The sequence below is a fragment of the Bufo bufo genome, chromosome 2 (genome assembly GCF_905171765.1).
Source record: "Bufo bufo chromosome 2, aBufBuf1.1, whole genome shotgun sequence".
Taxonomy (NCBI): domain Eukaryota; kingdom Metazoa; phylum Chordata; class Amphibia; order Anura; family Bufonidae; genus Bufo; species Bufo bufo.
This window is the reverse complement of record NC_053390.1, coordinates 216,718,952-217,007,309: the sequence shown is the minus strand read 5'-3', so window position 1 is coordinate 217,007,309 and position 288,358 is coordinate 216,718,952. Positions and strand designations below refer to the sequence as shown.

General features: G+C 45.7%; 1 protein-coding gene across 2 annotated transcripts; it reads left to right on the top strand.

The window, feature by feature from the left end:
• Positions 1 to 145,696: 145,696 nt before the first annotated feature.
• MPHOSPH9 (M-phase phosphoprotein 9) lies at positions 145,697 to 262,720 on the top strand. Of its 2 annotated transcripts, XM_040416189.1 has the most exons (24): positions 145,697 to 145,774; positions 152,516 to 152,631; positions 155,776 to 155,902; positions 157,216 to 157,305; positions 160,388 to 160,923; positions 163,187 to 163,292; positions 175,281 to 175,365; positions 175,455 to 175,549; positions 176,722 to 176,838; positions 178,656 to 179,086; positions 181,022 to 181,177; positions 183,395 to 183,482; positions 197,733 to 197,948; positions 199,598 to 199,645; positions 203,859 to 203,923; positions 219,370 to 219,471; positions 222,362 to 222,523; positions 223,348 to 223,520; positions 232,563 to 232,721; positions 232,826 to 232,946; positions 233,050 to 233,102; positions 248,649 to 248,806; positions 260,929 to 260,997; positions 262,052 to 262,720. In XM_040416189.1, the coding sequence occupies exons 2-24, from the start codon at positions 152,549 to 152,551 to the stop codon at positions 262,151 to 262,153; spliced, it is 3,342 nt and encodes a 1,113-aa protein (XP_040272123.1). In that variant the 5' UTR covers positions 145,697 to 145,774; positions 152,516 to 152,548; the 3' UTR covers positions 262,154 to 262,720. The 2 variants fall into 2 exon arrangements, with proteins under 2 accessions (XP_040272123.1, XP_040272124.1); XM_040416190.1 differs by lacking the exon at positions 176,722 to 176,838.
• The last annotated feature ends 25,638 nt before the right edge of the window (positions 262,721 to 288,358 follow it).

Here is a 288,358-nt window from a genome sequence, read left to right as displayed (position 1 = left end):
CCAGGAGTTGGCAGATGCTTTAGTCCAGGTCTGGGAGGAGATCCCTCAGGAGACCATCCGCTATCTCATCAGGAGCATGCACAGGCGTTGTAGGGAGGTCATACAGGCACGTGGAGGCCACACACACTACTGAGCCTCATTTTGACTTGTTTTAAGGACATTACATTAAAGTTGGATCAGCCTGTAGTGTGTTTTTCCACTTAAATTTTGAGTGTGACTCCAAATCCAGACCTCCATGGGTTGAAAAATTTGATTTCCATTTTTTTATTTTTGTGTGATTTTGTTGTCAGCACATTCAACTATGTAAAGAACAAAGTATTTCAGAAGAATATTTAATTAATTCAGATCTAGGATGTGTGTTCCCTTTATTTTTTTGAGCAGTGTATTTAAATCCAACACTTCCCTCAACAGTTTCTCACACTGTTGATTTATGGATCATGATGGTATGAATGGCCTTGATTTCTCACAGAGATATCAGTACCTCCTCTGTCATACCAAAGATGTGATTAATGGTTACAAAATACACATCTTTACAGACACTCTTTTAGAGACGAATAGTCTCCTAATGAGAAATATATATAATATACTGGATACATGTCTTCGTAACTTATAACAATATAATATAAACTCCCCGCCCATCCCCCACCCCTTGGTGTTTTTAATCAGAGAAACAATGGAGCTGGACATTCAGTGTTAGAGTAGGTCCCACCTGATAAGAAGCTACCTTGTCGTCTGGTAGGTGGGCTCGACATATTTTTGATCAATAATATGCACTAAGAGCTTCTTCACTGCTTTGCAGTGACTATATGGCGTCATGTATTTGACCCTGTTCACACATTCACCTGTTCACTTAGGCTTAGCGCATATAGTGGTGTGCTGCTACTGTTTTTTGTTTGCTGTATTATTGCCAGGTAGCTTGCACCTGCGATTTGTCTCCGGAGGTGCTGTTCCGTTTTTTGGATATATATATAGTATAGAGGACTAGGCATCCTCTTTGGAACTTAGCACTCCCCGCCCATCCCCCACCCCTTGGTGTTTTTAATCAGAGAAACAATGGAGCTGGACATTCCGTGTTAGAGTAGGTCCCACCTGATAAGAAGCTACCTTGTCGTCTGGTAGGTGGGCTCGACATATTTTTGATCAATAATATGCGCTAAGAGCTTCTTCACTGCTTTGCAGTGACTATATGGCGTCATGTATTTGATCCTGTTCACACATTCACCTGTTCACTTAGGCTTAGCGCATATAGTGGTGTGCTGCTACTGTTTTTTGTTTGCTGTATTATTGCCGGGTAGCTTGCACCTGCGATTTGTCTCAGGAGGTGCTGTTCCGTTTTTTGGATATATATATAGTATAGAGGACTAGGCATCCTCTTTGAAACATAGCACACCCCGCCCATCCCCCACCCCTTGGTGTTTTTTTTTTTTTAATCAGATCATTTTTATTGAACATTTTACAATGTAAATACACAGTTGTACATATCACAATCAAAGATGACATAGAGACATATTTTCCATAAGGCTGATAGCAATCAGGATACCAGACCATGTGTAGTACTCAAATTTCAACCCATCCCCCCTACCCCTCCCTTCCCACCCCACACTAACCTGCACATTACAAATGCACACTGTTAAACACTTCTATTCAGACGTCGAAACGACAGCCACGGTTCCCATAATTTCTCAAATTTTGCTGGGCAGCCACGCTTCTGGTACACCATCCGCTCATAGCTTAACATTGTGTCAACTGTACTTAAGAATTCGCCTAAGGTTGGCGGCGCTGTCTGCATCCAATGCAAGGCGATTAACTTTCTAGCAACATATAACACTCTACCTATTGCTATTTTATGCACCTGACTACTGGCCAGTTCAGAGACATATCCCAACACACACACTCTAGGGTCAGGCGGTATCCGTACCTTGTAAACGTCCTGTATAGTCTGAGATACCATCTCCCAGTATCTCCCTAGCCTCTCGCACGTCCACATCATATGCAACAAATCTGCAGAATCCATAGAGCACCTTGGACATTCAGCCGTGGGTCTAAACCCTATGCGAAACCAAAAAACCGGAGTCTTGTAGACCCTATGGACAATGAACAGCTGCGAGAGTTTACGCCCTTCACTCAAGGAAGAGAGAGGTATTGCCTCCAGTATGTCAGACCATTGGCCATCTGTTAGCTCGCCAACATCTTTCTCCCATTTACCCTTAGCCGCAAGCGGATGCAACAGTAAAAACTTGTCAAGCAACAGCTTGTATATACAGGAGATCATACCTCTCCTCGCCCCCCTGGACAGAATCTGGTGCAATGCAGCATCTCTCCCTGCCACCACAGTCGGACCCCTAAATGTGGAGTTGTATGCGTGTCTCACCTGAAGGTACTTATAGAAGTGAGTTCTAGGCAGTTCATATACCTCCTGAAGTCTGGCAAAGGACATGAAATTCTTATCTTCCAGAAGGTGGCCCAACCTCAGAATACCCTTCCTTTTCCATGCCCCAAAATCAGACAAAGAGAGGAATTCCGGCAGCACGGGATTGTCCCACAATGGAGTGTATTCCGTATTACCGACAACCCCCCTCAGGTGCTTAACCCTGTTCCACACGGACTGCATCAAGTATCCCAAATCCCCCATCGGACCACTCTTCCCGGCACCTCTAGTCTCAAGGATCAACAATAGGTCACTAGATGACAAGCAATGAGTAAACAGCTGACACGTCACCTCACTCGACTCCAGTTCTATCCACCCTTTAAAATGTTGGCATTGTGCAGCCATGAAGTACACCCAGGGGTTTGGCACTGCAAGGCCCCCTTCCGTTTTAGGATATTGCAACATTTCAAGTTTAATTCTCGGTTGCCCCTTCCGCCATATGAGCTCCCTAAAAGTAGCATTAATTGGATCAAATTTGGACTTCGACAGCCAGACCGGGGAATTATGTAAAATATAGAGTAGCTGGGGCATCAACACCATTTTAATAAGATTTGCTCTTCCCGCCACCGACAGGTACAGTTTACACCATGCCTTAGCTTTATTTCGAAATTTAATAACCAGCGGGTCAAAGTTAAGGCGCTCAAAGTCCCGGATTCTAGGGGATATATGAATACCCAAATATTTAAAGGTCGCTACGCATGGAATATTTCTTTCTCGCACTGTCTGCGACTGCACTTGCCCGTCAAGCAGCATAATTGCCGATTTACTCCAGTTAATAGTCAGACCCGACAGGGCACCGAAGCGGTCAATGATTTTCATAGCCGCTTCCAGAGATGGACCAGTGTCCCCTAGGAAAAGCAAAGTGTCGTCCGCATACATCGCCACTTTATTGTTAACTGTTCCATACTGGAACCCCCGAATGTCCACTGACCTACGAATCGCTGCGGCTAACGGCTCAATCGCAACTGCAAATAACAGAGGCGACAGCGGGCACCCCTGTCTAGTGCCCCGGCCCAAACAGAACTTGGGGGACACCCCACCATTCGCACTAACACATGCTTTGGGACTAGAGTATAACACCCGGACCCAGGATATGTACTCATCTCCAAACCCCATATATGCCATAACTCTCCACAGGAATCGCCACTCAATGCTGTCAAAGGCCTTGGCCGCGTCTAAAGAAAGGATAGCTCTATCTCCAACATTTTCAGCTGGAAGTTGAATACTGGCAAACACTCTTCTAATATTAATTGACGTTGATTTCTGACGCATGAAGCCAGTCTGGTCAGAGTGTATGATAGACAGAATCACTTTAGACAGACGCGTGGCCAATACCTTTGCAAGCAACTTAACATCAGTGGAGAGCAAAGATATCGGTCTATATGAGTCAGGGAGAGAGTGATCCTTGTCCGGCTTAGGAATGACTACTATTAGCGCCTCCTGTATAGACGGAGGCAGCACCCCCCCCCCCCTCTCTGGAATAATTGAATACCTTCAGGAGTTCCGGGAGCAACACTTCCGCAAAGGACTTATATACTTCCGCCGGGAGCCCATCTAAACCTGGCGCCTTGTCGTTAGCCATAGCAGCTAGTGCCGCCCTCAATTCTTCTAACTCAATCGGCTCCTCTAACCGCATACTATCTTCCCAAGAGAGCTTAGGGAGATTCAATGTAGTCAAAAAGGCGTCGATCTCCTCATCCGAACATGTCACCTTAGAAGTATACAGAGAGGAATAAAAAATATTCAATATATTTAGAATGTTTTCAGTATCACGCCTCAAGACGCCACCAGCATCTAACAGGCCAGAAATACATTGTGACCCTTGCTGAGCTTTCGCAATAACCGAGAGCATATGACCTACACTCTCCCCTTCAGTAAAAAACTGCTGCTTGTAAAACAGTCGTTTCCTCTCTGCTACTTCCAAGAGGTGGCACCTCAGCTCCTCCTGCCTAGCCTTTAAGTCATTGCTTGTTAGGTTAGATGGATTCAACACAAAGGCTTCCTCCGCTAGCTTCATATTATCATGTTTCTGTAGATCAAGCTCTCTAGATTTAGATTTAATCCGACTGACTGTTTTGATAAGGGAGCCCCTGAGGAATGCCTTCATCGCCTCCCAAACAACTAACGGAGACACAGTCCCCTCATTTATACGAAAATATTCCCTAAGGGATTGAAGCGTATCGGACGGGTCACCCATCAGTGTTAGCCAGAAGGCGTTTAAACGCCAGTATCTAACCCCCGGCCTGGCTGTCTCAGAAATGTCAAGGGCGATACTAAATATGGAGTGGTCTGATAAGGTCCTGGCAAGATACTCTGAGTTCTGTACAAGCGGAAACATATGAGCATTCACCAGACCCAGATCTATGCGCAACAGGGAGCCATAAGTCGAGGAGCAACACGAGTACTTCCTGTCTAAGGGGTGGGTCTCTCTCCATACGTCTGTCAGACCCACCTCCCTCAGTAATCTTGCAAACGGAGTTTCACCCGTATTACTACCGCTAGATGTGATCTGGCATCTATCAAGCGAGCTGTCAAGTACATTATTAAAATCTCCCACTATTAGCATTGGAAGTTCAGGAAATTCTGCCATAAACTCCATAAGCTTCCTTAAAGGCACCGAGGAAAATGGTGGGTGTATATAGATTGTCGCCAACACCATTCTCATCCCTTGGACCACACAATGCACTCCTATAAACCTTCCCTCCTCATCCACACATACCCTAAGGCATTCAAATATAATATTCTTATGAACTAGGATACTAACCCCCCTGGAATGTGAGGAGAAGACGGAATGCACCGAATAACCCAACCACGGCTTTTTCAGAACATGTATAGATTGTTTGGTCATATGCGTTTCTTGCAAGCATATTATTGCCGGCTGATATCTAGATAGGTAACGGAACAGACCATGTCTCTTCGTAGCATCCGCCATTCCCCTCACATTCCAACTAAGTATTCTCGTAACAGGTCTGTTACGCTGAGCGCTCCGGGTCCCCTGCTGGCCTCGGAGCGCTCACAGCGTATGCCCCCAGGCAGCACTCCAGCGTCTCGGCGTGTGCGTCCTCGCTCTCTAGGGCGCGCGCGCGCCGGGACTCTTAGATTCAAAGGACCAGTGCACCAGTGATTGGTGCCTGGTCCAAAGGGGTTATTAAGGTTTAAGGTTGTGAGAGGCAGTGCTGACTTAATTAGGCTGCACCTGTGCACTGCCCATTTATACCTTCTCCTCCCACAGCCTTCTGCCGGATCTTTGTGCCTTGTGCCTCAGAGAAAGCGTTCCCTACGATGTTAGTTTGCCTTACCTGTTGCCGTACCCGTTGCTACCATCCACTCGCCTTTGAACCTTTGCTGCCTGCCCTGACCGCTGCTACGTCCGACTACGCTCTTACCTTCTCCCTGTGTCCCACGCCTTATCAGCTGCCAGAGAGGTCGAGTTGTTACTAGGGGACACGACCTGGTAGTTACCGCCGCGGCAAATCCATCCCACCTTGCGGCGGGCTCTGGTGAAGACCAGTAACTGCTTAGAACCGGTCCTCTAGTACAACCCGCGCCATCGCCTCTCTGGTCCAGAGGATTCACCACCTGTCCTGCCGGTTCGTGACAGTAAGATCCGGCCATGAATCCTGCTGATGTTCCCCTGCCAAGCCTGGAGGACCTCACCACCATTGTGGCCCAGCAGGGTCAACAGCTGGCCCAGTTGACCGCTATGTTGCAGCAGCTCCTGCCTTCTCTGCAACAGCCAGCTCCTCCGTCTGCTCCTGCTGCATCACCTCCGCCTGCCGTTACCACCAGTTCCAGAATCCGTTTGTCCTTACTAGACAAATATGACGGAGATCCTAAGCAGTGCTGTGGGTTCTTGTCGCAGTGCTCTCTCCACCTTTTAGCTTCTGTCCGACCAGTTTCCTTCTGAGCGAGCCAAGGTAGCCTTTATTCTCAGTTTACTGTCCGGGAAGGCCCTGGCCTGGGCTACACCACTATGGGACCGCGCAGATCCTGCCACCGCTTCCGTCCAGAGCTTCTGCCTAGAGTTCCGGAATGTTTTTGAGGAGCCTGCCCGGGTTACCTCCGCAGAGACTGCCTTACTAAATTTGACCCAAGGAGGTTCTTCCGTGGGTGACTATGCAATTCAGTTACGCACCCTGGCCTCTGAGCTGAACTGGAACAATGAAGCCCTTTGCGCCACCTTCAAGAAAGGACTTAACAGTGAAGTAAAGGACGTTCTGGCTGCACGTGAGCTTCCTTCCACTCTTAGTGACTTCATCTTGCTGGCCACTAGGATAGACAAACGTTTCGCCGAAAGACAAGAGGAACTCCTCCTTGAAAAGGAAAAAGCTCGTCCTAGACGCTTTCCTCGTCTGGCTCCCGTTTTTCCGCATCCCCCTCAACCCGCTACTGGGTTTTCCGCCGTGGAAGCCATGCAGGTGGATCGGTCACCCTTGACTCCGCAAGAACGAAGCCGCCGCAGAAACGAGAACCTGTGTCTGTACTGTGCCAGTACCGAGCACTTCCTTAGAGATTGTCCTCTCCGTCCACTGCGTTCGGGAAACGCTCGCACCTAGTAAGCGTGGGAGAGGCGTTACTAGGTGTGGATTCTTCCTCTCCACGTCTCTTCATACCCGTGCAGTTGATCATCTCTTCCAAGTCCTCTTTCTCCGCAGCCGCCTTCTTGGATTCCGGTTCAGCTGGCAACTTCATTCACGCCTCCTTGGTTGACAAGTACTGTATTCCAGTAATCCATCTACCCAAGCCGTTTTTCATTTCTACTGTTAACGGTGAGAGACTCTCTGCCACCGTGCAGTTCCGTACCCAGCCTCTGCAGATGGACATCGGAATATTTCATACCGAGACTTTAGAATTCTTTGTCCTTCCCTTCTGTTCCTCCGAACTCCTCCTGGGTCTGCCGTGGCTTCAACGTCATAGCCCTGTCCTGAATTGGTCCACTGGTGAGATCCTGCGTTGGGGCTCCTCCTGTTCGGACCGCTGGCTCAAGCCTGCTCTGGTCAAACAGAACCCGCAAGTTTCTCCACCTTCTGGGCAGCCCAAGCCATACCATTCCTTCACGGATGTCTTCTGCAAGAAACAAGCTGAGGTTCTTCCTCCTCACCGATCCTATGATTGCCCGATCGATCTGATACTCGGTTCTACTCCACCTCGGGGCAGAATTTATCCTCTCTCACCTCCTGAGACTCTTGCCATGTCCGACTATATACGTGAGAACCTACAGAGAGGATTCATAAGAAAATCTTCTTCTCCTGCTGGGGCCGGTTTTTTCTTCGTGACTAAAAAAGACGTCTCCCTCCGCCCCTGCATTGACTACAGAGGTGTTAATAAAATTACCATCAAGAACCGTTACCCTCTGCCTCTAATCTCTTGATCGTCTCCGAGGGGCTAAGATCTTCACTAAATTGGACCTTCGAGGGGCCTATAATCTGATCCGTACCGAGACGAATGGAAGACCGCCTTTAACACAAGGGACGGCCATTTCGAGTATTTGGTGATGCCCTTCGGCCTCTGCAACGCACCTGCTGTCTTCCAGGAATTCGTCAATGATATTTTCAGGGACTTACATTACACCTGCGTGGTCGTATACCTGGATGATATCCTCATCTTTTCCTCCAATTTGGATCTACACCGGGTCCATGTGCAACAAGTTCTTACTCGTCTTAGGAGAAATCGCCTGTATGCTAAACTTGAAAAATGTCTTTTTGAACGGACCTCCCTGCCTTTCCTGGGTTACATTATCTCAGCCCAAGGACTTCAAATGGACCCAGCCAAACTCTCGGCGGTTCTGGATTGGCCACGTCCCTCTGGTCTCCGAGCCATACAAAGATTTCTGGGCTTTGCGAATTACTACAGGCAATTCATCCCTCACTATTCCACTCTGGTAGCTCCTATCGTGGCCCTCACTAGAAATGGAGCTAACCCCAAATCCTGGCCTTCCCAAGCCGAGGAAGCCTTCCAGTCCCTGAAATCCGCCTTTGCCTCTGCACCCGTTCTCTCTAGACCAGATTCCACCAAGCTCTTCTCTCTTGAAGTGGATGCCTCCTCGGTGGGAGCCGGAGCTGTCCTCACCCAGAAGTCTTCCCGGGGCAAGACTTCAACTTGTGGCTTCTTTTCTAAAACATTCTCTTCCGCAGAGAGAAATTACTCCATTGGGGACAGGGAACTGCTGGCTATTAAATTGGCACTGGAATAATGGAGACATTTACTCGAGGGCGCCACACATCCTGTGTACATCTTCACGGACCACAAGAACCTGGCTTATCTCCAGTCTGCTCAGAGATTAAATCCCCGTCAGGCTCGTTGGTCTCTGTTCTTCGCCCGCTTTAACTTTGAGATCCATTTCCGTCCGGCTTGTAAGAACATTAGGGCAGATGCTCTGTCTCGCTCCTCTGATGTGGTGGGCGACGAGTTAACACCTCGATATATTATCCCTCCAGAACGCCTTATTACAGTTGCTCCCGTGGACCTGTGCCTTCTTCCTCCTGGCAAATCCTACGTACCTCCACGTCAGCGGCTGCGAATTCTCAAGTGGGGCCACGCCTCCCCTTTTGCCGGTCATCCAGGGGTGCTAAAGTCTCTCCAACTAATCTCCCAAAGGTACTGGTGGTCTTCTCTGGAGAAAGATGTCTCGGACTTCGTCCAGGCCTGTACGATTTGCGCCCGGGATAAATCGCCTCGCCAGAAACCAGCGGGTCTTCTCTTGCCTCTACCTGTTCCTGAAGTTCCCTGGTCTCACATCGCCTTGACTTTATTACTGATCTTCCCTCCTCCCATGGCAAGTCCGTTATTTGGGTCGTGGTGGATCGCTTCTCCAAGATGGCTCACTTTGTACCCCTGCCCGGTCTACCATCTGCACCCATGTTGGCCAAACAATTTTTCCAACACATCTTCCGTCTCCATGGCCTTCCCAAACATATTGTCTCGGATCGTGGGGTACAATTCGTCTCCAAATTCTGGAGGGCTCTATGTGCTCAGCTCGGGATCAAATTGGACTTTTCTTCTTCGTACCATCCTCAGTCTAACGGCCAAGTAGAACGGGTGAACCAGATTTTGGGTGACTATCTGCGTCACTTTGTATCCTCACGCTATGACGACTGGGCTGATCTACTTCCCTGGGCGGAGTTCTCCTACAACTACAAACAATCCTCTGCCTCTAACAAGTCTCCTTTCCTTGTAGTTTTTGGCCGTCATCCTCTTCCACCTCTGCCACAGTCTCCCACTCCTTCTTCTGTACCTGCCGTTGACAGTCTTGTACAGGATTTTTCCTCCATCTGGCGAGAAACCCACGCTGCTCTCCTCAGGGCTTCCGCCCGTATGAAGGTTCAAGCTGACAAGAGACGCAGATCTCCACCGGAATTTCGTCCGGGTGACAAGGTGTGGCTCTCCTCTAGGTACATCCGATTTAGGGTCCCAAGTTACAAGTTGGGCCCTCGTTTCTTGGGACCCTATAAAATCAAGAGTCGTATCAATCAATTTTCTTATCAGCTCCATCTTCCTCCCTCCCTCCGAATCCATAACTCCTTCCATGTCTCCCCGCCAGTACCTCCGATATATTCTCTGTCAAGGAGATCTTGGCGACCAAGATCTCCCGGGGGAAAAGATTTTTTTTGGTCGACTGGGAGGGCTGCGGTCCTGAGGAGAGGTCATGGGAGCCGGAGGAGAACATCCTGGACCGCAGTCTCATCCGCAAGTTCTTCGGTACCAAAAAGGGAGGGAGACCAAAGGGGGGGTACTGTTACGCTGAGCGCTCCGGGTCCCCTGCTGGCGTTGGAGCGCTCACAGCGTATGCCCCCAGGCAGCACTCCAGCGTCTCGGCGTGTGCGTCCTCGCTCTCTAGGGCGCGCGCGCGCCGGGACTCTTAGATTCAAAGGACCAGTGCACCAGTGATTGGTGCCTGGTCCAAAGGGGTTATTAAGGGTTAAGGTTGTGAGAGGCAGTGCTGACTTAATTAGGCTGCACCTGTGCACTGCCCATTTATACCTTCTCCTCCCACAGCCTTCTCCTGGATCTTTGTGCCTTGTGCCTCAGAGAAAGCGTTCCCTACGATGTTAGTTTGCCTTACCTGTTGCCGTACCCGTTGCTACCGTCCACTCGCCTTTGAACCTTTGCCGCCTGCCCTGACCGCTGCTACGTCCGACTACGCTCTTACCTTCTCCCTGTGTACCACGCCTTATCAGCTGCCAGAGAGGTCGAGTTGTTACTAGGGGACACGACCTAGTAGTTACCGCCGCGGCAAATCCATCCCGCCTTGCGGCGGGCTCTGGTGAAGACCAGTAACTGCTTAGAACCGGTCCTCTAGTACAACCCGCGCCATCGCCTCTCTGGTCCAGAGGATTCACCACCTGTCCTGCCAGTTCGTGACAAGGTCCCATAAGAATGCATACATAAAGAAAAGTACAATTGGGCTCCACACCTCTCCACCTCCCAGCAGCTGCAAGGAAAAACGTTAATCACCAGAATACAGTCCCCCATCCCTTCTCCATTTCCCCCATCAAGGTGTAGAAGGACTGTACGTTTCAACATCTTAGAATTGCTATCAATAGCACCTTTGACAGTATTAGCCCCCAGTGACCCCTTCCCCCCACCCAACTATCCCAACCCACACAATAAACATAGGTAGCATAACTAGATTTGTTAGTGAACCTGGGGCCAACATTGTGAACCTGGCCCAACAGCGCCTGAAGCAGCACAGCACCCAACAAGATACCATACGCAGGCACATTGAAAAAGTGGGGAGCAACCGAGGGCGTATGCTCTACCCACAAAGTGTCTCCAGCAACCGGCTAAAGACAGAAGTGAAATGTCCACAACGGTGGGTGGACAGTCCAGGGGACATCAAAACTCCATTCAGGAACAGGAATGTCCATCAGTCTCAGGTGTTGATGGGATCCTAAGGCGACGCTCATTTTGATCCAGCCTCTTGACCGCAGCATCCGAATCCTCAAAGAACACAGCGGTTCCAAACGCCACCACCCTGAGCCTGGCTGGGAACATCATGGAATACTGGACTTGCAAGTCTCTCAGCCGACGAATAATCTGGGAACAGAGACACCTGAACCCCATTGATTTTCAAATCAGGGTGAGACCTCGCAGCCCTCAGTATAGTGTCCCTGTCTCGATAGTGCAGGATTTTAGCAAGTATTGGGCGTGGCGGACGCCCTGGTGGCAAGGGCCTAGTGGGGACCCGATGTGCTCGTTCAAACGCATAAAGTGCAGAGAGTCCTCTATCACTGAATTTTTCCGCAAGCCATTTTTCAATAAATTCAGTAGCCTCTGGGCCTTCAGACTTCTCAGGTATTCCCACCAGCCTAATATTATTGCGGCGAGAGCGGTTTTCAAGGTCGTCAGTTTTTGCATAAAGCGCCGCTATATCCTTTGACGCAGCCCGGCTCTCTCTCTGTAAGGTAACAGCCCCATCTTCCAGATCCGAGACCCTCCTCTCTACTTCTGAGGTGCGTTCAGCCACCTTATGCAGGTCATGACGGATAATGGATATATCCGCTTTCAGGCTTCCAATGTTAATATTCATAGACTGGAGGGTGACATTACAATTAGCAATAGCTGCCATCACATCTTTCAAAGTAGGCTCAGGGGCAGTGATCACTGGCAGACCTTTTTCAGTGCTGCACAGGCTAGTACTCGCCCCCCTACCCCCCTCTTGCTGGCCAAAGGGTTGCTGATCATCAGCACAGGGGCCATCTTGCTCCACTAAGCTTTCCTCCACTGGTGCCAGGTTGTCATCTCCTTCTACCCATACATGGCTGGGGGACTGATGGGACTTGTGAGCGAAGCGCTCCAGCCACGCTGCAGCTCCCTGACTCACCGCCGCCCGCAGGTCAGGCCAGTCCTCTCTCTCTCCTGGCGGCTCGGCGTTTTGCCTCTCTTCGCAGGCATGATGTTGGATTTCTGCACCGGACCGCTGCCTGGGTATGTCCCCCGCTCCTCCAGTTAATCGTAGCACAAATCACCACCGCTGTAGTTATAAAAGAAAGGATTCTTGCCGGAGCTGGTGCGACGTGCGTCCAACTCCATACGCCGCTAGGCTCCGCCCTCCCTTGGTGTTTTTAATCAGAGAAACAATGGAGCTGGACATTCCGTGTTAGAGTAGGTCCCACCTGATAAGAAGCTACCTTGTCGTCTGGTAGGTGGGCTCGACATATTTTTGATCAATAATATGCGCTAAGAGCTTCTTCACTGCTTTGCAGTGACTATATGGCGTCATGTATTTGACCCTGTTCACACATTCACCTGTTCACTTAGGCTTAGCGCATATAGTGGTGTGCTGCTACTGTTTTTTGTTTGCTATATATATATATATATATATATATATATATAGTACAGACCAAAAGTTTGGACACACCTTCTCATTCAAAGAGTTTTCTTTATTTTCATGACTATGAAGGCATCAAAACTATGAATTAACACATGTGGAATTACACTCACCTAAAGAATTATTAGGAACACCATACTAATACGGTGTTGGACCCCCTTTTGCCTTCAGAACTGCCTTAATTCTACTTGGCATTGATTCAACAAGGTGCTGATAGCATTCTTTAGAAATGTTGGCCCATATTGATAGGATAGCATCTTGCAGTTGATGGAGATTTGAGGGATGCACATACAGGGCACGAAGCTCCCGTTCCACCACATCCCAAAGATGCTCTATTGGGTTGAGATCTGGTGACTGTGGGGGCCATTTTAGTACAGTGAACTCATTGTCATGTTCAAGAAACCAATTTGAAATGATTCAAGCTTTGTGACATGGTGCATTATCCTGCTGGAAGTAGCCATCAGAGGATGGATACATGTTCTCATTCTGTTTACGCCAAATTCGGACTCTACCATTTGAGTGTCTCAACAGAAATCGAGACTCATCAGACCAGGCAACATTTTACCAGTCTTCAACAGTCCAATTTTGGTGAGCTGGTGCAAAATGTAGTCTCTTTTTCCTATTTGTAGTGGAGATGAGTGGTACCTGGTGGGGTCTTCTGCTGTTGTAGCCCATCCGCCTCAAGGTTATGCGTGTTGTGGCTTCACAAATGCTTTGCTGCATACCTCGGTTGTAACGAGTGGTTATTTCAGTCAACGTTGCTCTTCTATCAGCTTGAATCAGTCGGCCCATTCTCCTCTGACCTCTAGCATCCACAAGGCATTTTTGCCCACTGGACTGCCGCATACTGGATGTTTTTCCCTTTTCACACCATTCTTTGTAAACCCTAGAAATAGTTGTGCGTGAAAATCCCAGTAACTGAGCAGATTGTGAAATACTAAGACCGGCCAGTCTGGCACCAACAACCATGCCACGCTCAAAAGTGCTTAAATCACCTTTCTTTCCCATTCTGACATTCAATTTGGAGTTCAGCAGATTGTCTTGACCAGGACCACACCCCTAAATGCATTGAAGCAACTGCCATGTGATTGGTTGACTAGATAATTGCATTAATGAGAAATAGAACAGGTGTTCCTAATAATTCTTTAGGTGAGTGTATATACATAACAAACAAGTGTGAAACAACTGAAAATATGTCATATTCTAGGTTCTTCAAAGTAGCCACCTTTTGCTTTGATTACTGCTTTGCACACTCTTGGCATTCTCTTGATGAGCTTCAAGAGGTAGTCCCCTGAAATGGTCTTCCAACAGTCTTGAAGGAGTTCCCAGAGATGCTTAGCTCTTGTTGGCCCTTTTGCCTTCACTCTGCGGTCCAGCTCACCCCAAACCATCTCGATTGGGTTCAGGTCCGGTGACTGTGGAGGCCAGGTCATCTGGTGCAGCACCCCATCACTCTCCTTCATTGTCAAATAGCCCTTACTTTCAAAGTTTTCCCAATTTTTCGGCTGACTGACTGACCTTCATTTCTTAAAGTAATGATGGCCACTCGTTTTTCTTTACTTAGCTGCTTTTTTCTTGCCATAATACAAATTCTAACAGTCTATTCAGTAGGACTATCAGCCGTGTATCCACCTGACTTCTCCTCAACGCAACTGATGGTCCCAACCCCATTTATAAGGCAAGAAATCCCACTTATTAAACCTGACAGGGCACACCTGTGAAGTGAAAACCGTTTCAGGGGACTACCTCTTGGAGCTCATCAAGAGAATGCCAAGAGTGTGCAAAGCAGTAATAAAAGCAAAAGGTGGCTACTTTGAAGAACCTAGAATATGACATATTTTCTGTTGTTTCACACTTGTTTGTTATGTATATAATTCCACATGTGTTAATTCATAGTTCTGATGCCTTCAGTGTGAATCTACAATTTTCATAGTCATGAAAATAAAGAAAACTCTTTGAATGAGAAGGTGTGTCCAAAATTTTGGTCTGTACTGTATGTCCTACTGATTGTCTTATGCTACGGACTAACTAAGGCTCATTAAATGAATACATGAATATTATATATTTTGTTTCATTAATAAATATCTAATTATCACCAGCTGCATAGAGCTTATCTTTATCTCCCGTCATAAATTTATAAGTAGACAAGGAGGATTCTACTCAGACTGGTACATTCATGACAAGAATAACACTAAAGGTTATAAACCTTTGTACGACCTTACTTTGGCCTACTCAAGACATACAAAATTGTAAATATAGTCGAGCATGGCTCTTAAAGGAAATGAACATCCATCTTGACTAGAATAATTGGATATCAATGTATATACCTATGAAAAGACACAACAATTTGGGGTGTTTCTGTAAACCGAATCAGGGTAATAAATATTGAGTTTTAATAAGAAATAGAAGTGGGGCACTCTCTATAAGTAAAGGGATCTTTTATAGAACGTCATACACAATAAAATTGGCAATAGTTATAGTAAAAATCAACAATATTATAAAAGTCAGCAGAGAATAAATGGTTAATACTAGTGGTAAGAAATTCAGCGGTAGGCTAAAATCTAAAACAGTAAAAACATAAATATAGATCCCAATATACGAATATTTTAAAAGCAATAAATTTGAATGTTCGATAATAATTGGAAGAATGATCATAAGAATGTTATTCACTGGTGGTAAGTCAATGCGTTTTTCAATGCGAAATATTAATGATGTGAATAATCGCTTGCTGCCGAATATAATAATCGACTTGTGGCCAGTCCTGTAACACACATAAATAATTTTTCCAATGCGAAATATTAATGATGTAAATAGTCGCTTGCTGCCGAATAAAATAATCGACTTATGGCCAGTCCTTTAGCACACATGAATAGTGATAGCCGGAGTTCCAAGCCTATGCAGCCTTAAATAGTTTATGCAGACAATGTTTCAGCTGCCTATACCCACATAATGAGAAATTGCCTCCCCTTTTCGGAAAAACAAGATGTTTTTAACGTTTTTGTTGCTCTAAACTATTGTAAGGCAGATGGGACCTGAAAATGAATTATTTTTGAAGAATCCTTGAGAAATACCTAATTTCCAGAAAAAACGCACCGGAACCGCATTGAAATCGCATGCGATACTGGTGCGTTTTTTATACCATATGATCCCAAAGGAGGTGCTAAATAACTGTATGAAGGATTTTATGTAACTAATTGCTATTATAACTTTTTTTTTAAATAATTTTTTATATATTCTCTATCTGTCTATTTTTATTTATTCATGTAATATTTCCTTTTATTTAGAAGTATAAGATGACTAATGCATGTAAGAATAATATTAACAATATATGCTTTTAAAGTTAGAAATAACATCTAAAGATCCCAATTTCCAAAAAGTTCGTATTCCAGACCAGTTCTTTACACACTCCTTACCCACTATAAAAGTGGAGCATGAGCAGGGGGATGTTAACCACTGAGGAAGGGGTCATTGTCTTAAATCCCCGAAACGCGTCTGGTATTAATCCCCCCACCAAGAGAAAGGATATTGCCAAACTGAGGAGACACTTGAGTATTCCTCTCACGTCTATCCCCTTCTGTGGATAATTTCTGTGGTGGGGTTACGCTTATTTTGGTAAAATTGTGTGTTTTTTGCTCCTCTGGACGGATTTTTCTTCCTGATGTGTGAGGGCCTTATTAGGGTCATCTATCTAGGTTAAGAGTTCCTGTCTGGGCCACCCCTTGCGGGGCTTTTTGGACCCCGTCCCAAGGACATTTGCTGTAGGGTGGACCAGGCCAAGCAGGGAGTCACTAGGGCTTGCCAATTTCTGCTGATATAGCCGTGCTCGGCTTGCCATCCATGGTCTAGTCCACCACTAACACCTTACCAATACCTTTATTTACTGGTCTCTTTCTATGTACCAGTCTGTGTATGTATTTGTCTTACTTGTTGTTTTGTCTGTAGGGGCCGTCGTTTTACTCCTAATATTTAATAAAAGTGACATTTTAGTAGTTACTGCCCCTTTTAGTTTATTGATATCGTTTTTGAGCAGTAATCAGGGAGACACTCCTGTCTTCTCCTGACTGACCACCTTTAGTCCAAACTGAGGAGGCCTGGACATCATCATAAGAACAACGAATTGCCAAAACAAGAAATCACTATTACACGAAAGGTACCAAGACCACGTGTAGCTAACAACTTCATTGGCGCCAAATTAAAGTTTGAACAAACAGCCCTTGAGACCGGAATCCGAAAGGAAAGCACGCCGAGTCGAGGGCTTATTGTCCAATGCAAAAGACCTTCTGGTAAGATTGAGCATATCCCACTTAAGCGATCGCTTTCCAAACAAATATAGCGGGACGCCGCTGTGCGTATAGGCAGCTGAAACATTGTCTGCATAAACTATTTAAGGCTGCATATGCTTGGAACTCCGGCTATCACTATTCATGTGTGCTAAAGGACTGGCCATAAGTCGATTATTTTATTCGGCAGCAAGCGACTATTTACATCATTAATATTTCGCATTGGAAAAATTATTTATGTGTGTTAAAGGACTGGCCACAAGTCGATTATTATATTCGGCAGCAAGCGATTATTCACATCATTAATATTTCGCATTGAAAAACGCATTGACTTACCACCAGTGAATAACATTCTTATGATCATTCTTCCGATTATTATTTAACATTCAAATTTATTGCTTTTAAAATATTCGTATATTGGGATCTATATTTATGTTGTTTTTACTGTTTTAGATTTTAGCCTACCGCTGAATTTCTTACCACTAGTATTAACCATTTATTCTCTGCTGACTTTTATAATATTGTTAATTTTTACTATAACTATTGCCAATTTTATTGTGTATGACGTTCAATAAAAGATCCCTTTACTTATAGAGAGTGCCCCACTTCTATTTCTTATTATATTTATTCCTATCAGACTGGGTGTTGTCTGTTAGTGGGAGCACCTCTGCTGGATCTCCACCCCATTCTAGTGCGACATTACCTTATATTTATCAAATATTGAGTTTTGTTTGGCTGTTAATCATCGATGTGTTAAAGAAAAAAATTGATTAAAATGGAAAATCAGCCAAAAAAGTGAAATGTCATCTCCATTTTCCTTTAATTCTTGTGGAACACCTAAAAGGTTAACAAAGTTTGTAAAATCAGTTTTGAGTAACTTGAGGGGTGTAGTTTCTACAATGGGCAACATAATTACAAAAAACAAAATGGCTGCACACCGTTATATATACAAACAATAGAGCTAAGAAATGGGGGTCATTCTAGATAAAAGTGGTACAATACCGACTATAAATGAGTAATGGAAGCTCTTAGCGCACATACTTTCAAATTTCTTTTTATTATTCAGCAAAATTGAGTAAGTACATACATGACCCTTGATTATAGTCACATATCATGGGCCTAGTAAAGGTATAAGTATACCAAAAGAATGTACAGGGTGGGCCATTTATATGGATACACCTTAATAAAATGGGAATGGTTGGTGATATTAACTTCCTGTTTGTGGCACATTAGTATATGTGAGGGAGGAAACTTTTCAAGATGGGTGGTGACCATGGTGGCCATTTTAAAGTCGGCCATTTTGAATCCAACTTTTGTTTTTTCAATAGGAAGAGGGTCATGTGACACATCAAACTTATTGGGAATTCCAGAAGAAAAATAATGGTGTTTTTGGGGGCCATTCAACTGGCCCACGACGACCAATCCACTTTCCAGGAAACTGTTCATCTAGGAATGCTCGGACCTGACACCCATAATGTGGTGGTGCACCATCTTGCTGGAAAAACTCAGGGAACGTGCCAGCTAGATGAACAGTTTCCTGGAAAGTGGATTGGTCATCGTGGGCCAGTTGAATGGCCCCCAAGGTCTCCCGATCTGACCCCCTTACACTTTTATCTTTGGGGTCATCTGAAGGCAATTGTCTATGCTGTGAAGATACGAGATGTGCAGCACTTGAAACTACAGATACTGGAAGCCTGTGCTAGCATTTCTCCTGCGGTGTTGCTATCAGTGTGTGAAGAGTGGGAGAAGAGGGTTGCATTGACAATCCAACACAATGGGCAGAACATTGAACACATTTTATAAGTGGTCAGAAACTTGTAAATAACTCAGGAAAGCACACCACTCCCATATAGGAATTTACTTACTTATCTTTCTACGCCCCCCTCCATACACACGCACATGTCATTTGAAATATGATTTAACTCCCATGATTCAATGCTTAGTTTGACTTATTCATATGTTTTTTCTTGCTGATGCCTGTCATGTTGGGCTTAACCGCCCATTATTTGTTTATACTTGTGACGCCTAAATTTAGGTGACTGTCGCTCTTTTTGATGTCACATGTATTGTTGCAAAACTTATCTCTTAGATAATGTAAAATGCTTAGAAAATTTGAAAACAATAAAAATTGTTAAATAAAAAACCAAGCACACCATTGTTTTTCTTGTGAAATTCCCAATAAGTTTGATGTGTCACATGACCCTCTTCCTATTGAAAAAACTAAAGTTGGATTCAAAATGGCCGACTTTAAAATGGCCGCCATGGACACCACCCATCTTGAAAAGTTTCCCCCCTCACATATACTAATGTGCCACAAACAGGAAGTTAATATCACCAACCATTCCCATTTTATTAAGGTGTATCCATATAAATGGCCCGCCCTGTATAATACAAATTTGAATATGTGGTCGCATATCATCTAATACATATAAAGCATATTCTATAATTGCCCATAGTATGCATTATACTCTTGTTACTACATTTCCTTTAAAACATGTGGGAGAAATAAAGGTGGGAAGGGGATGAAGGGGGGGGGGGGGGTACACAGTGTGTGGGTGAGCCCGTAGGGCCCCCCAACTGTTCCCTAGCCATTTCCTCGGAACTTGTCATTGCTATGATATTTTTAATAAAATCTCAGGTAGTTTGCGTCAAGGGCTTATCTGAATTCTGTGTGTTTGGATGTCACCGCCAGTTCTGTGAGAAGATCTGGCAGACGTTTTTCTCTACCTCTTGTATGATTTTCTTTGTTTTGGTTTCACTTTCTCATTTCCTTTCCTTCTGCCAGGTGTCACTTATTTCGACTAATCGTCTTCCTTCATAATCCCTCCCATACTGCCTCACTTTGCGGTTTATACTACTTCCTGGATGAGGTGTTCACTGCTGGAGGCTGCTTCTGCTGTTTGTACACATAAGTCTTTTACTTTATTGTGTTTCCTTGCTGGCTTGATTCTAGGTGACCCTGACTCCGTCCGTATTAAGTGCAGGGAGCCGGTGGTCGTGTCCCCTCACTATTATAGGGTTTTCAGGTGTCACACAGTATTAGGTACGCGGGCATGTAATCGTCTACCATACAGACCCTTGCATGTGCATAGCAGTCAGGGAGAGCTCTTAGGGTTTTATAGGGCTCACCTATAGGCTCCTTAGTTTGGGATCAAGCCAGTCGCTAGTTTATTTATATGTTCCAGCTATCTGCTAACTTCATCCGTGACATTATAAACCGCCATAACCGTCTTAAGCAGGGATCCGGTTTCAGCCTTGATTGACCGCATGCAAGGTCTTTCGCTGGAGGTAGCAGATCTCTGTAAAACTGTGTCTCAGTGACCGGTTCTGCTGGCGTTCATGGAGTTTGTTCCGAGCCTAAGATCTCGCTCCCAGATACGTTCTCCGGGGGTAGTCAGAATTATGTTCGCTTTAGAGAGGCTTGCAAACTTCATTTTCGCCTACTTCCCCATTCCTCTGGTGATGAAGAGCAGAGGGTGGGGATCATCATCTCGCTGCTCAGGGATAATGCTCAGTCTTGGGCATTTTCGCTGCCGGTGGGGGCACGGCCCCTCTGATCGGTGGATGAATTTTTTGTAGCCCTGGGGCAGATATATGATGACCCGGATCGTATTGCTCTGGCTGAATCTAAACTGCGTCTTTTATGCCAGGGTAAACAGTCCGCAGAGATATATTGTTCTGAATTTCGGAGATGGGCAGCTGATACTGGTTGGAATGATGCTGCACTCCGAAGTCAATTTTGCCATGGTCTTTCGGAAAGATTGAAAGATGCATTCGCTTTTCATGAGAGACCAGCGTCGGTAGAGTCAGCCATGTCTCTAGCTGTTCGTATTGACAGGCGTCTTAGAGAGAGATAGGAGACTACTATTTCCTGTCATATTCAGCCCAAGGACAGTGGGGCTGTCTCATTCAGTGCGCAGGGGTCTCAGTCTGTCTCAATCCCCTCTGAGGAGGAGGCCATGCAGCTGGGTTTGCTTGCCTCTGATAGTAGAGGATTCAGCTCTCAGAGGAGGGTTTGTTTCTGTTTTGGGGGGGTATAAATCATTTGGACGCCGACAAGTGATATCCGCCTGTATCTGTAAACAGTTGAATTACCAAGACTGCACAGATAAGTAACTAGCTGACTTTGTGTTTGTATATCATCGATGTTTAGCGTTTCTCTGCACATAGCATTGAACGACTGTGAACATAATCTAGTGGGTGATAATACACCAGGAAAGCAGTTTCAATGCTTGAGAGTCAGCACTTTTATGATTTTTGAATGTAATCTAATCCAGGCTGTCTACACTGTCTTTTACCTGGACCTCGATCATACTGGTGTTGTATTTGTTACACCGTATTTGACTAGTGACCCTGAAAGAGGTGGTCACCGGATAGTTTGAGCCACTTGAACTGGAGTGACTTGAAATTGATTTGATTGAGGATTTCTGTATATCACTTGTTCAGATGTTGTCCTGATATTTAAGGGTTGCATTTGTAGAATTTGAGACACTTGATTGAATCTGTGACATAACATCTAATAGTTGTCAGCAACATGCTCTGATTGTACCAAATCAACTTGATGGATATCCAACTTGTGTCTTTTATAATAGTGACCTATCTATTTAGAGGTCACATGTAAAGGTTATAGTCCCCTGAAGAATTGTCAACCTTCAAGGAAACGCGTCGGGACATCTTTTGTTCACCTTTCACTAGGGACTTTTTTTCTGACCCCAGAGGACTATGCATGCTCAATTCATTATTTCAACTATACTTTGACATAGCATAGTTTACCTCATATCAGTGTTTGTAAGTCCACTTTTCTACCCTCCTTTAGCCGATAGATTATGTCCAATTAGATCTTAAGGACCACACTCTACCTGTCGGACAAAGCTGGGCAGTCCACGTTTAGGCAGGGGGACGATAGGGTTAGTATTAAGAGTAAGGGCGGCAGGAGTTAGCGTTAGGGACTCTCAGGGTCATTGACCCAGCAGTGTGTCCCTCTTACTGCGCATCCTTTCTCCTTATTCTATCCTTACTGCTATCCCTTTCTTTTTGGTCCCCCCCTTTTTTTCTCCTAGTTGGCATTGTCTAACAGGAGATTTGTATGCAGCACCTTGATTGCATTTCAATTAGATTTTTTATCTACATTATAAGGGCCTATTAATTTATTTCTTGATACTAATAAATGTTAAGTATTAATAAGCTACCCATTATTGTGATTGTTTATACCTACTCTGATCCTCAGGTTTTCGTATGAATCCCGAGAAAGTCTGTGTTGTGTTGGACTGGGATCGACCCGAAAATCTGAAAGTGCTTATGCGGTTTTTGGGGTTCACCAACTACTACCGTAAATTCATCTTGAACTATTTGACTATGGTTAAACCTTTAACAGACATGACTAGGAAAGGTGCCGATATCACGGATTGGTCTGAGGCGGCATTACAAGCCTTTTCTGCAGTGAGCGAATGTTTTGCGCCAGCCCCTATTCTGGTACAACCGGACGTGTTACAGCCATTCATTGTAGAGGTTGATGCGTCCTAGGTAGGGGTGGGAGCAGTTTTGTTGCAGGGTCCTTCACCTAGTAAATGTCGCCCATGTGCTTTTTTTCTCCAAAAAACTCTTGAATGCTGAAAGAAATTATGATGTGGGTAATAGAGAATTGCTGGCCATTAAGTTGGCTTTTGAGGAATGGCGTCATTGATTAGAAGAAGCATCCTATTATGGTGATTACTGATCACAATTATCTGGCTTACCTGGAGTCGACTAAACGACTGAACCCAAGGCAGGCCAGATGGTCATTGTTTTTCACCAGATTTACCTTCATTGTCACCTACCGCCCTGGGGTTAAGAACGTCAAGGCGGATGCTTTGTCACACAGCTTTCCTGGGGGGGGGGGGGGTGATTCTAAATATCCTAGTCCTATTTTGTCTGAAGGTGTAGTCATATGCGCCCTATATCCTGATCTTGAGGCAAAGGTGTTAGAGGCCCAGGAGGAAGCACCGGATTCTTGTCCTCCGGGGAAATTGTTTGTTCCCTCCGAATTACTTATAAGGTGTTCGAGGAACATCACTGTACAGTGTTTGCTGGACACCCTGGGAGCAGATCCACTGTTGATCTCATCTCTCATAGATTTTGGTGGCCGGGTTGCGTAAGTGTGTTGAGGACTATGTGTCAGCCTGTTGTACCTGTGCACATGCTAAGGTGACACATACTCGGCCTTCCGGATCCCTTCTTCCGTTACCCATCCCGTTCAGACCTTGGACTCATTTGTCCATGGATTTTATCACGGATTTACCGAATTCTGTGGGAAAAACTGTGATTCTAGTGGTAGTTGATCATTTTAGTAAGATGGCTCATTTTATAGCAATATCTGCTCTACCTAATGCCAAAACTCTTGCACAGGTGTTTGTCGATAACATTGTGAAACTACATGCCATTCGCTCTGATGTGGTGTCTGATTAGGGAACTCAGTTTGTTTCCAGATTCTGGAAAGCGTTCTGCACTCGACTGGGGTTACAATTGCCCTTTTCTTCGGCTTTTCATCCCCAGTCGAACGGACAGACTGAGCGCACTAATTTGAATCTGGAGACTTACTTGAGATGTTTTGTTTCGGAGAACCAGGGGGAGTGGTCTTCATTCTTGTTGTTAGCTGAGTTTGCCATTAATAACTGTAGACAGGAGTCCACTGATAAGTTATTGGGGCATATGGGTTCCATCCGCAGTTTGGCACTTTTTGCCGGATGAAAATATAATTATATAAATCACAGAAAAAAATGCACCAAACGGATATGTGTCACGGCTGTATGTGAGCAACAAGAGTATACACAGTAAAAAGAGCTACTGACCGGACCCAAACTAGGGAGGATAAAGGGTGACCCCTGTCAGACCCTCAAAGCTCTCCCTATGCTGCTAAAGCACATGCCCGGATCCAAATGGCGGAACGAGGCATGCCTGCGTACCTAAGACTGATGACCACTGTAACCCCTACAATAGTGGAAGGGGCACGGCCACCGGTGCCCTGCTCAGTATATGGAGGGAACCGTGCCCACCTCAGATCCAGTCAGAAAATAACCAGGTACACAGCAATGTCTGCACACTTAGCTGAAGGAGTGTCACGGGGTTCCGAAGGTGCACTCGGTCCCCCATTGCCCGCAGAACTGTTGCTTAGCTTTTGGAATGAGGTTCTGTGTTTGACCTCATTCCCAGGGCGGCCTTACTAGCTGGGTGGCTCCTTGCTCCTAAGTCTGCCTTGAGCGCCGAGCTGATCACTCGGTGCTCGACTGGTTGGTCTGTCGGTCATGTGACGCTGGCCACGTCACATGACCCTCACTCCCCACTATAAATACAGGCAGCCTGCTGGCTACAGGTTGCCTGTTAATTTCTAGGTTCCTGGTATTTGTTGGACTGCTGAATACTTACCTGATCCTGTTCCTTGACCATCCTTTTGCCTGATCCTCCTGTACTGCGCATCCGTCCTGGTATTGTGACCTCGGCTCCCACCTGACTACTCTCTTAGGACTCCTCTTGTACTTCTCTGCTCTCCTGGTATTTATGACCCCGGCTTCTCCTGACAATTCTCTGCTTGCTCCATTTGTACTTTGCAGCTTTCCTGGTATTGACTCGGTCCGTTCACGTCCTGTTGTTTGTCTGTCTGTCATCCCCGCACTTACTCCAAGTTAGGGATTGCCGTCCAGTTGTCCCCTGTCATTAGGACTCGCGAGGCAAGTAGGCAGGGCCAGGGGTAAGGGTGGAGCACAGTGGTCACTTCCCTTCCCCCTGTGTGTGTGTGTACGCGACCGTTACAGATTAACAGGCCCAATAACCACTGTATTATGAATCCTCTGGTGACCCTGACTGACTATGTCTCTAATCTGACGCAGATGGTGCAGGAGTTAGGGGAAAAACTCAGCTCTTTTGAGTTAGGGCAAGGCTCTTCCACTCCTCAGGCCTCCAGTCCGCATTTTGAGCCCCAGATTAAGCTCCCAGAAACCTTTTCTGGAGACCGGAAGAAGTTTCTCTCTTTTAAGGAGAGTTGTAAACTTTACTTCCGTTTGCACCCCGTGTCCTCTGGCCCCGAGAGTCAACGCGTGGGCATTATCATTTCCCGATTACAGGGTGATCCCCAGGACTGGGCGTTCTCTTTACCTGCTGGCGCCAGTTGTTTATATTCTGTGGAGGGGTTCTTTCAGGTCCTAGGTACCCTCTATGATGAACCAGACAGGGCTCTAGTAGCCGAGACGGCTCTAAAGGCACTGGTTCAGGGCAATTTACCAGCGGAGGATTATTGCACCCAATTCAGAAGGTGGTGTGTCCCCTCAAGATGGAACGAACCAGCCCTGAAGAGTCAGTTCAGGTCAGGTCTGTCTGATAAATTAAAGGATCTTCTGGTCAGTTATCAACTTCCAGAGACCTTAGAGGAGATGATGACCCTTGTTGTCCGACTTGACCGACGGGTTAGAGAGAGACGACAGGAACAACAGTTCTCTTCCCAGATGGTGGTCCAGCCAGAGGCCTATCCCAGAGACAATACTGAGGTCTCCACCGAGGAACCCATGCAGGTTGGCATGACCCGAGGGAATCTTCGCCGCAGACGTGGAGAATGCTTTTACTGTGGAGATTCTGACCATTGGATCAACCAGTGTCCTAAGAAGGTCCTCTCTGTCAAGTCTCCTAAGGCAAGGCAACCTAAAGACCAGGTACACCCTGAACTTTCTAAATGTAAGCTTTCGGTACCCATTACGATTTCTCTGGGAGTAGATAAATGGGCGGGTAAGGCCTTTATTGATTCTGGCTCAGCGGCTAGCTTTATTGACTCTGAGTATGCTGCTAGATTGGGTATTCCTATGTTTGCCTTACCAACTCCTATCCATGTCATGGCTATTGATGCTACTCCTCTTATTGGTGGTACGGTGAGCCTTTGTACCTCGGAGATTTCTCTAACCGTGGGTGTGTGCCACTCAGAGAGATGTTCGCTTCTAGTCCTGGAGAACCTAACTGCTGAGGTGGTACTAGGGTTGCCTTGGCTCCGACTACATAACCCCACTATAGATTGGTCCAATGGGGAGTTGGTGAGATGGGGGCCTAAGTGTGACTCGTGCCTGTCCGTGGTACAGGCTGGGGTCTCAGTAAAGTCTGATACTTTACCCTCTGTTGTTAGAGAATATTCTGATGTATTCTCATCACCAACCCCAGAGCTTCTACCCCCCCATAGACCTTATGATTGTACAATAGAGCTAGTAGAGGGGGCCAAGTTTCCTAAAGGACGAATTTATAATCTTTCTATGCCCGAACGCAAGGCCATGGAAGATTATATTAAGGAGAGCCTTGGTAAAGGGCATATTAGACCTTCTGTCTCTCCTATGGGGGCGGGGTTTTTCTTCATTAAGAAAAAAGATGGTGGTCTTAGGCCATGTATCGATTACCGGAGATTAAATAAAATCACTGTCCAGAATAGATACTCCCTCCCATTGATTCCGGATTTATTTAACCAGGTCCTGGGGGCAACCTGGTTTTCCAAAATTGACCTGAAAGGGGCATACAATCTAATCCGAATCAAGGAGGGAGACGAATGGAAGACGGCGTTCAATACTCCGGTAGGACACTTTGAATATCAGGTGATGCCTTTTGGACTCAGCAATGCCCCAGCTGTGTTCCAAAACTTCATGAATGACATTCTTAGGGAATTCTTAGGTAAATTTGTTATTGTCTATCTTGACGACATTTTGATATTCTCTCCTGACTTCGAATCCCATGTGTCTCATGTTAGACAAGTATTAGAGGTGTTGAGGGAGAATCAGCTATCCGCTAAACAAGAGAAATGTGTCTTTGGTGTGCAGGAGATTCTGTTTCTAGGGCATGTTCTGACTCCTCACGCCTTCAAGATGGATCCTGGTAAGGTACTAGCAATTAAGGAATGGGTAAGACCTTCATCCTTAAAGGCCTTACAACGGTTCTTAGGTTTCGCCAATTACTATCGTAAATTTATTATGAATTTTTCCGTAATTGCTAAACCGTTGACCGACCTTACTAAGAAAGGGGCGGATTTGGAGAATTGGTCTACTGAGGCCATTTCTTCATTTGAAAAATTAAAAAAGGCATTCAGTAGCGCTCCCATTCTGATCCAGCCTGATCAGGAGAAACCTTTTATTGTGGAGGTGGATGCGTCCGAGGACGGCGCAGGAGCAGTCCTTTCACAAGGTCCTGCCAGCCTCACTAATCTGAGACCATGTGCCTTCTTCTCCAGGAAATTCTCTCCCACAGAGAGAAACTACGACATAGGGAATAGGGAGCTGCTGGCCATTAAATGGGCATTTGAGGAGTGGAGGCATTTTCTGGAGGGGGCAAGGCATTGTGTAACTGTTGTCACTGACCATAAAAACCTTATGTTTCTCGAGTCTGCTAAGAGGTTGAATCCCCGTCAAGCCAGATGGGCTCTGTTTTTTACTCGTTTTGATTTTTCCATCACGTTCAGGCCGGGAAGTAAAAATGTGAAGGCGGACGCATTATCTCGGAGCTTCCAGGCTTTTCAACCTACTGAGGTACCACCTGAATCCATCCTACCAGCAAAAATCTTCTTAGCAGCTCTTACCCAGGATATCTCGGCTCGCATTAGGTCGGAACAACATCTGGCACCGGTATCCACCCCAACAGATAAGTTGTTTGTTCCCGTACAATTTCGTCTCCAGCTGTTGGGTGAGTGTCACGATTCTGCCTTTTGTGGACATCCGGGTGTTGAGGGCACTAAGGATCTGGTTTCTAGATCTTATTGGTGGCCCACTCTAACTAGGGATGTCAAGTCCTATGTGTCAGCCTGTGAGGTTTGTGCCAGGTCCAAGACACCTAGGACTCGCCTTGCTGGTAACCTACGACCCCTACCCATTCCCAGTAGACCCTGGTCCCATATCTCGATGGACTTTATAACTGACCTACCGCTGGCGGAGGGTAAGACTGTAGTGTGGGTAGTGGTGGATAGGTTTAGCAAGATGGTCCATTTCATTCCCCTGTCTAAACTCCCGAATGCCAAAACCCTGGCGTCTATTTTTGTGAAAGAAATTGTTCGATTGCATGGTATCCCGGAAAATATTGTTTCGGACAGGGGTGTGCAGTTTGTGTCCAAATTCTGGAGAGCCTTCTGTCAAAGATGTAAAATTTCGTTGTCTTTTTCTTCCGCCTACCATCCTGAGAGTAATGGGCAGACTGAACGCCTTAATCAGTCTGTGGAACAATTCCTGAGGTTGTATGTTGCTGATGACCAGCAATTATGGGTCAAATTCCTTCCATTGGCTGAATTTGCTCTGAATAACCGTGTCAATTCTTCTGCTGGGGTCTCCCCTTTCTTTTGTAACCATGGTTTTCATCCCCGTTTTCATTCTGGGTCGTCCGTCTCCTCCTCTAACCCTGAAGCTGATAAACTGTCCTCCGAACTGTGCACAGTTTGGGCCCGGGTTCAATCGAACCTAGAAAAGGCTCAATGTTCTCAAAAACTCAAGGCCGATAGGAGACGTTCAAGGGGGGTAAATTTTCAGGTTGGGGATAAAGTATGGTTGTCCTCCAAGAATCTATCTCTCAAGGTAACTTCTAAAAAATTTGCTCCTCGTTTTATTGGACCATATAAGATCACGGAAGTGATTAACCCGGTATCTTTTAGGTTGGAGTCATTCCACAATTATAATGTGTTCCATAAATCTCTGCTTAAAAAATATTTTGAACCGGTAGTACCATCAAAAGCCTCGCCTCCGCCAGTTCTTGTTAATGATGCTGTCGAGTATGTGGTGTCTAAAATAGTGGATGTCAGGAAGGTGCGTAATTCCTTGCAGTACCTGATTCACTGGAAGGGGTATGGACCTGAAGAGAGATCTTGGGTACCTGCCAGGGAGGTTCATGCTCCTAGACTTGTTCGTAAATTTCATTTAGAACACCCTGAAAAGCCATCGCCTGAAGTCTTGGGTCCGGTGGCCCCTCGTAAAAGGGGGGGTACTGTCACGGGGTTCCGAAGGTGCACTCGGTCCCCCATTGCCCGCAGAACTGTTGCTTAGCTTTTGGAATGAGGTTCTGTGTTTGACCTCATTCCCAGGGCGGCCTTACTAGCTGGGTGGCTCCTTGCTCCTAAGTCTGCCTTGAGCGCCGAGCTGATCACTTGGTGCTCGACTGGTTGGTCTGTCGGTCATGTGACGCTGGCCACGTCACATGACCCTCACTCCCCACTATAAATACAGGCAGCCTGCTGGCTACAGGTTGCCTGTTAATTTCTAGGTTCCTGGTATTTGTTGGACTGCTGAATACTTACCTGATCCTGTTCCTTGACCATCCTTTTGCCTGATCCTCCTGTACTGCGCATCCGTCCTGGTATTGTGACCTCGGCTCCCACCTGACTACTCTCTTAGGACTCCTCTTGTACTTCTCTGCTCTCCTGGTATTTATGACCCCGGCTTCTCCTGACAATTCTCTGCTTGCTCCATTTGTACTTTGCAGCTTTCCTGGTATTGACTCGGTCCGTTCACGTTCTGTTGTTTGTCTGTCTGTCATCCCTGCACTTACTCCAAGTTAGGGATTGCCGTCCAGTTGTCCCCTGTCATTAGGACTCGCGAAGCAAGTAGGCAGGGCCAGGGGTAAGGGTGGAGCGCAGTGGTCACTTCCCTTCCCCCTGTGTGTGTGTGTACGCGACCGTTACAAGGAGCTGCAGCCGCAGAGAAGACGGATCCAAGGACAGCTGGCAATATCCGGAGTGCTTGCTGCAGCAGAACACAGGTCCAGTGAACTGATAGCTACAAGTGAAGATATTCAAGCAAGAGCTACAACTGAAATGAGAAATATAATCCACGCCCTACAATAGGAGGAGGGGTGATTTAAAGGCAGGGAAATCAAACGCAGGAGGAACAGCTGGGAGGAAGGAAACAGAAAGTAAAGACTTCATCACAGGGGCGGAGAAACAGAGCAGTGAGAACTCCTCCAAGCTCTAGTAGTGACATCATCACAGGGGTGGAGAAACAGAGCTGTGAGAACGTCCCAAAGCTCTGGTAGTGACAGTACCCCCCCCCCCCTCTACAGGTGGACTCCGGACACCCAGGACCCACCTTCTCAGGATGAGCCCTATGAAATTCCCTGATGAGGCGAGTGGCTTTAATGTCCGACACCGGAACCCACATCCTCTCCTCAGGACCATAACCCTTCCAATGAACGAGGTACTGAAGAGAACCGCGGACAATGCGAGAGTCCACAATTCTGGAAACCTCAAACTCCAGACAAACTCGGAGGAGGAGGCAAAGAGGAGGGTACCGTGGGCTGGACATATGGTTTTAAGAGAGATCTGTGAAATACATTATGTATCTTCCAAACCCGTGGAAGATCAAGACGGAAGGCAACAGGATTGATGACTGACAAGATTTTATAAGGCCCAATAAACTTGGGACCCAATTTCCAGGAGGGAACCTTCAGTTTAATATTTCTTGTAGACAACCACACCAGATCACCCACATTCAGGTCCGGACCAGGCACACGTCTCTTATCAGCCACACGCTTATACTTCTCACTCATCTTTTTAAGATTACTCTGAATCTTTTGCCAAATGGTAGACAAAGACGAGGAAAATCTCTCCTCCTCAGGTAAACCAGAAAGAGCCTCTCCCGAGAATGTCCCAAACTGCGGATGGAACCCATATGCACCAAAGAATGGTGACTTATCAGAAGATTCCTGACGACGGTTGTTCAGAGCAAACTCAGCAAGAGGGAGAAATGAACACCAATCCTCCTGGTTCTCTGCCACAAAACAGCGCAAATATGTCTCCAGATTCTGATTGAGGCGCTCAGTCTGACCATTCGACTGCGGGTGAAAAGCAGAAGAGAAGGACAGCCGAACCCCCAGGCGAGAACAGAAAGCCTTCCAGAACCTGGAAACAAACTGCGTGCCTCTATCGGAAACAATATCAGAGGGAATGCCGTGCAATTTAACAATATGGTCGACAAAAGCTTGCGCCAAAGTTTTAGCATTGGGTAAACCAGGGAAAGGTACGAAATGAGCCATCTTGCTAAAACGGTCCACCACCACCAGGATCACTGACTTCCCCGAGGAACGAGGAAGATCCGTGATAAAGTCCATGGACAGGTGTGTCCAAGGACGGGAAGGTATGGGTAACGGGAGAAGGGAACCTGAAGGCCGTGAATGAGGGACCTTAGCGCGAGCGCACGTCTCACAAGCAGCCACAAAACCCTCCACCGACTTACGAAGAGCCGGCCACCAAAATCTCCGAGCAATGAGATCTACCGTGGCTCTACTCCCGGGGTGACCAGCAAGAACCGTATCATGATGCTCCTTGAAGAGTTTGTGACGTAGCTCAGGAGGCACGAGTCTGGGCAGCCTGGACCTCGGCCTCCAAATCGGAATATAGAGCAGAAACAACTACCCCCTCCGCCAAAATGGGACCCGGGTCCTCGGAGTTTCCTCCTCCTGGAAAACAGCGAGAGAGAGCATCAGCCTTCACATTTTTGATCCCAGGTCGGAATGTAACGACAAAATTGAATCTGGAGAAGAACAGAGACCATCTGGCCTGTCTCGGATTCATACGCCTGGCCGACTCCAAGTATGCCAGATTCTTATGGTCGGTAAAAACGGTGATAGGGTGCCTGGCCCCCTCCAACCAATGGCGCCAATCCTCGAAAGCCAACTTGATGGCCAACAACTCCCTATCTCCCACATCATAATTTCTCTCTGCCGGGGAGAGTTTTTTAGAGAAAAAGGCACAGGGTCGCCATTTGGCAGGAGAAGGGCCCTGGGACAAAACTGCACCCACACCCACCTCGGAAGCATCCACCTCAACAATAAAAGGTAAGGAAACATCGGGATGCACCAAGACGGGAGCAGACGCAAAACTCTCTTTAATCTTAGAAAAGGCTGCAAGCGCCTCCTCCGACCAAGAGGAAAAATCCGCCCCCTTTTTTGTCATGTCAGTAAGGGGTTTGACAACAGAGGTGTCACGGGGTTCCGAAGGTGCACTCGGTCCCCCATTGCCCGCAGAACTGTTGCTTAGCTTTTGGAATGAGGTTCTGTGTTTGACTTAATTCCCAGGGCGGCCTTACTAGCTGGGTGGCTCCTTGCTCCTAAGTCTGCCTTGAGCGCCGAGCTGATCACTCGGTGCTCGACTGGTTGGTCTGTCGGTCATGTGACGCTGGCCACGTCACATGACCCTCACTCCCCACTATAAATACAGGCAGCCTGCTGGCTACAGGTTGCCTGTTAATTTCTAGGTTCCTGGTATTTGTTGGACTGCTGAATACTTACCTGATCCTGTTCCTTGACCATCCTTTTGCCTGATCCTCCTGTACTGCGCATCCGTCCTGGTATTGTGACCTCGGCTCCCACCTGACTACTCTCTTAGGACTCCTCTTGTACTTCTCTGCTCTCCTGGTATTTATGACCCCGGCTTCTCCTGACAATTCTCTGCTTGCTCCATTTGTACTTTGCAGCTTTCCTGGTATTGACTCGGTCCGTTCACGTCCTGTTGTTTGTCTGTCTGTCATCCCTGCACTTACTCCAAGTTAGGGATTGCCGTCCAGTTGTCCCCTGTCATTAGGACTCGCGAGGCAAGTAAGCAGGGCCAGGGGTAAGGGTGGAGCGCAGTGGTGACTTCCCTTCCCCCTGTGTGTGTGTGTACGCGACCGTTACAGATTAACAGGCCCAATAACCACTGTATTATGAATCCTCTGGTGACCCTGACTGACTATGTCTCTACTATACGCGTTTCGGGGTAACAGGCCCCTTCCTCAGTGGTGTAGACAGTGATGGCTGGTGCTCTTTTTATAATATACACACCGAAAGTGTCAAGGATACATTATCATAATCCATCAAAAAGATAATATAAAAGGTAATATCGCTGACTGCTGAAAACCCTAGGAAACCATCACTACACCACTTGCTGAATGGAAAGACACGGCCGGTGAGAACACTAAACTGCTCCCAGTACAGACATCAATACGGTATTTAAGCTACACAGTAGCAAACACAAATATCCGATATTGAATCAATTACTGAGCTCAGTATGAACATTGTATATTATAAATGAATGGATTGAGGACATTAATCAGTGCAATAATCAAAGGGACAAATTAATTTTTTATATCAATTCTACGGAAACATCAACTTTATATCACCAATCTTATATTTATATATAATTCTTTTAAACCTTTTTTCTAACTTTTTACATTCCTCTACATTTTTCCACTTTTTACACAAGTTTCTTTTCACAATCACTGAAGACAATTTTAACCCTTTGGATTAATATGATAAACAGCAACTACATTTAATAATCATGGAAATACTGAACTAAATTATAATATATAAGGACACATATTTTTTTTATTTTTTTTTGAACTTGTGATTTTTAACCAATTTTTATTACTATTCTTTTTGCTTTATTAAATTAACGTATTTTTCGCCCCATAAGACGCACCCCCCCCAAAAAAGTGGGGGAAAAGTGCCCCTGCGTCTTATGGGGCAAATGCTGGCAATTTACATCGCAGTCTGCAATGCTGCAGCATCGCAGACTGCGATGTATTAGTGAGGAGGGTCTGTAGTAGGCGGGGAGAGCGGCGGGGCCGTGCAGGCACTGTACTCTGGCCCGCCGCTCAGTATGTACTGTATACGTAGTGTTAATCATCATATCTAAACTGCGCTCCCCCTGCTCCCCATGTGTACCGTACCTACGGGTACATGTCACGCTCCTGTAGTAAGCGCTAGCAGGCAGGCCGGGCTGCAGGCGGCTGTAACTCACTGAGGTGACCTTCATTCATAAAGTAAGCGGAGCAGGCACGTGACCTCCGTGAGTTACGGCCGCCTGCAGCCTGGCCTGCCTGCTAGTACTTACTACAGGAGCGTGACATGTACTGGTAGGTACGGTACACATGGGGAGCAGGGGGAGCGCAGTTTAGATATGATGATTAACACTACGTATACAGTACATACTGAGCGGCGGGGGCCAGAGTACAGTGCCTGCACGGTCCCGCCGCTCTCCCCGCCTACTACAGACCCTCCTTAGGGATCTGTGGATGGGATAATGATGGGGGGGGAAGTCTGTGGATGGCATTATGATGGGGGGATTTGTGGATGGGACTGTTATGGGGGGGGATCTGTGGATGACACATATAGCAGTGTCATCCACAGATCCACTACCCCATAACAGTGCCATCCACAGATCCCCCCCATCATAATGCCATCCACAGATTACCCCCACCATCATAATGACATCCACAGATCCCCCCCACCATCATAATGCCATCCACAGATCCCCCCACCATCATAATGCCATCCACAGATCCCCCCCACCATCATAATGCCATCCACAGACCCCCCACCATCATAATGCCATCCACAGCTCCCCCCATAACAGTGCCATCCACAGATCCCCCACATAACAGTGCCATCCACAAATGCCCCACCCGATAACAGTGCATCATCCACAGATCCCCCCTAATAGTGTCATGCACAGACCGCCATTAGTTCAAACCCACCAAAAGCACACCTTTTGGTTAAAAATATTTTTTTTCTTATTTTCCTCCTCAAAAACTTAGGTGCGTCTTATAGGGCGAAAAATACGGTACTAAAAGGTGTGTAGTGGGCACTTTGACCACCCCACATTTTGTTCCCCATTCCCCCCCGAATATACCAACACCCCATATGTGTTCAAAAAACTGATGTATGGGCGCACAGCAGGGCTCTAGAGTCAAACAGCAAAATATGGATTTTGCTGACCTGAATTGGCAGACATTGCTTTTAGGTGCCATGTCGCACCAGTATGTGTTCCCCATTTTCTCCCCATTCAGGAAACACCCCCGTACGAACATTTTAAGTGGTGGAAAAGGGTACTTTTGACCTAACAGGTGTTTCACAGAAATGAATATGTAGTGGTTGGTGAAAAGTGGATCTGTAAGCTATGCGGACTAAATCAGACATATAAGGTGGTAAAACTACAGGGTGCATCATGGATAAAATTTTATTAATACTCCATGGATGAGTGGTAGATTTTAAAACACTCCTGCATGCACAGGCCAGGTTTTTCAGGGCAGGTTTCGCAGTGGTAAATGGTGTCTTTCCTCATTCCCCTTTTTTAACACACCCTGCATCTTTTTTGGGTCTTTCCCTTCCTTGCTGTGTGGGGGACTTGACCTAGAAAATGTTGCCCTGGTACAACACGGGCACCATGACTCCCTGAAGTACTGGGACCCTCCCCGGCCTGGCTTTAAAAAATTAGGGCCTTGATAACCACCTCTTGGAACTGAAGAAAAGTTCCTGTGTGGCCTACAGATTGAAATAGCACATACGCATTGCACATTGCCATCTGTACAATGTGTACGGCCCGCTTTTTGTACTACACTTTCGTTTTTCATGTGGCACTGTAGGGCTTCAGAAGTAGATCTGAAAGATCCACCCCTCCCATGTGCCTGTTGTAGTCCAGGATACAAACTGGTTTGGGGGTAGTGGTTGTGGTACCTCGTACAGGAGCAGGGGAGCTGGCGTCCCTCTTGTCCTTGTACTTAACCACCCGCATGTTCTAATGGAGGAGAGCCCTACTTTCACCCATTTTCAGTTGTTGCCCTACCAGGGATCTAGAGAGGCCTCTCTGATTTTTGCACACTGTGCCACAAGCCACAGTATCTCTGGCAGTTAGGGACATGAATAGGGGTATGCTGGTATAATAGTTATCCACATAGAGGTGGTAACCCTTATCCAGCAGTGGGTGCAGCAAGTCCCACACGATCTTCCCACTAACTCCTAGGATGGGGAGGCATTCTGGGGGTTCTCTCCGGGAATCTTTCTCTTCGTAAATACGGAACTTGTGGGTGTACCCGTAGCTACTCTCACAAAGTTTGTATATTTTTGTGCCATACCTTGCCCGTTTGCTAGGCAGGTACTGGCGGAATCTAATCCTTCCTTTGAAAAGTAATAGGGACTCATCTACACTGACATTTTTATCTGGGTTGATCACCTCAGCAAACTTGGTGTTAAAGTGGTCAATGACAGGCCTAACCTTGAACAGACGGTCAAATGTTGAGTCGTTTTGGGGTGGGCACTGTGCATTGTCATTGTAGTGTAGGAATTTCCTAATTGACTCAAATCGTTATAGGGTCATGGTGTTACTGTAAATTGGAGTCTGGTAGAAAATGTCCGAACTCTAATATTGTCTAAAGTTTTTTGTTGTTTTTTTTTACAACGCTTATATGCAGCATGAGTCCCCAAAACTTCATCATCTCTGCTGCACTTACTTGGGTCCAACCTAGGGGTCTACCGTATGGCGAGGTAGGGTTCTGATCAATAAATTGTTGGGTGCATAAAATGGTTTGGGCCACCATTAAATTTACAAAATCTTCAGAGAAGAAGATTTAGAAAAAATCTAGTTCAGTGAAGCCTGCAGGATCTTTATTCCGGACCTGCCCTCAAAATCCGTAATTTGGGGCTGATAATCGTCGGGGGTGGGTTCTATAATGGTTCACTCTGGGGGGCTGCCTCTACTGCTACCCTGGGGCGCCTTCTAGAGGGTCCCTCATCTGCGGATGATGATGATGATGAGGGGGTAGAGGAGTAGAGGAAAGTGGCATCCTCTTCTCCCTCACTGGCAGACTCAGTATCGGAGGCAAGCATGGCATATGCCTCTTCAGCTAAGTATACTCGTTGGGATAGATAAGCCATTTTTATTTTATTGGGGTGTGATATGTGAAATGTGTAAACCTTTATCTCATGTGAGGGGATTGGATGTTGTGTTTTCACATGTGAAGGGGCTTGTAATAAATTTGAAATAAAATTTGTAAGAAAAAAAAAGGAGAAAAAAAATCTGTAAGAAAAAAAAGTATTTTCTGCACAAAAAAACCCTGCAGTGCAAACTGAGCAAACGCGATTAGTAATGGACACTACTGATCGGTGCTCAGTGGTTGCAAAATGCACGTACGCAGATGTTGTGTTCGTGCAAAATTCTATACTGACACTAACTGAAATATATATATATATATATATATTGTGGTAATGTGGACAGTGCGGGAAGGCGTATGTATCCCACCCAGATACCTCAGCTGGGTGAGATAACTAAAATCCGGTAAGCTGCAGTGGTCTAAGCAAAGTATAGTTTACTGAGACAGTTTTGTATACATTTTCTTCTGGGCTGGATTTTACTTGGATTGGCGGATAGGTTTGGTAGTGGGATCTGCCAGTCCACACCCTTCCGGCACAGTTATTCCCTTTCACCTGAGGTGATCGTAGGTGAGGCCCGCTCTAATCAAGGAGGCATAAAACCAACCCTCTGTGTGTTAGTCAGGGGGAAGGAAAGGCTGAGGAAGACTGAGTTTGGGGGGGGGACCTAGCGACGCCTGTGGAGAGAGGATCGCATGGCCAGAGTCAGGCGGACTTCTGGGCCACAATCCCCCAAAGGTACTGATGTTGTTGTAGTCACAGCCTGGAGGCTGCTGGACTGTTTGGGCTGAGAGAGCCGCACCGGATCACGTGTGTGAACTGTGTTCTTTAGAGTCAGGGAATGAATTATGTATTAGGGCTCATGCACACGACCGTTGTTGTTTTGCAGTCCGTTTTCACGGATCCGTTGTTCCGTATCTGAGTTTTTTTTTGTGTGATTTAAGTCCTCTTCCGATCCGTTATTGCACAAAACATATCCGTATGGTTTCCGTAGGCGATCCTTTTTTTGCGGATCGGAAACAGTAACTTATTAATCACTAAACACATGAGCAATATGGGCTGGGCATAGCATTTCTACAGTATAGATCCGCGAAATACGGATGACATACGGATGTGTTCCGTGTGTGTTCTGTATTTTTTTTGAAGGACCCATTGACTTGAATGGGGCCTCGGACCGCGATTTGCGGACAATAATAGGACGTGCACCACTTTTTTGCGGAATGGAAATACGGAAACGGAATGCACATGGAGTACCTTTTTGCGGACCCATTGAAGTAAATGGTTCTGCATACGGTCCACAAAAAAACGTAACAGAAGAGGAAAGAAAATACGTTTGTTTGCATGAGTCCTTAGGTAGTGCCTAGACGGGCAGGAGTTATTTTGGTTGCTGTATTGTGCTAAAGAGCTAGAAAATAAAGCATCGTTTGGACTTTAATCCATTTTTCTGCGAGAAATATGTGATTGAGAGCCCCTGAGAGAGAGCGATCCCTTAATATATATATATATATATATATACATACAGCCAGGTCCATAAATATTGGGACATCAACACAATTTTAAAATTTTTGGCTCTATACACCACCACAATGCATTTGAAATTAAACAAACAAGATGTGCTTTAACTGCAGACTGTCAGCTTTAATTTGAGGGTATTTACATCTAAATCAGGTGAACGGTGTAGGAATTACAACAGTTTGCATATGTGCCTCCCACTTGTTAAGGAACCAAAAGTAATGGGACAGAATAATAATCATAAATCAAATTTTCATCAGTGAAGCAAGCCATCATTAGGCTGAAAAAACACAACAAACCCATCAGAGAGATAGCAAAAACATTAGGCGTGGCCAAAACAACTGTTTGGAACATTCTGAAAAAGGAACGCACCGGTGAGCTCAGCAACACCAAAAGACCCGGAAGTCCACGGAAAACAACTGTGGTGGATGACCGAAGAATTCTTTCCCTGGTGAAGTAAACACCCTTCACAACAGTTGGCCAGATCAAGAACACTCTCCAGGAGGTAGGTGTATGTGTGTCAAAGTCAACAATCAAGAGAAGACTTTACCAGAGTAAATACAGAGGGTTCACCACAAGATGTAAACCATTGGTGAGCCTCAAAAACAGGAAGGCCAGATTAGAGTTTGCCAAACGACATCTAAAGAAGCCTTCACAGTTCTGGAACAACATCCTATGGACAGATGAGACCAAGATCAACTTGTACCAGAGTGATGGGAAGAGAAGAGTATGGAGAAGGAAAGGAACTGCTCATGATCCTAAGCATACCACCTCATCAGTGAAGCATGGTGGTGGTAGTATCATGGCGTGGGCATGTATGGCTGCCAATGGAACTGGTTCTTTTGTATTTATTGATGACGTGACTGCTGACAAAAGCAGCAGGATGAATTCTGAAGTGTTTCGGGCAATATTATCCTTCTCATATTCAGCCAAATGCTTCAGAACTCATTGGACGGCGCTTCACAGTGCAGATAGACAATGACCCAAAGCATACTGCAAAAGCAACCAAAGAGTTTTTTAAGGGAAAGAAGTGGAATGTTATGCAATGGCCAAGTCAATCACCTGACCTGAATCCGATTGAGCATGCATTTCACTTGCTGAAGACAAAACTGAAGGGAAAATGCCCAAAGAACAAGCAGGAACTGAAGACAGTTGCAGTAGAGGCCTGGCAGAGCATCACCAGGGATAAAACCCAGCGTCTGGTGATGTCTATGCGTTCCAGACTTCAGGCTGTAATTGACTGCAAAGGATTTGCAACCAAGTATTAAAAAGTGAAAATTAGATTTATGATTACTATTTTGTCCCATTACTTTTGGTTCCTTAACAAGTGGGAGGCACATATGCAAACTGTTGTAATTCCTACACCGTTCACCTGATTTGGATGTAAATACCCTCAAATTAAAGCTGACAGTCTGCAGTTACAGCACATCTTGTTCATTTCATTTCAAATCCATGGTGGTGGTGTATAGAGCCAAAAATGTTAGAATTGTGTTGATGTCCCAATATTTATGGACCTGACTGTATATATATATATAATATCTAACTAACTACCACTAACTGCAGGTCTTTTTTCACACAAAAAAACTAAAACTAAAAACTCAAAAATGTGCAGATGTAAATGAGCACACTACTGATCGGTGCTCTGCAGCACGCACGCACGCACGCACACAGATCGTGTGTGTAAAACTGTAGTATAAAAATTCATTGCAGTGTTAGAAAAAGTGAACACTGGCTAAAAATTAACAGCACTGAACAGCACTTGATGGTCACAGCTCGCATGCAGAAAAAGTGGTGCAGAGCTGGAAAATTATATTTAAAAAAAGCGCACGGACCAAATGGCGTCAGTAAAAAATGAACAGGGGGGGCTGGGCAGGAGGGAGGCGTGGCAGAAGGGGTCAGGGACGGAGGGTGGTTTAACCTGTTGGGGACACAGGGCATACCTGTACGCCCTGATGTCCTGGTACTTAAGGACACAGGGCGTACAGGTACGTCCTGTGTAGTTCCGATCACTGCCCTGGGCGATCGCTACAAACTGCAGGTCATTTCAGACCTGTGGTTTGCAGCGCTTTCGGAAGTTTCTGATCCCCGCGGTCTGTGACGGGAAGACGGTGCTGGGGGGCGCGCGCGCGATCATCTGCAAGCTGTAACGGGGTTCCGAAGGTGCACTCGGTCCCCCATTGCCCGCAGAACTGTTGCTGAGCTTTGGGAATGAGGATCTGTGTTTGACCTCATTCCCAGGGCGGCTTTACTGCTGGGTAGCTCCCTGCTCCTAAGTCTGCCTTGAGCGCCGAGCTGATCACTCGGTGCTCAACTGGTTGGTCTGTCGGTCATGTGACGCTGGCCACGTCACATGACCCTCACTCCCCACTATAAATACAGGCAGCCTGCTAGCCACAGGTTGCCTGTTAATTTCTAGGTTCCTGGCTATTTGTTGGACTACTGAATACACACCTGATTCCGTTCCCTGACGATCCTTTTGCCAGCTCCTCCTGTACTGCGCATCCGTCCTGGTATTGTGACCTCGGCTCCCACCTTACTACTCTCTTAGGACTCCTCTTGTACTTCTCTACTCTCCTGGTATTTGACCCCGGCTTCTCCTGACCATTCTTTGCTTAACCCTTTGTACTGCGTAGCTCTCTTGGTTCTGACCCGGTCCGTTCATGTTCCGTATTTTGTCTTGTCTGTCTTCCCTGCACGTATCCTAAGTTAGGGACTGTCGTCCAGTTGTCCCCTGTCATCAGGACTCGTGAGGCAAGTAGGCAGGGCCAGGGGTGAGGGTGGAGCGCAGTGGTCACTATCCTTCCCCCTGTGTGAGCGTGGACGTGACCGTTACAGATTAACGGGCCCAATAACCACTGTATCATGAATCCTCTTACTACCCTGACTGACCATGTCTTGACACAGAGGGTGCAGGAGCTAGGAGAGAAACTCCGTTCTTGTGAGTTAGGGCAAGGTTCTTCCACTCCTCTGTCCTCCAGTCCACATTTTGAACCCCAGATCAAGCTCCCAGAACCCTTTTCTGGAGACCGGAAGAGGTTTCTCTCCTTTAAGGAGAATTGCAAACTCTACTTCCGTTTGCGCCCCGTGTCCTCCGGTCCCGAGAGCCAACGCGTGGGGATTATCATTTCTCTACTACAGGGTGATCCCCAGGACTGGGCATTTTCGTTACCTCCTGGGGCCAGTTGTCTAACTTCTGTGGAGGGGTTTTTTCAGGCCCTGGGTACCCTCTATGACGAACCAGACAGGGCCCTGGTAGCCGAGACGGCTCTTAGGGCACTGGTTCAGGGCCATCTCCCTGCTGAGGAGTATTGCACCCAATTCAGACGGTGGTGTGTCCCCTCAGGATGGAATGAACCAGCCCTGAAGAGTCAGTTTAGGTCTGGTCTATCTGATCATTTAAAAGATCTATTGGTCAATTACCAAATTCCTGAGACCTTAGAGGAGATGATGACCCTAGTTGTCCGACTTGACAGACGAGTTAGAGAGAGACGACAAGAACGATAGTTCTGTTCTCAGATGGTGGACCAGCCAGAGGCCTTTTCCAGGGACAACACTGAGGTCTCCACCGAGGAACCCATGCAGGTTGGCATGACCCGGGGTAATCTTCGTCGCAGACGCGGAGAGTGCTTCTACTGTGGAGATCCTGGCCATTGGATCAACAAGTGTCCTAAGAGGGTCCTCTCTGACAAGTCTCCTAAGGCAAGACAACCTAAAGACCAGGTACACCCTGATTTTTCTAAAGGTAAGCTTTTGGTACCCATAACAATTTCTCTGGGGGTTAATAGGTGGCCGGGTAAGGCCTTTATTGACTCCGGTTCAGCGGCCAGCTTTATTGACTTTGAGTTTGCTTGTAAATTGGGTATTCCAATGTTTGCTTTACCTACACCTATCCATGTCATGGCTATTGATGCTACTCCCCTGATTGGTGGTACGGTGAGGTCATGTACCTCTGAAATTTCTCTGTCCGTGGGTGTGTGCCACTCTGAGAGATGTTCTCTTCTAGTCCTGGAGAACCTACCGGTTGAGGTGGTACTAGGGTTGCCTTGGCTCCGTTTACATAACCCCACAATTGATTGGTCCAAAGGAGAGTTGGTGAAATGGGGACCTAAGTGTGACTCATGCTTGTCCGTGGTCCAGGCTGGGGTTTCAGTAAGGTCTAATACATTACCCTCTGTTATTAAGGAATATTCTGATGTGTTCTCGTCCCTTACTCCAGAGGTTCTACCCCCCCATAGACCTTATGATTGCGCCATAGAGCTAATTGAGGGTGCCGAATTTCCTAAAGGTCGAATTTATAATCTTTCAGGGCCCGAACGCAAGGCTATGGAAGATTATATTAATGAGAGACTTGCTAAAGGGCATATTAGACCTTCAGTCTCTCCTATGGGAGCAGGGTTTTTCTTTGTTAAAAAGAAGGATGGTGGTCTTAGGCCTTGTATTGATTACCGGAGATTAAATAAAATCACTGTCCAAAATAGATACTCTCTCCCATTGATTCCGGATTTATTTAACCAGGTTTTGGGGGCAACCTGGTTTTCCAAGATTGACCTGAAAGGGGCATACAATCTTATCCGAATCAAGGAGGGAGACGAATGGAAGACAGCGTTCAATACTCTGATAGGACACTTTGAATATCAGGTGATGCCTTTTGTACTCAGCAATGCCCCAGCTGTGTTCCAAAACTTAATGAACGATATTCTTAGGGAGTTCTTAGGTAAATTTATTATGTCTATCTTGACGACATTTTGATATTCTCTCCTGATTTCGAATCTCATGTGTCCCATGTCAAACAAGTATTAGAGGTGTTGAGGGAGAACCAGCTATCCGTTAAGCAAGAGAAATGTGTCTTTGGTGTACAGGAGATACTGTTTCTAGGGCATGTTTTGACTCCTCACGCCTTTAAGATGGATCCTGGTAAGGTTTTAGCTATTAAGGAATGGGTAAGGCCTTCATCCTTAAAGGCTTTACAACGGTTTTTGGGTTTCGCTGATTACTACCGTAAATTTATCATGAATTTTTCTGTAATTGCTAAGCCATTGACCGACCTTACTAAGAAAGGGGCGGATTTGGAGAATTGGTCTACCAAGGCCATTTCTTCATTTGAAACGTTAAAAAAGGCATTTAGTAGCGCTCCCATTCTGATCCAGCCTGATCAGGAGAGACCCTTTATTGTGGAGGTGGATGCGTCCGAGGACGGCGCAGGAGCAGTCCTTTCACAAGGTCCTGCTAGCCTTACTAACCTGAGACCGTGTGCCTTCTTCTCTAGGAAATTCTCTCCCACGGAGAGAAACTACGACATAGGGAATAGGGAGCTGCTGGCTATTAAATGGGCATTTGAGGAGTGGAGACATTTTTTGGAGGGGGCAAGGCATCGAGTAACTGTTGTCACTGATCATAAAAACCTAATGTTTCTCGAGTCCGCTAAGAGGTTGAATCCCCGACAAGCCCGATGGGCTCTGTTTTTTACCCGTTTTGATTTCTCCATTACGTTCAGGCCGAGAAGTAAAAATGTGAAGGCAGACGCATTATCTCTGAGCTTCCATGCTTTTCAACCCACTGAGACGCCGCCTGAATCCATCCTACCAGCAAACATCTTCTTAGCGGCTCTAACCCAGGATATCTCGGCTCGCATTAAGGCTGAACAACATCTGGCACCGGCATCCACCCCAACAGATAAGTTGTTTGTTCCCGTACAATTTTGTCTCCAGCTGTTGGGTGAATGTCACGATTCTGCCTTTTGTGGACATCCGGGTATTGAGGGCACTAAGGATCTGGTTTCTAGATATTATTGGTGGCCCACTCTGACCAGGGATGTCAAGTCCTACGTGTCAGCCTGTGAGGTTTGTGCCAGGTCTAAGACACCTAGGACTCGCCCTGCTGGTAACCTACGACCCCTACCCATTCCCAGTAGACCCTGGTCCCATATCTCGATGGATTTTATAACTGACCTACCGCTGGCGGAGGGTAAGACTGTGGTTTGGGTAGTGGTCGATAGGTTTAACAAGATGGTTCATTTCATTCCCCTGTCTAAACTTCCGAATGCTAAAACCCTGGCGTCTATTTTTGTGAGAGAGATTGTTCGTTTACATGGCATCCCGGAAAATATTGTTTCGGACAGGGGTGTGCAGTTTGTGTCCAAATTCTGGAGGGCCTTCTGTCAAAGATGTAAAATTTCGTTGTCTTTTTCTTCCGCCTACCATCCTGAGAGTAATGGGCAGACTGAATGCCTTAATGTTGCTGATGACCAGCAATTATGGGTCAAATTTCTTCCGTTGGCTGAATTTGCTTTGAATAACCGTGTCAATTCTTCTGCTGGGGTCTCCCCTTTCTTTTGTAACCATGGTTTTCATCCCCGTTTTCATTCTGGGTCGTCCGTCTCCTCCTCTAACCCTGAAGCTGATAAACTCTCCTCCGAACTGTGCACAGTTTGGGCCCGGGTTCAATCGAACCTAGAAAAGGCTCAAAGTTCCCAAAAACTCAAGGCCGATAGGAGACGTTCAAGGGGGCTGAACTTTCAGGTTGGGGATAAGGTATGGTTGTCCTCCAAGAATCTATCTCTCAAGGTAGCTTCTAGAAAATTTGCTCCTCGTTTTATTGGACCATATAAGATCACAGAGGTGATTAACCCGGTATCATTTAGGTTGGAGCTGCCCGAGTCATTCCACATTCATAATGTGTTCCATAAATCTCTACTTAAAAAATATTTTGAACCGGTAGTACCATCGAAAGCCTCGCCTCCGCCGGTTCTTGTTAATGATGCTGTCGAGTATGTTGTGTCTAAAATAGTGGATGTCAGGAAGGTGCGTAACCCCTTGCAGTACCTGATTCACTGGAAGGGGTATGGACTTGAAGAGAGATCTTGGGTACCTGCCAGGGAGGTTCATGCTCCTAGACTGGTTCGTAAATTTCATTTAGAACACCCTGAAAAGCCATCGCTTGAAGTCTTGGGTCCGGTGGCCCCTCGTAAAAGGGGGGGTACTGTAACGGGGTTCCGAAGGTGCACTCGGTCCCCCATTGCCCGCAGAACTGTTGCTTAGCTTTGGGAATGAGGATCTGTGTTTGACCTCATTCCCAGGGCGGCTTTACTGCTGGGTAGCTCCCTGCTCCTAAGTCTGCCTTGAGCGCCGAGCTGATCACTCGGTGCTCAACTGGTTGGTCTGTCGGTCATGTGACGCTGGCCACGTCACATGACCCTCACTCCCCACTATAAATACAGGCAGCCTGCTAGCCACAGGTTGCCTGTTAATTTCTAGGTTCCTGGCTATTTGTTGGACTACTGAATACACACCTGATTCCGTTCCCTGACGATCCTTTTGCCAGCTCCTCCTGTACTGCGCATCCGTCCTGGTATTGTGACCTCGGCTCCCACCTGACTACTCTCTTAGGACTCCTCTTGTACTTCTCTACTCTCCTGGTATTTGACCCCGGCTTCTCCTGACCATTCTTTGCTTAACCCTTTGTACTGCGTAGCTCTCTTGGTTCTGACCCGGTCCATTCATGTTCCGTATTTTGTCTTGTCTGTCTTCCCTGCACGTATCCTAAGTTAGGGACTGTCGTCCAGTTGTCCCCTGTCATCAGGACTCGTGAGGCAAGTAGGCAGGGCCAGGGGTGAGGGAGCGCAGTGGTCACTATCCTTCCCCCTGTGTGAGCGTGGACGTGACCGTTACACAAGCAGAGTGTCAGCTGTATGGAAGAGGTTAACAGGGAGGGAGCTCCCTCCCTCTCCCATCGGGGGCTGCTGTGCCTTTTTCAGCCCCCGATTCTTGACAGGATAACAAGGGGAGGGGCCCCCCTCCCTCCCCATCACCCACTGTTGTGGCAACGAGTGATGATTACCATGACAACCGGACGCCTTCACAGGCTTCCGGCTGTCCATGGTGCTAATCAGACTTCTGCTAAAGACTTTGTAAAGTGAAAATACAGTACAGTACACTATTTAGTGTACTGTATTATACAGACATCATACCCAATGGATCTTCAAGAACCAAGTGGGTCTGGGTCAAAAAAATGCAAAAAAAAATGCAAAAAAAAGTAAAAATAAAAAATCACTGATTAAAAATAAAAAATAAAATTCCCTACACATGTTTGATATCACCACATCCGTAACAACCTGATCTATAAAACGGTCATGTTACTTTCCCCGCACAGTGAACGCAATAAAAAATAAAAAATAAAAACTATGATGTAATTGAAATTTTGCCCATCTTACTTCCCAAAAAAGGTAATAAAAGTGATCAAAAAAGTTGTATGTATGCCAAAATAGTACCAATCAAACCGTCACCTCATCCCACAAAAAATGAGCCCCTACATGAGACAATGGCCCAAAAAATAAAAAAAACTATGGCTCTCAGACTAAAACATGATTTTTTTTGTTTCAAAAATGCTTTTTTATGTTAAACGTAAAAAATAAAATAAAAAGTAGACATATTAGGTATCGCCGCGTCCGTAAGAACCTGCTCTATAAAAATACCACATGACCTAAACCCTGAGGTGAACACCGTAAAAAAAAATAAAAAAACAAAAACGCTGTAATAGCAAGCGATCAAAAAGTCGTATGCCCCCCAAAATAGTGCCAATCTAACCGTTTTCTCATCCCACAAAAATGATATCCTACCTAAGACAATCGCCCAAAAACTGAAAAAACGATGACTCTCAGATTATGTAGACACTAAAACATGATTTTTATTGTTTCAAATATGATATTATTGTGTAAAACTTAAAAAAATAAAAGAAAGTATACATATTAAGTATCGCCACGTCCGTAACGACCGTCTCTATAAAAATATTACATAACATAACCCCTCAGGTGAACACTGTAAAAAAATTAAAATAAAACTGTGCTAAAAAACATTTGTTTTGTCACCTTACGTCACTAAAAGTGACCAAGCGATCAAAAAGGCGTATGCCCCCCACAATGGGCCAATCTAACCGTCCCCTCATCCCGCAATAAAATATACCCTACATAAGACAATCGCCCAAAAAATAAAAAAACTATGGCTCTCAGACTATGGAGACACTAAAACATGTTTTTTTTTTTCAAAAATAATATTATTGTGTAAAACCTAAATAAAAAAAAGGTATACATATTAGGTATTGCCACGTCCGTAAGAACCTGCTCTATAAAAATACCACATGACCTAACCCCTCAGGTGAACACTGTAAAATAATTAAATAAAAACGGTGTCAAAAAAGCTATTTCTTTGTTACCTTAAATCACAAAAAGTATAATAGCAAGCGATCAAAAAGTCATATGCCCCCCAAAATAGTGCCAATCTAACCGTCATCTCATCCCGCAAAAATGATATCCAACCTGAGACAATCCCCTAAAAACTGAAAAAACTATGGCTTTCAGACTATGGAGACACTAAAACATGATTTTTTTTTTGTTAAAAAAAAGAGATTATTGTGTAAAACCTAAATAAATAAAAAAAGGTATACATATTAGGTATCGCCGCGTCCGTAAGAACCTGCTCTATAAAAATAGCACATGATATAACCTGTCAGATGAACGTTGTAAATAATAAAAAATAAAAACGGTGCCAAAACAGCTATTTTTTGGCAAATTTTCCATTTTAATCAATTTTTTCCCGTAACAAAGCAAGGGTTAACAGCCAAACAAAACTCAATATTTATTGCCCTGATTCTGTAGTTTACAGAAATGCCCCATATGTGGTCGCAAACTGCTGTATGGCCACACGGCAGGGCGCAGAAGGAAAGGAACACCATATGGTTTTTGGAAGGCAGTTTTTGCTGGACTGTTTTTATGACAACATTTCCCATTTGAAGCCCCCCCGATGCACCCCTAGAGTAGAAACTCCAAAAAGTGACCCCATTTAATAAACTACACCCCTCAAGGTATTCAAAACTGATTTTACTAACTTTGTTAACGCTTTAAGGGCTGTTTCACACGAGCGAGTCCATTGCGGGAATCACGCTCCATGTGTGAGTGTGATCCTCCGCTCTGGACTTGCAGGAGCACACGGCATTATTATGATTTATAATGCTATGTGTCTCTGCATGGCCTTTTTTCCACAGAATCATAGTGACATAAAGCTGTCAGTATGATTCTGTAGAAATAAGGTCAAGCAGAGGCACACAGCATTATAAAGCAAGATAATGCCGTGCACTCCTGCAAGTCCAGAGCAGAGGATCACACTCACGCACGGAGTGTGATTCCCGCAATGGACTCGCTCGTGTGAAACAGCCCTAAGTGTTCCACAAGAGTTAATGGCAAATGGAGATAAAATTTCAGAATTTCTATTTTTTGTTACTTTGCCTCACAAAAAGTGTAATATAGAGCAACCAAAAATCATATGTACCCTAAAATAGTACCAACAAAACTGCCACCTTATCCCGTAGTTTCCAAAATGGGGTAACTTTTTTGGAGTTTCTACTCTAGGGGTGCATCAGGGGGCTTCAAATGGGACATGGTGTCTAAAAACCAATCCAGCAAAATCTGCCTTCCAGAAACCATATGGTGTTCCTTTCCTTCTGCGCCCTGCAGTGTGCCCGTACAGTAGTTTACGACCACATATGGGGTGTTTCTATAAACTACAGAATCAGGGCAATAAACATTGAGTTTTGTTTGGCTGTTAACCCTTGCTTTGTTACTGAAAATTTTTTATTAAAATTCTGAAATTTCATCTCCATTTGTCAATAACTCTTGTGGAACACCTAAAGGGTTAACAAAGTTTATAAAATCAATTTTCAATACCTTGAGGGGTGTCGTTTCCAAAATGGGGTCATTTTGGGTGGTTTCTATTATGTAAGCCTCACAAAGTGACTTCAGACCTGAACTGGTCCTTAAAAAGTGGGTTTTGGAAAATTTCTGAAAAATTTCAAGATTTGCTTCTAAACTTCTAAGCCTTGTAACGTCCCCAAAAAATAAAATGGCATTCCCAAAATGATCCAAGCATGAAGTAGACATATGGGGAATGTAAATTAATAACAATTTTTGGAGGTATTACTATGTATTATAGAAGTAGAGAATCTGAAACTTGGAAATTTGCTAATTTTTCCCAATTTTTGGTAAATTTGGTATTTTTTTATAAATAAAAATGATTTTTTTTAACTTTATTTTACCAGTGTCATGAAGTACAATATGTGATGAAAAAACAATCTCAGAATGGCCTGGATAAGTAAAAGCGTTTTAAAGTTATTCACACATAAATTGACACTGGTCAGATTTGCAAAAAATGGCCTGGTCCTTAAGCTGAAAATGAGCCCGGTCCCTAAGGGGTTAAGGATTTGGAACAGCTGCAAATGAAGAGAAAAAAATCAGTGCAGCAATTCCAGATGTTCTTCTTCTTTTCTTTTTTTCTTCTTTCAGCAGGAAAGTGTTAAAGTACATTGGTGGTGCACCACAAGTCCCAGCAAGCCAAAAGCAGTACAGAACCTCTCTGCATGCAGTCACCAGCTAGACTGGCTGCATGCAGGGAGGTTCAGCCCTTTCTTGTGCAGCTATAGCGCTGGCATTGGCTGGAGTGTTGTTCCCGCCAGTCGCAGCGCTGGCAGGGAAACCCAAACACTGGTGTCCCCTGCCTCACCTCGGAGGAGACCGGTGCTGACCGGTTCAGCACCGGTCACCTCCCCCTGACCCACCTCAAAGCTTCTTACAGCTTCCGGCGCTGCGATGTGCCGGTCTTCAGCCGGTAAGAGCAGCCATGGTGCCTCGATTCCCCCGTGATTACCTCCCAGCGCTCGGCGGACCTTGTGCCATACATGTACGTCACTGGTGCTTAAGTCACGTCCAGATGTGACGTACATGTACGACTAGGGTCCTTAAGGGGTTAAAGCATTTTTAGGTGTTCAATTAAAGCAAGCTCAGTGTCTGCTTTAAAAAGTGGCAGTCCTTCTTTCTTGATAAACAGTACTGACGGTGTCATTATAAACTGTAAATGTAAAATTTGGGATACCAGAGGCATAATATTTTTAGCTTTGAGTAAGGCCTCATGCACACAGCCGTTGTTTTGGTCCACATTCACTTCAATGGGGCCGCAAAAGATGCGGACAGCACTCCGTGTGCTGTCCGCATCCGTTACTCCGTTCTGTGGCCCCGCAAAAAAAATATAACATAGAATGAATGAGAATCCGGACAGTCGGATCATTGAAGAATCAACCTAAAAGGGAAGGAGAAGAAAATATGCAAAATCAATGCCGCCCTACTAAACATGGGAGAGAATATCCTGCATAGCTGGAAAAACATATGCAAATACAACGGAAGATACAATCAACCATTTCCCCTGAGATCCCATACTTACCATACCCCAGGAGGAAGCATGGGTGGGAGTTGCAAACCGGGTGGGTCAATACTCGCCTCTTTAATAAAATCATGACTTTACGTCGTGAAACTAGTAAAATCCACAATTTTATGGCAGACACGGAGGCTTCGTATTGCAAGTTTAAAGCTGCATGACCACAGTGGAGAAAACATGAGGTGACGGGCGAAAGTAGAAGTCCCAAAAGGTGGATTCACGCGACCAGTCGGCCGCTTTCAAGATGTCTTGGCTGACGCACTACGGGTGGAATGTGTGGTAAAGACAGAAGTGTCCACCCCAGCAAGCGACAGTACCCATGTGACCCAACGCGCCAAGGTGGTGCTAGACACCGGAGCAAAAGGAGGGCGATACGAGGAAAAGATTGGGAGAGGCAGAAGATCTGTAGACCGCTGTCCTTGCCTCATATTCGCGTAGGCAGGAAACCGGACACAAGGCTGGCCTAGCCGGGAAACTCAGGTAAGAGAGCGAACGAGACACAGTCTTGGTGCGCCTAGAGATCTCAAAGGTCACCCCTTCCGTAGTAAAAGACCTGCCGGAAAAATCCAAGGCCTGCACGTCGGAGACCCGTTTGCAGGACACCAGACACAAAAGGGAAACCAACTTGGCCGATAGTTGGCGCAGGGAGAGATCCGCGTTAGAGGGCCAGGAGGAAAAAAGAGACAGAATGCAGGAGACATCCCAGGTAGCCGCATACTTGGGCCTAGGAGGGTGTGCAAGGCGAGAAGCCTTAAGCAGACGGCACACCAAAGGATGTTGCCCTGCAGGGCAGCCGTTGAAACCTTGGTGAGCGAAGGATATGGCTGATCTGTAAACATTGATGGTGCGATAAGCCCGACCGGCCTTAAATAAGGACGTCAAGAACTGAAGAATGGCCGTCACAGGGGCTGAAACGGGATCCAAGTCTCGTCCCACGCACCAACTAGCCCAAGCCTTCCATGCGGACCGATATGAGCGTCTAGTGCCGGGGGCCCAAGCGTTAACCAATAAGCGTCGAGTCGAGATCGGAAGTCCCTGGAAATCCCAGGGGTCCCCGAAATCCTCCAACTAACAGGGGTAATGAGCCCTCCAGTAGAAGGGAGTGACACTGACTGAGGGGTCCCGACAAGAGATCCGGAAGGGTCGGCAACAGCCTGGGGATATCCACTGTCAACTCCAGAAGCTGGGGAAACCACACCTGAGACCTCCAAAACGGGGTCAGCAGAACCAGTTCGTCGCCTTGGCGTCTGACCTGAAGAAGGACTCTGGGAATGAGGGCAAACGGAGGGAACGCATAAAGCAGCGAGGTGGACCAGTCCTGGAGAAACGCATCCACAGCCTCCGCCGCGGGATCCGGTCGCCAGCTGTAAAAGCGCGGGAGTTGGGCGTTGAGTCGGGATGCAAAGAGGTCGACCACAGGCCTCCCGTGGATACCCCGTTGCAGTGGGCTCCCCAGCCGAGGAGGCTGGCATCGGAGTCCACCATGAGATCCGGTTGGGACCCGAAGATGGCTCTGCCGTTCCAGGTCGACAGATTGTGGATCCGCCACGTCATTTCGTCCCGTGTCTCCACATCCAGTGACACCATATCTGAATACGAGGCCCCCCTGCGAAGATGGGCTATCTTCAGGCACTGGAGAGCCCGAAAATGAAGGGGGGCTGGGAAGATCGCCTGAATGGAGGACGAAAGGAGGCCGATAATGCGGGCCAGGTGGCGCAATGACAGCTGACATCGTGTCAATGCACACCGTAACTCCTTGCGAATCGAGCGCACCTTTGCCAAGGGGAGACTGAGGGATTCCGCTTCCGAATCCACTAAAAACCGAGAAACTCCATGCGCCTGGACGGGGACAGACAGGATTTCTGTCACGACTGTGACTGATCCAGACAGGTCTGGGAGGAGAAGGTCGCAGCGACTTGCTACTCGCGATAGCTTGTGAGTTTGCTCCGTGGTTCAGGGTATGTCATCTGGGTTTTGCCTTGTGAACCTTTTTGTCCTGACTGGGAGTTTGTAGGCATCCTTCTCAGGTGAGTCCTTACTTCCAGTTCTATTCTGACCTTTGAAGGAGATCGTTTGATGGTGTTGCTCTGGAGCTCTTGTCCGGCGTGGACGGTCGTGATTGGGATCGCCTTCTCTGCTCGTGACTGGATAAGTCTATCTCTGATATAGTTTGTTTGTTGCTGTCTTCCCCTGCTGTTCTCCTAGACATGAGTGATGGTGACTAGTGCTCCCATCGGCCTTTCCCCACTCTAGGCTTTAGGGTGACTGAGGGTTTAGGCATCCTGCTCGCCGCACGGGTTCACATCCCGTCTAGGGTATCAGGGCAGACAGGTGCCAGCTTAGGGTTAGTCAGGGGTGGCCATACGATTCCTATCCGTAGATAAGGGTCCCCCTTCCCCTCCATGTGGTGCGACACGACTGCTGCTGGGGTAGCGGTCGTGACAGTATATCTGGCCTTTAAAAAAAAAAAAGGGACATTTCTTTTTTTTTTTTTTTTTTGCTTGCTGTTTTGCTTTGTATTTTTCTGTTCCACTATGGATCCGGTTACGGTTTCGGCGAAACAATTACAGGGATTATCCCTTGAAGTGGCAGGATTAAAAGCAACAGTGCTGCAGCAGCAGCAGCCATCCTTGGGTTCCACCGTTGCTACGGGAAACCAAGGTACTCCTGAGCCAAAAGTGGCTTTACCTGATAGGTTCTCAGGAGGGAGAGACCAATTTGTAACCTTCAGAGAAGCTTGCAAATTGTTCTTCAGGTTACACCCTAGATCCTCCGGCGGTGAGGAACAACGGGTGGGTATTGTAATTTCTCTCCTGCAAGGAGATCCGCAGGCTTGGGCTTTCTCCCTACCATCAGACTCTCTGGCCTTACGATCAGTGGAGGAGTTTTTTGAAGCCCTGGGTCTCGTATATAATGACCCGGACAGGGTCTCACTGGCTGAGTCTAAGCTACGTGGACTTCGGCAGGAGAACCGGTCTGCTGAACTATATTGTTCCGAATTCCGTAGGTGGGCTACTGATACGTTATGGAACGACTCGGCCCTTAGGAGTCAGTTCTGCCAGGGGTTGTCTGAAAAATTAAAAGACTCGCTGGCGGTATACGAGGTCCCTGGGTCTCTGGAGGCTGCTATGTCTCTGTCCATAAGAATCGACAGACGACTCAGGGAGAGACTATTAAATTTTACGGAGGCCTCTATAGGGCAGGGATCGGTTTGTTATGATCCAGTCGAACCAATGCAAATAGGGGGCGCCACTAGACGGGTGAATCCTCCTAAGTTCCGCTGTAGGTCAGAGGTTTGTTTTCGTTGTGGGGGGAGGGGTCATTTTGTAAAGGTTTGTCCCTCAGAACCCAAGAGACCACAAAGGAGCCGCCGGGAAAACTAGAGTCCCCAGATTGTGCGGAGGATAACAGTCTGGGCGTATTCGTTTCCTCCATACGCATGTCTCAGTTTTTGTTGTCCGCTACCGTTGAGGCGGGCAATAAGACTGAGATCTGTTCCGTCTTTTTGGACAGTGGGGCGGGGGTCAACTTGGTGGATTCACGGTTTGCTTAGGCTCTGGGTTTTACTCCAGAACCGATACGCAGAACTATTCCTGTTTTTGCCATCGACTCCTCCCCTCTTACTCAGAAAGAGTTAACTCAGATCATTCATAATATCCATCTGCAGGTAGGGGACCTCCATAAAGAGCATATCTCGTGTTATGTCCTGGACGGTCTTCTGGCTCCTATGGTATTGGGGCTTCCCTGGCTGGTGACTCACAATCCAGTGGTGGATTGGCAGGCCGGGGAGATTGTGGAGTGGAGTGAACATTGTAAGGACAACTGCTTGAGTAGCAGGTGCTCTACACTCTCTGTAACATCTTTACCTGCCTTTCTGTCAGATTTTATGGATGTGTTCTCTGAGAAGGGTTGTCAGGGGTTACCACCTCATCGTCCATATGATTGCCCGATTAATCTACTACCTGGGGCCAAACTACCTAAAACCCGGTTATACAATCTTTCCGGCCCGGAGAGGAAGGCTATGAAAGATTATATTTCGGAGAGTTTGGCTAAGGGACACATCAGACCCTCTTCTTCACCTGTGGCTGCAGGGTTCTTTTTCGTTAAAAAGAAAGATGGGGGCCTACATCCTTGCCTGGATTTCCGGGAATTAAACCGGATAACTATCCGAGATCCCTATCCTCTTCCTCTCATTCCCGACCTCTTTAATCAGGTTGCTGGTGCTAAATGGTTCTCCAAAATGGATCTCAGAGGAGCCTATAACCAGTGTTCCCTCTAAGCTGCGCGGGTGCGCGACCGCGCAGCAATTATTGTGCCCCCGCTCATGTCCGCTCAGCACCCGCTCACCCTGCCGCCGGCAAAATGCCTACACTAATGCCCACACTAATGCCCACACTCAAGATGATGCGACCTGTGCGGCTCAGCGTGGCGCCGCCTACACATATTACCGCTCTACTGCTGCGGCTCCTCCTTTTTCTGACCGGAAGAGGAGAGGAGGACTGACTGGACTGAGCATGCAGCAGCCAGGCGAGGTAACGTCAGTGGCGTCATCTTAGAGCCTGAGGCTAGAGTGGTTTTACTGTCAGGGTAACCCATTGGTAAAAGCTCAGCAAAGATATTTGAACTCATGGGTTTTCAAAAGGGCATAATAGACTGCGCAGGAATGTATCCATCTGAGGCTCGGGGTCCAGGGGCCCCCTGGGAGTCTGGGACCCCACATACTGCAGCAATATAATACCCTGGGATACCCCAGATCACAAAGGGTTGTCAGACATTAACCCCTCACACTTCTTAGCTTTTCTTCTCACAGACTCTTGTTATTTAGTTTAGCTGATACACTCGAACATGTCCACAGCTGTGGCTGCGTTACATTTACAGCAGGTTACACTTGTTTCATCCTTTTGGTTCCTGGTGCTGCCCTCCGCTATGATGCCCTCACCTAAAGGACCCTCATCTACAGTGCCATCACCTATAGGACCCTCATCTACAGTGCCATCACCTATAGCACCCCCACATACAGTGCCATCGCCTATAGCACCCTCATCTACAGCGCCATCGCCTATAGCACCCTCATCTACAGCGCCATCGCCTATAGCACCATCATCTACAGTGCCATCACCTATAGCACCCCATATACAGTGCCATCACCTATAGCACCCTCATCCACAGTGTCATCACCTATAGCACCCCCATCTACAGTGCCATCACCTATAGCACCCTCATCTACAGTGCCATCGCCTATAGCACCCTCATCTACAGCGCCATCGCCTATAGCACCATCATCTACAGTGCCATCACCTATAGCACCCTCATCCACAGTGCCATCACCTATAGCACCCTCATCTACAGCGCCATCGCCTATAGCACCCTCATCTACAGCGCCATCGCCTATAGCACCATCATCTACAGTGCCATCACCTATAGCACCCCATATACAGTGCCATCACCTATAGCACCCTCATCCACAGTGCCATCACCTATAGCACCTTCATATACAGTGCCATCACCATAGCACCCCATATACAGTGCCATCACCTATATCACCTTAATACAGGGCCATCACCTATAGCATTACCATCTACCATGTAATTTAATCTTGCCAAGAACAACAGCGTGATGGCGCTATAGATTACCGTGCTAAAACTAATAGCACTATAGATGACTACAGTATACATTATATGCCCTGTACCATGCTGTACAGATTACAGTATAATCCATACACCATGCCGTACAATATGCATTATAATCCATACACCATGCCGTACAATATGCATTATAATCCATACACCATTCTGTACAATATACATTATAAGCCCTGTACCATGCTGTACAATATACATAATAATCCCTGCACCATGCTGTACAATATACAGTATAATCCATACACCATGCTGTATAATATACAGTATAACACCTACACTGTGGGGTTATTGTGTATATTGTACGGCATAGTGTATGGATTATACTGTATATTGTACAGCATGGTGCATACCAAGGGGAGAAACAGAACTGGATCGCACATCCACAATGCTATGCTTAGAGCTAATTAAACTCGATTCTCAGTGCAATAATAAAGTGTACAGCCCCCCATACTACATGCTGTACAAAAGGCATTAGGGTACATTTTGATCAAAAGGCATAAGCCCACTGGTGTATGAACTATACTGTATATCGTACGGCATGGGGCAGGGATTTTATAATGCATTCTGTACTGCATGGTGCAGGGATTATACTGTATACTGTACACCATGGTGTATGGATTATAATATATATTACACAGCATGGTGTAGGGGTTATACTGTATATTGTACAGCATGGTGTATTAACTATACTATATATTGTACGGCATGGTGCAGGGATTATAATGTATTCTGTATAGCATGGTGCAGGAATTATACTGTATATTACACAGCATGGTGCAGGGGTTACACTGTATTGTACGGGATGGCACAGGGGTTACACAGTATGCTCTTTGATGTGACAATTATCCTAGGTTTTCCTATCGCCCGCCTCAGACCCACTCTCCGACACCTACGGCGGCAGCATGTATCTCCCTGGCGGGTAGCCCTACACCTGAGGAGCTACGAACCTCGTTATCATTTTCCTATCGCCCACCTTTAATGGCGCTGTGCCCAGCTCTGAGCCGACCCCGCTCAGCAGCCGCCAAGGCTTAGAGGGAACACTGCCTATAACCTGGTTCGCATCAAAGAGGGGGATGAGTGGAAGACGGCTTTTAATACTCCGGAAGGGCATTATGAAAATCTGGTCATGCCATTTGGTCTTACTAATGCGCCTGCAGTATTCCAACATTTTGTCAACGATATTTTTAGTCACCTTATCGGGAGATTTGTTGTGATATATCTTGATGACATCCTGGTCTATTCCCCGGATCTGGATACACATAAGATCCATGTGAGACAAGTGCTGCAGATATTAAGGGCCAACAAATTGTTTGCTAAGTTAGAAAAATGTGTGTTCGCCGTAAAAGAACTGCCATTTCTGGGGTATGTGTTGTCAGATTCAGGTTTCCACATGGATCCAGAGAAAGTCCGGGCGATTATAGACTGGGATCTGCCTGAGAACCTGAAGGCATTGCAACGCTTCCTGGGGTTTGCCAATTTTTATAGAAAGTTTATAAAAAACTATTCCTTGGTGGTCAAACCACTGACGGACATGACCCAAAAGGGATCCGATTTTTCCAAATGGTCACATGCAGCCAAAACTGCCTTTGCATCTCTGAAGGAGAGATTCACCTCGGCCCCTATTCTCGTACAGCCAGATGTCTCGCTTCCTTTTATTGTAGAGGTTGACGCATCAGAGGTGGGGGTGGGAGCGGTACTATCTCAGGGCCCGTCCCCTGGTGAATGGCGTCCGTGTGCTTTCTTTTCGAAGAAATTGTCTACTGCAGAAAGGAACTATGATATTGGCAACAGGGAACTTTTGGCTATTAAGTTGGCTTTTGAGGAGTGGCGACATTTTTTGGAGGGGGCGGTTCATCCCGTCACGGTGATTACTGATCACAAAAACTTATTATATCTGGAGTCTGCTAAACGTCTCACCCCTAGACAGGCTCGGTGGTCGTTATTTTTTACTAGGTTTAATTTTGTAATAACCTATCGCCCGGGGGCAAAAAATACTAAGGCGGATGCATTGTCTCAAAGTTTTCCTGGAGGGGGTGATGTTGAGGTACCAGAGCCCATTTTGCAAAAGGGGGTGGTGGTCTCTGCATTACACTCCGGTTTGGAGAGGAGGGTGTTGGAAGCTCAGGGGGACGCCCCGGCCTCCTGCCCCTCGGGTAAACTGTTTGTGCCAGAAAATTTACGAATGGAGATACTAAAAGAACACCATAACTCCACACTGGCAGGACACCCAGGTAGTAGGGCAACCTCTGAGTTAGTGTCTCGTCGGTTCTGGTGGCCTAAATGGCACCAGGAGGTGTTGAATTTTGTGTCTGCATGTGCTACCTGTGCTCGTTCTAAGGTAGATCATACTCGTCCGGCAGGGCGTCTTTTACCTCTGGCCATCCCCAACAGGCCTTGGACGCACCTGTCAATGGATTTCATTACGGATCTACCAGTATCAGCGGGGAAGACTGTTATCCTTGTAGTTGTTGACAGATTCAGTAAAATGGTGCACTTTATTGCTCTTGCCGCATTGCCTAATGCTAACACACTGGCTCAGGTTTTTATTGACCACATCGTGAAGCTTCACGGGGTCCCTTCCGATATTGTTTCGGATCGTGGTACCCAATTCGTTTCTAAATTTTGGAAAGCTTTTTGTTCTCGTTTAGGGGTTCATCTGTCGTTTTCTTCATCTTTCCATCCACAGTCCAACGGTCAGACTGAACGTACCAATCAAAACCTAGAGACATATTTGAGATGCTTTGTTTCCGAAAATCAGGAGGAATGGTCATCTTATTTACCGTTAGCCGAGTTTGCCATTAACAATCGTCGTCAAGAATCCACCGATAAGTCACCATTTTTTGGTGCGTATGGTTTCCATCCTCAGTTTTGTACGTTTAGTGAGGGGGGGCCGTCTGGGATTCCCGAGGAAGAACGATTTGCGTCTTCACTTTCTTCAGTGTGGCAGAGTGTGCAAGAAAGTTTGAAGAGAATTAGTGGTAAATACAAACGTGCGGCTGATAGGAAGCGCTCTGAAGGTCCGGACCTTGGGGTGAATGACTTGGTGTGGTTGTCTACCAGAAATATCAAGTTGAAGGTTCCCTCGTGGAAATTAGGTCCGAGATTTATTGGTCCTTATAGGGTAATTAAGATCATTAACCCGGTGGCTTTTCGTCTGGAGCTACCTCAGACTCTAAGGATCCATAATGTCTTCCACAGATCTCTGCTTAAGAGATATGTAGAACCTCCTGAACCATTGCCACTACCGCCTCCACCGGTGGTTGTTGATGGCAGTCTTGAGTTTCAGGTAGAAAAAATTGTTGATTTACGATATGTTCGCCGCTCTCTTCAGTACCTGGTGCACTGGAAAGGTTATGGTTCCGAAGAGAGAATGTGGGTTCCAGCATCAGAGATAAAAGCGGACAGACTCATTCGGGCTTTTCATAGCTCCCATCCGGAGAGGCCTGGTCTTGAGGGTCCAGGGGCCCCTCGTAGAAAGGGGGGAACTGTCACGACTGTGACTGATCCAGACAGGTCTGGGAGGAGAAGGTAGCAGCGACTTGCTACTCGCGATAGCTTGTGAGTTTGCTCCGTGGTTCAGGGTATGTCATCTGGGTTTTGCCTTGTGAACCTTTTTGTCCTGACTGGGAGTTTGTAGGCATCCTTCTCAGGTGAGTCCTTACTTCCAGTTCTATTCTGACCTTTGAAGGAGATCGTTTGATGGTGTTGCTGTGGAGCTCTTGTCCGGCGTGGACGGTCGTGATTGGGATCGCCTTCTCTGCTCGTGACTGGATAAGTCTATCTCTGATATAGTTTGTTTGTTGCTGTCTTCCCCTGCTGTTCTCCTAGACATGAGTGATGGTGACTAGTGCTCCCATCGGCCTTTCCCCACTCTAGGCTTTAGGGTGACTGAGGGTTTAGGCATCCTGCTCGCCGCACGGGTTCACACCCCGTCTAGGGTATCAGGGCAGACAGGTGCCAGCTTAGGGTTAGTCAGGGGTGGCCATACGATTCCTATCCGTAGATAAGGGTCCCCCTTCCCCTCCGTCTGGTGCGACACGACTGCTGCTGGGGTAGCGGTCGTGACAATTTCTCCAGGTTGAGGAGGAAACCTAGTCGGGAAAGAAGGTCTATTGTCCATTGAAGGTGAGACAGCAGCGTCTCTCGACTCTGGGCCGTGAGGAGGATGTCGTCCAGATAAATAATCAGACAGACACCCCTGCCCCGCAGCCAGGACACCACTGGGCACATCAACTTGGTGAAGCACCAAGGAGCCGAGGAGAGGCCAAAGGAAAGGCAGTTGAAGCGCCAGACTTCGTTGTTCCAGAGAAACCTGAGAAGGTCCCTGGAATGTTCCGATTTTGCCATCCAATCGCCGGGAAGGAGCAGATCTCGCAGGAGGTGAATGCCCTCCATTTTGAAATGCCGGTAGCGAATGAAGGCATTCAAAGCGCGGAGGTTGATCACCGGTCGCATCTGACCACCCTTTTTCTCTACTAGGAAAATGTTGCTCAAGACCCCCAGTGAAGGGGTGGGGGCTCGTTCTATGGCCCCTTTGAGGAACAGAGCAGAGAGTTCCTCTTCGACCAAGGCGCGGTCGGACGAAGATAATATCATTGGGTGGGGGGTGGTGATACGGTCTGGGGTGTCTACAAGCTCTATTTGGAAGCCCCTGATAGTGGAGAGGACCCAACTGTCCGAGGTGATGGCTTGCCAGGCAGGGAAAAAAATATGGTGTCTGCCCCCTACAGATGTATTGGAAGAAACATGAGGAAACCGTAGGCTTACCATATGGACGTCTTGAGCCGGGAGTTCCTCTGAAACCTTGGGAGCAGGAGGGTCTTCCATGGGCAGGGAAGAACGGGGATTGATGGCGCGTCTCCTGGAAAGACGACCCATGGAAACCAGTCGATTGGGTAAAGGAGCCTCGGCCCATGTTAAGAGCTTGGTTGGAGGACCGGCCGGACAGACGGCCCCTGACACTGCCGGCCCTGGTAGAGACCCGGCGCTGAAAAAACTCTCCTCATGGAGAATTGCGCCTTGTCTAGGGCCATGAAGGCCCCCACGAAGCGTCCTAACTCTTTGATAAAAGAGTCCCCAAACAGGAGGCCCTGGGTGTCTTTGCCCGGTTCCGTGAGGGCGAGGTTCGCCAGCTTCGGTTCAATTTTGAAGAGAATGGCTTTTGCCGTTCAATAGACAGGGAAGTGTTGACACTTCCAGCAATACAGATTGCTCTTTGCACCCAACCACGGAGCTCCTCAGGGTCAACTTGCTTGTCTTCAGCTCTGGCAGATTCTGCCAGATCAAACAATTTTGCTAGTGGGCCAAAGATATCCAATAACTTATCTTGGCATGCCTTCAAAGCGGAATCCAATCCCTTACGGGGGTTCCATTCTAGTTTAGCTAGGAATTGGGTCATTTTTGGATTCACAGTAGGGGTCTCACATACTTTATTAGGAACTAAGGGTCTAGGACATTCCGCTTTGAGCTTGTTACGTGGACACAGGTCTCCAGGTATTTGGATACGTGGTCCGCTGGGAGCCATTCGGCGGACCTCGGATGGTGTAAGGCATCCGGGTCAAATAAAGGTTCCCCAAAGGGATCCGTGATCGCGCCGTCCGCTGTAGCGGGGGGATCGTTGGGGGGGCCCAAAGGGAGGACCTTAGGTGGTGCCGAAGTAGAAGGACCCGGGTCCTGCATCTCCATACTGTCCTCTGAATCATGAATGGACTCATCCTCAGCCTCCTCACCTGACCCGATTTCGGAGTCGCTCTCGGGTTGTGCTCTAGCACATTTCCATTGCCGCGCCCGTTCTGCCTGGCGTGGAAAGGCTCTTTTGCGTGATTGAAACACGCTATCCTGGGGGTGAGATACTTCACCGATCACATGGATTCTGGAGGCCTGAGCGTCATGATGGGGATGATCAACTGAGGGAAGCTCAGAACGCGCCGAGCGTGCACTAAGCGCAGCGCCCTGGGCGCCAGAGTAGTGCGCCAGGAGAGCTTGTGAGAGACTGTGGGAGATGGTAGCAGAAACGGATCCCATGGCCGTGGCAATGGCATCTGCCACTGACTTTTGAAAGGCCAAAGGGTCCTCTGGTATTGGGCCTAAGGTGGGAATGGGGGATAATTGGCGTGGTAGTGCCTGAGGTGAGTCAGTGTCCCCCGAGGGGTGAGATGGGGTGTCTGGGTTAGGCATGGTGGGCCAGGACACAGCCACAATCAACAAAAAATGCGACCTGACCTGGCCAGTTGGTACTGGGGACTGCGGCACTAAAGGGGGGAAGAAAAAAAAACACAGGGAAAAGAAGGTGCGCAGCAGGGACTGGGATCTCCAGAGCTCGGCAGATGAGGAGCGGCGTGCGGTATTAGCAAGAAGTCACGCGAGATTTCCGGCACACGGAGGACAAAGCAGGACGCGCTCGCCTCCGAGATCTCGCGAGATCCCCATGGCCGTAGAGGGGAAGAGAGAAGCCGGAGGGAAGCGCAATACAGGCGAGGGTAAGAGGAGCAGCGAACCACTCTGAGAGGAGACTGGGCGAGGCAGGGAGCCGGAAAAAAGGTCAGATGGTTAGGGAAAATAACAAGCGGTAATAACATGGAAAAAACTAGTGACAATTATAAATCAGCCCAAGAGCAAACCATATACTTATCTCCTCCTGTGAGCAGCAAAGAAACAGGAGGATTGTGAGGAGTGGCTGGTTATTATACCAGCTGTAACAGGGGGAGTGGCCTGTTGCCTAGGTCACTAGTTTTCTCTTCCTGTCTTGTTTTGCTGCTAGAGTTTTCAGTAAAGAAAGAGAATGCAAAACGAAGCCTCCGTGTCTGCCATAAAATCATTGGCATCACTGAATGATCCCAGAGAGATTGGATGACACAGATTTGCTTACTCTTGCCTTGTCCGCATGTGTCTGCAACAATTCGTGCCTTTGATATATGTATTGCATTTCAATGATTTTATCATAATAAACGATTTTGTTAATTTTATACATTACTGAAAACAATAAGGTCCAATATATGGGGCTGTGCTTTAAACGTCTGGAGGAAAGAAGGTTTCTACACAAACATAGAAGAGGATTGTTTACGGTAAGAGCAGTGAGACTATAGAACTCTCTGCCTGAGGAGGTGATGATGGTGAGTTCACTAAAAGAGAGGCCTGGATGTATTTCTGGAGGGTAATAATATTACAGGTTAGGCCTCATGCACACGGCCGTTGTGCGGCCGTTCCGTGCATTGGGGACTGCAATTGCGGTCCCCAATGCACGGGCAACATCCGTGCAGCGGGCCGGACCCATTCAACTTGAATGGGTTCGTGGTCTGTCCGCACCGCAAAAAAATATGACATGTCATATTTATTTGCGGTGCGGAACAACGGAAAGAAGCACCACTGAAGCACTCTGTAGTGCTTCTGGTGTTCCGTTCCGTGACTCCATTCCGCATCTCCGGAATTGCAGACCCATTCAAGTGAATGGGTCCGCATCCGTGATGCATGGTGCCTTATAGTTGGTGCCTTATAGTTACTAGAGATGGGTCGTTGATCCAGCGAGTTATCTTGATTGGATTTTTTTTCCCCCCTAAAGTGAAGAAAATTGGCTTGTACCTCACAGGGGTCTTTTCGCTTTCCTCTTGATCAACTTGCAGGATAACAGGCTTAACTGGATGGACAGATGTCTTTTTTCAGCCTTATAAACAATCTTACTATGGGGCTGTCAGTCAAGGCTGTCATCAGCACCCGGCATACCCGGGCAAGTGCCGGGGCCCACAGCTCCTGCGGGGGCACATTGCACAGCTGAAAATAATTGTGAAGCAGGGAAGTGGCTTGCTAAGGGGGAAGGGGGGCTGTCCGCCCCAGGTGCCTGCTCTCAGGGGGGTGCCCACTCTCAGAGGGTGCCAGAACTCATAAGCAATAAGCGCTTCCATCAATACATAGATAGAAGCCCTTATTGCTGGAGCACAGGGAGCTGGGTCCTGTCACTCACCGCTCAGCTCCCAGAGCTCCTTCCCTCCTACTGGCCGGCAGCGCTCTGAATGGTGAAGCAGGGAGACTTCTCACCGCTCCACAATTCAGCCTGCAGGCACAGATTGCGTTGCCAGCCTGTGGGTGGAGCCTGCAGCCCAGAAATCTGCATAAGCTCTGCCCACACAGTGCTGCAGAGCAATCTGTGTCTGCAGGGGAGAGAGGTATGTGAGCTTCAGGAACGGGACAAGGTGAGTAGTTACTGTATTTATTTATTTTAATATGGAGGGGGCACAGAGGGCTTTATTACTATGGAGGGGGCACAGAGGGCTTTATTACTATGGAGGGGTCACAGAGGGTATTTCTACTATGGAGGGGGCCAAGAGGACTTTATTACTATGGAGGGGGCACAGAGGGCTTTATTACTATGGAGGGGGCACAGAGGGCTTTATTACTATGGAGGGGCACAGAGGACTTTATTACTATGAAGGGGCACAGAGGGCATTACTAATGTGAAGGGGGCACAATGGGCATTTCTACTATGGAGGGGGCACAGAGCCAGAGGGCATTACTACAATGAAGGAGGCACAGTGTGCATTATTACTGTGAAGGGGGCACAATGGGGATTTCTACTATTAAGGAGCACAATGGGCATTATTACTGTGAAGGGGGCACAATGGGGATTATTACTATGAAGGGGCACAATGGGGATTATTACTGTGAAGGGGCACAGATAGGGCATTACAACTGTGATAGGGGCACAGAGAGGGAATAACTACTGTGAAGGGGCACACATCTGTACAAAACTACTGTGAAGGTTGTACAATGAGGGGAATGCTACTGTGAGGGAGTACAATTTTTTTTTAAGTCTTGGGGGAGGGGGTGGGGGGCAGAGAAAGGACCCGCCCCAGGTGCCAAACACCCTAGGCATGCCACTGAAGCAGGGAACTATTCTCTCCCCGCTCCACCATTGAGCTGCCAGTGCTCCCCAGCAGCAGCAGCACGATGTCCTCACACATCGTCCTGCTGATCTGTGTAGGAGGAGGAGGAGCGAGGCAGGCTGTGAATTGTTTGTTTGCTTTTTTCACTTCCTGTGAAGTGGGCACATCTGGGCATAACCACTGTAAAGGGGGCACTGGGCACATATCTCGGCATATCTACTGTGAAGGGAGCACACATCTTGGCATATCAACTGTGAGGGGGCACATATTTGGGGATATCCTCTGTGAAGGGGGCACATATCTTGGCATATCTACTGTGAGGGGGCACATATCTTGGCATATCTACTGTGAGGGGGCGCATATCTTGGCATATCTACTGTGAGGTGGCACATATCTGTGAGTAGACCTGAGGGACTGAAACACTGGGTAGAAAATAAAAGTAGGCACATAAGGACTGATTCACATATATCCACTCTGTAGCATGCTCTGTGTAAGGTATTTAATCTACACTGCTCAAAAAAATAAAGGGAACACTTAAAAAACACAATGTAACTCCAAGTCAATCACACTTCTGTGAAATCAAACTGTCCACTTAGGAAGCAACACTGAGTGACAATCAATTTCACATGCTGTTGTGCAAATGGGATAGACAACAGGTGGAAATTATAGGCAATTAGCAAGACACCCCCAATAAAGGAGTGGTTCTGCAGGTGGTGAGCACAGACCACTTCTCAGTTCCTATGCTTCCTGGCTGATGTTTTGGTCACTTTTGAATGCTGGCGGTGCTTTCACTCTAGTGGTAGCATGAGACGGAGTCTACAACCCACACAAGTGGCTCAGGTAGTGCAGCTTATCCAGGATGGCACATCAATGCGAGCTGTGGCAAGAAGGTTTGCTGTGTCTGTCAGCGTAGTGTCCAGAGCATGGAGGCGCTACCAGGAGACAGGCCAGTACATCAGGAGACATGGAGGAGGCCGTAGGAGGGCAACAACCCAGCAGCAGGACCGCTACCTCCGCCTTTGTGCAAGGAGCAACAGGAGGAGCACTGCCAGAGCCCTGCAAAATGACCTCCAGCAGGCCACAAATGTGCATGTGTCTGCTCAAACGGTCAGAAACAGACTCCATGAGGGTGATATGAGGGCCCGACATCCACAGGTGGGGGTTGTGCTTACAGCCCAACACCGTGCAGGACGTTTGGCATTTGCCAGAGAACACCAAGATTGACAAATTCGCCACTGGCGCCCTGTGCTCTTCACAGATGAAAGCAGGTTCACACTGAGCACATGTGACAGACGTGACAGAGTCTGGAGACGCCGTGGAGAACGTTCTGCTGCCTGCAACATCCTCCAGCATGACCGGTATGGCATTGGGTCAGTAATGGTGTGGGGTGGCATTTCTTTGGAGGGCCGCACAGCCCTCCATGTGCTCGCCAGAGGTAGCCTGACTGCCATTAGGTACCGAGATGAGATCCTCAGACCCCTTGTGAGACCATATGCTGGTGCGGTTGGCCCTGGGTTCCTCCTAATGCAAGACAATGCTAGACCTCATGTGGCTGGAGTGCGTCAGCAGTTCCTGCAAGACGAAGGCATTGATGCTATGGACTGGCCCGCCCGTTCCCCAGACCTGAATCCAATTGAGCACATCTGGGACATCATGTCTCGCTCTATCCACCAACGTCACGTTGCACCACAGACTGTCCAGGAGTTGGCAGATGCTTTAGTCCAGGTCTGGGAGGAGATCCCTCAGGAGACCGTCCGCCACCTCATCAGAAGCATGCACAGGCGTTGTAGGGAGGTCATACAGGCACGTGGAGGCCACACACACTACTGAGCCTCATTTTGACTTGTTTTAAGGACATTACATCAAAGTTGGATCAGCCTGTAGTGTGTTTTTCCACTTTAATTTTGAGTGTGACTCCAAATCCAGACCTCCATGGGTTGAAAAATTTGATTTCCATTTTTTTATTTTTGTGTGATTTTGTTGTCAGCACATTCAACTATGTAAAGAACAAAGTATTTCAGAAGAATATTTAATTAATTCAGATCTAGGATGTGTTATTTTTGTGTTCCCTTTATTTTTTTGAGCAGTGTATAATACATGCAGTTTGATTGCTGTAAGCGCCGTGCAAAATGCCACAAGGGGGCCCACTGAGACTTTATCGCCCAAGGGCCCACATGAACCTGGAGCTGGCCCTGCTGCCAGTGATGCTGCTCACATGCTTGACCTCCGCTCAATTCACACATTGGACTCAGGGTCACCCATTCACGGCGTCAGACCCCACACTTATCAGAAACTTATCCACTATCCTGTGGGTGGGTGATAAGTTTCTGTCTTGGGTCAACCCCTTTAATACACTTAGTCTTATGCCAAGTTCACACATCAGTTATTGTGAGCCAAAACCAGTAGTGAAGCCTACTCAGAGATAAGGTATAATGTAATGATTCCCTCCTGTTCTGTGTTTAGAGCCGACCTGGTTTGGGCTCACAATAACTGATGGAAATAACTGACCAAATAACTGAAGTGATAACCCACGGTCCGTGTGATACCGGCCTGGATTTCTTCTGAGTACAGGAGGGCACGGCGTCATTGGTTGCTATAACGCCGTGCGCTTCCTGCTGCCGCCGCAGTACAGTAATACACTGGTATAGATCATACCAGTGTATTACTGTACTGCGGCAGCAGGAAGCGCACAGCGTCATAGCAACCAATGACACTGTGCGCTCCTGCACTGTTCCACGGACGTGTGACTCCAGCCTTAGGCTTCATGCACACAGCCGTATTATTAATCTGTGTGCTTTATGCATTTTTTTGGGGATAGCACACTGACCTATTTATCTCTATAGGGCTATGCACACACCCATATTTTTGCGGATTTGTTTGCCAATCTCACAACTTATAGAACATATCCTATAGTTGTCTGTATTGTGAATAAAAATAGCCCTTTTTTTATGAGAATAAGAAAAATGCAGAATGCACATCTAAGGCATTCGGTTCGTTGTTTGTGGACTGAAATACGGACACGACGGTGTGCATGAGTCCTCAAGCGGACTGTTTTGAAAAAAAAAAAGAGCAATGCGGTGATATAATGATAATAATAATAATAACAAAACTCAGCTTATTCAGCGGTCCTCCCATTCTTAGTTTACAGGCTGTGACACACTGTATGGGCTCATGCACACAGACATATTTTTGGTCTGCATTTTTTGTGGGTCAAATGAGTACCCATTCACTTCAATGGGGCTGCAAAAGACGTGGACAGCACACAGAGTGTTCCATTTTATGCCGTCTGCATAATTACAAAACATTTCCTATTCTTGTCTACATTACGAACAATGATAGGACTGTTCTATTAGGGACCAGCTTTTCATTTCCGCAAAATGCGGAATGCACATGGGCAGTATCCATGTTTTGCAGATCTGCAATTTGAGGACTGCAAAACAGCCAACGTTGTGTGCATGAGCCCTAAGTGTCTACTGCAACCAGCCATGCTTACTCCTTTAAAGAGATTGTCCAGTTTTCCTTAATTGATGACCTATCCAGGGCCACCTTTAATATTGATTGGACCCTGGGCAAGAATTTCCTTGGGCCCCCTGAAATGCTAAGGTCCACCTGTCTTCATGAGTGATTATCGCAGGGAAGGCAGGTTAGTTAGTGTACCCGAGCATTAGATTTTAAGACGCCTGTGGCCACCGCGGGGGCACAGGAGGCAGAAGCACAGCTCCCGCACAGCCCGTCTCCCCTTTTCAAATAGAAGACGGGTGGCCCTTAGCAACGCTCATTTCAGAGAGCGCTGCTAAGGGCCATTTCACCCTCAGTTTTCTACTAAAATTAAACGTTTTGGCTAAATAAACTATATTCTAAAAATGTTACTTATCACTTGCCCTACACTTTAGCAAAAAAAATATTAAATGGCAGTTACACTTTAAGCTCTTCCAAGCGACGGTCGTCCTGAGGATAGGTGATATACGCCTGTCATACAGTTGCTAATCACTGCAGTATTATTTATTTAGGGACTGTAAGCACATGCAGTCTCAGGAGTGGTCCACACCACACCCCTGCCTTGCAGCCTCACAGGAGTACAGGACCAGTATCTGTACACGTATGTATGGCATAATTAATGGAATGACACATCACACATAACATGACATGAGTTACCAGGCTGCCTGGTAAAGACCTGTGTCACTCATGTCATGTGTGCTATGTGTCATTCCATTAATTATGCCATACATACGTGTACAGATACTGGTCCAGGCAGCAGGCCAGCAGACACATTATTATTGCCACATCATGTGTCCCAGACTCACATGCCACTCTGACTGTACTGTACAGCCATTCAGACAGTTCCACTTCCTTTAGAAAAGCGAGCCTGCAGTGCACACCAGCGACAAGGGACTTACTTACAGATAGTCTAGAGGTGACCGTGACTCAGGTGAGTAACCGAACCGTTACTGTGTGTCTAGACTAGTGATGGTGGTGGTGATGGACTGGGTGTCTCCTCTGTGACGCGGCCGCCTTTGCAAGTTGAGGAACTTTAGGGCCGAGGCAGAATGTGGCACAGAGGCAGGCAGCGTACCAGTGGCGTTGCTAGGGCTGGTGTCACCCGATGCGGTAGAAAATGGTGTCACCTCCCCCCTCCCCCCCGAAGCAATAATTTTTTTGCCATATATGGGGGCTATGGTGGTGCTACTGCCATAGGGGGCATCTGTTAGCTCAGCAGACCCCCCCCTAGCAGTCAAAGCCTGGTCTCGGGAGGGGCACTTCCAGATTATTTCTGTCCGCCGCCACAAAACAATGGTGCTTATAGAACAGACTACACAGTGTAGCGGTATACTGTATATTGTGTGGCACAGTGTAGAGGTATACTGTATATTGTGTGGCACAGTGTAGGCTATATGTGTATAACATAAACATATTTCATATGAAAACTTACAGTTACTTGGCTTGGCCCTTGGGGATCTCGGACACCACTTCAACACTTGGCCGGGGGCTCGGGGGAGCTGATGTGTTTTATCCTAATGAGAAAGATTTCATAATAAGGATTTGGGGAAGGGGCAGAGGAATAGCAGAGCAGGGAGAGGCTGGTGCTGCTACTCGGGGGTCATACCATAGGGGAGTAATAAAGCCCACCATAATGATCCTCCCCCAGTAGAAATAATTCTCCTTTTAATGTGACAGTGCAAAAAATACCCCCTTGTAATGCCCCCAGTTGAGCTAATGTCCCCATAGTGCCCCCATAATGTGCCAGTATAAAATACCCTTATATAGTGCCCCCAGTAAATTCCCCCATAGTGCTCCTCTCCCCCCTTCCTGCTAGTGCCCCCCATAATGTACCAGTATAAAATGCACCATATATAGTGCCCCAGTAGATGCCCTCAGTGTCCGGCCTCTGATAGGCTGCCGGCCTAGTGTCCCCCATAATGCCCCCCAATAATGTGCCAGTATCAAGTACCTCTCTCCTCCCCCCCAGGGCCTAGTATCATAGTGCCATCTCCCCCCCCCCCCCAAAAAAAAGTGCCAGTATCAAGAGCCTCTCTCCTCCCCCCATGTCCCAGTATCATAGTGCCATCTCCCCCCCCCCAAAAGTGCCAGTATCAAGTGCCTCTCTCCTCCCCCCCATGTGCCAGTATCAAGTGCCTCTCTCCTTCCCCCCAAGTGCCAGTATCATAGTGCCAACCCCCCCATGTGCCAGTATCAGGTTCCAACCCCCCTCCCCCCCCACATGTTCCAGTATCAGGTGCCTCCCCATGTGCCAGTATCATAGTGCCAACCCCCCTCCCCCCCACATGTGCCAGTATCAGGAGCCTCCCCATGTGCCAGTATCATAGTGCCAACCCCCCCATGTGCCAGTATCAGGTGCCAACCCCCCCACATGTGCCAGTATCAGGTGCCTCCCCATGTGCCAGTATCATAGTGCCAACCCCCCTCCCCCCCCCACATGTGCCAGTATCAGGAGCCTCCCCATGTGCCAGTATCATAGTGCCAACCCCCCCCCATGTGCCAGTATCAGGTGCCAACCCCCCTCCCCCCTATGTGCCAGTATCAAGTGCCTCCCGCTCCCCCCATGGCAGTAACAGTCGGGTATTAATAAAAAAAACAAAACACTTATACTTACCTCCATATCAGCGATGCGATGCAGCCTCTTCCTGTGTCCTGCCCTGTATGTCCATATATGGAGTCAGTGCTTGTGTATTCTAATTTAGCCTGTATTTCAGAAAGTTTCTGCTGGGATTTGAACCCACGACCTTCTGTATCAGTGGCAAAGTACTTACCCACACAGCCATAAGAGCTGCATTGCCACTGACTGAAAAAATATGAGACTTCTACTGTTATAGCTGGCTAAGTGTACATCTATACACATGACAGCTGCCCTAACACACCCAGCACTGTTATATCTCTATATGACAGCTGTCCCAGCACACTCAGCACTGCTATATCTCTATATATGATAGCTGCCCCAGCACACCCAGCTCTGCTACATCTAATACACATGAAAGCTATACAGTAGATAGATATATAGAGATATAGCAGAGCTGAGTGTGCTGGGGCAGCTGTCATGTGTATAGATGTAGCAGAGCTGGGTGTGTTTGGGCAGCTGTCATGTGTATAGATGTAGCAGAGCTGGGTGTGTTTGGGCAGCTGTCATGTGTATAGATGTAGCAGAGCTGGGTTTGCTGGGGCAGCTGTCATATATAGAGATATAGCAAAGCTGAGTGTGCTGGGGCAGCTGTCATGTGTATAGATGTAGCAGAGTTGGGTGTGTTTGGGCAGCTGTCATGTGTATAGATGTAGAAGAGCTGGGTTTGCTGGGGCAGCTGTCATATATAGAGATATAGCAGAGCTGAGTGTGCTTGGGCAGCTGTCATGTGTATAGATGTAGCAGAGCTGGGTGTGTTTGGGCAGCTGTCATGTGTATAGATGTAGCAGAGCTGGGTGTGTTTGGGCAGCTGTCATGTGTATAGATGTAGCAGGGCTGAGTTTGCTGGGACAGCTGTCATATAGAGATATAGCAGTGCTGGGTGTGTTAGGGCAGCTGTCATGTGTATAGATGTACACTTAGCCAGCTATAACAGTAGAAGTCTCATATTTTTTCAATCAGTGGCAATGCAGCTCTTATGGCTGTGTGGGTAAGTGCTTTGCCTCTGATACAGAAGGTTGTGGGTTCGAATCCCAGACACATCTCTCTCTCTCTCTCCTGAGGACGGCAATACAAATGACTATGCCTGAGCGTACATACCGTAGGGACACAAGGGCAGGCCCGGGTCGGGAGGAGGAGCTAGCATGGCACTGGCCGGCAGTAAGTAATTGTAATTGACAGACAAGTCCTTCCCTTCACTAATGTGAGCAGCCAGCCACACGCCGCTCGCTCGCATAGACAACAAGTGAATGTGGGAGTCGGGAAATGGAGCTGCCTTGGGCCCTCAGGAGCAACTGGGCCCGGGGCAGCTGCCCCTTTTGCGGCAAAGACGGCCCTGGACCTATCCTCAGGTATATCCTATGACTTAGATCGGCAGGTGTCCTGGCAACCCCGCCGTTCAGCTGTTTGAAGAGTTCACAGTGCTTGTGCGAGAGGGCTGTGTTCCCTTCACTGTTTACCTGCTCACTGTTGACATTGCAGCAGCAGTACAGTATAATTATAGCTGCATTTACTTGAATGGGACGGACGTGGTTGTAGTTGCACTGTACTGCTGCTGCACTGTCAACGGCGTGCAGGTAAACAGTGAAGAGAACGCACCAGCATCGCAGTCTTGTCAAACGGCTAATCGGCAGTTGTGCCAGAAGTCGGACCCCCACTGATCTGATATTGATGACCTATCCTGAGGACAACCAGGCTTCTCCTAATTTGAGCAGAACTACTTCCATGGAAAAATACATTGCGCCAGTGGGATTGAAGTTTTTACTTGCGTATTTTGTGCTACATTTCCGCACATTCAAAATAAAAGCTAAAACTTCCAAAGCTATATGCGGCAGGCGATGAATAGACAAGTTTACCATTCAGAAAAGTTAACTCACTGAGACTACTGCAGCACACCCTGTGTTGACTAAGAAATCAACTTGAGCTGCACTGCAGAATGCCAGGACGGGAAATTTTATGACTAGAAAATGCTGCATTTTACACATGAATAGGCAATTAGAGAAGTGGCATATTGCCAGAGAATTACTATATGTACTCATATAGTGAATCAATATTAAAGAGCATCTGTTACCTGACAGTGCTCTACGTTTGGGACATCTCTAAGGCTTCATGCACACGACTGTATGTATTTTGAGGTCCACAAAAAATGCGGATGACGTCCGTGTGCATTCCGTATTTTGCGGAGCGGAACAGCTGGCCCCTAATAGAACAGTAGTATCCTTGTCCGTAATGCAGACAATAATAGGACATGTTCTATTTTTTTGCGGAACGGAAATACAGAAACGGAATTCACACCTTCCGTTTTTTTGGCGCACCCATTGAAATGAATGGTTCTGCATACGGTCCACAAAATAACCGGAACGGACACGGAAAGAAAATACGTTTGTGTGCATGAGGCCTAATGCCTCATGCAGACGTCCGTGTCAGTTTTGGATTAGTGGTAACACTGACCGTGTTCAATCCGTGTTTTCTCCTGTGACAGATCCGTGTTGGGTCCATGGGTTTGTTTTTTGCTGTCCCTTTCACTAACACTCAACAGCTGAAAAATAATTTTCAAAGAATCTTTTGTTAATGATCTGTGAAACACGGATGCAACACGGATGGCATCTGTGGTTTTCACGGACCCATGGACTATAATGGGCGTGATAGATCCGTGAACACGGACAAAATAGAGCATGCATCCGTGGTAAAAAAAAAACGGACCCACGGACCATGCTGAAACACTGATGTGTGAATACACACATTAAAATGAATAGGGACGTGTGCTGTCCGTGGAGAACACGTACAGCACACGTCCGTGAAACACTGACGTCTGCATGAGGCTTAAGGCAGTCAGTGGTTGCAGAGACGCCTGCTGTTTGCACCCTGATCTCCATCAGATCAACCTGTGCAGAATGCAAAATTGGGTCATGTGTGCCCTGTAGATGCTTCTTCTTGTGCAGCCATTGTAGCCTTCCCGCCTACTAAGGATCACTGAGAGTACTTCACAAGGCAGAATTGCTTCTAGAAGAGACAGCGCTCTGCGAGAGTGCATCTTTTTCCTTGTTTTAGCAATTGGTGGGGCATTCAGCACCCAGACCCCCACCGATCAAAACCTTTGATATTTCATGATAATATATGAAGAGTTTTGCCAAAATAAGGCTACTTTCACACTAGCGTTTTCAATTCCGCTATTGAGATCCGTCATAGGATCTCAATAGAAGATGAAAAGGCTATAGTTTTGTCCCCATTCATTGTCCATGGGGACAAAACTCAACTGAATGAAACGGAATGTATCAAAATGCATTCCATTCTGTTTGGTTGCACTCCCATCGCGGACAGAATAACGCTGCAAGCAGCATTTTTCTGTCCACGATGTGGTGCGGAGCAAGGTGGATCCGTCCTGACACACAATGCAAGTCAGTAGGAACTGAAAGGATTTGGACCTTTCTAGACCTCTACGACAACCTTGGTTTGAGACACTGACGTCAGGAGAGATGTTTCCCAGTTGGCAATAACAGACACGCACAGGTATCACTGAGAAATACTCTAACTTTATTACGCTATCTCTTTGCCTTATATAGGCAGTAGAAAAGTTTGCAAATCCGTTCATGTCGGATGCATGCGGTTGTATTATTGTAACTAAAGCATTTTTGCAGATCCATGATGGATCTTCAAAAAAAGCTAGTGTGAAAGTAGCCTAAACTTTAAGTGGCCTTAGCAGAGTAATCTATAGATGCCCTAAATTAAAGAGCACAAAGAGAAAGACATCTGTTAAGAGCCGCAGAAGATTGGGTAATTAACTTCATTGACAGGTTACACTTGCCTGTTTCTCAATAGGCAGAATAAGGCCCCTTTCACACGGGCAAGTTTTCCGCGTGAGGTGAACGCATTGCACCCATACTGAATCTGGACCCATTCACTTTAATGGGGCTGTGCAGATGAGCAGGGATTTTCACGCATCACTTGTGCTTTGCGTGAAAATCGCAGCATGTTCTATATTCAGCGCTTTTCATGCAACGCAGGCCCCATAGAAATGAATGGGGCTGCGTGAAAATCGCAAGCAAGTGCGGATGCGGTGCGATTTTCACGCATGGTTGCTAGGAGATGATAGGGATGAGCAACCCCAGACCCCATTAAAGTCTATTCACTGTATTTTTTTCCCTTATAACATTGTTATAAGGGAAAATAAAAGCATTCTTAATACAGAATGCTTAGTAAAATGTGCCTTGAGGGGTTAAATTTTTTTATTTTTTATTAACTCCTCATCCACTTAATCGCGCAGCCGGCATTGTCTTCTTTATTCTTCTTTCAGGACCTGCAAAAAGACCTTTGATGACGTAATCACGCTCACCACGTGAATGAAGATAGAAGATCTTTCTATCTTAATTTAGCAGGACCTGCGCGTGCGTTACCACGCTCACCACGTAGTGAGTGCGATTATGTCATCAAAGGTCCTTTTGCAGGTCCTGAAAGAAGACGATGCCGGCTGCGTGATCAAGTGGATAAGGTGAGTTATATTTTTATTAGTTTTTAACCCTCAATTGACATTATACTTAGCATTCTGTATTAAAGAATGCCATGTTATAATGGGAAATAATAAAATCTACAGAACACCTAACCCGAACAGTGAAGAAGTTCGGGTCTGGGTACCACATTCAGTTTTTTCTCAAGCACGTGCAAAACGCATTGCACTCGCGCGGAAAAAACTGAACATCGGAACGCAATCGCAGACACAACTGACTGCAATTGCGTGCCTACTCGCGCGGGTTTCCCGCAATGAACCCTGAATGCATCCGGCCCTCACCTGCGACACCTGTGTGAAGGGGGCCTAATAGTAGCTGTAAATGGCAATCTGCATATTTGAAGGGAGTCTGTTTTGATTACCCAAGCCCTCTGCCGAGGACTGTAACAAGTAATCAGTGAGGCCCATTGCAAAATTCATAACGGCCATGACCATCTTTAGCAGTATGCCTACAATAAATTAACAGTTCTAGATTACCTTTTCTTAGAACTCCACGTTGTGACATTTCCCTGTTATTCCACCTGAATATTTATGAATAAATGAACATGTCACCAGTCCCCTTGTCTCAAACTGTCCAATCAGTGCTCACTGTGTCAAATTGTACAGAGGCAGAGCCTTTTTTGGAGGCACAAGGGGAATGACAACACCCTGCTAATTTATTTGTACATTTCCAGAAGGAATAATAGAGGAATTGCACAAGGCAGAGTTCTGAAAAAAGTGCTCCAGAGTTATTTCATGTTTTAGTATATACACTCCTCAACAATGAAATTGCAATAAGAAGCTACAAGGTTATGCCAATCAAGGGAGTATCGGATCTGTAAATCGCTAAGATCTGTAAATTATTACATTTTCAAGCGCCTAGCTCCAATCTGTGGCATGCGGGAGGGGCATAAAAGCCAGATTGAAAGAAAAGTTTTTTTAGTCACATGAAACCTCAAAAATCGGATGAAGTCACGTGGGTTGATTGTGGGATGCCTCCTGTTCATCAACATGCCAGTTATTGCCACTTTTCACAAACTGAGATGAACCGAGAGGCCTTGGTTTATCACTCCGGCAGATCGCTACACACCTAGACAGAGATATCAGCACTGTTCAACATTGTGTGTCCCAATGGTTGGGAGAATAACGACGAACTGGAATGACAGCAAGAGGTGCAGAAAGTCGAAGCTCTCTATGGAAGGATAGTCTGATTAGAAGTGATCAGAGTGTCAAAGTAAAGGTCCCATTAAATGTGGTCTGTCTGACCCAGGAAGAAGTGCAGCAGCGTCTTAAGATTAAAATAGACAAATCGCCGGGATCAGATGGCATACAACCCTGTATTCTAAGATAATTAAGTAATGCTATAGACAGACCCTAATTTCTGATATATAAGGGATCTATAATGACAGGGAGCATTATATGTGTTGCATAGCAAATGTGGTGCCAATATTCAAAAAGGGGTCAAAAACAGAGCCCAGAAACTATAGGCCTGTAAGTCTCTTGGGGTTACACTGTGAGAAGGTTTTCTAAGAGATGCTATCCTGGAGTATCTCTATTAAAATAATTGTATAACCTTGTTTCTGCACGGGTTTATGAGGGAACGGTCATGTCAAACTACTTTAATCTATGAGTAGCTAAGTTGTAGACTGGACTGGGTTGAGTCAATGGATGTCACATATCTTGACAAAACATTTGATACTGTACCACATAAAAGGTTAGTATATAAAATGAGAATGCTTGGACTGGGAGAAAATGTCTGTATGTGGGTTAGTAACTGGCTCAGTTACCTACTGAACAGAACCACCAGGAGCAAAAAAAAAAGTTGTTCCCTGATATTTCCCATAGACCTCCAGCTATCTAGTGGAGCTGACATTTTTACCACTAAAAAGGACTGTCATGGTCTTACCTTCTTGCTGTTCTCCTTCGTTTGACATGTGCTGGCGGCCATCTTGGTTTCTGGGTTTCTTGTAGCCTTCCACCCTGCTGCTCCTCCTTCCCACTGGGAGGAGCTGGATGCCTAGCTCATATATATAGGAGGTCTGTGGCTTCAGTTCCTTGCTTGGTCCTCTTGTGTACACATACTTCTAAGACTGCTGCTGCTTCTGGTTCCTGATCCTGGCTTCGTCTGACTACCCTGCTGGTTCCTGATCCTGGCTTCGTCTGACTACCCTGCTGGTTCCTGATCCTGGCTTCGTCTGACTACCCTGCTGGTTCCTGATCCTGGCTTCGTCTGACTACCCTTCTGGTTCCTGACCTCTGGCTTCGCAAAGACTCTGCTCGGTTTCACCATCCGTTTGGACTTTTGCTTTACAGCTTTATTTTCAATAAAGCCTTCTTATTTTCTCTTATCTCTTGTTGTACGTCTGGTTCATGGTTCCGTGACATTAGGACCAAGCCATGAATTTTGACGGTACAGGGCCATCCTCGCTACCCACGCTGGTTGCCAGACTTGATCAGCAGGATCACCTGTTGGGTCGGTTCGCTGTGGCGTTGCAAACCCTGCTTGAACGCACGGCTCATTTCGCTCCCGTTGCCGATGGGTCGGTTGTCGCTCCTGGGCTCGCTCCTACTGCCGCTCCGGTTGTTGCGCCAGAGTCTACCCCGACACCTGTTGTTGCGCCTGCGGTGTTTCGGGGTATGACCGGTTCTGCCCCTCTTCCACAGCGCTTTGGGGGAGAGCCAACTCAGTGCCGGGGTTTCCTTAACCAGGTGGGCATTTATTTCGAGTTGCTGCCACATGCCTTTCCTACTGAGAGATCAAAGGTGGGCTTCTTGATCTCGCTGCTCTCGGACAAGGCCTTGGCCTGGGCCAGCCCTTTATGGGAGAACAACAATCCGGTGGTTGCCGAGTTTTCCGGTTTTGTTGCTTCTCTTCGGAAGGTATTCGATGTGCCGGCTCGTGCTGCCTCTGCTGCGAAGCTCCTTATGTCCATCAGACAGGGTTCACGATCCGTAGCTGAATACGCCATTGAGTTTCGTACCCTGGCAGCAGAGGTGGGCTGGAATAATGAGGCTCTGGTCGCTGCTTTCTCTCATGGTCTCTCGGATGCCTTGAAGGATGAGGTTGCAGCTAAGGACCTACCAGTTGAGCTCGAGTCCCTTATTTCATTCCTGATTTTGATTGACACCAGACTCAGGGAGAGACCTTCCTTTAAGGAGAACCTGCGGAGGTCTTCTAACAGATTGGTGCCTATGTTTGCTGTCCCACCCGTGCCTCCCTCTCCTCCCACGCCTCCTGGGGATGACTTGTCTGGGGGTGAACCCATGCAGCTGGGGTTTGCTCGCCTGTCCGAGGGGGAGAGGGCACTCCGGAGACGCGAGGGCCGATGCATGTACTGTGGTCTCGGTGGGCATTTTCGGTTAGCATGTCCGAACCGTCCGGGAAAACGCTCGTACCTGAGATCCTGTCGGGGGCAGATCTTGGGTGGAGTCTCCTCGTCCCCGGTTTCCCGTGTTGACAAACCACTGATCACTGTTGTCCTCTCCTGGGTCGGGGGCTCGGTGACGACCCAGGCGTTGGTGGACTCTGGTGCTGGTGGTTTGTTCATTGATAGTGTGTTCGCTGCCGCCAATTCCATTCCTCTGCAGGCTCGAGGTTCCCCACTGGCTCTTGAGGCGATAGACGGCAGACCCCTTCTGCCGCCACACGTGACTCATGAGACCCTTCCAGTGGGGATAGCCATTGGTGCCGTTCACAGAGAGTCGGTCTGTCTCCAGGTTATTTCGTCTCCACACTACTCGGTGGTCTTGGGGTACCCCTGGCTCCAGAAGCATAATCCGACTTTCGATTGGAGATCGGTCGAGATCCTCTCGTGGTCACCGCAGTGTGGGGCTAGTTGCATCCATGGGCCTGTCAAGTTGCTGTGTACTTCCTCGGACTCTCTGTTGCCTCCTGAATACGAGGAGTACCGGGATGTATTCGATAAGGTGCGCGCGGTTGCCCTACCTCCGCACCGCCCATACGATTGTGCCATAGAGTTACAATCTGGTGCCGTTCCTCCTCGTGGCAAAGTCTATCCACTGTCGGTAGCGGAGAATGAGGCCATGGAGGAGTACGTGAGGGAGGCGCTTTCACGCGGACACATTCGCAAATCTTCGTCCCCGGCAGGGGCTGGATTTTTCTTTGTGAAAAAGAAGGGCGGTGAGTTGAGGCCTTGCATCGATTACAGGGGTCTCAATCGCATCACGATCAAGAACGCTTACCCGATACCCTTGATTTCCGAGCTGTTCGATCGCCTTAAAGGGGCCACGGTCTTTACCAAACTCGACCTGAGGGCGGCATATAACCTGGTAAGGATCAAGGCGGGCGATGAGTGGAAGACCGCGTTTAACACCAGGACCGGTCATTATGAATCCTTGGTTATGCCCTTTGGGTTGTGCAATGCGCCCGCAGTCTTTCAGGAATTCATCAACGATGTTTTCCGTGACCTGTTGCAGCAGTGTGTGGTGGTCTATTTGGATGACATCTTGGTATATTCTGAATCCATGGAGGTCCACATTCTGGATGTCAGACGAGTGTTGCAACGGTTACGAGAGAACAAGCTGTTCGGTAAGCTTGAGAAATGCGAATTTCACCGATCCCAGGTAACCTTCTTAGGTTACATCATTTCCGCTGAGGGGTTCTCCATGGATCCTGAGAAGGTTTCGGCTGTCTTACAGTGGCCCCAGCCCAGTGGTCTTCGTTCCCTGCAGCGCTTTTTGGGCTTCGCCAATTATTATCGGAAGTTCATCAGGGACTTTTCCATGCTGGCCAAGCCTCTCACGGATCTGACCAGGAAGGGCAGTAATTCCCAGGTCTGGCCGCTCGAGGCCATCCGAGCTTTTGAGGCCCTAAAGTCCGCCTTTGTGTCGGCTCCGATTCTGTCACATCCCAACCCTGGGTTGCCCTTTGTCCTCGAGGTGGACGCGTCTGAGACGGGAGTAGGCGCCCTTCTGTCTCAGCGTAGAACACCAGAGGGTCCTCTGCTTCCTTGTGGGTTTTACTCCCGGAAACTGTCTTCCGCGGAGTGCAACTATCAGATTGGTGACAGGGAGTTATTGGCCATCGTGCAGGCCCTTAAAGAATGGAGGCACTTGCTCGAGGGTTCGGTGGTTCCGGTTCTCATCCTGACGGACCACAAGAATCTGACCTACCTTTCTGAGGCCAAGAGATTGACACCACGTCAGGCCAGATGGGCTCTGTTCTTGTCACGTTTTAATTACGTGGTCTCCTACCTACCCGGTTCCAAGAACATCAGGGCGGATGCCTTATCACGGCAGTACTCCGAGCTGTCCAGGGAGGAGTCGATTCCGACTTCGGTCATACCTCCGAATCAGATCCTGGCCGCCATTCGCACCAGCCTGACCTCTCCCCTGGGTGAGCAGATTTTGGCGGCTCAATCTGGTGCTCCCTCTGGGAGACCCAACGGCAGATGTTTTGTGCCTGAGGAGTTGCGCACTCGGTTGTTGCGTACCTACCATAACTCCAAGACCGCGGGGCATCCTGGAAAGAATCAGCTGTCCTGGGCTGTTTCACGTCTGTTCTGGTGGCCTTCCCTACGTTCCGACATCGCCGCATATGTAGCGGCATGCTCCGTTTGTGCCCAGAGTAAGTCCCCTCGGCACCTTCCGTTGGGTCTTCTGCAACCCATAGCCACCGGGGAGCGCCCATGGTCACACCTGGGGATGGATTTCATTGTGGACCTCCCTGCATCCCGAGGCCATACGGTCATTCTCATGATTGTGGATCGGTTTTCCAAAATGTGCCACTGTGTTCCTCTCAAGAAGTTACCCTCTGCACAAGAGTTGGCCACGATTTTTGCCAGGGAGGTCTTCCGGTTGCACGGTTTGCCCAAGGAGATTGTGTCGGATCGGGGGAGTCAGTTTGTGTCCAGGTTCTGGCGCGCCTTTTGCTCCCAGTTGGGGATTCATCTCTCCTTCTCCTCGGCCTACCACCCTCAGTCCAATGGGGCCGCAGAACGATCCAATCAGGCCTTGGAGCAATTCCTTCGTTGCTATGTCTCCGACCACCAAGACAATTGGGTTGACCTCCTGCCTTGGGCTGAGTTTGCCAGGAACACGGCGGTGAACTCTTCCTCTGGGACGTCTCCCTTCATGGCCAATTATGGGTTCCAACCTGCCGTGTTACCGGAGGTATTCTCTCCCCAGGATATTCCGGCTGTGGAGGATCACCTTTCCGTCCTACGTGCTTCTTGGGTACAGATCCAGAGGTCCCTTGAGGCCTCTGCGCAGCGCCAGAAACTCCAGGCTGATCGCAGACGAGCGCCTGCTCCTTCCTACCAGGTCGGAGACCGTGTATGGTTGTCCACCCGCAACCTCAACCTTCGAGTGCCCACTCCCAAGCTGGCGCCTCGCTTTGTTGGTCCCTTCCGAGTGCTTCGCAGGGTAAACCCGGTAGCCTATGCCCTTGCGCTTCCTCCTGGCATGCGGATCTCCAACGTGTTTCATGTCTCCCTGTTGAAGCCACTGGTGTGTAATCGTTTCACTTCCTCGGTTCCTCGGCCTCGTCCGGTCCAAGTGGGCAATCGTGAGGAATATGAGGTGAGCAATATCCTGGACTCACGCCTGGTCCGCGGTCGGTTGCAGTTTTTGGTCCATTGGCGTGGTTATGGTCCAGAGGAGCGTTCCTGGGTTCCCTCCGCAGATGTCCATGCTCCTGCCTTGCTCCGAGCCTTCCACGCACGCTTCCCTCAGAAACCGTTTTGTGCTCCGCGGAGGAGGGGCCCTTGAGGGGGAGGTACTGTCATGGTCTTACCTTCTTGCTGTTCTCCTTCGTTTGACATGTGCTGGCGGCCATCTTGGTTTCTGGGTTTCTTGTAGCCTTCCACCCTGCTGCTCCTCCTTCCCACTGGGAGGAGCTGGATGCCTAGCTCATATATATAGGAGGTCTGTGGCTTCAGTTCCTTGCTTGGTCCTCTTGTGTACACATACTTCTAAGACTGCTGCTGCTTCTGGTTCCTGATCCTGGCTTCGTCTGACTACCCTGCTGGTTCCTGATCCTGGCTTCGTCTGACTACCCTGCTGGTTCCTGATCCTGGCTTCGTCTGACTACCCTGCTGGTTCCTGATCCTGGCTTCGTCTGACTACCCTTCTGGTTCCTGACCTCTGGCTTCGCAAAGACTCTGCTCGGTTTCACCATCCGTTTGGACTTTTGCTTTACAGCTTTATTTTCAATAAAGCCTTCTTATTTTCTCTTATCTCTTGTTGTACGTCTGGTTCATGGTTCCGTGACAAGGACTAGTGATGAGCGAATTAATTTGTATGAATCAGGGGGCGGAGCCTGACCGCGCTGGATAGTGGAAGCTAGAGAGTAGAGCTCCCGCCACCAAGCCTCTATTAAGCCTCTTTTTCAGCACACTAACCCTCCGGAATGGTGAAAATCCAGCCGAAGAACTCACTGGGCACCACGGCATCTTCCTTGGAGGGCTCTCAACCTCAGCAGAATATGGAGAAGTTTGTCAGCCGCCAACCTTCGCAGCAGGCTGGGCGCGCTTCTAAGATGGCGCCTCGGCTGAAGGATACAGCGCTTCCTCACTCTCCGGAGCCAGAAGCCGACGATGCAGCAGAGTTCTCCCCCTCGCAACCAGAGGTGACCGATTCTGTCACCCTCACCAGGAGCTACCTGGATGAGGCTCTGTCAAGGGCTTTGGCCCCTATAGCTGCTGACCTAACGGTCATCAAGACGTTGGTCCGCCATATTGGTGAAAGAGTGGAGACCCTGGAACAAAATCAGGACGCACTGTTAACTTAGGGTCACTCTAGACTCCCACCGCAAGGCACTTTGGGAGGTGTGGAGGTCACCTTGTGTAATCTATATGCTCCTAATAACAATACCTCTAAATGGCTGAACAGGATTTTGCGTAAGATTTCCATTTTCACCTCCGGCATGTTAATCATAGGTGGGGATTTTAATTTAACATTGAACCCCTATTTGGATGCCTCCACTCGCAGGTCCGCGGTCTCCTCTGGGGTGCTGAAGGGGATACTCAGTAAGCTTAGGAATATGGGGGTGTGTGACGTGTGGAGATCCATGCATGGTGACAAAAAAGAGTACTCCTACTACTCACACCCCCATAAATCTTATCAACGCCTTGATTATTTATTCATGTCTGACAGGTTGCTGCCTCGGGTTAGTGGAGCTGACATTCACAACATCACGATCTCGGACCACGCTCCGGTCTCTCTATCCTTCACAGTCCCTGGGGCCTCTGGCAGGGAATGGGTTTGGTCCCTTAACCCTACACTTCTGAACACTCAGGCTGATACTGACTAATTTGGGAAAAAGCTGGTAGATTATTTCTCCTTTAATGATCTGGCAGGGACCTCTCCAGCTTCTATCTGGGAAGCTCATAAAGCTGTTGTGCGTGGAGAGTTCATAGCATTGGGTTCTTTCCTAAAAAAGAAACGCGATAGTCGCCTAAACTTCCTCCTTTCCAAGATCTCAGCTCTTGAACAGGCACATAAAAGGTCTATGTCAGAAACCGATTTAGAGGCTCTGTTAGCTCTAAGGTAAGAGCTAAAGGATCTTCTGAATGTCAGGGCTGCTAAGGCTTATCTCAAAATCATACACCAGCAGTATGCACATGGGAACAGAGGGAATAGATTAATGACGGCCCAAATCAAAAAGAGGAGTGATCAATCTTATATTACTAAAATGCGTGGTGATAAGAATACGTCAGTATCAGACACCCCAAGCATAGCCAAAATATTTAACTCATACTACTCTGCCCTATACAATTTACAAGGGAAAGAGTCCCCTAATGCCATCCAGGATAGGAATACCCTCACCAATACTTTCTTATCTTCGCTTAACTTACCAACACTAACCCTAGCGGACAGTGAATCCCTGACCTCTCCTACCACCCTTTCAGAGGTTCAAAAAATCCTCAGCTCCACTCCCTCGGGTAAAAGCCCCGGCCCTGATGGCCTACCAATTGCGTACTACAATTTTTTTTTACATGTACTTGGCCCCCACCTGGTGTCGTATTTTAACTCCTTGCTAGATGGTGCTTCTCCAGCAAAGCAGGCACTAGAGGCGCATATTGTGGTCCTCCCAAAACCCAATAAAGACCCAGAAATCCCATCTAGTTACAGGCCTATATCCCTTTTAAACGCTGATAAACTTTGGGCCAAACAGTTGGCCTACAGAATTGCCCCTTTTTTGAAAACCCTTATTTCTCCTGACCAGACTGGCATTGTTGGGGGGCGTGAGTGCAGGGACAGCACATTTAGAGTTCAGCTGCTAATTCAACATGCTCTGCGATCTAAGAATAGCCTGACTCTATTGAGCACAGATGCCGAGAAGGCGTTTGATAGAGTGGACTGGAGGTTTATGGAGGCCACTCTTTCCAGGTTTGGTTTCCATCCTAAATTTGTGGGGGCAGTGATGTCCTTGTACTCAGCCCCTCATGCCCGAGTGAGGGTCAATGGTATTTTATCCCCTTATTTCGACATTTCAAACGGTACTCGTCAGGGGTGCCCATTGTCCCCTTCCCTTTTCATACTTTGCTTGGAGACCCTTATTCAGAAAATTAGACAGAATGACACCATCAAAGGGTTTAAAGTTGGCTCCACTCACCATACCGTGGCGGCCTTTGCAGACGACATGTTGCTAATTATGTCAGACCCGATCACTGCTTTCCCTGAGGTATTGAAATTGTTAGATGAATTTGGCCATATATCTAATTTTAAGATCAATTTATCTAAATGCTCAGCCATGGGTATTAATTTGCCTCGGATCACCATGGCCAATCTATCTAACTCCTATCCCTTTCAATGGTCCACTTCCCACATTAAATACCTTGGTGTCAATTTAACACCTTCCCCCACCCAGCTATTTCGCTTAAATTACTCCCCTCTGCTGTCCGACATTAAGGCACAATTGGAAGACCTCAAGATCCCCTTCTTGTCCTGGATAGGTAGGAAAAACCTTTTGAAGACTTATGTCCTCCCTAGATTGTTATACCTTTTCCAGACCCTGCCGATCTCCTTTCCGACTTCCTACTTATCTCAGGTTCAAAAACTCTTTTCAGCTTTCATATGGAAGAAGTCTAGACCTAGGCTATCTTACGGCTGTTTGTCCCAACCTATCGTGAGAGGGGGTTTCGGCCTCCCAGACGTCAAACGCTACTACCTGTCCAACCTGATTAGACTACATTCGGAAATTCTGAACCCTTACTCTCCCAAGCTAGGCTGTCAAATAGCCAATATTTCATGGGACCCCTCGGAATTGGCCAGATTGTGGGAGACCTCGCCCTCAACCGTTGTAGAAGATAACTCAACTAACCCCTCATTTGTTGGGGTTTATAGGGCATGGAGGAAATTCGCTTCTCAAATGTCATTTCCAATGGGCCTCTCCCCTTTTACGCCAATTCACCTAGTTCCATATCTCCTTAGTTTGGGTTACATTGATGTTTTTAACTTGTGGTCTGGGTTTGGTAATGTCGCGGTGGGGGACGTGCTAAAGGGTAACAAGGTCCCAGATGCAGAGTCGTTGAAATTATCTTACAAGACGCACAAATGGTCTCACTTGCCTTACCTCCATTTCAGAAAAATTTGCACAGAATATCTAAACAAAGCTTCTCGGGGGTACATTCCCTCTTGGTATGACGTCATCCTCCAATCCCCTAATCCTAGAAGCAAACTACTCTCACGTATATATAACAAAATTCTGGAACCAAAAGATGATAAAAGACCACTCTATATCTCCCAGTGGGAATCAGACCTCAACACGCATTTCTCAGATGCAGATGTGGACAGGATCCTTAGTCATTCACATGGTTTTTCCCGTTGCATATCCATACAAGAAAATGCTTTTAAGATTGTCTCTAAATGGTACCACACACCAGATCTATTGAATAAGATGTTTCCAGAGGTATCTGCGGATTGTTGGCGGTGCTCAGCAGAAAAGGGCACAGCTTTGCATGTTTGGTGGTCTTGCCCTGGTATCCGCCCATTTTGGGATGGAGTGGCTAGTGAAATAAAAAATATATGTCCAACCAGCACGACCCTATCACCCACCGCTGTTCTTCTGAATCTGCCAGATCTCCACTGTCCCCTTAGCAAACATTCCTTGCTATCTCACCTTATAGCAGCTGCCAAATTACTCATTCCACTAAAATGGCTCTCTGAACAGGCCCCAACTGTGCAGATGTGGAAGGAAAAAGTACATGAGATTTGCAGATTTGAGGAAATGTCTAGTTGGGAGTCGTTGTCACATGATAAATACTTGTTAACTTGGGCCAAATGGCTTGAAAAATCTGAAGGAGGTCCTAACTCCTCCCCCCCTTACTCACTTTATTATTTTCCTAAGTAATCAGAAGGTTTGGTCACCTTTCTTTTCTCCCTTCTCATACAATGTCCTGATTCATCTGTGATTCATCATCAGATTCATAATTAAGGTTTTCGTAATGATATGATTTTTTGCCATGCTCTCTGCTTTATGATCCAGGGGTATGTTGCCCCTTTATTGTTTATGAGTGTACATTTTGATTTATTATGCTTAATAAACAGAAATTTGTATGAATCAATTCATCTCATCAGCTAGAGTTTTACACCTGTGAGGGCTGTTCCCACAAGTGAAGATGCGTCCTATGGTAAGAAAATTACATTCATTCCAGATTACATCATGTACCATTGTAAAAGGTCAGAGAATAACATTTCTTTGCAGGAGTTCTTCCTTAACTGTGTAAAGTAATTAACACGGAAGAGGACAGTATACTACTACAGATGGATCTGGATAGATTGGACGCTCGGGCAGATAAGTGGCAGATGAGGTTTATCAATGTAAGGTTATGCACATGGGAAGGAATAATGCAAGTCACCCGTACATACTAAATGGTAAAACACTGGGTGACACTGACATGGAAAAGGACCTAGGAATTTTAGTGAACAGCAAACTAAGCTGTAGAAACCAGTGTCAGGCAGCTGCTGCCAATGCCAATAAGATAATGGGTTGCATCAAAAGGGACATATATGCCAGTGAGGAGAACATAGTCCTGCCACTTTACAAATCACTAGTTAGACCACACATGGAGTACTGTGTACAGTTCTGGGCTCCTGTGAACAAGGCAGACATAGCAGATCTGGAGAGGGTCCAGAGGAGGGCAACTAAAGTAATAACTGGAATGGGGCAACTACAGTACCCTGAAAGATTATCAAAATTAGGGTTATTCACTTTATTAAAAAGACAACTGATGGTAGATCTAATAACCATGTATAAATATATCAGGGGTCAGTACAGAGATATCTTCCATCATCTATTTATCCCCAGGACTGTGACGAATGGACATCCTCAGCGTCTGGAGGAAAGAAGGTTTGTACACAAACATAGAATGATTCTTTATGGTAAGAGCAGTGAGATTATGGAACTCTCTGCCTGAGGAGGTGGTGATGGTGAATTCACTAAAAGAGTTCAAGAGGAGCCTGGAATTATTTCTGGAGTGTAATAATATTACAGGTTATACTTACTAGACTTCTGGAGAAAGGTCATTGATCTGATTGGAGTAGGGTAGGCATTCTTTCCCCTATAATGAGGAAAATTGGCTTAGAGTTTTTTTTTTTGCCTTCCTCTAGATCAGGCATGGCCAACCTGTGGCTCTCCAGCTGTTATAAAACTACAATTCCCACCATGCCCTGCTGTAGGCTGATAGCTGTAGGCAGTCTGGGCATGCTGGGAGTTGTAGTTTTGCAACATCTGGAGAGCCTCAGGTTGGCCATCCCTGCTCTAGATCAACTTTGCAGGATAACAAGCTGAACTGGAAGGACGTATGTATGTCTTTTTTCAGCTTTATAAACCACATTACCACGGCACATAGTGATCCATTCTGTACTGCAAGCGAAATTGGATGTCACATGCCAAGCCTAGGACACCACAAACCATCAAAAGACATTTGCACAACATTGGCTACAAGACAGATGTCCAACTACACGTGTTCCGTTGACCTTACCCCACTGCTCCCAAAAGCTATCATAGTGCATAGCAAAAAATCAATAGAGGCTGGAATGAAGGTCTGTTCTCTTCAGCAATGAATCCTGCTTTTGTCTCAGACACAATGATAGCCGGAGATTGGTCTGAGACCACGTGAGCAACGTCATGAAGAGGACTTCAGAAGCATACGTCACATCGTTCCTACTTCCAGGATTATGGTGTGGGGTGGCATAATGTATGGTAGCCAGACCTCTCTAGTGTTCACTAACAGCTTGGCTATAAATTGATTGCGTTATAGTGGTACAGTCATTTCTCCAAAGTGTCCCAGGAGCTATTTTCAGCAGAACAATGCCAGGCTGTATGTTGCTTGTGTTACTATAAGCAGCCTGCCTGACATAAATGTGCTACCATGGCCTGCAGCATCTTTGGACATGTCTCCAATCAAGCACATCTGGGACATCATTGGTTAGCCTCTGTGCTTGCACCACTACTCAGAGCAGCGGCGCATATTGTCAGGGCCATTTGAGATGTCTGGCTCTGTTAATCAAGCGGCAGGGGGAGCATCTTCACCTGAGGGGACAGCCCCTCACAGGTGTAAAACTGTAGATGATGAGACAAATCTGATTCATACGAAGCAATTCGCTCATCACTAGTACTTATTTTTTTGTGGTAAAAACACCACTTGATAGCTGGAGGTCTATGGGAAATATCAAAAGCAGGACACAACTTTTTTTTTGCTACTGGCAGTTTAGTTTATTAGGTGGGTTTTTTCTTTCTTTGGCCTCATGCACATGACCGTAGTTATGGTCCGCATCCGAGCCGCAGTTTTTGCGGCTCAGATGCGGACCCATTCACTTCAATGGGGCCGCAAAAGATGCGGACAGCACTCTGTTGCTTCGTTCCGAGGCCCCGCAAAAAAATATAGCATGTCTTATTCTTGTCCATTTTGCAGACAAGAATAGGCATGTCTACAATGGGCCGCCCGTTCCGCAAATTGCGTTTGCGGACCGAAAAAAACAGCACGGTCGTGTGCATGAGGCCTTTCTGGCTTCTTTTTAAAAAGGCAGCATGCTGGAGCTCTTGTTATTCTTTTCAGGCATTTTTACATCTCTATTTTACTATTCGGAAAAAAAGCCACAAAAAATAACAAAGTTCACCACACAGTCACACACATGCATGAGCACATTGTAGCGTTTTTACTGGTATAAAAGGCCAGAGCAAAATTCTTGTGTATAAGGACCCTAAGCAGTGGTATAACTAGAAATGACTGGGCCCCATAGCAAATTTTTTAACACCCCTTCTCCCATGCAAACACCACTTCTGTGGCTAGCCAAGATCACTCTCTCAGATCAAGCCCAGCAGATGCTCCATCCGTTTTCTACACATATATACTGTATATCATGTCACTGTATATAGTGTCACTGTATATCATGTAATTATATAATACTGTTCAGGGGTCCTGACAATAAAATCTTTTAGTCCTCCTCCATCTGCTTCCCCTATAGCTACACCCCTGATCCTAAGGCTACTTGCACACATTGCGAATTATGCACATTTTTTTTTGCATAAAAAATGCGTAATACAGTACCAGCAAAGTGTATGAGATTAGTTTCATGCGAAAATTGACCTGCCACGCAGATTTGGAAAACCACGGCATTTTTTGTGCAGATTTCACTCTTTTCAATGCAAGGGTGAGATCTGCGAATAATCTACATCAAAACTCACAAGTAACATATGCGTTTTTTGGCACGGAAACGCACAGAAATCAATACAAAAACGTGCAGATTTTCTGTTTTGAAAGCCTTGTGCAGGTAGCCTAAAAGCATCATCCATTCAGAAAAAGGAATCGTGCAAACAGTGATGTCACAATACAAATATAAGGAATTCAGTGATGTCACTGTACAAAGATAATCCCCAGCAAGGCATAATGAACACATCACTGGATTAATCCATAGTGATGTCACAGCACAGGAATAATGCTCTTTCATTATTCATAGTTATTACTAACCTCTGAGTGGAGGTTGTCCCCCTTAAAGGAGTTTTCCAGGATAATGGTCATTTTATATTGGCCCCTGAAGCGTGCGGTACCTAATAAAAAAAACCTCATACTCACCTGCTCTCTGCCGGTCTATATTGGCACTCTGGCTCTGTTTTAGTGATATCAGGTCCCCAGTCTGTTTACTTCTGGCCGGGGTCAGGTGTGTGTCCCCAGGTGGCACATGACCCAGAAGTGTAACACCCAGCACCTACACTGATCATCCGTCGACAGAGCTGGAAGCACCGTCACTACACAGATCTGATATTGAGCATAGGTCATCAATTTCTAAAGAGTAGCAAAACCCTTTTACCTCCCACTGACTATGCCAGTGTTAGTTCAAGCAAGAAAGGACAATACTGTGTGGCTGCAGAAGGGGGGCCAATTCTGAGGGCTGTTTCACACATATGTGTTTGGTCCAGGAAAAGACGGCCTGTGTTTCAGCCGGATCTCCAGGGCCGATCATGTTCCCCTGAACTGACTATAACATAATGTTTTACGATGCAGTCAGTTCATATCTAATTGTAGATCTCTTTTCAGTTTAGTTCAGGGGAGTGCAGCCGGCCCCAGAGATCCAGCACACACACAGCCCCTTTTCCCCGGGTCGATTACGTTCGTGTAAAATAACCCATAGCCTGTCATTGGTTTACAGACACAGTTATGGTCTTGCTTTAAAGCTGATATTCTAAGTTTTTAAACAAGACCAAGGTCCTGGCACTAGCCCTTACAGACTGCAAGTTACAGCCCGTAGAAATTGGTTTAGTGAAAGCTGCATTTACCTGCAGTTTTCACTCCTGACCCAATTTCTAATAGCTGCATCTCTCCATGTATCTAACCTGGCACTGTGATCTTATTTAAATGCACAGATTGTTTGCATCCAGATATCAAATCTGTAGCTGCTACACAGCCCAAGATATAATGGGTTAAATTAGCCCTTTCTCCCATTCAGTTGGCTGTGATCTCAGCCAGCCAGGAAGAGCTGACAGGCTGCAGGAGGAGAGAAAAAAAAAAGTCTCTCTCCCTGTTTATCTGTACATGTCCCCAGGGGGAGGGTAACATGGACTTCTGTGCATGTGTTATCAATCATTAATCAGATAGCATACCTGCTCTCTTATTATTACATATGGGTGTCTTTATTTTTTCCAGAAAAGGAGTGTGAAGATGAACGCTTATTCATGTAATCATCCTTTTGTGCTGTTCATTAAAGCCATGACCCTGAATTGTATCCATTAAAGAATGCAAATATTGATACATTCCAATGCATTGCTGCCACCTGCAGCCTTAGGCCTCTTTCACACTACCATATGGCTATTTCAGTGTTTTGCGGTCCGTTTTTCACGGATCCGTTGTTCCGTTTTTTTTTTGTTTCCGTTGTGTTTCCGTTTCCAGTCCGTTTTTCCGTATTGCATATACAGTATACAGTAGTTACATAGAAAAAATTGGGCTAGGCATAACATTTTCAATAGATGGTCCAGCAAAAACGGAATGTATGTGTTCCGTTTTTTTTTGCTGACCCATTGACTTGAATGGAGCCACGGAACGTGATTTGCGGGCAATAATAGGACTTGTTCTATCTTTCGCATACGGAGTACATTCCGATTTTTTTGCGGAACCATTGAAATGAATGGTTCCGTATAAGGACCGTAAACGGATTGCAAAAAACGGCCCGCAAAACAGAAAAAAAACTGTAGTGTGAAAGAGGCCTCAAATTGGAATATACCAGTAATAGGCCTAGAAGCTTAGTACAGGCTTTAGCTTATTACTTCTAAGGACCGCCTTCTCCTATCTCAGCCAGGGGAAGGCGTTCCTGCCTAGGAATCGCGCGCTTTATTTATTTTTTTCGCCTTTCAGATGCCGTTGCCATATTTGATCATGACATCTGAGGGGTAAAATGTCTATGATCACTGTTACGGCCAATTGCAGACATTAGTCCTGGGTGTCTGCTTTGTGAAACGGCAGGAACATAGTAGCTAAGGTGCTAGTTCCACTCCAAGTGACATCTTTAAAGACTCGACATCCGCCTTACATGTACGGCAGATGTCGGGAAGGAGTTAAAGAGCCAGAACTGGAAGTAGAATATATGGAGTGACTTCAAAAAATGATATCCAGAAATTCATCTACCTGCTTTTTGTAAAAAGAAAAAAAAAGTTACCTAGAATATATATATACTTTACATTATGTATTAGGGCTGTCACGATACCAAAATTTGAATCGATTTCGATACCATAAAAAAGTATTGTGATACTCGATACCATGTGAAAAAAATAACACCAAAAAAGCCATGTGCAACTGCGATTGCGTTCAGTTGTTCCGTTTTTTCTGTGCGGGTGCAATGCGTTTTCAAGTGAAGGGGCTCATACCGGAAAAAAAATGCTTCAGTTTTGTCCCCATTCATTGTCAATGGGGACAAAACTGAACGGAATGCTCCAAAATGCATTCCGTTCCATTTAGTTGCGTTCCCATACCGGAGAGCAAACCGCAACATGTTGTAGTTTGCTTTCCGTCCTGGGATGCGGAGCAAGACTGATCCATCATGACCCCCAATGCAAATCAATGGAGACGGATCTGTTTTCTCTGACACAATAGAAAACAGATCCGTCCCCCATTGACTTTCAATGGAGTTAATGATGGATCCGTCTTTGCAATGTTAAAGATAATACAACCGCAGTAGCGTAGCGGTATGACGTAGCGGTGCAGCTACGTGGGCGTACCGCGCGTCCCCTTCATCCACCTGCCCCGTCCCGGCGTCTTGGCGTCCTCTCCTCCTCGTTTGTTCCAGCTCTGCATGCATTGGTGTTTGGCCGGAGCTGTCGGCACCTGCCACGATACCGGGCAGCGTGTAATGTGAGGCAGCCGAGTCGAGATCAAGACCAAGTGCCGCTGGATAGAAAGCCCGCTATGGATCGATCGACGACAGACCCCTGCGCTTATCCAGATCATTAATGCCTGAATTGGCAATCTGCACAGCGCACCAAACCGGGTTCCCTGAAAGAGTCTGACGTCCGGCTACACCCAGGGAGTACACGAGACCGCGGAATGTGGAGACCGTATACTACGTGATATGTGACTGCTGAATGTCGAACGTCGAGACCGTACACTAGTGGTCGCACACCCCTCCCCGGCCGGCCGGCTGAAAATTGGTGAGATCGCTCCCTTTTGGTTTTACTCATTGCCACCGCCTCTCATTAACTAACTCAGCTTATCAATCTCGGGCGGGAAGAGGGTCGCTGACCGGCTGACTGGCCATGGGCGCAAGCTGCTACACCGGCTGGGGTCGCGCCTTTGGCGTGTCCCGTTAAGATGGCCCTGTGGGGATGCCCTGCGGCACTCTTGGCGGAGTTGCCGGCCGTAAAGTGAGGGCTTATTTACCTGGCCCGGTGGTGTGGGTGAGCAGGGTGCTGCGCCCCCCTTCCTCATTTCCACCGCTCCCTCTTTGCATCGGCGCATGGCAATGGCGCATCTACTGGCTACTTGGATAGAGGATTAGTGGCACCTCCATACTTCTGGGGCTCTATGAGACCATTGCCCTCTACACCACCTTATTAAACAAACCGGAGAGACCAACACCACGATTAACTCTAACGCCCCACCGCCCAGGTAGTAGGGCCGAAGATTGGCGGGACAATTCTGTTTGCACACCATATTGACACTTTAAGGGTGGACATAAGTCGCCGATTTGGCCAATGTGGGGGTATCGATAGGTGCTAGTACTAAGGGTACGTGGGGAGCGGCAAGGAGTATCCCCACTCGACCGCTGCCCCCACCTACATCCATTGCCGTGGGCAAATATCCATCTTGTGACTCCATCACGCTGTGTACGCAGTTACTTGACAGAGTACCGGTCCTCTCCGGTTTTGTGTTACTTCTATACCTGTTTTTGTTTTCTGATATTTATACGTGTCTGTGGTTTTGGGGTTACGGCCTGGCCGGAGGGCGAGGTGATCCTTAGCACAGGTTTGTGCGGGCATACCCCCTTCCTGACCGGTCGGGAGACACCAATTTAGGGTGCAAATATATACCTCAGGGTGTAAATATATGCCCCACTAGATTCACCAACTGAATACAACACTAGTTAATAACGTGTGCCGACCCAGATCTCGGCCTGCTTCACGTCGGTTACATAACTCTGGGGCGATACCGCGACCTCGGCTGCCTTGGGGTGCTGTATCCGCCCTCACTCCTCTCCTGTTGTTAACACACGGCTTGCCTTTTTAGGCTAGAACTGTAGGTAATATGCCTCCTAAATACAACAGGATATCTGTGGGTATGGGATCTCCTAAGGCGGGCGAGGGAAGCAGTCCACAGGCTAGAATGGATAAATATCTGAAATCGCCCCCACCCAAGCATAGAGGAGGAAAAAAAATTCCAGAGCCAGTGGAGGTGCAGGGGGATCTACCGACACAGGTGGAGCAATACACAGGACCTGATGTGGGTAGATTTGACACCATAGACAATAAGTTGGTGGACATATTGACGGTAGTTCAGACCACTAACCAATCAGTCATAGACATTTCCACCACGGTAAAGACACTACAGGCAGAGTTAACGCTGATTAGAGACGACATGAACAAAATCAGGGCCAGTATTAAGTATGTAGAAAATGGCTTATCGGAGGTTCAAACAGCCCAGCGACAGATGATCACAAAAATAGATGACTTGGATAAAGAAAACAAACGGATCAATGCGAGATTAACAGATATGGAGGATAGAGCACGTCGGAACAACCTGAGAGTGGTGGGCTTCCCTGAGGGTGTAGAGGGGGGGAACCCCGTTGAGTTTATACAAAAATGGTTGACCGACACATTGGGAGCTCGAGGGGATGCCCCCGTATTCTGTGTGGAGAGAGCGCATAGAATCCCCTTTAAAAAGCCGCCACCGGGTGGCCCCCCTCGATCCCTCCTGATTAGAATACTATCTTCGAGTGATAGAGATTGGGTGCTCTGGCGTAAGAGGGAACTAAAGGAGACCTCCCACAATGGGTATCCAATACAAATATACCCCGACTTCTCCAGGGACACCCAAAACAAGCGCAGGGAATATCTTGATATAAAAAAAAGATTATGAGACGCTAACATCAAATACTCCATGCTATATCCCGCCAAACTAAGAGTGGTTCATAGGGACATTGTAATGTTCTTCCATTCACCGGGAGAAGCCTTAGAATGGCTGGATACTGTTAGGGAATAGACAACTTGATGTTGGTCGATGTGGTGGGAGTATGCCTGGACGTAGGGGGTGGTGGGATGATGGGGGCGGCCCATGGACGGATGGGCGAAATGTAAGAGGTTGACAAGATGCTTCGCATCAGTGAACCAGCCTGGGGGATAGGGGGAGGTAGGGTGGAGGGTTGGGGCGGGGGGTTTGGCGGTGGTGGGTACTGGCCTGGCTGCGGCTGCCTCTGGGGGGCGGTGGACGACTCCTTTATAGCTCCATAACATGATGAACGATAAAGTAATAACATGGAATGTTCTTGGATTGGGAGATAGAACTAAACGGGTAGTGGTCTTTGACCTGATTATTCAACATCTCCCCGCAATAGTTGCACTATTGGAAACACCTGCTTCACCAGAGATCCCAGATTACTTAATCAGGAAATGGGCGGTGCATCAGTTCCACTCCGGATTCTCGACATACTCTCGGGGGATTAGTGTATATGTACACCAGAGCATTGATTTTATTCCCCTGGACCAGTCGATTGATAGAGACGGGAGATACATCTTCCTGTACGCTAGATGGAATGGTAGAAAGTGCGTCTTGGCCTTTTTGTATATTCCCCCACCTTTTGCAATGACTGTCCTTAACCAGTTGACGACCTTCATGTATAATAGAGAGCGGTGCCCGGTATTAATATGTGGTGACTTTAACTGTGTACTGGACCACCTATTGGATAGAATTTCAACTGTGGGGAAAAGTGGGCAGGGAAAGCACTCCCTACTTCTAGGGTTCTGTGAGGAGATAGGACTAGAAGACGTCTGGCGATGGCTTCACGGCAACAAACAGGTGTTCTCTTGCTTCAGCAAAACATATAGTGCTATGTCTAGAATTGATATTGCCTTGGCCAATAGCGAGATGCTTGACTATCTCTTAAAAATTAAATATGAGATACACGGAATCTCTGATCATTCACCGATCTTACTGACTATGAAGATTGGGCAACAATCGGCTATTACCAGACCTTTTAGATTGAATGAGCACTGGTTAACCATACTAAATGATTCTGAAGGGATTGATAAGGAACAAACACAATTTTGGCAAGAGAATATTGGTACAACGCATATCCACTTTGTGTGGGATGCTATGAAGGCTTATATCCGTGGGTTATATTATAGCAGAATTAAAAAAAAAAAAAACGAGTTCCTTAAAGAGCAAAAAAACTTGGAAGTAAATATCGCATACCTGGAGGGTAGGATTCGAATAAATAATGATGTGAATATGCGAGCCAAATTAAAAACCGCTAAGGATCACTACATAAACTTTATGGAGAAAAAAGCTCAGAATCAACTATTCTTTTTGGGCTATAAGCACTTCTGTGAGGGAGGTACCCCGGGTAAACTACTGGTTTCCATAATAAAGAATCAGAAGGCCCCCCATAAGATTAGACAAATTCTGGCAGGTGATGGTCGAAGACTGGAAAGAGGAGTGGAGATTGAGGGAGAATTTTTAAAATACTTCAACAATCTTTACTGTTCCGGGTCGGACGATATAGGGACAAATATAGATGATTTTCTAAAACAGGTTAAGATCCCGGCGCTGTCGGACCCGGACTCGGCCCTCCTGTGTGCCCCCATCTCCTTGGAGGAGCTACAGGCGGTCATGCAGGAGGTTAGGGGCTCTTCAGTGCCCGGATCGGACGGGCTCCCGTTTGGCATATACAAGAGCCATGCGGGGGTCCTACTGCCCGGGTTACTGCAGGTCCTGAACGAATCCTGTAATTGCGGAAAGTTGCCCCCGTCTTTGACGGAGGCCACCATTACACTGATGCTGAAAAAGGGGAAAAATGGAAATAAAGTTGAGGCTTATCGCCCTATATCCCTGCTTAACGCAGATTATAAAATAATTGCAAAAGTCCTTGCCAATAGGCTAAAAAAAAGTAATATCTGGCCTAGTTCACACAGATCAGACAGGGTTTATCCCCGGGCGACAAATTCAGACCAATATACGCAGGACCATCCTTAATGTTCAGATTGGCGGGGGGGAGGACCGCTCCATCCTGTCTTTGGACGCCGCTAAGGCGTTCGATCGGGTGGAGTGGTCCTTCCTCTGGCGGGTTATGCATAGGATGAACTTGGGCCAAAAATTTGTCGGCTGGGTTAAACTGTTATATAACGGTCCAACGGCCAGAATTAATATTAACGGGGTGATTACCCCTGCTATCTCCCTACAGCGTGGGACACGACAGGGATGCCCGCTCTCTCCACTCCTCTTTTCAGTCTTTATGGAACCCCTCGCCTGTAGGATACGGGCGGAGCCTAGCATTGTGGGATTTGGTGGGAGGGACGACAAGATTTGTTTGTACGCGGACGATGTATTGCTTTATCTAAACGATGGGTGGAGAAGCGTCCCATGTGTTATGCAAATAATAGAGGAGTTTGGCAGTGTTGCCGGATATGAGATAAATTGGGCAAAGTCTGTCCTCTTTCCACTCAATCGGGCACCTCCCCAAAATGATCTAAAGGTCAGAATTATTGCCCCAACGGATCACTTAGAATATCTAGGAATTAAAATTAGCAGCACTATTAGGGATTACAATATGCTAAATATCACCCCCCTAGTCGATAAAATAAGGGAGAAGATTAGGGTTTGGCAGAAACTTCCGCTCTCTCAGGTTAATAGAATCGCGCTGATTAAAATGATTCTATTGCCCTTGATATTGTATACGGTTAGCTCGTGCCCTGCCTGGATCGAAGACAGTGTTTTCAATTTGATTGATCGACTGATGAACGATCTGATATGGGGCAGGAAAAGGGTCCGCATTAAGCTGCAATATTTGCGATTGGCTGGAAGGAATGGTGGCCTCGGCCTCTCCCATTTTCAATGCTATTATTTATGTTCACAGCTACAGTGGTGTATCAACACTGGGGATGGGTTATTAATATCCCACATTTTAGGACAACACCAACCATCTACATATAACATATTTAACATATTGGAATCCGGACTCCTGGAGCGGGTGGACTACTCTTGTCCCATTGGCTCATCGCTACAGAAGGTTTGGAATAAAACTAAGGAACTCATCCAGGCTCCCTATGCCCTGGAGTTCACCCCGCTATGGGACAACCCCTCGCTAACGGAGTTCCTGGCCCTTAACGAAAATGACTACTGGACTCGGAGAGGCATTACGTTATTCTCACACATATGCACGAAAGGGAAAATTAAACCAATAGGGGAAATGTTTCGGCAGATACCAATCACCGCATTAGAACACTATAGATATCTGCAATTACAACATGCACTAACATACACGCTTAAAAAAGCATCTTCGACAATTGGCACTCAGCGATTTCTATTATTTTGTTATAATTTATTAGGAAATAAAGTTAGGGTTGCACTAATCTATAAGAGATTAATAGAGGAACTCAGCACGGTCACTAAATTTAAAAGTGTAGACAAATGGAAGGCGGATATAGGGGAATGTAACCCTCTACAATGGCAGGAAATATATCATAATATCAAGAAGGCCTCCCTCTCAAGACAGCACCGTTTGACTCAATTTAAAATAATACACCGGTTATATGTTACCCCGAGTCTTCTAGTCAAAATGTATGGTAACAAGGGTAAAGAATTCCGTTGCTTGAAATGCTCTTTTGTAGCTGCAGGGTATGTTCATATGCTATGGGGCTGCCCAGTCATTAAGACTTTTTGGGATAGTATATTTCAGGAATTGGCGGAATTAACCGGGAACAACCCTCCCCTAACTATTCAAGTAGCTGTGCTTGGACTCCTCCCCCCCCGAGTATAAAAACAAAATAACCAAAAGCGAGCAGGTCCTCTGGTTGAAGGGACTCCTATTGGCCAAGGTAATAATCCTTAGACATTGGGTGAAGGATAGACCACCCACAATATACGAATGGCAAAGTTTAATGGCAAGAGTAACAGACTTTGAGCGCATGAAACGTCGTGGCGAGAAATAAACAATAGAAATAGATGTACAGTCGCGGAGAAATGACTAAAACAGATGTATCACCGGGCTGGAACTGATGACCCACCATTTTTCGAACATAACCTTCACATAAATAACTTCCAATAACCTGTAAATAAACAAAAAAAAACAAAAACACCACTGCTAGTTCAAACTATATAATAATTCGCCACATGATGGTCTGGGAGAAACCCAGAAGGAGGGCGCGAGACGCCTACCGCCCCTCGTGGCGGCCGTACCAGGCCAGGTACAGTGGGGGGATGGGGGGGTGGTTGGGGGGGTATGGTTTTGTTTTGATATGGGTGACAGAGAATCGGCACTAATTTGAGGTGTTCTCGGTCTTGATGCTTGTGTGTCTATATATGTGTGGTACGATATCATGTGAAATATTGCATAAATGTACCTGCTGTGTCCATTCTCTGTGATCAGATACCTTTTTATATTGTTTTGCTCTAAGAAAATTAATAAAGATATTTATAAAAAAAAAAAAAAAAGATAATACAACCGGATCCATTTAGAATGAATGCAGATGGTTGTATTATCAGTAACGGAAGCGTTTTTGCTGAACCCTGCCGGATCCAGTAAAAACGCTAGTGTGAAAGTAGTCTAAGGCTACTTTCACACTAGCATTTCTATTTTTCGATATTTAGATCCTTTATAGCAGGGGTGCACAACCTGCGGCCCACACAGTCAATTTTTGCGGCCCCCATACTCCTGCACAGAGACACAGCTGATCGTCTTCCTCTGCGATCAGCGCGTCTCTGTGAAAAATCAATCCCATATTGGTGCTCGCGGCAGAGGGGGGCCCGGAGCGCTCTGAAGGCCCAGCCCCCTGCAACTGCCCTCACTGCATTCGGCTCCCAGCGCCGTGGAGCACGCAGGTCCTCCACCGGCACAGGGGAGCCCGGAGCGCACGGAAGGCCCCGCCCCCTGCAGCTGCACTCACTACTTTGTTGGCTTCCAGTGCCAACACACAGGTCCCCCGCCTCCCCCCGACCTCTCACTGACTGTGCGCTCCCTCCTTCGCCTGCATCGCATCACATACTGGGCCAATCAGCATTAGCAGTGTGCAAATATCCTGCTGCTGATTGGCCCAGTGTATTGCTGGCAGGCAGCAGGCACGCATCCAGCGTGGAAGAAGTTATTGAGCTGTGCTGCCCGCCCGCCTCACCAGTGCCACCAGTGCCACCCAAAACAGTCATCCCACAGCCAGTCTGGACCTGTGCCACTGCCAGCCCGTCCACACAGTAAGACACTGCCCCAGCCACAATCTTTACAACCAGGTGTTCTATTAAAAAACCTTAAAGGGGTATTCCCATCATGGACAATGGGGGCATATCGCTAGCATATGCCCCCATTGTCTGATAGGTGCGGGTCCCACCACTGGGACCCGCACCTATATCGAGAACGGAGCGGGGAGCGCTGTGTCTGGATTTCCCAGGGTCCGTCCACCACCAAGCGCTTCTCCCCATCTCTCCCATAGAAGTGAATGGGAGCGTACTGCGTATGCGCGGCCCATGCTCCCATTCATTTCTATGAGGCCGACGGAAATAGCCGAGCCAGCTATTTTCCGCGGCCCCATAGAAATGAATGGAGGGCGGCTGCGCATGCGCATGTGCAGTGCGCCCTCCTTCACTTTTGGGGCTCCGTTCTCTATATAGGTGCAGGTTACAGCAGTGGGACCTGCACCTATAAGACAATGGGGGCATATCCTAGCGATATGCCCCAATTGTCCATGATGGTGTTATGGACTATTGATACAAAATGGATACTTGCTTGTTGAGGACTATGTTTAGCTAAGATGGCGGCCAGGCATTCAGCCAACACCTATAAACTAGAATCTTACTTTGTGTTTTATCATGTGTTTCTTTGTGGTTTCCGTTCAGCTCAAGCAAGCAGTTACAAAGAAAGAAGAAGTAACGGTTTCACCCATGAGCAAGGGGGGAGGGGGGAGGAATTTCCTCTGGCCGTCAAGGTTACAGAAAAGTATAGAGTTCGTAGCCAATAGAAAAGATATACTCTATCTTTCACCCCCCCCTCCCACTTCTTCCTGTCGTAAAAACTATGTATTGTCTGCTGTTTTCAGAAAATAAACCAGAGATACTGTTTTAACTCCGTGCTGTGGGTTGTCTCAGTTTTGATCTCTCCGTGCACGTACATTAATTAATTTGGAGCAGTACATCAACCGAACTGGTAGCTTGGCCAGAACCAGAACAATTTTGGCGCCCAACGTGGGGCTCGAGGATTGGACCCTCTGTTCCCGTACCCCCAGAGACCAGACGAGGAGAGGCGCACTAATGGACACCGGGATCGCAACCCGTGATATGAGGTAAGAAAATTTAGTCATCTTGCCCATAAAGTGTCCCCTGGTGTAGCCTCTTGGTGTTCGTCTGAGGGAGGGGTACGGAAGCAGTCTGGGACGTCCTCGAGGGCATGAAAGTAAGAACCCCATATGTTTTTTTAAAGTCTTGATGTACTGTGTTGTGCCTATAAGTTGTGAAGACCCTGTTGACAAGTATCACTGACTGAGACACAGAGTTCTCCTGTGTGCCTGTATCGGAGTTCAGCCCGGTGTCTGACTCGAATCTCCATAAAGGGGACGATCACAGAAGGGGGGAGAGCGGTTCGCGGTAGCCCAGAGTGTGCTGACCGGGACTCAAAGGTCTTCACGTCCAGTGATTACTCTATACAGAGGTCTTTAGGCGGCTTCAGTAGGTACGAGAGATAATGGGAAATGAGGAAAGTGTCCCGAAGGGCTACTGTTCACCTGAACAGTACGTGGCGGACAGGAGAGGCAAACGTTTCATAAAAGGATTAACTAAGTTGGAGAAGAGTTATAGTGTCTGTAAAGGAGGCATCCTATGTAGTGCCACCTGGCAAGTGTTGTTAAACGAGAAGAGGGGGAAGTTAGAAGATGATAAATTGACAGACATGGTCCGTGTGTGGTTGGACTGTAGTAAAGAATTTGAACAGACCGGGGGGGAACTAAATTTTGATGAGAAAAGACAGAGATATTTCTGTAAGCCTGGTGTTGCATTGATACATGACTTGCCACCACCCTATAATGGCGCCGGGAAGAAAGCAGGGGGGTGGACCTGCAAAACATGTGGTCAACAGAATCCCTCCTCCCGTGATACGTGCCTTCCCTGTGGGGTTCCCCACCCACAAAACCACACCTTGGTAACTACTCCCCGGCACGTCCCATCACTTCCCGTGTTAGCTACAGCGCCATCTTGTCCCCAGGCAACGCCCATGAACGGACCTTTAATATCATTCGGTCCGGACCCCCCCGTCACTCCTATGTCACCCTTGCCCCTTCCTACTACCTTGTACCCCATGGTTAACCCGGACGGTACATTCATGCTACCACACTCACCTGCCACCCTTACTCCTATAATGGTAGGAGGGCAACCTGATGAAGCAGAACAGGGGGATGCAGACGGTGCTGCAGAATCCACAATGGGCATACAAAATGCACCGGGTAATATGCAGACTCCTTCGCGGGGTACCCCGACAGACTACGGTGATCCGCCAACTTTATCCCTGGCACCACAGTGGACTGTGCCCATGGTCGTGCGCCCATCACGACGTTCACAAGATCAAATACTGCAGGGTCAGATTACAGAGTTACAAAAGAACTTACAGAAAATTGAGCAGGGAAACCTTGAGACACTGAAAGAAGCCCTAGCACTTAACCGGCCACAGGGACCACCAAAATATGTGTCTTTCACCCCACAACAGTTATTCACCATAGTGAATTTACTGCCTGACCCTGAGACCCATCCCATGCCCTTTTTCAGGAAACTGTCCCAAGTGCATCAAACCTATGGGTGCACATGGTCGGACCTGCAAAGTATAGTGGAAAACAAGACAGGTGAATACTCCACACTGATAATGGATCAAATCCACATCCCTGAACTTAAAGGTGCTAACTTTGACCCCCGGGATCATGAGTCTGGAGAATTCTTTATAGAACAACTACAGAAATGGGCGAAAGCAAGATTAGCAGACCAATCCACGACATTACAGGATATGACACAGGAAAAAGTTGAAACTGTCGAGAAATTTGCTCAGAGGATTAAACAAAATTACAAAGACATGGGTTTTAGTCAGAATGAGCCTGTTCATCTCAGACTCTTGGCCCGCTCGTTTGTCGATGGTCTACGACCAGAGATAAACAAAGCCCTTGTGACCTGTCGCCCCGAGTGGAAATCCTTGACACTAGATATGTTGGAGCAGATTGCAAAGGGTCTAGAGAGTAACACAAAGAAAACCCGTGCTGCTGTGATAGCCGTAATGTCAGGAGAAGATGGTGGAGAACACCCACCCCCTTATGTCTGTTATGGGTGCGGCAAGCCCGGACACATAAAACGGCACTGCCGTAGCAAACATCTGTGGCCAACCAATCAACGGCAACAGGGGGGCACTCAGCCCACTTCATTGCAATAGGACGCTGGCAAACCAGTGCAGGGAGGGGACATTCCATATATGACAGTCTCTACCCCTCCTACCGGTCCCACCCCTCGAGTGACTCTCGAGGTTGCAGGGAAGGAACTTTCATTTCTTGTGGACACTGGTGCAGCCCGCAGTGTATTATGTGAGACTGCCGTACCTCATTCTTGGCTCACTGACATTCAATTACCTTGTTCTGGACTAGAGGGGGTTGTGCAACATAACTCCGTGACCAAGCCACTCACAGTCACTTCCCCTAGATTCTCCCGGACTAAAACCCCCCAACTCCACCTCCCTGCAGGAGTCATGTCGCAGTTTGTTGTCAGCCAAACATGCCCCTTCAATCTGTTAGGCTCTGATTTTCTTCAGAAAATCCAGGCTAACATACAGTTCAAAGAGGGTGGAACAGTCACCCTCGGTACAGCCCTACACCCGGAGGATACTTGCCTCCTTATGGCATTAACCACACTTCAGGACGCTGACTCATATGAACAAGGGGATTCGCTGCAAACCATTTTGCACCTCATCCCCGATACTCTCTGGACCAAAGGACCCCATGATATCGGACGCCTCAATGTCCCACCGGTCACTGTGACCCTGAAGGATCCCAAGGTTCTGCCATACAAAGCGCAATATCCGCTTTCTATCTCACAACAGGATGCTATTACCCTCCAGGTGCAGGCCCTCCTGCAGAATGGGGCAATCAAGATCACTACTTCTCCCTGTAACTCACCCCTTTACCCAGTACGGAAGAAAAGGGAGAAAGGACAGCCTCCAACGTACCGCATGGTGCAGGACCTCCGAGCTGTCAATAAGGCTACTGTTCTTGAGACACCTATTGTCCCCAATCCGCACACACTCCTTGCTGGCATTCCACCCACTGCCACTACTGTCACTGTCATTGATCTGGCCAATGCATTCTTTTCTGTTCCCTTACATGAGAAATGTCAGTTTCTTTTTGCTTTCACACATGCAGGCAAACAGTACACCTGGACTGTTATGCCTCAAGGGGCTCAAAACAGCCCTTCCTGCTTCAGCAAGGCTATGTCCTCTGTTCTGCAACCCTGGCAAGCAGATCACCCGGATGTGGAACTCCTCCAGTATGTGGATGACCTTCTCCTCTGTGCGGTCTCTCCCCAAATCTGCATGACAAAATCTGTCTCACTTCTCCAGTTTTTAGCCTCTGCTGGATGTCGAGTCTCACAAGCCAAACTACAACTGTGTCTCCCCAAAGTTGTCTTCCTAGGTCATTGCATCTCTCAAGGTCACAAGCACCTAACTGAGGCGAGGAAGAAGGCTATCTCTGACATCCAACTCCCGGACACTCCTCATCAGCTGCAAACCTTTCTGGGACTCATCTCCTACTGCAGGCCTTGGATATCTGATGCTTCTGTCCTCATGCAGCCCTTATATGACTGTATACCTCGTAATGCTGCTACTCCTTTCCAGATGACAATGGAGGCCGGAGAAGCTTTTCAGTCATTGAAGGCCGCCATTGCATCTGCCCCTGCTCTTGGCATCCCCAACTACAACCTTCCTTTCCGGCTGTATGTCATGGAACGCCAAGGTCACGCCACTGGAGTCCTCACTCAAACTCATGGTGGCCGCAATCGACCCTTGGGTTACTATTCTAAGCGTCTTGACCCGGTAGTCAGAGCTGCCCCTTCCTGTGTCAGAGCTATCCATGCTGCCAGCTCTCTTCTAAACGTCACTTCTGACGTTGTGCTGGGTCATCCCCTCACTATTCTGGCTCCCCATGACATTTCTGCCATCCTCCAGCAGACTCAACCTAAACACCTCACTGCACAGCGCCACCTCCGGCTTCAGTGTAGTTTGCTTCTGCCAGATAATGTCACCATTCAGAGGTGCCACATCCTCAATCCTGCTGCACTCCTTCCTCTTCCAAGGGGGGAGTATAATGGAGATTCTGAAGATTTTATTGATCTACATGCTGAAGAGGATCTTCAGGAAGAAGAACTACAGTAGGTGTTTGTGAGATTGTGCTTTCAGCACGACAGCGTCGCGCTGATACTCGGCGACGTGGTGCCGAGATCTCGCACTCACTGGGATAGCGACAGCACATCCCAGCAAGCGCGTCATAGAAGAGGCGGGAGATCCGACTTGGATTCCCGCCAATTCTACACGTGTGCGGCGTTTGTTATGAATCCTGAGGGGGAAGTCCCCGCCGGATTTTAAATAAAAATCCGGCCTGGGTCCCGCCCTCAGGAGCATACCGGGCCCTTAGGTCTGTTATGGGTTGTAAGGAGAGCCCCCCCTACGCCGAAAAAAACGGCGTAGGGGGTCCCCCTACAATCCATACCAGACCCGTATCCAAAGCACGCTACCCCGGCCAGCCAGGAAGGGAGTGGGGACGAGCGAGCGAGCGCCCCCCCCCCCCTCCTGAGCCGTACCAGGCTGCATGCCCTCAACATGGGGGGTTGGGTGCTCTGGGGCAGGGGGCGCACTGCGGCCCCCCCACCTCAGAGCACCCTGTCCCCATGTTGATGAGGACAGGGCCCCTTCCCGACAACCCTGGCCGTTGGTTGTCGGGGTATGCGGGCGGGAGGCTTAACGGAATCTGGGAGCCCCCTTTAATAAGGGGGGCCCCCAGATACCGGCCCCCCACCCTAAGTGAATGAGTATGGGGTACATCGTACCCCTACCCATTCACCTGCAAGAAAAGTGGTAAAAACACAAATAAACCACACAGTGTATTAAAATATTTTATTTTTCTGCTCCGGAGGCCGCCCCCTGTCTTCTTTATTAGCTCTTTTACCAGGGGGGGCTCTTCTTCTTCCGATATCCCGACGGGTCTTCTCCGCTATCCGGGGGGGTCTTCTCAACTCTCCTTCTGTTCTTCTTCTGTCTTCTCCTTCTGTCTTGTTGTCTCCTTCTGTCTTCTGTCTCCGGGGGGGGCTCTTCTTCTTCCGATATCCCGACGGGTCTTCTCCGCTATCCGGGGGGGTCTTCTCAACTCTTCGGGGTTCTCCTTCTGTCTTCTCCTTCTGTTCTTCTTCTGTCTTCTCCTTCCTTCTTGTTGTCTCGGCGCACCCCGGTTCTTCGTCTCGCGAGACTCGGCGCACCCCGATTCTTCTCTCTGTTGTTGACTCGGCGCACCCCGGTTCTTCGTCTCGCGAGACTCGGCGCACCCCGATTCTTCTCTTCTCGCGAGATGAAGAACCGGGGTGCGCCGAGTCAACAACAGAGAGAAGAATCGGGGTGCGCCGAGACAACAAGAAGGAAGGAGAAGACAGAAGAAGAACAGAAGGAGAAGACAGAAGGAGAACCCCGAAGAGTTGAGAAGACCCCCCCGGATAGCGGAGAAGACCCGTCGGGATATCGGAAGAAGAAGAGCCCCCCCCGGAGACAGAAGACAGAAGGAGACAACAAGACAGAAGGAGAAGACAGAAGAAGAACAGAAGGAGAGTTGAGAAGACCCCCCCGGATAGCGGAGAAGACCCGTCGGGATATCGGAAGAAGAAGAGCCCCCCCTGGTAAAAGAGCTAATAAAGAAGACAGGGGGCGGCCTCCGGAGCAGAAAAATAAAATATTTTAATACACTGTGTGGTTTATTTGTGTTTTTACCACTTTTCTTGCAGGTGAATGGGTAGGGGTACGATGTACCCCATACTCATTCACTTAGGGTGGGGGGCCGGTATCTGGGGGCCCCCCTTATTAAAGGGGGCTCCCAGATTCCGTTAAGCCTCCCGCCCGCATACCCCGACAACCAACGGCCAGGGTTGTCGGGAAGGGGCCCTGTCCTCATCAACATGGGGACAGGGTGCTCTGAGGTGGGGGGGCCGCAGTGCGCCCCCTGCCCCAGAGCACCCAACCCCCCATGTTGAGGGCATGCAGCCTGGTACGGCTCAGGAGGGGGGGGGGGGCGCTCGCTCGTCCCCACTCCCTTCCTGGCTGGCCGGGTAGCGTGCTTTGGATACGGGTCTGGTATGGATTGTAGGGGGACCCCCTACGCCGTTTTTTTCGGCGTAGGGGGGGCTCTCCTTACAACCCATAACAGACCTAAGGGCCCGGTATGCTCCTGAGGGCGGGACCCAGGCCGGATTTTTATTTAAAATCCGGCGGGGACTTCCCCCTCAGGATTCATAACAAACGCCGCACACGTGTAGAATTGGCGGGAATCCAAGTCGGATCTCCCGCCTCTTCTATGACGCGCTTGCTCTCCATCGCGGCAAGCCAGCTCGGCGCTGGCTCCCGCGATGGGGCTCGTATGTGCTCAATCTCGCCGAGAAATACGGCGAGATTGACACAAAATCGGGTTCACCTACTGTATGGGCCTCAACCGACTCTCTTTACAAGGAACAAGAACATGATTGCATCACAATGATGGAAGCTGAAGTAGGGACACCACCATCAGTCCAAGACACTCCTCTGACAAACCCTCATTGGATTCTCTTTGTGGACGGCTCAAGGTACGCCGATGACAAGGGGAAGTTCCATACAGGCATGGCAGTCACAAGTGAACATGAAGTGCTGTGTGCAAGACAATTGCGCCCAGACCAGTCAGCACAAGAAGCTGAACTCATTGCCCTCACTGAAGCCTGCCTCATGGCAAAAGACTCTACCGCCAATATCTACACAGATTCTAGATATGCCTTTGGAGTGGTTCATGACTTTGGACTAATATGGAAGGCCCGGGATTACATCACAGCTGCAGGAACCCCGATTAAGAATGCTGCAGCAGTAGCAGCCCTAATGGCAGCAGTACTCCTGCCCAACCAAGTGGCAGTGATCAAAGTAAAGGCCCATACTCGAGCTGACACCCCTGAGGCCAGAGGAAACGCCCTAGCTGACCAAGCGGCCAAGTCAGCAGCAGTGAAAGAGTAAAGAGTCCAGTCAGACCAGATTATGATAACACAGGAAGACCTGGAACAAGAAGAAATCACATGGGACCTACTGAAACAAATGCAGAAACAGGCCACTCCCAGGGAAAAGGAAATCTGGCTGAAAGAATCAGCCCTCGAAGAAGAATCTGGACTCTGGACACAAGGAAAGAGAGTCTGCCTACCCAGAGCTCTTTATCCCCTAATAGCCTCAGTGGCCCATGGGCCCACCCACCAATCCAAAACCATCATGAAAGAACTAATTGACAAAATATGGGTGGCCCCAGGGATAACCCCTGTCCTGGTGAGACATACTCAAGCGTGTCTCATCTGTGCAGAGTGTAACCCCGGCAGAACCGAGCCCACTCCCAGAAAATGTCTCCCGAAAGCCTTATATCCCTTTCAGAGGATACAAATCGATCCTATCCAGATGCCAATGTGCCAAGGGTTTCAATATGTGCTAGTAGTGATAGACTTGTTCTCTGGGTGGCCAGAAGCCTACCCCGTCCGAAACCAGACAGCAACCACTACTGCAAAAAAACTGATGCAGGAGCTTGTCTGTAGGTTCGGAGTACCTGAGGTCATTGAGAGTGATCAGGGCCCAGCATTCACTGCTAGTCTAACCCAAGAGGTCTGGAAGATGGTAGGGTCACACCTGGCGTATCATACCCCATACAGGCCCCAAAGCAGCGGCAAAGTCGAAAGATTGAACGGGGTGTTAAAATCTAAAATGCTGAAGATGACCAGGGAGACAGGGCTTAATTGGGTTCAGTGTTTGCCTATAACCCTCTTTTCAGTTAGGCATACACCAAGGCCCCCACACAAACTAACCCCATATGAGATCTTATTTGGAACAGGGCCAAGAATGGGACAGTATTTCCCACAACAGTTACAAATGCATTATGAATCTGTTGCAAAATATGTGATAGCCTTGAGCAAGCAATTGTCTAATATACATGCACAAGTTTTCTCTTCCATTCCAGATCCTAACTCCCTGGAGGGAAGCCACACTCTCAAACCTGGAGAGTGGGTGGTGGTCAAGAAACACGTCAGAAGCACCCTCGAACCACGATACGAGGGACCTTACCAGGTGTTGCTGACCACCGCAACCTCTGTGAAACTCGAAGGGAGACCCACCTGGATCCACGCTTCACATTGTAAAAGAGTGAAGGCTGTCCCACCGTCCCAGGAACCATAAGCCATGAGGATTCACATACTGATCATGACTTTGACAGTGGGCATATCTGCAGTATTCACGCCACTGGGTGATGAATGGGACAATTCACTGATACGGCATCATCAAATTTTAGTCCAGGGGTTGAAGGAGACTGAAACTCTGAGAGATTGTTGGATCTGTACCCACAGTCCCGTGAGTTCAACCAGTATGCCTTATTTTGCAATACCCCTGGACCTTTCTGAACTGATTGACCTGTCTAATTCTACCATCTTTCTCACTAGTATACACCAAGTTAAATCCAGTACAAACAAGGACAGGGAAGTAGCCTTACCTGTTGCAGGGTGGGCAGATGCCCCATGGCTCATGATCAGTGGCGTCGCTAGGGGGGGGCGAGGGGGGGCAATCGCCCCCCCTATGTTGTCCTTTGCCCCCCCGGTTGCCCCCCCCCGCTGATTCCCCCAGGTGAATACTAATGAGCGCTTCCATTATGGAAGCGCTCATTAGAACCGAGAGACCAGGAAGTGGTGAACGCTCTGTACTCACCACTTCCTGGTCCTCGGCTGTCGGCTGTCGGCTGTGCAGGGCTGCGCACAGCGTGAGAGCACTCTGTGACCTCACGCTGTGCGCGCCAGTTCAGAGCACAGAGTCGACTGAGGAGAGGCAGGCGGCGTCCGGGAGCAGGAGAGGTAAGTGGTTTTTTATTTTATAAAAAAATGTGGCTGCTGGGGGCATAAGGGGGCTAATGATGAGGCATATGGGGGCTAATGGAGAGGCATATGGGGGCTAATGGAGAGGCATATGGGGGCTAATGGAGAGGCATATGGGGGCTAATGGAGAGGCATATGGGGGCTAATGGAGAGGCATATGGGGGCTAATGGAGAGGCATATGGGGGCTAATGGAGAGGCATATGGGGGCTAATGGAGAGGCATATGGGGGCTAATGATGAGGCATATGGGGGCTAATGATGAGGCATATGGGGGCTAATGGAGAGGCATATGGGGGCTAATGATGAGGCATATGGGGGCTAATGATGAGGCATATGGGGCTAATGGAGAGGCATATGGGGGCTAATGGAGAGGCATATGGGGGCTAATGGAGAGGCATATGGGGGCTAATGATGAGGCATATGGGGGCTAATGATGAGGCATATGGGGGCTAATGATGAGGCATATGGGGGCTAATGATGAGGCATATGGGGGCTAATGATGAGGCATATGGGGGCTAATGATGAGACATATGGGGGCTAATGATTAGGCATATGGGGGCTAATGATGAGAGGCATATGTGGGCTAATGATGAGAGGCATATGGGGGCTAATGATGAGAGGCATATGGGGGCTAATGATGAGAGGCATATGTGGGCTAATGATGAGAGGCATATGGGGGCTAATGATGAGAGGCATATGGGGGCTAATGATGAGAGGCAGCATATGGGGGCTAATGATGAGAGGCAGCATATGGGGGCTAATGATGAGGCATATGGGGGCTAATGATGAGGCATATGGGGGCTAATGATGAGAGGCATATGGGGGCTAATGATGAGAGGCATATGGGGGCTAATGATTAGAGGCATATGGGGGCTAATGATGAGAGGCATATGGGGGCTAATGATGAGAGGCATATGGGGGCTAATGATGAGAGGCAGCATATGGGGGCTAATGATGAGAGGCAGCATATGGGGGCTAATGAGAGGCATAATAACAGTGTCATCCACAGATGCCCCCATAACAGTGTGTCTTCCACAGATCCACCATAACAGTGCGCCTGCGCACTGACGAGAGACAGAAAGAAGGGGAAAGAATCCGCGGAAGCAAGCAGAGGACGGCACAGCAGACGATTGAACAGCTTCTTTTGTAAGTAAATAGTTTTATTATAAATGTATCCCTGCATACCGCAATTCTCTCATATTTTGTAATCTTATTTATATATACTTATTTTGTTTTTGCCCCCCCATTTTTGACTGTGGTATCTTTGTGCCCCCCCTATATATTATTCCTAGAGTCGCCACTGCTCATGATAAACAGATCAGGACCCTCGGTAGATTATAGCTCTACTCCTTGGCAAGAGGGACACTGGGCTAATGTCACATGTTTTCCTAGCTGGACACACTGTTATTGTCTCCAAGTACAAACCAAAGGTATGACATTTAGTCCACACATACACTCAGGTTGCAATGATTCAAAAACAGACAGCCACGTGCAGTGTATTGGTGTAGATGCTGAGAACGGAAAGGATCTGCCCTGTAACAACCGTACTGTACAGGATCTCCGGACAGGTATATTAGCTAACGACACCGAAAGTCAGTCAAAAGGATATGAGTTGGCGAAAGGGACACAATTAGCCAAACTAATTACCCGATTATTCAATGGCACAGCATTAGCAGTTCCAGACGACATATACTTAGTTTGTGGACACAAAGCATACAAATGGTTATCCGAGAATGTCACAGGACTGTGCACCATCGCCAGGCTTACTCCTGCTACCTTTATAGTACCACACTCTGAAATTGACATAAATGCAGTACCTAAACACACCTTGTATCGTAGGGCCAAAGATAACACACCCAGACCAAATGGCAAGCCACATGTAGTAGAGATGAGCATTACCAACAAAATTGTTAGTTCCATCTTCATATATCCCATGATAATGCAGATGTGGGATCATCTGGTAGTAGCAACAGACTACCTGGATGACCAAATATGGGAGGTGATGAGACTTATGAATACCTCAAACATTGTGCAAAACCAGTTAATCATCGTCACCAACCAACACACATTAGTTCTAGATTATGTTACAGCTAAAGATGGAGGTATGTGCCAGATTGTGGGACCCTCTTGTTGCCATTACATAGACCCGCAGGGTAATTTGCAAGTTAAGGTGGATATAGAGAAGATGGCGGATTTAAGAGATAAATGGCTGGATGCACATAAAGCTGATAAAGATACATGGTGGTCTGATACCTTCTCTTTCCTTAACCCCAATAACTGGTTCAAAGGTATTGGGGGTTGGTTCATGGGAATTGTCCAAGTAATATTGCAGGTAGCCCTAATAATATTGGTGATATATGTAGTGATTAAGCTTGTTCTTATTTGTGTGACCCGCTTTTCAAAAAGAATGAAGAAAACTGATGAACGACCTATTATGCTCTTCTACGATGAGGAAGGACAGAAGGAAACATTGTTCAACACAGCTCCCCCTCCTCACAATGATGCCTGGCTGAGATAGGGTGAGATGAATCCCAGGGTATTACCACAAGTCCGAGCAACCGGGAGCCTACCTATAAGGGGTAGGTTGTCGCCACTGCGGGTGAAGAGGATACGAATGGTATGACCAGGGGATTCGCTAGGCGAAGGGAAAGTCTACAATCAAGTTTCCAAGGGGGGACTGTTATGGACTATTGATACAAAATGGATACTTGCTTGTTGAGGACTATGTTTAGCTAAGATGGCGGCCAGGCATTCAGCCAACACCTATAAACTAGAATCTTACTTTGTGTTTTATCACGTGTTTCTTTGTGGTTTCCGTTCAGCTCAAGCAAGCAGTTACAAAGAAAGAAGAAGTAACGGTTTCACCCACGAGCAAGGGGGGAGGGGGGAGGAATTTCCTCTGGCCGTCAAGGTTACAGAAAAGTATAGAGTTCGTAGCCAATAGAAAATATATACTCTATCTTTCACCCCCCCTCCCACTTCTTCCTGTCGTAAAAACTATGTATTGTCTGCTGTTTTCAGAAAATAAACCAGAGATACTGTTTTAACTCCATGCTGTGGGTTGTCTCAGTTTTGATCTCTCCGTGCACGTACATTAATTAATTTGGAGCAGTACATCAACCGAACTGGCAGCTTGGCCAGAACCAGAACAATGGGAATACCCCAAGTCATTAAAAAACCTTACACCATGTGACTTCCGGGGGTGTGTGCCTCCGCGCAAGTGCAGTACCAGGGCATGGGTAAGCTAAAATTACAGTTAGCATTGACTCATGGACGCGCCCACCAATCCGCGCATGCGCTCTCAGGGGTAAGGAGATCTGACGGTATTTTGTCTTATTAAATCTCCTTACCCTCACACTGCGCACGTGCGGATTGTAAAATCTCCTTACCCTCACTACACAGAGCGCTTCAGATTCATTGCTGGCTGGCTTCGATCAGGATCAGGTCGGTCTCTCTGTGCAGTGAGCGCTGTGTAGTGAGGGTAAGGAGATTTTACAATCCGCACGTGCGCAGTGTGAGGGTAAGGAGAATTAACAAGACAAAAGACCGTCAGATCTCCTTACCCCTGAGAGCGCATGCGCGGTGTCTGTGCGCGCGTCCATGAGTCAATGCTCACTGTAATTTTAGCTTACCCCCTGGCACACCCCCCGGCAAACCCCCGGAAGTCACGTGGGGTAATGAAAAAAATGTCTGTACTAATAACAGTCTCTCTTAGCCCACAGAGAATTTCTGTCTGGCACCTCTGACCAGCAGAGACACTTGACTTCTTCCATAATACAGTCCAAATTCCAATTATTGTCCAATAATACACTGTACATATGAAGGGAAATTTAAGTTATGGCTATTGTAAAGTGGCGAGAAAAAAATGCAAAAATGAAAATGGGCTGGTACTTAAAGGGGCTATCCAGGAAAAGATATTAATGAATTATCCTCAGGATAGGTCATCAGTATCAGATCTGTAGGGGTGCGACACCACATTCCCCCGCCTATCAGCTGTTAGAAAAGGCATTTAAGGGGGCGTGGCCTGACCGAGCTCGATGGCGGCTGCTTGTTAGCAGAGCTCTCGCCACCAGAACCTATCTCAGCCTTTTTCTAAGCACTACCCTGCGACCGGCATGAAGATTCAGCCGAAGGATTGCACACAGGCCGCTCCTGGGCATAAGGAAGACCAAAATCCAAGGTCAGATATGGAGAAATTCTTCATCACGGAGATGAACGGTCTGACCTCACCAGAGAGTTTCTGGAGGGAGCGCTACAAAGAGCTCTGGCTCCGCTGGGTGCGGACCTGGCGTCCATAAAAACTGACGTTCACCATATTGGAGATTGGAGACCGGGTCGAAACCCTTGAGCAGTCTCAAGACGCTATACTAACCTTCAACTTGGCAGTAGAGGACTCCTTGCACTCTCACGCCAGAGCGATGAATACCCTCCTGCTGCAAATGGAGGACCAGGAGAACAGGAACAGGCGAAGAAATATTAGGATCCGAGGCCTGCCAGAAGCGGAAGATAAGGAGGATCTGTTTCTGGTTATGGACTCTCTCTTCCATATGCTCCTGGGCCCAGAGCAAGCGGTTCATGTCACAATTGAAAGAGTGCACCGGGCCTTGAAACAGAAACCGGTATCCCGCGATAATCCTAGAGACATCATTTGCGGCATTCTGAGCTGTAGGGACACCGAGCTAATCTTACAGGTGGCAAGGAAAAAGGGTGAAGTGAAGTTTCAAGGGGTTAATGTCCAGTTATACCAGGACTTAGCTGCTTCTACCCTGCAAAAACGGAGGATTCTGAAGCCGCTCACCGATCTCCTTCGCTCCTCCAAGTTCCCTTACCGATGGCTTTTTCCCTTTGGGATTCTGATTACAGCAGGGAATCGTCGCATAACCGTCCGAACTGTCTAGTCAGATATATGGCCTTCGCTCGTGGTTCTATGGACAACACCAATGGCCCCATTAAAATTAAGTTTTTCCACCTTTAACGTCCATGGCTGCAATGACCCCATTAAACGCAGCAGAATTTTTCAGGTCCTCAAAAGAATCACAGTTGATATAGCCCTTCTTCAAGAGACCCATTTTTCTAGCTCCCACGTGCCTAACCTGAGTAACTCCCCTTTTGGTCTATGGTATCATGCTCCCTCTAATAGCTCAGCAGCAAGAGGGGTCAGCATTGGATTTAAACGAGGTATCCCCTTTACATTACACTCTGAAGGAAGGTATCTTCTATTGAAAGGCGAAATAGGCCATTTGATGGTCACTATCTGCAATGTGTATGTGCCGAATGTCAAAACGGCTAGCTGGTTAAAGGGCGTGCTTAACACGGTCAGTGCCTTCGCCACAGGCGTCCTTTTAGTTGGGGGGGACCTCAACCTCACCCTAAACCCCCTGTTTGATTCTTCAACCCAGAAGTCTGTCATCTCATTTCGTGCTCTCAGGTCGGTCCAATCACATCTTAGAGACCTTCACCTCAGTGATGTCTGGAGATCGGTGCATGGTGATAGGCGAGACTATACGTTCTACTCTAATCCTCATAAGTCCTACCAGAGGTTGGATTATTTCTTCATCTTTGATAGATACTTACCAGCGGTTCAATCCCCAGTGGTTCACAATATCACGGTGTCTGTCCATGCACCGGTCTCCTTTGTCATCAGTTTCCCTAACTTGTGTGGAAGAGAATGGACCTGGAGATTGAATCATACCCTCCTTGACTCACAGACACAAGTGGAATCCATATCACAGAAATTGCAAGAGTACTTTACCCTGAATGTCGATTCCACATCATCTAGGGTCATAGTATGGGAAGCGCATAAGGCGGTGATGCGCGGGGAGTTCATAGCGCTGGGTTCCCACATTAAAAGAGGCAGAATGAGGAAAATGTCGGATCTTCTATCCCGTATCACCACACTTGAAGCGTCTCATAAAAAGTCACTTGCATTGAGGGATTTGGAAGAACTTAAAACTCTGAAACAAGAACTTAAGGGGCTGTTAAACCTGAAAGCGGCTAGGACTTACCTGAGAGTAAAATACAAACATTATGTCCATGGGAATAGAGGAAGTAAGATCATGCCAGCGCTCATTAAAAAACGAGATGACCAGGTCTTTATCAAGCATATGAGATCACAAGATGGGTCTCTCACAACAGACACTCAAAATATATCAAAAATATTTAGCGATTATTACCACGCTCTGTATAATCTTAGACCTGGTGAAAACGGGGATGAAGTGTTAGCAAGGGAGGAGGAAATAGGGAAGTTTTTACATCAGTTGAACTTACCAGTTCTTTCAGAATCTTCTAAATTAACTTTGTTGGCCCCCATAACCCTAGATGAAGTAAAAAAGGTCCTTAAAACTACACCGTCAGGTAAGAGTCCTGGCCCAGACGGCCTTACAGTGGCTTAATACAAACATTTTCTCCCAGTACTAGGTCCACAGCTTGTTGCCTTTTTCAACTCACTGTTGAACGGTACCCCCTTGACTAAGCAGGCATTAGAGGCACATACAGTCAGGTCCATAAATATTGGGACATCGACACAATTCTAACATTTTTGGCTCTATACACCATCACAATGGATTTGAAATGAAACAAACAAGATGTGCTTTAACTGCAGACTGTCAGCTTTAATTTGAGGGTAGTTACATCCAAATCAGGTGAACAGTGAAGGAATTACAACAGTTTGCATATGTGCCTCCCACTTGTTAAGGAACCAAAAATAATGGGACAATTGGCTTCTCAGCTGTTCCATGGCCAGGTGTGCGTTATTCCCTCATTATCCAAATTACAATGAGCAGATAAAAGGTCCAGAGTTCATTTCAAGTGTGCTATTTGCATTTGGAATCTGTTGCTGTCAACTCTCAAGATGAGATCCAAAGAGCTGTCACTATCAGTGAAGCAAGCCATCATTAGGCTGAAAAAAACAAAACAAACCCATCAGAGAGATAGCAAAAACATTAGGCATGGCCAAAACAACTGTTTGGAACATTCTTAAAAAGAAGGAACGCACCGGTGAGCTCGGCAACACCAAAAGACCCGGTAGACCACGGAAAACAACTGTGGTGGATGACCGAAGAATTCTTTCCCTGGTGAAGAAAACACCCTTCACAACAGTTGGCTAGATCAAGAACACTCTCCAGGAGGTAGGTGTATGTATGTCAAAGTCAACAATCAAGAGAAGACTTCACCAGAGTGAATACAGAGGGTTCACCACAAGATGTAAACCATTGGTGAGTCTCAAAAACAGAAAGGCCAGATTAGAGTTTGCCAAACGACATCTAAAAAAGCCTTCACAGTTCTGGAACAACATCCTATGGACAGATGAGACCAAGATCAACTTGTACCAGAGTGATGGGAAGAGAAGAGTATGGAGAAGGAAAGGAACTTCTCATGATCCTAAGCATACCACCTCATCAGTGAAGCATGGTGGTGGTAGTGTCATGGCGTGGGGATGTATGACTGACAATAGAACTGGTTCTCTTGTATTTATTGATGATGTGAATGCTGACAAAAGCAGCAGGATGAATTCTGAAGTGTTTTAATCTGCTCATATTCAGCTAAATGCTGCAGAACTCATTGGACGGCGTTTCACAGTGCAGATGGACAATGTCCCAAAGCATACTGCAAAAGCAACCAAAGAGTTTTTTAAGGGAAAAAAGTGGAATGTTATGCAATGGCCAAGTCAATCACCTGACCTGAATCCGATTCAGCATGCATTTCACTTGCTGAAGACAAAACTGAAGGGAAAATGCCCCAAGAACAAACAGGAACTGAAGACAGTTGCAGTAGAGGTCTGGCAGAGCATCACCAGGGATGAAACCCAGCGTCTGGTGATGTCTATGCGTTCCAGACTTCAGGCTGTAATTGACTGCAAAGGATTTGCAACCAAGTATTAAAAAGTGAAAGTTTGATTTATGATTATTATTTTGTCCCATTACTTTTGGTTCCTTAACAAGTGGGAGGCACATATGCAAACTGTTGTAATTCCTACAATGTTCACCTGATTTGGATGTAAATACCCTCAAATTAAAGCTGACAGTCTGGAGTTAAAGCACATCTTGTTCGTTTCATTTCAAATCCATTGTGGTGGTGTATAGAGCCAAAAATGTTAGAATTGTGTCGATGTCCCAATATTTATGGATCTGACTGTATTATCGTGCTGCCGAAACCGGGCAAAGACTTAGAGGTTCCTTCCAGCTTCAATTTTGCAAATTGTGGGCAAAACTTTTGGCCAACAGACTCTCTTCTTTACTACCGGGGATTATATCTTCGGAGCAGTCTGGTTTTGTGGGTGGCAGGGAATGCAGGGACAGCACGTTTCGAGTCCTACAGGCTCAGCAATTCACCTTGAAGCATGGGAAGAAGCTTGCGTTTCTTAGCACTGACGCTGAGAAGGCGTTCGATAGGGTGGACTGGATTTATGTGAAAGCCGCCCTGTTGAAATTCGGCCTCCCCTCGCAGTTTGTTAATGCGGTGCTGTCTCTGTATTCCAGCCCCTCCGCAAAGGTCCAAGTGAATGGTATCCTATCCCCTACCTTTAGTATAGCAAATGGGACGCGGCAGGGTTGCCCGCTCTCGCCCACATTGTTTATACTCTGCTTGGAGACGTTCATCCAAGCTTTGAGACAAGACCCTGCAATCCAAGGGCTAGTAGTGGGAAATGAGGTCCATACTGTAGCCGCGTTCGAGGACGATATGCTATTATTTCTAACAAGACCAGAGGAAGTGCTTCCAGCCCTCCTGAAACAACTAGACATATTTGGATCCCTGTCCAACTTAAAAATTAACCTCGCTAAATGCACAGCTTTAGGCATTAACATTGCCCGCTCTTTAACAGAGAGATTTAAGAAGGATTTCCCCTTTCAATGGCATGACTCCCATATTGGTTACTTAGGTATCAAGGTGACAAATGACCCTAGCCAGCTGTTTTCCCTGAACTATATGCGGTTATTGTCCAGTATTAGACAACAACTTGCAGATATTAAGATTCCTTACCTATCTTGGGTAGGGAGGAAAAAAATTATTAAAAACTTATATTTTACCCAAACTCCTATATACTTTACAGACCCTCCCTATTTCCCTTCCTCAATCTTTTCTGGCCCAAATCCGCAGCCTTTTCTCCTCCTTCATATGGGGTAACAGCAGTCCTAGACTTGCATATAAGGCTTTAGCGAAACCTAGATTCAAAGGCGGCTTCGGACTTCCAGATGTGGCTACTTACTACAGAGCAGTCCAGCTGAGATTACACTTTGAACTTAGTAACCCAAAGATCTGCAAATTGGGGTGCCAGATAGCCAGGAAGTTACTAGGTCCAAGGGGTCTAGCAGGTTTATGGGATCCTAAAGCGGTAGTTAAACACAGCAAAGGTTTAGACAAACTTGACCCCGTTTTGGTCACGTGGTCTAAAGTGTCAGCACACATATACCCCACTCAGTGTCTGTCTCCGTTTACCCCTATATGTTATTTACCATATTTATTGATCAAGGGTTTCCAGGATGACCTGGGTCTATGGTTGGCACTAGGCATGGATGCAGTAGGAGACCTCTTGGAACAGCGTAGGGTCCCTTCCCTCCAATGGCTCCAAACTAGCTTCCCACATATACCATGGACACCTCTACATTATTTGCAATTCTTGAAAATATGCACTCAATACATAACATGCACTCCTGGACATCTTGATCCTACTTGGTACGATATAATTCTGACGCAACAAGCGAGCAAGAAAGGGGTTGTCTCAAAGTTATATAAGTTATTAGACACTGATGACCCACCCAAACCCCTGTTCATCATTCAATGGGAAAAAGACATGGATACCTCCTTTGATAGTGAAACAGTGGACCGGATTCTTTGTCAGTCTCATGGTTACTCTAGATGTATTAGGATCCAGGAAAACGCCTATAAGTTAGGCACTAGGTGGTACAATACCCTGTTAAACTCCATGCCATGGATTCCTCACATTCGGATCAATGTTGGAGGTGTAGAGGTGCTAAAGGCACATTGTTTCATATATGGTGGTCATGCCCATTGATCTCCCCCTTCTGGGACATGATCTCCAAACACATCCAAGAGATCTGCCCTTCTTCCTCGCCACTTACTCCTTTAGTGGCCTTGCTTAACTTACCCAATGTCAGTTTTGTGTTGTCAAAACACTCCCTTTTAGCCTCACTAGTTTCTGCAGCAAAGCTATTAGTTCCTATGTTCTGCTTATCCAGTAAAGAGTCGCAATTGGTGAATTGGATTGATAAAGTACAGGAGATATGGCGGCTGGAGGAGCTGTCCAGCTGGGAATCTTTATCTCATGATAAGTATCTATTGGTGTGGAATCCATGGCTGGAGTGGTATAAAAAATCACACCTAGGTTAATGTTCCTCATATAGTTAGGGCTTATTCGACATTGGCGCAGGTTGATGTAGAAAAGTCAGAGTGGTTAAGGTACGCAGGGCTGGCCTTAGGTGTTCAGGCGCCCTGTGCGAGCTAATCTTGTGGCGCCCCCCGATTCCCCTAAACATACACAAAGAGGAAAACAATCTTTGTAACAAATAGTTTTTCACACAATCTCGGGCCGGCCTGCTGTAAGAGACCGACTGCGAGCTGTGTCCAGTGGCAGATCCAGAGCCTGGTCTTGGGAGGGGCACTTCCAGATTATTTTCTGTCCGCCGCCACAAAACAGTGGTGCTTATAGAACAGACTACACAGTGTAGAGGTATACTGTGTATTGTGTTGCACAGTGTATGCTATATGTGTATAACATAAACATATTTCATATGAAAACCCCACTTCAACACTTTGGCCGGGGGTTCGGTGGAGCTGATGTGTTTTATCCTAATGAGAAAGATTTCATAATAAGAAGGGGCAGAGGAATAGCAGAGCAGAGAGAAGCTGGTGCTGCTACTAGGGGGTCATACCATGAGGGAGTAATAAAGCCCACCATAATGCCCTCCCCCCACAGTAGAAATAATTCTCCTTATAATATGCAAAAAATACCCCCTTGTAATGCCCCCAGTTGAGCTAATGTCCCCATAGTGCCCCCATAATGTGACAGTATAAAATACCCCTATACAGTGCCCACATAGTGCTCCTCTCCCCCCTTCCTTCTAGTGCCCCCATAATGTACCAGTATAAAATGCCCCAGTAGATGCCCTCAGTGTCCCCCTTAATTCTTAGTGCCCCCGTAGATGACCCCATAGTACTCCTCTCCCCCCTTCCCCATAGTGCCCACCATAATGTGTCCAAGTAAAAAAATTCTACTGTACAGAGCCCCCATATAAAATACCCCTTCTTTGTGGCCTCAGTAGATGCCCCTATAGTGCCCCCAATAATGTGCTAGTAACAAGAGCAATCCCCCAATCATGTGCCAGTAATTACGGCCCCCCAATCATGTGCCAGTAATAACAGCCCCCCATCACGTGCCAGTAATAACGGCCCCCATCATGTGCCAGTAATAACGGCCCCCCATCATGTGCCAGTAATAGCGGCCCCCCATCATGTGCCAGTAATAACGGCCCCCCATCATATGCCAGTAATAACGGCCCCCCATCATGTGCCAGTAATAACAGCCCCCCCAATTTGCCAGTAATAACAGCCCCCCCAATATGCCAGTAATAACAGCCCCCCAATGTGCCAGTAATAACAGCCCCCCCAATGTGCCAGTAATAACAGCCCCCCCAATGTGCCAGTAATAACAGCCCCCCAATGTGCCAGTAATAACAGCCCCCCCAATGTGCCAGTAATAACAACCCCCCCAATGTGCCAGTAATAACAGCCCCCCCAATGTGCCAGTAATAACAGCCCCCCCAATGTGCCAGTAATAATAGCCCCACCCAATGTGCCAGTAATAACAGCCCCACCCAATGTGCCAGTAATAACAGCCCCACCCAATGTGCCAGTAATAACAGCCCCCCCCAATGTGCCAGTAATAGCCCCCCCAATGTGTCAGTAATAGCCGCCCCAATGTGCCAGTAATAGCCCTCCCAATTTGCCAGTAGTAACAGCCCCACCCAATGTGCCAGTGATAACAGCCCCCCAATGTGCCAGTAATAACAGCCCCCCAATGTGCCAGTAATAACAGCCCCCCAATGTGCCAGTAAAAGTATTGCATATATAAAAAATAAAAAAAACAACAAAAAAAAACACTTATACTTACCTCAGTGTCAGCGATGCGATGCAGGCCTCTTCCGACCTGTGTCCCGCGCTGTACGGCTCAGGCGGTGGGATGACGTCATCGCGCCGCCTGCGCCGGCCTCTGATAGGCTGCAGGCACTGAGGACGGCGATACAGATGACTATGGAGATGAGCGCTTCCACAATGGAAGCGTTCATCTGCCCCCCCCGCCGCCGCCCCCTACCGCGCCGCCAGCTCGAGGGTGGGTGCAATTGTCCCGTTGCCCCCACCTGGATCCGCCAGTGGCTGTGCCGGCCGCCGGGCGCCCCTGTTGCCATGGCGCCCTGTGCGACCGCACAGGTCGCACACCCCAAAGGCCGCCCTGAAGGTACGCCCAACCGCATTTAGTGTACCATTTTATGCCTTGTAATGATGCTTTTCAATCCGAATGCTTTGTGTAAGTTTTAGACCATTAAGCTGTCATTAAATTGTATAACCTCATTATACTACTGCTTATGCTCACCATTATAGCGTGTGGGTAGGGTTGTCAGCCGTGAGTAATTATATTGTTTTTTATATTGTCTTTATATGTGCCCAATCATGTGCTATGTATCTCCTGAATCAGACCAAGGATATGTTTTATGTTCTTCTCCATTGTTCATTTGTACAATGTTTCTTACAATGCTTTTCGCATAAAAGTAAAATCCTAAATAAAGATTTGATAAAAAAAGAAAAAAGAAAAGGCATTTAAAGGGGTTTTGCCATCTCAGACAATGGGGGCATATTGCTAGGATATGCCCGATTGTCTGATAGGTGAGGGTCCCACCTCTGAAACCTGCATCTACAATGAGAGCGGAGCGGGTAAATCAGGGGTGGGGAACCTCCGGCCCGAGGGCCGTATGCGGCCCACGGTATCATTTCATGTGGCCCCCGGCCCCCTGCCAGAACATAATGTGAAAATGCTTATGACCCCTTCCATTATGGAAGCGGTCATTAGTATACGGGAGGCACAGGAAGGTGAGAACAGCACTGCACTGGCTGTCCTCACCTTCCCTGGTCTTCTTTCAGCCCCACACTGTGTCCTGACACATCCAGCGTCAGGACGCAGTGCACGTAGACGTGCACTATGACCTGACGCTGTGCGGTGTGAGGTGACAATATAGTGCGGCAGGAAGAAGAACAGGGAGGGTAAGTGAATCTGCCAAGAGGCAGCGCCGTACGGAGCTGGAGAGGTAAGTTTATTTGTTTATCTTAAATACAGTATCTGATCTGATGTCTGATTGGGGCTGATCTGAGGCTAAAGGAGGGTGGGGAGGGTCTGATGGGGGTCTGATCTGAGGCTTGGGAGGGTCTGATCTGAGGCTGGGGGTGTCTGATCTGAGGCTGGGGTTTGATAGGGGTCTGATCTGAGACTAGGGGGGCTGATGGGGGCTGATCTGAGGCTGGGGAGGGTCTGATGGGGGCTGATCTGAGGCTAGGGAGGGTATTATGAAGGTCTGATCTGAGGCTGGGGGGTCTTATAGGGGCTGATCTGACCCTGGGGGGTCTGATGGGGGCTGATCTGAGGCTGGGCGTCTGATCCGGGTCTGGTCTGAGGCTGGGGGTCTGATGGGAGTCTGATCTGAAGCTAGGAAGGGTCTGATTGGGGTCTAATCTGAGGCTTAGAGGTCTGATGGGAGTCTGATCTGAGGCTGATGTAGACCTGGGGGGTCTGATAGGAGGCTGATTTCAGGCTGATGGAGGTGGGGGCAGATATTTTGCTGAGAAAGGGACAAAGGCAGGGACAGTTGCGAAGAAAGAGGCAGGGAGAGTGAAAGCTGGGTGAACCCCTCTCTGGACCCCCTGGGTTTAGCTTCCTGCCATTAATGTCAAATAAGTAACATTCTGAACTTAAAAATTAGACTGCTATGTGTGGTCAATATGGCGCCTGTATTGTATGTAATATACTGTATATATATAGTGCAGGCGCTATTTTGTGCTGCAAAAATACAGCCCTCTAGATTATTTTAATTGAAGTGCAATTTCTGTAACTTATCCCTAAGTCAATTATATGTTTGACCAAATACAGCAGTAAAAATTTTTTATTGAGAATTTTGTATGGCCCCCGAATGATGTTACAAATATCCAAATGGCCCTTGGCAGCAAAATGGTTCCCCACCGCTGGGGTAAATGAATGGAGGGTGCACTGCACATGTGCAGCCGCCCTCCGTTTATTTCTATAGGGCCACTATGGGGCTATTTCCGTCTGTCCCAAAGAAATGAATAGGAACAGGGGCCACGCGTGCGCAGTACGCTCCCATTCACTTCTATGGGATCAGCGGAGAGCAGCACTTGGTGGTGGACGGACCCTGGGAAATCTGGGGTCCTCTAGCCATAGCTCTTCCCGCTCCGTTCTCGTTGTAGGTGGGGGTCCCAGAGGTGGGACCCACACCTATCAGACAATTGCATTGTATGTAATGGGAATACCCCTTTAAGTGCCGCAGCCTCTTCCTAGGTAATGTGACATCACTGTACATCAGTCGCATGGATTAGTAGCGTCTTAGCCCCATTCAAATCAATGAGGCTGAGCTGCAATACCAAGCACTGCCACTATAAGATTTTACATGTTTTAGAAGAGGAAAAAAAGAATTTATTTTTTATTTTTTATTAGACTGCAGATCAGACCCGTATATCAAAGACCCCCATGTCAGACCTCAGCTCAGACCCCCATGCCGCATCAGACCTCCGATCAGAACCCCCATATCAGAGGCCCATCAGAAATAAAATAAATAAATTGACTTACCTCTCCTGCTCCGCTGCTACGCTCCAGGTCCAGCGATCTCTCCTGCAGTCACACTCCCTGATCTTCTCTGGCCTCACGCCGCATGCAGCCTCAGGTCAAAGCGCGCACACTACTTTCTGGCGATGTACGCAGTCAGGACACAGCAGCGCAGCCCAGAAGAGACCAAGGAGGGGGGGGGGGGGGAGTACAGCGCTTCACTCACTGCTCCTCGCGACTCCTGCATACTAGTGAGCTCTTCCATAATGAAGCACTCACTAGTATTCGCTTTATAAGACGCACATACATTTTCACTGACAAGTTGGGTGAAAAAAGTGCATCTTATAAAGCAGAAAATATGCTATAAATTTGGTATCTCCAAGATTGTACTGACCCGAATAAGGCTACTTTCACACCAGCATTTTTGCTGGATCCGTCATGGATCAGTAAAAACACTTTTGTCATAATAATACAACCGTCTGCATCTGTTATGAACGGATCCGGTTGTATTATCTTTAAAATAGCCAAGACAGATCCGTCATGAACTCCATTGAAAGTAAATGGGGGACGGATCAATTTTCTATTGTCTCTGAGAAAACAGATCCGTCACCATTGACTTACATCCGTTTTGCTCCGCATCCCAAGATGAACTCAAAAACGCTGCTTGCTGCACTTTTGTGTGCGTCATGGGAACACAATGAAACAGAACGGAATGCATTCTGGTGCACTCAAATCCCTTCAATTCCGTTTTGTCCCCATTAACAATGAATGGGGACAAAACTGAAGTGTTTTCCTCCGGTATTGAGATGTGCGAAAGTAGGCTATTAAGGTTATCATGTCATTTTTAGTGCACCGTTAAACCTTATCAGAAAGTTTAAAATGTAACTGTCATTTTATTTTTGTAATGTATCGGGGCAGTGATATTGACCATTTTTGTAATATACTTTAATTACAGAAATTGTACATTGTTTCTATTAGAAAAATAGCTCTACAGTGGCTCTTTCTCAGCCTTAGGTCCCTTTCACACGGGCGAGTATTCCGCGAGGATGCGATGCGTGAGTTGAACGCATTGCAACCGCACTGAATCATAACCCATTCATTTCTATGGGGCTGTGCACACGAGCGGTGATTTTCACGCATCACTTGTGTGCTGCGTGAAAATCGCAGCATGTTCTATATTCTGCGTTTTTCACGCAACGCAGGCCCCATAGAAGTGAATGGGGTTGAGTGAAAATCGCAAGCATCCGCAAGCAAGTGCGGATGCGGTGCGATTTTCACGCACGGTTGCTAGGTGACGATCAGGATGGGGACCCGATCATTATTATTTCCCCTTATAACATGGTTATAAGGGAAAATAATAGCATTCTGAATACAGGATGCTAAGTAAAATAGGGCTGGAGGGGTTAAAAAAAATAATTTAACTCACCATAATCCACTTGTTCGCGCAGCCGGCATCTCTTCTGTCTTTAACTGTGAGCAATAGGACCTTTGATGATGTCACTACGCTCATCACATGATCCATCACCATGGTGATGGATCATGTGATGGACCATGTGATGAACGCAGTGACATCATCAAAGGTCCTATTGCTCACAGTTAAAGACAGAAGAGATGCCTGCTGCGCGAACAAGTGGATTAAGGTGAGTTAAATTATTTATTTATTTTTTTAACCCCTCCAGCCCTATTTTACTTAGCATTCTGTATTCAGAATGCTATTATTTTCCCTTATAACCATGTTATAAGGGAAAATAATACAATCTACAGAACACCGATCCCAAGCCCGAACTTCTGTTCCTGCAACACACCCGCACCTTTTCCTGCAACGCCCATGTGAAACCAGCCTTAGGCTACATGCACACGACCGTATGTGTTTTGCGGTCCGCAAATTGCGGATACGCAAAAAAAAGGATGACGTTCCGTATGGCATCCGTTTTTTTTGCGGATCCATTGTAATAATGCCTATCCTTGTCCGCAAACTAGAAAAAAATAGGACATGCACTATTTTTTTTGCGGAGCAACGAAACGGACATACTGATGCGGAAAGCACACGGTGTGCTGTCCGCGTTTTTTGCGGACCCATTGAAATAAATGGGTCCGCATCCTATCCGCAAAAAAAAATGGATCGGACACGGAAACAAAATATGGTCGTGTGCATGAGGCCTTAGCAACGCTCCTCTGTCTTCTGTTTAGATAACACAGTCAGTGTTGAGCGAGTCTCCACTGTTATATAAACAGAAAACAGAGGAGCTTTGCTAAGGCTCAAAATGGGCCACTTTAGAGCTATTTTTCTAATAGACATGTACAATTTCAGTAATTAAAGTATATTACAAAAATGGTCAATATCACTGCCCCGATACATTACAAAAAAATATAAAAAAATGACAGTTACATTTTAAATTTTCCTGTTCAACAACCTATATGTGATATGTTTTTGACAGATCTGAGACAGCTAAGGGTCTTTGCTGCACATACCTAAAATGTATGCTGCAGGCAGTGCGAAGAAGAGAAAAATTGCAGATGAGAACAGGAAATTTAATTAGACCTGGACAGAAAAATTATTCTTTATTGAAGAAAGAGGAAAGCTAGTTTGCTTAATTTGCAAAAGTGTAGTTGCAGTGCCGAAGGAATTCAATGTTAAGCGGCACTACGAAGCCAAACATTCCAATTTTGAGCAATTTAAGCGAGAATTGCGCAAACTAAAGATCTTATCTTTACAGCGCAGCCTAACTGTACAGCAGACTATGTTCACCAAGATATCTAAAGAAAGTGAAATGGCTATGGAAGTTAGTTATGAAGTATCAGAATTGATTGCAAAATCTTCTAGATCATTCACAGATGGTGACTTTGTAAAAAAGTGCTTAATTGTTTCTTCACAGAAACTATGCCCAGAGTCTGTTAAAAAATTGGAATCTATTAGCCTCATTCGTGTGACTGTTCAACGCAGGATTGCTGATATGGCTGCAGATGTTTCAGGACAGACAGAAGAAAAGGCAAAAAAAAAATTCTTTTCTCTGGCGGCAGATGAGTCAACAGATATCAGTTCCACTGCTCAACTACTGGTTTTTATTCGGGGGGTCACCACAGATTTTCATATTTTTAAAGGGATTACTTGGAATGATCTCATTTCAAGGGCAAACAAAGGGAAGTGATTTGTTAAGTGGTATATTGGAATTATGTGCCAAGATGGATCTATATTTAAGTAAGCTAGTTGGAATTGTTACTGATGGAGCTCCAGCCATGATAGGCTCCAAAAGTGGTATGGTTTTTCTGTTAAGGCAACACCTTGGAGAGCACAAAGCACCAACTGATTCAGTTTCATTGCATCATCCACCAACAATCCCTGTGTGGAAAAGAGCTTGGATTTGAAAATGTAATGAAAGTTGTTGTCAGCGTTGTCAACTTCATAAAATCGCGAGGACTTAACCATTGGCAGTTTAAATCTTTTCTAGAAGAGATTGATGCTGAATATCAGGACCTAGTTTTTTTTATACAGAAGTAAGGTGGATGAGCCGGGGGAAAACCTTGCAACGTTTTTATAAATTGTTGGAAGAAATAAAATTATTTCTTGTTCGGAAGGATAAAATAGTTGAAGAACTACAAGGTGACAAGTGGCTGTGTGACCTTGCTTTCTTGGTAGATATCACACAACATCTGAATGCACTGAATGCAAAACTACAAGGGAAAAATCAGTTTGTTTGTACTCTTTGTAACTACCGTATATGCCGGCGTATAAGACGACTGGGCGTATAAGACGACCCCCAACTTTTACACTGAAAATATAGAGTTTGGGATATACTCGCCGTATAAGACTACCCCTTTTTCAACACACAGCAGTACATTACTGCATCCCACCACCATCCCTGGGTACCTCTGCCATCCCTGAATCCCACCACCATCCCTAGGTACCACCGCCATCCCATGGTATCACCACCCTCCCTGCATCCCACCACCTTCCTTGTCCTCCCTCCCTGCCTCCCAGACCCTAAACATGTGCCACCTATACCCTGAACATGTTTTTGTTATGTTATTCTTCATATTCACATATGCACATCTGCGCCGCACTTAGATACGCTGCACGGAGATCTCGCACATGCGCAGGAGCGAGATGCGAGCGGCCGTGAGGATCCCGTGTATCCACGCTCGCCGCATGAAATCTCGCACATGCGTAGGAGCGAGATGCGAGCGGCCGGGAGGATGGCGGTACAAGGAGCATACAAGGTACAGAGCAGCGGGGAGGCATACAAGGTACAGAGCAGGGGGCGGTATACAAGGTACAGCGCGGGGGGGCATATGCCGTGGGTTACATCGCAGCTCTCAGCTGCTAGGGATACAAGGCAATAGCCCGGGCTCTCTCTGTTGATAATTCGGGCGTCCCGGCACTGCAGCGCCCGCCATACCCGGCGTATAAGACGACCCCCGACTTTTGCAAAGATTTTCATGTGTTAAAAAGTAGTCTTATACGCAGGAATATACAGTATATCTTTGCATTCCAATTCAAGCTGAAATTGTTCCAATAATCACCTTGAAAATGGCAATCTTGTGCATTTCCCAGCATGCAGACAAAAATTTGTCAGTGGTGCAAACATGTCTGAGTATGTCGCAAAACTTGCACATCTCCAGTCCATATTTAAGCACCGCTTCACTGATTTTAAAAATGAGAAAAAGGGTTTTGAAATGTTTGCAGACCCATTTTCAGTTATTCCTGATGAAGCACCCCCAGAATTCCAACTGGAACTCATTGATCTTCAGTCATGTGACAGTCTACGAAACAAGTTTAACCCTTTCATGACCAAGGGTCATTGATGCCCCAGTGTCCAGGTCAAAATTTACAAATCTGACATGCGTCACTTTATGTGGTAATTGCTTTGGAACACTTTTATTTATCCAAGCCATTCTGAGATTGTTTTCTCGTGACATATTGTACTTCATGATAGTCATAAATTTGAGTCAATATATTTCACCTTTATTTATGAAAAAATCCCAAATTTAGAAAAAAAAATGAAAAATTCACAATTTTCTAAATTTCAATTTCTCTGCTTCTAAAACAGAAAGTCATACCTAATAAAATATTTACTACTTAACATTTGCCATATGTCTACTTTATGTTGGCATCGTTTTGGAAATGTAATTTTATTTTTTTAGGATGTAAGAAGGCTTAGAAGTTTAGAAGCAATTCTTCAAATTTTTAAGAAAATTTCCAAAACCCACTTTTTAAGGACCAGGTTCAGGTCTGAAGTCACTTTGTGGGGCTTACATAGTGGAAACCCCCCATAAATGACCCCATTGTAGAAACTACACCCCTCAAGTTACTCAAAACTGATTTTACAAACTTTGTTAACCCTTTAGGTGTTCCACAAGAATTAAAGGAAAATAGAGATGAAATTTCTAAATTTCACTTTTTTGGCAGATTTTCCATTTTATTACATTTTTTTCTTTAACACATTGAGGGTTAACAGCCAAACAAAACTCAACATTTATAACCCTGATTGTGCGACATGTGGTCGTAAACTGATGTAAGGGCACACGGCAGGGCGCAGAAGGAAAGGAACGCCGTATGGTTTTTGGAAGGCAGATTTTGCTAAACTGGTTTTAGATGCCATGTCCCATTTAAAGCCCCCCTGATGCACCCATACAGTAGAAACTCCCAAAAAGTGACCCTATTTTGGAAACTAGGGGTAAGGTGCCAGTTTTATTGGTACTATTTTGGGGTACATATGATTTTTAATTGCTCTATATTAAGTTTTTTGTGAGGCAAGGTAACTGAAAAATGGCACAGTTTTTTTTGTTTTTTTTACAAGATTCATCTGACAGGGTAGATCATGTGCTATTTTTATAGAGCAGGTTGTTAAAGATGCAATGATATCAAATATGTCTACTTTCTTTGTTTGTTTCAGTTTTACATAATAAAGCAATTTTGAAAAAGAAATTATGTTTTTGTGTGTCCGTTTTCTGAACGCCATATGTTTTTTATTTTTCTGCCAATCGCCTTGTGATGGGGCTCGTTTTTTGCAGAAAGAGTTGAGGTTTTTATTGGTACCATTTTTGGGTACATAGGATTTTTTGATCATTCATTATTACACTTTATGGGGCAAGGTGACCAAAAAATTGGCTGGTTTGGAACAGTTTTTATTTATTTTTACAGCGTTTATCTGAGGGGCTAGGTCATGTGACAGTTTTATAGAGCAGATAGTTACGGACGTGGCAATACCTAATATGTATACTTTTTCTTATTTATTTAAGTTTTACACAATAATAGCATTTCTGAAACCAAAAAAATGATGTTTTAGTGTCTCCATAGTCTGAGAGCCATAGCTTTTTTATTTTTTGGGCGATTGTCTTAAATAGGGTATCATTTTTTGCGGGATCGGGTAACGGTTTGATTGGTACTATTTTGGGGTCATAAGCCTTTTTGATCGCTTGCTGTTGCACTTTTTGTGATGTAAGGTGACAAAAATGGCTTTTTTTACACTGTTTTTAAATATTTTTTTTATGGTGTCTATCGGACGGGGTCTATCATGTGATATATTTATAGATACGGTGGTTACGGACGCGGTGATACCTAATATGTGTATTTTTTTTTTTTTAATTTTTTATAGGAAAAAGCAATTTTTTTTTTTTAATTTTACATTTTTATTTATTTATTTATTTTAACTTTTATTATTTTCACTTTTTTTTTATCAAGTCCCTCTTGGATCTTGAAGATCCAGTGGGGCTGATGGCTGTACTATACTTTGCAATGCTCTTGCATTGCAAAGTATAATACAATCAGATGCCCTGTAGGTGGCAGCAGTGGACGCTTTTGCAAAGCGTCCGGTTGCCATGGCAACCATCGGGCGCTGCAATCGCAGCGCAGCAGCCCCGATGGTGGAGAGAGGGAGCCCCCTCCCTCTATTAACCCAATGGATGCCGCTGCCGCGGCATCTATGGGGTTACAGCAGAGTGTCAGCATAGAGCTGACACTCTCTGCTGATGGCGGCAGGTCAGGAATGGAGCCGCCGCCATCACACACAGCAGAGGGACCGCACGGCATGGGGGGATGGGGGCAGTGCTGGAAAGGGGGGGGTGTCACGGCCAGCATTGAGGGGGCAGGAGGAATGTATGGGGCGGGGAGGGGGCAGACCGCAGGAAGCAGGAGATAAGCGCTTCAGCGGCAGGCGGACACAAGGGGGGCTTGGAGGGGCACAGATCGGGGGGACGGACGAGGACACATTACCTGATTTCAGGCTCTGATCTGCAGAGCGCAGATCAGAGCCTGAAACCGGCATTTTTTCACTGCTGCGATCCGATTGGTTAGTCTGCACGGATCGATTGTCGGCAAGGGGCCACTCTGATTGTAGTATGAATTAATTGGCAATCCAATGGCGGGTTTACACAGCCTGATTGTAGGTTATCAGGTACGAATGTCACTATGAATGCTTGTTCCTGATAATCGGCCTATGTAAGTGTGCTGCCGATTGGGTGAATTGATCTGTCATGCAGCACATTAAATCTGTGAACAAAGCTCTGCTGTCCAGAAACAATGAATCTGTATGAGGATGAGAGATGGTAGTAGCAATGTAAATGAAGCTCTTCACCTCAACTGATGAGCAGGCAGTTATTGGGAAGGAACCGTTCATAATCAACTGCTCCATCTGCTCCTGTGTGGTATTGCTATATGAATGCATCAATGTATACTAAATATTAATAATGCAAAACAAGTTATAGTTTTCATGCAGAAAACTTTTACAGTTTAAGCAGCTTAATTATTTTTTTGTGGCCCCAGGAGGCAGAACAATGCGACAATGCGGCCCTCAGACCAAAAAAGGTTGTGCACCCCTGCTTTATAGGGTCTCAATACCGGAAAAAAAACGCTTCAGTTTTGTCCCCATTAATTGTCAATGGGAACAAAACGTAACTAAATAGAACGCTCCAAAATGCATTCCGTTCCGTTTGGTTGCGTTCTCATACCTGAGAGCAAACCGCAGCATGCTGTGGTTTTCTTTCCGTCTTGGGATGCGGAGCAAGACAGATCCATCATGACCCACAATGCAAGTCAATGGGGACAGATCCGTTTAACTCTGACACTATCTGACACAATAGAAAACGGATCCGTCCCCCATTGACTTTCAATGGAGTTCATGACGGATCCGTCTTGCCTATGTTAAAGATAATACAACCGGATCCGTTCATAATGGATGCAGATGGTTGTATTATCAGTAACAAAAGCGTTTTTGCTGAACACTACCAGATCCAGTAGCCTAAGCAACCATCAGTGAATGCAATGCATTTTTCACTGAAGCCCCATTCACTTCTATGAGGCCAGGGCTACATGAAAAACGCAAAATATTTAACATGCTGCGTTTTTCATGTGGAAAAAAAACGCTCATGTACACAGACCCATTAAAATGAATGGGTCAGGATTCAGTGCGTGTGCTATGCGTTCACGGAAAACTCGCTCATGTGAAAGGGGCCTAATAGTTCAGACTTTTTCGGATGTGGCGATAAGTAATATATCTATTTTTTATATATGTTTTATATGTAAATTTGGGAAAGGGGGTGATTTAAACTTGTAATATATTTTTAAAACTTTTTATTTAATAACTATTAGCCCTTTTAGGGGGTTAGGACTCTTGTCCTATTCACCCTAATAGAGATCTATTAGGGTGAATAGGATTTTACACTGTCCCTGCTGCCCTGTGCTTTGTGCACACAGCATCAGGGAGCTGACTATGGCAGCCATGGATGGATTCAGTAGCATCCTGGCTGCCATGGTAACCGATCAGAGCCCCGTGATTTCACTGCTAGGGCTCCGATCGGAAGCTACCAATGCCACCAATGAGATCACTGAAGAGGAGGATGGGATGGGACCCTGTGGCCACTGAGCCACCAATGAAGATAATACTGAGGAGGGGGGGCGCCACCAATGAAAATAATAAAGGGGGGGGACTGTTGGCCAATGCATATAATTAACCTTTTAATCAAATGTACGCGGCGGGTGCCAGTTGTATCAAACAGCCGGCACCAGCCCTCCATGACAGGCCGCGATTCAGCCAAACTAACGCCAACAGTCCCTCCCCTCCTCGATGCTACTGTCAATGGTGGTAGCCGTGTCACAGTGGGGAGGGACTCTTCTCTACTGTGCCGGCTCAGGAGAACATGGTGTGAACTGAGAGCAGAGCGCACCATGTTCTCTAACAGATACTAGGCTGTGCAGTAGTGCTGCCTAGTTTCGGAAAATAGCAAATCCTGGTATCGGATCAATCCGGGTCTAAAATGCAACATCCGGCAGCGGCAAAGGGACCCTTTATGAAATATTTGTGACACCAGTTGCAGTGAAGCAACAATGGTACAGAGTCCCTTTAAGAAATAATGTTGGTGTTGGTACCCAGGTGTAGGAATGGCCAAGTGGTATAGAGTGGCCTACAATGTCCCTTACTGTTTTGTATGTGTCACGGTGCTCCTACCTGGATACACTGGACCCCAGGCCTTGTCTTCCGAAGCAGCAAATAAGGGGGGTAGATAACTTGGGGATGAAGAATAAATTGAGTCCAGACCTTGTGATGAAGTTCAATAACAGCTTTACTTGGCATAAACGTTACAGTTATAGACTTTGTCTTGGACACACACCCTATAATCGGATCAATACCCGATACGTGGCTGCCTGTCAGAACATTATCAATTAACCCCAAAGAAAAACAAAGCAGCAAATATATAATACACAAGATAACTAATTTTATTGAACAAACAATAAAAAATAAAAAATAAAATATATATATATATATATATATACACTCACCTAAAGAATTATTAGGAACACCTGTTCTATTTCTCATTAATGCAATTATCTAGTCAACCATGGTGTGAAAAGGGAAAAACATCCAGTATGCGGCAGTCCTGTGGGCGAAAATGCCTTGTGGATGCTAGAGGTCAGAGGAGAATGGGCCGACTGATTCAAGCTGATAGAAGAGCAACGTTGACTGAAATAACCACTCGTTACAACCGAGGTATGCCGCAAAGCATTTGTGAAGCCACAACACGCACAACCTTGAGGCGGATGGGCTACAACAGCAGAAGACCCCACCGGGTACCACTCATCTCCACTACAAATAGGAAAAAGAGGCTACAATTTGCACAAGCTGGAAAAATGTTGCCTGGTCTGATGAGTCTCGATTTCTGTTGAGACATTCAAATGGTAGAGTCCGAATTTGGCGTAAACAGAATGAGAACATGTATCCATCATGCCTTGTTACCACTGTGCAGGCTGGTGGTGGTGGTGGTGGTGGTGTAATGGTGTGGGGGATATTTTCTGGGCACACTTTAGGCCCCTTCGTGCTAATTGGGCATCGTTTAAATGCCACGGGCTACCTGAGCATTGTTTCTGACCATGTCCATCCCTTCATGACCACCATGTACCCATCCTCTGATGGCTACTTCCAGCAGGATAATGCACCATGTCACAAAGCTCGAATCATTTCAAATTGGTTTCTTGAACATGACAATGAGTTCACTGTACTAAAATGGCCCCCACAGTCACCAGATCTCAACCCAATAAAGCATCTTTGGGATGTGATGGAACGGGAGCTTCGTGCCCTGGATGTGCATCCCTCAAATCTCCATCAACTGCAAGATGCTATCCTATCAATATGGGCCAACATTTCTAAAGAATGCTATCAGCACCTTGTGGAATCAATGCCACGTAGAATTAAGGCAGTTCTGAAGGCAAAAGGCAGTTCTGAAGGCACCGTATTAGTATGGTGTTTTATAATAATTCTTTAGGTGAGTGTATATATATATATACTGTGTATGTATGTGTATATATATATAAAAAAAAAAAAAAAGGAAAAGTAGTGGCGGCACTGGAGACAAGCAGTGTGGGTGCTATGTCCAGGGATATTGCTGCTTACCCCAGATGAACAAGAACGAAGAAAGGACAGCACTCCAAGTAAAATTCTAGTGGTCTTTAATCACCCATGCAGATGGCAACGTTTCAGCTCAAACAAGAGCCTTTTTCAAGCCGCTTGAAAAAGGCTCTTGTTTGAGCTGAAACGTTGCCATCTGCATGGGTGATTAAAGACCACTAGAATTTTACTTGGAGTGCTGTCCTTTCTTCGTTCTTATATATATATATATATATATATACTAGCAGCATAGCATTCACAGGAAAAGATACCCACAGGACTACTATTCAGGATATATAAAAATGAGATACTCATGGCAGTAAATGAAGGGATGAAATAAATCCCAAAGACGAATAAGTAAAGTGCAAAGTGCCACAGTATAAATCAGTACATACAGGAGACAATTCTATAGAGTATACAGACCGATGTAGTACTGATGCCGACACGTGTTTCGTGGTCGCTTTCTCAAAGGCAATTTATGTTCCGCAGCACGGGCACGGAGCCCTTACGTTCGTGGGCATGAGTCCAATAACAGCTCAATACCCAATACGTGGCTGCCTGTCAGAACATTATCAATTAACCCCAAAGAAAAACAAAGCAGCAAATATATAATACACAAGATAAATTTTATTGAACAAATAATAAAAAAAATTAAATAAAATATACAAACCGGATTCCCAAAAAGTTGGGACACTAAACAAATTGTGAATAAAAACTGAATGCAATGATGTGGAGATGGCAAATGTCAATATTTTATTTGTAATAGAACGTAGATGACAGATCAAACGTTTAATCCAAGTAAATGTATCATTTTAAAGGAAAAATACGTTGATTCCAATTTTCACGGTGTCAATAAATCCCCAAAAAGTTGGGACAAGTAGCAATAAGAGGCTGGAAAAAGTAAATTTGAGCATAACGAAGAGCTGGAAGACCAATTAACACTAATTAGGTCAATTGGCAACATGATTGGGTATAAAAAGAGCTTCTCAGAGTGGCAGTGTCTCTCAGAAGCCAAGATGGGTAGAGGATCACCAATGGGTAGAGGATTCCCACAATGTTGCGCAGAAAGATAGTGGAGCAATATCAGAAAGGTGTTACCCAGCGAAAAATTGCAAAGACTTTGCATCTATCATCATCAACTGTGCATAACATCATCCGAAGATTCAGAGAATCTGGAACAATCTCTGTGCGTAAGGGTCAAGGCTGTAAAACCATACTGGATGCCCGTGATCTCCAGGCCCTTAAATGACACTGCACCACAAACAGGAATGCTACTGTAAAGGAAATCACAGAATGGGCTCAGGAATACTTCCAGAAACCATTGTCAGTGAACACAATCCACCGTGCCATCCGCCGTTGCCAGCTGAAACTCTACAGTGCAAAGAAGAAGCCATTTCTAAGCAAGATCCACAAGCTCAGGCGTTTTCACTGGGCCAGGGATCATTTAAAATGGAGTGTGGCAAAATGGAAGACTGTTCTGTGGTCAGACGAGTCACGATTCAAAGTTATTTTTGGAAATCTGGGACGCCATGTCATCCGGACCAAAGAGGACAAGGACAACCCAAGTTGTTATCAACGCTCAGTTCAGAAGCCTGCATCTCTGATGGTATGGGGTTGCATGAGTGCGTGTGGCATTGGCAGCTTGCATGTCTGGAAAGGCACCATCAATGCAGAAAAATATATTCAGGTTCTAGAACAACATATGCTCCCATCCAGACGTCATCTCTTTCAGGGAAGACCCTGCATTTTTCAACAAGATAATGCCAGACCACATTCTGCATCAATCACAACATCATGGCTGCGTAGGAGAAGGATCCGGGTACTGAAATGGCCAGTCTGCAGTCCAGATCTTTCACCTATAGAGAACATTTGGCGCATCATAAAGAGGAAGGTGCAACAAAGAAGGCCCAAGACGATTGAACAGTTAGAGGCCTGTATTAGACAAGAATGGGAGAGCATTCCTATTTCTAAACTTGAGAAACTGGTCTCCTCGGTCCCCAGACGTCTGTTGAGTGTTGTAAGAAGAAGGGGAGATGCCACACAGTGGTGAAAATGGCCTTGTCCCAACTTTTTGGGGATTTGTTGACACCATGAAATTCTGATTCAACATATTTTTCCCTTATAATGGTACATTTTCTCAGTTTAAACTTTTGTTCCGTGATTTATGTTCTATTCTGAATAAAATATTAGAAGTTGGCACCTCCACATCATTGCATTCAGTTTTTATTCACGATTTGTATAGTGTCCCAACTTTTTTGGAATCCGGTTTGTATATATATGTATGTATACTAGCAGCATAGCATTCACAGGAAAAGATACCCACAGGACAACTATTCAGGATATATAAAAATGAGATACTCCTCGCAGTAAATTAAGGGATGAAAAAAATCCCAAAGACAAATAAGTAAAGTGCAAAGTGCCACAATATAAATCAGTACATGCAGGAGACAATTCTATAGAGTATACAGACCGATGTAGTCCTGATCCCCACATTGTGTTTCGCGGTCACTTTTTCAAGGGCAAGGGCAATTTGCGGTCCGCAGCACGAGCATGGAGCCCTTACGTTCGTGGGCATGAGCCCTTACTTGGCATAAACGTCTCTCTAAACGGGTTGCAGACTTTGTCTTGGTTCCAACAGGCTTTAGCATTAAAACTCAGGCAGGCAAATTCGTCTCTAATACATCTGTTGCTCTCTGGCTCTGCTATACTAACAGGGTGGCTGTATAACTTAGCTTCCTCCGGAAGCTGCAACTTCTCTTTGTATGGTCTGTCTCTTAATTATGCCTGGGAACTCTCCTCCTGGCTCCTGAGGCTCTAAGCTGTTGCCTCCACATCCAGCATAGCTGACGGTGCTCTAGATGACTTGACTTGGGAACGTCCAGCAGAGACGTGCCCAGCACTTGCTTCCTTCCCCTAGCAGGGGTAAGCTAGACTGCTCTAGAAACTGGTCCCCACACTTCCACAGAGGGGAGTGTTAGAATGGACAGCTTCATTCTATCTAACTGTAGCTCTGCCATATTTGCTGCCACCTGCTGGTGAACCAGGCACATTTTACGTGAACATAACAGTTGCAAAATAGGAAATGCACAATGTTTGGACCTGGAATAAATACACATGATGACATGAGGTTAACCAGTAAAGACAGTAGCGGGGTGCAAAAGTGGTAATGCCACTCTGGGGCGTTACATTCGCCTTTAATTAAAACCAACCCGTCCTCGGCTTGTGTTTAGGAGCTGCTCTAAGGGTACCAAGGAAAAGTTAAAGTGCTGCATGAGAATATCAACTATTTTGTTACTATGGAAATACACATAGCAACAGCTACCACTAGGTTCCTGCCCTTATAAGTAGGGTGTTCATTCACAGTTTGCCCTCTCAATAATAACCAGTGAACCAAAATGTCTGCACAAAGCGCTCAAATACTCCACAATGTGGCTATAGTTGTGTTTGGAGCATAGGGGTGTCATGTACTTGTCACTACCAGAGATTTGAGACGTTCTCACAGCTCTGTTTCTCCACCCCTGTGATGATGTCACTACTAGAGCTTGGAGGAGTTCTCACTGCTCTGTTTCTCCGCCCCTGTGATGAAGTCTTTACTTTCTGTTTCCTTCCTCCCAGCTGTTCCTCCTGCGTTTGATTTCCCTGCCTTTAAATCACCCCTCCTCCTATTGTAGGGCGTGGATTATATTTCTCATTTCAGTTGTAGCTCTTGCTTGAGTATCTTCACTTGTAAGCTATCAGTTCACTGGACCTGTGTTCTGCTGCAGCAAGCACTCCGGATATTGCCAGCTGTCCTTGGATCCGTCTTCTCTGCGGCTGCAGCTCCTTCAGCTAAGTGTGCAGACATTGTTGTGTACCTGGTTATTTTCTGACTGGATCTGAGGTGGCCACGGTTCCCTCCATATACTGAGCAGGGCACCGGTGGCCGTGCCCCTTCCACTATTGTAGGGGTTACAGTGGTCATCAGTCTTAGGTACCGGGCATGTGCTTTAGCAGCATAGGGAGAGCTTTGAGGGTCTGACAGGGGTCACCCTTTATCCTCCCTAGTTTGGGTCCAGTCAGTAGCTCTTTTTACTGTGTATACTCTTGTTGCTCACATACAGCCATGACATTACTATAATCCCTCCACAATGTTATGAGACGCCCAAAAATAGAAGGGTGGCTTCATCCTGTATTCCATTCCAAGTACCAAGGTCTATAAATAGCTTTTCGCACGGTCACCTTGATGACTAACAGGTAGCTACAAAATTTTCCTTAAGGCGGCATGCAAGGCCTTAGGACACACTAAATTAGGAGGAGAAGGCGGTGCTCTCCAATATCTCCATGAGGGCTAATCCCTCTAAACATACATTAGCAGCGAGGTTACCCTTGACTATGTTAGATCTGCTTGTGACTTGACCAGACGTCCTCGGAGGCAGTCCATATGAGCTAGAGTAAGGTGCTAACTATCTGGCTAACAAGATTAAGTGCAAAGATCCAATTAAAGTGCATAATATCACATTGCGGCACTTGCAAAAGAATACACACAATAGGCAATATACTTGAACGTTGCAGAGAATTTGAAAAGGTTAGTGCAGAAACAGTGCAAATACATTATGCAAATATATACTGCAATTAAATTGTGCAATAAAATCACATTAGAGTCTTTTCTTCAGTGCTTGCGGATCAAGTGCACCAAACTGGAACATGAAGTGCAAAAGTCCTTTGTAATCCACTGGAAGTAACAACGTCACTATTTGTAATCCATGTAGGGCAATTATGTAATTTGTAATCCACATGGGGTAATGATGTATAAAATAGCAACACAGGTGATGAGAACCCTTTTTTATTTTTCAAAGGGGGCTCCCGATTAACCTGAGAAAGGGGAAAAAAAGGGAAATTGTGCGCAACTTGGAGGTAGTTTGCAAGTGGGGGGAGTCAGACATGTGTATCTAGGGGAGGAAGAAAAGGGCAACTAAAACATATAAAATGCCAACAAGTCCTCACCCGTCAGGAATAGTTCATGCCGTGGATCCCATTAGTTCACAGTGTCTTTACTTTAGCTTGCCTGGTGACAGAAGCTCTTCAGAGGAAGGATCTGACATTCTCCTCACTGCTGCTAAAACCCATGAGAGGTCGGTGCTGCCTTCTGTAATCCAGCCGCGCTGCTGTGGTAGAGCTCCACTGCCCTCCTATGGTTGATCTTAGAAAGTGACCGGGTGTCACGCTTGACATCTTGGTAGCAACTTTTTGTTTGATTGGAGCGGAACCTCCTGCCATGGAAAAGGGATCCAGGACCTCCAGCCGCAAGGGAGCTGGTAAGCAATCCTCCGGGCATGGTGGTGAATCCTGGGCAGCTCTCTCCATCACTGCCACCATTTTCCAGGGCAACTGGTAGGTTACCACCTTCAGGATGTATGTAAAGGTAGTACTGGACACACATCCCAATTGGGCAGATCGGTGGTGGTGGCAATCCAGGGATAAGTAACTCCGGCTTTGGTTGGGGTCTTTCTTGAAAGCATAGCACTCTGTCTGCAGATTCTTGTGGGCAACTGACCCGTCCCAACGCAGCTGGGTTTTCCTGCCAGCACTCTGGTGCTGACAGCGGGACCAGGGGTTTCTCAAGGAGGGTCACGGCTGTGGTGAAGGGCCCCTGTAGGGACTCCATAGGCGTGTACTCCATGTTATACCCTTGGTAAAGACTGTGCCGGGCCTGGGGGAGATAAGGACACTTCATGGAGCGACGTCCCACAAAGAGCTCCTGCCCTGTCTCGTCGTCACATAGGAAGCCACTTCCCTGCTGGACGGAAAACCATACCACGGACCTTCTTCTCCGCTCCAGGATAGGATCTCTGGGCTGTGGTCTGTCCCACACGCGGATTTCTCAATCCTCGAAGGCCCGCTTATATTCCCACATATCTTGTGCGTGGGCCGTCACCTCCTTAGGCACCATGGGGTTGAGGCCTTCAAACTTACCTCGCTTCCTGGGCGGCGGAGGGGATACTCCGGCTGCCTCCTCCGCGTCAGCCGGCACGGAAAATGCCACCGATTTCTCTTTTGGGGGTCGCTGCACTTGGGAGACGCATATCTCCTCATGGGCTACCTGCATCTCAGGCAAATCATCTCCCCAACACATGTCATGCCATCCTGCTTCCTGTCGCGCTGGCATAAACTGTTGGAGGAGGGGTTTTAGGGGTGGAGTCTCTACTTTCTGTGGCTGTACTGGGTTGTTGTTCTCTGTGGGCAGGGCTGGATTTTCCCGCTCTGAATCTGGGCGTTCCTTTACTTTAACACTCTTGAGGTGCAAGAAGAAGATACGCCATCACAGGCAAAAATGCCTGGTTAACCCTTCAAAAGCCAACGCGCACTTTCCTGCGCTTGTCGCTTTGCAGTAAACATAATAAAGTTATTTTTAGGTGGTTTTCTGTAAATTCTATAGGCTTTGTTGTACAGGGACACACACATAAATCCTGTTCGGGACGCCAGTTGCAACGTCTGGCAGCGGCAAAGGGTCCCTTTAAGAAATATTCGTGACACCAGTTGCAGTGAAGCAACAACGGTACAGAGTCCCTTTAAGAAATGGTGGTGGTGGTACCCAGGTGTAGGAATGACCGAGTGGTATAGGGTGGCCTACAATGTCCCTTACTGTTTTGTATGTGTCACGGTGCTCCTACCTGGATACGCTAGACCCTAGACGTTGTCTTCCGAAGCAGCAAATAAGGGGGGTAGTTAACTTGGGGATGAAGAATAAATTAAGTCCAGACCTTGTAATGAAGTTCAATAACAGCTTTAACGCTCATGCACACGGCCGTTGCCCTGCTCTGACCATATTGCGACCTGCATACGGCGGGTCCGCCATACACAGGGCACTGGCCGTGTGCACCCCGCATCATGGATGCGGACCTATTCACTTGAATGGGTCCGCAAATCCGGTGCGGAAATACGGATCGGAACTCCACGGAAGCACTATGGAGTGCTTCTGTGGTGTTTCTGGCAGTACCTCCGCACTGCAAAAAAGTAGTGCATGCACTAATTTTTTTGCGGTGCGGACCCCATTCTAGAGAATGGGTCCGCGATCCGCATGCGGCTGCCCCACGGTCGGTGCCCGTGCATTACGGACTGCATTGCGGAGCCCTTACGTTCATGGGCATGAGCCCTTACTTGGCATAAACGTTTCTCCAAACGGGTTACAGACTTTGTCTTGGTTCCAGCAGGCTTGAGCATTAAAACTCTGGCAGGCAAACTCGTATATCTGTTGCTCTACTGTACTAACAGGGTAGCTGTATAACTTAGCTTCCTCTGGATGCTGCACATTCTCTTTGTATGGTCTGTCTCTTAATTATGCCAGGGAACTTTCCGCCTGGCTCCTGAGGCTCTAAGCTGTGGACTTCACATCCAGCAGAGCTGATGGTGCTCTAGCTGACTTGGCTTGGGCACATCCAGCAGAGACGTGCCCAGCACTTGCTTCCTTACCCTAGCAGGGGGTAAGCTAGACTGATCTAGAAACTGATCCCCATCTTTCCTGCAGGAAGTGGGACTCGTCCACTCCTCCTCAGAGGGGGGTGTTAGATAGAATGGAGCTTTCCATTCTAACTGTAGCTCTGCCATATTTGCTGCCACCTGCTGGTGAACCAGGCACATTTTACGTGAACATAACAGTTGCAAATAGGAAATGCACAGTGTTTGGACCTGGAATAAATACACATGATGACATGTGGTTAACCAGTAAAGACAGTAGCGGTTCCAGAAGTGGTAATGCCACTCTGGGGCGTTACACTAATAAGAAGTCATCTGCCAGCTCTCAGTATTGATGATTCAGAAGACGACAGTGAAAGAATTCTGTTTCAACATTCACGTCTTTCGTATATTATGTGTACTATGCGCATGTTGTAGCTATGAGCACGGTGTTGAGGAGGCTTATGTCGATTACTCAGACCCCCATGCCATACAGGCCTGTGTATTGACCCTCACCATACATTTTTACATATAGAACTGATATATGTAAAAGCCTGTACGGCTCATCTCCCCTCCTCACTGCTGCTCTGCTTCCCGATGGGGGCTCCACTGACGTTTCCAGACAATTTAAATGGCACAAATAGCGCAGCATGTAACGCTAAGGCTTTGTTCACATTTTCATCGGATGCTCTGCTTGGAGGACTGCCCTACAGTCAGTGAGGTCCATCGACCATGGGTGGCTTCACTTATGTGCAGTATGCCTTATTTTAGTTGTTCAGCAATGTGAACATAGCCTATTGGAGCAAACATAACACTGGAAACACAGATTTTTTTGTCCACGTTTTTTTGCGGGTCGGAGGCACACTCATTCCCTTCAGTGGGCCCATAAATGATGCAGACTGCACACCGTGTACTGTCCGCATCCGTATGGCCGTTCTGTGCCATCCGTAAAAAAATAAATTGCGTTAAATTTTTCCAGTATTGAGTTCCGTCCTCGGAGCTCAATACCAGAAAAGAACTGATCAGTTTTATCTTAATGCATTCTGAATGGAGAGCAATCCGTTCAGGATGCATCAGTTCAGTCACTGTACGTTTTTTGGACGGAGAAAATACTGCATTGAAATGCATTAATGCCACAAGTGTTCCGGAAAAACGGATCCGGTTTTTGCATGCGCAGACCTTTAAAAATGTGAAAAAGATCAATACCGGATCCATTTTTCCGGATGACAACTGGAGAGAGGGATCCGGTATTGCAATGCATTTGTGAGACGGATCTGTCTACAAATGGTTACCATTTGCATACAGATTGCCGGATCCGGCAGGCAGTTCCAGCGACGGAACCCAGCGACGCCAATTGTGAAAGTACCCTTAATCAGAGGGTCCACAGATCGCCAATCTGGCACAGCCTAGTGCAGATGTGAATCCAGCCTTAGAAGAGGTTCTTCAGCAGCTGCAGTAATATACTGAACAGTACTCTAGCAGCTGCAGACCTCCTTTCTGAAAAAGAAAAGTATTCAACTCAATCAGGAGGCTCCTTGTAAAGAGGTTCTGCAGCAGGCACATTATGAGGTGAGGTTGCCCTACCCTGCATTGTTCTGTATTTGAATTCTCTCAGGAGCCAATGGCCTCATCCTCCCCTGTAAACCCGCCCCGCCGGTGACTACAGAGCCAGCCTTCCGCCCAGCTTTATTGACAACGCGGCAACGTTGACATCGCAGGATGGCCGGGAGCTGCTCGGCATGGCACCGGCTAGCCAGGTTAGTCGCACGTAATTAACTCTTTAATGGACCATCTGTAATGCCCTGAGGGGCGCTCATGGGAGGGTGGCGGTGTCCTGTGCTGGTCAGCGGACGCGTCCTCTTCTGAAAGTTGTCTGCAGCGGTAATACGCACGCGACATAAATACTGGGCGTCGTGACATTTATTAGCAGTGTCGCTCCCGTGTTACAGAGCTGCAGCCCTGTCATGATGTGACTGCTGTCTGTGTCGCAGCTGCATGGTGTGTGACAGCAGCCGTCCCTGAGGTGACCCACTCATTCGCTGCCTTTATCCTGAGAGGCTGACACGAGCTGAGGGGGAGACTCCACACTGCGCGACCTCTTATGTCTGTGACACGTCTCCTTCTTCCCGCCGGCATCAGCTCTAGTCTATACAGCTGGAGAACGGGGCGGGTCAGTGGATGATTGACGTGTACGGTGTCCAATTAGAAACAAGTATTGTTGTCAACAGTCTACAATAACAACTGTCCAGCCAATGGCAGACGAGTGTGTGGTAGGGGCTGTACCAGTTAGCTGCTGCTGAGGGGGTTACACACCTACTAATTGATATGACTAAGACTATTATATTATTGTATTATGTGTGCTTTCCAACAGGAGGTTTGAGTGGGAAAATAACCATTTTCCTTTATTTTCTAGTTAGATTAACCCCTTTATAGTGGCAGATCCAGGATAGTATGCTAGGCATGGGATGGGGGACAAAACTGTCACACAAAACGCTGCCTGGCAATCTTGTTGGCGCACAACTCAGGGGACACTATTGCATTTTAAGCCCTTACTGTCATAATTAGTTTTAGCCGTAAGAACGAGTAACCCTTTCCCCCTTTGTGTTCCAGCAGTCATAACTTTTTAATAAAAAGTTATTATTATTATTATTATTATTTTTTTTTTTTTTAGGGGGAAAGATTAAAAACCAGCAATTTTTACATTATTTTCTGGAATTCATTTACAGCATTCACTGTGTGGTATAAATAGCATAACTTTATGTGGGTCGCTACAATGATGATAATGACAAATTTTGGAATATTTTTTTTATTATTTTTCCTCTCCTCCTGCAGCCTGTCATCTCTGCAACTGAAGGGGTGGGGGCAGCTGCTTTAGCTGCTCACATCTCTGGATTGGTAGCAACTAGAGACATGGGCTTTGTATTGTTTGAAAGCTGCCATTCAAACAAAGTGAAAGTAAAAGCAGGTTTTACTGCAATTTATTCCCAACTTGATTTCTAACGGTGATATCTCCTGCTTATGTTGTGCTAATGCTGGTATGAAAGCCTAGAATGCCAGGTCCATGTCTCTAGATGCTACCAGATAGGAGATATATAAGCAGCTAAAGCAGGCCCCTTCTGCCCAGGCTCAGGCAGAACAGTTGACCCGTAGAGGACCAGCGCCATACATGTACTCCAGGCTGATTGGGCGGGTGCAGGAGCTGCGCCCGCCCGATCAGCAGCACGGACACGGCAGTCACTGACAGCCGGGCCCCTGCTGCATACGCCGGCATCGATGAAAACACAGATGCCGGCGTATTAACCCCTTGTATGGCACGGTCAAAGGTGACCGCAGCATGCGGGGATTTGCGGAGGGTACGGATTCCCTCCACGTCCCCATCGGGTCCCCGCGCTCCAGTGACCGGGATCCAATGGCAGAGAAGGCAGTCCGATGCCTTCTACAGAAGCCTATAAGATCCAGCACCTTAGGCTGGGTCTCACAGGTAGGCTGTCAGTGTATAGGCTGACATGCAATGCATTACAATACAGGATGTATTGTAATGCATTGCAGAGGGGATCAGACCCCCAGAAGTTGAAGTCCAAGAGTGGGACAAAAAGAAAAGTGTTTTTCATAATAAAAAATAAAGTTTCAAGTAAAAAAAAAAAAAGCAAGCCCCTTTCCCATAATACAACACATAAAAAAAGTAAAACAGACGTATTGTGTATTGCCGTGTCCGTAACAACCGCTCTATAAAAAATATTACATGATCCACCCGGTCACCTGAACGCCGTAAAAAAAAAAATAAATAAAGTGTGCTAAAGCAACCATTTTGTCACCTTACATCACAAAAAATGCAATACCAAATGATCGAATAGTCATATCTACCCCTTCTCGCTGTTTCCCGCATTCCCAGTGACGTCACCACTAGTATCACTGGCCTGGGTGGGGCTAAACCGTGCTCAGGCCACTGATACTTGCAGTGACGTCACTAGTCCTCAGGTAAACAGCGAGAAGGCCGCGGCACTACTGCCAGCGCCGCTGCCTTCTCAAACAGCTGATTGGCAGGGGTCCTGGGTGTCAGACTCCAGTCGATCAGATGCAGATGATCTACCCAAAGGATAGATAATCAGTAAAAAAAAAAAGCTGTAGAACCCCCTTTAAGTGCTTTTCCCACAGCCAGAGCTGAGCTCTGGAAAAATTGTTAGGTGGTTAAAGGGGGTTGCCACTGTATGGTAACTTATAGAAACATGCTATATCATCAACTTACTAAGGGCTTATGCACAAAGCTGTCTTTTCACAGATATCACTCTGACCTATTTATTTATGTGCGGCGATGCACACATCTATATTTTTTAACCCCTTCAGGACCCTGCCATGTTTCACCTTAAAGAGGTTCTGCAGTTTGTTTAAACTGATGATCTATCCTCTGGATAGAGCATCAGCATCTGATCGGCGGGGGTCCGACACCGGGGACCACCTCTGATCATCTGTTTGAGAAGGCAGCGGCGCTCCAGGAGCGCTGCGGCCTTCTCACTGTTTACCGCAGGCCCAGTGACGTCACGACTGGTATCAATGGCCTGGGCGCGGCTAAGCTCTGTTCCCTTGAATGGAGCTTAGCCCCGCCCAGGCCAGTTGATACTAGTCGTGACTAGAGTTGTTGCGATACCAAATTTTTTATTCGATTTCGATACCATAAAAAAGTACTACGATACTCGATACCATTCGATACAACACGAAAAAAAGAAAACACTAAAAAAGAAAAAAAACTTATGTCACCTCCCCCTACTACCTCCCTAATGATCTATCCCCATTCCATATCATTATGACTCATTCCTCACCCTTTTTCCAGACCAACATGGTTATATGTATAGATTGGATCCCCTTCCAACCATACTCCACCATCCCATATTGCATATATCCAATCATACACAGTATGATATAATGTTTGGCTATGTTTGCGCAGTGGAACGCATAAACGCATTAACTCCGCCCCCCCTAACATAGTGTGGAACGCATGAAATTCATTACATCCGGCCATGTGACCGGAATTATCAAGATCCACGCTCCAGCCGAGCCTTCCGCCCTTTGGAACGCATGTTTGCGTTCCATATGACACATGACTTCCGGTCAGATGACCAGAATCACCGGACAGCGTGCTATTTAAACAGCGGCTTCTAACACACACACTCCTGCATCCAGCGCCCAGACCAACCTATACCCAGCATACAGGTAAGATAACAGTCTCTAATCCTTTCTCCACAGGTTACCTTTGTGAAATTCGATCCACTAACCTCTTGGATCCAGTATGCTGCGTCCATGTGACTCATGTGTATCTATTCCTGTGTATCTTTGTATGTCTGGATGATGCTGCTCAGGGAACTGTATAGTCTTTTTCTTGCTATGCCACAATAATGTATGCCATACATCTATGAATATGTGAATCCATGAATATGCCCACATGACATCCCTTATGGAATATACAACAGGTTGCGATACCTGATATTTTGGTCTTGCTTTTGCTATGCCACAACTATGTATGCCATAAATCTATGAATATGTGAATCTATTTATCTGTGAATGCTCACATGCCCACACGACATCTCTTTATGGGATATACAACAGGTTGCTATACCCGATGGGCTTTGTTTGTGCACTTTCCAGTACGCTCTCCCTACATGTGTTCCGTGTGATATTAAGTTTGATGACAGCAATCTACATAATCATGCCTCAAATCCCTATATAATTATATTTATTTCCCCTCCTCTATCATTTGCCCCCTCTACACCTCCCCCAGTCTACATCTTAATAATCATGTTTGACGAATTATTTGATTGCTATGAACATATGAATTTTTCATGATTTTGCACACATAGGTGTTTTCAGTAACCCCTGGACATTCTTCACTCTGCTGTGATAAACGCTATGAAATTTTGCTTGTAATCTATTTATTTATTGTTCTATATTATTTTGTTAATTTTGTGACTTCATGCTCTGCCTTCCATTTATATGAAAAATATTCTAATATGTATATTCCAGATACCATGACCACTGATGAAGGTCCTCCGTGACCGAAACGTCTGTTCAGAAAAAATCTGTCATTCCTTATTTTTTACGGGCATATGGATGATGCAGAAAACATGAAAAAATAATTAAAATAAAAAATTATTTGAATTGCAAAACCTACGGACTGAGTGCCTCAAATTTTTAACGACTGGTATCAATGGCCTGGGCGGGGCTAAGCTCTGTTCCCTTGAATGGAGCTTAGCCCCGCCCAGGCCAGTTGATACTAGTCGTGACTAGAGTTGTTGCGATACCAAATTTTTTATTTGATTTCGATACCATAAAAAAGTATTACGATACTCGATACCATTCGATAACACACGAAAAAAAGAAAACACTAAAAAAGCCACTTGCATTCCGCATTTTAAAAAATGGCAAATCGCGCATTTTTTTTAAATATATTTTTTTTCTGTTACGGCGTTCACCGCATAGATTTTTTAAATATCTTAATAGTTTGGACTTTTCGGACATGGCGATATGTGATATGTTTATATATTTTATATGTAAAATTGGGAAAGGGGGTGATTTATACTTGGTGTGTTTTTATTTATTTATTTATTTATATTTTTTTTTTTACAGTTTATTTAATAACTATTTCCCCTCTTAGGGGCTAGAACCTAGGATCTTTTGATCCTTGTCCTATTCTCCCTGATAGAGCTCTATTAGGGTGAATAGGATGTCACACTGTGCTCTGTGCACACAGCAGCAGGGAGCCGACTATGGCAGCCAGGGCTTCAGTAGCGTCCTGGCTGCCATGGTAACCGATCGGAGCCCCAGGATTAGGCTCCGATCAGAAGCTGCCACTGCCAACAATGAGGAGGAGGGGAGGTTACCTTGACTTGAAGCAAGGAGGCCGCTGCGCCCTTGACTTCAAGCCTGACTGGAAAATAGTGCGAACGGAGGATAAAAAAAACGTTTTTCACACTTCTGCCTCATCAGAATGCAGTAAGAAAATCATCATTCGAAACACCATGCCGGCTACTTGAAGGTACTGCTGGCGGTTTGGAATGGCTTTTGCTGCTGACAGGTTCCCTTTAAGGCTAGGTTCACATCTGTGTCGACCTTTCCATTTTTCTGTCCTTTCTTTGGACAGCAGTGCACAGCTCACAGCCTGGGAGAAAAAAACCTCCCAGGCTGTGAGCTGTGCGCTGCGATTGGCCAGCGCTGCAGCCTAGGAGAAGGAGACGCCCACAGGACAAGGGAAGACCCGCCTACTATAACTTAAGGAGCAAAGGTACCGGAGCCTATAACAGGAGAACGGAGCGGCGCCCGGGGATAATAGTAAGTGCAGTGAGATCCCCGGGCGCCGCTCTATATGGCAGCATACTCAGTTAACCTAGTTTATACAGGTGAAAGGTCCTCTTTAATGGCCAAGAAGGCCGTTGACTGTGGCAAAAACAACTATTCTTTAATTTGAAGAGGCCACATACAAAAATCATAGGTGCCCTCAAAAATTTTCCAAGATTCGGTCCTCTTTGTGTGCAGCTGAAGGCACTATAGATCCAGATTTGAACTATTCCTTAGGCCTCATGCACACAACCGTATTTTGTTTCCGCGTCCGTTCCGTTTTTTTGCGGATAGGATGCGGACCCATTCATTTCAATGGGTCCGCAAAAAACGCGGACAGCACACCGTGTGCTGTCCGCATCAGTATGTCCGTTCCTCCGCAAAAAAAAATAGTGCATGTCCTATTTTTTTCTAGTTTGCGGACAAGGATAGGCATTATTACAATGGATCCGCAAAAAAAACGGATGCCATATACGGAAAGTCATCAGTTTTTTTTGCGGACCGCAAAACACATATGGTCGTGTGCATGTAGCCTTAGGCTACTTTCACACCTGCGTTCGGGTGTCCGCTCGTGAGCTCCGTTTGAAGGGGCTCCGAACGCAACCGTCCAGCCCTAATGCATTCTCAGTGGACGCGGATCCGCTGAGAATGCATCAGTCTGCCAGCGTTCAGCCTCCGCTTACAATGGAAGTCAATGGGGACGGATCGGCTTGAAGATGACACCATATGGCTCAATCTTCAAACGGATCCGTCCCCCATTGACTTTCAATGTAAAGTCTGAACGGATCCACTCAGGCTACTTTCAGACTTAGTTTTTTTTTTCAAACTATAATGCAGACGGATCCGTTCTGAACGGATACAAACGTCTGCATTATAGGAGCAGATCCGTCTGAGCAGACATCAGACGGACCTGCTCTGAACGCTAGTGTGAAAGTAGCCTTAGTCCAGTAGATCCTCTTCGTGATCTTCAGAGGGATGCATCTCTTGCTGTATGAATCGATGACCTTTCTGCACATCAGAACCCTGTTGTGGTTGTAAAGTCTGATATCACACTACTGTAATATTGTTTTCTTTATGGCTTTATTCAGCCTTCTCATGAAGTCTAAGTCTTTTGTTCCCACTCTAGCTACAGATTCCTAAAGTATGGACATTTTATTTTTTTGTCTCCTCAGTGTGTAATAGACAACAGCTAAGCAAACACGAACATGGAGGCTTCAAATGTGGCAGTATTACCTCAAGAGCTTCCAGAGCCACCAGATTCAGCCTGCATTAAAAATCAGACCGATAGGTAATACTTTAAAGTTGTCAAAAATAGAGAGTCTCAGCCATTTTTGTATGGTAATGTGTGTTTGTCAGTGCCCACATTGTAGTACCCACATTGTCTCTGCACTTAAAGGGGTATTCCAGTTGTTAGAAGTTATCCCATATCCACAGGATATCTATTAAATTTGTCGGGGTCGTACCACTGGGTCCCCCACCGATCACAAGAACGGGGGCCCAGTACCCCCTGCAGCCTCCCTGAAATGAATGGAGCTGCCGGTCGCACATGTGCGTGGCCTCTTCATTTATTTCTATGGGAGTTACGGAGGTAGCAGACATTCACTATCTCCGGAATTCCCATAGAAATGAATGGAGCAGCCGCACGCATGCCCAACTGGGCACTCTGTTTATTTCAGGGGGCTGCAGAGGGTACTGGGCCCCCGTTCTTGTGATCGTGGAGGGCCTATCGCTGTGGATAGGGTATCCTGAAAATGGTGAAGAATTTGAACACAATGGGCCAGATTTATCATTAGCTCAGGTCAGAATAATGGAGTGAAAAAGTCCCAAACGCTAAAACTGCGCACAAATTTGCGACTTTTTTTCTGCTCTGCACTATGCTCGCCAGTTTTCTGAAAGTGGGCGTGTTTTCTTATGTAAATTAATCTCTAGACAGATTTACTATTGGGACTATTTAAAAAAAGTCGCAAAAAAGTCGCAATTTCACTCCAGTGAGTACCATGCTTATCTTATGAGACTTTTTTAAAAGAACATGCGACTTTTTTATAAAAACGTGCGACTTTTTCGTAAAGATGTGCGACTTTTGTAAAGCTGCTTACTGACGGATAAACTGCTACCGTCAAACATTTATTACAGTCTTAAAGGGCCGATCATAAATCTGACTTGGCTAAAACTGACTTTAGCCATATGTGAAAGTGGAGTGAGCTGTCAGTCATGATAAATCTGGCCCAAAGTGTATTAGAAAGTTGCAGAGCTTATGACATATGCAAAGATTTAAAGGGGTATTCCAGTCATAAGCAATTACCACCTATCCTCTGGATGTGATAGCTGTGTACAGCATTTTGGCTATTTTCATAGCAGCAGCATGCATGAAAACCCCTTTAAGGATTCTGAGAATGTGAACCCAGAATGGACTGACCAGCATTTACGCAGCATTAACACTACACTGTGGACTGAGCGGTGGCAGCTTTTATGCAGCACTTATACCATACTGTGGACTGACCGGTGGCAGCTTTTATGAAGCATTTATACTATAATGTGGACTGACCGGCAGCAGCTTTTATGTAGCATTTACACTACACCTCGGACTGAGCGGCGGCAGCTTTTATGTAGCATCTATACTACACCTCGGACTGAGCGGCGGCAGCTTTTATGCAGCATTTATACTATACTGCGGACTGACCGGTGGCAGCTTTTATGTAGCATTTATACTATACTGCGGACTGACCGGTGGCAGCTTTTATGTAGCATTTACACAACACTGTGGACTGACCGGCGGCAGCTTTTATGTAGCATTTATACTATAATGTGGACTGAGCGGCGGCAGCTTTTATGCAGCATTTACAATAAACTGTGGAATCAGCAGCAGCCGCTTTTATGCAGCATTTACACTATACTGTGGACTGACCGGCAGCAGCTTTTATGCAGCATTTACACTACACCTCGGACTGGGCGGCGGCAGCTTTTATGTAGCATTTACACTACACCTCGGACTGAGCGGCGGCAGCTTCTATGCAGCATTTACACTACACCTCGGACTGGGCGGCGGCAGCTTTTATGTAGCATTTACACTACACCTCGGACTGAGCGGCGGCAGCTTTTATGCAGCATTTACACTAGACCTCGGACTGAGCGGCGGCAGCTTTTATACTATAATGTGGACTGACCGGCAGCAGCTTTTATGTAGCATTTACACTACACCTCGGACTGGGCGGCGGCAGCTTTTATGTAGCATTTACACTACACCTCGGACTGGGCGGCGGCAGCTTTTATGTAGCATTTACACTACACCTCGGACTGGGCGGCGGCAGCTTTTATGCAGCACTTACACTAGACCTCGGACTGAGCGGCGGCAGCTTTTATGCAGCATTTACACTAGACCTCGGACTGAGCGGCGGCAGCTTTTATGTAGCATTTATACTATAATGTGGACTGACCGGCAGCAGCTTTTATGTAGCATTTACACTACACTGTGGACTGAGCGGCGGCAGCTTTTATGTAGCATTTACACTACACTGTGGACTGACCGGCGGCAGCTTTTATGCAGCATTTACACTACACTGTGGACTGACCAGTAGTAACTTTTATGCAGCATTTACAATAGACTGTGGAATCAGCAGCAGCAGCTTTTATGCAGCATTTATACTACACTGTGGACTGACCGGCGGCAGCTGTTATGGAGCATTTACACCAGACTGTTGACTCGCCAGCTGCAGCTTTTATTCGGCATTTACACTACGATGTGGACTCGCCAGCTGCAGCTTTTATTCAGCATTTACACTACACTGTGGACTGAGCGGCGGCAGCTTTTATGCAGCATTTACACTACACTGTGGACTGACCAGTAGTAACTTTTATGCAGCATTTACAATAGACTGTGGAATCAGCAGCAGCAGCTTTTATGCAGCATTTATACTACACTGTGGACTGACCGGCGGCAGCTGTTATGGAGCATTTACACCAGACTGTTGACTCGCCAGCTGCAGCTTTTATTCGGCATTTACACTACGATGTGGACTCGCCAGCTGCAGCTTTTATTCAGCATTTACACTACACTGTGGACTGACCAGCAGCAGCTTTTATGCAGCATTTAAACTAGTCTGTGGACTGATTGACTTGCAGAATACAAAACACTCTTGTTACCTACACACGCCACAAGTTGGTCTGTAGGAATGTACAGCTTACTTTGTGCAATGAACTGAAGAATAACTTACTGTAGTACACAGCTCCCTCTAGTGGCAGCTGTGAGCAGGCAGAATGTTATGTTTTAAATCTGTGTCTATATTGTAGAGCGTGTTTGTCTCTATCAAATTTGTATCTTTTGGTCGCATTTGCAACATTCGCCATCAGCTTTATTTTAGGAAATCCTTTCCAATGTAAAAGTATTTATGGTGTTTCATTTGTTTCATTTCTCTTGTGTGTAATTGGCATCTAGGAGTGAATCAAGCAAAGGAGCAAATGTGGCTGAAAGTTCCTCCCAGTGCGATGACTTGCAGACCTCTTTCTTAAAAAATTTGTGTGTCAATGATCAGACAGATCTAGAAGCCAGGAAAAGTTGTGAGGTATCACATCATTTATATATTTTGGTTATGCTGTACATGTCTAATAGGTGGAGATGCTACCTCCATGACACCCACCTTTCAGGAGAATGGGGCTCAATTGAGCCCTGTTTTGTGGTACAGGTCACGTGGTGTCTGTTTTAGCGGTGGAGAAGCTGAGGATAATAGCGAGATGCTTGGATATCACTGGCTTCTCCTCTTCTTATTAGGCATCCTTGTTTCACTTGTACTGTTCATATGGGATCAGGGCTCCCCAGTTCTCTTAGTAGATGGGGTTTTCAAAAATCTATCGGAAATTTATGGCATATCTTATTGTTATGTTCTCACTGCCATTTAAGGGTACTTTCACACTAGCGTTATTCTTTTCCGGCGTAGAGTTCCGTCCTAGGGGCTCAATACCGGAAAAGAACTGATCAGTTTTATCCTAATGCATTCTGAATGGAGAGCAATCCGTTCAGGATGCATCAGGACGTCTTCAGTTCAGCCTTTTTGACTTTTCAGGACGGAGATAATACCGCAGCATGCTGCGGTTTTATCTCCATCCAAAATTCCGGAACACTTGCCGGAATGCCGGACTCGGCATTAATTTACATTGAAACGTATTAGTGCCCGATCCAGCATTAAAAATACTGCAATGCCGGATCCGTCCTTCCGGTCTGCGCATGCGCAGACCTTTAAAAATGTGAAGAAAAATTGAAACGGATCTGCTTGTCCGTATCACAAATGGACAGACGGATCTGTTCTTGCAATGCATTTGTGAGACGGATCCTCCTCCGGATTCGTCTACAACTGCTGTCTGTTTGCATGCAGATTGCCTGATCCGGCAAGCAGTTCCAACGATGGAACTGCTTGCCGGATCACTCTGCCGCAAGTGTGAAAGTAGCCTAAGAGAAGTATTTGTTGTGTTTTTATATTCCTATTCTAGGTATAATGAAACAAATATTTTCACTTGCTCCAACAGACTGAGCAGGTTATGGATTAGCAGTCGCCCCGTGGAGCCCCCCTGAAATGGACAGAACGGCTGGTCAGAAATGCTTGCCGCCACTCCATTTATTTCTGTGGGAGCACCAGAGATAGCCTAGTACAGGGGTTTTAGGAGGGCTCCATGGGGTACAGGGACACCGTTTTCGTGATTGGTGGCGGCCCCAGCGGTAGGACCCCTATTGATCTAATAGTTATCTCCTATCCTGTTAAATACCCTATTAATAAATTAAGTGCATCTCACTCCAGCGCAGTGGAGATCATAAATGGCGTAGGAAACCTCAATCTTGATAAATCTACCGCTTATATTTTCAAAATTCTGAATTCTGTTCTAGGCCCGATGGTTGCAGTTATTTCAGCTGGTTGAACGGCAATGTCAAGAACAGCTAGATGCCCAACAAGAAAAGTTCAGCCATCAGTTCCAGGTGAGGACGGAGGCTTTCCCACTTCACTTTGAAATTTCTGTTGAAGGGAAGTTTTGATACGTTTAACATTTATGCTCTAACATGATAACTTTGCTGTAGATATTGCTATCCAATCTCCTTGCTTGCATTGTAGTAACTCATCGCTATTAATTACAATTGCCATAAGGCACAAAAACCTTCCATCTATCCCTCTTTAACCCTTTCATGACCAGTGTCCAGGTCAAAATTTACAAATCTGACATGCGTCACTTTATGTGGTAATAGCTTTGGAACACTTTTATTTATCCAAGCCATTCTGAGATTGTTTTGTCGTGACACATTCTACTTCATGACAGTCATAAATTTTAGTCAATATATTTCACCTTTATTTATAAAAAAATCCCAAATTTATGAAAAAGTTAAAAAAATTCGCAATTTTAATTTCTTTGCTTTTAAAACTGAAAGTGATACCTCATAAAATATTTATTACTTAAGATTCCCCATATGTCTACTTTATGTTGGCATTATTTTGGAAATGTCATTTTATTTTTTTAGGACATTAGAAGTTTAGAAGCAATTCTTTAAAATTTTTAAGAAAATTTCCAAAACCCACTTTTTAAGTACCAGTTCAGGTCTGAAGTCACTTTGTGGGGCTTACATAGTGGAAACCCCCCATAAATAACCGCATTGTAGAAACTACACCCCTCAAGTTACTCAAAACTGATTTTACTAACTTTGTTAACACTTTAGGTGTTCCACAAGAATTAAAGGAAAATGGAGATGAGATTTCAAAATTTCACTTTTTTGGCAGATTTTCCATTTTATTAAAAAAAATATTCTTTAACACATTAAGGGCTGTTTCACACGAGCGGATGCCGTGCGTGACATCCGCTCCGTGAATGACAGCCAAGACCCGATGCAGACTGCAGAAGCACGGAGCATTAAGGCTGGGTTCACACGAGCGTGTCCGGATTAGTTCCGGATGCGTCCCGGTGTGTTGCGGCAAACCCGCGCGAGTAGGAATGCAATTGCAGTCAGTTTTGACTGCGATTGCGTTCCGATGTTCAGTTTTTATCGCGCGTGTGCAATGTGTTTTGCACGCGCGTGATAAAAAACCGACTGTGGTACCCAGACCCGAACTTCTTCACAGAAGTTCAGGTTTGGGTTCGGTGTTGTGTAGATGTTATTATTTTCCCTTATAACATGGTTATAAGGGAAAATAATAGCATTCTGATTACAGAATGCATAGTAGGTGATCAATTGAGGGTTAAAAAATAAAAAAAATTAACTCACCTTCTCCTCTTGTTCGCGTAGTTCTCCCGGTCTTCAGTTCTTTAAAAAGATGAACTATGGGCTAAAGGACCTTTGGTGACGTCAGATCACATGCTCCAATCACAGGGTCCATCACCACGGTGATGGACCATGTGATTGGAGCATGTGATCTTACGTCATCAAAGGTCCTTTAGCCCATAGTTCATCTTTTGAGAAGTAAAGAAGAGACCGGGACTTACGCGAACAAACGGAGAAGGTGAGTTAATTTTTTTTATTTTTTTTAACCCTCAACTGATCACCTACTATGCATTCTGTAATCAGAATGCTATTATTTTCCCTTATAACCATGTTATAAGGGAAAATAATACAGTGTATAGACAGTCACCTAGCAACCGTGCGTGAAAATCGCACCGCATCCGCACTTGCTTGCGGATGCATGCGATTTTCACGCAACCCCATTCACTTCTATGGGGCCTGCGTTGCGTGAAAAACGCAGAATATAGAGCATGCTGCGATTTTCACGCAACGCATAAGTGATGCGTGAAAATCATCGCTCATCTGAACAGCCCCATTGAAATGAATGGGTCCAGATTCAGTGCGGGTGCAATGCGTTCACCTACCGCATTGCACCCGCGCGGAAATCTCGCCCGTGTGAACGCAGCCTAACATGACTGATAATGCTCTGTGCCTCTCTGTGATCTCTTTACTACGAAATCACAGTGACAACTTTATCTCCCTGTGATTTCGTAGTAAAGAGATCACAGAGAGGCACGGAGCATTATCAGTCATGTTACTGCTCCGTGCTTCTGCTGTTGCCATGGCAACCATCGGGCGCTGCCATTGCGTTTTGCAGCACTTGGATTAAAGAGCTGCCATGACGGGGTATGTGCAGCTAGCACGTATATAGCCATATGGCAGTCGGGGAGGGGTTAAAATAAAACCTTCATTAATAATCTAACAACATTTTACAAAATATGATGGTCCACATTAACGAAGTTGTGTTGCGTAATTTCTTCCAAGTTCTTGACGCTTTTCCACACATTTATCAGACATTTTCACCAAAAAGTGCATTTGTTTCTAGGACGGAACTCAATACCGGAAAAGAATAACGCTAGTGTGAAAGTACCCTTACACGCAGACCACCCTCATTAGTGTTTGTATTGTTGTATAGTGTGATCCGTTGTGATCTCCTGACTGCGACTCCCATCATGGTCCACTATGATGACGTTGTATAAAGCCGTGCAGCTGTGACATAAGCACATCGTGGAGGCCAATGTACCACGTTGTAAACACTGGCGTTGGGGCCTGGAAGGGTTTATAAAGCATTATACTTTAGTAATGTGGCCACAATGCTCTAGTTTTCAGAGATTTTTATTTTAAAAATGAAAAAGCCTTGTGAAGCCTCTGCTTCTTGTAAAGGTGATATGCTTCTAGTTGTCAAGCAGTACATGCAATTCCTTACACTATAGCTTATTAGTAGCAGGTATTTTATATTGTACATGTATTATTTTGTAAAATGTTTTTTTTTAAACCCTGTTGTTGTTGGTGCCTATGTTATGTTAGTGTCATTATGGAAAGGTTAATGTTTCTGCTTCAGTGATGTCGCGCTTGGCTTGCCAGCCCTGTAGCTATTTGTTCACATTTCGGCATATATTCACAACACATACAAGCACATAAAAGTGAGTTTAAGCAGAAGATAAAAAGGCTTTTCTTACATTATAAAAGATGAGTCGATTGTGTGCTCAGTTCTTTTGTAGTATTTCTGTGCCATTTCATTAATCAGTCTTGGTACTAATGGGATATATTTCTGCTGATTATTCTTTATTTCCAGCTCATCCGAGAAGAAATTAAGCACTTGGCCCATTTACAAGAAGGCAGCTCTCCTTGGAGTTATGTAACTGGCAATGCCGTTTTGCCTGTGACATATGATACCCATTCTCTAAAACCTCAAGATGAGCAGCGTACACAGGATGAAGAAAGGGGGAAGAACTCGAGCAACCCACTCCATCTGCTTAGAGAACTTGATATTCGGCAAAGAGCTTTTATTACACAGGAGCATTTTTTGGAGAACACATCCATCAGCAGCGGCTATGGAACACATTCTGCCTCGGAGCCAAACGCTTGTTTAAGCAGCTGCAGTCAGAATACCTCAAGGGAGACAAGACTGCCTGCAAAAGAGACTTTAAAAGAATGCAGGGCTGAGTCGCATCATTTAAAGCACGTACCTGTAGAAAGTGAAAAACCCTTTAAGCTGCTACCTGGTGCATGGTGTCATCAGAAATCCTCTGAGGGGCATTCATCGGAGAATTCAGAATCTCATTTCAACTGTGATAAAAATACTACCTGCAGCAGTAGTCAGCCAAACAGGTATGTGGTGTGAATACCCGTATTAACCCCTTAACGCCCAGCGCCGTACATGTATGGCGCGCTGATCGGGCAGGTGCAGGAGCTGCGCTCGCGTGATCAGCGGCAGGGGTCCGATAGTCACTGATAGCCGGACCCCTGCTGTATGCGCCGGCATTGGTGAAATCACTGATGCCGGTGCATTAACCCTTGACGTGCCGCGGTCATCGCTGACCGCAGCATGTGCGATGTACGTGCGGGGATCGGAGCTTCCATCTGGTCCCCGCGCTGCTGTGACGGGGACCCGATGGCAGGGAAGGCAGCCCGATGCCTTACTTAGCTTCCAAAAACCATATGGCGTTCCTTTCCTTCTGCGCCCTGCCGTGTGCCCGTACAGCAGTTTATGACCACATATGGGGTGTTTCTCTAAACTACAGAATCAGGGCAATAAATATTGAGTTTTGTTTGGCTGTTAACCCTTGCTTTGTTAGCGGAAAAAAATTATTAAAATGGAAAATCTGCCAAAAAAGTAATAAAAAAAAAAAAATCATCTCCATTTTCCATTCATTCTTGTGGAACACCTAAAGGGTTAACAAAGTTTTTGTAAAATCTGTTTTGAATACCTTGAGGGGTGTAGTTTCTAAAATAGGGTCATTTTTGGGTGGTTTCTATTATGTAAGCCTCATAAAGTGACTGACTTTAGACCTAAACTGGTCCTTTAAAAATTTCCTGAAAAATTTCAAGATTTGCTTCTAAACTTCTAAGCCTTCTTACGTCCCCAGAAAATAAAATGGCATTCATAAAATGATCCAACCATGTAGTAGACATATGGGAAATGTAAAGTAATAACTATTTTTGGAGGTATTACTATCTATTATAAAAGTAGAGAAATTGAAATTTGGAAATTTACTAATTTTTGGTAAATGGCCTGGATAAGTAAAAGCATTTTAAAGTTATTACCACATAAAGTGACACATGTCAGATTTGCTAAAAATGGCCTGGGCAGAAAGGTGAAAAATGGCCCGGTCCTGAAAGGGTTAAAGACAGTGTGTCACTTCTATCTGTTTTTAGTGGTCATGTCTAAAAACCATTGTACAGATGGAAAAATTATACTAAATCCGCTGTGTATAAAATCTTGTGTGCTCATGATGCTTTGTGAGAACATAGAAGGTGCACAATATCAAGGAAAGAGGGGATCTACAGAAACTTTTTGTTGAAGCCCCTAAAGCCTTGCAAGCTTATTGTCAGATATTCCTGCTTGTACTGGGAGCAATTGGGACAACCTGTATATCACACAGAGAATAATTGTAATGCCGGTGTTCTGGCAAATCTCTATACCTTGCGAAAAGTCTAGTCCACACAGGAATCAGCTGGAGTAGGGTGTGCGCGGTGCTGCGCAAGCGCACATCCACCGACTTAGCAAAGAATTATTGCAGCGCCGCGATAGAAGTACTTCGTACACCGCGCGTGCGCACTTAGGGGTATAGAGATTTTGCAGTGCAAAATGTTTCATCAGATCTCCCTATCCCTGAGTGTGCAGGCGCCCACAAATCATCAGTTGCAGTTCAGCTCTACTATTTGGTGAGCTCGGTATCCAGCACTCAGCTCTGTGGTAAGGATGAACTGCAACTGATGATTTATGGGCGCGTGCGCACTCAGGGGTAGGGAGATCTGATTAAACATTTTGCGCTGCAAAATTTCCTGTACCCCTAAGTGTGTACGCGCGGTGTACGAAGTACTTCTATCGCGGTGCTGCAATAATTATTTGCTAAGCCGGTGGATGTGCGCTTGCGCAGCGCCGCGCACACCCTCCTCCAGCTGATTCCCGTGCTACCGCGTCACTTCCGGTATAGACTTTTCGTAAGGTATAGAGATTTGGCAGAACACCGGCCTCAGACATAGCAGGTTTCCTGCAGATTCCACTAAGTCTGTACCCAGCCTAAAGTGGACTTGTCATCAGCCCCATCTAAGCGCAACACATTATGGAGACAGGGCCCCTCTCTTGTTAGCCAAAATGCCACAAAAATATTGGTTCCAGGGCACAATATTTTTTGTGCCGTCTTGGCTAATGGTAGCATTTTCCGTGACGATTCCGCCATCATATTTACTGAAGACCCTTGTCTTGAAAATCACAGGGTGGACAGTCATGCATTTTATGTATATAGATCATTTTTGTTGCCTAATTTTAATTATACATTGGGATGTGTATACAAAAAAATTGTCTTTCAGAGTTTTGAACATTGTTTTCATTGTGTGTTTTTTTTTTTTTTTTTGCTCCTACTACTAGATCACTGACAACCTGGGCTCAGAAGCTGAAAAGAGCTCCGTGTAAAAAGTCTACCAAAATGGACCAGATTCCTGCTCATTCAGCTGAGTTACATTCTCCTTCTGATGTAAGTCATTCTCAGTATCCCTTGTTACATACAGTGAGTGCATACATTTTGGTGTAAATCCACATACAGCACTTTTGGTAGCAGACCTAGCCGCTAACCTTCTTGGTATTTCAAGGTGTCATATGTTCTAAAGCATTGCAAAATTCCAGAAATGTACATACAGGTTTCGGACCGCGCGTGTCGTAAATAGACGGTATAAAACAGGTTTTTTTCTTTCTCCCTTCAAAAAGGTACCGAGGTCTGCAGATGTCCTATTTATGGATATCCTGCAACTTGTAAAAGAATACAATAGTGTAAATCCGTATGGTTGTACTGCCCTGAAATGCACAGATTGTACTTACACGGCACTCCACCAACAACAGGCGTATCAAGGATATCCTCCGCAGCTTGTTTAATCCTTCGCGGCGAAGGTCCACATTCACACGCCAGTACACAGGGCTGTACGCCAGTACACTAGCAGTGAGTCTGCTAGTGTCCCAACTTCTTTTGATTTAGAAATTTCTGTGGATACAAGTGGCTCCCACCATAGTGAAGCTCCGATAACTGTTTAAAAGGTTTATTCAGTACATACTTACAAACATGCACTTTAAAATCGCATTAAAATCCCAGCGTCTTTTGCCTTGCCCGACCCAGGTTTCGCTCCTTGAGCTTCGTCAGGGGCACACATCATCTCTCCCTCCCCCTTCTCTTTTATTTAGTAGGTTAGTGTTAATCAAGCACCTGATGTGCTACTCAAAACGCCTCCTCTTTTTTTCTCTTTCACTTGACCCTACAATTGTATCTCTAAATTCTCAATGGGAAAAACCGCAGATCTCTAAGCCCTAATTCACAAGGGGATAGTTGTTCTACCAACTTCTGTAGCTATTTTAACACCGCTTGCAGATCAAAATCTACATTAAGACCCCCCGGTTGTAGCGTACTAAGTTCATATATCCACCTGCTTTCTTTTTTGTTGACTTTATCTAAAAAACTTCCTACCCTCCAATGGTTTTGTACTAATTCTACCCCCATGAATTTGAATCCCTCTGGATTCTTTTGATGATATTTTTTGTAGTGCGCCGAGACACCATGACTTTCCAGCCCCTTCTTGATATTTCTTATATGCTCTTGCACCCGAACTTTAAGGGGTCTGATGGTACGTCCTACATACTGGAGGCCACAAGGGCACTCCAGTACATATACGACCCTTTTGCTATGGCATGTCATCTCTCCCACTACTTCCAATTGCTTTCCTTTCACAACACTGTGTACTGTGGTGCTATTTTGTAATCTCTCTGTTCTTTTTCTATTTTTGCAGGCAATACAGAAACCACACCAATTGAAACAGTTTTTTCTTTTTTTACTTGTCTCCTCAGGTCGAATGGCACTATGTACTAGTTTATTCTGTAGATTAGGTGCTCTTTTATAAATGACCAGTGGTTGTGCGGGAATAACAGGTCCAAGTACTGGGTCATTTCTCAGGATCGACCAGTTTTTTTTATTGCGTTTTTTAGTTCCCCAGAACATTGTGTGAACTGGGTTATAAACGAAAAACGAAAATCTATTGTATTTTTCGCTGTTTTTGGGTTATTTGGGGTCTCCTCTCTTTGTTTTATTGTATCGATTATGCATCTTTCCAATTTTTCACTCTCATATCCTTTTTCTAGAAAGTGTTCTTTTATTTTTTTGCTTTGTTCTTTAAACATAGCTGTGTCAGTGCAGTTGCGGTGGATTCTCTGGACCTGTCCCTTGGGTATGTTATGAAGCCAGGGGGCATAATGGCAGCTGGTTAAATCTATGTACCCGTTGACATCTGTGAGCTTGAAGTAGGTCCTGGTTTTGAATTGTCCCTCATCTACATATATAGTTAGGTCCAGAAAATCCACAGAGACCGCACTAACAGTGCTAGTGAAACTTAAGTTCCATTCATTATTTTCTAAACCCCCAATAAACGTCTCTAACTGATTTTTTTTCTCCTTCCCATATTACCAGGCAATCATCTATATACCATTTCCAGATTTTTAATGTCCCACTCTCTTCATATTTATTCACCTTGGGGTCAATATAATATTTTTCCCACATGGTCATAAAAATATTTGCAAAACTGGGGGCGAATTTCACCCCCATCGCCGTTCCGACCCTCTGTAGATAATACTGACCCTTAAACCAAAAATAATTATGATATAGGCAGAATTCTACACAGCGTACAATAAAGTCCGCTTGTATTTTTGTCATGTCAGGGTCATCATACAGGGTATCTTTTATTGCTTGCAGTCCTTTGTTTTTTGGTATAATTGTATACAGGGAGGATACGTCGATGGTAGCCATCCACGTATTCTCCCTAACCACCTGTAGTTCTTTTATCATTTTCACCACACAACCACTATCCTTCAAAAATGACGGTGCTCGTGGTACGTATTTCTGTAAAATATTATCTATGTACTCCGTGATCCTACTAGTCAGGGAATTAATCCCTGACACTATAGGTCTACCTGGGGGGTTAATAAGGCTTTTATGGATCTTCGGCAGTACATAGATAATCGGGGTCGTAGGTAGTACAAAATCTGCAAACAAAAAAAGGTGAATAAATATGAAGAGTGGGACATTAAAAATCTGGAAAAGGTATATAGATGATTGCCTGGTAATATGGGAAGGAGAAAAAAATTAGTTAGAGACGTTTATTGGGGGTTTAGAAAATAATGAATGGAACTTAAGTTTCACTAGCACTGTTAGTGCGGTCTCGGTGGATTTTCTGGACCTAACTATATATGTAGATGAGGGACAATTCAAAACCAAGACCTACTTCAAGCCCACAGATGTCAACGGGTACATACACTCACATAAAGAATTATTAGGAACACCATACTAATACGGTGTTGGACCCCCTTTTGCCTTCAGAACTGCCTTAAAGGGGTTATCCCATCATAATGATCACTGTTAAATCTGTTAATGATTTGACAGTGATCATTTTTGTAAATATACTTTATTAACAAATTCCCACCGATTAGGAGAAAATTCATCCCCACTTACCTTATTGTTGTGACTCGGTCTCCCCTGGTTACGACCACCGCTCTTCCGCAAAATCCCGATGGTCGCGCTTGCCCAGAAGACTTCTTCTTTTCTCCCGGCCGGGCCACTCGCTGTCCTGACCGCGCACGCTGCCGCGCATGCGCGACGGTGACTTCTTCCCGGCCAGAATAGTACAGAGATGCGAACGCGCACGCCGGCTCTGTACTATACTGGCCAGAAATAAGTCACATTGCGCATGCGCGGCAGCGTGCGCGTTCAGTCCAGCGCGCGGCCCGGCCGGGAGAAGTCTTCAATCAAGATGAAGCCCGCCCCCAGCCAGAATCCAGGAAGTGAACGCGCGGTGGCAGCAGGTAAGTATAAAAACGCAAAGTGGGATAACCCCTTTAATTCTACGTGGCATTGATTCCACAAGGTGCTGATAGCATTCTTTAGAAATGTTGGCCCATATTGATAGCATAGCATCTTGCAGTTGATGGAGATTTGAGGGATGCACATCCAGGGCACGAAGCTCCCGTTCAACCACATCCCAAAGATGCTCTATTGGGTTGAGATCTGGTGACTGTGGGGGCCATTTTAGTACAGTGAACTCATTGTCATGTTCAAGAAACCAATTTGAAATGATTCGAGCTTTGTGACATGGTGCATTATCCTGCTGGAAGTAGCCATCAGAGGATGGGTACATGGTGGTCATGAAGGGATGGACATGGTTAGAAACAATGCTCATGTAGCCCGTGGCATTTAAACGATGCCCAATTAGCACTAAGGGGCCTAAAGTGTGCCCAGAAAACATCCCCCACACCATTACACTACCACCACCAGCCTGCACAGTGGTAACAAGGCATGATGGATACATGTTCTCATTCTGTTTACGCCCAATTTGGACTCTACCATTTGAATGTCTCAACAGAAATCGAGACTCATCAGACCAGGCAACATTTTTCCAGTCTTCAACAGTCCAATTTTGGTGAGCTCATGCAAATTGTAGCCTCTTTTTCCTATTAGTAGTGGAGATGAGTGGTACCCGGTGGGGTCTTCTGCTGTTGTAGCCCATCCGCCTCAAGGTTGTGCGTGTTGTGGCTTCACAAATGCTTTGCTGCATACCTCGGTTGTAACGAGTGGTTATTTCAGTCAACGTTGCTCTTCTATCAGCTTGAATCAGTCGGCCCATTCTCCTCTGACCTCTAGCATCCACAAGGCATTTTTGCCCACAGGACTGCCGCATACTGGATGTTTTTCCCTTTTCACACCATTCTTTGTAAACCCTAGAAATGGTTGTGCGTGAAAATCCCAGTAACTGAGCAGATTGTGAAATACTCAGACCGGCCCGTCTGGCACCAACAACCATGCCACGCTCAAAATTGCTTAAATCACCTTTCTTTCCCATTCTGACATTCAGTTTGGAGTTCAGGAGATTGTCTTGACCAGGACCACCCCCCTAAATGCATTGAAGCAACTGCCATGTGATTGGTTGACTAGATAATTGCATTAATGAGAAATAGAACAGGTGTTCCTAATAATTCTTTAGGTGAGTGTAGATTTAACCAGCTGCCATTATGCCCCCTGGCTTCAAAACATACCCAAGGGACAGGTCCAGAGAATCCACCCTCAACTGCACTGACACAGCTATGTTTAAAGAACAAAGCAAAAAAATAAAAGAACGATTTCTAGAAAAAGGATATGAGAGTGAAAAATTGGAAAGATGCATAATCGATACAATAAAACAAAGAGAGGAGACCCCAAATAACCCAAAAACAGCGAAAAATACAATAGATTTTCGTTTTTCGTTTATAACCCAGTTCACAAAATGTTCTGGGGAACTAAAAAACGCAATAAAAAAAACTGGTCGATCCTGAGAAATGACCCAGTACTTGGACCTGTTATTCCCGCACAACCACTGGTCATTTATAAAAGAGCACCTAATCTACAGAATAAACTAGTACATAGTGCCATTCGACCTGAGGAGACAAGTAAAAAAAGAAAAAACAGTTTCAATTGGTGTGGTTTCTGTATTGCCTGCAAAAATAGAAAAAGAACAGAGAGATTACAAAATAGCACCACAGTACACAGTGTTGTGAAAGGAAAGCAATTGGAAGTAGTGGGAGAGATGACATGCCATAGCAAAAGGGTCGTATATGTACTGGAGTGCCCTTGTGGCCTCCAGTATGTAGGACGTACCATCAGACCCCTTAAAGTTCGGGTGCAAGAGCATATAAGAAATATCAAGAAGGGGCTGGAAAGTCATGGTGTCTCGGCGCACTACAAAAAATATCATCAAAAGAATCCAGAGGGATTCAAATTCATGGGGGTAGAATTAGTACAAAACCATTGGAGGGTAGGAAGTTTTTTAGATAAAGTCAACAAAAAAGAAAGCAGGTGGATATATGAACTTAGTACGCTACAACCGGGGGGTCTTAATGTAGATTTTGATCTGCAAGCGGTGTTAAAATAGCTACAGAAGTTGGTAGAACAACTATCCCCTTGTGAATTATGGCTTAGAGATCTGCGGTTTTTCCCATTGAGAATTTAGAGATACAATTGTAGGGTCAAGTGAAAGAGAAAAAAAGAGGAGGCGTTTTGAGTAGCACATCAGGTGCTTGATTAACGCTAACATACTAAGGCTACTTTCACACTAGCGTTCGGGTGTCCGCTTGTGAGCTCCGTTTGAAGGCTCTCACAAGCGGCCCCAAACGGATCCGTCCAGTCCTAATGCATTCTGAGTGGAGGCGGATCCGCTCAGAATGCATCAGTCTGGCAGCGTTTGTCCTCCGCTCCGCTCAGCAGACGGACACCTGAACGCTGCTTGCAGCGTTCAGGTGTCCGCCTGGCCGTGCGGAGGCAAACGGATCCGTCCAGACTTACAATGTAAGTCAATGGGGACGGATCCGTTTGAAGTTGACACAGTATGGCTCAATTTTCAAACGGATCCGTCCCCCATTGACTTTCAATGTAAAGTCAAAATGGATCCGTTTGCATTATCATGAACAAAAAAAAAAAAAAAAAAAATCTTTTTTTTTTTTTTTTTGTTCATGGTAATGCAAACGGATCTGTTCTGAACGGATCTAATCGTTTGCATTATAGGAGCGGATCCTTCTGTGCAGATACCAGACGGACCCGCTCCTAACGCAAGTGTGAAAGTAGCCTAAATAAAAGAGAAGGGGGAGGGAGAGATGATGTGTGCCCCTGACGAAGCTCAAGGAGCGAAACCTGGGTCAGGCAAGGCAAAAGACGCTGGGATTTTAATGCGATTTTAAAGTGCATGTTTGTAAGTATGTACTGAATAAACCTTTTAAACAGTTATCGGAGCTTCACTATGGTGGGAGCCACTTGTATCCACAGAAATTTCTAAATCAAAAGAAGTTGGGACACTAGCAGACTCACTTGGTGTGTGCTGTAACTAAGTCCGTGATTGAGCCCTGTGTACTGGCGTGTGAATGTGGACCTTCGCCGCGAAGGATTAAACAAGCTGCGGAGGATATCCTTGATACACCTGTTGTTGGTGGAGTGCCGTGTAAGTACAATCTGTGCATTTCAGGGCAGTACAACCATACGGATTTACACTATTGTATTCTTTTACAAGTTGCAGGGTATCCATAAATAGGACATCTGCAGACCTCGGTACCTTTTTGAAGGGAGAAAGAAAAAAACCTGTTTTATACCGTCTATTTACGACACGCGCGGTCCGAACCCTTTATGTACATTTTATGAAAGTGTGATCGACCCCACAACACCCCTCGGACCTGCAGCAGATCTTTTGCGGACTGGTGATTAAGTATCTCTTTTTATTGCAAAATTCCAGAATGCCGAAGCTTCAGGATTAGGTCTTGAACAAACTTATAAAAACATCTTGTCACCTAGATACTCTTATATACTCTGAGCCACACTGAATTTTATAGGTCAGAGCTTTCACTGCAGCTTCAGACCCGATCACCTCCAGAGATCTTACAATGTATTGTATAAACAGGTTATAGAGGAGTAATAGTGGCTCTCCCGGATCTCACCCTGGGGTGGTGCTCTGTCTAAAGTGGTTCACCCAACCACTAGAAGGTAAAGGAATAGTAAAAGTAAAAAATAGGAAGGCACTCTATATCTGGTTTTTATAGGATTTTTATTTATAGTTGATTATTACAGAGGTTATTATTATTAAAAAAATTATTAAATAATTATTAAAAAGGTTATTACGATGGTTGTTTTCCTATTTTTAAAAATTGTGAATTAGGGGGATAAAGTGTGGTTGGTGACGGTAGGTATCCGAACTACAGTTGGTTTAAAAGTATTAGTTCATGGGAAAAAGGGGCAAAGTTGTTGTGCGTGGTGCTGGAAAAAATTTGGATGGTGGTGAAGGGAGTAGTGGTGGTAGTATTAGGTAAAATACGTAAGGATAGGTATAGGTATAGTCAATGAAAAAAAAAATAATTATCTAACAATCCGAAAATGTCCGAGAGATATAAAATGGTATTTAGTCCAAAAATATAAAATAGATAGAGAATAGTAGTCCAGAAAGGTGGTGAATTGGTCCAATGTCACTTGGTAGTATTACTGGTAATATTAGGTACTGTGGCGCTCGTTAATACAGCTGATGTTTTATGCCAGCAGAGGGGTTATGGTACAGTGTCCAAATTTTAGTGTTTACTTATTGCCGGTGGCGTCCCACACGGTAATTGTTTTTGTACTCACCCCGCGGTCCAAACTTCGTTAATGTATGAGTGAAGCGGCAGCCGGTGTAGTCCTCCGGAGACTTGCTTCCTCACGCTGTATGTTGCGCGCTCTTTGTGGCTGGATCGGCGTCTCACGTGATCTAGCACATGGTAGCTATGTTGCCGATCAGCTGGTACCTCTTATTCGTATGGTATTGTTGGTCGCATAGCATTTCTTCTGTTGTTGCGGTAATATTCCCAGGTTCTTTAGCGAAGGCGTGGGTATTGGTGGGTAGTCTCAAGGATGATGCCAGGTAGCCAGACGCGTTTCGAGGTGTTCCGACCTCTTCCTCAGTGGCCATGTTGGATTCATTAGGACTGCCCTCTTTTATACCCACTTGTTTTGTTGTCCGACCAAAAACCCAGCCTGGATATTGCTAATTGGAATTATGCACTTTATGTTGCGTTGTCATTTGTAATGCATTTGTTTAAAGTTACTGCGGTTTTTCCTTCCTGGTATCGTTTTGCCTATCTATTATGATGTTATTTTAGGTCGGATTGGGCTATTCTATCTATTTATTTATTTATTTTGGGTCCTTTTGGTAGATGTTCTGAGCTGTACTTGTTCTTCTTTTGTTTTAGAGCGTAATGTTTTTGTCCCAGGAATTGTTATATTTCTGTTGTGGAGGCTTTTAGCAAGAAAGAGGGTTCAGAAATCTAACAGATTCACTGTTGTATTGTCTATGGCGTATAAAATGCAGGTGTGTTTTCAGTGCGTTTTTTTGTCTACTTGTGTTGTTTAGCTCCATGGTTGGATCTGATGTTTTATTTTGTTTCTAGGGTATATAGAAGTTGAAATTTCGATAGTTATAGTGGCTAGTAGAGCTGGTTGTCTTATTTGTATCTGATTGTGCATGTGGTTCACTGTGTATTGATGGGTTGTAGTGTTTGTCTTATTTTGATGGTGTTGGTCTAGGGGTGTGGGCGAGAGACCCCTATCAAGGGACGGACGAGGTGCTGGTAAAACAGCCGGACTTTGTCTGTCCATCAACGGGGGATGCTAAACAAATGACATTTGCTGCCTTTGAAAAAGTGGAAATTAGTTGGAGAGGGGGTGACCACTTATCAAAAATGTCCAGACAAGAATCCAGGAGAATCTATGACTTTGAAACAATAATACCAGACGGTCTAAATGAAGAACTTGAATTATTCGGATTCCTATGATCTAAATCCCAATGTTTCTGGCGCTTGCCCCCCGTTGATGGACAGACGAGGTCCGGCTGTTTTACCAGCACCTCGTCCGTCCCTTGATAGGGGTCTCTCACCCACACCCCTAGACCAACACCATCAAAACAATTACCGTGTGGGACGCCACCGGCAATAAGTAAACACTAAAATTTGGACACTGTACCATAACCCCTCTGCTGGCATAAAACATTGTATTAACGACGCCACAGTACCTAATATTACCAGTAATACTACCAAGTGACATTGGACCAATTCACCACCTTTCTGGACTACTATTCTCTATCTATTTTATATTTTTATATTTTTGGACTAAATACCATTATATATCTCTCGGACATTTTCGGATCTTTTTCGGATTGTTACATTTATTTTTAATTTTTTCATTGACTATACCTATCCCTATCCTTACATATTTTACCTAATACTACCACCACTACTCCCTTCACCACCATCCGATTTTTTTCCAGCACCACGCACAACCATTTTGCCCCTTTTTCCCATGAACTAATACTTTTAAACCAACTGTAGTTCGGATACCTACCGTCACCAACCACACTTTATCCCCCTAATTCACTATTTTTAAAAATAAAAAAACAACCATCGTAATAACCTTTTTAATAATTATTTAATAATTTTTTAATAATAATAACCTCTGTAATAATCAACTATAAATAAATATCCTATAAAAACCAGATATAGAGTGCCTGCCTATTTTTTACTTTTTTACTTTAACTATTGTATAAACAATCGCATGTACTTTTGGGGCTAAAAAAAAAAGTTAAATATTTTTAAAAGTATTTTTAACCCCACCCCCAAATAGTAAAATAAAGCCATCTTCCTGTATACTGCACAATAAAAAATTAAATTTAAATGCTATCGCCATTAAAGGGGTTATCCCATGACTAATGTAAAAAATGAAAATCAGACATCATATAATACATGATGATCTCTTTCTAACAAAGCTAGAACCAGCCCTGTACCTCACATGGATCCAGAGATCTCCCCATTCATTGCTCTGCTAGATTTATATCAAGCTGACAGCTCAAGGGGAGTGTCTTTTCTGCTGCAGCTAAGAGGGCGTGTCTCAGCTCTACCTATCACAGCTCAGGAGGCAGTTGAGGAAGAAAAACAAAATACCAGAGTTGCATTTTTATTTTTATTTTTTTGGTTAATTTCACCCCCCTGCTCCTTCAATGAAAAATAAAATTAGTTAAAGGTCTCAATATGGCAACACCCTTTACTAACCATTTTTTTAATGGTATAAGTAGTAAGACACAAAAACGAAATAAATTCTCCATAATCATATTGACTAGTGCACTGTTAACAGTTTAAAAACTAAACCCTAAAAACAGTGACAACACAACTGTGTTTTTTTTTTTCCATGGTGTAACAGAAATCCTTTTTTTTTTTTTTTTTTTTTCAATGCATTCATTTATTGTTATGTTAAAATTATTGTTTTATCTGAGACATTGGTGGCATATCCTAGCGATGTTGGGTAGCTGGGAGTTCCACCTCTGGGACCTGCACCTATCTCTACAATGGGGCCCCCAAGTGAACAAGTGCACTCTGTGCAAGCACAGCCACCTTCCATTAACTTCTATGGGAGTTTTGAAAATAACCAACCTATGGCTTGGCTATTTCCAGAACTTCCATAGAGGTGAATGGGGAGGCGGCTGTACATGCACTTCTTTAACTTCTATGGAAGTTCCAGAAATAGCCAAGCACATTCGCTCGGCTGTTTTTGGAACTCCCATAGAAGTTAATGGGGGCCCTGTTCTAGAGAGAGTGCGGGTCCCAGAGGACCAATGTATAAGATGACACAACCCCTTTAAATTTCCAAGTAGTCTGACAATGGCTTATTCCTCTTTCCTTATTGAAGTAACCCTGCACACTTGGGAGAACTAAGTATTCGCCAAATGAGTGTTCAGCAGACAGTTTGTTTAACCCCTTGTAAAAGTGTAGAAAAACAATTTTTATTTGCCATAGTAGAGCATTCTATGTTAAGAGGGGGTTCCTATGTTCAGGATACTCATCTCATGGCAAGAGAGTAGAGCTCCGGGGGTACACGTCTTGCCCCACATTACACAGACAACCAATTTGAACAGGCACTGACTATTTTACCTTGTGGTGGCACTTTGGGGAAATTAAACACACTGCTTGGTTTCACCACAAATCACAGCTGATCAATGGGAGTTCCAGCAGGGGTGACTTTGTGATCTGCTTATTTTTAAAAGAACCTCTGAAGGGGTTTTCTGAGCATTTTAGGGCTCATGCATACAAGTGTAATGGCTCAGTGTCGCGCTGTGGACCGCAAGTAACAGTCTGCAATGCACGTGCCCTCTCCGCGTGCACTCCATATGCAGATATGGACCCATTGATTTGAATGGGTCCGCGATCCACAACATACATCCAAAGATAGAAGATGTTCTATCTTTTTGCGGTGCGTAGGCACGGATGCGGAAGTTGTTCTTTCGTGGACTTCCGATCTGTGCCTCCACTCCGCAAAAGATAGGTGAAGTCCTATCTACGGTCATATCTTGCGGATCGCAGACCCATTCGGGTCCGCATCTGCAAATTAAGTGCTCGCATATTGTGGACAGGCCATTTACGGTCCGCAATACAGGCACTGAGCCATTACGCTCATGTGCATGAGTCCTTATACTGATGACCTATCCTCAGAATAGGCCATCAGTATCTGATTGGTGAGGGCCGACTCCCAGCAACCCCACTGATGAGCCTCTTCAAACAGCTAGCTCATCGGCATCCTGAGGATAGGTCATTGGAATAAAACCTTCATAAAAGCCTTTAAGGCTGGCCTAAAGCTGAGAACCCCTATAATATGTTATGTCCGATAAAGACTATCCTCATTTTGTGAGGCCCATTTTGTAAAGGTTACCTTTGGATGAAAAACTTTGCCCTGCTTCCCGGAATGATTCATCAGTAGTTTCTATGATCACAACACACAGATAACATGTTTTGTGATCGTGCACAAATTGCACACATTTTCTATTCCTTCTCAAAAATTATTATTATTATTATTATTATTATTATTATTATTATTATTATTTGTATTTATTTATTTTTCGATGTGTTTCAGCTGGAATGCACAGATGGTTCATCAAATACATTTTACCTCAACAATCGGACAGAAAGTGTAAATTCTTTATTTTCTGGGGGATCTGGTAAATACGCTTGAATATAGTACTGGATATTGTGTTCTTTCTTCGCTGAAAATGAAAACCATGAAACTATGAATTCATTATGTTAATAGGGTTTACATACTGGATGATGGATGACAAGGAGATGTACCATCCTTTGCCTGAACATTTTGAAAGTGGATTCTCAAAACTTTTTACACCCAAAGAGGTATGTGTTCTGTATATTCTGGTTCTGTGTATTTACTGTATTTAGCGTATGCAGTTTATAAGCAGATGAGGTGGTGGGAATTAAAATGGCTTACCTGCCATGATTTCCATTGGTCCCATTGATGATCATTGCACTTTTTTTTTTCAAATTCATCCCTCCGTTCTTTATGTGTGAATCCCAATACCTTTTGGTACTCTATAAGGTAATGCAGAGGCAATGTCCATCGGGATGGAGACCTGGTATCAGGGTTGCCAACCGTCCAGAAATTCCTGGACAGCCCATAAAAATAGGCAACATTTTTCCTGTGTCCGTGAAAAAAAATGAATTTTTTAGGCTGCTGGTGCATGACTAGATTATTTTGGTGTTAATTGTCATGATTTTACGGCTCACAGTAAATGCTGGTAATGAGCTCTTATCAGTATATTGAACTATAGACATGGATTACTTACAATCTTTATCATGGTTTTCCAATTTGTCCGTAAAAAATGTTGGCTGTCCGTGATTTTTGGATAAGTGGGATTCTGGTTGGCAACCATTCCTGGTATTAACCAAAAAAGCGCACGTTATGAGGCAACTGAACTCTTAAAAGTATAGCATTTTTCCAAAAAGAATACACTCCCTAAATACATATATAGTATAAATGAAATTAGTTTAAGGGTACTTTCACACTAGAGTTTGATTTTTCCGGTATTGAGTTCCATCATAGGGGCTCAATACCGGAAAGAAACGCTTCTGTTTGTCAATGGGGACAAAACTGAACAGAATGGAATGTTTCAAAATGCATTCCTTTCCGTTTAGTTGCGTTCCCAGACCGGAGAGCAAACCGCAACATGTTGTAGTTTGCTTTCCGTCCTGGGATGCGGATGCAAAACGGATTCGGCATTAACCCAATGCAAGTCAATGGGGATGGATCCGTTTTCTCTGCCACAATACAAAACGGATCCGTCCTCCATTGACTTTTAATTGAGTTAATGACGGATGCTTCTTAGCAATGTTAAAGATAATACAACCGCATCCGTTCATAACGGATGCAGATGGTTGTATTATCAGTAGCGGAAGCGTTTTTGCTGAACCCTGCCGGATCCAGTAAAAACACTAGTGTGTAAGTAGCCTAAGTAGACTATCATATATAATATAAAGGATAAATGTCAGTACCATTTCTTTTCTTTAAGGCTGGAGAAGTGATGATTCCGTCTCTAACAGATATATATCACCAGAAACAAAGAGGCCATGGGCAGGGCTCTGTCTGGGAACCTGTGTCTCCTTCTGAGCACACTCATCCTCCAGAGGTAAAAATCACATTGACATACAGGTCTGCGTGTAGTAAAATGGAGTTACTGGTCACCATTATGTGAAATCACTATGAATGTGAAGTTCAAGATCGGAGCAGCCGAGTGGGGAACATGCATTACATGATGATGGACTTAGATGATTTAAATGTTTTCCTATTTTGGGGTTAAGGTGCCTTCGGATATGTTCACATGTATGGGATACGATGCAGGTTTTCTGACCTGTTTTTCAGGTTGAAAATCCACAGTGTGTTATAGTAGTGGCAAAGTGGATAAGATTGGGGACGGGGGCGTTTGTTTTTGTAAAGCCCTCTTTTTCTTCGTAATCATGAAGACGGAATAAAAAACTATAGCCCAGAGGCCCGCTGAATGGGTTGTCCAGCTTTTTAAAATTTGAACCCCACCCTGTTGTACCTGTTGAAGAAATCCTACACACCTGCTCCATTCCAGGTCATTGGCTCCTTTCAGCGATCATCTGGTCCCTGTCCTGTAAACTTCTGGATGAATGGGGTCAGGTGAGCTGCTGCACTCAATGACTGCCCACACCCGTCACTTGTCCCCACGTAGCACGTCACCGCTGCGTCCCATGACACCTGGGGACACTTCATTGCTGAGGTAAGTCATTGGCACACATGACCCTGTCTGTCCAGAGGTTTGCAAGACAGAACTGGAAGACCGTTTTGACGGCAAGCAAGTGATTTTTTTTTTTCAGCAGGTGCAACAGGCTGGGGTTCAAAGTTAAAAAAAAGTCTGGACAACTTCTTTAAGCATTAGGATATGTTCACACAACGACTGGAAGATTCATTTTTCATGCAGTTTTTGATTCAGTTTTTTAACATATTTTTATTTTATCCAGTGGCTATTGTACTTCAATACGGAACTGCATTTTCATCTTGTGCTTTTTGGTGAGAATCTTCTCATAAAACATGCAAAAAAAAACAACACACGTACGAAGCGTTTTTTTGACGCTTCATATTAATTTCAATGGGAGATTCAGCGTGGATTACACCTCAAGATGGGGCATACTGCTTCTGTTTTCCACTCTTGGGCCAGTTTCCACGACTGATTTTGAAAAACACGCCTAAAAAATCGGCGATGAATACACGTTTTTCAGCGTGAAAAAAGTGTGTTTTTTTTTATGCGTCTTTTTTTTTTTTTTTTTTACCAATTGGTTTAATACAAAGCTGAGTTTTCAGCTTGAGTTTTTTGAAGCAGATCTGTGCCAAAAATGTGGCGAAAATGCACACAAAACGCATGGACTTTCATTGAGCTGTTTTTTTCTGCTTCCTATTCATTTCAATGGGAGATTCAGCGCTGATTCTGTCCCAAGATAGGGCACGATGCTTCTTTTTTCCACTTGTAAAAAAAAAAAAAAGCAAGTTCTGCCTACCATTTGAAATGGTGTTTTTTTTAGCAGATTTTGAGGCAGAAATGCTCTAAAATCGGCGCCAAAAAATTCTGTGTGAACTGGCCCTTACAACGAATGGGATGCTGTTTTGGGGTGTCTTTTGGAGCTGATTTTGACAGAAATGTGCCACTCAACCCTTAGAGTCTACGTACTTGTTTTCTGCCAGTTAGTAATCGCTTGGTGTATTCTGATAAATGCTCACATCGGGGTCAGCAATGGTCATGATCATGGTCAAGTATGATTTACTATTTTACTTTGGGGTGTATGAGCAGGAAATTATTTGTTATACAGGTTCCTGGGCTGGTTTTAGCAATTAGTGATCAGATCCTGAGCATACAGGCAAGCCGATTACTTTAAAATGGTTTAATACATAGTATGCTGGGCTCATGATATGTCCTCCCGTTATTAGATATTGACATTGGATCCAACGCTACACAGAAAGCCTTCTCACAATGCAGTATCTTCCAAATCTCAATGTAATGAGAGCTACGCGGCCCCTGTGACGCCTGACTCCATTTTAGAAAATCCTTCTTACAATCAGGATGATGAAGAGACTGCTTCGAATACTTCATCTTTGTTGGGTGATTCCTCAAATAGGTCACCCCAGTGTCTAACAGCAGGCGATAAGCAGTGGAAATCCACCAGATACAAAGTGAAGAAAAATATAGACTACCAGCTGTGTCATGGAGGCGCTAGCAGTGATGAAAGGATGAACTGTACCGAGGATGAAGCAAACAGTTTGGCGTCGTCTCCACTATCTCAATCGCCATTGCCGCCTGCAGACAAAACGCCTTGCTCCTCTGGCATCTATCCTATGGACCATCCCGTAATGCTTTCCAAGTAGGTGCTGTGTAGGTACTGATTATTGATCCAACAGTAATTAATGGCTTGTATGTATCAGATCCAAACATTTTTAAAAAAGCTGCTTTCAGTGAGCAAAATGGACAATTCTGAAAATGAAGCAATGTTTCCTGGGGAGACGGTTCCGAAATGCTGCATGCCATACTGGTCCTCTTTCACACCATGTATTTTGTTTTCCAGTAAACGTGTCTATTTTTACTCAGACACCTTAGAAAAACGGATGCATGTTAGGGATACATTGACTTCTATAAAAAAAAAAAAAAACATATGCGTACAGTGCATACATTTCATCTATTTTGCGTTCCTGTGATTTTATTATTTGGGAAAACGCACTATTCCAACCAGCAAAAAAACCTAAAAACTGATCAGATGCTTTCTGTCAGAAGTATCTGTCTGGAGCTTTTCCTGGCATATATAGTACGTCAATCTAAGGGTCATAGTGTGATGTGAATGGGGCCTAGCGGTGACTGTTTCCATCTGTTGCTAAACCTAACCCTGCAGCCATTTGTAGGAGATAGCTATTTTCCCCAGGTCGCCCATGAACAGGTACGATGTTTCAATAGAAGGAGTGATATTCGGAACTGCTGGGCACCTCTGGCGCCTGTTATCTACATTGGAAACAGATGATTTGACAGGTTACAATCCAACCTGTTGCTTCTGCCAATCAAAGACAGTGGGGGAAAGTCAGGATGTACCCCTACACTTAGATTATTGGCACATGTGTATCTGGTGGATTTTTATATGATGTGAAGAAAAATGTATTGATGTACAGCTGATCGCCTTAGTTTTGACTGTAATGGCTCTGAGTGGTAGTGGTTCATTCCTAGTATTCATAACAGGTATAGTCCATATTGTGACTACTATACATGCCTGAGCTTTGGGCAGTAGGATCTTTGATGGCGATAAAGAGGTTGTTCCACTAAGACAACTTATCCCCTAGCCACAGGATAGGGGATATGTGTCTGATTTGTGCGGATCCAACTGCTGGGGCCCCTACTGATCATGAGAACGAGTGCCCATGTGCCCCCAATTGAACTGAGCGGTGGTCATGCATGCAGGGTGCTGCTCCAATCAGCTCTTTGGGGTTGCCAGAGACAGCTGGGCATTTTTACTTGGCTATCTCTGGCAGTCCAGTAGAGTTGAATGGGACAGCGAACATGCATGCCCCTGTTCTCGTGATCATTGGGGGCCCCAGAGGTCGGACCCATATCGATCAGGCACTTATTCTCTGTCCTCTGTGGATGAGGGATACGTTTTCTTAATGGGACAATCCCTTTAAGTTATTGTGTGAACAGGTTAACAAATTGTGACAAATAAAACAAGCTTTAGGGCTGTATTAGATTAGCAGATGAGCATTAAGATTGTCGAGAAGGAAGCGTTCCTTCCCAACAATCACCTGCTCATCAGTGGAGGAGACCGCTGCTATTACATGCAGCGATTTCCTCCACAGTACGGGGAGGAGTGATCTCTAATGCCATCGCATTGGTTCCTCATTTGTTCACAGGTTGTATGTAGTATTGCAGTTCATCCCCATTCTCTTAAAGGGGTTATCTGGTTTGAAGAGGAAGCCGGACAATCTTTGGATGCTAACACTGAACATGACGTGATTTCTCATGGCAAAGCGTAATTGTCATTTATCAATTCAACATAAGAGACTGGCTGATATAGAGAGAAGGAATAGTAGAGAACGGGTTGCCTCTCTTATTCTGTTGAAAAGGTTGTGGTATCTTAGCATCTGTCAGCAGCATGATCAACCCTAGTAAACAGTGGGGTGGAGCATGTTGAGTGCAAGGACCCCCTCTCTTGCAGCAATCTGATGTCTTTATTGAGAGTGGGAATTTCTTAATGAAGACATAGTATAAATATATATTTTTTTTCCTTCTCAGTCTTATGCTGCTTTTTGTTAATTCTTAGCATCCGCCGAAGTTTAAGGGAAAAACATGCTCGACACTTGGCGGATTTACGAGACTACTATGAGTCGGAAATCAGTAACCTAAAGCAGCAACTTCTTGTCAGTAACAAGTCCACTTCGACTGAAGACCTGATGAAGATCAACAGTCTTACTGAACGGTAATGGCTGCTTAAATTTTATGTTAAAGGGGCTGTCTCACTTCAGTAAGTGGAATTTATCATATAGAGAAAGTTAATATAAGCCACTTACTAATGTATTGTTATTATCCATATTGCTTCCTTTGCTGGCTGGATTCATTTTTCCATCACACTATACACTGCTCGTTTCCATGGTTACAGACCACCCTGCAATCCATCAGTGGTGGTCGTGCTTGCAAACTGTAGGAAAATCGTCAGCCTCTCTAGTGGCCGGGACCATGGGAGCACACATAGGCTAGTGCTTTTTCCTATATTGTGCAAGCACGACCACCACTGATGGATTGCAGGGTGGTTGTAACCATGGAAACGAGCAGTGTATAATGTGATGGAAAAATGAATCCAGCCAGCAAAGGAAGCAATATGGATAATAACAATACATTAGTAAGTGGCTTGTATTAACTCTCTATATGATGAATTCCACTTACTGAAGTGAGACAGCCCTAATTTTCTCTACATGATAAATGCCACTTACTGATGTGAGAAATCCCCTTTAATAATTCTTTAATTGTGTAATGCCATCTATCAACCATCAACGTATAAAGAGCCGCTTAGGCTGTGTTCACATACGTGGCAGAGACTCCAGTAGGGGCCGATGTAGTACATTCTGGCAAACATTAGGACAAAGCACAGCAGCATGCTGCATTATTTTGTCAGACAGACATAAAGAGAGTCCACCAGGAGATTCACTGTTAAACCAGGCACAGCCTCTTGTAGGGCAAGCTCATCCGGATGTAGTGATACCTTTTACTTAGCGATCCATTTCTTCATTCTGGAGAAACGGTACTTAAAATCCAAATGCAGATAAGTGCACGGAGGACAGTCCCGAGCCACTTTGTGCACCCTTGCCTCTTCTGCGTTCTCTCCCAGACTCTCCCTACCCTCCCTAATTGACAGGTCAAGGTTTCTGCATTCTGACATAGTCATGTCGCCTGGCTTTGTCAATAAAGGAGTTGTAAGAGGAGAAAGGTGCACAGAGTGGCTTGGGCACGCCCTCATAGCACTTACCTGCTCATTTGCATGTGGATTAAAATGACTTTTTTAGCTATGTCACAGCAGACTCTAATGTCTTTTCTAATCATTAGAAACTTAAAGTTCTTGTCACATGTGGCCAATACTCTGCAGATTTTCCAGCCGGATTTGTGGGCAGAAAACACAGAGAATTACAGTAGCAGTGGATGAGATTTTAACAGATCTCATCCATGTGTTACAGAGGAAAATCCATGTGGTGCATATTTTGATTCCAGGGCATGTCAAGATTTCATTTTTTACATTGCAACAAAATCTGTGACAAAGTCCACATATAAAGAAAGTAAAAATATTCGATACATCACATCTGTGTTAAGAGAGAGCTTTATAACCCTATGGAACCATTCTGTTTTAAAGGGAACCTGTCATCAACTTTATGCTGACCTCACTGAGGGCAATTAGTGACAGAAATGCTGATTTCAGCGGTGTGTCACTCATGAGCTAAAAGTCAGTGGTTGCTGAGAACCAGCAGCGGAATCATTGCAGCCCAGGCCTTGAGAAGAGTCATGGTTCTTCATAATCTCTCTCACCCATCTGCTGATGATTGGCAGTCGTCTCCTAGAGAGAAAGAGAGAAAACTAGGTAGAAGACTGTCAGTCATCAGCAGGTGGGCAGGAGAACAGGAGCCTATGAATAACCATGACTCTTCTCAGGTGGCCGTGACTCTTTTCCAGGCCTGGGCTGCAATGATTGTGATGTTGGTTCTCGGCAACCACTTACTTTTAACTTTTAAATGACAGACCACTGAAATCATCTCACCTGTCTCTTCTTTATGCTGCCATTAGTATGGGCAGCATAAAGTTGATGACAGGTTCCCTTTAATGGCACAGGCTTACTTCTGTACATCTACTGGTTAGTTTTCATTCTTTTTGTATTTTTATTTATATTGTGTTAGAAAATCAGCTTTGATTTGACCAAAAATTGGAAGAGCCATTTAAAGTACAATTAGTTTTATATTTGACAACCATTTTTACAGTCAACACAATGCTGTAGCTTAATATTCCAAAACCTATTGTAATCTACAATCGTGCAATAGTATGAAACTCTCAGGGTATGAATGCAAATTCCAAGAAGGCAAGTATAGTCAGTATGTCCAATTCCTTTGTATAAATTACCCCTGAACTCATCCACTGAGCTTTATTCTTTATCTAGATGTGCCCAGATGGAAGCAGCTTTAACAGAAGCAAGTAAACGAATCCATGTATTTGAGAACAGAAATAGTGAACTTGAAATACAAGGGGTAAGTATTCATAATTAACCAGGAATGTGCTGTGTGATGGTTCATACAGCAGTGACAACTATTTAGTGGCTTGCACCAACATTTACTACAATATATGGTTAATAGTAAATTAACACAATGGTCAGTCACGTAGGGGATGGAGCCACGTGTTGCAGGTGAGTGACGTCGCGACGGAGGAATAACAGTTCAGCAGACAGGTGTAGAACTCGGCAAGATTCCCACCATAGGTGGGTCAAGCCCCTTTATTTATACACCTTCCAACAGGGTGTGAAGGGTGTAACTTCTCAAAGTATCATCATAATTGGTTAACACACATCCAAATAACACTCATAATTGGTTAATACTGAAGCCATACTTCAAGTCATTCAAATTGGCAGGCGTCCAGTTGCCATTTTCTCGATGCGCACTTAAGAAATTTAAACACAAAATACAAGAACCAGATCCTCTAAAATTGCTACCAGGGAAAAGCTGAAAGCTCCTTCATCACTAGCATTAACATAAGCAAGGGTTCTTCCTCTCTAGTTCCATTAAAGGGGTTTTCTTAGACTTTTTGTGGATGATCCATCCTCTGGATAGGTCATCAGTATTTGATCAGTCGATCAGCTGCTTGAGAAGGCGTTGGTGCTCGCTGTAGTGTCGCAGCCTTCTCTTAGCTCACCAAGCACAGCGCCATATATTATACAGCGGCTGTGCTTGGTATCGCAGCTCAGCCCCTTTCACTTCAATGGGGATGAGCTATACCTAGGCCATGTGACCGATGAACGTGACGTCACATGGCCTAGGGAATTGGTGTAGATCAGGGGTGCGCAACCTATAGAACGGGTAGGTGATGCCATTCTATGCAGCCGCCAACCAGGGACATGACTATGTGGCCGACACTGATATGGAGAGAACAGTAGCGCTGTGCGAGTTCTGTGTTAAAGGGTAACTGTCTTTTTTTTTTTTTTTATGTAATTGGATTGGTCTGACTAAGTTTACCTTAGTTCCCTAATTAATACTTTTGTATAGGTATTGAATTACCTAGTAATTGCAGCATGTTCTTTCCTCCCCCAGGCAGGTGGTGCAGCTAAACAGCATTGCTAGGTGTCCTCGGTCTCCTATCTTCTATATACAGAAAACGGAGGACGTAGTAGTGGGCAGTCCCGAACGATGCGTGCGCGCTCCCGTCGGACCGGGATAGTGCCGATATTCGCGATTAGAATATTTGCGATAAAAATTCACGATTAGAATCAACTACTCAGGAGGAAGAGGGCGTGTTTAGGTCTGGAGAAAGCCGATTGGTTGGGGTGAGGCTGCGCGTTCCCAAGATGAGCCAAATTTATTCTGGGTAGTTAGGGAGGGAGGTCTTAGCCTCAGGGTAAGGGCATCGGCGGCCATCTTGAGAAGATAGTCAGAAATAAGTCTTGTGAGGAGCGGTTGCTATGGACGGAATCTTATTAAACAAGTGGTATGTGAACACAATTATTTTTTTTTATTATTATTATTTTTTTTTTCTTCAAAGATAATTACAAAACTTTTAGACAGAGCGGAAAAAAACTTAGAACCATATAAAAAGGATATTAATATAATTCTTACATCGTCACAAACAATAGCATTAAATCCAGCTCTGTAGACTCTAACCTAATGCATTTAATCCCACCTAAACCCTCTTTTTATTTATTTATTTTTTCCTTTCTTGTTCTTAACAAACTTAGCCTGCATTTGCGGTGTATAGTATAACCTGTGCAAAATCTTAAAGAGGACCTTTCACCGATTATTACACTATGAACTAACTATACAGACATGTAGAGCGGCGCCCGGGGATCTCACTGCACTTCTTATTATCCCCGGGCGCCTCTCCGTTCTCCCATTATGCCCTCCGGTATCTCCGCTCACTAAGTTATAGTAGGCGGAGATTCCAGTCACTAAGTTATGGTAGGCGGAGTCTGCCCTTGTTCTGCTCTAGCGCTGGCCAATCGCAGCGCAGAGCTCACAGCCTGGGAGGTTATTTTCTCCCAGGCTGTGAGCTCTGCAATGCGATTGTCCAGCGCTACTGAAGAACAAGGGCAGACTCCGCCTACCATACCTTAGTGAGCGGAGATACCGGAGGGCATAGCAGGAGAACGGAGCGGCGCCTGGGGATAATAGTAAGTGCAGTGAGATCCCCGGGCGCCGCTCTACATGTCTGTATAGTTAGTTCATAGTGTAATAATCGGTGAAAGGTCCTCTTTAAACTGAATCAGTCTATAACTGGTTGCAGATACTACCTTTTTAATATTTTTAAAGATCTGTGGCCAGTGAAGAGGGGGAGATCTCAATTCCTGCTCCCATTCATGTATACTTTTGAAAGAAATAACCGTGGACAGTGAATCTCGCATTTTCGAAAAAATCTGTGCCATTTTAATCCTTTTCCCTGAGTGAACAAAGCAATAATCAAAAAATGAATGTTGTTGAGTAATCATGTATTTTTTATTGGATGTAGCTTCGTATGCGTGTTTTAAGCGTGCGTACATAAATCGATCTAAAAAGGTGATGTTTGTGAAATTAAAGTCCCCTAGGGCTTTAAACCGATCTGCAACAAACAAATGTGCCACTCTGGTAATACCCCTACAACTCCAATAGGTGTGATCTGTTATTTTCAGAAATTCAAATAAACTCAGATTCTCCCACAACGGGGTGAAATAAAAAAACGTATGGAACCTGCAAAATCATTTTCAATTTATCCCAAACCCTCTGTAGAGTCCTCGGGATTAAACAACTAGTGTCCAAAACTCCAAACTGTCCTGTTTCCAAGTGAATGAAAATATTCTCAAGTGACCTACCTATTACGCTGGAAAGACACTGCCCTAGTGCATTCTCTCTAAAATTACAACATCTTTGTAGCTGCGCAGAAAAAAAATAACCTTGAAAAAAAGGAAGTGATAGTCCCGCTTCTGACTCATAGATACCTCTGCTTTATACGGACCCTCTTCCTCCCCCAAATTAGATCATTTATGAAGGTTTCTAATCTATAGAAAAAAACATCCTCTATCCAAATGGGGGAGGCACAGATCGGGTACAAAACCAAGGGTAGTATGATCATTTTCACTAGTGCCAGTCGATCAGATTGCGATATTGACAATTTTTGCCAGGCTCTAATTTTCCCCTTCACTTTGTCTATTACCGGAGAAAGATTTAAATCATAAAATCTACTTATAGGGAGACCAATCTTTATCCCCAGGTAGTCCAGAGAATCATCCAAAGACCATATCCGGACCCGGGAGCCACCTTTGGGGGCATTTAGATTTAGCGGGAGGAGTGAGGACTTAGCCCAATTGATTAAATAACCCGACAGTTGACTGAACTACTCTATCACCTGCATAACATACGGGACAGCTTTCCAGCCCTCGTCCAAAAATAGTATGACATCGTCTGCATAAAGCCTAATTTTATCACTCTCTCCCGCTACCCCGAACCCCCGAATCTGACTGTTCAAACGAATCCTACAGGCCAACGGCTCCATAAATAGCGCAAATAAAAGGGGGGAGAGGGGACACTCCTGTCTCGTACCGCGTGTTAACTCGGTAATGGAGGAGTTAACCCCATCAATATTAACTCTGGCTATTGGTTGAGTATATAACAATTGGGTCATTGCAATAAAAGTAGTCCCCAGTCGAAAATGGGCCTTGGTCTGCCACAAGAAGGACCACTCCACCCTGTCAAACGCTTTGGCAGCATCCAAAGACAGGATGGAGTGGTCCGGACTGCCCCCTACCTGCAGGTTCAGATACACCCCATACAAATTTGCCCGAATCTGTCTCCCGGGTATGAACCCTGTTTGATTGGGATGAGTCTGTATTAAGGAGTGATATGACCCGACCTCGCTACCATCCTTATCTTTTTTTTTTTTATTAAAGTGATAATTGCATCCCTAAAAGATGGGGGAAGAGAGCCATAACTATATGATTCGTTTAGAACCTGCAGCAAAATAGGGAGGAGTACCTTGGCATGATATCTATATACTTCAAATGGCAAACCATCCACCCCAGGGGAGGAATTATATTTAACCGACAAGAGAGCGGCCTCCAATTCTGCCAGTCGTATAGTGTAATTAAGCATTTCTAATTGGTCCAAAATAATCATTGATTGTAGAGGAACTACATACCATTTCAGATCTGTATATAGTAGAATAATACTTGGCGAATTCCTGTCTGATCTGGATCATTAACTATCTGGCCCCGAGTATTTCTAATAGACCTAATTTTAGTCCCGCCTCTTTGATTAGCAACTAAGGGCTCTTTCACACTTGCGTTGTTCTGTTCCGGCATAGAGTTCCGTCGTCGGGGCTCTATGCCGGAAGAATCCTGATCAGGATTATCCCAATGCATTCTGAATGGAGAGAAATCCGTTCAGGATGCATCAGGATGTCTTCAGTTCAGGACCGGAATGTTTTTTGGCCGGAGAAAATACCGCAGCATGCTGCGCTTTTTGCTCCGGTCAAAAATCCTGAACACTTGCCGCAAGGCCGGATCCGGAATTAATGCCCATTGAAAGGCATTAATCCGGATCCGGCCTTAAGCTAAACGTCGTTTCGGCGCATTACCGGATCCGACGTTTCGCTTTTTCTGAATGGTTACCATGGCTGCCAGGACGCTAAAGTCCTGTTTGCCATGGTAAAGTGTAGTGGGGAGCGGGGGAGCAGTATACTTACCGTCTGTGCGGCTCCCGGGACGCTTCAGAGTGACGTCAGGGCGCCCCACGCGCATGGATCACGTCATCCATGCGCATGGGGCACTCTGACGTCATTCTGGAGCGCCCCGGGAGCCGCACGGACAGTAAGTATACTGCTCCCCCGCTCCCCACTACTACTATGGCAGCCAGGACTTTAATAGCGTCCTGGGTGCCATAGTAACACTGAACGCATTTTGAAGACGTCTTCAAATGCTTTCAGTTCACCTGGGGTGTTACGGATCCGGCGGGCACCTCCGGCAAATGGAGTGCACGACGGATCCGGACAACGCAAGTATGAAAGAGGCCTAATGCGGCTAACAATTTACCTGTTTTCCCCTCCTCACTGAAACGTCTCTTTCCTTGAAAAAAAGTTTATGTTGGGCCTTATTTACCATAAAGGTCCTATATTGTTGATTTAGCTTCTTTCAGCTGTGTGTGAAGTGAATCCGTACCATATTTAGTCAGAGCACCCTGCAACCTCTTAACTGTCTCCTTCATTGCGTTTTCCTGCTTATGGAACTCCACTCGTTGTCTTTTTATTTGACCACAGTAAAGGCCTCTGATATAGGCCTTCAAAGTGTCCCATACAAAATGGATATGGGTGGAGCCCTCATTCCGCTGCCAGAATTCGAGAATCTCCTCATTAATTAGATCCCGCTCACTAATAACATTTGCAAACGCCAAATCAATTCTTGATATTGCCTTATACGTCTGACTAAAGCATGAATACGCTCTTTTTTTCTCTGTACAAATGGCGCCAAATATCGACCCATGCAAGCTCCCGACTTATACTGCACAGGGGAGACCGAGTCCGCTTCTGCTCAGAGGAGATAGATACCCTATCCAATCTCGGGTCTAGGACCGAGTTGAAATCACCTACCAATAACAACAGACACAGGGGTTTACAACAAATAAACGTAGTCAATAAAGATAGGACAGTAGACGCGAAAGGGGGAGGCACATAAACAAAAGCTAAAATAGTCTCCTGTCCACTCCAACGACCATGGAGGAAAACAAATCGACCCTCCCTATCCATCCTAACATCCAACGGATGAAAATCAATCCCACGATGAATAAAAACACTCACACCTCTCGAGTATGAAGAGAGGTACGAGTGATATTCCAGTTTCGCCCATCGCCTCCTTAATTGGGGGATCTTATCAACTGTTGCATGCGTCTCCAATAAAGCCACTATTGCTGGGAGATGCCGTGCCATGACATCAAAAACCACTGTCTTTTTAATTCTATCCCCTAGCCCTCACACATTCCAACACAGAACCCTACGCGTCATTATAGGCTATCAAGAAACAAAACATTGCGCAGACTGGCGGGGGGGGGGGGAGAGGGGGGGGAGAGAGGTCCCCTGGGCCCAGCGACAGCAGCCAACCCCCTTCCCACTCCCTAATTCCCCCCCCCCACCCATACCCACTACCCCAACCCTCCGCATGGCTCACAGAGAAAATTATCCCCGTCAACCTCTTCCACTTCGCCAACCCCGACTCCCACTCCAACCCCACTCCTCACTCCAGCCCACCATATAGCCAGTACATATAAATATAGCCACCATAAGGAATAAGACTGCAACAGAGGCTACATACCGGCCGAATCAAGCCACTGTGCAGCCTCTGTAAATGTAGCGAACAAATGCACAGAACTGTTATAGACAACCCTGAGTTTTTTTTCAATCAAATCGTTTTTATTATTCAAATAAAATTGGCATATTACAATACAGTTTGCGTCTACAATTTTTCTGTGATTTTCCCCCTCCACGTCTCATATACACAGAATTGTATAAAACCTTATCACATATCCAGATATTTGATACATCTCCCACAGTCATTGTACAAAATGAATATACCAATACAAAGAAAAAGCAGTTACAAGATTATTTGACTGTTAAAACCCAACAATCCCCACCCCCCCCCCCCTCCCCAACTACCAACCTCCCCCCCCCCCCCCCAGATCAGAGCATGAATTTTCAAGACCTTTTTATATTACGACATGAGTGTGAGACAACCATTCATTCCACAACTTTTCAAACTTCTGAGGACATCCTCTCCTAACAAACACTCCCCTCTCTAAAGTCAACATATCATGCACCTTTCTCACAAATTCCTCCACTGTTGGCGGACTCCCCTGGATCCACCTAAAAGCAATCAACTTCCTGGCCACATACAATAGTCTCCCAACTGCCACCTTGACCGCCTCTCCCCCACCAATCTCCTTCACATATCCCAGCACACAGATCTTTGGGTCCTTCTGCACCCTCAACTCCAGGTTACGATTAATCAAAGTCAACACCTCATCCCAAAAACTACTTAGCACTGGACAAGACCAAAGCATATGAAACAGATCTGCACCTTCCACCATACATTTTGGACAATTGTCATCAGTTCTAACCCCAATTTTCCGTAAAAACACTGGAGTTTTGTAGACTCTGTGGATGATAAACAGTTGTGACAACTTGCCCTGTTCACTTACAGACACTCTCGGGACTGCCTCCAATATATCTTCCCACTGTTCCTTAGGGATGTCCCCCAGATCCTTTTCCCATTTCCTCATCCTTGTAAGAGGGAATCCTATCAAAAATTTGTCTAAAAGCAGAGTATACACCTGTGATATCAGACCTCTCTTTCCTCCAGCTGGAAGAACCAGTTTATGGACCACATCCATTTTTGCAATAATGCAACCCTTCCTCATCGTGACATCATAGGCGTGTCTCAGTTGCAAGTATTGATAGAACCACACTTTAGGAATGTTGAATTCCTGCTGTAGGCCTTGAAATGATTTAAATACATTAGTCTCGATCAATTGACCTATCCTCATTACTCCATGGGATTCCCAATTTCGGACTCCTGATAGAGAAATGAACTCTGGCATCAAGTTATTGTTCCATATTGGGGAAAGCTCACCTACCCCACCAACACCCCTGATCAATTTCACCTTTGTCCACACTTTTTTCATAAGCTCTATAAGCGATACTTTCTCTCTTCCCCCATGCATCCCTGCACCCTCCAGAATACCCATAAGGTCCCTACTACCCAACCAGTGTTGCAGTATCTTCCCCGTCACATCTGGTAGCTGAAATTCCATCCAACCCTTAAAATGTTGACACTGAGAGGCTAAGAAATAAATCCAGGTGTTAGGGACAGCCAAGCCACCTTCAGACTTGGGATATTGCAGCGTCTCCAGCTTACTCCTAGCTTGACCATATTTCCAGATAAGATCTCTGAATATCGAATGTATTTTCCTAAATCTCTCAACTGGGATCCATACAGGGGCATTATTCAATATGTATAGTAACTGAGGCATCATTACCATTTTTAAGAGATTCACTCTGCCCACCACCGACAAAAAGAGTCTACCCCATGTCCTTGCCTTCAGCCTAAAAGTATTTAGCAAAGGAGTTAAATTAAGTTCTTCAAAATCCAGCAGTCTAGGTGTTATATATAGCCCCAAATATTTAAACTTGCCCACCCAGGGTATCAAACTATCTGCCTGTACACCAGAGAGTGCCTGTCCGTCTACCGGCATCAAGGCAGACTTCTGCCAATTTATCCGAAGCCCAGAGAAGCCACCAAATCTATCTATTAAAGCCATGGCCGCATCCAAAGAGCCCCCAGTGTCACCCAAAAATAACATAGTGTCATCAGCATACATTGCCACTTTATTTTGCGTCTCACCATATCTAAACCCCACAATATGAGGTGACAGGCGGATAAGGGCTGCAAGTGGTTCAATTGCTAAAGCAAACAACAAGGGTGACAATGGGCACCCCTGTCTGGTGCCTCTGGTCAAAGAAAAGCTATCTGACAGCCCCCCAATAGCTCTGATCCGTGCCTTTTGGGCTTGAATACAACACTTTCACCCACTGAATAAATCGAGCACCAAAGCCCATGACTCTCAAGGTTTCCCATAGGTAGTTCCATTCAACACTGTCGAACGCCTTGGCGGCGTCTAACGCAAGTAAGGCCCTATCTCCTCCATTATCAGCTGGAATATTCAGACTAGCATATACTCTACTGATATTTATAGCAGTCAATTTCCCAGGCATAAAGCCCGTTTGATCCGGGTGCACTATAGTTAGTATTACCCTGGACAGCCTGTTCGCCAACACCTTCGCCAGGAGCTTCACATCTGCTGTTAATAGCGAAATTGGTCTATAGGAATCAGGAACTTTGGGATCTTTCCCAGGCTTAGGAATAACTACTATGATAGCCTCCTGCATAGAATGTGGTAGCGAACCCGTCTCCAGAGAATGTTCAAGAACCTTAAGTAATTCAGGAAGAAGTACCCCCTGCAACTTTTTATACACCTCCACTGGTATGCCGTCTGCCCCCGGCGCCTTACCGTTCGCCATCCCCCCAAGAGCTACCTCTAACTCCTCCAGCGTGATCGGCTCTTCCAGTCTCTCTCTATCCTCCTCTGATAACACTGAAAGCTGAGCCTCAGCCAGAAAGGCGGACAAGGCCTCCTCCGAGCTAGACGCCTTGGAAGCATAGAGAGAGACATAAAAACCTTTTAGAATATCTAATATCCCTTTTGTATCCTGGCTACTATTCCCATTACCATCCATTAGCTCTTGTATACAAGAAGAACCCCTCTGTGCCTGAGAAACCACTGAGAGCAGATGCCCAACTTTCTCTCCCTCCTCAAAAGATCTTTGGCGGTAAAAACTGCGTTTCCTCTCTGCAGCCTGTAGTAGGTGACACCTCAGCTGTTCCTGAGCTACCCCCAGCGCCTCACTATTATCCATGGTGGGGGTTCTACCAAACTCCCTTTCAGCCTCTGTTACTTGTACATGAGCTTTAACATCTGCCTCTCTGGATTTAGATTTATGCTTACTAATTTCTTTGATCAGTACCCCTCTCAAAAACGCTTTCATGGCATCCCAGACTCCGTGTATTGAAGCCGTCCCTCCATTAATAGAGAAGTACTCCCTGACCTCTAGAGTAATCTCAGACAAATCACCAAGTACATTCAGCCAATGCGGGTTACATTTCCACAACCTCGGTCCCTGCCTAAGCACGCCCAGGCACAAATCAATCTGCACCAAGGAATGGTCAGACAACGACCGAGGATGATAAATAACATCTCTTATCAGTGGCAGCATAACATCATTAACCAAAGCCAGATCTATGCGTGATAATGAATGATGCGTAGCAGATCTACATGAAAACACCCGCTTATCCGGGTTGCGCAGCCTCCAAGCATCAAGTAAACCAGTTTCCCTCATAATATTCTTAAGAGCCACACTCCCCGGTGATCCACTGGCACCTTCTACCCGACATCTATCCATGGAGTCATTCAATGTACAATTGAAGTCCCCCACAAGCAGCCACGGCAGTCCAGGGAAGTCCGCCACAAAGGTCATAATATCCCTTATTTAAGGGGAAGCAAAAGGTGGAGGCACATACACTGACACCAACACCACCTGGATCCCATCAATCTTGCACACTACACACACATACCTGCCCTCAGCATCCACACATTGCTTCAGATGTTCATACCTTATACTTTTATGCACAATCACACTTACACCCCTGGAGTGAGAGGAATGGATTGCATGTACCACATGACCTACCCAATTTTTGTTCAGCCACTGCACATTATCATTGGACAAATGCGTTTCCTGCAGGCAGCAGATAGCTGGCTGAAACCGACCCAAATATTGAAATATACATTGTCGTTTTCGTGCATCAGCCATTCCCCTCACATTCCAGCTCAACACTTTAATCACCTGTGTCATGATGAAAGATTACGGCATGTTTGAATCTCACACCCCATACGCATGTCACGCTCTCATAATTCACGCCCCTCACCCATCTCTGACCCGTCCCCCTCCCCCCCCCATCCCTCCCCCTCCCCAGTGATCAGGCTACTTTGAACAGTAACCCCAACCCCCCACTCCCAAACATCCAACTCCAACGCAGGGCAATCTGTAAGCACCATGCCCAATGCTGAACAAAAATCATTTCTGATTCCAACACTCTCCCTCAGGTAGAGAATCCTCTCCACAACTGGGAAATACATTTCTTATCCCAACTTCCTACTCCTGCATCAGGATCTACCATGCGGTAGCAACACTCAATACACTTTATAACTGGTATAACATTAAAGAGACATTAGGGTGCAATCCTATGCATATAAAGTGAACACAAACTGCAAACTGTTTCCTTCAAGTGTCCAAGGCCCCACTTCTCAATTGCCGCTCGTGGACGTCCAGCCACTGTGTCGCTTCATCAGGGTCCTCAAAAAATCTGGTGGATCCCAATGCCACCACTCGCAATCTAGCCGGGAATAACATGGCGTACGGAACTTGTAGCACTCTGAGCCTTTTCTTTATATCTATAAATCTGCTCCTCCTCCGCTGCACCTCATTGGAATAATCCGGAAAAATGGACACTCTGACCCCATTCAGGACCATCTCATCATTGTCCCTTGACTGGCGTAGGATAGTGTCCCGATCTTTAAAGTGTAGAATCTTCGCCAGTATGGGGCGAGGAGGCCTGCCCGGCGGGAGCGGCCGCGAAGGGACTCTGTGCGCCCGCTCAACCGCGTACAGGGAAGATAGGCCCTTCTCATGGAATAACTGGTGCAACCATTTCTCCACAAACTCTGTAGCATTGGCCCCTTCTGTTTTTTCTGGCAAGACAACCCTGAGTTTAGCCGGGTACAACATAGAGTACTTTATGTGGGCAGAGATTAATCTTTTTTTAACATCATAAAAAGAACGCCTTTTTATTTTGTGTTTCACAACAAAAAACAGGATATATTTGGATGTCGTTACCATCGAAAGCAGTTTTAAGGAGTTCTCTTTTACGTTTAAGTACCCAATCACGGTCCTTGGAACAGACCAATCTGGCTAGTAAAGCTCTGGGGGGGGCTTTCTCAGAGGGATTCTGTGAGCACGCTCTACACAGAACGAGCAAAGATCATAATCCGATCCCAGTGCTTGCACCTGCTATTTTTGAACAAAGTCTGCTGGATTATCTTGTTCCACCCCCTCAGGGAACCCCACCAGTCTTATATTGTTCCTACGCGATCTATCCTCCAGATCTATCAATTTGTTTTTCATCCCTAGACACTCTTGATCAACATCATCTAAATGTTTTTTTGTAAGACCCAACTCCTTTTTTACAGCCATCGTCTCCAACTCCAAATCTTTAACTTTTACTCTTAATTTTGTAATTTCATCCCTAATTATCGTAACATCCCCCTGTAATGCAGCCAATGTGACTGTTAGTTGTGATACAGTACTGTTAGTCATATTCACAGCCCCCAAGATTTCAGCTAATTTTTTATTAACAGTGTCCAGGCCTTCCCTATCAATTTCCTTAGCCTCCATGGCGACCAGTTCTGTAGAGGTAGACTTATTTCCTCCTGATTCAGAGTGAATTCTCGCTTTTTGGGATCCCCCCCTGGTTTTGGGCGTTGGTGACCTCAAGAATTTATCTAATCGCGCCTGCGGGCTACCACCTGGGCTTCCTTTCGGGTAACTTATCTTGCCCCCCTCCCCCCCCCCCGATTTCCGAAACTTGGGGGGCATTATGGCTAAATATGTTACTACAAATTGTCCAATCACAGGGGAAGGGTTTACATAGCAGACACAAAATCTACATTGAGAAAAGTTAGATTAATGCAGAATAGACCAAGGGCATGAAACTGCAGTCACATTTACAAAACATACTAGAAGGCCACATGTTACAGAAAAGGACAGGAGGAACTGAGTTAGATGTTAGATATTATTACAACAAATATGAAAGCACAACACTCAGACCCAGTTAATCCACATTAATCTCTGTTAGTGCGTGGGTTATGTTTACGGTTTGTTAACAGAGACAACGGAGTCACAAGTCCAACACTAGGGCAGGGTGACCCCTGCGGTTCTCACCAGTCTTCGGCCCCTTTCTCTCGGATTTCATCGGGGGGACAGCAAGGAGACTGCCAGGAAGACCTGCAAAGTTCCAACAATGCAGTTCAGTGCAGTTCAAGACAGTGCCAGCGCACCCAGGCAGGAGCAGATAAGCAAGAAAGTCTCTCCCTCTCTCACAGGGATCCAATCTTCATCCCCTCACCATCCAGTGCAGTGCAGAGAAAAAAATCAGCGTGTAAAATACACAGCCAGGCCGGTACCAGGGGCAATTAAGACACAATTTTCAGGGCTGGGAGCACTCTCACTCTCACCAAGCGAGCCCCTCAGCCCTGGACACCAACAGCCTCACCGCCGAGAGAGCCCCTCCTCCATGCGCCTGTACCACGCACCAGCACCGATAGAGACAGACCGAGTCCACACAGCGTCTTCGTTCTCAGACCACTGCCGATTGAGACAAGCCACCCGGAAGACCAGACATGGGAGAGCAGCGTCTACGACCAGGTGTATGCCTGCATCTGTATCTGGACCACCGCAGACAGACAAACCACACCGGCAAGCTGACCAAGTAAACCGAAGATACGGACCGGCCCCACACACCTCCGGAAAAGCTCCTCTCATCAGGGGCATCAAACGCCACCAAATGCCAGGACCCGACTCCAGGAAATGCTTACGGCACCGAGCAGGGGATGCTTACAGCAGTGAGCAGGAACCGATGGTGAGCACGCCGGAGAGAGACCACACAGCTGCACGGTCAATATCACCCGACCATTTCAGGGATGCACGGAGGGCTCGCAGACGATGGAGCTACCGAGCGAGGTAGGGAGGCGGGGCGCAGCACGTCCTACGTCATGCCGCTACACCATCTCCAGTTGGCAGCCTTTGATGTGAACACAATAATTAACGATTATGGATTATCACCACAGCAGTAACAACATATATGAAAATTTAATTTTGAGTGAAAATATGGCGGTTATCCTTTAAGCAACTTAATGGAGTCTTTCACCGCCAAAATCATTTTTAAAGTAGGAATACTATCATGCAGAGACCAGTTTCTGAAAATCCGGTCCTCTAATCCAGAAGACAATTTTTTGGTAATGAGGTTTTGGGTGCACCATGGGAGAGGCTGTTCCATTTGGGCACCATCACTCCGCAAGTAATGCTGACCAGCGCACCCTTCCCCCTTCTAGTTTGATTGACACTCCCTGGTTTACCATTCCTCATGGCTCCCCACGAGATTTCCCAGAAAGGAGTGATGAGGCAATGAAGTCCGAAGAGTGTCAATCAGACTAAACAATGAGGCCCTTGGTGGGGTTACTGACAGAGGGATGGTGCACTCAATGGAGCAGCCTCTTCCATGGTGCACCTCAAATCTCACTACCATAAAAAAAGAAGCTTTTCTCTGCATTAGAGTCAGGATTTTCACACGAAAAGTTTTATTTTTCATTCACCGGCCCTACATGCCGATATGCTTACTTTAAAAAAGTTTTTGTCAGTAACAGTCCTGGTAACACTTTTACTGTGTAAATGCCCACCCCCTCAGACCCTTCTCTTGGCATGACACAGTGCATCAGTTTTTCTCAGACTGCCCCTTTAAATGGATATTCCTACAGGAATCCCTGGATGCAGATGTGAACATAGCCTTGGTTTTATATTGGTTGGTTGTCTAAAGACATTTTCTGTCCTAGGCTGAATGGAAGGAACGGTATTACACGGCAACTGGCACTTCAAAGGACTTACAAGAACAAATTGAGGAAATGAGAGCAAGGAGTAAAGAAAAAGAAAATGCCATCAGCAGATTACAGTCCAGACTCAAAGAAGTTGAAGAATCACTTCAGAAGACTATTAGGCAGTCAGATGACAAAGAAGCACGAATAAAACAAGAGCATAAAATGTTTCAAGACGTAAGTTCAAACAGCTTAAACCCCAACCTGTTTTTGGGTTTGCATTCATTTTAAGGCTGCATTCCGCAGACCGTATGGATTGTATGGTCCACAAAAAGCGGACCTGCAAAAAAAACAGATGACATCTATGTTGCATCCATTTTTTTTGCGGATCCATTGTAACAATGCCTATCCTTGTCCGCAAAACGGACAAGAATAGGACATGTTCTGTCTTTTTTGCAGGGCTACGGAACGGACATATGGATGCGGACAGCACAGAGTGTGCTGTTTGCATTTTTTGTGGGCCCATTGAAATGAATGGGTCCGCGTCCATCCTGCAAAAAATGCTGATCAGATGTGGACCAAAACTACGGTCGTGTGAATGCACCCTAATACTGAATAAAAAGATGGAAATTCACATTAACAAAGTTATTTTCCCTCATTCAAGTATACACTAATAATAGTTATGATAAATTAAACAGAGCCTCTGCAATACTTTCAGCCCTTTCTAGCTACAGCCTTTATTTCTTGTAGTAGAGTAGTTTCACAGATTGTGGAAACACTGCAGATTTTCTGTCGTTTATTTGCATGCAGATAATCTACAGCGTTTTACAGTACGAGCAAAGTGAACACGTTTTTAGCAATTCTCATCTACATGCTGCGGAAACAATTGGTCAATTTGGTGCATTTCCACAGGGTATGAACATACCGTAAGGGTGGCTGCACACAATGCAGATTACTTGCAGTTCTTCCTCACAGATATTCATGCGGAAAAACCGCAGTGTAGTACAGTACCCTAAGGTTGCCCTTATGTGTTCAAATTTTATTCAGGCTTTTTTTTATCCAGTTTTGTGACTAAAACCAGGTGTGGATTCACAAAAGAGAAGTAAAATCTGCCTGTTATACATTCTCTCTTTAAGGGCTCAGCTACACAACGTTTGTCACGCGACTATTTTCGCAGCAGTGTTGCACGACCTTTTTTGTAAAGATAGTCAATGGTGTCGCACTGCTGGATCAATGGCGTCGCACAAGTTGGATTTTTGTTCGACTGTCGCGTCGCAGTTGCAGCATGTCGCAGTGTGACACCATTGACTGTCATTACAAAAAATATTATGCGACATTGCTGCAACATAAATGTTGTGTAGTCGTACTCTTAATGATCCCTTTTGTTTCAGATATGGATCACTCCTCCTTACAAAAATTGTGCTGTTAACTGTATTTTAAGGGATAGCTTGCAGTGCTAAATTAAGGGGTCTTACATATGTACCTCCAGTTGCTCCTGGCCGCAGTGTCTTCTACCAGAAACTTAAATGTTGCCATGGGAGACAAAACCAGCAGGTCGGATGGTACAGCCAAACATACAATGCTAATAGCCTCTCTTGCTTGGCTTTCAGTGTCACACGATTGACTCTCCAACAGAACCACCTGGTTGCATCTCCCATAGTCATATAGAAACTTTTGACAGGAGTTCCCGTAGTGAGCAGTTCTGGAGGTACATCTAATGTTAGCAAAACCATAGAAATTATTTGTCCACTATTTATGCAGATTTCGTTTCCAGTCAACATAAAACTTGTATCCTCCACGTTACATTGTTTTCAGCTGATAACGATTGTAAATCGGGAAAGTTCGGCTGCTGCACACCTTTCGTTTAACATTTTGTTTTTTTCCAGCTTTTATTGGACTATGAATCACTTGTTAAAGAACATGAAAGAGTAAAGGTAAGAGACTTTCCCTTTTAGAGATCATTTTTTTTGCTCACCAATTTATGAAGGTGAAAAGAATAATGACGTCAGCTTTATACCACTGGGCGGTTTTTTTAATGCTTGCAGACTGCCCATTGACTATGTATGTCCAGGTGGTCGGAACTTATCTCTGCACAGATGTTTCTAAACGTACACGTACTACACAGACACTATTGGTATAGCTGCGGGAGAGGCCAGCCCTCTCTTACTGACAGCAAAGCTTGCCATAAAGAAGGCAGGGATGTTTTTTTACAGTCTCAGCCCTCCCTATCGCTGCATATAAAGGTCAGGAACCAGTGATGCCGCTTCCTGCTCTGGTTCCAGCGGTCATGTGATCATTGGGGGTCATCAGTGTGTACAAGCTGCTGGGTCTTACCAGACCCAGATCAGTTCTGCAGTGAGGTTGTACAACATTGTACAACCTCTCTGTGGCCTGTATTCCCCCTGTAACAGGGGCTAATATTTCAGCTCCAGTTACAGGAGAAATCAGCTATAAAAGAAAAAAAAAGTTACATTTTCTCCAAAGGTCTTGTACGACCTTAAGGGTGACACATCCTGAGAATAGGCCATCAGTATCAAAATCCCGGAAAACCCTTTCAATAAACAGATTTTGAAAACAGACTATTTTCCTGGATATAAAAAAAATAAAAACAAAAAAATACTAAAATAGAATAAGTTGAACAGCAGGTGTGAGCCAAACGGCACTGTGGGAATTGGACACTTGTTAGATTTCCCAACAGACTACAGATAATTACCTGCACTGTGAACGCTGTAACAGGAAAAAAAATCCCTGATTTGACATTTTTTGGTCATCTTGTCCAACCCCAAAAATTTTACCCCAAAGTACCACAAAATTGTATCAATAAAACCTAGAGGATGCCCCACAAAAAAAACCCTCATACACCTCAGGAGACAGAAATATAAAAAAGTTATGGGTGTCAGAAAATTGTGATGCAAAAAATAATGTGTATTTAAAAAAAAAAAAAAAAAAAGTAGTAAAACAAAATAAAAACTACAAATTTAGTTGACGTTATAACATTTTTAGTGCGCAGTGAACGCTGTAATATCAAAACAAAAAAAACCTTGGTGGAATTGTGTTTTTTTTTTGTTTTTTTTCACCCTACAAAGATTTAATTTTTTTTCGTTTTCCAATACAAGATATGGTAAATAAAATGGTGCCATAAAAAAAATACAACTTGTCCAACAAAGTAGATACCCAGGGCTAATGTTTGCAATGGGTGATAATGCTGATTGCAGACACTTAACCCCACAGATGCCGTAGTCTATTGTAACAACAGCACCTAAGGCAGCTGTGTCCAGGAGCATTGTGCTCCCGGGGCCCAAACAGCTTCCCCACGCAGAGATCAGAGAAGCCATTTATTTGTGGTGGTAGCCTCAGGCTTGCTTGATTCTACCAGACCTACCACAGCTATATTCCTATGGATGCCTGCAGGTGGCAGGGCTCCATAGGAATGTATTAAATCTTTCATACACTGCAATGGTAATTCATTGTAGTTTTTGGGACAAGCAGTCTGAAGATCGCATGTTCAAGGCACCTGGGCACAGTTTAAAAAAAAAAAAAAGAAAGTTTTTAAAAACATAACAAAAATATATATAAAAATTCAAATAATCTCCCTTCCCTATAATAAAAATAAGCAATAAAAAAATAAAGATCATAGGACAGAATCAAGACAGGCCCATTGACTTTCTGTTAAGCCTGCCTCACTTTTGTCTCCAGCAGTGAGGAGAGAGAATGCTATGTGAGTGCTTCTCTCACCTTGTTTTAGCGATTGGTGGGGGTCTCAGCACTTGGACCCCACCGACCAAAACTTTTAATATTCTGCTCAGGGCTCCAGATGGCGACCAAAATGTTCGCCAATGCGACTTAGAATTTACAAATGGCGACAAGACTTTTTAGTCTTGTCGCCATTTGCGACTAGACCCGCCACCGCAACTCTGCCGTTGAATACAGCGGCGGGCACAGGAGCTGATAGTTCTCTGCCCCGCCGCCGATGTTCTTCTCAGCAGCGCAGTGGAGAAGGAGTCTCTCCCTCCCCCCTGTTCTGCTGCCAACGCCAATAAGGAGAGAGACGGGAGGGGCGGGGCTGTGGCCACTGCGCCACCAATGAAGATAACTGACCTGTTAATACAAATACAGGAGGCGGGTGCCGGAATCAAATAGCCTGCACCCGACCTCTATGACAGGGAGCGGCACCTGAGGGGTTAACTGCAGCGGATCGCAGCTCCCTGTCATAGAGGTCGGGTGCTGGCTATTTGATTCCGGCACCCGCCTCCTGTATTTGTATTAACAGGTCAGTTATCTTCATTGGTAGCGCAGTGCCCCCCCCCCCCCCAACACCCCAGTATAATAAACATTGGTGGCATAGTGCGCCCCCCCAACACACCAGTATAATAAACATTGAACTCGCCTCCTCCAATTGATCGTGTAGCTGCCGGTCTCCTGTTCTTTCTTCAGGACCTGTCAAATGACCTGTGGTGACGTCACTGAGCTCATCACATGGTCCATTACCATGGTGATGGATCATGTGATGTATCATGTGATGAGCACAGTGATGTCACCACAGGTCCTTTGACAGGTCCTTTAACCCTCAATTGACCTTCTACTAAGCATTCTGTATTAAAGAATGCTATTATTTTCCCTTATAACCATGTTATAAGGGGAAATAATACAGTGAATAGACTTTCATCCTAGCAACCATGCCTGAAAATCGCACCGCATACGCACTTGCTTGCGGATGCTTGCGATTTTCACGCAGCCCCATTACTTCTATGGGGCCTGCGTTGCGTGAAAAACACACAACATAGAGCATGCTGCGATTTTCACGCAACACACAAGTGATGCGTGAAAATCACCGCTCATGTGCACAGCCCTATAGAAATGAATGGGTCCGGATTCAGTGCGGGTGCAATGCGTTCACCTCACGCATTGCACCCGCGCGGAAATCTCGCCCTTGTGAAAGGGGCCTAAGGGTTAATAGGACAAGGGTTCCAGCCCCTAAGGGGGCTAAACGTAAGTAAAAAAAAAAAAAAAAAAACACAAACACTAAGGCTACTTTCACACTTGCGGCAGTGTGATCCGGCGTAGTCGGAACTGCCCGCCAGATCCGTCGATCTGGATGTGACTGAAAGCATTTGTGAGACGCATCCGGATGCGGATCCATCTCACAAATGCATTGCAAGAACGAATCCATCTCTCCGCTTGTTATGATCCGACTTGTATATACAGACTGATCCGACTTGTATCCTTTTACACATTTTTACCGGTCTGCGCATGCGGTATTTTGAATGCCGGATCTGGCACTAATAGATTCCTACGGGGAAAAATGCCTTCAGGCAAGTCTTCAGTTTTTTTCGCCGGAGATAAAACCGTAGCATGCTACGGTTTTCTCTTTTGCCTGATCAGTCAAAATGACTGAAGTGAAGACATCCTGATGCATCCTGAACGAATTACTCTCCATTCAGAATGCATGGGGATAAACCTGATCAGTTCTTTTCCGGTATAGAGCCCCTGTGACGGAAAAACGCTAGTGTGAACGTACCCTAAAATATTAAGTTTAAATCCCCCCTTTCCCAATTTTACATATAAAATATATAAACAATAAATAAATAAACATATTACATAACGCTGCGTCCGAAAAGTCCAAACTATTAAATTATTAAAAAATATCTCCTATGCGGTGAGCGCCGTAACCGAAATAAATAAATAAAAACCATGCGATTCGCCATTTTTTAGTCACCTTGTCACCCCAAAAAATAGGATAGGACTGTTCTATTATGGGCCGAACGTTTAATAAAATGCGAAATGCACGTGGCTTTTTTTGGTGTTTTTATTTTTTATTTTTTGCGTGATATTGAGTATCGCAATACTTTTTTATGGTGCTGAAAGCGAATCAAAATTTTGGTATCGAAACAACCCTACGCCGATCTGATCGGCGTAGCGTTGTCACGATACCAAAATTTTGATTCGGTTTCGATTTGGCGACTAAAAATTTAATTTGGCTCCTAAATTTTTCAGTTCAGGAGCCAATGGCTACTAGGTATTTTTTTTAGTCTGGAGCACTGCTGCTTCGACACTTCAAATTTTGTGTTTTTACAGCACATTGAATGCTGGAGTATCACGTTTATCCATATGTGGAGTATAGGTGTTATGTTATGCTTTTCTTTTCAGGATACTCTTGGTGTAACAGAGAACAAATTATGTGATGCACTTAGTGAAGTGAATGAGCTCAGAAGGTAATTTATTTTATAATATAAAAAAATAAAACATACAGCAGTAATACAGGATAGTCAGAAAGCCATTAGTTAAGAAAAACCTTCATACATTATTCAGCTGGGCTTCAGTACTGGTTTGCCTAAAAATATGCGGAGAGAATACAAGCTATAAATATATCAGTATGTTATAGAGAACCTGTCACCATGGAGCGTGTGGATGTGGATCCGGTGTGCCAGCAAACCGGTTTGACCTTGGGCTAGTCATGAAGACATTATCTTGGCTGTCCCTTTGTTTTCACCCTTTAACCCAGCTACAGAGATCTGGCCTTTGCTGCAGGGGAGCCACTAGTCCACTGCCTTTTGGAATAGTCCCAGTGTGATTGGCTGCTGACCCACTGGATTCCAAGAACCTAGAGGTTAACCCTTGCAGTACTACAACAGAGGAGATATACATGAACAATGGCCCCAATTCACACACAGGAAGCTAGCTCCCATGAGCATGAAACAGCTGCAGCCATGAACCACCATTGTAATATAGCACAGTACAATTTGCAGGCACCAGGTTTAGAACAGAAGGCACTGAGCAGATTGATGTATAGTTTTGTGGGAAGAGATTCAGTAAAACCTGTAATTTATACATTTAAACCTCTGGTCTTTCTATAATTAACACCACCCCCATGTACAGTTATCAATGACTAAGAGCTATCTCTATATACACACTTATACAGGGAATGCTATCACTCACTGATAACACCTCCCCGTGTACAACTGAAGTCAGAAAAAAGTAGCGCTTTTGAATATTTTCCCATCAAACTACGTATATATCAATCTGCTCCGCTTCTTCTGCTCTTTAACATCCTGCCTGCAGATTGCATTGCATTTTGTGGTGACAGGTTCTCTTTAATAATAGATAAGTGATTGTCACTCTCTGGAATCACATTGGAACATATACTTTAAAATATGTATAACCTTTATTGCTCCACCGAAATACAGTAAAAAATAAAAATAAATAACAATAAAAGATGCATATGTATGTATTTGTGGGTGTATGTGTGTGTGTATATATATATATATATATATATATATACACACACTCACCTAAAGAACTATTAGGAACACTATACTAATACGGTGTTGGACCCCCTTTTGCCTTCAGAACTGCCTTAATTCTACGTGGCATTGATTCAACAAGGTGCTGATAGCATTCTTTAGAAATGTTGGCCCATATTGATAGGATTGCATCTTGCAGTTGATGGAGATTTGAGGGATGCACATCCAGGGCACGAAGCTCCCGTTCCACCACATCCCAAAGATGCTCTATTGGGTTGAGATCTGGTGACTGTGGGGGCCATTTTAGTACAGTGAACTCATTGTCATGTTCAAGAAACTAATTTGAAATGATTTGAGCTTTGTGACATGGTGCATTATCCTGCTGGAAGTAGCCATCAGAGGATGGATACATGTTCTCATTCTGTTTACGCCAAATTCGGACTCTACCATTTGAATGTCTCAACAGAAATCGAGACTCATCAGACCAGGCAACATTTTCCAGTCTTCAACAGTCCAATTTTGGTGAGCTCGTGCAAATTGTAGCCTCTTTTTCCTATTTGTAGTGGAGATGAGTGGTACCCGGTGGGGTCTTCTGCTGTTGTAGCCCATCCGCCTCAAGGTTGTGCGTGTTGTGGCTTCACAAATGCTTTGCTGCATACCTCGGTTGTAACAAGTGGTTATTTCCGTCAACGTTGCTCTTCTATCAGCTTGAATCAGTCGGCCCATTCTCCTCTGACCTCTAGCATCCACAAGGCATTTTTGCCCACAGGACTGCCGCATACTGGATGTTTTTCCCTTTTCACACCATTCTTTGTATTTGTAAACCCTAGAAATGGTTGTGCGTGAAAATCCCAGTAACTGAGCAGATTGTGAAATACTCCGACCGGCCCGTCTGGCACCAACAACCATGCCACGCTCAAAATTGCTTAAATCACCTTTCTTTCCCATTCTGACATTCAATTTGGAGTTCAGGAGATTGTCTTGACCAGGACCACACCCCTAAATGCATTGAAGCAACTGCCATGTGATTGGTTGACTAGATAATTGCATTAATGAGAAATAGAACAGGTGTTCCTAATAATTCTTTAGGTGAGTGTTGTGGGGGTTTGCTCTGGTAGGCAGATGGTAGCGGTGGCAGTATAGAGGCTCAGGAGACAGGCTTTGTGTCCAAACCGTGCTCTTTTATTCACTTCAGTGCATCACATCAAAACTGTGCAATTCACACAACAGCAATGTCCATAAACCCCACCTCCCACAACGGATCCCCAAACGCTGCAGGCGTCTTGGTGCCTGTTCACACAGTCTCTCACATCAGTGGTCAGTACTACACCTTGTCATGGGGCGGGTTTGTCCAAGTTCGTGCAAGTTAGACAGGCCACGTGTCGGCCTGGACAAGGGATTGGCTCCGGCCACAGGATCCCTTCTTTTGGTCCTTCGCTGAGCCTGCAGCAATTGGGCAGTTCTTGTTAGACGAGCGGACTACAGCGCTCAGCCCGACCGAGCGTTCAGCCTCCCATACAGCTTCCTGCAGTGAGACAGGAGACCCCACTTCATCAGCAGCCCCACACTCAGTGAGCCTCAAACCTATATCCACAGCCCTGGGTGTAGCAGGCAGACCACACCCAGCAAGCATAGTGAAGGATTAACTCCTTCCCTACCCAACTAAGGCCAGAGATAACCAACCTGCCAGGATCAGTGTAGACTGACACCAACAACTGAAACCCGTCCACCCTGCTCTTACTCCACCAGGGCCACGACCCCCGGTGGTACATATCTTCCATCCACTACCACTCCAGACATTCTCTTACATATCCCCCCCCTTTGTTCACCCCTGAAGGCTTGATGACCCTGTTCAATCCTACCGGGGTGAACACACATATAGCAGTGTACCCGGGACAGGGCATCAGCGTTCCCTTGCAGGCGACCTGCCCTGTGCTCAACCCTGAATTTAAAATTCTGGAGGGATAAGAACCATCTGGTGACCCGAGCGCTCCCCTCCTTAGCCTGGCTCATCCACCGGAGAGGGGAGTGGTCAGTCACCAGACGGAACCTTCTCCCCAACAGGTAATACCTGAGAGATTCAAGTGCCCACTTGATGGCGAGGCATTCTCTTTCTACCACGCTGTACCGGGTTTCCGCTGGGGTGAGCTTGCGGCTCAGGAAACCAACGGGGTGTTCTTCACCATTGATTTCCTGGGAGAGTACCGCCCCAAGGCCTACTCCAGAGGCGTCCGTCTGGACTATAAACTCCCGTCCGAAGTCGGGCGTCACCAGAACTGGGGACCCGCATAGGGCCGACTTCAAACGGGAGAACGCCTCTTCCGCCTGCTCATCCCAGCGAACCATTACCGACTTCCTACCTTTCAGGAGTCCTGTCAACGGGGCAGCTATAGTGGCGAAATGTGGGATGAACCGCATATAATACCCTACCATCCCTAAAAATGACCGCAGTTGCCTGGTCGTAAGGGGTGTAGGCCAATTTCGGATCGCCTCGATCTTATTTATTTGGGGCTTAACGACTCCGCGTCCAATGACATAACCCAAATACCTCGCTTCCTCCAGGCCCACTGAGCACTTTTTTGGGTTGGCGGTCAATCCTGCCTTCCTGAGCGAGTCTATCACTGCTTGAACCTTCGACAAGTGACTTTCCCAGTCCTGGCTAAATATGATTATATCATCTAGATATGCTGAGGCATACCGGAGATGTGGTCTGAGGACGATATCCATCAGCCGTTGAAACGTGGCTGGAGCACCGTGCAACCCGAAGGGCAACACTCTATAATGGAACAGCCCCTCCGGCGTGACAAAGGCGGTCTTCTCTTTTGCTGTCTCTGTTAAAGGTACCTGCCAGTACCCTTTTGTGAGATCTATCACCGAGAAATACCTGGCTTTACCCATTCGCTCTATTAACTCATCTACTCGCGGCATGGGATAGGCGTCAAACTTTGAAATCTCGTTTAGTTTCCGGAAATCATTACAAAAACGTAATGATCCGTCGGGCTTTGGGATAAGAACGATCGGGCTAGCCCACTCGCTCCTAGACTCCTCAATGACCCCTAACTTCAGCATAAACTTTACTTCCTCTGAAATGGCTTGTCGCCGAGCCTCCGGTACCCGGTACGGTCGTAAACGGACCTTTTCCTGGGGCTCGGTGACAATGTCATGTTGGACGAGATTGGTACGTCCCGGAAGGTCAGAGAACACATCTTTATTCCTGCTAATGAACGCCTTCACTTCTTGAGTCTGCCTAGTCGACAAACCGCTACCTATCTTTACTGCAGGGGTATCCTCTGGTACCACTGTAGGGCCGGGGACGTTCTCTGCAGCCAAGACAAAGCGCGGGTCATCCCCAAGGAGACTTTCTCTATCTTTCCAGGCTTTCAGTAAATTAACGTGGTACACCTGCTCGGGCTTCCGCCTTCCTGGCTGGTATACCCTGTAATTCACGGGGCCTAACTTCTCTCTTATCTCATATGGCCCTTGCCACCTGGCCAGGAATTTGCTGTCTACGGTGGGCACTAGTACTAACACTCGGTCGCCCGGGTTAAACGTCCTTACCTGGGCGGCCCGGTTGTACACGCGGCTCTGGGCCAGCTGTGCCGCTTCCATATGTTCACGGACTATGGGCAGAACTGTTCCTATCCGGTCCTGCATCTTCTCGATGTGCTCGACTATGCTTTTGTGAGGGGTAGGCTGTTGCTCCCATGCCTCTTTAGCGATATCCAACAGCCCTCGGGGATGCCTACCATATAACAGCTCGAACGGTGAGAACCCCGTGGACGCCTGGGGCACTTCTCGCACCGCAAATAACACATAGGGCAGCAAGAGGTCCCAGTCCTTTCCATCTTTTGCCACCGCTCTCTTGAGCATTGACTTTAGGGTCTTATTAAAGCGTTCCACCAGCCCGTCAGTTTGGGGGTGATAGACGGAAGTACGCAAGTGCTTAATATTTAATATTTTGCAGAGCTCCCTCATCACTTTGGACATGAAAGGGGTCCCTTGGTCCGTCAATATCTCCTTTGGGATCCCCACCCGGGAGAACATACCCATCAGCTCCTTGGCTATCAGCTTGGCTGACGTGTGGCGCAGGGGTATCGCCTCAGGGTAGCGAGTAGCGTAGTCTACTATGACCAGGATATGTTGGTGGCCTCTGGCTGACTTGTTAATGGGGCCTACCAGGTCCATTGCAACCCTTTCGAAAGGTACTTCAATAATGGGCATGGGCACCAGGGGACTACGATAATGAGGCTGGGGGCTGGTCCTCTGACACTCTGGACAGGACTGGCAAAACCTCCTGACTTCCTCATATATCCCCGGCCAATAGAAACGCTGCAGTATACGTTCCTGAGTTTTCTGGACGCCCAGATGTCCTCCTAACACATGAGTATGCGCTAGGTCTAATACCATGCGGCGGTATGGCTGGGGTACCACCAACTGTTCTATTACCTCTTGCCGGACTTTGTCGACCCGGTACAGTAGGTCCTGGTTACAGGCCAGGTGGGGAAATTCCGAGTCGGCTCCCGGGTGCTGAGCCACTCCATTGATGACAGTCACCCCTTCTCTGGCCCGTGACAATGTAGGATCCTGGAGCTGGGCGGTCCCGAATGTGTCTCGGGATACTTCTAGTTCTGGAACAGATGGGGCTGCCACTGGCTCACCAGCCAACCCCTCTAGGTACAAGCTATCGGGTTGACACTCTTCCTCCTTATTGGTGACCCCTACAGCTGGTAGCTCCTCTTCAGGATCAACGGGCACCGGCTCTGTACCCCGTCCCTCCCAGAGAGACCAGAACAGGGGACAATCCCTACCTAGGATGGCAGCGTAAGGGATTTGTCGCCCCACCCCAACCACCTGCTGTATCTCCCTTCCGAGGGTAGACAAGGTCACACAGGTTGTAGGATATTCTCGCTGGTCCCCATGAATGCACACAATCCTGATGGTTTGCTTGCCTGGGCCGCGACTGGCCACCAGGGACTCGTGCACGAGGGTCACTAAGCTCCCCGAGTCTAGCAATGCCTTAACTGGGTGTCCATTAATGGAGATGGCACACAACGGGGGTGTATCAGTGGATAGCAGCGAAGCAGCAACATACACCGGCTGGCCGAAAAAGGAGGACCGTCGTGCGAACCCGCAGTCCATGGGCTCTGCCGCCCTCGGGCAGTTGGCAGCAATGTGTCCCAGGCCCTGACAGTGCCAACATCTAATCCCCGGGGCCTCTCGTCTCCCCAGGTTTGGCCTCCCAGGAGTGGAAATCACCTTCCCCCCCTTAAGCGGTTGAGCCCCCTTCTCAGGTCCCCCTTGTGGCAGGGAGAGTGAACGCGGCTTTTGCAGGAAGGCGGACTCTCGGACCAAGTCCTGGGTTGCCATGTATCTCTCGACTAGGCCAACAACTTGATCCAGGGTGCCTGGATCACCTTGTCCCACCCAGCGCTGTATTGCTCTTGGGAGGGTACGCACCAAACGATCCACCACCACACGTTCCACAATCTGCGAGGGGCTCAATGTCTCAGGCTGCAGCCATTTTTTTACGAGGTGTAACAGGTCATAGGCCTGGGACCGAGCAGGCTTGGACTCTGAGAAAGCCCACTGGTAGACTCGATGTGCACGCACATAGGTATTAACCCCAAGACGAGCCAACACCTCCCCCTTCAGTCTCTCATAGCTCTTGGCTTCCTCCTGACTGAGGTCGAAGTAGGCCTTTTGTGCGTCACCCACTAAAAATGGCGCCACTACTTCGGCCCACTGTTCTGCCGGTAACCTTTCCTGTTCCGCAGTGCGTTCGAAGACCATCAGGAACGCCTCGATATCATCCTCGGGGCCCATCTTCCTTAACGCTGAGCGCACCTTATCCCGGGCAGCAGGTAGGATTGCTGTTCCCCCCGGGACGGCTTGTTGTTGTAACACACGCATGGACTCCTGCATAGTCGCCAGTTGCTGGGCCAGTAGACTATTCAACTGCCGCTTGTCTCTCAGGGCTTCCTCATGTCTCCGAGTAGCCTCCTCATTACTTTGCACCAAGTGTCTAATGGCCTCCTCCATCTTATCTGGAGCCACAAAGCTTGCCGGCTTAATATATGACATACAGTCCAAACAGCACAATTTTCAGCCTCACTGCCGTTTGCCCGCTGAAGCCACCAATTGTGGGGGTTTGCTCTGGTAGGCAGATGGTAGCGGTGGCAGTATAGAGGCTCAGGAGACAGGCTTTGTGTCCAAACCGTGCTCTTTTATTCACTTCAGTGCATCACATCAAAACTGTGCAATTCACACAACAGCAATGTCCATAAACCCCACCTCCCACAACGGATCCCCAAACGCTGCAGGCGTCTTGGTGCCTGTTCACACAGTCTCTCACATCAGTGGTCAGTACTACACCTTGTCATGGGGCGGGTTTGTCCAAGTTCGTGCAAGTTAGACAGGCCACGTGTCGGCCTGGACAAGGGATTGGCTCCGGCCACAGGATCCCTTCTTTTGGTCCTTCGCTGAGCCTGCAGCAATTGGGCAGTTCTTGTTAGACGAGCGGACTACAGCGCTCAGCCCGACCGAGCGTTCAGCCTCCCATACAGCTTCCTGCAGTGAGACAGGAGACCCCACTTCATCAGCAGCCCCACACTCAGTGAGCCTCAAACCTATATCCACAGCCCTGGGTGTAGCAGGCAGACCACACCCAGCAAGCATAGTGAAGGATTAACTCCTTCCCTACCCAACTAAGGCCAGAGATAACCAACCTGCCAGGATCAGTGTAGACTGACACCAACAACTGAAACCCGTCCACCCTGCTCTTACTCCACCAGGGCCACGACCCCCGGTGGTACATATCTTCCATCCACTACCACTCCAGACATTCTCTTACAGTGTATATATATATATACGTGTGTGTGTGTGTATGTATGTATGTATGTATATACACACAGTTGCAAGAAAAAGTATGTGAACCCTTTGGAATGATATGGATTTCTGCACAAATTGGTCATAAAATGTGATCTGATATTCATCTAAGTCACAACAATAGACAATCACAGTCTGCTTAAACTAATAACACACAAAGAATTAAATGTTACCATGTTTTTATTGAACACACCATGTAAACATTCACAGTGCAGGTGGGAAAAGTATGTGAACCCCTAGACTAATGACATCTCCAAGAGCTAATTGGAGTGAAGTGTCAGCCAACTGGAGTCCAATCAATGAGATGAGATTGGAGGTGTTGGTTACAGCTGCCCTGCCCTATAAAAAAACACACACCAGTTCTGGGTTTGCTTTTCACAAGAAGCATTGCCTGATGTGAATGATGCCTCGCACAAAAGAGCTCTCAGAAGACCTACGATTAAGAATTGTTGACTTGCATAAAGCTGGAAAGGGTTATAAAAGTATCTCCAAAAGCCTTGCTGTTCATCAGTCCACGGTAAGACAAATTGTCTATAAATGGAGAAAGTTCAGCACTGCTGCTACTCTCCCTAGGAGTGGCCGTCCTGTAAAGATGACTGCAAGAGCACAGCACAGACTGCTCAATGAGGTGAAGAAGAATCCTAGAGTGTCAGCTAAAGACTTACAAAAGTCTCTGGCATATGCTAACATCCCTGTTAGCGAACGATACGTAAAACACTAAACAAGAATGGATTTCATGGGAGGATACCACAGAAGAATCCACTGCTGTCCAAAAAAACCATTGCTGCACATTTACAGTTTGCACAAGAGCACCTGGATGTTCCACAGCAGTACTGGCAAAATATTCTGTGGACAAAAGAAACCAAAGTTGAGTTGTTTGGAAGAAACGCACAACACTATGTGTGGAGAAAAAGAGGCACAGCACACCAACATCAAAACCTCATCCCAACTGTGAAGTATGGTGGTGGGGGCATCATGGTTTGGGGCTGCTTTGCTGCATCAGGGCCTGGACGGATTGCTATCATCGAAGGAAAAATGAATTCCCAAGTTTATCAAGACATTTTGCAGGAGAACTTAAGGCCATCTGTCCACCAGCTGAAGCTCAACAGATGATGGGTGTTGCAACAGGACAACGACCCAAAGCATAGAAGTAAATCAACAACAGAATGGCTTAAACAGAGTAAAATACGCCTTCTGGAGTGGCCCAGTCAGAGTCCTGACCTCAACCTGATTGAGATGCTGTGGCATGACCTCAAGAAAGCGTTTCACACCAGACATCTAAAGAATATTGCTGAACTGAAACAGTTCTGTAAAGAGGAATGGTCAATAATTACTCCTGACCGTTGTGCATGTCTGATCTGCAACTACAGGAAACGTTTGGTTGAAGTTATTGCTGCCAAAGGAGGTTCAACCAGTTATTAAATCCAAGGGTTCACATACTTTTTCCACCTGCACTGTGAATGTTTACATGGTGTGTTCAATAAAAACATGGTAACATTTAACTTTGTGTATTGTTAGTTTAAGCAGACTGTGATTGTCTATTGTTGTGACTTAGATGAAGATCAGATCACATTTTATGACCAATTTGTGCAGAAATCCATATCATTCCAAAGGGTTCACATACTTTTTCTTGCAACTGTGTATATATATATATAATTAGGGCTGCACGATATATCGCAAAAGTAATCGAATCGCGATAATCGGCAAACGCGATTTGGCAATTCGGCTGACCCGAAAATGCCGCGATTATATATGAAGGGGCCCCTATTGTTAAAAAGTCCTCTGTCCTATTGATAACAGGTCCAGCCTCTGTACTTACTTTCACGATGAATGCACTGCAGCGACGAGCGGGAGCGAGTGAGGCAGCCGGCCGGCGCGTGACTGACGTCACTTAGTCACGCTCCTGCTTCCTGAATTAAGTGGGAGGAGCTTGACAGTGACGTCAATCACGCGCCGGCCGACTCGCTCTCTGCACTGCAGTGCATTCATAGTGAAAGTACAGAGGCTGGCCATTTTATGAATAGGAGAGTTATGTGTGCAGTTTAGGACACATGAAGGGACACATAGGGCCATGAGGGGGACCAGCATAAGATGCTATATGTGTGTCTTATGCTGGCCCCCCTCGTGGCCCCATGTGTCATAGCACACATCCCCTATAACAGTGCCATCCACAGGTCCCCCATAACAGTGTTCTCCACAGGTCCCCCATAACAGTGCCCTCCGCAGGTCCCCCATAACAGTGCCCTCCGCAGGTCCCCCATAACAGTGCCCTCCGCAGGTCCCCCATAACAGTGCCCTCCGCAGGTCCCCCATAAGTGCCCTCCGCAGGTCCCCCATAACAGTGCCCTCCGCAGGTCCCCCATAACAGTGTCCTCCGCAGGTCCCCCATAACAGTGTCCTCCGCAGATCCCCCATAACAGTGTCCTCCGCAGATCCCCCACATAACAGCGTCCTCCTCAGATCCCCCACATAACAGCGTCCTCCACAGATCCCCCACATAACAGCGTCCTCCACAGATCTCCCGCATAACAGCGTCATCCACAGATCCCCCATAACAGCGTCATCCACAGATCTACACCTCCACAGATCTCCCACATAACAGCGTCCTCCACAGATCCCCCATAACAGCGTCCTCCACAGATCCCCCACATAACAGCGTCCTCCACAGATCCCCCACATAACAGCGTCCTCCACAGATCCCCCACATAACAGCGTCCTCCACAGATCCCCCACATAACAGCGTCATCCACAGATCCCCCACATAACAGCGTCATCCACAGATCCCCCACATAACAGCGCCATCCACAGATCCCCCACATAACAGCGCCATCCACAGATCCCCCACATAACAGCGCCATCCACAGATCCCCCACATAACAGCGCCATCCACAGATCCCCCATAACTATGTCATACCCAGCCGCGTCAGCGGCTCATATGGGAAAATCCAAGCAAATAGACCTCTAGCACAATTCCCTTAAAATATCGCATCGCACATCGTTATCGCAATTTTTAGGGCCCTAATCGCAATCGCACAAAATTCCCATATCGTGCAGCCCTAATATATATATATATATATATATATATATATATATATATATATATATATATACAGATGGTCTGGAGCTTGTTCTACGTCTTGTCGTGCAGCACTAATGAAGGTACTCCAATATATAGTGTAATTAATCCAACATTACAAATTCCTCAATTTATCCTTTAGTGGCACAGTCGGCTCTAATAAATATAACAATGTCCGTTCTTGTGACCTTTTTTTATGACCCTAAAAGTGTAAAATGTGAAATGTTCACTGTTAAGTTGGTTTGTGTCCAAAATCCTTCTTAATTTTCGCTTACTTGCAGCCTAGAATACCCTTACTGATATTATCGCTGCATTTATTCATATATCACCGCAGTCTCCCCTTTTTCATGCACATGGATGTGAGGGATTTCAGACTCATGCCAGCCGTGGCGTCCCATGTGTCGCTCGGCTTAGCGCGATCTTACCTCAGGTATGGTGTTCTGTTTGCTTGTGTGCACTGGGGGATGATGACGTCAACTAAGTGCTGTGGTTGTTTGCAGATCGTACAGCGGTAATGCTGGCAGGTACAATCCTCTCGTGTCTCGGAGAACCACTGAGGAAGGGACCAGTGAGGGTCCCGAAACGCGTTTGGTGCAGGAAGACCCCCTAATATTGTCTTTGCAGTAAAAGGCCTGGAAATTACAAGTGAAACGGAGCGCTCCGCAATTTTCTCCAGCTGGAGACACGAGAGGATTGTACCTGCCAGCATTACCGCTGTACGATCTGCAAACAACCACGGCACTTAGTTGACGTCATCATCCCCCAGTGCACACAAGCAAACAGAACACCATACCTGAGGTAAGATCGCTCTAAGGCGAGCGACACGTGGGACGCCACGGCAGGCATGAGTCTGAGATCCCTCAGCAACTAACTGTGAGTCAGTGCGTTACATCCCTTTACATGTAGGAACGCAATTGCAGTCAGTTTTGAATGCGATTGCGTTCCGATGTTCAGTTTTTATCGCGCGGGTGCAATGTGTTTTGCACGCGCGTGATAAAAAACCGACTGTGGTACCCAGACCCGAACTTCTTTACAGAAGTTCAGGTTTGGGTTAGTTGTAGTGTAGATTGCTATTATTTCCCCTTATAACCATGTTATAAGGGGAAATAATACATTCTGAATACAGAATGCATAGTACTATAGGGCTGGAGGGGTTTTAAAATAAATAAAAAATAATTTAACTTACCTTAATCCACTTGTTCGCGCAGCCCGGCTTCTCTTCTGTCTTCATCTGTGAGCAATAGGACCTTTGATGATGTCACTGCGTTCATCACATGGTCCATAACATGATCCATTACCATGGTGATGGATCATGTGATGAGCGTAGTGACGTCATCAAAGGTCCTATTGCTCACAGATGAAGACAGAAGAGAAACCGGCTGCGCGAACAAGTGGATTAAGGTGAGTTAAATAATATTTTTTTTTAACCCCTCCAGCCCTATTGTACTATGCATTCTGTATTCAGAATGCTATTATTTTCCCTTATAACCATGTTATAAGGGGAAATAATAATGATCGGGTCCCCATCCCGATCGTCACCTAGCAACCGTGCGTGAAAATCGCACCACATCCGCACTTGCTTGCGGATGCTTGCGATTTTCACGCAACCCCATTCATTTCTATGAAGAGGAGCATGCTGCGATTTTCACGCAACGCACAAGTGATGCGTGAAAATCACCGCTCGTGTGCACAGCCCCGTAGAAATGAATGGGTTAGGATTTAGTGCGGGTGCAATGCGTTCAACTCCCGCATCGCATCCGCGCGGAATACTCGCCCTTGTGAAAGGGGCCTAAGGGTATTCTAGGCTGCAAGTAAGCAAAAATTCTGAAGGATTTTGGACACAAACCAACTTCACTGTGAACATTTTACACTTTTAGGCCTTATGCACACGGCCGTGTTCCGCGGCCAAGAGCGGTCTGTGGTAACCCGGCCGGGATTCCTTCTGACAGCAGGAGCGCACGGCGTCATTGGTTGCTATGACGCCGTGCGCTTTATGCCGCCGCTGCTGTACAGTGATACACTCGTATAGATCATACCAGTGTATCACTGTACAGCAGCGGCGGCATAAAGCGCACGGCGTCATAGCAACCAATGACGCCGCGCGCTCCTGCTGTCAGAAGGAATCCCGGCCGGGTTACCACGGACCGCTCTCAGCCGCGATTTTAGTAGTTTTTTTTAGGTGGACCAATAAAGTTATACATATTTTAAAGTATATGTTCCAATGTGATTCCAGAGAGAGTGACAATCACTTATCTATTATTTATCTTCTTTATGTTTGGGTAAATCATATTGATTAGAGCACCTGTTCCTGATAGTGAGCCACCCTTTTCACTTATTCAGGTTCTCTTTAATGTGTATGGGTACATAACTCGTGTCAAGGCATTTGCTGACTTGATTTGTAATTCTGTGGAGTCAGGAGCTACATTTGATAATGGCCCTTAATGTGGCTAGTTGGCTACCACTGGACTATGCAATGTTACTCATCTGAGTGGGGCTTGCAGACGTAATACATCTACTTCAGAAACTTCATATGACTGAAACTAAATTGTAATACCAGAAATCTCTGCAACAAATATGTTGTGTGAGTCTGCCTTAAGCAGACATTGACTGTATATGGTCATTGGGTGGTGTATGTATATACATGGAGATGTATGTATGCCCCCTTGTCAGCATACCTCTCTATGTATAATATATATATATGCAGGTGGGCTTATTGCTGCCCATTTATGCCCCAGAATTATATTGTGTGTATATATACATGCATGTAGATGTACCCCAAACATCTATATGGATGTATATACCTAAATGTGGCCAAATACTGCCCCAGGTTGGTGTATGTGTATATACATATAGATATGCCCCAAGTATCTGTATAGATGTGTATACTTAGATATTGCTGGCTGGAGAATGGTGCCCCCCCAGCTGAGGAGAGGCCGACAACTGGACAATTATGTCCAGTTTCGGCCACTTCAAAGGACAGATGATCAATAAAGATGGTATGCCTAACAGGGACATGAGAACAAAGAGTTCCCATGCCCCTGTGTGCCGCTCACCTCCGGGGCTGTAGATATGTGCGATATCTCCACAGGCGGGAGGATCAAAGGACCCCCCCGCCTGGGAGCGCGGGCTGGTGCAGTGATGTCATATCACTGCGCCAGCCCACGTGGACCTGGCTGCAGGCGTGCGTGCGCACGCCTGCAGGGTGGGAAAATGGGAGCGAGCGCTGCGGGTTTAAATACCCCAGCGACACTGCGCTCGGCAGATCGGAACCTCTACCCGCCTCCCTGAAGCAGATCGCTGTGCTGCGCTCAGAAGATGAGAAGAGCGCAGCCGGCGCTCAGAAGAGACCCCCCCCCGACCCTCACTCCCACCTTCCAAAAGTAGAGAGCGCAGGAGCGATGCACTGAATTCCAGCAAGCTGAGCCAGAAGTGGAAGTGCAGCCAGGGCTCAGGCTCCCAGACCAGAGGAGTTGGCTGAGTATTAACCCCTGCTGTGCCCTGCATTCCCTTTCCTGGGTTAACCCTTACCCTGTCCCTGCAGAACCCCTTCACTGTCTGCTGCCCTGTCCCTGTGTTAACCCTTTCCTGGGTTAACCCCTGCATTAACCCCAGCTCCACCAACAATCCCCTAACCCTGGCTGCTGAACTCAGCAGTAACCCCTTCACTGCATTTGATCCCTTTAACCCCTGCATTCCCAGCAGCCCTCCCTGTGGACCCTGTTACCCCTGCAGCAGTAACCCCTTCACTGCTGCACTATACCTGTTGAACCCAACACTGACCCGGTGTTCCCTGGCCTGCAAGTATTAACCCCTGCAGTGCCACAATTGTTTTTAACCCCTTGTTATCCCCATAGGGACAGTGTGTAGCCAGGTGGGTGGGTTGCCGATATTTGTGTGTATGTAAGTGTAATTGTAGTTATATCCTGGGGAGGACTTGGGACTGTGTTAGCGTAGTTAGGACCATATTAGTGTGTTGTTATAGTGTGTTTACATATATTGCTGTGTGCTGCTATAAATATATGTATCTATTCCATTGATTTAGATATATATAATTATAAGCAAATATTAGACTGTAACGTGTAGTGTGTTAATAAATACCTTTTATTTAAGCACAGTGTGTAGTCTTTTCTTGTAGTAGGCGCCGCAGCAATAGCCACAGTCTAAATCTACGTCAGCAAGGTAGGTGGTGTAGATTTAGACAGGTGGTGGATATGCCGAAGTTTTGTAGAGGCTGGCACCTCTACATATGTTTGTGGCATCCACCACCAGCTTAAGGGGTATTAAGACTGGCGTCTCAGACACCGGTCTTAATAAATTACCCCCTTAACAAACAAACTAACATCAAGGTATGTACAAATTGTAAAGTAGAGGCCTCAGGTGACTGAAGGTGGGCTGGGTACTGCTGTCTGTCTGAATCACATATAGATTTACCAGGCTTTCTTTTTGGGTGAAACAGGACAGCTTCAAAACTGGAAACCCAAATTAAACAACTGGAGCACGACAACATGGTAAAGTTTCATCATAAAGCAGAAGGCCAGTTGTGGACATCCCGGCCTAAGTACGTTTTTTCTTTTTTTTTCTCTTTTATATTGCACTTGAGTGTATAGTGTTTGAGCTTTCTATAGTTGTATAACTTAAAAAATACAAAAGACATTGATATAGTAAGATTAATCATAATTAAATCTTGATAATTTTTAGACTGCTGTTCTGTAAATTTCTGAATTATATACTCTTTATAATCACATGTTCTTAGTCTGCAATATCTGGTATAAGCTGGATGTAGACTTCTCATGTATCTACACAAAATAATTCCTTTGCTTTCCCGCCTAACCGCTACTTTCATGGCTTCCATGTCATCCTATGGAGACATATACTGTATTTTTTGCCCTATAAGACACACTGGCCCATAAGACGCACCTAGGTTTTAGAGGCGGACAATAAGAAAACAATATTTTTCATTAGACCCCCAATCACACATCAGATAAGACCCCCATGCCTCTCATCAGCCTCCCATATGCCTCTCATTAGCCCCCAGCAGCCTCTCATCAGCTTCCAGCAGTCTCCTATCAGCCCCAGCATCCCCCAATTCCTCATATGAGCCCCCATTGCCTCTCATATTAACCCCCAGCAACACCCATTGCCTCATATCACCCCAGTAGCCCCCATTGCCTCTCACGTTAGCCCCTAGCAGCCCCTATTGCCTTATGTTTAATAAAATAAAATAAAACACTTACCTGTCCTGCTCCGGACACTGCAGCTCCTTTGCTCCAGCGCTCTTCCTCCTCCGTCGGCTGTGCTGTGATCTGACGCTCACAGCGTGAGGTCACAGAGCGTCCTCACTCTGTGCACAGCCACAGCACAACTGACAGCCGAGGACCAGGAAGCTTCCCGGTCCTCCGGTACTCATTAGTATTTGCCCCATAAGACGCAGGGGCATTTCCCCCCACATTTGTGTCTTATGGGGCGACAAATACGGTAGGTTCTTGTTACAACAGTTGCCCTAATGTGATAATACTGGAATGCATTAACTAATCAGCATCTTGTACATACAATTGCATTAGATGGGGGAGGAGTTAGAGGAGCTTTATAAGGAAGATCAGGATTGAGGGACTCTTTTGCACACTAACATCCATGTGAGGTGGCCTCTGGATCTCGAGTACAGTATTGTCTGTATAGCCTAGTTAACCTAAGGTCCCTTGAAGAACCAGTACATCCTAGGCACTGGAGAAACGCGTCGGGACGTTCAAATCCGGGGAGCCAACCTGTGGAAGCTGGGCACTACATGAGGGTTATTGTAAGGGCATTAAGGGCTTAGCGACCGAGAAGTGGGGTCGCCCCTTTCGAAGCGGGTACTCCGCTTGTAGGCAGGGGTAGTGAAGGAACGTATAGGGACAGCAGACCTAATAGACTCCACCTCTACAAAAGAAGCCCTAATGCAGTAGAACCACATTCATCAAGGAACCATCTGATGGTGAAAAAAATCTAATTGGTAGAACCGTGAGTAAAGAAGGGCCGGACACGCTCAGTGTTCCGGCTATAGTATAACCTTTATCTACCTTCTGTAAATAACCCATATTTAATATAGTTGTGCCTTCAATGTATGGAAAATTAAGTGATATTATTGTGAGAGTTTTGTTTTTGTTGATTTTTTTAGCGATATTTATTAAAGGTTATGTTTTAATAGGGGTTTATCATTTTGTTCTGTGATAATACAATTATCTGTGATACTCCAAATTTTTTTATTTTCTCCAGAAGTAAGAGAATATGACCAGTCATGAAAAGATTTACACATCGAGCAGGTGTGATATCTCCTCTGCCCCTTTCTCCAGAAGGTTCTTTAATTTATAGGAAAAAGCCATGGGTGTTAACCTCTACCGCAGGGGTTTCAAATTAACCAATCAGATTATGCCAGCTGTTGTAACAAGAACCTATATGTCTCTGGATACAATCAAAGTAGCTCTAAAGCGGGAAAGAAAATTCTTTAGTCTAGATACATGCATGAGGAGTCTATACCGCTTATACCAAATATTGCAGACTACGAATATGTGATTACAAAGATTATGCAATTCAGAAGTTTACAGAACAGCAATGTCTAAGAAAGATAATAACCAATATTAAAAATGATGATTTAAAGGTGGATTTAGACAAACCAATAATTGTCCAGATTATTGGGAACGACTGTTCCGGCGAACGCTTGTTCAGGACAATCTACCCATCTAAGGGTCCATTCACACATCCGCAAATGGGTCCGCATCCGTTCTGCAATATCGGGAACGGGTGCGGGCCCATTCATTCTCAATGGGGCAGGAATGGATTCTGAGAACACACTATGTGCTCTCCGCTTCCGGAGCACGGCCCCGAACTTCCAGGCCACGGCTCCGCAAAAAAATAGAACATGTCCTATTCTTGTCCGCAATTGCGGACAAGAATTGGCAGTTCTATGGGGGGTGCCGGCCGGTTGTATTTGCGGATCCGCAATACACCACGGATGTGTGAATGGACCCTAAATATGCAGTTGATTACTGGATGAACGAGCAAAACGATCATTCATCGGGTGATCTTGTCGTTCGTGCAGGCCCCCCCAATCATCGTTTCTGGGCAGCAGATTGTGCTGTCTAAACATTGATCTGGTGCCCAGAAACAATGATTCTGTATGGGGACGAGGGATCGTTATAGCAGCAGTCTCCTTCACTGAGCGAGCAGCCGACTGTCGCGGAGGAGCATTTTCTTCCCGACAATCGTCCGTTCGATCAGCCCATCTAAACCCACCTTAACTCTTTGAATCTTGCCATGTCGACAGTAACAGCATTACAAGGACAAATGAAAGATTATCTTGGAACAGATCTATGTTGTGTTGTTAAAATTTGCTTGTAAGAGCACACAAGTTCTTATCGGGGAATCGTTTGTTGTTTTTCTTCATGTTTTTGTTTGTGTTCCTTTTCACAAAGAAATGAGATGTTCCGCACAAGTGGCAATCCATACGGTGTGGATGTAGCAGTCCACAAGTGTCTGGCTTCTGAAGCAGAGTGTTCCGCCTTCACTGGCAAGCCACTTGATAACAAAGCCAAAGAGATGGAGAGGGAACAAGACCTAATGTATGGGCAAAACAGGTGAGCCCTAGCAGATATACTTTAGCTAGCTACACCGCCTTGTACCTTTGCAAAATGTATTGTGCATGGTTGATATTTATCTTAAAAATAGGTTTGTCTTCAGGGTGCTGTATTAAAACCCAAATTTTGCATTTACAAAATCACATGTTACAGCTGCTTTCATTATAATGAATAGGATCCCTTAGGGGAGAACCTTGTATTACCAGCTTTCTGGTTGCATGCGGTCTGTCATATGATCTGCTTTTGTTCTAATGCTAGACATGAGTCCTTGGGGCTAATATACTCAAGATCAACAGTGTTTGAAATAGGAGTGAAGAGACCAGCTATTTTGTGTATACTTGGCCAAAGAGACATTTCTCCTTAGTCCTTCTTATGTACTTCTTCTCACAAGGCTAGTTTTCTGTTCTTATTGTCCTGTTATGCATTTAGGTAAGGGTCTATTCACATTTGCATTGCGGCCTCTGCCTGTAACAGAAGCCACCACAATCTGCTGGGGCCGTCATACAACAGATACCAACAGCACCCAACGGACCGCATTGTAAGTCAAGGCTCTGTTAGGGTGCCAGTTGTTATGACAGAAAGGTTACATATGGAGCTATTCTTCCCGTCATATCTGATGGGATTTCCAGCATAGGGTATGAACGTATCCTCTGACATAAATGTGGACAGAACCTATTTCCACTCAGCATGGGAGGGCTATCTTTTTCTGAAGATATGGGGCTAATCTAACATGTTGAAATAAATTGAGACTGCCAAATCGTTCATGTTATTCTTGCTGTAACATAATACAGTCCAGAACTATTTTTTTTTTTCCAAATCTTAAGGTACCAATCTCCTCCAGAAAAGGATGCTGTGCATGATATCTTGTCCTCTAAACCTAAAACTGAAGACCACAGCAGTGAGGAGAGTCCTATTCTAAAAGCATTGAGAGATTATGAAGAAGAGAAAGAAATGAAAATGTGGAGCAATTTTACAAACAGAGACAGCGCATTTCATAGTAAGTCTATACTGATACAGATTATATATAATATTTATTATTTGAAGAGTTTCAGCTCCTATTTATTATAATGGAAACAGTAAGCATGTCCATAGTAAACAAGGGAACTGGGAGAATGGTTAAATCTTCACAGAATCACAGTCAGTTTACACAACATCCAGCCCGGAAGCTGGAATTTATGTCTATTTTTAAGAAACCTGGGTGAGTCAGTATGTCTGCCACTGCAGCCCACACAGCCAGCTTTCCTAGATTTTGGCGTAGCACCTCTGCCTAGTTTTACAAAAAGGTTCACTCCATTGTGGAGTGAAAAGCGGGTGTTATTAAACAGGTGTTGTTAAAGGGGTTATCCAATTCTACAAATGCCCCCCACAATGCCCGGGCCCCTTTTATAGCTCATACTTGCCTCGCTCCCCAGCACCTGCGTCATTCCGCAACCCTGCACAGCCGCAGCTGCATCTCCCCATCGCAGGGTAGGGGTTGCAGCCAATAGCAGGCCGTGACAGTGACCAGCTCCCCTAGCATCACGGGTGACGTCTGGTCACCGTCACGGCCTGCAATTGGCTGCACCCCCCCATCGCCGGATGTTTTTATCCACGCCATGGGGAGATGCAGCGGTGGCTGTGCAGGGATCTGGAGTGATGTGGGTGCCGGGGGTAAGTATGATCTATAGGAGGGGCCCAGGCACTGGGGGGAGGAAAATCATTTTTAGAATTGGATAACCCTTTTAAGAAAGGTAGTTCAGACAATGGGGGCATTTACTAAGCAAGTTGCAACAGAATTATGGCGTAAAATGCACCAAAAAGAATGGCGTTTTGATTTGCACCAAATATATCAACTGTTTTCTCCAGAATTTTCACCATAAAGAATGCATCATGCCAGAAATTAGTTCTAAATGTCAAAGTGGGAGGGGCTATGAAATTGGCTTATATTTTGTCTCATTTATCATCCTCTTATTGGCAGAAATGACTCAAATTGTTGTTGACAATTAAACCAGCTTATGTGGGGGTGTTTTGTATAAAAAAGTGCATTTATGGAATAAAGATGCAACTTTTTGTCAAAAAGTCGCATTTAAGAAAAAAAAAAAAAACTCGTCATGGGAACAAGTGATAGGTAAGTATTAAAACAGGAAGCATTTATTTTTTTCTAATACGAGCTAAACAACAGGGTTTTGTCAAAAAACTGACAGCCAACGGGGCGGAGCCGAGCTGCTGGGGAAGATGGCTGCTTAGTCCTCAGCTCTCCCACCCACAGAGTAAGCACAGCGTCTCACGGCAATAGAAACCGGCACCTACTGCCTCAAAGGGGGAAACCTTCACGTCCTGAACTGGAGGACACCTCTCAGGGCCCTTTCCTGCACCGAGCGCCTACGACAGCAGCGCTTCCACATTTTCACACGCGGCCAGCGGGAACATCATGCAGTAGAGAACCGGAGCTGCGAGCCTGGAGGTTTTAGGGTAAGGAGACTGGCGCAGCAACAACTAGCAAGCAGCGGGATCCGACGCTGTTGGTCCCGATCATCCACAGCTGCAAGAGTGATCCCCTCGATATAGCTACTTGCCAGGCAAGTCAGGGATATCAACCCCTGCCACAGAGGCCAACTTGGCCACGCGCTGCACGGCAGGCACAGTTCAGGGGCTTCAGAATCAGTCCAGTGGCGCCTTACTTCCCTTCCCCTGCAATATTAAGGGCTCCCTCGTAAATAAGAGGACTGTAACAATGAATAGAGGGCCCAAATCTAGAAAAAAGGGGGAAAGCCTCTGCCCCAAGAAAATAAACTGACTTCTTTGAGTCAGCAGAACCATCTGGGCCAGAACACTCTGAGTCTGCGCCAACTTCACCGAGCACCATGAGGCCCACTTTATTAAACAGTGTGTCCCTCCAGGTGATGATGAATTCCCATCTCTGACCCAAGTATCTCCCCCTCCCAATAAGGGAGTGAATGATACACAGAGAAAAGAAGGTCAGCACCTTCACCCTCTTCATCTCTAACAGCAAAAGCCCAACTTAGAAGAAGAGCTATGCGCAAGATGATGAAGAAACCACCTCTACAGTATTACCATAGGAGAACGCACAGACCACTTGGAATGTAAAATGGCTGAATTTTCTAACGCACATAACGAGTTGGTGGACGCGCACAACGCCCTAGGATTCCTAAATCTAAAGCTGCTCCAGAAAAAGCTCCACGAGATACATTGGTGAGGTTACATTTTTACCACATTAAAGAGCTTATCCTATTTGAGGCTCGCAATCTCCTTGTTCCTGGACTTATCAGCAGCCACATTGCAAGCCCGTAGAGAATTCCTCCCAGTTACTAAGTTACTCAGGGAAAGCAACATCAAATATCAGTGGGGATTCCCTATCAATCTTCTGGTTTCATGGAACGGAACAACGACTGTCCTCTCATCAGTGGCTGAGGGCATGAAATTGTTGGAGACATGGAATCTTCAAGTTGAAAGATCGTCTCCCCATCGATCTCACCGACATCCAACATCTACAATCGAGGCCGACTGGACCACAGTTCCTGTCAAACAAAAGCCGGGATGAAGACTGAATTTGTGGGGACCCATAGCCTGGGTCTGTGATAATACTAACACATCTTTGATTGTTCCTTGTTTAGGTTTCTCCCAATCATCTCACTTTATATTCTGTGGGACTGACATTCTCCCCCCCCCAGATGCTTAGATTTAACCTCAGTTTTACGCATAGGCTGACAAGCTTTATAAAATGGTTGTCAGTAATAGTTTATGTTACTAGTTATTGTCCTTCTAATTTCTTTTTCCTACTTGGTACAGTTCACTATGCATTTCGCTATTGGGAAGTGATGAAGGTTGGTGCAGCTGCTCGCGGGTGGATCATAGAGACTGCACAATATACTCTCAATATGGTAATTAATTTTGCTTCTCTGAATGTGAAGGGTCTCAATAGTCCTTCAAACGAAGCATGGTCTGGAAAGAAGCTAGAGATCTCCGTTGTGAGATTCCGTTTCTGCAAGAAACTCATTTCCATAAAAAGAAGTCCCCCAAATTTATTAATAAGAGGTTCCCTCCTGTTTTTATGGCATCTTGCCTGGTTAAAGGTCCATTCACACGTCCGTGGCGGATCCGCAATACACCCGGCCGGCACCCCCCATAGAACTGCAATTGTGGACAAGAATGCGCAAAGTGTGCTCTCCGCATCTCTTCCGGCCACATAGAGAATGAATGGGTCCGCACCCGTTCCCGATATTGCGATACAGATGCGGACCCATTTGCGGATGTGTTAATTGACCCTAAACGTAAGGGAGTAGCCATAGCAATTAGGAACACTGTAGCTTTCTTTCTACATGATACTATAGTGGATCCCTATGGTCGTTTTATAGGATTGATCTGTGATATTAACAATGTTACATATACCCTTTTTAATGTATATTTTCCCAACAGACACCAACCAAAGTTCTGGAGGTCTCTGTGGTTCAAGATAAAGTCAGTGGGCAAAGGGATTCTGGTTGAGGGAGGGGATTTTTATTCCATTCTGGATAATCAATTGGACACTACTGCCCCTGGGAGACATCTCTCCACACTTGCAAAGTCTCTAACTGAAGAGGGATATTTTGGAGTGTGGCAGTGGCAGCATGGCAGTGATAGGGACTATACCTCCCCTACCCCCCCCCCCCGCCCCCCCCCTTCATTCATACTCCAGGATTTACTTTTTTTCTAGTAAATAAAGTCTCTTTACTTCCGGTGATCTCATCTACTGTTAAGACCATCACGTGGTCGGATCATGCCCCCATTACGGTCACACTATCAGAACAATTCTCATCTCCCTTTCCATCACAATGGCGCTTGAACGATTCGATACTTAATCATCCAGACTATAGGGATTGATTAAAATCAGCCCTTGAATCATATTTCGATATTACCACAACTCCCGACATAGACCCCAGATTTTGTGGAATGCACACAAGGCGGTGATGAGAGGCACCCTCATCCAGTGCTGTGCACAGATGAAGAAGAAACGTAATCAGGAGATTAATGATATACTCTCCAATATTCAACATATAGAGACTCTAAATAAAGCCTCAGTAAACGCCTCTCATTCCATAATCTTGAGGGATCTCAGAAAGCGCCTACAAGTAATCCTTGCTTCACAGCATGAATTCTTCCTTGGAAAGTTCAAGCTGCAATATTATGTACATAGTAATAAAGCAGGTGCCTTTCTAGCCAAACGTCTTAAGCAGACTACAGTCTCCTCTTGTATTGGCTTCCTACTAGATAAAAAAAGGTATCCTAGACTAATAGCAGATCAATTTAAGCAATTTTATGAATTTCTCTATAACTTACGAAATGATGAACAAACTGTGCAACCAACAGAGGAAGCAATTAACACCTTCCTAGACTCTTTCCAGTTACCTCATCTTTCATTAGAACAGGTCAATGTCTTATCTCGTCCCATTACGAGTGAGGAGATACAATTGGCAATCAAATCCTTACCATTAAATAATGCCCCAGGACCAGATGGGTTTACTAATGCCTATTATAAACCCTTTTTCTCACAATAGCGCCATACCTAGTGAAGGCTTTTAACAAAGCTGCCGCAGAAAGTAAATTCCCAGAGGAGATGCTCATGGCTCATGTAGTTACTCTTCCTAAACCAGGCAAGGACCCGATAACCCCGGCAAATTTCCGCCCTATATCTTTATTGAATTCAGATGTAAAAATTTATTCAAAAATCTTTGCAACCCGCCTACTGAAATATATTCCACTTTTGACCCATCCAGATCAGGTGGGATTCGTAGCAGAGAGACAAGCGTCTGACGGAACAAGAAGGTTCATTAATCTGGTTCAGATGGCTGAGCGTACTCTGACGCCTTCTCTGTTTCTGGCTTTGGACGCGGAGAAGGCATTCGATCGGGTGTATTGGGGATATCTCTCGGTCACATTGGACAAGTTTGGTTTACGGGGATTCATTAAATCCGCAATTTTGGCTCTGTACTCTTCTCCTTCAGCCAAGGTGTTCTCTTCAGAATTCCTGTCAGATTGAATCACGATCTCTAACGGAACAAGACAGGGATGCCAAATGTCCCTTATAATTTTTGCCTTAGTCAGGGAACCTTTTGCAGAATTGATCAGGCATTCCCCCGACATTTCGGGCATTAAAGTCAAGGGCGCTTTGCACACTTTAGGGTTATATGCTAACGACGTCATAATGTCATTATCTCGACCGGAGATATCCCGTCCAGCGGTGCAAAGGGTCATCAGTATGTTCCAGAATGTTTCATATTATAAGCTTAACTTAACAAAGACCCAAGCCTTCACAGTCGGGGTGGACCCTTTGGTAAGAGCAGAACTGGTATCCCGGTATCCTTTCAATTGGCAGGCTAAAGGCTTTACTTACCTGAGGATCACCTTAACTAACTCTAGCAAAGACATGTACGCATCAAATTATACCCCACTGTTATCCAAGATATCTAATATGATTGGCAGGTTCTCGCTGCCCTTATTGTCCTGGGCATGCAGAGTGGCAGTCACCAAGATGATGATGATACTGGTCATACTGTACATTTTTCGTACCGTAGTGGTCCCTGTACCGGAATCTTTTTTTAGGTCCCTTCAAAAATTGCTCACCGATTTTTGTCTGGGCTGGTAGAAAACCAAGAGTAAAATTCTCTATGACCAGACCATGGGCTAAGGGGGGAATGAGTTTAGAAAATACTACTGGGCGTGCATACTAGCTCAAGCGAAAGATTGGTGGATTAGGGATAGTGACAAAAGATGGGCGGAATTGGAGAGATCAGCATCATCTACACCCCTTATCTCACTTTTTTATATAAATCCTCAAAAAAAAACTCATAGGGACTGTCATTCTTTACTTAGTATTAGAGCATCGTTTACAGCTTGGAAAAATCTACTGCCTTATATGGGCGCACAAGCCAAAACCTCAATAAGGAACCTCCCTTTGCATTATATAAATGTATGGATCCCTGATCTCCACCTAGATAACTGGCTGACAGCTGGTATATCAACAATTCAATATCTCATTGATGACACAGTATTGCATACCTTTGAATATATAGCTAATCGATATGATATCTCCCAAAGAGATTTCTATAAGTTCTTGAGGATCAGACATGCATTAATTAATCCTAATAATCATGTATTAGAATATCCTAAGCAAATACAAGAGTTCCTCTCTACTAACAGACCTTCCATAAAAGGTATTACTTATTTTACAACATCAATGAAACCTTCTTTTGTACTTGAATGGGAAGAAGAATTAGGGATTACACATACTATGGAGTAATGGTTCTCAGCCTTCCCTATAGTGAAACAAATATCCAAGAGCGCTTCTCACTGGGAGACTGCGTTCAAAATACTATTAAGATGGTATCTTACACCAGTCCATATTTATAAAATCAACCATACATACTCACCAACTTGCTGGAGAAATTGTGGCCAAGTGGACACATAAACATGTCTGGTGGGAATGTCCCATTGTGTCCACTTTCTGGGAAGCTACGTTCCTTCTTCTCAAAAGAGTTGTGGGTGGACAGATCACTAAATCGGCGTCATTGGCCCTGTGTTTTGTGGGATTGGAAATCTTGACGATACAGGTCAGGACAGTCTGTGGTCAGATCATCTTAGCAGCCAGAGCAATGATTGCCAAATCATGGAAATCTAGCTCTCCATTAACCATTCGGAAGCTAATCACTTCTGTACAAGCGAATTTTGAGTTGGAAAAATTATACGCTCTCCGAACTAATAAATGGTCAGAACTAATGTCTAAATAGGAAATTTGGATTTAATTCACCAGTCGATTGTACCAGTGTTATTCTTGTTTCAGAAGAATGTGTTGACTTAATGTTGAGTTTTAGTCAAAATCTTGGTATGTACCATATACAAGTCTTGTTTCTTGAAGGATCCCTGCGTGGATCATGATGATTGCAATACTATTTGTTTGTTTTGTTATAGATGTGATTGTAACTTAGATATGATAATAAAATTATAAAATAAAACTGACAGCCAACAAAAACAAAACTATAAAAAAGACGTCCCGAGTCTAAGACAAAAGTCGCAATTTACCAGTGGAAATGTTGAAAATATGCTTCAAATGTGGTCTGGTTGGCTGAAATGGCACATTTTGGTTTAAAAAACTTTTAGTGCCATTGGTTAAAATAGAGAGAAATAGGCGGATAATCAGGTTTATATTTTAAAAAGTCACATTTTAAAAGTGCTGTGCGCCTTTTGATAAATGAGGTGAAATAAATCATCACTTTTGATTTGTAATGTTAGTATTTTTTTTGGAACATATTATACCATTATTGATAAATGTCCCCCAATGTGTTTCAGACAGACTCTGTCCTTTTTCACAGCCCTACCAGAAGTAGGACTGTAAAAAAGGACCAAGTTGTCAGAGACGTGTTGCTGGGACTGTCTTGTTTCTATCTGTGCCATGTGTTGTACTATAATGCTGTGTCACCTGCCATATATTAATGGATAAAATAAATGGACTGAAGTTTTAATTCTTTTTGGCATGGGTATTTCCAACTGTTAAAGGGAATCTGTCACCAGTGACCGCCCTATCCAACTGTTAGCATAGACACATAGCTGTGGTTCACCTGATTAAAACTCAGTTTTTCTTTTGTTGACCAGAGGTGATACTTTTTCTTTATATAGGCCTTTGGTGCAATGGGGACGTCACCATTGCTCTTGTTGCACCCAAGCTCCACTCCTTTCTGTGACCAGCCCCTACATGGCTGCTTTGATTGACAGGACCAGCCAGGGAGGTGCTGAACACAGAAATGAGTGGGGCTTAGGTGCAACAAAAGCAATGATGATGCCCTCATTACACCAAAGGTCTAATTGGCATATTAAGCTGATCTACCATCTACTTGTCTATGTAATTAAGAAAGGGCTGAACAGAAGTTTCAGTAAGGGCTCTTTCACACCTGCGTTCTTGTCTTCCGGCATAGAGTTCCGTCGCCGGGGCTCTATGCCGGAAGAATCCTGATCAGGATTATCCCCATGCATTCTGAATGGAGAGAAATCCGTTCAGGATGCATCAGGATGTCTTCAGTTCCGGAACGGAACGTTTTTTGGCCGGAGAAAATACCGCAGCATGCTGCGCTTTTTGCTCCGGCCAAAAATCCAGAACACTTGCCGCAAGGCCGGATCCGGAATTAATGCCCATTGAAAGGCATTGAACCCGATCCGGCCTTAAGCTAAACGTCGTTTCGGCGCATTGCCGGAGCCGACATTTAGCTTTTTCTGAATGGTTACCATGGCTACCGGGACGCTAAAGTCCTGGCAGCCATGGTAAAGTGTAGCGGGGAGCGGGGGGAGCAGCATACTTACCGTCCGTGCGGCTCCCCGGGCGCTCCAGAGTGACGTCAGGGCGCCCCAAGCGCATGGATCACGTCATCCATGCGCATGGGGCGCTCTGACGTCATTCTGGAGCGCCCCGGGAGCCGCACGGACTGTAAGTATACCGCTCCCCGCTCCTACTATGGCAACCAGGACTTTAATAGCGTCCTGGGTGCCATAGTAACACTGAAAGCATTTGGAAGACGGTTCCGTCTTCAAATGCTTTCAGTACACTTGCGTTTTTCCGGATCCGGAGTGTAATTCCGGCAAGTGGAGTACATGCCGGATCCGGACAACGCAAGTGTGAAAGAGGCCTAACTTAACCGATGTTTTGTTTTTTTTTACTAGTTATTGCTATTAAAGGGTTATTCCCATCTTATAAAGTCATGGCATGCTGCTATTATATGCCACCACTTTATGATCAGTGGGAGTTTAACTTTTGGGACAGCCATTATGCTTAGAGTGAAGGACCTGCAGCACTGTTGTAGCTGTGCAGGGAACTACAGCTGACACCACACATTTGAATGAGAATGGGGAAACATTGCTCACTACAACAATGCTTCATTTTTAGGATTGATAGAGGTCCCACAGGCCACCGATCATAAGGTGGTGGCATATCCTAACAATATATGGTATACCCATTTAACAGTGATGTGTCCAGGTGTTTTGTGAAACATTACATGATGCATGTTCAACATTACAGGAATGTCTTCCAAGAGACACCTGATGGGTATCAGTGACTGTTGTACCCCCCGTGGCTCTCCCGAGAAAAGTAAAGAACGACAGAGGCAGCCTAACTCTCCATGTGGGCCACGATCTTCTTCACTCCCACCATCAAACCGCAAGTCTGTTAGTACACCAAGTAAGCTTTGTGTGTTTTAAAAAAAAACTTTATGTAATTTGTACTTTCATAATAAGATATAGTCCAAAGTTATTTATATTACCGTGCTTTTCTTCCTTCTGCAGCAAAACGTGAATTGATGTTAATGCCATTGTCTGTAAAACACAGCCCAAAGCGTTCTCCAAGTGAAAACCTCTCTCCAGGTTTAAGCCAGTTACTACATAGTGAGGAGAACACTGTGACAAGGTATTGATTATTTTTTATGGTATTCATTGATGCTTTCTTTACATTCCTCCATGTCGTGTTCCTACACAATTTCCAATGCTATCTTTATTTTATCAACATTTAGAAATCAGAGTCCAAGAAAGAGACTGCAGTTTATGTCCTTGGAAGACCCAGAAGGTAACTTTATGGTGCTATGTTAAATGTTAGTGTTTAAAAGTGTATGGCAATGATCATATCAGGGATTACGCAGTCTGCTCCATGGCAAAACCGGAGTCGTGAAGCTGGCTGCGGGATCCCTCTTGACCAGTCAGCTGACAATAATGGTGGCAGTAGGACCGGTGCATTACTGCAGAGATATTTGTTTTCCATTTCTGATGTCCATTTGTCTTCACATCAAGCCTTTAAAGCCTGTCATCAATTTTATGCTGCCCATACTATCAGCAGAATAAAGTAAAGACAGGCGAGTTGATTTCAGCGGTCTATCATTTAAAAGTTAAAAGTTAGTGGTTGCCGAGAACCAACATCACAATCATTGCAGACTAGGCCTGGAAAAGAGTCACAGCCACCTGAGAAGAGTCATGGTTATTCATAGGCTCCTGCTCTCCCTGCCCACCTGCTGATGACTGGACGTCTTCTACCTAGTTTTCTCTTTCTCTCTAGGAGAAAACTGCCAATCATCAGCAGATGGGCGAGAGAGCGGGAGATTATGAAGAACCATGACTCTTCTCAAGGCCTGGGCTGCAATGATTATGATGCTGGTTCTCAGCAACCACTTACTTTTAGCTCATGATTGACACACCGCTGAAATCAGCATTTCTGTCACTATTTTATGCTGCCCTCAGTGAGGTCAGCATAAAGTTGATGACAGGTTCCCTTTCAGGGGTTATGCCTTGATTAATATAAAAAAATGAAAATCAGACATCATATAGTACATGGCAATACCTTTCTAACAAAGTTAGGACAATCCCTGTACCATACGTGGGTCCAGAGATCTCAATATTCACCACTCCATTTGCCCTGCTAGATAATATTCAGCCTGGCAGCTCAGGAGGCATGTCCTTTCTGCTGCAGCTCTCTCCCTGTAACTGCCACAGCTTCTAACAGAACATATGGCTGGTGATAGTTGAAGATTTAAACTGAGCACATTCGAGCAGTTCAGTGAGACGGACAAAAAAAATAAGGAAAAGCACAAACGGGTGACGCTATACAGATACATTTTATTAAATAGCTCAGTGGCTATACTAAATTTTAATTACATGAAATTACAAAAGTAGTCAGATCTAGGTGCTAGTTTGAAAAATATAGAATATGTTTTGTGACACAACCCCTTTTAACCACTTAAGGACCACAGGTTTATACCCCCCTAAAGACCAGGCCCTTTTTTACAAATCGGCACTCCACAACTTTAGCGGTTTATTGCTCGGTCATGCAACTTACCACCCAAATGAATTTTACCTCCTTTTCTTCTCACTAATAGAGCTTTCATTTGGTGGTATTTCATTGCTGCTGAAATTTTTACTTTTTTTGTTATTAATCGAAATTTAACGATTTTTTTTGCAAAAAAATGACATTTTTCACTTTCAGTTGCAAAATTTTGCAAAAAAAAAACGACATCCATATATAAATTTTTCTCAAAATTTATTGTTCTACATGTCTTTGATAAAAAAAAAATGTTTGGGTAAAAAAAAAATGGTTTGGGTAACAGTTATAGCGTTTACAAACTATGGTACAAAAATGTGAATTTCCGCTTTTTGAAGCAGCTCTGACTTTCTGAGCACCTGTCATGTTTCCTGAGGTTCTACAATGCCCAGACAGTACAAACACCCCACAAATGACCCCATTTCGGAAAGTAGACACCCTAAGGTATTCGCTGATGGGCATAGTGAGTTCATAGAACTTTTTATTTTTTGTCACAAGTTAGCGGAAAATGATGATTTTTATTTTTTTATTTTTTTTCTTACAAAGTCTCATATTCCACTAACTTGTGACAAAAAATAAAAACTTCCATGAACTCACTATGCCCATCAGCGAATACCTTGGGGTGTCTTCTTTCCAAAATGGGGTCACTTGTGGGGTAGTTATACTGCCCTGGCATTCTAGGGGCCCAAATGTGTGGTAAGGAGTTTGAAATCAAATTCTGTAAAAAATGACCAGTGAAATCCGAAAGGTGCTCTTTGGAATATGGGCCCCTTTGCCCACCTAGGCTGCAAAAAAGTGTCACACATCTGGTATCTCCGTATTCAGGAGAAGTTGGGGAATGTGTTTTGGGGTGTTATTTTACATATACCCATGCTGGGTGAGATAAATATCTTGGTCAAATGCCAACTTTGTATAAAAAAATGGGAAAAGTTGTCTTTTGCCAAGATATTTCTCTCACCCAGCATGGGTATATGTAAAATGACACCCCAAAACACATTCCCCAACTTCTCCTGAATACGGAGATACCAGATGTGTGACACTTTTTTGCAGCCTAGGTGGGCAAAGGGGCCCATATTCCAAAGAGCACCTTTCGGATTTCACTGGTCATTTTTTACAGAATTTGATTTCAAACTCCTTACCACACATTTGGGCCCCTAGAATGCCAGGGCAGTATAACTACCCCACAAGTGACCCCATTTTGGAAAGAAGACACCCCAAGGTATTCCGTGAGGGGCATGGCGAGTTCCTAGAATTTTTTATTTTTTGTCACAAGTTAATGGAAAATGATGATTTATTTTTTTTAATTTTTTTTTCTTACAAAGTCTCATATTCCACTAACTTGTGACAAAAAATAAAAACTTCCATGAACTCACTATGCCCATCAGCGAATACCTTGGGGTGTCTTCTTTCCAAAATGGGGTCACTTGTGGGGTCGTTATACTGCCCTGGCATTCTAGGGGCCCAAATGTGTGGTAAGGAGTTTGAAATCAAATTCTGTAAAAAATGACCAGTGAAATCCGAAAGGTGCTCTTTGGAATATGGGCCCCTTTGCCCACGTAGGCTGCAAAAAAGTGCCACACATGTGGTATCGCCGTACTCAGGAGAAGTTGGGGAATGTGTTTTGGGTTGTCATTTTACATATACCCATGCTGGGTGAGATAAATATCTTGGTCAAATGCCAACTTTGTATAAAAAAATGGGAAAAGTTGTCTTTTGCCAAGATATTTCTCTCACCCAGCATGGGTATATGTAAAATGACACCCCAAAACACATTCCCCAACTTCTCCTGAGTACGGAGATACCAGATGTGTGACACTTTTTTGCAGCCTAGGTGGGCAAAGGGGCCCATATTCCAAAGAGCACCTTTCGGATTTCACTGGTCATTTTTTACACATTTTGATTTCAAACTTCTTACCACACATTTGGGCCCCTAGAATGCCAGGGCAGTATAACTACCCCACAAGTGACCCCATTTTGGAATGAAGACATCCCAAGGTATTTCGTGATGGGCATAGTGAGTTCATGGAAGTTTTTATTTTTTGTCACAAGTTAGTGGAATATGAGACTTTGTAAGGGAAAAAAAAAAATCATCATTTTCCGCTAACTTGTGACAAAAAATATAAAATTCTAGGAACTCGCCATGCCCCTCACGGAATACCTTGGGGTGTCTTCTTTCCAAAATGGGGTCACTTGTGGGGTAGTTATACTGCCCTGGCATTTTCCAGGGGCCCTAATGTGTGGTAAGTAGGTAAATGACCTGTGAAATCCTAAAGGTGCTCTTTGGAATGTGGGCCCCTTTTCCCACCTAGGCTGCAAAAAAGTGTCACACATGTGGTATCGCCGTATTCAGGAGAAGTTGGGCAATGTGTTTTGGGGTGTCTTTTTACATATACTCATGCTGGGTGAGAGAAATATCTCAGCAAAAGACAACTTTTCCCATTTTTTTATACAAAGTTGGCATTTGACCAAGATATTTATCTCACCCAGCATGGGTATATGTAAAATGACACCCCAAAACACATTGCCCAACTTCTCCTGAGTACGGCGATACCAGATGTGTGACACTTTTTTGCAGCCTAGATGCGCAAAGGGGCCCACATTCCTTTTATGAGGGCATTTTTAGACATTTGGATCCCAGACTTCTTCTCACGCTTTAGGGCCCCTAGAATGCCAGGGCAGTATAAATACCCCACATGTGACCCCATTTTGGAAAGAAGACACCCCAAGGTATTCAATGAGGGGCATGGCGAGTTCATAGAAATTTTTTTTTTTTTACACAAGTTAGCGGAAATTGATTTTATTTATTTTTTTCTCACAAAGTCTCCCTTTCCGCTAACTTGGGACAAAAATTTCAATCGTTCATGGACTCAATATGCCCCTCACGGAATACCTTGGGGTGTCTTCTTTCCGAAATGGGGTCACATGTGGGGTATTTATACTGCCCTGGCATTCTAGGGGCCCTAAAGCGTGAGAAGTCTGGAATATAAATCTCTAAAAAATTTTACGCATTTGGATTCCGTGAGGGGTATGGTGAGTTCATGTGAGATTTTATTTTTTGACACAAGTTAGTGGAATATGAGACTTTGTAAGAAAAAAATAATAATTTCCGCTAACTTGGGCCAAAAAAATGTCTGAATGGAGCCTTACAGGGGGGTGATCAATGACAGGGGGGTGATCAATGACAGGGGGGTGATCAATGACAGGGGGGTGATCAGGGAGTCTATATGGGGTGATCACCCCCCTGTCATTGATCACACCCCTATAAGGCTCCATTCAGATGTCCGTATGTGTTTTGCGGATCCAATCCATGTATCCGTGGATCCGTAAAAATCATACGGACATCTGAATGCAGCCTGACAGGGGGGGTGATCAATGACAGGGGGGGTGATCAATGACAGGGGGGGGTGATCAATGACGGGGGGGTGATCAATGACAGGGGGGGGTGATCAATGACAGGGGGGGTGATCAATGACAGGGGGGGTGATCAGGGAGTCTATATGGGGTGATCACCCCCCCTGGAAGGCTCCAGGGAGACGCCTGTATGTGTTTTGCGGATCCGATCCATCTATCAGTGGATCCGTAAAAATCATGCAGACGTCTGAATGGAGCTTTACAGGGGGGTGATCAATGACAGGGGGGTAATCAATGACAGGGGGGGTGATCAGGGAGTCTATATGGGGTGATCACCACAGTCATTGATCACGCCCCTGTAAGGCTCCATTCAGACGTCCGTATGCGTTTTGCGGATCCGATCCATCTATCAGTGGATCCGTAAAAATCATGCGGACATCTGAATGGAGCTTTACAGGGGGGTGATCAATGACAGGGGGATAATCAATGACAGGGGGGTGATCATGGAGTCTATATGGGGTGATCACCACAGTCATTGATCACGCCCCTGTAAGGCTCCATTCAGACGTCCATATGCGTTTTGCGGATTCGATCCATCTATCAGTGGATCCGTAAAAATCATGCGGACGTCTGAATGGAGCTTTACAGGGGGGTGATCAATGACAGAGGGGTAATAAATGACAGGGGGGTGATCAGGGAGTCTATATGGGGTGATCACCACAGTCATTGATCACGCCCCTGTAAGGCTCCATTCAGACGTCCATATGCGTTTTGCGGATCCGATCCATCTATCAGTGGATCCGTAAAAATCATGCCGACGTCTGAATGGAGCTTTACAGGGGGGTGATCAATGACAGGGGGGTAATCAATGACAGGGGGGTGATCAGGGAGTCTATATGGGGTGATCACCACAGTCATTGATCACGCCCCTGTAAGGCTCCATTCAGACGTCCGTATGCGTTTTGCGGATCGGATCCATCTATCAGTGGATCCGTAAAAATCATGCGGACGTCTGAATGGAGCTTTACAGGGGGGTAATCAATGACAGGGGGGTGATCAGGGAGTCTATATGGGGTGATCACCACAGTCATTGATCACGCCCCTGTAAGGCTCCATTCAGACGTCCGTATGCGTTTTGCGGATCCGATCCATCTATCAGTGGATCCGTAAAAATCATGCGGACATCTGAATGGAGCTTTACAGGGGGGTAATCAATGACAGGGGGGTGATCAGGGAGTCTATATGGGGTGATCACCACAGTCATTGATCACGCCCCTGTAAGGCTCCATTCAGACGTCCGTATGCGTTTTGCGGATCCGATCCATCTATCAGTGGATCCGTAAAAATCATGCGGACGTCTGAATAGAGCTTTACAGGGGGGTAATCAATGACAGGGGGGTGATCAGGGAGTCTATATGGGGTGATCAAGGGTGAATAAGGGGTTAATAAGTGACGGGGGGGGGGTGTAGTGTAGTGGTGCTTGGTGCAACATATTACTGAGCTACCTGTGTCCTCTGGTGGTCGATCCAAACAAAGGGGACCACCAGAGGACCAGGTAGCAGGTATATTAGACGCTGTTATCAAAACAGCGTCTGATATACCTTTCAGGGGTTAAAAAAAACACATCTCCAGCCTGCCAGCGAACGATCGCCGCTGGCAGGCTGGAGATCCACTCTCTTACCTTCCGTTCCTGTGAGCGCGCGCGCCTGTGTGCGCGCGTTCACAGGAAATCTCGGCTCACGCGAGATGACGCCAATCGGCGTTAGCGTAGCCTGGGGGAGCCGCCGCGATGACGCCTTTCGGCGTTACAGTTGCGGCAAGTGGTTAAAGGGGTTATTTACTCTTTATATTTATTGTGTGGGCAAAGAAGCTACATCCATACTTACAATGCATTTGGAAAGTCATCAGACCCTTTCACTTTTTTCACATTTTGTTATGTTACAGCCTTGTGCTAAAATAAAAATAATTCAAGTTTTCCCAATGTTATGGGGACAGATCCCCCCCATAACACAGTCATCCACAGATCCCCCTATAACAGTCATCCACAGATCCCCCTATAACACTGTCCTCCACAGATCCCCCTTTAACACTGTCCTCCACAGATCCCCATAACAGTGTCCTCCACAGATCCCCATAATAGCATCCTCTACAGATCCCTCTATACGTCTCCTTCACAGATCCCCATAACAGTATCATCCACAGATCCCCCATAACAGTGTGCCATCCACAGACCCTCCATTAGTTCAAAACCCACCAAAAGCACACCATTTAGTTCAAAATATTTTATTTTCTTAATTTCCCACTAAAAAACCTAGGTGCATCTTATAAAGCAAAAAATACAGTATATTGCTTTTGAGCTGGTATAGCTTTTTTCAGAAATAGTGCACCAAAAATGGTCTAAGAGCTCATGACCATATTTTTTGCGTATGCGGAACCATTCAAGGGGCCACAAAAAAAAAAATGGAAGTGACCATGGCCTATTATTGTCTGCATTACGGAAAGTGATATGACTGCTCTATTATGGGCCAGCAGTTCCGTTCTGCAAAATGCAGAATGCACACGGCCGGTATCCATATTTTGTGAATCTGCAATTTGCGTACCACAAAACAACAACGGTCGTGTGCATGAGCCCTAAGACTGTAACAAAACAAGGCACAAAGTAGGAGTAGATAAAAAACTGGCACAAAAGTTGTCTAAAAAACCCTTAGTCTAGCATGATGTCAATGAAACAAAATTGTAGCACATATACTTCATATATTTGCAGCAGCATGTATTACAAATTCTGATGCAACACCTATATAGAAGAGCCAATATCATTACTGATAAGCAGGTGCAAATAGATCAATAAACATCAATAAATGCCACCAAGCATAATTCATACAATGTTATATATAGCAAAATAGATATTTTATTGAATATAAGTTAAAAGGACAAATATATGATATCAACAAATTAGCCACATGGAGGTGCCACAAATCTGGTCATTTGCACGATAATATTACAATATAATAGCAATAGATGTGAGTACAAACCAAAATACGGTACCACAAATAATTTATAACAATTATACAGACCAAGAAGTAAGTGCCTCCCAAACACCCCAACACGTGTTTCTCGTCAGCTTCCTCAGTGGAAAATTTTCAAGTCAAGAGTAACCAGTTAGATTCCATATTATTTTTTCAGATGCCCATTGGAAAATGCAAGCAGCAACACAAATAATGGCTATTGGCAACACTTGATTAAGGCCTCTTTCACACTTGCGTTGTCCGGATCCGGCGTGTACTCCACTTGCCGGAATTACACGCCGGATCCGGAAAAACGCAAGTGTACTGAAAGCATTTGAAGACGGAGCCGTCTTCAAATTGCGTTCAGTGTTACTATGGCAGCCAGGACGCTATTAAAGTCCTGGTTGCCGTAGTAGGAGCGGGGGAGCGGTATACTTACAGTCCGTGCGGCTCCGGGGTTCTCCAGAATGACGTCAGAGCGCCCCATGCGCATGGATGACGTGATCCATGCGATCACGTGATCCATGCGCTTGGGGCGCCCTGACGTCACTCTGGAGCGCCCGGGGAGCCGCACGGACGGTAAGTACACTGCTCCCCCGCTCCCCGCTACACTTTACCATGGCTGCAAAGTAACGTCCCGGCAGCCATGGTAACCATTCAGAAAAAGCTAAATGTCGGGTCCGGCAATGCGCCGAAACAACGTTTAGCTTAAGGCCGGATCCGGATCAATGCCTTTCAATGGGTATTAATTCCGGATCCGGCCTTGCGGCAAGTGTTCAGGATTTTTGGCCGGAGCAAAAAGCGCAGCATGCTGCGGTATTTTTTCCGGCCAAAAAACGTTCCGTTCCGGAACTGAAGACATCCTGATGCATCCTGAACGGATTTCTCTCCATTCAGAATGCATTGGGATAATCCTGATCAGGATTCTTCCGGCATAGAGCCCCGACGACGGAACTCTATGCCGGAAGAAAAGAACGCAGGTGTGAAAGAGCCCTTACCCCTTGAATTAATCTTTATGGTTCTGTAACTCTTTCCTATGATTAAAGGGTTTCTACCACTTCGTTTTGACATAATTAGCTGTCAGACACTAGCGATCCGCTAGTGTCTGCTCTACCAAACAATGCTATTATAATACCTTTGTGTGCAGCCGTTTGCCTAAAAAACGAACTTTTATTGATATGCTAATGAGCCTCTAGGTGCTATGCGGGCGTCTTTTCAGCACCTAGAGGCTCGGTCTACTCACACAAAATGCCACCCAGCGCGTCCCTCCAGCCCGCCCATCTCCTCTGGAATGCTATCCTCCCTCTGAGCCAGCGGATGAATTCTCGCGCCTGCGCCGTGCGCGTCTGTATTCGGCACAGGCGCAGTGAATGTCTGACCGCTCCCTGCACAGACATCTCCACTGCTTGCTGCCGGGCGTCGTCTGTTCCTCGAAGCACTCTGACGTCATCGGCGCAGGCGCAGTGGAGATGTCTGTGCAGGGAGCGGTCAGACATTCACTGCGCCGAATACAGACGCGCACGCGAGAATTCGTCCGCTGGCTCAGAGGGAGGATCACATTCCAGAGGAGATGGGCGGGCTGGAGGGACGCGCTGGGCGACATTTTGTGTGAGTAGACCGAGCCTCTAGGTGCTGAAAAGACGCCCGCATAGCACCTGGCTCATTAGCATATCAATAAAAGTTTGTTTTTTAGGCAAACGGCTGCACACAAAGGTATTATAATAGCATTGTTTGGTAGAGCAGACACTAGCGGATCGCTAGTGTCTGACAGCTAATTATGTCAAAACGAAGTGGTAGAAACCCTTTAAGTTCTGTCTCTTGGGATGAAATCACGAAAAATTACATTTTTATATAGATTATTAAGAAGGATACCATTCAGTAGGTATAGCCATACCTCCTGTGAGTCCTTATTCTATAAAAATGGGGAAATAAACACATTTTCTATTCTTGGTTTGAGCTGTTAATAAATAAATTCTTAAAAGCTATTGGCTCCTAAACTTTTTTTTGAAAAATTAGGAGCCAAATAAAAAAATCTAGGAGCCAAATTAAAATTTTAGGCGCCATATTTAAAATACATACAATTATAATTAAAAAAAATACTTGGAGGAGGAGGTGAGATGCAGGTCACAGTAGTGAGCAAGCTCCACTTACAAGATACTGCCTGCCAGCACTATGAAACATACAGCACCACATATCTCTTACATCCAGTGACCTCTACTGTAATGTAGACGTTCTTTCCTCATCTCCTCCATTTGACCCAGACCGCCATGACAAATACTTTCAGCCACATCTCGTCTCTGCAGAGTTTGTTACACAAACTCCCGATAATGGTGTCCAAACAATGTCATCCTGCTGCCGCTGCCAATACTGTGCCCACTGTGCTCCCCAATGCCCCCAACTATTTTACAGTTGAAAAAATAGTGACCCCAGTAAAAATAATGTCGCTATAGTGTCTCCAGCAAATATATTGACTCTATACTGCCCCCCCAGTAATAATAATGTCTGCTAAAATGCTCCCAGTTATAATAAAACTCTACATTGTGCTCCCAGTAATAAGGCCTGTATAGTATTCCTAAAAATAATGTCCCCTAATATGCCCCTGTAATAGAAATGCCCCTACAGAGCCTCCAGCATTAATATCCCCTAAAATGCCGTTTTAGTGCCCCCAGTATTTAATAATGTCCCCTATAGTGCATTAAGTAATAATGCCCTGTACAAAAAATCCTGCTATAGTGCCCCAGTATTAAAATGCTCCCAGCACCTCCAGTAATGGCCTATACAGTGCTCTCCTTCTCTCCCCAGTAATATCCCCCACATTTCCCCCCAGTAATGTCCCTTTATAGTGCTCATTCCTCCACTTCAGTAATGTCCCCAATAGTTAAGTATTTGTCCCCCAGTGTCCCCCACAGTGCTCTCCTTCATGCCAATAATGAAAAAAAAAAGCCAAGAACTAATACCTGTTTCACATTTGCCAGCATTCACAATGCAGGCCACAACCTCTTCTGGCCTACGGCTTGGGATGGTGGGGCACAGGCAGCCAGACGCAAACATGTCACTGTGCCGCATCCTGGCAAAGGCGGGCACGATGATGCCTGCACCAGGATTTACTACCTCATAGGCCTCAGGCTTGCTAGGCCTGAAGTCTAAAGCTTATGAGAGTGATCAGAGGGGCAGGGAGCTATTGGCTCCCGTGCCCCGACGCATTAGTCAACTGCAGTGCGCTGGTGGGTCTAGTCACAAATGGCGACAAGATTAAAAAGTCTTGTTGCCATATTGCAATTCTAAGTCACATTGGCAACTATTTTGGTTGCCATCTGGAGCACTGAATAGCCTTCAAAAATTCCCAGCAACTTGAAATACAGATATCCTCTTTACCATAATCAACCATTATGAAATGAAAATCTAAATCACACACCAAATTATTGGAAAGTCTGCATCTGCACTTTCGTAGAAATTAAATTCTTAGGTCATGCGTTACCTCTCCTATGTAAAGTTCTTTTATACATGTGGTTGTTTAACCCCTTAAGGACTCAGCCCTATTTCACCTTAAGGACTTGGCCATTTTTTGCAAATCTGACCAGTGTCACTTTAAGTGCTGATAACTTTAAAACGCTTTGACTTATCCAGGCCGTTCTGAGATTGTTTTTCGTCACATATTGTACTTCATGACACTGCTAAAATTGGGTCAAAAAAGTTAATTTTTTTGCATAAAAAAATACCATATTTACCAAAAATTTTGAAAAATTAGCAAATTTCAAAGTTTCAGTTTCTCTACTTCTGTAATACATAGTAATACCCCCAAAAATTGTGATGACTTTACATTCCCCATATGTCTACTTCATGTTTGTAGCATTTTGGGAAGGATATTTTATTTTTTGGGGATGTTACAAGGCTTAGAAGTTTAGAAGCAAATCTTGAAATTTTTCTGAAATTTACAAAAACCCCTTTTTTAGGGACCACTACAGGTCTGAAGTCACTTTGCGAGGCTTACATAATAGAAACCGCCCAAAAATGACCCCATTCTATAAACTACACCCCTCAAGGTATTCAAAACTGATTTTACAAACTTCGTTAACCCTTTAGGTGTTGCACAAGAGTTATTGGCAAATGGGGATGAAATTTGAGAATTTCATTTTTTTGCCTAATTTTCCATTGTAACCCATTTTTTCCACTAACAAAGCAAGGGTTAACAGCCAAACAAGACTGTATCTTTATTGCCCTGACTCTGCCGTTTACAGAAACACCCCATATGTGGCCGTAAACTACTGTACGGGCACACAGTAGGGCGTAGAGGGAAAGGTGCGCCATATGGTTTTTGGAAGCCAGATTTTGCTGGACTGGTTTTTTGACACCATGTCCCATTTGAAGCCCCCTGATGCACCCCTAGAGTAGAAACTCCATAAAAGTGACCCCATCTAAGAAACTACACCCCTCAAGGTATTCAAAACTGATTTTACAAACTTTGTTAACCCTTTAGGTGTTGCACAAGATTTAATGGAAAATAGAGATACAATTTAAAAATTTCACTTTTTTGGCAGATTTTCCATTTTAATAATTTTTTTCCAGTTACAAAGCAAGGGTTAACAGCCAAACAAAACTCATTATTTATGGCCCTGATTCTGTAGTTTACAGAAACACCCCATATGTGGTCATAAACCGCTGTACGGGCACACGGCAGGGCGCAGAAGGAAAGGAATGCCATACGGTTTTTGGAAGGCAGATTTTGCTGGACTGGTTTTTTGACACCATGTCCCATTTGAAGCCCCCCTGATGCACCCCTAGAGTAGAAACTCCAAAAAAGTGACCCCATTTTAGAAACTACGGGATAGGGTGGCAGTTTTGTTGGTACTAGTTTAGGGTACATATGATTTTTGGTTGCTCTATAATACACTTTTTTGTGCGGCAAGGTAACAAGAAATAGATTTTTTAGCACTTTTTTTTTTGTTATTTACAACATTCATCTGACAGGTTAGATCATGTGGTAATTTTATAGAGCAGGTTGTCACGGACGTGGCGATACCTAATATGTATACAATTTTTTTTATTTATGTAAGTTTTACACAATGATTTCATTTTTAAAACAAAAAAAATGTTTTAGTGTCTCCATAGTCTAAGAGCCATAGTTTTTTCAGTTTTTGGGCGATTATCTTAAGTAGGGTCTCATTTTTTGCGGGATGAGATGACGGTTTGATTGGCACTATTTTGGGGTGCATATGACTTTTTGATCGCTTGCTATTACACTTTTTGTGACGTAAGATGACAAAAAATGGCTTTTTTTACACCGTTTTTATTTTTATTTTTTTACGGTGGTCACCTGAGGGGTTAGGTCATGTGATATTTTTATAGAGCCAGTCGATACGGACGCGTCGATACCTAATATGTATACTTTTTTTTTTATTTATTTAAGTTTTACACAATGATTTCATTTTTGAAACAAAAAAAATCATGTTTTAGTGTTTCCATAGTCTAAGAGCCATAGTTTTTTCAGTTTTTGGGCGATTATCTTGGGTAGGGTATGATTTTTGCGGGATGAGATGACGGTTTGATTGGTACTATTTTGGCGTACATGCGACTTTTTTGATCACTTTTATTACCTTTTTTGGGAAGTAAGGTGGGCAAAATTTCAATTTTCTCATAGTTTTTATTTTTTTATTTTTATGGCGTTCACCGTGCGGGGAAAGTAACATGACCGTTTTATAGATCAGGTCGTTACGGACGCAACGATACCTAATATGTGTAGTGTATTTTATTTTTTATTTTTTTATTCAGTGATAAGTGTTTTTTTTAATCTTAACTTTTTTCACTTTTCTTTTAAATTTTTTTGACCCAGACCCACTTGGTTCTTGAAGATCCAGTGGGTCTGATGTCTGTATAATACAGTACAGTACAATATGTATTGTACTGTACTGTATTTTACTTACACTTTGTCTGAACAGATCTCTGCCTTTAGCACAGATCTGTTCAGCACCATGGACAGCAGGATGCCTGAGAGGCGTCCTGTTGCCATGGGAACCTTCCCCGTCTGCTCAGTACTGGTCAGAACTTCGCAGACGGGGAAGGGTAAGGACGGGGCTGTCGGGGGGCTGTCTGGGGGCTCTCTCCCTCTCCCATCGGGGGGCTGCAAAGGCACAGCAGCCCCCTGATGGGAGAGGGAGGGAGCTCCCTGAGCTGGTAACCTTTTCCATACAGCGGTCCGTACGGACCGCTGTATGGAAAGGGTTAAACGGCTGACATCGCATCACCGATGTCAGCCGTTTATACCAGGGTGTCAGCAATGTGCTGACACCCTGGTATACCACTGTACACCAACGATTATTCAAGGGGAGGCGGGCGGGGGATCGCGATCCCGCCTGCCGCACCTCCCGCACCTCCCGCACCGCCTGCGACACCCCCCCTGCACCACCCGCCCACATAATATTATTCAGGGGTATTTTTAAAACAAAAAAAATGTTTTAGTGTCTCCATAGTCTAAGAGCCATAGTTTTTTCAGTTTTTGGGCGATTATCTTAAGTAGGGTCTCATTTTTTGCGGGATGAGATGACGGTTTGACTGGCACTATTTTGGGGTGCATATGACTTTTTGATCGCTTGCTATTACACTTTTTGTGACGTCTATCGTCTATACAGGGGGGGGGTGCAAATGACCCCCCCGTGTTGTTACGGGATGCCGGCTGAATGATTTCAGCCGGCATCCTGTTCCGATTAACCCCCGCGGCGCCGGAATCGCGATTTAAAGCCATGACGTACCGGTACGTCATGGGTCCTTAAGGACTCGGGAAACATGCCGTACCGGTACGTCATGCGTCCCTAAGGGGTTAAAGGGAACCCGTCACCATGAAAATGCATAGCAATCTGTAGGCAGCATGTTATAAAGCACGAGGAGCTGAGCTGATTGATAATTTTATGGGAAAAGATTCAGTACAGCTTGTAATTTATTCTGTTAAACCTCTGCTTTCTCTATACTTTGAGTCATGTGGGCAGTCTTTTCAGTGATTGACAGCTCATCCTGCCAGACTAAGTATAGAGCGTTTGCTGTCCATCAGTAAGTAGGACCACCCACATGACTCCTAAATAGAACAAGCCAGAGATATTATTGTATAAATTACGAGTTATATTGAATATTTTCACACAAAGCTATATATATCAATCTTCTCAGCTCCTCCGGCTCTATAATATGCTGCCTGAAGATTGCATTTCATATTTATGGCGACAGGTTCCCTTTGATACGTTCAAAACTGTTAGGCTGCACCAGGACTAAGTAATATGAAGCTGACCATCAATATGCTAGACTACACTGGTAGACAAGAGGCTCAAACAGCTGGTGCAAGAGTTGAATGGGTTCTAAAGAACAGGTTTGCTTTATAGAGGTAGAAGCTGTTGGTGCACAGGTTGGAGGAAAATAGCCAGGATGTATGTTGTAGAAAGCCTCAGGCTTCTTGCACACTACTGTATGCCCTCCGAGATATCCGGTCCATGAGCGGGCTATATGTCCCGGAGCGGTATTGATCGTGTGCACGGGAGCACACAGCATCATAGATTACAATGATGCTGTGCACGTCGGGCCGCCCGCGGGACTATTGTCCCGCACTCATAAGATCATATGACAATAGCCCAGCGGGCAGCCTGACATCCACAGCATCATTGTAATCTATGATGCTGTGTACTCCCGTGCGCACGATCAATGCCGTTCCGGGACATATGGCCCGCTCACGGACTGTATATCTCGGAGGGCATACGGTCGTGTGCAAGAGGCCTCAGTATGAGTATTGTCTAAGGCTACTAGTACAGGAATAATTCTCAGTTAACCTGATTGACTCTATGGTGACTAGAGCCCTTACGATCTCCATTTTATTTGTGCCCATGGTGTAAGAAAGTATTTCAGCGCTAAGAGCATTGGTATATTGTAGCTGAGATGAATTTTTTTTTTCTGTGGTCTTTTTTTTTCCTAGTGAGGCAAAAGACTATAATTAATTCAGAGAATAGCGGTGAGTCACAGTTTCCTCTGTTATTACCACCATTCGAGACTGAAATCACATACAACGAGAGGATGAAAACCATTTCTGAGACAGAGCGGCTTTTTGATGAGTTAACTGAAGAGAAAAAACAGGTATGGTTTGAAGTGTATTGGAGCTCTTCTCTCTATATTGGTGCATTTATTTAAGCAATATTTAATTGTGTGTTTTTGCAGTTCTGCAAAGCCCATTGCCACAAAATGCAGTGTAATCTGCAGGCAGTACGTTATAGAGCCAGATGAGCTGAGCAGATTGATATTTGGTTTTGAAGGAAATTATTCAGTAAAACTTAGGCTACTTTCACAGTAGCGTTTTTTGCGGATCCGTCATGGATCTGCAAAAAACGCTTCCGTTACAATAATACAACCGCATGCATCTGTCATGAACGGATCCGGTTGTATTATGTCTTCTATAGCCATGACGGATCTGTCATGAACACCATTAAAAGTCAATGGGTGACGGATCTGTTTTCTATTGTGTCAGAGAAAACGGATCCGTCCCCATTGACTTACATTGCAGCGTTATTCTGTTTGCGATGGGAGCGCAACCAAACGCAAGGGAATGCATTCTGGTGCATTCCGTTTCGTTCAGTTCAGTTTTATCCCCATTGACAATGAATGGGGACAAAACTTAAGCGTTTTCATCCGCTATTGAGATCCTATGACGGATCTCAATAGCGGAATTGAAAACGCTAGTGAGAAAGTAGCCTTATACATTTATAGCTCTACGTTTTTGAGCTCAGTTGTGCCGGGAGACCTTCCTATCAGTGACTGACGTCTATCTCTGTATACATACTTGCACATAGAATGCTATGAATCACTGATATCACCTCCCCCGTGTACAGCTATGAGTGACTGACGTCTATCTATGTATACACACTTACACAGAAAATGCTATAAATCACAGATATCACCTCCCCCGTGTTCAATGAAATCAGAAATAGCAGAGATATAAATGACAATATTTCCTGAATTTTTTCCTACAAAACTATATATCAATCTTCTCAACATCGTTATGAACGCTCATCAAGAGGTGTCAGTATTGGTTTCCATAAAAATGTTCCCTTTGTGGACTTGTCTGAGATGGGGGACCCCGAGGGGAGATATCTATTTTTAAGGGAGAAACTGGGGAATGTTGAGGTCACCCTATGCAATTTATATGCTCCTAACACGGGCACAGCCAAATGGTTGAAGAAAGTGCTCTTGGATGTTTCCTCATTCACTTCGCGACTCCTTGTTGTGGGTGGGGACCTCAATCTAGTACTAAATCCTTTACTTGACTCTTCCTCCTGGAGGTCTGCGGTCTCATATGGGGCACTGAGGGGCATACACAGTACATTGAGAGAACTTGGCTTGAGCGATGTCTGGAGGTCTAAACACGCAGATAGAAGGGACAACACCTTTTATTCCAATCCTCATAAATCATATCAAAGGCTGGATTACTTCTTTATACAGGATAGATACTTACCCCAAGTAATTGGTACTGACATCCATTGCATTACGGTTTCTGACCATGTCTTCATGTCCTTATTCATCCCTGAACTATCTGGGAGGGAGTGGACATGGCGGCTTAACCCAACGCTGCTAGACACTTCCTCACATGTTATATCCCTTTCCAAGAAACTACAAACATACTTTGACTTAAATACTCCTTCAGAGGCCTCCCCCGCCTCCATTTGGGAAGCTCATAAAGCTGTCATTCGGGGAGAATTTATAGCTTTAGGGTCCTATTTGAAGAAAAAACGCTTATCACAAATTTCCTCACTCTTGCGGTTATAAAGAGTTCTCATAAGAGATCCTTAGCCCTTACAGACCTTGACACTCTAGTGAAATTAAAGAATGAACTTAAATCCCTTTTGAATGTTAAGGCAGCCAATGCCTATATACGGCTAAGACATAGACAATATGCCAATGGTGACAAAGGCAACAAGATCATGTCAGCTCTGGTCAAAAAGATGATAGAACAAACACATATTAAACAAATGAAGTCTCCTAATAGCAGCCCTGTGTCATCCACCCCTGATATCGCGAAGATTTTCGCCTCCTATTATCAATCATTATATAATATTCGCCCCCAGGAACCTCCTGATACTTTATCTGCAAGGAAAGTCAGTATACATAATTTTCTGTCTACTCTAAACTTTCCAGTGTTAAACACATCTGATAGAGTGTCTCTGGTGGCCCCGGTTACCCTTGAGGAATTGCGTAAAGTTCTTATCACTGTACCTAATGGCAAAAGCCCAGGTCCGGATGAGCTCCTATCATAAAAAAAATTTGTCTGTGTTGGGACCACACATAGTGACATATATTTTAATTCACTGCTTTCCGGCTCCTCTCCGGCACACCAAGCATTAGAAGCTCACATTGTTGTGCTTCCTAAGCCAGGTAAAGATCCTGAAATTCCCTCTAGTTATAGGCCCATTTCACTTTTAAACGCCGATGTAAAGGTCTGGGCAAAAATATTAGCATATAGGATTGCCCCCCTACTCCCAAAATTAATTTCCCCTGAACAATCTGGGTTTGTGGGGGTAGAGAGTGCAGAGACAGTACCTGTGGAGTACAACAGGCCATTGAATATGCCTTGGCACATCATTCTCAACTTACACTACTCAGCACAGATGCTGAGAAAGCATTCGACTGGGTAGATTGGTGTTACATGGAATCCACTCTTCAGAAGTTTGGTTTCCCTCTTCAGTTCATAACAGCAATACTGTCCCTGTACTACTCCTCCCCCCCACGCAAAGGTCAAGGTGAACGGAGTTATTTCCCAGTCTTTTTCCATTACAAATGGAACCCGACAAGGGTGCCCATTATCACCCACGCTTTTTATCTTGTGCCTGGAATCTTTGCTACAGGCCATTAGACAAGATACAAAAATTCAGGGCTTAAAGGTAGGACTAGCGATTCAAAAAGTTGCGGCATTCGCCGATGATATGCTTTTATTCCTAGTTGACCCGGATGAGGCCTTTCAGGCGATCTTAAACCTATTTGAGGTTTTTGGACAAATGTCCAACTTCAAAATTAACCTTTCTAAATGTACTGCTCTAGGCATTAACGTCCCCTTAAATACCGTTTCAACTTTGGCCAAGAAATTCCCTTTCCAATGGGCTGAATCACATATTAATTACCTGGGGGTAAATATTCCTAAAGACCCTAGCATGTCTTACCAACTGAACTACCCCACACTTCTGTCTGATATCCAAAGGCAACTTAAGGATCTTAATATCCCCTTCTTATCCTGGATAGGCAGGAAAAATGTAATTAAAACATATGTCCTGCCGAAACTGCTCTTCCTGCTACAGACACTCCCCATACCTTTGCCGGAGTCTTATTTATTAGCCATCCGTAGAGTGTTCTCCTCTTTTATATGGAAAAAGGCTAAACCGCGACCGACCTATTCCATCCTGGCTCGGCCGAAACACAAAGGTGGTTTTGGTATGCCGGACATTAAGGCGTACTACTTGTCCATCCAAATGAGACTTCACTCTGAACTCATTAGCCCTCATAATAATAAATTAGGCTACCAAATAGCCCATAGGCTAATCTCCCCCTCAGTATTGGCGTCTTTGTGGAAGGTGCCAGCTCAGAGAGGACAAAGCTTCACGGTTCCTCCGGCACTTTTGGGAGTCCTTAACACTTGGACTAGACTAGCACCTATTTTTAATCTTCCCCGAGGCCCCTCGCCTTTCATGCCCATGAGACTGCTTCCCTTTTTTTCCATCCGGAATAGGTGGATACTATGGGAATTTGGTCCTTCTTTGTCAAGGATACGATTGGGGACGTGTTGAGGGGAGGGGTGGTTCCAGCTCTGTCGGACCTCCAGGCATCGCACCGAGCTACTAAATGGTCATGTAACGGACCGTTTCAGCAGACAAGGGGTTAAAATCCGTTCAGGCGATAAGCCCCTTTCTGAGAGACAGGCACAGCTACTTGCAGAACACCAAACTCCCGAACTGGATACAAAATAGCACTCCAAACTGGAACCTCACGAATAGCTGCTAGCAGACGAACAGGAAAAGCATACAATTCTGGCAATCGGTCCTCTAACAGCATACAGTGAATCCCCCCAATAACGAGACAAGGCTCCGTGTTGAGGGTCAAGCAGTGGTCTGACTGTACTTCACGTACAGCCTCTTTTATTCATAAACCACAAACATAGTACTGCCCACAGGGGTTTGAAATGCAACCAATCAGTAATTAACAACACATACAATGTAACTACAGCAACCAATCGTTCACGCCCCCAGAGGACCAGAATGAAGACTGACATAGGACAACATATCCCCACAATGCATCATGGTTTCCTCCTCTCTGTCCAGACAACCTGAAGAGCAATCCAATTATCTCTGAGGACAAAGGGAGATCGCCAATACACATGTGAGGACAACAGAACAGACATCACCATTTTAAACACACAATGGGACAATGGCACAATAGAAACACACCCTCATATTCCTCCCAAGCTGACAAGTTACACTTATTATAAATTGTTACAACTTTGTGAGTTTACATTGGCCATACATATAACTTACATTAATTCAAACAGTATAAGGTGGGGACAAACCTATCCAAAATTCACTTGAATCGGTTCAGGGGTTTAAAAGTTAGTATATGGCCCATAATCCTGGGGCAAGAGGCCAGCAGCCAGTCCTCTCCAAAACCCAGTGGCGAGGTTGGTTTCGCCACAGGTCATTCCTCCATTACTCTCATTTCATCACAATTAGTCATCAGTACTTAAGCACTGCTCATAGAAACTACATCCCTTCTTGGTATGACGCTATCATAGAATCCCCTATTCCCAAGAAACGATTGATCTCATTCCTATATAATAAGTTAGTTGATATTAACACTTCTGAAAAACCACATTTTATTCAGAATTGGGAGAAAGAGCTAGGCCTAACTCTTTCGGATAGCGAGGTTTCAGTAGCTCTGAAACACTCACATGGCTTTTCGAGGTGCGTCAGGATCCAAGAGAACTCATTTAAGTTACTCACGAATTGGTATCGCACCCCATTGCTGGCGATGTCATACGGAGCAGGGCACGGTCTACCACATATGGTGGACTTGTAAGAATATAAGCCTTTTTTGGGGTTCAGTGTCCAAAGCTATACAGCAAATTTGCTCTATAGGAGCTCCCATTACCCCTTCCTTGGTGCTCATTAATCTTTCAAATAGCCACTATCCTCTACATAAACATTCTCTGGTCTCCCATCTGATAGTTGCAGCAAAGCTTTTGATTCCCTTAAATTGGCTGTCAGAGCGCACTCCCACATTGTCGGAGTGGATCCAAAAAACTCAAGACATTAGCAGATTGGAGGAATTGTCCAGTTGGGAGAGCCTTTCCCATGACAAATACTTGGCCCTTTAGTCACCTTGGTTTAAGTGGTGTAGAGATCACCATTGTCACACCTTATCATAATAGCAATTCCTCGCACTATGATCTAACAATGTGTTCACCTCACTCTTTTTTTTTTTTATAATTTTAGCTTCTATGATCACTTCTACATTGTGATATTCAGTATCTAAATATTGTTACAATGCTTGCCTACTATGTACCTTAGTATATATGTTTATGCTGCTATGACCTGTAGGCTGGTTGCCCTTGTTGTACACTTTTCTATTTTTTGATAATCTCAAAATCTGCTCAACATCTCCTGCTCTATAACCTGCAGTCTCAGATTTCATTGCATTTCTTAGTGACAGGTTGACTTTAAAGGTGTTATCCAGGAAAATATATTTATGACAATCTCAGGATAGGTCATCAGTATCAGATTTTCAGGGGTGCAAACACCCGGGACCGCCGCCGATCAGCTGTTAGAAGAGGCCTTGAGCGCCGCAGCCTCTACCTATGCCACTGACGTCACTGCACGTTGGTCACATGACCTAGATGCAGCTCAGCCCCATTCAAGTCAATGGGGCTTAGCTGCAATACCAAACACTGACACTATACACTGTGCTGTGCTTGGAAAGCTGTCCGGAGTAGTGTTGAGTGAACTTGTGGTTTCGGCTTACAGGGTTCGGGTTATCTAAGAATTCCGTTATGGAATCCGCTACCACGGAGCACAGTGGCTCCCTGAAATAGCTGATCGGCAGGGAAGCCGGGACTTGGACCCCCCCTGATGTGATAGTGAGGACCTATCCTGAGGATAGGTCATCATTATGTTTTTCAGGATAACCCCTTTAAGCTTTTTAAAAACATGGCTTATTTTGGTCTTAGTTTTTTTCACCACTGCTTTCAGAGAGCCATAACTTTTATAGTTTTCCATCAGTGTATCCGTATAAGAGCCTTTTTTTTTTTTTAATTCTAAAGCCACAACTGCTGTAATCATGGTAGCATCAGTTCACCATTACAGCAAGAGCTATAATGTCAGTGCTCAATATACTTGACTGGAGGGCTGCTTTAAAGAATAACACTGACTGATAACTGCATATACCTGTTTGTAGCAGTTCAGCAGTTGCAGTGTGAATATTGTAGCCCTCCGTGTAGAGATTCTTTGATAAAGAGATTGATTTCAGCTCTGTCACTTCAAGGGTTTAAATGGTTTGAATGTTCGCTATGTGCCATAAGAGTCCATCAGGGTAAAAAAAGGGGTCGATTCAAATCGTTAGAATCAGGACGTCCATCAGCTGATGTGCTGGTCTTTTGAAACCAGACGCGTTTCGGGGTCTTTTCCTAGCCCCTTCCTCAGTGGTAGCCCGCAGAGAGAAATGAGCCCCTTTTTATACCCAGAATCCTCCATAATTGGGTAAAATGAAAAATCTGGAATGGATCTAGAAACTTGTTTCAGCAAATTGCATATAAAACCTGATGTGGAGTAAAAAATAAGGATACATATCAAATATATCTATAGATGTCAATTTTCCAAAAGTAACTCTTAAAAAACTTAATTACTATCTCATAGAGTTATATGTCGACATACAATCTAATCTGTAGAATGTCTATATAATTTTCTGAAAAAAAACGCAGTTGCAGTTTATTCAACTTTTATCTATTTTTCTCATGCGTTTTCTCAGAATCTTACATCCATAGATTGTGCATATATAGAAAATATAAACTTTCAAAGAAAATTTGTCTCTAAAAATGTTTGACAATGTCTAATATATATATATGTAGATATATAGTACCATCTATGCCCCAGCAGTATGATTTTCTAAAAAACGCAGGTGCGTTTTTTTTTATGCAATGTGTTTTCCATGCGTTTTTTTTTTTAAATTATTATTTTCTTTTTTATTCTCTATATTGATTCTACATATATATATATATATATATATATATATGTCAATAGCAGACATCTTATGTAATTATAGCATATAATATAAATAGCATATAATATGAAAGATATGTCACATGAAATAAAAGATAAAACATTCCATATATCAGTGTTAAATTAAATTAAAATTAAATATAACCATTGAGTACTAATATGCAATATATCAAAAGCTACTAATATAAAAACGCTATTTGCGTAACATGTAAATAATACGGCACAACCCTTGCGAAGATATAAATACAAATGGTTAAAAAATATATATATTTTTTTTTTATAAAACATATACTTCCGCATTGGTCTCTTACTTTTTAGTTTTTTATTTATTTTTCAGTTATTATTTCAATAGTTATTTTAAGTAAATGTTTTTCTATGAGTCAGGCCTCATGCACACGACCGTATTTTTTTGCGGTCCGCAAAACGGGGTTCCGTTTTCCCGTGATCCGTGACCGTTTTTTCGTCCGTGGGTCTTCCTTGATTTTTGGAGGATCCACGGACATGAAAAAAAAGTCGTTTTAGTGTCCGCCTGGCCGTGCGGAGCCAAACGGATCCGTCCTGAATTACAATGCAAGTCAATGGGGACGGATCCGTTTGACGTTGACACAATATGGTGCCATTTCAAACGGATCCGTCCCCCATTGACTTTCAATGTAAAGTCTGGAGTCCCTTTTATACCATCGGATCAGAGTTTTCTCCAATCCGATGGGATATTTTAACTTGAAGCGTCCCCATCACCATGGGAACGCCTCTATGTTAGAATATACTGTCGGATATGAGTTAGATCGTGAAACCTCATTTCCGACAGTATATTCTAACACAGAGGCGTTCCCATGGTGATGGGGACGCTTCTAGTTAGAATATACTACAAACTGTGTACATGACTGCCCCCTGCTGCCTAGCAGCATCCGATCTCTTACAGGGGGCCGTGATGAGCACAATTAACCCCTCAGGTGCCGCACCTGAAGGGGTTAATTGTACTATCATATCCCCCTGTAAGAGATCAGGGCTGCCAGGCAGCAGGGGGCAGACCCCCCCCCTCCCCAGTTTGAATATCATTGGTGGCCAGTGCGGCCCCCCCCCCGCCCCCCCCCTTCCTCCCTCTATTGTAATAATTCGTTGGTGGCACAGTGTGCGCCCCCCCCCCCGCCCCCCCTTCCTCCCTCTATTGTAATAATTCGTTGGTGGCACAGTGTGCGCCCCCCCCGCCCCCCCTTCCTCCCTCTATTGTAATAATTCGTTGGTGGCACAGTGTGCGCCCCCCCCCCCTTCCTCCCTCTATTGTAATAAATCGTTGGTGGCACAGTGTGCGCCCCCCATTGGCCCCCCCTCCCTCTATAGCATTAACAACATTGGTGCCCAGTGTGCGGCCTCCCATCTCCCCCCCCCCCCCTCCCGATCATTGGTGGCAGCGGGTTACTAGCAATAGTACAATAGTAAAAGATTCATACTTACCTGGGAGCTGCGATGTTCGTGTCCGGCCGGGAGCTCCTCCTACTGGTAAGTGACGGTTCATTTAGCAATGCGCCGCACAGACCTGTCACTTACCAGTAGGTGGAGCTCCCGGCCGGACACGAACATCGCAGCAGCAGGTAAGTATGAATCTTCTACTATTGTACTATTGCTAAGTAACCATGGCAACCAGGACTGTAGTAGCGTCCTGGTTGCCATGGTTACCGATCGGAGCCCCAGCGATTAAACTGGGACTCCGATCGGAACTCCGCTGCCACCAATGATGGGGGGGGGCTAGATGGGAGGCCGCACACTGGCCACCAATGTTGTTAATGCTATAGAGGGAGGGGGGGCCGATGGGGGGCGCACACTGTGCCACCAACGAATTATTACAATAGAGGGAGGGAGGGGGGGGGCGCACACTGTGCCACCAACGAATTATTACAATAGAGGGAGGGGGGGGGGGCCGCACTGGCCACCAACCTATTATTACAATAGAGGGGGGGGGGGCCGCACTGGCCACCAATGATATTCAAACTGGGGAGGGGGGGGAGGGTCTGCCCCCTGCTGCCTGGCAGCCCTGATCTCTTACAGGGGGCCGTGATCAGCACAATTAACCCCTTCAGGTGCGGCACCTGAAGGGGTTAATTGTGCTGATCACGGCCCCCTGTAAAAGATTGGGTGCTGCCAGGCAGCAGGGGGCAGTCTTGTACACAGTTTGTAGTGTATTCTAACTAGAAGCGTCCCCATCACCATGGGAACGCTTCTGTGTTAGAATATACTGTCGGTTCTGAGTTTTCACGAAGTGAAAACTCAGCTTTGAAAAAGCTTTTATGCAGACGGATCTGCGGATCCGTCTGTATAAAAACTAACCTACGGCCACGGATCACGGACACGGATGCCAATCTTGTGTGCATCCGTGTTCTTTCACGGACCCATTGACTTGAATGGGTCCGTGAACCGTTGGCCGTAAAAAAAATAGGACAGGTCATATTTTTTCACGGCCAGGAAACACGGATCACGGATGTGGCTGCAAAACGGTGCATTTTCCGATTTTTCCACGGACCCATTGAAAGTCAATGGATCCGCGAAAAAAAACGGAAAACGGCACAACGGCCACGGGTGCACACAACGGTCGTGTGCATGAGGCCTCATCCGAATATTTATCCAATGACTTTTTCGAGAGCTATTTCTGAGGAAAAAGCCCAGAGGAGAATAAGGTTGGGAGCCTCAGAAATAGCTCTCGAAAAAGTCATTGGATAAATATTCGGATGACTCATAGAAAAACATTTACTTAAAATAACTATTGAAATAATAACTGAAAAATAAATAAAAAACAAAAAAGTAAGAGACCAATGCGGAAGTATATGTTTTATAAAAAAAAATATATATATATTTTTTAACCATTTGTATTTATATCTTCGCAAGGGGTGTGCCGTATTATTTACATGTTACGCAAATAGCGTTTTTATATTAGTAGCTTTTGATATATTGCATAATATTAGTACTCAATGGTTATATTTAATTTTAATTTCATTTAACACTGATATATGGAATGTTTTATCTTTTATTTCATGTGACATATCTTTCATATTATATGCTATTTATATTATATGCTATAATTACATAAGATGTCTGCTATTGACATACATATATATATATATATATATATATATATATATATATGTAGAATCAATATAGAGAATAAAAAAGAAAATAATAATTTAAAAAAAAAAACGCATGGAAAACGCATTGCATAAAAAAAAATCGCACCTGCGTTTTTTAGAAAATCATACTGCTGGGGCATAGATGGTACTATATATCTACATATATATATATTAGACATTGTCAAACATTTTTAGAGACAAATTTTCTTTGAAAGTTTATATTTTCTATATATGCACAATCTATGGATGTAAGATTCTGAGAAAACGCATGAGAAAAAAAGATAAAAGTTGAATAAACTGCAACTGCGTTTTTTTTCAGAAAATTATATAGACATTCTACAGATTAGATTGTATGTCGACATATAACTCTATGAGATAGTAATTAAGTTTTTTAAGAGTTACTTTTGGAAAATTGACATCTATAGATATATTTGATATGTATCCTTATTTTTTACTCCACATCAGGTTTTATATGCAATTTGCTGAAACAAGTTTCTAGATCCATTCCAGATTTTTCATTTTACCAAATTATGGAGGATTCTGGGTATAAAAAGGGGCTCATTTCTCTCTGCGGGCTACCACTGAGGAAGGGGCTAGGAAAAGACCCCGAAACGCGTCTGGTTTCAAAAGACCCGCACATCAGCTGATGGACGTCCTGATTCTAACGATTTGAATCGACCCCTTTTTTACCCTGATGGACTCTTATGGCACATAGCGAACATTCAAACCATTTAAACCCTTGAAGTGACAGAGCTGAAATCAATCTCTTTATCAAAGAATCTCTACACGGAGGGCTACAATATTCACACTGCAACTGCTGAACTGCTACAAACAGGTACCGCCGACTCTGACTCTATCAGCCACGTGGGACGCCACCGTGTGCTATAGTCAGACGGTATTAGTGTGTATTTCGTTTTTGCCATACAGGTAATATCGACTGATTATTATCGATAGAATAACTATAAGTCTATATCGAATTTCAGTCTGGACATTCATTCGAAAATTTATTTTCCTATTCATTCGAATATTTATCTTCACATAATCGAAAATTTCAGTTTGGACAATCATCCGAAAATTTTCATATTTATTCGAATATATATCTTCTTATAGTCGAAAATTTATTCTCATAGTGTTGAATAATCCATTATCGATCCTCTTGTTTTTTCCAATTAGGACACATCCTTTTCATTCAAGTTGTATATGTTACCCTTTTGTATACCACCGCAATCATAAAATTTTATGCTTTTTATCTGAACAACAATTTTAATATTATTCTTAATGTGTAATTTTATTGTGGAATTTGTTTCATTGTGATTTTGTTTTTAGATCTATATATTGGTGTAATAAATCTAATAATTTTTGAATAGTCTTTGTGTGGTCCATTGGGAGAGTGCTCAGCCTCTCTGTATACAATATTAACCTTTTTGACTGGGTGAGTCATTAGGCTTAGTAGCACCCACCCATAGTTACAGGCGATAGTGAGCCACCATACTTTTTATATTATTTGATAACTGCATATAGCCTGCTCACAAAAATGATATCGACATGGAGGGAGTTGCCCCTAAGATGTTATAAGTCATACCCTCCTTTGGGATGGAAATCCATGTAGAAGATTTTATTGACCTGCTCAACAGCTTAAAGTTTTTTTCTCTGGAATTTAGATATTGATGACCTATCTAAGTCCCTGAAAACCACTTTAAAAAGGCAGGATCTACCAACATGAATCTTACGTATATAGACCTCTTTAGTCATTCTAGAGTTGTACCATGAATCTTCATGACAGTGTACAGTGACCATTTACTTTGCTGACACTTGGAACTGCATCTGCCCACAGATTGAAGCTGCCCTTAGCAGAATGCCAGGGACTGGTCGCAGACTGAGCCTGAAGATGAGAGCTACAAAGGTAGCTTTCTTTTACTTTCTTTCATTAGTTTTGTTTTTTCCTTCCTTTCTTCCCTCCCTGGTGTCTGGGGTTGGGCAGATCATACAGTGTTTGTTTTTGTTTTTTAAATTTTATGTAGCTGCCCATAAATAATTCAAGATTGCCTTCCTCAGCTAACAAGGTTCCCTAATACTTCTAGAAAGGGCATAGTCATACAGGAATACCATATTTCCAAAAAGGTACACATGTAATCCACAAATCAAGACATAAAAAAATTAGCGTAAAAAAATAATTTTATTATAACAAAGTTAAAAAGGGCAATATAAGCCTATACACAATTTAGAAGAATCCACACAAGACTCAAACCAAACAAGGGGGATGGGGCATCTGGTGGAAAAAGAGTGTAGCAGCATCCACAACAGCCGCTATATACCCAGTGCAGTAAATACAATAACGACCATCAGATCCATATGAAAGCTTCAAATGTGCATGCATTCACATAAGCGTTTGATCCCTAGGGGGCACAGAGGTCCAACAAAGTAGGGCCCCTAAACAAGGCGGACATTTGGTGGACAAAAGCAGCATATCTGTAAGAAATACCGCAAATGCTTTCCTCCAGTAATGTCCCAGCACTCTTGATGTGTTTAGCTAACCTCTTTTGTCCATCATATGTCCACCTTGTTTCATTTGTGTCTTGTGTGAATTCTTTTAAAGGGGACCTGTAACCACTCTGTGCGTCCCCTTGAAATAACAATTCTGGAGCATTCATTCTTAAGACTCTATGATTTGCCATTTATTTATTATTCCCGCTACAAGTAATGTATGTATGTATGTATGTATACGGGCATGTCACTGCTGCAGACAAGTAAACAAAGACTGGAGGGAGGCATAGGAACAGGAGCTCTGGTCTCGAGCTGTGAGTATTGGTGTTTTTTTTAATGTTACCATAGTCCTTGGCTTTGGCCTTAATTTTGCATTACTCGCACAACCCCTTTTAATTTTAGACAGACTTTTCCTTTAAAGCCTGTTTACCATTGAGCCGCTATGCTGATTTTCTTTAATATATCTATTTCAGGAAAGTTTGGAAGATCGTTTGGAAAAGATCAACCGCGAACTGGGTTCAGTTCGAATGACTCTAAAGAAATACCATGTGCTACCTACATCAGCAAATATTTGATCCATTAAGAAAACCCCACAGCTGTCACTTTGCACTAATGTATATATTTACTGCACTGACCAATGCTAATGGCTAAAAGCCAATGACCTCTCAGACCTTTTACTGCTTTAATAATCTTTCTATTTCATGCAAGCTCTTTTTATTGTACACAGATTTTTCTTACACAGACTGTAAAATTTATATTTTAGTATCTGAAGTGGCCAAATTTGAGGTATAGGATACAAAGGTAAAGATTTTATTAGGTACCTTGTGCCCCCCTTAGCTTTTATAGTGTAATATATTTATTAGTATCATTATTATGGTCATCCTGGTACAACTATCACAGTGCTTCCAGATTTAAGTTTTGTTAAATCCAAATCTTGTGAAACATATCTTGCAATATGAAGTATTTGGTTACCACATGTATTATGTTTGTCTGTTTTGTAAAGACCTTCACTGCTTTGCTGGGCAATGCATTGTAAGGCTAGCCTGTGTTCTTCTGATTTACCTCGTAGATACTTGGTGGAACAAAAAAAAAATGAAGCCCAGTAATGTGACACTTTTTAGAGCACAGCACAATGCAGCAATAAATGTCCTTTAAGTGTTTGTTTTCTCTTTGTGCTGGTCTTCTTTGATAAATGACCCTCACTGTGTTCACTGTCCAGCTGAGGAAAGTCCTGGTTGTCATAGGTTATCAACTAATGTGCGGTCAGAGATGACTGGCAAAGATTATAAACTGGTTTTCCGCCTCATATTAGATTGTCAACAGCTCCTGTAAAAAATCAGATTCCACCGACAAACATCCACTGGGGGGATCATTTACAAAGATTGTCATTTTACGCCGGTCTTTGATTCCCTCCTGCACTGCTGGAGGATGCACATCATTTATGACGAGGCGCTTGCCATCTATGGCAGTCCGTCCGCCTGAAGTGAAAATCTACTCCACCACCTGGGTGGAGTAGATTTTTCGGTATATTTTATGCCTAAAACTGGAGTAAATGTAAGTGAATATGCAGGGGACGATAGCCCGGCCCTGCCACTCCTAAGTGGTGAGGATGGAGTAAAAACCCTGTGTGCAACTGCAACAAAATATTGTCACACAGGCATTAAAGTCGCAAAACAGGGTCTTACAACTTCTTTTACACTAGTTTTGTGTTAATAAATGACTCTCACTGTGTCTATAACTTGCTAAAACAAATCAAGATGGTTCAAAGTCACCACTAAGATTCCTCCAGGTGACATCTTCAATCAGGGGAGCACCCAGGAATTTTCTTTAGGGGGGGTCCGAAAGGCAAAAAAATGCGGCATGTGTAGTGCGCTATGCTAATTGAATTTTTCAAAGCCCCCTTTATATTTAAAAATGCAGGGAAAGGGTGTAGTGTGTTGTGCTGATTCTTTTACTTGGCGATTCTAAAAGGCCTGCAGGAAAACAACAATGCGCAATTTTTTTGGGCCCCGCCCATTATTGAAAGCCCCTCCTACATATAATAGGCCACTCCCAACAAACACTGTACAGCTGACATTCTATAGTTGCGGCCTGTCTCTACACATCATACGGAGAGGGGAGGGTCTGTCCTGGCTGCACTGCCTGCTTATATAACAAGCTACAGCCAGGAAGCTCCTCCGCTCTCCTCCCTCCCCTGATCCTGCTCAAGGCCTGTGGTTCCCCCCACCATCTGCCACCCGCCCGTGGCCTGCTGCCCCCCTTGACCGTCCTCACCCAGCTCTGAATCCTCCTTCTGCAAATGGCAGGGGGAGGAGCCGGAACATCTCCTCTCCTACATAGCGCCCCCTACCTCTTACATCCAGTGATGTCACCTTTGTTGTAGACGTTCTCTTTCCTCATCTTCTCCATTCAGACCAGACCGCCATGATGATTTTTCAGCCATCTCCCATCTCTGCAGAGATTAACAAACAGACATTAGTTTCCCACATTTCCATCATCTTCACATCTTCTGAACACCCTTTCCTGCCACCCTCAATACTGTGCCCGCTGTGCCCCCAATACTATACTGCAGAAACAGTCCCCCTGGAAATACTACTACCACACAGATAGTGCCCCCCTCAACAATTATTGGCACACAGTGCTCTAAAAAAATAACTGCGCCCAGACACTAATAGTATAAAGATAATGTCCCCCAAAAATTATTGTGCTAAGCTGATACTGTGGCAGGGTGCCCCCCAAAGTAACAGGGCTCCCCAAAATAGAAATAATTCTCTGCCAGAGCACACTTAGTAGTAATAATGCCCCTATAGTGCCCATACTAGTAATCATGTTCCTCATAGCCCCCCAGTATTAGCAAAGCTCCGCATAATACCTCCTAGTACTAATAATTCTCCCTACAATATGACAGTACATGAAATACCCCCGCTTAGTGCCCGCTGTTGAGCTAATGTCCCCATAATGTATGCCAGTATAAAATACCCCTATATAGTGCCCCAGTAAATTCCCTCATAGTGCTCCTCTCCCTTCCCCATAGTGTCCCCCATAATATGCCAGTAAAAAATGCCCCTTCTAAGTGCCACCATATGCCCCAATAGTGCTCCACTCCCCCATAGTGCCGCTCTCCCCTATAGTGCCTACCATAATGTGCCAGTAAAAAAATGCCCCCTTAGTGACACCAGATGCCATAATGCCCCCATAATGTGCCAATAAGAATAAAGGCCCCTTTAGAGCCCCCACTTCCCCTTAGTGCCCCCAAATAATGCCCCTATAGTGCAACCAGATGCCCCATAGTGCCATTCCCCTATAGTGCCCCCATAATATGTCAATAAAAAAAAAGCCCCCCAGATGCCCCCATAGTGCTCCTCTCCCCCATGGTGCCGCCCCATAAAGTTCCACCATATGCCCCAATAGTGCTCCACTCCTGCATAGTGCCGCCCTCCCCTATAGTGCCTCCCATAATGTGCCAGTGAAAAATGCCCCCTTAGTGCCACCAGATGCCATAATGCCCCCATGTGCCAATAAGAAAAAAAGGCCCCTTTAGTACCCCCACTTCCCCATAGTGCCCCCAAATAATGCCCCTATAGTGCCACCAGATGCCCCATAGTGCCGTTCTCCCCTGTAGTGCCCCCCATAATGTGTAAAAAAAAAAGCCCCTTTAGAGCCCCCATAGTGCTCCTCTCCCCCATGGTGCCCCCCAAATAATGCCCCTATAGTGCCACCAGATGCCCCATAGTGCCGTTCTCCCCTATAGTGCCCCCCATAATGTGTAAAAAAAAAAAAAAGCCCCTTTAGAGCCCCCATAGTGCTCCTCTCCCCCATGGTGCCCCCAAAATAATGCCCCTATAGTGCCACCAGATGCCCCCTTGTGCCGTTCTCCCCATAATGTGTAAAAAAAAGCCCCTTTAGAGCCCCCATAATGCTCCTCTCGCCCATGGTCCCCCCCCCCCCCATAATGTGCCAGTAAGAAGTGCCACTTAAAAAAAAAAAAAAGAGTACCACCAGATGCCCCATAGTGCCGTTCTCCCCTTTAGTGCCCCCATAGTGCCAGCTCCCCCCCTCCAAAAAAAACAAAACAACAAAAATAAAATAAAAAATACACTGATACTTACCTCCATCAGCAGCGATGCGATGCAGGCTCTTCCGGCCTGTGTCCCTGCTGTGTGCTGCCCGGCTCAGGCGCGTGATGATGACGTCATCTCGCCTGAGCCGGCCTCTGATAGGCTGCAGGCATTAGTGCCTGCGGCCTATCAGAAGAACAGGGGAGGGACACGCCTCTCCCTCCCCTGCCGCAGCACAGCACAGGCATCTGTATCGCTGTCCTAAGGACGGCGATACAGATGGATTAGATATGGAGATGAGCGCTTCCACAATGGAAGCGCTCATCTCCTAGTACTCCCACTGCCCTCCCACCACCGCCGCGGCCGCAATTACATCCAGGGCCGCGCCGCCTGTGGTGATCGGCGGTGCGGCCCTGAAGGATTAAAAAAAAAAATAATTCGGTTGGTTGTTCTAGGGGGGGTCCAGACCCGCTGGACCCCCCCTGTAGGTGCGCCACTGTCTTTAATTTAAAATTCTAAACTCACTATTATTGTTTTTTTTAATTGAACATTTAAAGGGAATCTGTCACCAAGAAATTCACTCTAAGGCCCCTTTCACACGGACGAGTATTCCGCACGGATGCGATGCGTGAGTTGAACGCATTGCACCCGCACGAAATCCCGACCCATTCATTTCTATGGGGCTGTTCACATGAGCGGTGATTTTCACGCATCACTTGTGCGTTGTGTGAAAATCGCAGCATGCTCTATTTTGTGCTTTTTTTCACGTAACGCAGGCCCCATAGAAGTGAATGGGGTTGCATGAAAATCGCAAGCATCCGCAAGCAAGTGCGGATGCGGTGCGATTTTCACGCACAGTTGCTAGGAGACGATCGGGATGGAGACCCGATCATTATTATTTTCCCTTATAACATGGTTATAAGGGAAAATAATAGCATTCTGAATACAGAATGCATAGTAAAATGCATATAAATGCATATAGAATGCATATAAAAAATAATTAAACTCACCTTAGTCCACTTGATTGCGCAGCCCGGCTTCTCTTCTGTCTCCTTCTTTGCTGATTGCAGGAACAGGACCTGTGGTGACGTCACTCTGGTCGTCACATGATCCATCACATGATCTTTTACCATGGTGATGGATCATGTGATGACCGGAGTAACGTCACCACAGGTCCTGTTCCTGCAATCAGCAAAGAAGGAGACAGAAGAGAAGCCGGGCTGCGCGATCAAGTGAACTAAGGTGAGTTTAATTATTTTTTATTTTTTTTAACCCCTCCAGCGCTATTTTACTATGCATTCTGTATTCAGAATGCTATTATTTTCCCTTATAACCATGTTATAAGGGAAAATAATACAATCTACAGAACACCGATCCCAAGCCCGAACTTCTGTGAAGAACTTCGGGTTTGGGTACCAAACATGCGCGATTTTTCTCAAGCGAGTGCAAAACGCATTACAATGTTTTGCACTCGCACGGAAAAATCGTGCATGTTCCCGCAACGCACCCGCACCTTTTCCCGCAACGCCCGTGTGAAAGAGGCCTAAGGCTACTTTCACACTAGTGTTTTTTGCGGATACGTCAAGGATCTGTAAAAACGCTTCCGTTACAATAATACAACCGCATGCATCCGTCATGAACGGATCCAGTTGTATTATATCTTATATAGCCATGACGGATCCATCATGAACACCATTGAAAGTCAATGGGGGACAGATCCATTTTCTATTGTGTCAGAGAAAACGGATACGTCCCCACTGACTTACATTGTGTGTCAGGACGGATCCTTCTTGCTCCGCACCAGATCGCTCAGTTCAGTTTTGTCCCTATTGACAATGAATGGTGACAAAACGTAAGCGTTTTCATCCGCTATTGAGATCCTATGACGGATCTCAATAGCGGAATTGAAAGCTCTAATGTGAAAGTAGCCTTAAACAGGCACAATGATTTGTAGGGCTAGCTCATCTGAATGTAATGATACCTTTCACTTAGCGATCTGTTCCTACTTAGTCATCTTGCCTGGCTCTGTCATCTGAGAAGGAGATTGGGGGAAGAAGCAGGAAGAACAAGAATGCATAGAGAAAGTGTTGGGTTGGGTCCGCCCTCAGCGCACTTAACTGCTCATTTGCATGTTAAAAGTCCAGAATTTACTCCAGAATGAAGCAACAGATTGCTAAATTAAAGGCATCCTTACATTCAGCTGAGCTAGCCCTACAAGGCATTGGGAGACAAAGACTGACTTTTCTTACAGGTCTTCATTTCCCCTGTGCGCTGGTGGACGATGCACCTAATTTATATTAGAAACATCCTCCTACTGTGTGCACCTGTCATGAAAAACCATTCCCTGTGTGAAGTAGTTTTATGGCTACATATGTCATAGCTGAGGGCCTGGCCCCGCCAGTCCCAGAGCCATTTGAAAACAGGTCTTGCGACTATTTTTAGGCCAAAAACTGGCGTAAGAATGTAAATGACCCCCATTGTGCCTGGTATAACAGTGAACCTCCTGGTGACATTTTTCAGTCGTAGAGTTGCTGAAGACTGAGAATATTCTGTGCTGCAAGTGCTTTGAAGATTTTTATTGCATGTTACCCGAGTGGAGTTAAGGGCATATTCACATGGAACGTTTTTGACTTTGGGGGAAAACCATGTGCAGTTTTGCCGTCGTTTACAACCGCTCAGCTTGTACAAGTGAAGCACACAAAGACATGGGCATATTTACTAATCCTGTGTAAAATGTAGACAGTGTAAACTTCGGCCTTCTGAGGTTTGCTCATGCTGTAGGATAAATGTGCATGGCTAGGGTTGGCTGACTTTATACCAACTGGCTTACAATGTGCCAAAACATTGTCGCAACTTAAGGGCTTGTTCACACGACCGTGTGAAGCCCGTGCCCGTGTTCTAGACCGCAAATTGCGGTCTGCAATGCACAGGCACTGTCCGTGGGGCATCCGCATAGGGATCGCAGACCCATTCACTTGAATGGGTCCGCGATCCATCTGTTCCGGATTTGCAGACCCATTGAAGTGAATGGGTGCGCATCCATAATGCGGAATGCACACGGAACGGTGCCCGTGTATTGCGGACCGCAATAGGGCAACGGGCAGCACGCGTTCGTGTGAATGAGCCCTAAGTCACATAATTCTGAGAATGAAAGAGCAGCAGCACTGATTGAGGCCTCCTTCGCATTCCTGTTTTTCACGGATGTGTGCTATCCACAATTTCGATGGACCGCACACGATCTCATAAATGTTAATGTGTTTGTTCACACATCAGTGGTTTTCCACTAGGTCACTGGAAAAATCATGGATACTGTGATGAGGACCAAAAAAAGTCTTTAGGTCCATAAAAGAACACTGACCCAACACAGAATGGCACCCGTGTTGTGTCAGTGTTTCACAGACCATTGGTAGGAGATGCTCTAGAAATTAATTTTCAGTTGAGCTACATCCTTGGAATAAGGCCACCTGCACATGTTGTGGAATACATGCGGTTTTTCAGCATGGATTTCACTGTGGAAAAACCGCAGCTTGTGTACATTTTGCAGATTTTTCTCAGTGTGGAAATTGACATGCCATACAGATTTCCAAATACAGAAAATTTAAATTACGTTTGCGGTTTTAGCTGCGGATTTCATCCTTTTGAATGGAAGGGTGAGTTCTGTGGCAAAACCCCACCAAATCCGCACCAAAAACCGCAATTAGACATTGCGGATTTTTATGCGGATATGCTGCAAAAATGCATGGAAATTTGTGCGGATCTTATGTGCCTTCACCCGGACCGTAACAGTGGCTGCTGTGTGCCGCTGTTCCCCTGCTTACCACCGCGGTCCCAGGCGCCGTGTTCAGCGGTGATCTGCTGCCAGTGCTTCCTCATTCACCGCTGCAGTCCTGGCTCTGTCCTTGCAGTTACTGTTTGTTCTGGGATCCTCTCCACAGTTTCGTTTCAGCCCTGGTCACAGCATGCTTGCTGCTTGTTCCTTGTAGCACTTCCTTAAGGGCTGGCGCGTGTCACTTCCTGTGCTTTATGGGGTAGATCATGTGACCTCGCTGACCAATCCTAGCCCTCCTGCATGTATATAAGTGGTTCAGGCCCCTTCCCAGAGGCCTCAGTGTCAAGGTCCTTGTGTCTTGCTAAGGTTGCTGATATTGCTGCTTGTGGTCCTGTGTACCTGTCTCGTGCTTGTGGTTTTGGACTCTGCTACCTGTTTGATCCCTCCCTGCCTGCTTGCCTTGACTCTCCTGTTGCCAACCCATATTGCCTGACCTCTGCCGCCTGCCCTGACCTATTGCTTGTTTGACTTTGCCTCTGCTTAATCCTTCGGTCTTGCACTGTTCCTCCTGGTAACCAACGTCTGTACCTCTTGTACCTTGCTCTGGTACCTCCTGGTCTGCCTGGACCAGCTGCCTTGTGTGTCAATCCTCCTCAAGAGGTAGCGACCTGGTGTTCCCCTCGGGAAAGTCTATCCCCACTGTCAGGGGTACTCTGAAGATCAAGGGGTTCACTTAGACTATGCCCTTAGAGAAAGTAGAACATGTGGTATAGTGGGTTCACACCCACTGGTTTGTGACACGCACGTGTGTGCAGGTGGCCTAAGGATGACGCTGGGCAAAACATGACATACAGACCAAACCTGGATTCTTCATGGACATCTTCATGTATAAAACATGGACAGATTTTTTTATGAATGTCAAAGCACATGGAAATGTGAACAAGACCTTAAGAATTCGTACCCATTTTTTACAGCTGGAGAGCCACTGTCTGAGTAACTGCAGCAGCTCTATTCTAGTGAATATGGCCAGCGGATCGTCTGACCCAACTCAGTGCCTACTTGGCAACATCTTGACAATGTTTAAAGAGCAAGGGTACAGCCACACTTGTCAGGTCAAACTGCAAATTTTAGTGTGGAAATGCTCCAGATTTGCCACAGCTTTCACTCTTAAAGTGGATTTATGGAATTTTAGTATTGATGACCTATCTTCAGGATAGGTCATCAATATCAGATTGGTGGGTGTCTGACACCCGATACCCCTGCTGATCAGCTGGTTGAAGAGAAAGCAGAGCCTTCACTTTAGTGTTTACCTGCTCTCCATCAACATCTCAGCGGTGAGCAGATGTAATTACAAGTCGTCCCATTCGCCTTAATGGGATGACTCATTCGTATACACTTCAATAGGAAGGAGCTGTCCCATAGAAGTGATGGGATGGCTTCTTGTAATTACACCTGCTCACCGCTGCGATGTCAACTGCGAGCAGGTAAACAATGAAGGGAAGACTGCACTTGCACGGAGTGCGGCTTTCCCTTAAACCATCTGATCGGTGGGGGTGGAGGGTATCGGACCCCCGCCAATCTGATAATAAATAGGACCTTTCACCGATTATGACAATGTGAACTAAGTATACAGACATGGAGAGCGGAGCGGCATAGCGGGAGGACGGAGTGGCGCCCAGGGATAATAGTAAGTGCAGTGAGATCCCCAGGCGCCGCTCTCCATGTCTGTATACTTAGTTCACATTGTCATAATCGGTGAAAGGTCCTCTTTAATGACTTATTTCCCGGACCAATTGCTGCTTCTTTGACCCAAACTCACAAAATCACATTAATTTATTCTATGAACAACTTATAACCCTATATGGACACGGTATATCACTATGTATATGTTTACATTAATTCTGTGAGTGTGATATACCGGCGGCATTGGGGTGACTGGATCGCTGCAAAGGGCGCACAGAGTAGGCCCCGACTTATGGGCTGGGAAAGATCATAACTTGAAGGCCCCATACTCCCTGGCTAGGCGTTTGAGACCAAGGATAGTAAAGTACCTAGACTTTACAGATAAAATAGCAATCTTGTGCTCCTACAAATAAAACCAGCGGTCGAGATCAAAGGCCAAAGACTGATTTTTGGAGACTACTCTGTGGAGGTACAAAGGCGAAGGCGGGAATTCTCAGTAATCTGCTCGGAGCTGTATGAAAGACACATTAGATTTGCTCTGCTGTACCCAGCGCTGTTGAAGGTTTTTCACGCAGATGGAACCGCAAAAACCTACGGTCGTGGCCAAAAGTTTTGACATAAATATTGGAAATTGGAAAAGTTGCTGCTTAAGTTTTTATAATAGCAATTTGCATATACTCCAGAATGTTATGAAGAGTGATCAGATGAATTGCATAGTCCTTCTTTGCCATGAAAATTAACTTAATCCCAAAAAAACCTTTCCACTGCATTCCATTGCTGTCATTAACCACCTCAGCCCCCAGTGCTTAAACACCCTGAAAGACCAGGCCACTTTTTACACTTCTGACCTACACTACTTTCACCGTTTATTGCTCGGTCATGCAACTTACCACCCAAATGAATTTTACCTCCTTTTCTTCTCACTAATAGAGCTTTCATTTGGTGGTATTTCATTGCTGCTGACATTTTTACTTTTTTTGTTATTAATCGAAATTTAACGATTTTTTTGCAAAAAAATGACATTTTTCACTTTCAGTTGTAAAATTTTGCAAAAAAAACGAGATCCATATATAAATTTTGCTCTAAATTTATTGTTCTACATGTCTTTGATAAAAAAAAAAATGTTTGGGTAAAAAAAAAAATGGTTTGGGTAAAAGTTATAGCGTTTACAAACTATGGTACAAAAATGTGAATTTCCGCTTTTTGAAGCAGCTCTGACTTTCTGAGCACCTGTCATGTTTCCTGAGGTTCTACAATGGCCAGACAGTACAAACACCCCACAAATGACCCCATTTCGGAAAGTACACACCCTAAGGTATTCGCTGATGGGCATAGTGAGTTCATATAACTTTTTATTTTTTGTCACAAGTTAGCGGAAAATTATGATTTTTTTTTTTTTTTTTTTTTTTTTTTTTTTTACAAAGTCTCATATTCCACTAACTTGTGACAAAAAATAAAAAGTTCTATGAACTCACTATGCCCATCACGAAATACCTTGGGGTCTCTTTCCAAAATGGGGTCACTTGTGGGGTAGTTATACTGCCCTGGCATTCTAGGGGCCCAAATGTGTGGTAAGGAGTTTGAAATCAAATTCTGTAAAAAATGACCAGTGAAATCCGAAAGGTGCTCTTTGGAATATGGGCCCCTTTGCCCACCTAGGCTGCAAAAAAGTGTCACACATCTGGTATCTCTGTATTCAGGAGAAGTTGAGGAATGTGTTTTGGGGTGTCTTTTTACATATACCCATGCTGGGTGAGATAAATATCTTGGTCAAATGCCAACTTTGTATAAAAAAAAATGGGAAAAGTTGTCTTTTGCCAAGATATTTCTCTCACTTAGCATGGGTATATGTAAAATGACACCCCAAAACACATTCCCCAACTTCTCCTGAGTACGGAGATACCAGATGTGTGACACTTTTTTGCAGCCTAGGTGGGCAAAGGGGCCCATATTCCAAAGAGCACCTTTCGGATTTCACTGGTCATTTTTTACAGAATTTGATTTCAAACTCCTTACCACACATTTGGGCCTCTAGAATGCCAGGGCAGTATAACTACCCCACAAGTGACCCCATTTTGGAAAGAAGAGACCCCAAGGTATTCGCTGATGGGCATAGTGAGTTCATGGAAGTTTTTATTTTTTGTCACAAGTTAGTGGAATATGAGACTTTGTATGAAAAAAAAAAAAAAAAAAATCATCATTTTCCACTAACTTGTGACAAAAAATAAAAAATTCTAGGAACTCGCCATGCCCCTCACGGAATACCTTGGGGTGTCTTCTTTCCAAAATGGGGTCACTTGTGGGGTAGTTATACTGCCCTGGCATTTTCCAGGGGCCCTAATGTGTGGTAAGTAGGTAAATGACCTGTGAAATCCGAAAGGTGCTCTTTGGAATATGGGCCCCTTTGCCCACCTAGGCTGCAAAAAAGTGTCACACATCTGGTATCTCCGTACTCAGGAGAAGTTGGGGAATGTGTTTTGGGGTGTCATTTTACATATACCCATGCTGGGTGAGAGAAATATCTTGGCAAAAGACAACTTTTCCCATTTTTTTATACAAAGTTGGCATTTGACCAAGATATTTATCTCACCCAGCATGGGTATATGTAAAATGACACCCCAAAACACATTCCCCAACTTCTCCTGAGTACGGCGATACCAGATGTGTGACACTTTTTTGCAGCCTAGATGCGCAAAGGTGCCCAAATTCCTTTTAGGAGGGTATTTTTAGACATTTGGATACCAGACTTCTTCTCACGCTTTGGGGCCCCTAGAATGCCAGGGCAGTATAAATACCCCACATGTGACCCCATTTTGGAAAGAAGACACCCCAAGGTATTCAATGAGGGGCATGGCGAGTTCATATAAATTATTTTTTTTTTTGGCACAAGTTAGCGGAAATTGATTTTTTTTTTATTTTTTTCTCACAAAGTCTCCCTTTCCGCTAACTTGGGACAAAAATTTCAATCTTTCATGGACTCAATATGCCCCTCACGGAATACCTGGGGGTGTCTTCTTTCCGAAATGGGGTCACATGTGGAGTATTTATACTGCCCTGGCATTCTAGGGGCCCTAAAGCGTGAGAAGAAGTCTTGAATATAAATGTCAAAAAAATTTTACGCATTTGGATTCCGTGAGGGGTATGGTGAGTTCATGTGAGATTTTATTTTTTGACACAAGTTAGTGGAATATGAGACTTTTTAAGAAAAAAAAATAATAATTCCGCTAACTTGGGCCAAAAAAATGTCTGAATGGAGCCTTACAGAGGGTGATCAATGACAGGGGGGTGATCAATGACAGGGGGGTGATTAATGACAGGGGGGTGATCAGGGAGTCTATATGGGGTGATCACCCCCCCCTGGAAGGCTCCAGGGAGACGCCTGTATGTGTTTTGCGGATCCGATCCATCTATCAGTGGATCCGTAAAAATCATGCGGACATCTTGTCATGGTCTTACCTTCTTGCTGTTCTCCTTCGTTTGACATGTGCTGGCGGCCATCTTGGTTTCTGGGTTTCTTGTAGCCTTCCACCCTGCGGCTCCTCCTTCCCACTGGGAGGAGCTGGATGCCTAGCTCATATATATATAGGAGGTCTGTGGCTTCAGTTCCTTGCTTGGTCCTCCTGTGTTCACATGCTTCTAAGACTGCTGCTGCTTCTGGTTCCTGATCCTGGCTTCGTCTGACTACCCTGCTGGTTCCTGATCCTGGCTTCGTCTGACTACCCTGCTGGTTCCTGATCCTGGCTCTGTCTGACTACCCTTCTGGTTCCTGACCTCTGGCCTCTCAAAGACTCTGCTTCGGTTTCACCATCCGTTTGGACTTTTGCTTTACAGCTTTATTTTCAATAAAGCCTTCTTATTTTCACTTATCTCTTGTTGTACGTCTGGTTCATGGTTCCGTGACATTAGGACCAAGCCATGAATTCTGACGGTACAGGGCCATCCTCGCTACCCATGCTGGTTGCCAGACTTGATCAGCAGGATCACCTGTTGGGTCGGTTCGCTGTGGCGTTGCAAACCCTGCTTGAACGCACGGCTCATTTAGCTCCCGTTGCCGAGGGATCGGTTGTCGCTCCTACTGCCGCTCCGGTTGTTGCGCCAGAGTCTACCCCGACACCTGTTGTTGCGCCTGCGGTGTTTCGGGGTATGACCGGTTCTGCCCCTCTTCCACAGCGCTTTGGGGGAGAGCCAACTCAGTGCCGAGGTTTCCTTAACCAGGTGGGCATTTATTTCGAGTTGCTGCCACATGCCTTTCCTACTGAGAGATCAAAGGTGGGCTTCTTGATCGCGCTGCTCTCGGACAAGGCCTTGGCCTGGGCCAGCCCTTTATGGGAGAACAACAATCCGGTGGTTGCCGAGTTTTCCGGTTTTGTTGCTTCTCTTCGGAAGGTATTCGATGTGCCGGCTCGTGCTGCCTCTGCTGCGAAGCTCCTTATGTCCATCAGACAGGGTTCACGATCCGTAGCTGAATACGCCATTGAGTTTCGTACCCTGGCAGCAGAGGTGGGCTGGAATAATGAGGCTCTGGTCGCTGCTTTCTCTCATGGTCTCTCGGATGCCTTGAAGGATGAGGTTGCAGCTAAGGACCTACCAGTGGAGCTCGAGTCTCTTATTTCTTTCCTGATTTTGATTGACACCAGACTCAGGGAGAGACCTTCCTTTAAGGAGAGCCTGCGGAGGTCTTCTAACAGATTGGCGCCTACGTTTGCTGTCCCACCCGTGCCTCCCTCTCCTCCCACGCCTCCTGGGGATGACTTGTCTGGGGGTGAACCCATGCAGCTGGGGTTTGCTCGCCTGTCCGAGGGGGAGAGGGTACTCCGGAGACGCGAGGGCCGATGCATGTACTGTGGTCTCGATGGGCATTTTCGGTTGGCATGTCCGAACCGTCCGGGAAACGCTCGTACCTGAGATCCTGTCGGGGGCAGATCTTGGGTGGAGTCTCCTCGTCCCCGGTTTCCCGTGTTGACAAACCACTGATCACTGTTGTCCTCTCCTGGGTCGGGGGCTCGGTGACGACCCAGGCGTTGGTGGACTCTGGTGCTGGTGGTTTGTTCATTGATAGTGTGTTCGCTGCCGCCAATTCCATTCCTCTGCAGGCTCGAGGTTCCCCACTGGCTCTTGAGGCGATAGACGGCAGACCCCTTCTGCCGCCACACGTGACTCATGAGACCCTTCCAGTGGGGATAGCCATTGGTGCCGTTCACAGAGAGTCGGTCTGCCTCCAGGTTATTTCGTCTCCACACTACTCGGTGGTCTTGGGGTACCCCTGGCTCCAGAAGCATAATCCGACTTTCGATTGGAGATTGGCCGAGATCCTCTCGTGGTCACCGCAGTGTGGGGCTAGTTGCATCCATGGGTCTGTCAAGTTGCTGTGTACTTCCTCGGACTCTCTGTTGCCTCCTGAATACGAGGAGTACCGGGATGTATTCGATAAGGTGCGCGCGGTTGCCCTACCTCCGCACCGCCCATACGATTGTGCCATAGAGTTACAACCTGGTGCCGTTCCTCCTCGTGGCAAAGTCTATCCACTGTCGGTAGCGGAGAATGAGGCCATGGAGGAGTACGTGAGGGAGGCGCTTTCACGCGGACACATTCGCAAATCCTCGTTCCCGGCAGGGGCTGGATTTTTCTTTGTGAAAAAGAAGGGCGGTGAGTTGAGGCCTTGCATCGATTACAGGGGTCTCAATCGCATCACGATCAAGAACGCTTACCCGATACCCTTGATTTCCGAGCTGTTCGATCGCCTTAAAGGGGCCACGGTCTTTACCAAACTCGACCTGAGGGCGGCATATAACCTGGTAAGGATCAAGGCGGGCGATGAGTGGAAGACCGCGTTTAACACCAGGACCGGTCATTATGAATCCTTGGTTATGCCCTTTGGGTTGTGCAATGCGCCCGCAGTCTTTCAGGAATTCATCAACGATGTTTTCCGTGACCTGTTGCAGCAGTGTGTGGTGGTCTATTTGGATGACATCTTGGTATATTCTGAATCCATGGAGGCCCACATTCTGGATGTCAGACGAGTGTTGCAACGGTTACGAGAGAACAAGCTGTTCGGTAAGCTTGAGAAATGCGAATTTCACCGATCCCAGGTAACCTTCTTAGGTTACATCATTTCCGCTGAGGGGTTCTCCATGGATCCTGAGAAGGTTTCGGCTGTCTTACAGTGGCCCCAGCCCAGTGGTCTTCGTTCCCTGCAGCGCTTTTTGGGCTTCGCCAATTATTATCGGAAGTTCATCAGGGACTTTTCCAGGCTGGCCAAGCCTCTCACGGATCTGACCAGGAAGGGCAGTAATTCCCAGGTCTGGCCGCTCGAGGCCATCCGAGCTTTTGAGGCCCTAAAGTCCGCTTTTGTGTCGGCTCCGATTCTGTCGCATCCCAACCCTGGGTTGCCCTTTGTCCTCGAGGTGGACGCGTCTGAGACGGGAGTAGGCGCCCTTCTGTCTCAGCGTAGAACACCAGAGGGTCCTCTGCTTCCTTGTGGGTTTTACTCCCGGAAACTGTCTTCCGCGGAGTGCAACTATCAGATTGGTGACAGGGAGTTATTGGCCATCGTGCAGGCCCTTAAAGAATGGAGGCACTTGCTCGAGGGTTCGGTGGTTCCGGTTCTCATCCTGACGGACCATAAGAATCTGACCTACCTTTCGGAGGCCAAGAGATTGACACCACGTCAGGCCAGATGGGCTCTGTTCTTGTCACGTTTTAATTACGTGGTCTCCTACCTACCCGGTTCCAAGAACATCAGGGCGGATGCCTTATCACGGCAGTACTCCGAGCTGTCCAGGGAGGAGTCGATTCCGACTTCGGTCATACCTCCGAATCAGATCCTGGCCGCCATTCGCACCAGCCTGACCTCTCCCCTGGGTGAGCAGATTTTGGCGGCTCAATCTGGTGCTCCCTCTGGGAGACCCAACGGCAGATGTTTTGTGCCTGAGGAGTTGCGCACTCGGTTGTTGCGAACCTACCATAACTCCAAGACCGCGGGGCATCCTGGAAAGAATCAGCTGTCCTGGGCTGTTTCACGTCTGTTCTGGTGGCCTTCCCTACGTTCCGACATCGCCGCATATGTAGCGGCATGCTCCGTTTGTGCCCAGAGTAAGTCCCCTCGGCACCTTCCGTTGGGTCTTCTGCAACCCATAGCCACCGGGGAGCGCCCATGGTCACACCTGGGGATGGATTTCATTGTGGACCTCCCTGCATCCCGAGGCCATACGGTCATTCTCATGATTGTGGATCGGTTTTCCAAAATGTGCCACTGTGTTCCTCTCAAGAAGTTACCCTCTGCACAAGAGTTGGCCACGATTTTTGCCAGGGAGGTCTTCCGGTTGCACGGTTTGCCCAAGGAGATTGTGTCGGATCGGGGGAGTCAGTTTGTGTCCAGGTTCTGGCGCGCCTTTTGCTCCCAGTTGGGGATTTATCTCTCCTTCTCCTCGGCCTACCACCCTCAGTCCAATGGGGCCGCAGAACGATCCAATCAGGCCTTGGAGCAATTCCTTCGTTGCTATGTCTCCGATCACCAAGACAATTGGGTTGACCTCCTGCCTTGGGCTGAGTTTGCCAGGAACACGGCGGTGAACTCTTCCTCTGGGACGTCTCCCTTCATGGCCAATTATGGGTTCCAACCTGCCGTGTTACCGGAGGTATTCTCTCCCCAGGATATTCCGGCTGTGGAGGATCACCTTTCCGTCCTACGTGCTTCTTGGGTACAGATCCAGAAGTCCCTTGAGGCCTCTGCGCAGCGCCAGAGACTCCAAGCTGATCGCAGACGAGCGCCTGCTCCTTCCTACCAGGTCGGAGACCGTGTATGGTTGTCCACCCGCAACCTCAACCTTCGAGTGCCCACTCCCAAGCTGGCGCCTCGCTTTGTTGGTCCCTTCCGAGTGCTTCGCAGGGTAAACCCGGTAGCCTATGCCCTTGCACTTCCTCCTGGCATGCGGATCTCTAACGCGTTTCATGTCTCCCTGTTGAAGCCACTGGTGTGTAATCGTTTCACTTCCTCGGTTCCTCGGCCTCGTCCGGTCCGAGTGGGCAATCGTGAGGAGTATGAGGTGAGCAATATCCTGGACTCACGCCTGGTCCGCGGTCGGGTGCAGTTTTTGGTCCATTGGCGTGGTTATGGTCCAGAGGAGCGTTCCTGGGTTCCCTCCGCAGATGTCCATGCTCCTGCCTTGCTCCGAGCCTTCCACGCACGCTTCCCTCAGAAACCGTTTTTTGCTCCGCGGAGGAGGGGCCCTTGAGGGGGAGGTACTGTCATGGTCTTACCTTCTTGCTGTTCTCCTTCGTTTGACATGTGCTGGCGGCCATCTTGGTTTCTGGGTTTCTTGTAGCCTTCCACCCTGCGGCTCCTCCTTCCCACTGGGAGGAGCTGGATGCCTAGCTCATATATATAGGAGGTCTGTGGCTTCAGTTCCTTGCTTGGTCCTCCTGTGTTCACATGCTTCTAAGACTGCTGCTGCTTCTGGTTCCTGATCCTGGCTTCGTCTGACTACCCTGCTGGTTCCTGATCCTGGCTTCGTCTGACTACCCTGCTGGTTCCTGATCCTGGCTCCGTCTGACTACCCTTCTAGTTCCTGACCTCTGGCCTCTCAAAGACTCTGCTTCGGTTTCACCATCCGTTTGGACTTTTGCTTTACAGCTTTATTTTCAATAAAGCCTTCTTATTTTCACTTATCTCTTGTTGTACGTCTGGTTCATGGTTCCGTGACACATCTGAATGGAGCTTTACAGGGGGTTGATCAATGACAGGGGTGTAATCAATGACAGGGGGGTGATCAGGGAGTCTATATGGGGTGATAACCACAGTCATTGATCACGCCCCTGTAAGGCTTCATTCAGACGTCCGTATGCGTTTTGCGGATCTGATCCATCTATCAGTGGATCCGTAAAAATCATGCGGACATCTGAATGGAGCTTTACAGGGGGTTGATCAATGACAGGGGGGTGATCAGGGAGTCTATATGGGGTGATCAGGGGCTAATAAGGGGTTAATAAGTGACGGGGGGGGTGTAGTGTAGTGTAGTGGTGCTTGGTGCTACTTTACTGAGCTACCTGTGTCCTCTGGTGGTCGATCCAAACAAAGGGGACCACCAGAGGACCAGGTAGCAGGTATATTAGACGCTGTTATCAAAACAGCGTCTAATATACCTGTTAGGGGTTAAAAAAAACACATCTCCAGCCTGCCAGCGAACGATCGCCGCTGGCAGGCTGGAGATCAACTCTCTTACCTTCCGTTCCTGTGAGCGCGCGCGCCTGTGTGCGCGCGTTCACAGGAAATCTCGCGTCTCGTGAGATGACGCGTATATGCGTGACTCTGCGCAGCGCTGCCACCTCCGGAACGCGATCCTGCGTTAGGCGGTCCGGAGGTGGTTAAAGGACCTGCTGAGATCATTTCAGTAATCGTCTTGTTAACTCAGGTGAGAATGTTGACGAGCACAAGGCTGGAGATCATTATGTCAGGCTGATTGGGTTAAAATGGCAGACTTGACATGTTAAAAGCAGGGTCATGCTTGAAATCATTGTTCTTCCATTGTTAACCATGGTGACCTGCAAAGAAACGCGTGCAGCCATCATTGCGTTGCATTAAAATGGCTTTACAGGCAATGATATTGTGGCTACTAAGATTGCACCTCAATCAACAATTTATAGGATCATCAAGAACTTCAAGGAAAGAGGTTCAATTCTTGTTAAGAAGGCTTCAGGGCGTCCAAGAAAGTCCAGCAAGCGCCAGGATCGTCTCCTAAAGAGGATTCAGCTGCGGGATCGGAGTGCCACCAGTGCAGAGCTTGCTCAAGAATGGCAGCAGGCAGGTGTGAGCGCATCTGCACGCACAGTGAGGCGAAGACTTTTGGAAGATGGACTGGTGTCAAGAAGGGCAGCAAAGAAGCCACTTCTCTCCAAAAAAAACATCAGGGACAGATTGATCTTCTGCAGAAAGTATGGTGAATGGACTGCTGAGGACTGGGGCAAAGTCATATTCTCCAATGAAGCCTCTTTCCGATTGTTTGGGGCATCTGGAAAAAGGCTTGTCCGGAGAAGAAAAGGTGAGCGTTACCATCAGTCCTGTGTCATGCCAACAGTAAAGCATCCTGAGACCATTCATGTGTGGGGTTGCTTCTCATCCAAGGGAGTGGGCTCACTCACAATTTTGCCCAAAAAAACAGCCATGAATAAAGAATGGTACCAAAACACCCTCCAACAGCAACTTCTTCCAACAATCCAACAACAGTTTGGTGAAGAACAATGCATTTTCCAGCACGATGGAGCACCGTGCCATAAGGCAAAAGTGATAACTAAGTGGCTCGGGGACCAAAACGTTGACATTTTGGGTCCATGGCCTGGAAACTCCCCAGATCTTAATTCCATTGAGAACTTGTGGTCAATCCTCAAGAGGCGGGTGGACAAACAAAAACCCACTAATTCTGACAAACTCCAAGAAGTGATTATGAAAGAATGGGTTGCTATCAGTCAGGAATTGGCCCAGAAGTTGATTGAGAGCATGCCCAGTTGAATTGCAGAGGTCCTGAAAAAGAAGGGCCAACACTGCAAATACTGACTCTTTGCATAAATGTCATGTAATTGTCGATAAAAGCCTTTGAAACGTATGAAGTGCGTGTAATTATATTTCACTACATCACAGAAACAACTGAAACAAAGATCTAAAAGCAGTTTAGCAGCAAACTTTGTGAAAACTAATATTTGTGTCATTCTCAAAACTTTTGGCCACGACTGTACACCTCCACTAAGGAAGCAAGAGTCAGTCTCAACATCGACATCTCTGGACTGCAGCGACAAGGGATTCCTCCGCAACGAAAAGAGCCCTCACCCATCAGAGAATATGCGGACAAGACCGAAAACCCAGAGGCTACAACACGTTGGTCTGCCGAGGAGCCCAGAGAGAAAAGCATTCTCCAGACTACCCGCTACCCCCCCCCCCAGAGCCAACTTGAGAACTCTTGTGGAACCCGATGCCCACTACACATGTGGTCAACACAGCTTACCCGCGAACCTACTCCTTAAGGAGATCGGACAAACAATGGTTACGAGTTATATCCTTTGGTCATAGCCACTGTAGTAATAGTTGTGAGGGGGTGGGCTGTAGGGGATAACCTTTTAGAGTAAAGGGGATCGATAGGCTAGCTCTTCGAACTCTAACAAGTAATAGACTGGAGTTCACCCCTGTGTTATTGTTGGATCACCAGGATGGAAAAAAGTGGAGTCTCTAGCAGCCGAACAAGATGGCGGCCCTTATCCATCATGGTTGCCCCATCGGGCTGTTTCTTGATATCGTTGATTTTTCTTTATTTTTCTTTTTCTCTAATTTTGCAGGCATATCTCCTTTTGTAACATGTTGTGTTAATGTTTATACTTTATGGGGAGGGAAGGGAGGATGTAAACCAGATGCTATGCTATGGTTGATGTCCATTGCGATAAGCGAGGGTAGATCTTATAGTGCAGTGGTGCCCAACCATTTTTCATCTGAGGGCCGCACTAGACATGGTATAAATTTTGTGGGCCAGAACCAGGTAGCTTTGCCAGAAAGAAATGCAAACACTGTGAGGGGGCACATGTGAGCATTACTAAAATACATAATATGTAGGCCTTCAAATCTGCGTTGGAGGCTGCTTTTGGAGTCTCTGTTGCAGATTCTGTCGAAAGACCAGACAAAAAAGCCTTGTATACAGCACTTTTCTGTCTGGACTGACCTCGGCTAGTTGACCCGCCTCGCCTTCCCATTTTTGTTCTACCTCTTGTCCGCTTATTGTAACTTCTCAGTGGCTGTCCTTTTCCCTGCTGTTTCTTTCTCTCTGCTTGCACTTAGTAGGTTAGGCACTGTCGCCCAGTTGTGCTCCGTCACCTAGGGTGGGTGGTGCAAGTAGGCAGGGACAGGGGACCGGGTGGCAGCTCAGGGGGTGCACCTCCGCTCTATCTTGATTCCTGTGACTCTACCCGTGACATAGGGCGTAGACTCGTGAACCACACCACCACACCTACAAAAACCAAATAGTAGCAGGAGACATGAATGCGGTATACAACTACTCAGAAGACCGGCACCAATCGCAGGGTAAATTGATCACCCCAAGAGGTACGGATTTCTCACTCCCCCACTTACAACGGGCACATACACTATGTGATATATGGAGAGCCATGCACCCTGAGGGACGGGAATACACTCACTACTCTAATGCTCACAACTCATGGTCAAGACAAGACTATTTCCTCTTATCAGCCACTTTACAGACTAGAACCATGGTTGTATCAATAGGGGACCTGGTAATCTCAGACCACGTCCCAGTTTAGCTCACATTAACGGACACTGTCTCCAGAGGGTCAGATTTTATTTGGCGGTTCCCATCAGCTTTGGTTTGTAATGGAGAATTTGAGGCTGAAGCTCAACTATTTAAATATGGGAACAAAACAGGGAAATTGTTGCCGCACCTTGCGAGTAGACCGCTCCACTCCTCCCCAATTCTGGCTTTGAAGGACAAAAGGGGAAACACCCACAAAAAGCCCTCAAAAATAAATGAAGTGCTTAAAGACTTCTATACTGCCCTGTCTTCAGGACACGTGGGTCATCCTGACGAGGTGACGGAGTGGCTCCTACGCACACCCCTACCCAAAATTACTCCTGTAGACCTGGCTGCGTTAAATACCCCAATCACTAGATAGGAAGCAACAGAGGTTATTGGAAACTTGTCATCCAACAAGGCCCCAGGTCCAGATGGCTTTACAGGAGAATTTTATAAAACAATGAGGGACACCATTGCACCCTTGCTGACCTCTCTATACATCGACTATATGTCGGGCTGACAGATGTCCGCATTGGCTTGCACCGCCTACATAAAAATGTTTCCAAAACCGGGCAAAGACCCATTGATGTCATCCTCTTACAGACCAATCTCCCTCATCAATGTAGACATAAAGATAATATCTAAAATCCTAGCGAGTCGACTAGCTTGGTTGATGCCTGAACTTTTTTCACCAGCACAGGCAGGTTTTACACAAGAGGGCTGCGGTGACAAGTACTGCCCTTGCTAGATGATAACAAAATGCGCCCTCGGTCGGCCAGTCCCCGGCCATTATAGCAATTGATGCAGGGAAAGCGTTTGATAACGTGGCCTGGGACTGGTTGGGCAGAGTGCTGGATTCTGTGGGGCTGGTGGGGCCGTTTCGTCAATACTTGACAGCTCTATACGATACTCCCATGGTGCAAATATGCACCCCAGCTTTCCTATTCCACAGATTTACACTACAAAAGGGCACAAGCCAGAGTTGTCCTCTATCCCGAGGCAAGGAAAAAAGAGAAAAACGATCCAGCACTTCAAAAATTTCAGTGCTGGATCGTTTTTCTCTTTTTTCCTTGCCTCAAGAGGTCTCACCATGGTATCCTGTGCACCCAAGGACTGCAATACATGTGGCAGGTGAGCTGGTTTACCTTACAAGTTCTTGTCCTCTATTCCCCCTGCTCTTCAGTCTAGCAATTGAACCGCTATTTAGAGCCATAGCAGCAAACATAGACATCCGGGGTATCACAGTCGGCAATATGGAAGTTAAATACGAGCTATTCGCGGACGACTTATTGGTATTCCTGGCATATCCGAAGACAGATCTGCCAAAACTATTTGAACTCCTTAACCTTTTTGGCTCCTTTTTCGGGTTTCAAAGTAAATGTATCCAAGTGTGAACTACTGTGCTTAACACAGTCGCGAGACCCTACAAATTGGGAAGCTTTTCCGGTGAAGGTAGCACATCTCTCCATCAAATACACCAGAATCTCTATATCATCTAAACTAAGCAGATCTGATAAAACGCATATAGTTGGATTTAGAGAGGTGGACAGATGCCATCTAGTAAAAATAATTCTACCAGTTGCAAACAATACCCTTACTACTAAAACACTGGGATATGAATACTCTTCACACAGGCTTTCGCCGTTTCATTTGGGCAGTTAAAAGACAAAGAATTGCTTTATCATCACTGATGCTCAATAGAGGGGATGGGGGGTGGGCTTCCCTGATACACGCCATTACAACATAGCTTGCTGAGACATAGCATAGACTGGATTAAAGGGTCATCCCAGTTCTCCAACCTTACCTTAGAGACACAGCTGATACAGCTATGGAGTCTCAATGCCCTGCTACACACCAGATACTCAGTCTTCCCTTCACACCTAAAAAAATACTTAAAGACACAGTGGCAGCTTGGAAAGGCTTTCGCCTATCTTTGCTCATTTGTAAACATCTTTCCCCTTGGAGGCACCCAGAATTCCCAGCAGGACTCTTAAACAGTTCTTGAAGTGGCAGGCAAATGGCGTTAAGTCAGTGAAGGATCTATGGGACACGCAAAAACTACAATACTACTCCTTTACAGATTTATGTGCCCTTTACCAACTAGAAAAAAACAGAATCAGGCATACCACCAACTCTTAGGGCTCTTTCACACGAGCGGATGCCGTGTGGGTAATCCGCTGCGTGAAAAAGTGCCAAGCCCCACAGAGACAGGGAGCATTAACATGATTGATAATGCTCCGTGCCTCTCTGTGATCTTTTCACTACAAAATCACAGTGAGATAACGTTGTCACTGTGATTTTGTAATAAAAAGGTCACAGAGCATTATCAATCATGTTAATGCTCCGTGTCTCTGCTGTCCAGAGCTGTAATAAAAAGGTCACAGAGCATTACCAATCATGTTAATGCTCCGTGTCTCTGCTGTCCAGAGCGCGGCTTGGCTCTCTTTCACGCAGCGGATTACCCGCACGGCATGCGCTCGTGTGAAAGAGCCCTTAGGATTTCTAAAGGGCAGACTGTTAGGTAGTACCTCAGAACTCTCCCCAAATGACTTTGATGACATGATTTTACCTAAACATAACAATTTCCATAGCTTCCTTATACGTTGATATCAGGAGGTGAATGTCCCACCAAACCAGGAACGCCCTTTTCAAGGGATCGGGCAAGAGATTAAATGAGGGTTGGGGGTTATAGGATTTCTTGAATAGGAATGATAGAATTAAAACATTTGTTATGTTGCCTAATTGATACTATGACTGTACCCTATGTTTATTTGAAAATTCCATAAAATATATTTGAAACTAAAAAAAAATAAAGTTTATTGGAGAGGGAAAAACAAATGGGCCCTGATTTATCATCCCTTCACTCCAGAATTGTGGCTTTAAGAGTGTGGTTAGCTGTGTTAATGAGTTTCACTCCCGATTTATCACTGAGACTTTTTAAAAAAGTCACAATCTCACTCCAGCAGGAGGGTGGAGTAGGAAGACAAATTTATCAAACGTGACATTTGATAAATGTGGCATAACGTGCGCTAACACAGACTCAAGCAAAACTGACTTCATATATTCCCCTTGTGATAAATTCTACCCATGGAGAAGGGTAGCAAATTATACACTTACATCACCCCTGCTGCACTACAGAATAACAGTACCTGTCTGTCCGTTGTCTCTAACATCATCTCCTTTCTGAATCTGAATCTTTCAAAAACTGAACTATTTTCTCCATTTACTAACCTACCTAAACTTGATATCTCCATCTCAGTTTGTGGCACTACTATAACGGCTAGGCACTACTCCCGATGGCTTGGTGGTTGTCACGGCCATGCCCATGACCGTGACTCCTTTACCGCATGCGGTTGCCTGCGGTTTTGTATGGGCGTTCAACCACGGGTGAGGGCCGCTTTTCTGTGGCCTCACTTGTGGTTGCCGCGGGCAACCAGTGTTGTTTTTAGCAGCAGAGCAGCCTGAGCGTCGCTAGGTAGCTTGCTGCCCTGGCATGCGGTCACACCTAGCAACCTTTTGTTAGGTGTGTGTGTTGTGTGCACCGTGTGGTATGTTTTTGTGTGCACGTCCCCTTTATGTGGTGTTTTCCCTTCCCTGGTGTTGGAAGGGTTAATCTCCTTCCTAGTGTGTGTGTGCACTGGGTGTGTCCGACTGTGGGGTGTGGCTTCTTGGCCTATAAAGCCTCACAGCTTTTGCAGGCCTGCAGGTTGCTTCAGCCATGCTTAGCTGAGAGCAGCCTCATGTCTTTATTACCTGCCAGTAAGAGCCACCCCTGTGGTCATAACCATAATGTCTCATTAAGTTATTTCTAGTTATGTGTGATGTCCGTGTGATGTTTTATATGTGATTTTGTGCAGCTATGGATCTGGGTCCCTGTGTGGGGATGCGATTGTGATCTGCACCCTGCTTACACAGGGATCCAGTCAGCAAGGCTGTGGCAGGTAGGTGGAACTCTTTGTTCACCTGCCATATCCATAGAGCTGTTTATGTTCCCCCTTTTACAGCAGCTTGGCCGTTGAGACTCCTGCTCCTCCGTGTCTAGGAGGAGTGGGCTGTCTTACTCAGCTCCTAGCTTAGGGCCATCTTGAGGGCTAGCAGGGACATCTAGGTTCCAGAGCATGAGCCCTCCTACCATCAAGGTTGGCTCATGTAGCTAGGAGTCAGGGTCAGGTTAGGGATGCCTTTAGGAGGTGACTTGCTCCCTAATCCTGTCTTCATGGCCAAGCAGCCGTAACATCACCGGGCTCCACACGGCTGAGGATTTCCCCCATCCTCAGCCGTGACAGTATGACCACAGTCGCTTCTTACGTGGTGTTCCCTCGGAAGAGGGTAAAGCATGCACCGCTATCTGCGGATGGGGTGCATGCGCGTTCTCCGGAGGGAGAGCGTTATGGGGTTTCACCGTTTACGGCGCGGTGAGTGGCATTCCCCGCCATTCCTTGCTCACCGTTGTCCGTGTTGGTGTCCCCTTTGTTTGTCTTTCCCCTCCCCCCCTCCCATTGTTTCTTATGCCTCACCAACTTTCCCCTTTTGTTGTTGGGAGGGGCTTTGAGGGGTGGGAGTATGTCCCCTCGAAAGAGGGTGAAGCATGTACCGCCGTCTACGGAAGGGGTACATGCGCGCTCTTCGGAGGGAGAGCGTTCTGGGGGTTTCGCCTCTGACGGCGCGGTGAGTGGCGTTTCCCCGCCATCATCGTTGCCTCGTTTGGCGTCCCCCTGTTTTTACTACACGTGGTGTGTGTTTGGTATGCGGTATGCATACCTTCGAAAGAGGGTGCAGCATGCAGTGCCATACCCTTGTGGTCTGCATGCGCGTTCTCCGGAGGGAGAGCGTTCAGGGGGTTCTCCGTTAACGGCACGGTTGGTGGCTTTTTCCCCGCCACCTTACCTTCCGTGTCCGTGTTGGGGATCCCTCGTCCCTCTCCATGTTCCCATCTCTGGTCGTCTGCTGGCAGCACTCCGTAAGTGGTCCGGCTGCGTGCTGGTT

Coding starts and splice junctions, on each gene's coding strand:
- MPHOSPH9 (XM_040416189.1), top strand. CDS start 152,549: ATGGAGGCTTCAAATGTGGCAGTATTACCTCAAGAGCTTCCAGAGCCA. Junction 175,366..175,454: donor TTTATTTTCTGGGGGATCTG/GTAAATACGCTT, acceptor TTATGTTAATAG/GGTTTACATACTGGATGATG. Junction 181,178..183,394: donor ATCAACAGTCTTACTGAACG/GTAATGGCTGCT, acceptor TTCTTTATCTAG/ATGTGCCCAGATGGAAGCAG.